Genomic DNA, 288,358 nt, shown 5'->3' with positions numbered 1-288,358 from the left:
ACCATTTTGTCGATTTATCTTTTCAATCAACCCCAACTGAGAGCACTTGGCTTTCCCATTTCCTCTCAACGCAACCGTTGGAACTTAGTTTTCATAAATGATTCAATATTTTTCCACAAAACTCTCCGAAAAACTCGGTCACCTTGGGCGGCGAAAATTTCGGTTTTCATCAATCTTCAAAGATTTCCGATGACTTCATAACCTCGCTAATTAGCCCACTGATTTCACATGTCAAAATTGTACGTACCAGTTGACGTATGTACTGTTTCGTGCCGAGATCAGAAAGATGATTATCGCGGAGAGTGTAGGAGTGGTGTCCCGCAGCTGCGAGTAAATTGTGTCGATAAATTTTCAGTATGTTATCCTCCCAAGCCATTCGTCTCCGCATTTCGCATTTTCCCACGTACGTTTTATTATGAAGCGACTATTATTCAGGAATAAAGAAAAAAAATTGATTCTTCTGTCGTAGATCACAGAAGAGAGAAAAAAAGGAGAGAGAGAGAGAGGAAAATTGAGTTGAGAAACCGTGTCAGTACCTTGAAGAAGTGCCAGTAGTCGTTCAAGTGTTTGGTAATATTGGAAGGTAACGGTCCGATTTTGCCGGTGAGGTCTTCCGAAAAACGTCCGTTCACGAGTGTGGCTGTCGACGTTAGAAAAACGATTGTGATTAAAACCGTTCCAGAATGCATTGTGAGCTTGTATCTCGCAAAGGAAGCAAACTTGGTTTTACGATCGAACTCGTGTTCGCATCGTCGCTGAAGAAATTTTAGCTTTGTGTGCGGGCGATTTGCAAAGTGTGCAACACACTTTGCAAACCGTCGCAATAGAATCGAAATGTACTTTCTCAGCATATTGCAAAATTTCTTAACGACGAGTGTTTCGGAGTGTTTGCACACACGTGAATAATCGCTGATACATTTGACATTTTTATATTCTTCGAGTATGTTAATTGTGACGCTTGCATTTCTCGCATCGCGGACATTTTCGTTCAGCATTGCCAGAGATATTTCTTCGAACGTCGAGCATCAATTATTGATGGTACGGGCCGGTGTTTACGCCATTTTCAAATAACAACAAATTTTTTCATCCGAATATAAAAAGTGCATCGATGCGCATTTAATGGGACTCGTTGAAAATTCGTTTCGGTCATATTAATCGACTAATTATTTCGAATGTAAGCCAGGCTCGTTTTGCATGCGTCCTCGGCTCTCGCTTGCTCGTCCTTCGTGCGGGACCGTGTCCCACTTTAATGCACCGTCGATGCATTTGTGACATTTTTCATTCCCAATTGCATTCACGTAATTTGTTTCACAGTGCCCCCCCCCCCCCCCCCCCATTCAATAGCGAAATCGGATGTCATTAATAGTGCAGATTATTCGTTTTTTTTAGAGATCATCGAACATCGAAAATTTCAAGAACGCATTTCATTCCAGCATCAAATTTTTCACAGCTGGATGCAGTATCAATTTCCAAATAGTTTACACTTGCTGAGGACTCTGATTTCGACGTTTCCTCACGCTCCCGAGTGACAAAAGATCCCAACGTCAGATGCTCCCTGATTTCCGAATGGATTTTCATAGCGAGAATGAGCGGATTCAAAAAACGAATGGAAATAAAAATGGAAACGAGCACAAAGCAAAAACTGTAGAAACAATCCGACGATTTAGTTGGACTGTACCGAAATCTTGGGAACAACTGACACAATTTTTCAAACCATGTGTCCGCATTTGTGAGATTTTATTATCTCGGCAACGATAAAAGTGCTCGGGGACGATAAACCATTGAAGAATTATTAGTATTTATTGGTAATCTCAGACATTTGGAGTGTTCAATGTGCCGAGAGATAATGATTGACATGCCAATAGAATCTAAAGAGTTCTGCGGCGAGGATGGCTTCGTTGTAAGATCGGTAGATGGCAGCGGTCGTGGACGTCGTTGGAAAATGTTTTCTTTACCGGCGTTGATTGAGGCGTCGATCACCGAGTGCGGCGGCACAGTGCCGCGCGTCTGCGCAGTCGGCTCATCGCGATAGATCTTTCGCGCTGGTCCACGCTGCGCAAACGATCGAGCTCGTGGAAGGAGAGTGGGGGGGGCTATCTTGTCCACTCTCGAGCAGCACCGAGAAACCTCTTTCTTTCTCTTTTCTCTTCTCTGGTTCCTTTTGGCTCTGTCGGTGTCGGTTATTCGTGTTGACGTTCGGGCTCCGGGTTTGCCGACGTATCAGGCAAAGCGTACTGGTGTGTTTGCGCGGGTAGGATCGAAACGGAGACACGCGGTGGTTGTAACTACGCGATCCGTCCCAGCTGCTAAGCGCACACGCGCGCGAGCGCCATGCCCTCGTCTCTGCGGCGTGATCGTTCCCTCGGGACTGGGAGTTAATTAAAACGCTGTCGTTTGACTTATTCTTCGTTCTGTCGTTGCCACTGGTGTTGCTGCTCCTCAGTTTATTCGTCATCTTTCTCTCGCTCCTCTCATTCTTTTGCTCCTTCTTCATTCTTCTCCAATTTACATCGAATCAGTGTATTCATGGCTCGGTCTCGTGATCCTCTTCTACTCAGTTGATAATTGGCACACACGGAGCTACGACGTTGTTGTTCTCAACATCATCTTACAGCTTGAAACAGACAGACACTCTTTCTCCCTGGCGATCTCTTCCTCTCGAGATCCCACCTACCGATCGCGCGCCAGTGTTACTTTTTTACTTTTTCTAATTCATCGTTCATCTTCCTTCCGGATTGTGACGAGCAGTGGATTCTCGGTGTTACGCAGTGTTTATCGGATAATAAATGTGCACTCTCCTCCAGTTTCACCACCGTCGATACCTTTGCCACTTCGTTTTGAATCCCGCCTACTCCGCTCTCCTCCTCCCCCTTAATTCGCTATTTATCGCGGGAGAGTGACGCCGCCTTTTTGGATTACGACATGGACGAATCCGGCATTGATATGGGCTTTGATCTCGCGGCTCTCACCCATGGCGATGATTTTGATCTCGAGTACAACAATGACTTTGATCAAGCACTCTCAATGCTATCGAGCTCTCAGGACTTTATGTATTACGAGCTCAAGAGCCGTGCACCGGACACTGGCAGGTGCGTTTTCCATCCTTCTTTTTGTTTTTTCACCTCGTTTTGCGTTATTATTGTCGAAGATATTATCGAGAAACATGGGTTTCGATCGGACTGTTTTTCGACGAGGGATCGACAAAAAATGTTCCGCGATGTTTTTCCACCGGAAAAACTCGCGAGCACCGAACGCGAGTCTCTTCGTAGCATCCTGGCGGATTTCATGCGAGAACAATGATGGTGCCAACTTTCCATGTGTACGAAGAAAACTTCGCTTCTGTCGCGCTCTTTCACGAACGTCGAGCGAATCGCATTCGAAAGCGAGATCGCGCGCGTACACATACTTTTAGTGAAAGGGACAAGAGCGCGCCGACCTCACCGAGAGGCGGCTTCTCGTATAAATATGTACTTTAAACACCCGCGTTATTACACGCAGCGAAACAGAGACGCGTATTTATTCTAACACGAATTTATTTTTTCTTTGTTACGAAAAATATAAAAAATCTTACGGAGGTTAATCACCATCGCGATTCCAGAATTCTCGCTCGACTCTGAAAGGTAGACAAAGTGAGTAATCCCGGCTTTCAACGCGACTCCGCAAATTACCGGGATCAGCGGAAAACCTACCTGAGAATCGTTAGCGCAGGAATATTATCATTTTTACAAATATTATTCCAATTGGCGGTTGTCCAGCATCGAATTTATTGGGCTCTCGATCATAACGAATTTCACCAAAAACATTTTCTCCGATTTATTTTCAACGCCTCCGATAAACTCGCTTCATTATCAGTTTTTGAGGCGCAATGCAGGCAATTGGTTGCACAACGACCGACGTGTATCTCTCCGACTGTGAACACGTGTTCCTCACGAGCCGAACCGTTAATTACTCCGAGAACATTAGGCAAATATCCAGCGCGCGCAAGGTACGTGTGTCGCGCTAATATTCGTCCGCGAATGTTTTTTTCTCTTTCCGTTTTTAACAAAACGACGAGAGCCGTGGTAAGGACGAATTATCATGTTCGACTCTACACAGACTCACAAATTCATCGAAACGTGGAAAATTCTTCGTGTGCTTAAGAAAATGATGTTTTCTGCTCGCTCGGAGGATCATTAACGTTTGTTCTCGAACAGGTGTTAGGTTCGTTAAGTTACGAGAAATTCGGAGAATATTTATGAAATCGTGATCACACACGCCATGGAATTATTTCACCTTCGTTGACACCGACCGTTTGACATTTTACATTTTCGTGTTTTTCCACGCCAAGCGCAAACGAAGCTTCGATCGAGCCTCCACGCGTCGTCGATTATTCAATCATTCGCGAGAGCTTAAGAAGGGTGGCTACGTTCGTCAAATTGATAAGAAATTGATGAAATTTGGCGATAATGTTCTTCAACATCAAGTGCGAAGACGCAATTTTTTTCAAAATTTTCTTCTGCTTAGTTATCGAGTAATTACGCATTAAAGCAGATTTCTTATGCCCGGAATGTATACCTATATATATGGAAACGCTATGCTTATACACGTGAACTTTAGTGATCAATTACTCGATAACTGTACAGAAGAAAAATCTTAAAAAATTTGTATTGTCAAATTTAACTCTAAAGAATATGTTCACCAAATTTTATTAAATTCTTATCATTTTGAAATTTTGAATGTATTTTACATGGTTTAGCATGGCAACATTGTATCGTCCCTAGCCACCCTCCTTAAAAAACGAAATTTGTGGCGGAAATAATTCTCTCTCGCAACGGTCAAACTCTTGTTTTTACTCCAGCAACCACATGGATCTTTAACTCCGCGACAACAAACAAGATTTATCTTGTTCCTTTAACTTACACGCTATCCGAGCGATATCGCAGACAAAATAATGGTGTTATCAGGTCGCGATATCGCCTCAAGAGCACATTCTCGGAGGAGGAATGATCGTTCCCTCGAATAAAATGCACATTTAAGTAACAGAGGATGAGCCCTGATTCATTCCTCGAGACGCATTCGAACGAGAACGAAAGATTTTTGGGGGTTCATCAGCTCCTCGGTCGTCGAGAAACTCTAATTGTTTTCTGTAAAATCACTTTTCGTAGCGCAAAAGCATGCATCTTTGAATGAAACGTTGATGCTGCTTGTAAAAGTGGCCTCGTCGTGGAAGAAATATTGAAAAAATAGCGAATTTTTTGAGTCTATGATGAGGAAGTAAAATAAGCGAAAAATGGATGAAATTGTGATAAAAAGTAGATTCGCAGAGCGTCGATAATGCGAGCGGGGAGTAATAAAAGCGTGTACTATTTTCCATTGGCGAAGCGAAGAGCTTGTTACGGCGAATCAATTGTGTTTAGATTGGGGTAACCGTCTCGGTGATTCTTTCTGGAGTAGACTCGGTGAAGAACTCGGAAGGTTGTTCTCGTTCGGTGGCTGGAAGGAGGACAAAAGTTATGCAGTAAAGGGTTATTGTCGTGGCGGAAGAGCTTGAAAGACTCGCTCAGCTAGTGGCTTCGTTCTCTCGCTCGCTCTCTTCCGTGCGGGCTTCGAATACGAGGTAGCAAACCAACCGCGCAACCCTTAACTTTCCTTTGCCGTGAAAATAAAAGGAGAGGGAGAGAGCGAGGGAGCCCGACAGAGGAAAGATGAAGAGATCATTTCGGATGCTCTCGGAGCAGCCCGAGCGGAGCTTTCAGGGCAAATAATAGCCACCGGAAATGTTTCCTTCCTCGCATTATCGTTACAGTTATGTTTCGCCCCGAGACACATTTCGTGGCGAACGTAAACACCGAAAAAAAACGAGGAAAAAACAGCACCAACACGTACTTAGAAGTATTCTTGCAGACGTTTATTCGGCCCACAAAAGGCTCGTGTCATAATTTAAAAAATACTCTCGGTGAGCCCATAAACCGGAAGTACCTCTCTCCTCTCTTCATCCCCCATTCTCCTCCAGATGTATTTCACTTAGCCATGAATTATTTTTTCTCCCCTCGTACCAACGAGTACGAACAAATACTCGAGCTTTCCACTCGTCTTGTGTGTTCGACTCCGTTGCACAACGGAGACCAACTTTTCAGCCACTTTTCCAACCACTTTTTCGTCCCCTCAATCCTCCAAGAAACACTCGCTTCTACAGTGATATTTCATTACGTGGAATTTAAATGTCTCAATTAAAAATTATCTGACACGAAACTCATGGTCGTTCGGTGCTCTCGATCGATAAAATTATTCGTTTCGGAACACTTTTGCTTCCTCATATTTTAAAGCGAATGTAAAAAACTGCGCGAATTCACAGAGCCTCGGAACGGTCCTTTTTCCGGGGAATTTCTAGCGCCGGAAACTGCTGCCAGTCCTCGAGATAAAGAGATTCGCATTAAAAATCCACGTATAGAATTTACGGTTGGTGATTCACTCGCATTGTGACCTTTGACCCATTTGTTCAAGGCTTCTTATCTGACAAGTGCCTCTCGTTTCGTTGTTCTCCGTTACAAGATAATGAAACGCATCATCACTCGCTCAGTCGTTCACTCCCACAGGCACGCAGATCGAAACATGCACTTGCACCCTCGCACAAACTTCGTAAGCATCAAAACTTTTTCCCCTAATTACCGAAAAACGATCTTCCGAAGCTTGCAGAAAAACAGGAAAAATAAGTGTCCTCATGAATTCAGTAAATCGACTTGAAAAAACTGGAACAAAAATCACCAAAATCCAATGACTTTCAGTCAGTGACTCTCGTCGCACTCAGCGAATACCCGGGCTGTATATTCCGAGACGAAAATTTCAATGGTTCTCGGGAATGAGAGAAAGAAAAAAATGGCTGAAGTGAAAATTACTAGCTGGAGGTCAACGAGGAAAAAAATGAACAGAAAGCCTAACACTTGTGAGCGGACACTCGAAATGTTTTTCCGTGTGTGTGTGTGCGTGTATGCGAGCACTCCTGAGAAACTTGAGCACGCTTTCAGCATCCACTGTGTATTGTACCATTGCTCTTCTTTGTTGAACAAAAGGCCCCAGATTTATCGTCTGCTTGCTCCCTCAACTACGTGTATATACGACGTATGTGGAAAGCGCGAAACGTCTCATAACCCACGTGTCCTATAGCTATATACAATTTATGCAATATTATTACGTATACAGATATACTTAGTGATGCAGAGATCGTAAATTAACTACGCCAGCTCTTCCGTGTATTCTCAGCCCTGAAATAAAGCTTCCTCGCGATCCTCCGCTCTTCGTTGCTGCTCCATTTTCCTCGGCGGCGGCCTGTGCTGGGAATAAGGAATTTGATGATCTCAATTATCGAGTTTGATGCTTTTACGTAAGAAAAGCCTTTGATCCTCTCGTGGGCGTGGATTCTCTTACTCCGTGAGCGGAGGTCAGTCTTTAAGGGGGGAAGAAAGGAAAAAAGAACTTCCGAATCAGTGACTCCTGGCCCTGTTACTCTGCAAACGCCTCCATCGATTTTCACTGCTGGGCGTACCTTTCCGATTGAGAATGCATACTTGAACCTCCCTTGGGCGCCAAGTTCGAAAGAACCAATGCAAATTCGTGGACCAAAGAGCACGAAGCGCAGTCGTTTCGCTCCTCACAAACGCGAAAAGGAATTTCTTCTTTGGAATGACCATTTTTTATTGAGTTGGGATCAATATTTGTGGCTGGTACTCTTTGACCCGGTGAACGTGGTCAGATTGCAGGACAACGTTCGCAAAATGTGTTGAAATTGATCAAATTTGGTTAACCCATCGACACCACACTGGTGCGAATCCGCACTCACGAAAATATTTTAAAAAAGCACCTTTTCAAAATTCCTTTCACCAATTTGCCCATTTTTCTACGATAAAACTTGATTTTTCAATTTTTTAAATCATTCTCGTCGATTACTAAGGAATTGTTACCCCTGAAAAGTCCCGTTGTAGAATAATTCCATACATTCATGGATGAAATAAAAAAGTTTGGAAAAGTCCAAGTGCAAATTTGCACCAGTCCGGTGAGTGTGTGACCTCAAAGGGAGTGTTTACGCGGTTAAACTTCAAAACGTTACAGTTGATCTAATAAAACCGATTTGGTTAATGTAACTGCATAGTTCTATCAATGAATTGGATTGAAATTTTTTATTGAAAAATCGAGTCAGTCGATTTTTTTGGATCATCGCATTGAAGGTTTTTTGAAAATATTTGTTTTCCCTTTATCGGCCTCTCGTTGGAAGGCCTCTCGTATTTGACCTGTTACGAAACGCTGTACGGCGAGATAGACGTAAAAAGCGTTTTGCTTTGTGCGTCCTTGGGAGCTCCAAATATACCGGAGAGTCGACGGACTCTTTGAAATGATCGGGCTGACGTGGGTGTGCCACGTACGCACGGAGCTCGGAGCTTGATTCTCCCGAAGCATAAACACACGCTGGGCTCGTTTATATCTGTTTTTATTATTATTATGAATGTGTGTTTCGCACGTGCGCTGAAAATTCTGAAAACTCTTGAGAGTGACGTGGGATACCTTTGAAGAAAAACTCTGCGCAGTTTTAAAAGAATTTTCCGTTGCACCGAGAGGTACTTTGTGCCACAACTTTTCCTACAGCAACTCGTCGCGCGGAGAAGCGATTCGTTGAGTCTATTTTAAAGTGCTGACTTCCCTCATTGCAACGAGGAGACAACTAATTTTCTGGATCAATTGTTCCTCGCAGTGTTACCTCAGCAAATAACGTCGCGGTGAATTGCACGTTTTTGGTTACGATTTCCGGGAAACTGCCTCGCTCGATTTCGTATTTACCTAATGTGCTTTCGACGTATAAATCCGAAGGTATGTGCTCGGAAGATGCTTCGAAATCCGGTGGTATAACCGCTGCACACAAGCTCACAGGTGCACGAACGTCGAGATGGATATTTGGGATTCTTCGTCTCTCTCTTTTTCTCTTCCCCTCGTCCCTTCTTTCGCGTCCGATTTTTCTTTTGGCTTAGACGTCTCTCGCTCCCGAGTTTGGGTTAGGTCGGAGCGGAGCTTAACTCGAAAGCTCATCGCGCCGTGCGTGTATTTCGTCAACGAAATGATTGCTATAGCGTGCGATAGTATATGCTCATCGCGCCAACTCTTTCGGGCAATGGTCCATCCGTTTTAGTACGATCGCGTCGCCCCGAGACGTTCGATCTTGGTCGCTCGTTATCATCGCGTTTGGGAGACCGATCGGGGTGCGCACGCGCGCGTGTTTTTAATCGGTGGGAAAACGCGGTGTGATGGTGGGTTGGAAAAATAGTTGGAACTCGGAGAATTGAAGGTAGAAAATAAGGGAAGCCCTGCAGCGGGCTGTGGACATGCGCGCCGTCTCGAAGGCAACTCGCCAAATCGTCGAATTCGAGGAGCTCGTATCGCGTCTTGATCGTATAAACGATCATCGGAATACGACTGGTGGAAGCGCGTCCACGTCGTCGTCGCTGTCGTCCGCATTGCCTCAGCTCCCCTCGTCCTCCTTGGCCAAGCCGAGCTTTCATCAGCAATCTGCACCGACGGACTCTCTCGAGCTTCCTCCCGTCGAGGCTCGTTCATGTTACGAGACGGATTCAAAAACTAGAAACATTGACCCGTCGAGCACGAGGTTGACCGCGACGGCGACGAGAACGGCTGCGACGAACTACCCCGCGGACGCGCCCTCTTCCAACCCTCAAGATCCGCGCCGCTCGCGACAAAATCATCGTCGACGATCAGTCACCAATTCGAAGCCTCTCAACAGCGCATCCTTCAATCAGGATTTATTCCTCTATACTCCCGGTGAAAATTACGAGCCCAGCAGGTCCCACCCGAACTCACAAGTTTCTTCGATCCCCACCAACTCCTCGGGCTCTTCCTCCCTCTCTTCCTATTATCCGACTTCATTGGCTCACAACAACGAACGTTCCTCGAGCTTTCCTACCGACGGTACAAACTACTCGGGCTCTTACTACGACCTCAAGACTCACCGATCCCTCCAACAGCACCAGGAACATCCGCTGCCCCTCGACAATCCCCGGGAAAAACGCGTCCGCGTTAACATCGGCATCGACGAGGACTTACGAATGATTCTTGAGATGGACCCGTCGATCGTCGATCGGCAACCACCGAGCCCACCCCCCGTTCCACCCCGACGACCGCCCCCGCCCCCACCGCCCCTCCCGACTCGATCTTCCCTCGCGAGCTCCTCACCCAACTCTTCCAAAAGTTCCCTTCTCAATTCCAATCTCACTTCGTCCCCCAATCAAAATCTCGATACCCGCATTCAGCCTGATGGAAATGCCGGATTAATCGCTTCTACCGCACCGACAACCCCGACAACCTCCACCACTAACGCGACCCTCGCTGTCGTTGGACGTCCACCGCGTGCTACTCGACCTCAAGGCTGGTACTGGACATCTCGAGAACTAATCACTACAATATAGAGCTTCGCTTTAATGTTCGTTCTAAACACGCGTCTATAGGCATTCTCGCATTGACATTCACCTACGCCCCCCACCTGCCTTCGAGCACTCTCGTCACAGTTTTTCACCACGTCTTCGCTTTCTATTTTGGGGGATTGACGAGAAACTACGTTTCTTATTGAGAGCTTTGCCAGTGTTGGGCGAAGTGCTTTCGAAATATTGGATTTTTTCAATGCTCGCGAGAGATGAGAAAAATTGAGGCAAATATTTTGGATAGCTGATAGCGCAGCTTTTCAAATGATTATATTGGGAATCGGTTTTTTGTTCAATATTAGCGCAAACAAACTTTTCTCAGTGGTTGTTCCATTATTTGAAAAACGTGTAATGAAGTTCTGGCGGCGATCGTGATATAGTAATCACCGCCTTTGAAATAATCAATGGACTTGCTTCGCAGCGAGATTTCACGGTATTCGATTAATTTAAATTGAACTTTGAATTTTATTTTTATTTATTTATTATTTAATTTAATTAAAATGAATTCGATCAAATGAAGTGATTCTATTGCTCGTTTTAATTTACAAGATGTTTTTCGATGAACGTTATTATTTGATTGAGGCATTTGAAAAATTCTTAAATTTAGTAGTGATACTAAAAAGAAATGCCGCAATGTGTGGCACAATATTAGCGACGCATTATTGTTTCGATCGTAAAAATAAATGTTTCTCAAACTTTGAGGCTGCATAACGATCTTGTTTTCGGAGATGATTGTCGAGATGAAATTAGCTTGAAACTGTTTGAGTTTCATTACTGAAAGTGTGTACACACATTTGTCGATTCTACGAAACATGCTTTTACAGTTGGCGACTATGATTTTTTGATAATCTTTCGGCTGATCGAGTCTTGACTCGGTGCACTGTTTTTCACTAACAATAGTCCGGTGAAAAGCGAATGAAATTTAGATTATTTTTGTCGAAGGAGCGAAAAAAACGTAAGAAAATTTGATAATCGAAATCGAGCTTTTCTCGTTCTGTAGAAATGACATTTTCTGCTTGCTTACAGTATCGTTGCTCAAAATACTTTTGCGAATAAATCGCATTGATATTTCCGGTGGATGCGGAACGTCCAACTTTTTGGTGATGAATTTACAGCGTTCTCCGCGTTACGGAATGTCGTGAATTCGTGAGATAATTTTATTGACACTTTCCCGGCGATAATGTTGAAGTCTGATACATCAATAAAACTGTACAAAACCAACAATCAAAAGGCTCGAATAGTTTCTGATTTATTCCGTCCTGAAAATCACCTCCGAGAACAGCATCCCCGGCGCTCATGTTGTCAGAGAAATTACGTTTTTCCAGAGTCACCTTCCACTTCTCCAACCGCTCTTGGTTAATCGAAAAATAAAAGTTATTCAAATGACAACGTGCATTAATATCGCGGTAATGATCTCAGAATCGAAAGTCAGTTGGGTCAATGAAAGCGCGTTCGCTTAACCGCTTCAACAAATGCAATAAAATTTACGAAGTGGCATGTCGTCCGGAGTCTCAATAGAGGACAATTCATTTCTTTTTTCTACCAATATAATTGATGTCCGAGTCGATTTTATTGGCGGGATAAGCTCCATGAGAATTAAGTAGGCGGGCAAGTGTGCGCGGGCGCGTGTTCGTCTGCGCTTCAACGGGCTGCTTATGTCGCGCAGTTTTTATTCTTTTTTTATGAATTACGTCAACGAGCCTCTTCTTCCAATCGAGACACGAATCACTGGCGAATTCTTTCGCGTCGCAAACCGTTCTAGTTTTCTTTTCATCTTCTCATTCGATTCTCTAAAGACAGCACGTGTGAGCACGTACACACGAAACGGAGGCGTTTCTTTCAATGAGAAACCCTGAACATTGTCGAAGCGTTTGTCGCAAGAGATCTACAATTCTATGAGCCTTTAGACTGGAAAACTGACGACGCAGCTCAAATCACTGCGCGATTCTTGGCTCGAGGTAAACTCGAGGTGGATTCTCCTGCAACTTTGAAAGCTGCGCTTCCTCATTTGAAAAAAAAATTCATTTTTTGAATTTCATTCTTTTCGAGGAAGCATTTTTGCCCCGGAATCTCATACTCTCGTCAATCGTTTCCTGAAAAACTGTGCTACGAATCATCAGCCCCTACGCTTGTTCATACACCGAGAAAACAAGGCCGAAAATTCTAGAGGAAAGTTCTAGGAATATGGTATTTCGGGGACGTACCGAATTGCAGGATTAATTCAAAGAGCAGTAATAAGAATTGTTCTATCCACCATAGTAAAAAGACCAATACCTTTTATTCAACAGACTTGGGAGTCTTTTTCTCTATAAGCATAGTCAAAAATCATTTCAGTCACTTCAAATGTTTATATTGTTAAGGAGGGTGGATCATTAAAAGCAGCACCTTAAATATTGATTCTACGAAAAAAGTCGTGACGACCAAATTTCTTGGGAATTTAATTCTCTGCAACTTTGTTGTAGGACATTTATGCCCAAAAGTTAATATTAAACGAGATAATTCGATAATAATACTTTTTCGCTATTTTGCCGCTTAACTTAAAAAATATCGATTATACAAAAAAAATTGCAACAAATAAATTTTAGAGAATTCAATTTACAACAACTTCACCATTTAGACTTTTCTTGAAAAATTGAAAATGGCAAAGTTATTAAGCAAAAACCGTTTTGGCTTAAGTTCAAAATGGCGGCTGACGCACCGTTGGAATTTAGACTTTCACTGGCCCCCCAAAGATTCTAACAATGAAATTGAGCACGGGAATTTTTGCAGGGTTCAGCCTTTTTTTGCTAACCCGAGTAGGCCAATAGTGAAAATTTGTGATTTACAGTACATTTCTACTTATGAATAAGTGCTAGTCTGACATGATGAACAACACTCGAAAACAAAACGAAATATAATTCTCACGTGCGTCACTTTTTGCTGTTCACATGAAACTCTTGAGAATTGAAGGGACGAAAAATAGGAAAATTTAAAAAATGTTATGCTGTTTGTAATCGGAGCCTGAATACTTTGAAAATTATTGAAAAATAATATATCCTCAACAGACAAAACAAATTCGTTTTCTCTGTGGATATGTTTGTCGCATTGGCACCACGCTCCCAATGAGACGGTAACGAACAAAGCGACAAACGTCGATGGGGAACGCGCGCATTGCGGTAGACGCGCGAGCAGGATGACTGAAAACGAGCTTCGGAGATAGCGGCAGCCCGCGGCGAGAGCAAGGATTACCCGAGCGTGCTAAACTCGTATTTTTCAAAGTCAATACCTGAGAATCTATTCGACTCGCTCCCAAATGGAGGGACGTTGAGTTATTCGAGATTCGTTCCAACGGAACGTTTCGAAACTGCGTCTGTTGGTTAGAATTTTCGAAACTTTTGATAATTCGTGAGCGATCGTGGGAACGAAAATCGTGATCTTTGTGACGCATCCGAGAACCTTTTGCTCCGAAAATCAAACTTTGCTTTCGAAAATCGAACGAAGGCGTAGTTTGGTGCAAAATTGCAATCTTCATTGCTCATTTTTTGCGGCCGTCAATTTTAAGGGACGTTTGGGGCAGTTTTTCTCAATTCGTCAAAATCATTTCCATCTATCGGACTCGAGATTTTCGTTTTCTCTGTCCTCTCTCTCTCTCTCTTTAAATAATTCCCCTTTTGAGCCAACGGAATTTTTTTTGGGAATTTTCTCACAATTTTCCCCTAGAAACTAGAGCGATGTGGTATAAAAAAATATTTTGTAATCGAACGATAACGCGAGGACTCGACGAATGACGCGGTCCTGATAGCTCCGATTACGACCGGTATTTTTCCTAGAGTTTTAATGTTTTTGGACGATAAAAAATGGTGGTCGAAAGTCGGTAGGAAAGTCATGCAGCTTGACAGGTGCCTTTTGAATACTGCTGGGAAGCATTCGGAGATGATGCAACCCAATTGGCTTTTTATCTAAATTGTAATAAATTTGCCCGTAGGTGTTGAGTTTTGAGGAGTCCTCAAGGTTCGGCACTTATCCGGGCGTCTGCTGCCTTCATTCGTTAACTTTCATTCCATTCCGTGTCCGCAGGGTTTGCCAGCAGCACGAAGTTGCCCGCGAGAGCATTAGTTTTTTCCTCTGATTCACTGACGCACTCGTACACTCGCGAACACGTTGAAAGCGTATTTCCATTCCACAGAAATGTTTAGTATAATGACGTCGCGATGAATAAATCGCAACATTTTTCGTCCAGTAATTAAAACGGAGACGGTTGAATTAATACCCGGGGAAATGAGAGGCGGATATTTTACCGGGTTTTCCCGTCGCGCTAAATACTTCTTCTCCTCGTAGCCCGCGTCGTCTGAGTTTCTTCAACGCGATTCCGCGCCCGTTCTCTTTTCCGCGAAAGTCTGAAATTAATGTCGAAAATGCTCTTTACGCACGAGTTGCCGGAGCTCGAGTCAGCACCTGACCCCCATTTTCTTTTGCTCCTCACACACGCATTCACATTTCGCTCGGAAACGTTTCATTTTTTAATTCTTAGGAAAAAAAACGTAATTTCTTCCGTGACGCGGGAATCGTTTCACGCTGACCTTTGGCCCTTAATCGCATTCGCACATGCAGCACCGTGTCAAAGCTATGCGGGGATTTGAAACTTTATTTTTCGCATGTATGTAATTGAGCCAACGAGCCTCTTGTCCATGAATTCATCGTTGTTTTCGTCGAATTTGACTTTTCAAGCAATTTTCACACCTCCCTATTCGTTAACGCGTTCCCGCTAGTCGCGAATACTTTTTTTCCTGTTCCACTCTCTCCTTCGTTTTCAAAGAGTTATTATGTCACTAATTGCGGAATGTGTTTTCGTTCGGGTCGAGAGTTCGTCTTATATCTACGAGGAAATTGGAACGCGTTCTTTCTCCACCGAACCGTTATTCTCCAATGACGTATCGGCGTTTTTTCCAATATTTTCATCGACTTTTTGCTCCGATTTACAATTATGTAATCATGAGCTAAAAGGGATCGAAGGAAATTCTGAAGGAGCGCGTCTTTTGGTTCGCTGGCTTTTCTCTACCTCAGCATCCCAAAGTACCCTCTCGAGTGCGCCACTAAAAAGAGAGTATAAGAGAGTACCAGCGGAAAAGAGACTCGAAGGCTGCAGGTTACTTTGCCAAATGAATAATTCTCGAGTGTTTTCCGTGAAAAAGTGATATGCCCCGCGTCTCAGACTTCTTCCGTGAGTTTCAGCGTCCTCATTGTCCGCTGAAAACTCGCACAAACCGTTTCAAGAATAAACCATTTACAGAGAGCCTCGTGTTTTATCTCAAAATTGATTTTCGCACGTTTGAAAAGCTCTTCGAGCAAAGTGCACCTCGTATGCAGTAGCCCGGACAAGTTGCAAGATTAAAGGCCCATCGGACGTGATGGTTTCAATGAAGCAGGGAAACCCATTTGAGAGCATTTTCATTCGTGTCTTTCAATCTCAATAAACCAACATATCGCTCAACTGTGCAATTGCAAAATGAATTAACACAAAATTTCATTTCAGTTTATATACTGCAGAGATTTAAGGAAGTTCATCTGGTACTGAGTTAGTCAAAAGAAAAATTATTCCGACCAGCGCTGTCGGCCCAGTGGCAACGCCGCGACTTCGTAACCTGTACTGTCAATACAGCTCTGTTATTGACAGAACTTTTCACGCGCGTTCACGCCATAATCAGTGTTCAAACGCTTGGCATAATTACAGGATGGCAGAAATGGCGAAAAAAAAATAAATTTTTATTAATTACATCAATATTTTCCCACCCTTCCTTCATATTTTATTGCAAGTCTTTAGTGCGAGTTGCGTCGATCGGAAGACGGTAGTTTCCGGTTTCAAAAGCGCGCGCTTCCAGCGTTGCAATCGTGAAAGTAAGACGTGGGTCGACCTCCCAACAATCACCATTTTTCGTGAGAAAAATCATCAATTGCGAACGAGTATTGAATAGATTTTACGAAGCTGTAAACATATTCTTCAGATATTTTTCTACCACTTATGAAAGTTTCTGCAACAACTGTTCGCCAATGCCTGCGAATTTCATAAAGATGGGAAAACCACTGAAGTGCGTGAGAGACCGTTTCAATTTGGAGAATCCGCTTGAATTTTTTTCTCACGAGCAAAGTATCCTCGGGCCTGAAGATTTGAAACGCCATTTTTTAATTATTCGTTACTCTATTCAAATTTTAAAATCGAAATCTCTTTGTTAATTCGATTACCAGATATGAACTCTTCCTCCATAACTCGACCATGAGAATTCTACCTTCTGCACAAGTTCAGTGTCATCTGGACAAGATTTAGTAAAGTTTGATTACAAGAATGGAAAAATTGCGTGAACTTTCCGTAACTTCGTGGCTACAAATAAGCGAGCATTGAACAAGAGGCCAGGGGGAGAAAAAGGCGAGAGAAACGTATGATTTTGCATGCTGAAACGAGAGTAAAGGTTTACCGCGTTGAACTTTAGCGAGGATCGATCGGCGTCGACTAATGTGGTCCATTCTCCATTTTCCGTTGGGAATACGAGCTGACTCGTAACATAAGTTCTCTGCTATTGTGGCTATTAAAGTGTATGTGATGTATCAGCAAAAAGGGAGATACGTGAGCGAGAGAGGGGAGAGCGCAGGAAGAGAACCGGATGAAAGAGAGGGGGAGGCAGTGCGAGAGAAATACGAAGCAATTATGTTGTCTCTCTCCCTCGGTGTGTATACGTCCACGTAAAACCACGTACGAAATCCGTATACACACAGAGATAAACGCGGGTATAGTTTAATCAATAGTGAGAGTGAACTACGAACGCGCGATGGGAAGAGAAACGAGCACGAACGCCATACGGCGATACAACTATGAAAACGCTCGGTTCTCTCCTGCTCAGCGTGATGGGATAAAAGCACTTGACCGACAACCGCTAGTTTGTCCGAGCAGCCTCCTCTCTGTAAGATCTCATCTCGCCAAATGGAAAATTGGTTTGTCGTTCGCCGACACTCTTGCGGGCTGCGCTGTGTCGGACAATTCACGATTGGAAATTTAGAACAAGCCCCCTTCGGACTCGCGTGTTTCGGCTGTTTTTTTAAGGGGGTACGAAGAAAAAAATTTGTCTTGTTGAAAGCTTCGAAAACCTATGAAACTTCGACGAACATTGTTTCCATTTTTGTTCTGTTCCGCGTAGCGAAGATTTTGGTTAATTTTCTCGGAAATTCATTTTTTGGTATGAAAATATAAAGTCGAGGTTTCGAGCCTCGTTATGCGGGTCCGAAACTTTTCAGTCTCGATCGTCAACGCGTGTTTTTTATCGTTCGAATTTCGAGGCTGCTCGCTGCGGAATCCGGAGTTGGTGAACCTCGGGAAATCGCGAGCCTGCCGATTCGTTCGGTTGGACAGCGATTCGTAAATTTAATGACACAAGTCAAATAAAATCACGACGCGTTTGAGAGGCCTGAACGAGAAGTCGCTTCCCGACGGTGCCGGAGCGCTTTATCACTTAATTAACGTGCTCGCCGTTTGTGTTTTCATTTATTTTATCTTTACGGCTGTAACGACAGACGATAAGGCAAACACGATAACGATTTATGGAAACATAACTGACGAGGGAATCAGCATTTCGTTCGATCAATCATTCGGCTTATATTGTAAAACCGTCGTCTTCGAGGAGCGATTGGATTGATATAAATTGGTTTTTGTCTTCGCGAAGAATTTCGAGACGCACGGGGCGGCTGAGCATAAACGGGAAGTTCATGCCGTTAACAAAGCTTCGAACAAGTCAGCGGGTCGAAAACGCTCGTGTTTTTCGGCGATGACTCTGCAAATTTCGCAGAAACGTCTCCCTCACCTCAGAGACGATTTCAAACGTTTCTGACCTTCCGTTTTTATAACCGTCCCACTAAAATGGTCAAAGTCCTCGTTTCCAGGTCACGTACCGCTCAGGTATGGGTAGGTCAGGTCGCGCGTCGAATCCAAGGTCGTATTTGAGGTCGTTTCAGTGACTGCTTTCACGAAGCGGTTTCCGGGCGCGTTGTGACGGTTCACTAAAGCTTTAACTGCTCCACCAAATCGGTCGCATTTCCAAGTGAATTTTCGCATCCATAAAGCTGCGGATGGAAGCTTTCGAGATCCGCTTCGATTTAGGGATAATCGCGTTAAAAGATGGAAAATTGGGGCTTTCTTCCGGCAGCAAATCTGAATAACCTGTTGCCCCAAAATACGTATTCGCGAAAAAGCTCTATTTGCGGATCTCTGCAGCCTCGCGCGTTCAACAGCCAGCACACACTTTACGCGACCTTATCCAACGCGTTCGCCTCGAAAGTCAAGCGTCCCAAGCCGTCTCGCGACCAGATTCATCACTATTTATAACCCCTCGCTGTCTCTTTTTCTCTATCTTCCTCCCTTTCCTAGTTTCTCGCTTTCTCGTGTCTTCTCTTCTCCGTTACGGAGTCTAAATGGTGGTTGCGGGCATATTCCATGGCGTGGAACATCGAAACAGTCACGGGCGTTTGTTCGCCGATTAAGCGCTTGCGGAGCTTTTGACGTCATCTTGGAAACGGACCGTGCCGGATATTACATCGAGGCCGACGAGCCCGTTACGCCGTTTGCTTTATTACGAAAGTCCAAGTGGTCCCATATTATCGAATTTAAAACCTCCGACGATTCATTTATTCCGAATTTCAATAACTTTGCACTTCGACGATTCGCGCAGTTATTGCATAGATTTCTCGCACCAGGAAAGGATCAGCCGCGCGTTGCCGTTGAATCGTAAAGATTTCACATTGAAATTTCGACTCCATTTTCAGTGGACGATTAACAAATTGGAATGGTTTTTTTTAATTATTGCTAAAAATGGTGGATCAAGCACGCAGAATTGGGCCCTTAAGGGAGATCCTACTTTAAAGAGTCAAAAAATCGATTGTTTTCGGGAATTTTTTTAGGATGGATGGAAATAACTCAGCGACCTTTTTCGTTATAGTTTCGAGAATATTTCAAGAGTACAAAAACATTGTTTTAATGTGAGAAATACTAATTCGTACATGGTTTGTGCTCAAAATCTGTTTGTCGAAGTTTCTCAGTTGTGTATATTAATGTGGAGATCGTAATTATTGTTTGAAACGAAAATTACAATTTTTTTTCCATTTTCATAGATTTTTCTCCCATATGAATCTATAAAAACCCGAAAAAATAGCGAAATTCTATATTTTTAGCGAGTTTAAAAAAAAAACGTTTCTAAAGAAGAAGAATATCGCTTCAACGTACTGTAAATATAAAATTTCGCAATTTTTTCGTGTTTTTATAGGTTCATATGGAAGCAAAATATATGAAAATGAAAAAAAATTTGGAATTTATGTTGCAGACAATAATTACGATCTCCGCATTGTACGCAGCTGAGAAACTTTGACAATGAGACTTCGCACACAAACCATGTACAAATCAGTATTTTTCACATTAAAAAAATGTTTTTCTACTTTTTAAATATCCTTAAAACTATACCCAAAAGTTCGCTATGCCGAGTTATTTTCGTCTATCCTAAAAAAATACCCGAAAACAATCGATGTTTTTGACTTTTTAAAGCAGAATCCCCCTTAGCCAGAGGAAAAAACTGAGCTACAAGCCGCACGAAGTCTCTGGTTTTTGGCGACATCCGTCGCAGCTTTTTCTCTGCATACCGTCCACTTACTAGTGCCCGCATCGAGATATATAGGACTGAAAAATCATTTCGTCGAGAGCAATCTCGGTGTACAAGTCGTCGTCGTTGCCCGGTGACTTCGATCTCACAATCGGGCCAGGATTGGCTCTCCCGAGTTTTTTTCAGCCCCCCAGTAACGTTCGCAAGGAAAGAATAAAATTGTGTGAGGCTGTGTGTGTGTGTGTGTTTGAGTGTGTGTGTGACAGAGACGGAGAGATCGGCTGGCTGCACGGCTCTGTCCAAATCTCCGGCGTCTCTTCGCATGAGGTTAGGCAAAAAAATGAACGACTCGCTGCACGGAGAAAGAACTTTTGCTCCCGTTTTCCTTTTTCTTCCGGGTATATAACGGCGGGTCTCTCGAACCCTCGCGGTGATCTTCGCGCAGAGGACACACTTGCTCTTCCACCGGAATTCGCGCTCTTCTCGAAGCCCCTTTCGTTCTTATTTCTCTTTTGCTGGTACGTCCAAAGTACGGATGGCTAAAACTTTCCCAAACTTTTCTTCACCTCCCTCGGCCTTTCTCGCCTTTCAGTTTTCCTTCTTTCTCCCCGGAGTTTCCCCCGTTTGGACCCATTCCGCACAACTCTTTCCTCGTTCGACGTCTCTCGCCTGCCCTCACCCCTCGCTAAAGAAAATCGCCAAGGAAAGGTTCCACCATTCCCCGGAGCTTATCACGATTATTATCATTACCATCGTTATTATCATTATTATTACCGGCATGGACATAATCATTGTTATATTACGGCGAGCCCGATCCCGGCGATATGCCTCCGAACGCTGGATCAACTTTCAAAGATGTTTTCAACGCAGTCGGACTCTCTGATACTTTTCCCCATCGTTCAAAATAACCATTTGCCCACTCCCCCGGCTTGCTCGCTTCACGCTCTGTTATGTTAGCCATTCGGACAACTCAGTTCGATCTTACCGCGCGCACGAGGAAAAACTACATGTTTTTTCCAAAACCAATTGCCCTTCGGTTTCATGCGGCACGAGGTCAAGAACGTTATTACTCCCGATGCTCGTGACCATTTGTGAGATGAGTGGCGGGTCGTTGGAGAAGCTGATTATATTTTCCTAGTCCGAGCACCGTCAGAGTTCGTCATTATTATGAAAATTGACGTGAATATTAAGGAGTTTCGGTACAGAAGTATAAATATTAAGAAATTGATCAGATTTGGTGATAATGTTCTTCAACATCAAGTGCGAAAACACAATTTTTTTCAAAATTTTCTTCTACCTGGTTATCGAGTAATTACGCATTAAAACAGATTTCTTATGCCGGGAATGTATACCTATATATATATGGAAAAACGCTATGCTTAAACACGTGAACTTTAGTGATCAATTACTCGATAACTGTGTAGAAGAAAAATCTTTAAAAATTTGTATTTTGTCAAATTTGGCACTAAAGAATATATATGTTCACCAAATGTTATAGAATTCAGAAATTTTTGAAATTTTTTATGTTTTTAGCGTGGTTTAGCATGGCAATATTGTACCGCCTGTACCGAAACTCCTTAAGGGAAACCCAACAGTCGGTAGGGTGGCTCGATGAATTGGTGGCGGTGAAATTTTTTCTGGGGCTCGGTTCTGAAGTCAGAACTTGACGAGGAATATCGCGACAGGATTTTGTCGCGATGATCAAGGGACCGTTGCTTAACATTATTTGGCTCCGTTAAATTTGCTCGTCGTTGGTTCGTTTCGATGCGAAATTGAACCTTGAAGGGACTTTGCAGTGGGATTTCACGTTGGTTTTTATTTCGATCGGAGCAGGCGACTTGAATGAAAAATCATGTTGAAAAGGCGCGCGCGATTCCGTAAAAATAACATTGGCGTTATTGCACTTGTCGTTTGCAGGTAAGCTTTTCTCGCGAAGCCTCGAAAATAGTATCCGTCAATAATCCGTTGGAAACGCGGAGAACATTAGATCGGGTAGTTTATCGAGGTAAGGAAAATGTCGCTTGGAAAACCTCGTGGAGGTGAAGGTGAAGGAAGAAAAGGGGAAAAAAAGGATTGTACGATGAGAGGAAATTGAGTGCCAACACGTGAACTTCCGGTACGACAACGAGAGAATCCGAGATGTGTTTCCTCCCGCACAAACTCGGCTCTATAAACGGGGGAAAGTTTAGTCGTAAAGATCCCGGCTCTTCGTTTTCTCCTCCTCGGCCTCCCCCAGCAGCCCAATTCACATAGTTTTTCTGCTTTCTCCGTCTCATTCCTTTCCCCATTTCACCGCATTCTCAGTGCGCCGCGATCTTTCTTTTTCGTTCGAGGAAATATCTCTCGTCTCGTCCGTTATCTCGTGACAAAGACTCGAATGGAGATTTTCGGCGCGGGCGGGTCACGCATCTTCTTCTCTCCCTAGAAACCACCAGGGCTAGTAGCCAGCGGCTCTGGTTTAACTTCCAGTCCCATCGGACCGAAAACCATAGTCGGGAACTAAACTGAGGATAGTACCGATGTGCGGTTTCCTTGTTCGGCCTCTCGGTTCACTTATCGTTTGGAGCCTCTCCCTCTATCACTCTCTTTACCTCTTTGCCTGGAGGCCACAATTCCACCGAGAGCAGAGAGCCTGCCACGAGCAAGCAACCTCGGACCTTTGTGTAAGCATTAAATTCGGTATTGCGGAAAACTCGATAGACCGCATCACTTTACCGTCATCAACGGTAAACTTGGCAGCCATATTGTGCACGGACAGTCATCCTTCCATTTATTTCTTCCGGTGGCATGTTTATACGTTTATTTCGACCATTAAAACAGCCATCGATGTTTGCACAAAGCGGATTCGGAGGCTGGATTAAATCAATAACACGACCACGAACTGTTCAAGAATTTTTCCAGTTTTCAATGCCCTTTTCACTTAGGAACCATATTTTGTTGATTTAAATGAATTTCGTTTCTAATGTAATATCACGTGCTTCGTAAATGTTGAAACGAATCGATCTTCCGGAGCTTGGCTGGAGACGCACCGAAATGCCATTGGAATGGACTCATTCATTTAACATCCAGACAAATATTTGTTGAAGCACGTGGGCAACGTTCGGTTCAATTTAAAGAAATTTTTTTATTTTCTATTTTTTAATATTGATTCATTAAAAATCTAATTTGAAGATGAAATTATTGAAACTTTCGAATGATTAATATATAATTAAATTATAAAAATATATAAAAATAAGATTAGCAGTAAAAAAATGTTCATGATTTAGTCGCGAATGAACGAATTTATTTGGTATTCAACAGAAGAATTGTAGAATCTGTCAAATTTTCATCTCAGTGTTTCATGATATTTTGACATATTTCAAACAACGGCGAATCGAAGGATTTTTTCCCCTTCGTATCGTTGGAATGAAAAAATCAGTTTTCCTTTTTTTCCCACTTAACATTTGATTTCTCGGTTGTTTAAGTTGAACTCGCAGGTGAAGCTCGTAGGTATAATCCGGCCGTAAATTGTGATCAGAGGTCCCGAGAGCAAAATGCATATACGACAGGAGCAATATACTTGAGGGGGCTGGTGTTATATTTTGTAAAGTTGTAAAACTATAATTAGGGCGAGCAGAGCGAGTGTAAGAGAGGGTCAAAGATATTCGTAAAAGTGTGTATATACTAGTTTGGGAGTAGGTTTAGCCAGAAAGATTCGTAGGGTCAAGAAAAGCGTAAAAGGATACAGAGAGAGAAGAAGAGAAAGTGAGAGAACGGAGGCGAGATTCTTGGTACTCGCGAGAAGCCCCTGGAGAGGAGGACGTTAGTTTTTTTTTCTTTAAAGTTTAACACTTTTATTATGTCGAGTTTGTCTCTCCCCTGCGTTCACCCTCGTCTCTCGTATTCCTTTTAGTTTTTTTCTCCTTTATAGGGGACTTTCCAACTTGTCCAGTCTCGGACGTCGTACCTTCCCGACGTCGGAAGCTGTGGCGGGAGGAATTTTTAATTTCTAACGACGTTTAATTGCACAGAAGCTTCTTGGTGAAGATTCTCCGCTGACAGAAAAGGGGCAGGGGGAGGGATGAGTCGAATAAAATAAGGCAGAAAGAAATGAGAGCGTAATGAGTGCGAGAGAAGAGGAGAGTCTGAAAAGGACTTGGCGGAATTCGAGGGTGGTGGCGAGTCCGAGAGGGTGCGAGGATGCGCGTCGAGGGCTTGGGAATAGCTGCTGAGGGGATGAAAATGAGGCTCGCAGAGGGAGTGAGACCGAGAGGGCCGCAGCATCCTTCCTCCCCCGACCTGCTGAGACCTCGTTATGAAAATATTCTATTGACTTTCCGCACGAACGGAAACATCCCTGGAGTATTAAAACTTCTGTCGTCTGGTTATACTCTCGAAACTTGAGATTTTTCTCTCTTTTCCTCCAGCCCCACCGAGTCAGTGTCTTCATCCCTTCACAAGAAATCCCGATCCTCTTTGTTTCCGTTTTAACCCAGATCTTTCTCTTCTCGTTCCCCGCCACGTTGGATCATCCGGACTGTGGCTTTGACAAGGCTACTTTCCTCCATCCTCGATCACCCCTGTCATTGAACAATCACCAAAGAGACTCTCCGAGATTCGATTAATTCGGATTATTCTTTTTTCCCTCCTTCCTCGACGAACCCCCCCGACCAAAGCGTTATCCCTCCTCCTCCTCCTTTGCATCTCTCGCTCTTATTAATTATCTCTTGATCCTCATCATATCTGAACCAACTGGCTCGAACCGGACCACAAATTTGCCAAAGAATCAGCTTCTATTCTTCTCTCTCTCTCTCTCTCTCTCTCTCTCTCTGTTCCCTCTTTCTTTTTCTCTCGACTATGACATTGGATTCTTTAATTAGAAATGCTTTACAAGACATCCCTGCGCTCTTAGACGGCTGTCATTCTGCCTTTGGCTATTCGATAGCTTCCGCCGCGACCTTCAGCATATTTCGTACAACTATATCTGGCGAGTCGAATGAAATAGTTTATCATTCGTTCTCACACTGTTAAAAAAATTTTTTTCAAACAAGTAACTTTTTTTTAATGCAAATAAATGAATTACTTGTATATTATCTAGTAATTCATTATTGTTTCCATGTAAATATGTTTTTGACATAAATTTAATATTTTTATGAAAACAAATATAAATTTCTTAAAAATAATGGACCGTTAATAGACGAGATTGCACGTTCACTACAAACAATGCGTCAATTTAATTCGGCTGACTAAATAAAAATTTCGACAGAGCTTTCGAATTTTTGCAGCCAAAGTATGTTTTGTTCGAAATGAAAAAAATGTACAATCTTAATTTAGAAAGTAATTTCTTTCTTCTTCCTGGAATACAAATTTTTTCGATTAAAGTTTTTTATTTTTATACCGAAGAGTAATGCGATTGCTGGAATAAAAGTCAATTACTTGTTTCAAGTACGTTGCGTGTTTCCAATGAAAAATATTGCATATTTTTCATGAGTAATTTCCATGTATGTCATCAAAATAAAATATTGTCACCAAAAATATTATTTATTTACCACGAAAATATATTATTTGCTATTGGCAGCAATTCTGTATTTAATTTAAATAACGGTATTTAGTTTCAAGAACCTTTATTATAACGACTAATCAATAACTGCCAAAAAAATGATTTATTGGACGTAAAATATTTTTTTATCCAACCCAAATGAAAATATTTTAGTAGCCAATGAATTTCCCTCAAATAATTTGAATTACTTGGAAAAAGAATTTTTTTTTAACAGTGCATTGGAGTTTGACCAACGAAAACTAACGAAAATGACAGTTTGAGAAAGCAGCAAAGATTTCGGAGCTTTTTCTCTTCTGCTGTGTCAAAGGTCGTTTATAAATGGACTTTCTTCGTCGCATTGCGAATCTTTCCTGCTCGTTCTCCAGGCTCGATTGCTTAACGACGAAGGGCTTTCTGTATTATTCACTACGCGAGTCCGTGATCGTTGTGACGATTAACGAACGCGCTACGTGCTGCGTCCGCGAAGAGAAGTCAAGCTCAAGGTAGCCTGGCGAAAAGCTCCCCATTCTATTAATGTCCGAACCGTCTAAACTCGTCACTCGTGTTTGTACGCGAGAGAGCGCGAAAGCGAACGATCATGGCTCGTTTCGCGTCGTGAAAGCTCCCTTAAAACCGTGAAACTGAGTCGCACGGCGAAGGAAATATACGACGCGACGAAGCTGCTCGAAATAATTCATTTTTGAGATCTGCCATTCACTGGCCGATCAACAAATCATTTTCTCATTAAATTCCTCAGCGCAATTCTTTTATAAATTGAACAATTGGCAGTCATCTCGGAGAGCGGAGTTGAACAAGAGTTCGAAGCACACGCTGCTATCTTGCGGTCGTTCCTCGTATCGTGCTCCGCACTCCAATGACAATAATGTTCGCTGTTTTACCGATTATGGTGCTCGGATTCGTAATTAATTAGATCATTCATCAAAACGTTGTCAAGGTCCTCGAGATTCTGAAAAACAAAAATCATTATTTCGAGGGGGAATGATTGAACGAATAGGCAGGCTGGATAATCGCTTCGTAATTTGAAGGACCGAGCAACGCTCCCAGCAAAAATCATTTGGCACCGGTTGGTCATTCGCTATTATAAACGCATATTTGGAGAAATGTGGCCCAAGATTTATCGAACCGTCAAATAATCGCGATGATAATTTTCTTCTGAACAAGAGTTGACAGGAACATTTTAAAAATGTTGGAAACCTTATTTTTAGCCCACCGACGTTCAAAACGGCGACGCCAACGTCGCGGACACAACTCAAGCTACAATTGATGCGCGAACAATTGCAAGAGCAAGAGAGAAGGGAAGCTGAATTTAGGCAAAGTTTACAACAACACAGACCAGCGGCTGCACCACCGAGGCCCGTACCACCCGCACCACTGCCCACGATCGGAGTCGACGTACCACCGCAAGTCTTGCAAGTACGTCAAACTCATTTCACCCTTCAAATGCTATTCGAATCTTTACCAGTTGCCTATTTTTCATTTTTCTCGTTTTAGCTCGTTCAGTTTTTTTTTTATTCATCATCCTCTTTGATTGAAGCCTCTGAATATGAAACCGTTACCGAAATTTCCTTAAGGGGGATTCCGCTTTGGAAAGTAAAAAAAAAAAAACGATGGTTTTCGGGAATTTTTTTAGGATAGACGCAAATAACTCAGTATAGCGAACTTTTTGGCATAGTTTCAAGGATGCTTGAAAAATACAAAAACTTTTTTATAATGTTAAAAATGTTAATTTGTACATGGTTTGTGTGCAAAGTCTCATTATCGAAGTTTCTCAGCTGCGTATACAATGCGGAGATCGTAATTATTGTCTGCAGCATAAATTCCAAATTTTTTTCCATTTTCATATATTTTGCTTCCATATGAAAATCTATAAAAACTCGTAAAAATTATGAAATTTTATATTTACAGTACGTTGGAGCGATATTCTTCTTCTTTAGAAACATTTTTTTTTTAAACTCGCTAAAATTATAGAATTTCGCAATTTTTTCGGGTTTTCATAGGTTCATAAGGGAAAAAAATATATGAAAATGGAAAAAAATTTGGAATTTTCGTTTCAGACAATAATTACGATATCCACATTGTACACAGCTGAGGAACTTCGACAATCAGACTTTTCGCATAAACCATGAAAAAATTAGTAATTCTCAAATTAAAAAAATGTTTTTGTATACTTTTGAAATATCTTTGAAACTATACCGAAAAGTTCGCTATAATGTTGAGTTATTTCCGTCTATTCTAAGAACATTCTCGAAAAAAATCGATTTTTTTTATTTTCTAAAGCAGGGCCCTCCTTAATTGAAAAAGAAAATGAACAAAGTTTAAACAAATAAATGAATAAATTCGTCAACACGGAAAATATAAAGCTACGTGACATTCCAATGGATTTCGAAATTTGAAGTTAACTTGAAATGATTTATCGCCTAATATTTACTGCGCGTCGAAAAGCACTCAAGAAGGAAAGTAAAAAAAATTGTAAACGTCGAAGATTCGAGGACATTGATGAATTTAGTATTTTTCCTTCATTTTTTTCGTTCGCGTCTTATATTTTTTTAATTACCACGTCACGTCGTGGCCATCAAACGGATGAAATCGTAAAAAAAAGGTAAAAATGGCTTTCTCAAGGTATAAAACCAACCAAAGTCTCGTTTTATCGCTAATAGTTCCGCGCGTTTAACTGTGTTTACTATTTTTCTATTACACATATATACATGCACACACTTTATAAACGACTAGGATTGTGATAAGAAGCTTTTTATATAGTTTGCTTCGGATTACTTGTGTTGCGCTCAGCGAACATTTCATCCGGGATTACGGTAACGAGAAAACGCGTAAAAGCGCGTTAAGGAGGCAGTTAGAGCTTTTTTTTGCACACGTGCACGTTGCCCTGTGTGAGTGCTTCACTTGCGCAGGGAACGGAGAAGCGTAAATGCGTGTAATAGCTCCCTCCGGATAATCGAGCTTTAGTATGCTCTTAGGAAAAAAGGCGTGCACAATCGACGCTGAACAATCGCGATCGAATTATGCACCTTGAATCACTCGCACGAACGCAAGCTCCATTTTAATACCGAATTCCATTCATTTTCAATCGCAGATGCAATCATTTAGGGCTGAGTATTAATTATTGGGGCTGAAAAACAAACGTCAAATACGAGCTTGAGAAGATAATCGTAAAACAATTGCAAATTAATTGTAAGAGCTCTTCCAACCCTGGAATATTCGTTTTACTCTAAAATAATACGTAGAAAAATGATTTTTGCGAAGTTAACAAAAGTTGAACGTAAAAGTGTAGAAATAAACGATTGTGGCTGCCAACAGATTTAAGGTAGATCATCCCCGAAGATGCGTATTTTATGGGTGTATAAATTGGATAGATTTTTACTCCCTAATTAAAGATATAATCACTTTAAATTAATGTTAGATTTATCAATTCGAAATTGTAAATAAATTTGTTGAATTTATCTTATGCGAATGAAATGACAAGCCCTTAATTAATCGGGGATCCATCGCTGATCAAACCCAAAATTTCATTCGTCCCTCGGGAAAATACTATAGTTTTTTTTCGTAAAAAATCGCGTTAGAGAGCGCAAAGAGTATGAACACAATGGGAAATGCATCAAGAAAAAAGTATATTAACCCGGTTGACTGGTGAGCTTTTTTCCAGTTTTTGGGCCAAAACTGGTACGAGCCAATATGTTACCGAAAATCACGATATTTTATTTCCGAGGGTTTTCGAGGTTGCTGATTCCATTTTCACGTGATAAAGCATGAAATTTTCGCAGTGAAAAATTAACAAATTTCACCCTGAACCCTTATTTTTCACATTTTTGGGGGTATAGCGAATTTTGTTTGATTTCGATGAAAGAGTTCAGTGCGATGAAAAACTAAAAATTTTCATGTCATATAGCATGAAAATCCATTGAAAAAACGAAAAATTTCACCCTCAACCTTCGATTTTCCCCATTTTCAAGGGTAGTGAGGTGAAAATTAAGTTCAAAAATCGACTCAGCGACCCAAAAAACCATTTTATACCAATTTTTGTCCAAATCGGTTGAAAATTGAAAAAGTTATTTCAATATGTACACATATGATACAAAACCAGAATTTTTTGCCCGACTTTTTTTGTACATATATGATCCAATACCATGCAGTCAACCGGTTAATAAAAAGACAAAAGTCTATGACAGGAATGGCCCAAGTCAAGAAGAAACAAAATGCCGAATAAGCAAATGTGAGGTTGTGCTCGTTACCAATTTCGTTCAATCTTTAACGTAATACATCTTTATTATTATAGTAAGACAATCGTCTCGAATTTTTTCCCAAACCTCCATTATATACTTCATTGTTATTGTGTACTTTTCATTAATTTCGTAAGAAGCGTTCATTAGTTATGTGGAAAGATAAACGATCTTTTACGCATAGTCCTTAAAACCCTGTGTATTTTTCTTCATATTTAAAAACGTAAATAAAATCGATTCGTGCGCACGAACCACCTTAAAAGCCACCTCAAAATTTTTCATTCTTGGTCGATTTGACACTCGCTCGTTTAATGAACCACCCTTTTCATAGAGTACAAGCAATTTCAATACTCCCTTTAGCCATTATGAAACGACAAGAGGGCGAGATGCAGCGAAAAAAATTTTCTCCAATGTCCAGCCAGTTTAATTGTCTCAGCGTGTACCAAAGCAGCTGTTATTACTCCTTCATCTCGTAAAAAAAGTCAAGAGAGCACAAGAATAAGGAAAGAAGGAGCAGAGACAGGGGGGAGGGGAGAGATTGCTCGATGACATATCTCGTGAAGACATCGGGTGGCAAACGCTCACTCGGTTTATTGAGGATGAGAATATACGAGATAGAATGGGGGAAAAAGGGTCTTTCCTCGTACACCCGCCACGACTCGTAAAGAGATAAGGAGAGGAGGTACGTCGAAATGCTCTCATTTTTTCCTCCTTCTTTCCTCGCCCCCCCCCCCCCCCCTCACCGGTTTCGCCTTTTCCTCTTTTTTTTTCTTTTATAGCAGTAAACGTGGAATTCGTCCAATTCCGTTCCATCTGGCACGTGTCACATATCTTCAACCGTGAATATCACTGTACATACACACAAATAGGTTTACGGTCCAGCGTCATATCTCGAGAGAAATCATGACTCGTATTTTCATCCAGATCTGTTTTATTTATTTGTTTCATTTCACATCTGCTTTTTGGCCGAAAGTTTGAGTAATTGTTATATTGGAATCGATGTTTTTGTTAGGTGAACTTTTGTTTTTGGAGGAGAATCCGAAAATATGAGTTCTCGGTTGTAAAACGTGAGGGGCGCTTGACAAATTACGTGCGGGGAAGTAGTTTTCTGTATTTTTAGGAAAAGAGCGGAAAAACGCTCATGAAATTCATACATTTTTTATGCTACCTTTGAATAATTAAATGACTTGAGCGATTTGAATATTTCTGGGGTAAAATGCGGTCGTCAAATTTCTTCATTCGTCACAGTGTCTTTTTGAATGATCGAACGAGTCGATGAATTTTGAATAATATATCAAGCTTTGGGGCTGATCGGAATGCGATTTTTTTGTCGAATCAGGTGCGAACTCTTCTGGAGAATCCGACGCGGTATCACGTCGTGCAAAAACAGAAGAACCAAGTCAGGCAATATTTGCACGAATCTTTTCGTGGCGCGGAAAACGATGAGACGAACGGCCTGCTCCCCGAGGGGAGCATTGCAAGCGGAATCAGTGGTAATACGAGCCTCGATACAGGACCAACGTCGCAGGTGCAGCCGATGCTTGTGCAGAGTGCACCACCGGGGCCGGTGGTTCATCAACCAAAACCGCAGCATCCTCATCTCGAATCTTACCCTCGCGTCCCCGCGCTGCTTGGACGCGTCACCGGCGTCGCTTCGGCCAGCCCCGATCCCATCAGTGGCGCCATGTCACCCGGACTTTCAAGCGTCGCTACCAGCAACTCTGAGGTAAGTTACTCGTTATTATTTATGACGGTGGTGCGGAGCGTCAGCCGATATTTTAGACCACGATCAAAGCGACGAATATTTCACTAATTACATGCAGCCTTTCTCAATAGTATTTTTCGTCCTTCGGCTGCGATCGAGACGCACAAAAAATCGAATTCGATTTAAAAATTCCATTATTTTGGTCATAAAAGAACGTAATCAAATTCAGCAAGGAAGATTTCAAAGTTGATGAATCGAGGATTCATTCTGAACTGGGAATTTGTCGATCCAAGATTATTGATGGATCAACAACATTTTTTTTACCGAGCCATGCTCCTTTGAGCCAGCAGATCGAATAATCGAAACAGGCAAATTTTGGTAAATATTTACAATACCCACTTTTGCTAAAAATGGCCCTAAATTTTTTTTCACCATTATTATCAATGAAAAATGTAATGGGGCTTCATTTTAGCGAGGGGAAATGTACAAATAACTAAAAAACACAATTTTGAAAAAATCTGAATGAAATTTCGGTTTTTTCGCTGTTTTCAGCAATGATAAATGGTCTCAAAATTTTTGGCAACTTGTAATATTGATAAAATTCATATTACGATGAATTTTAAGAATGGGGAAGATAAAAAAAAAACAAAATTTTGTATTTACAAGGGAAATTTCAATTTCTTAGCTACTGTAATCATTCATTCTTTAAGTATTCATTGTTCCAAACTCGTGCAACCCTTTTCCTGCCTCCCCGTTTGTGATTTTTTTCAAAAAGAAACTTTTTCATCAAATTTTTACCTTCCCCCTCCCCAAAATTAATCGCTGTATAATTTTTCGTCGATGATAACGTTAAAAAAAAAAATTTGGCATGCTTTTTAGCAAAAGTGAGTATTGTAAATATTCACCCAAATTTTTCTTGACTTCATAAATTTCGATGGTTTGAACGATTCGTTGAACAGCAATTCCAATCGATGACGAGTCCCTTTTCTCTATTCAATTGCTTCGATGAACGTCATCTGACAGATTTTTTCCGATGATCTTCCAAAGACGAAATGGTGACGTTCGGAGGGAAGAGAATTTCCCAAAATTTTGGCAACTGGAGAAAGAAACTTTCTTTCCTGGAATGTTTAATGCAAATTGAAAAAAAAAAAAAAACAATGGACTCAGGACTTTCAGAAAATGTTATCCGGGGGCGAGCGAATTATCGGTTCGCGTCAAAACGTACGCTTAGTTACTTCGTCTTTCGACGTTTTTAAACACATTTTTTTTCTTCATTTGTGCCCATTCGAAATGCAAACCGATGTTAATCAACAGTGTCGACAAAACAATTTCGTACGAGCAATTTCCTGCTAGGTGTATAATGGAAAAAGGGTCCACCAAAATGGGATATTGTTAACGTTTCGAATTTACATGCTCCGAAGCGACGGCCACGATAACTCGGTTCGTGTTTCAGAGGCGATAATCGCCCGCTCATTTGACGTTCGTGTTAATCCCTGCGCTGCGAGCATCCACTTCAGCTAAACACGAACGTCATCGCTAGTTTGACATCAACACTCGAACCTTTTCGACTCTTTAACTCGATCGTTTATTTCCCATTCTCTTCTCGATTTCAATCTTTCTTCTTTGATCGATTTAACGGGGGACAATGAATTAAAAACTTTTTAAAAACAATTTTTAAAACAGGGGCGGACCGAATTTCCTTTCGATTCGCTTTTCGAGTCCTCTGCAGGTTTGTACGTGAATTTTTTTGCCCTAAATTATCGAAATCTGGCCTCTGAGCTCTCTGGCATATTTTCGGTTTTCTCATCGGACACATTCATCCCGAAAATTTTGATTCACGTCGCATCCGTTTCCAGCATTTTGGTAACGCTCTTTTTTTATGGTTTTTACGAGTTCTGAGAATTCGAATTCCCATCGAAGTCTATCTCGCTTCGACTTTGATTTTGTTTTACAAATAATATCATTCGCGGAATTATAATTAGGGAAGAAATGAGCGGTTTGTATTCGAGTCCAATCCCTAAATGAATGCTTTACAAATTTCCATCATTTTGAAGGCTTCATAGCTTCAAATGAAAACTTATTATTCATTTTCAACATTAAACGTTTTTGACGAAGCTCTCGCGACTGTTTTTCGCTTCAGGAAACTGAACTTTTATATCATCTCTTTGAACTTTCGATAAATTGGCCAAAAATTTGGACAGCCGAATCGAACAATGCGCCCCATTTTTGCGAAATTATCAAGCCTGCATTTCATCGAACCTTTTCGAAAATGAGATTCGTTTTTGAAAATTTGATGAACGAGAGAACGGCAATGGAAACTTTCCAAATAAACAAAATCCCCAATTCCCCGAAGCTCTTCATCAACGCCATTTTTTTCGTATCCCGTATTGTTATTTGTGTGCGTCTGTGTGTGTGTGTGTTTTTTTTGACGTTACCAGATGTTGCATCGTTTCTAACGAGTTCTCATGATTCAATGTGTATAACTTGGCGACAAAGGGGCGTTTGGACTCGCGGAAACGCGCTTTTCGCGTGTGTTTGGTGGTGCGGGTGGGTTGGAACTCTCGGGCCGCGATTTCCTGTTCGTAAAATCCAACGGTCCGTATGCCGCATCCGTCGCCCCCGCGTGCTGCGCCGTACGGCTACTCATAAATCTCGTCTCTTTATTCTTTCTTTATTCCTCTTTTTGTTTCCCCCTTTTTTTTTTATATAAATGCGCCATGATTTTTTTCGTTTGTTGTCGGACGAACGCGGACGGCCGGTGACGGATTTTCATGCGACTCTTTTCTCTCCTGCCAACGAGCCTGGGCGCGATTCTTTTTGGAGCGTTCATTTTGCTTGTTTGTTACGGCTCTCACGTGTTTCATATCGCAATCCGTACACCGAGGGCTCCGAATACTGTCGGCCCTTTTGTCTCACCGGACACGCGCTCCTCGCCCTTTTTCTCCTTTTTTCCCTCTCGCCTCACGTTTTTCTGTTCCATCGATCCGACAGAGTTAATTATTACACTTTATTATCGCGTTCGTGGCTCAGCGCGTTATTTATAATGGAACGATAAAAATTGCACTCCCTTTAGGGACGAAAAGAAAATAACGGAGAAATGTGACGAGTGGAATTTTCGCTCGATGTCGCAGTTGAGGCTGCTTCGAGGACGTTTGAAATTCGAAATCGATTCACTGCAATGTTTTCATTCAGCTCAGCGTTCGATCGATGAAACTTTCGTGCTAATCCGCCTCAACTCGACGAAAATGCCAGACTCCCTCATCGCCCTCGCCAGGGATGAATTTCGTGAATAAACCCTCGCAAAGCCGCGAGGAATTGACCCGAATTCTTATCCTTCCAGACGAAAACACAAATCGATGAGAAAATCGTTTGGTAACTCAACGCGAATATGAGGAAACGCGAGAAAAGAGCAGAAAGCGCCAAAGTTCTTAGGAATTTTCTGCGGTCCCGTTCCGCCTGACTGAACGTGACTTCTTTTATCATGTTTCGCATACCCTCGAGGAATGTCCAACAATTCTCGTACAGTTTTTCAATTAAGAAGATCCCGAGGACTTTTCCTCCCTCTTTTTTATCTCCTTGCTCAATATTTCGTGCGTATGTGTACGAAGAATGTGTGTTGTTCGAACGGGTTGATCGCTGCTCGTGGCAACTTCGAACTTGGAACGTTTTTTTCGCCGCGATCGACAATATTTTTATCGCTTCACCCTTTTCTCGTTTATGTCCGCCAAGCCTCGCAGCTCGTCTGAGTTTTATTACTTTTCTTTTCGTCCCGATTGTTCTGTCAATCGCCGAATCTCGAGCAGCTCTTCGCGCCGGATTAGGTGGGAAATCGAACTTTGACGCGTACGTCATTTCGGATCGGGATGATTCACTTTTCCTCGAGTTGGACTCGGACTTTCATTCAATTTTGTCAGGTTCATTCCGCTTGTTAAAACTGACTTTTCGTGCTTGATCGATTTCCGGTTTAAAATCTTGGATTCTTACCATCTTTTGCTTCATCGCCTGCACCGTGAAAAACGAAATTTGGACTCGTTTTTTAAAATAACAAAAATGAAAAATGTTCTCGGAAATATTCTGATGGCCGGTGCAGAGCTGGGGGCGACTCCGCGATGCTTTGGTCCATTAACGCGGCGGTTCGAGTGGAAAAAGAAATGAAACAAAAATCGAAGTGGCTGCGAGAACGAGGGAAAGAATTGCGATTCGTTACGAGATTGATAAGTTTCTATAAAAATCAAGAAATCTCCGTTTATTATGCTTATGCCGGAGGTATTTTGCCATTAAATTCCAATAACGCCGAGGGCAGAGCTGGAACAAAAGTATAAATGTATTGAGAGATAAAATTTAGTCTCTTCGAGTCGTTGAAGTATTGAGACGAGTCCGAGTTAACGAAGCTTCGTTAAAAAGTCGTTTTTCGGAAGTGACGAGTGGATTTGCCGCGCGACCCGCCGCCGCATCAACGTTTTTAAGCTCCTCGCGCACGCGAATAAATCAAATCTGTGAAACAAATTCTCGAGTGTGTCTCCCCGCTCTTCGGAATCACACTTTTCGTCCTCCAAATAAGAGAGAATGAGAAACTCATAAAAATCTTGCTAACGATATTCGTCACTCTCGTAAATGCGATGCACATAAATGTCACGATCCCTCTCCAGCGGGACAATCGCCGAGAAAAACCAGCCGGAATGATCCCTTGGGATGAGCAGCATCGAAATATTCGAATTTTCCTGTAAAAAAGTGGATAAAAAATATTCGAAGACGAACGATCCCGTGTGCAGTGTTACGAAAAATTCTGTTTCTCATTTTCACGTTTTCGTAAAAGTAACGATCAATATTCCAATTGACACCTCGCTCCGAGCCAAGAAAGCAGCAGCAGAAGATCTCAACGCGGTTTACTCGAAACACTCTAGCTAATGAACCGATAATTTTTTTACTCCAACATTCGACAGGATTTTCGGATCCCGACGACTGCTTTTTCATCGAGATCATTCAAACGAAATGAGCATAAAAAATACGAAAAATCGTGAAAAAAACGACCTCGAGAACTTTGTAAATTTGAAGAAATTCTTGAAAACATTTCTCAATTACAATCTTCCTGCCAGGCACAGTGGCGTTTTCCAACAATTCATCGGCTAACGAACGAAAGAAACAAAAACTCCTCGATTCGAGAACGAAAAACAAGGCAATTTTGAAAATCATCGACTTCCCATTTCCCGTGCCAAGAATTCGAAAAATTTTCAAAAACCGTCAAATTCAAACGAACCAAGTGACAGCTCCGACCCTGAAAAAGGTTTCGCTCAAGCCTAATTTTACATTTTTCCACTATTTCGCAGTGATGTGAGACAGTAAAGCTGCAAACTTATACCTCTAGTTCGATTTATTAGCCGCGTAGAAGATTCGAGGTTTTGGAAAGGGCTGATGTTCGCGTGGTCCGCAATTTCCGTGGTTTCGGTTGAGTCCCCTACACGTTCGTGGCTATCGGCGAAGCCTCTCGCTCTCCGAGTGCTCACAATTCTCCGCTTCTCCAGCACGAGCCCGTATTTCACTACGAAAATGCTCTTGTGCCCTCTCCCCCATTCACGTATACAGACGTATAGAAACATAAAAGCCGGCGTATGTAGGGCGCCAATTCTTGAGCCGGAGAGGGAGCAGAGAGCAGAGCGCTTATATGCCAAAAGCTTTCGCATGCAAGTCGAATAAAGAGGCGGCCAGCAGAGAATTTGAGCACACTTGGAAATTCATCCCCCGGAGGCTCTCGCCTCGTTCTATTTATGTTTTTATAACGCTTATTTCGACACTGATAGGGCCCTCGAAATTGGCGTGTGCTAATCGGGCGTTTCCGAGTGGAGCTTGAATTATCGAATTCTCGATAAATTTCTTTTTACATGCAGTTAAATTTTCAACGCAGTTTTTTAGTCAGCCAGTTTAGTGCGCTTCGTTCTGATTCCGTTCAGGCTCTCCGAGGCGAAAAAATCACGCGTTTTATCCGTGAAACAAACGCAATAGCGATAGCCTATCTGGCACGCGTGTTGCGTTCTTTTATCGCGTAACATCAATTAATCGCTTTTTTTACCGATAAGCACGAGGTTCGATGGGGAAAGAGTTTTGTGAAGTACGCAGTCTCGAAGTCGAGTGCTGAAGGCGGACAAATTTTTCAAGAATCATGAGAAAAAAGCGTTCTCGGCACCGTCGCAATGTTTTTTCGATCGAAATAATGTGATTGAGAATTCGACGCGGAAAATCAGAGTTCGAGGAAGCAGCGGCGACTTCTTTCAGGTGGAATTCCGCGCAGGGGTTTGTAGCGATCGAACGAAACGACAAATTGGGGAACGATTAATGAAAATCCTTCACTCACTTTTTCGTCAAGGCACGCGTTTTTCCCCCTTGATTACACTCGCGTTATAAAACACGGTCTACTTTCTCCGCGAGCGAATTGCGACGAGAACGAGGCGGCGGCGCAGCATCCATTTTCGTGGGAACGCGCACGCACACACGTCCATAAAGTAGAGAGAAAAGCGCATTCAAATGAGCATCCAAATCCCCTCGACTATTCCACATTTTTGCCCAACTCACTTTTCCCACTACCCCCATTTTTTACGCCTCTTTTTATCGCTCCATTTTTGTTTTCAAACTTTCGACGAACAGAGTGTTCTGCGCAGAGAATGGAGGAAAGTTTGTTTTTCACTGGTGCTGCTGGTCGAATTAATCCAGATAACCGGGCGTAACGATGATCAATTGTGATTATATGTCGTGACTCGTACTTGTCGCGGAGCGTGGGAAATCCGGGCCTTTCAATTCAATTATAAACGTTCCCCCTCCAGCCCCATTCCCCGGCTCTTGCCCTCCGACTATTTCCACGTCTTCGTTCGTGCTCTTCGTGTGTGGTTCCAGCGTCTCGTTTTCCATCCCTGCTTTCCCGAGTGACAAATTCAATCGCGTCTCTGCGCATCTCTTCAATGAGGATACGTTTTTATTAATGTGGGATTTAAATGTTACGAGATCGTGAGTCCAAGTTACGAGGGATTGGGAGCAGCAGCACCAGCAGCAGCAGCAGCAGCAGCAATGTGCGAGTGGACCGAGAATCCCAATGCATTGTTTCAACCATGCGGCCAATTTATCGTGCTCCAATTTTTTCCTTTTAACCTCTCGTCCCGAGGGAGGGTGTCCGAGCCGAAAAAACGAATGATCGGCACACGTGTCAATGAACGTCGACGAGTTTTTCACCGCTGGAAAAACTCTCGCTCGAGCACTCTTTTTTCGCTTGAATTAGAATAAACATGCGCAAAAAACTCGCCGATTTTTACACCGACTTTTATTATAGACGAGTCTCCCTCGTCATTCGCCCATTATTTACCTTACTTCAGCGTTGCTCCAATTTTTATTGCTTCGTTGTCTCTCTCACTCCTTCGGGCGTGTACTCCGACGAGTTAATATTTGAGACCACTTCCGAACCACACCAATCTTCGGAGCCAGCTGGCCTCTTTTTGACCCCGAGGCCTAGCTTTTTTTAACTGCATGGACATTTATGGGGCAAACAACTTATTTCATATTCTGGTAACAAAAAAAACTGAACGTTTTGAATAATGAGTAGATCGAGAAACCGGAAAGATCGTGTCGCTCTCGTGGCGACGAAAAATTCGTTTTTTACTCTATCTAAACTCGCTTTAGACTAGAAATTCACCTTTTTTGTCTCCCGATTATTTTTAATGGTGATGAACGATTTTCAAGGATATATTCGTAACATTCCGAAGCTACGAATATGTTAGAAAAACATGGAAAAATTAAGGAACTTTTGGAATAAAATTGAAGCCCATTTTTGTAGGCATTTCAACTTTTATTTCTTCATTTTTATATCCTCTTCTCAGTCCTATTTTGCACTTTTTTTCGCAAGTCATGCCCCAGTAGAGGGTTTAATCGAACGAGATATGAAAACGAAGAAAATGTTGATAACCAACGGGAGAGGCTCGGCACAAAGAAGCGTACGAGGAATGAGAAAATGGATTGAATAGCAATTAATTTTGTTGAGAGAAAAGAGTCCGCTTTTTGTAGACCGTAATCGTTCTCACCACACAACCGCGGCGAGTTGTTACAGCATGCTTAAAAAATTATCGGACCTTAGACCCTGGTCGAGCACATTTGTGGCTGAGTCACCGCTGCGCTTTCTTCACTCTCGACATTCCACTTAGGAAAGTATCGATAACTGCTCGAGGAAAAAAAATGGTTCGAATAACGATTCGATTTTGCTCAACAATTCTGACAATTCTGTGAAGCTTCCCGAACAAATTAAGTCGCTTTTTCAGCCTTACGTTTCCTCAAATTCCCCAGTTATTTTTCTCCCAGAAACGGCCATTCATAGCTGTAAAAAAACCTCGGAAATATGTTGCATCAACACCGCTCAATAATGCCCAATAAAAACTACAAGCAAAAAATAACGAGCATCGAGATAATAAAGAAATGGCCGCGGCTCTAAATAATTACTAATTGTTCGCACATTGAAATCGAGTCCCATCTCCGTTCAAAAGTATTACATAATATTTGGAATTTCGATCTGAAGCGTAATAAAGGAGAAACAGAGTGAGGCTCGCAATGAATTCGCACCAGTTTGCGCGAGCGAATATATTTCTCCGAAACTCCGGTTGATTGTGCGGTGAGGATCAAAACGATATCTTTATTTCGTAGAATCAAGTTTCTATCTCTCCATGTCCGTCTTTTTCTCTCTTTCTCCTTCACCATCATCTTCCATCATTACAGACTCGAATTGTTCTCGCTAACAACTATGACGAGACACAATAAAGTCTCGGAGTGGCGAGAAAGAGAGAGAGCCCAGTTTTGAGTGATGCACGCGTCTATATATTATAACAAAATACACACAGACAGCGGCTGTCGAAGGTTTTCCTTCAAATTGACTCGTCCCCCGAGTGTACACATAAGCGCTCGCAAGCACGTCATATATTAATCTTAAAATATCTTTCCTCGGTGTGTGTTTCTCGGCTTCGGGAGCGCGCGCGCGCGCGTGCACGTAATACAATTTCGTATCGTCTAATGTGTAATATCCATATGAAAGACGAAGTCTCTCGTTGACAAGGACTCGTTAATCCTTTCCCAAACAGTTGGCGCTCTCCTCTCGTTCTCCGTTCGTCTGGAGCATGACCCAAATATGCGCTTCATTTCAGTCATGCGCGATCGTTTTTTCGCTTTTTTTTTTAATCGAAGCTACTTTTCGTGTTATCTTCGTTAATTTCTTGTGCAATGGGATTTGACTTCCTTTCATTTTGAGGTGCACGAAATGATTTTCTTAAGAAAGCCTTGACATTTATATACAGAGTTTAAACGGATAGTCGACTGGCACGCGTATCAAATTTTGAAGGGCTCGTCTTATTCGTTATTTAGATAAATTATATAATAAATTATATAATAAATAAATAAAAAAAATAATAAATATATAAAAATAAAAATAAAATATATAATAAATTATATAATAAAATAAATAAATAAATAAAAAATAAAAATATATAAAAAAATGAAAGATAAAAAAAAGAAAAAGTGCACAATAACAATAAAGTACATAATAAATGTCTGGGAAAAAATTGAAGGCGATTGTCTTACTAGTAATAAAAATATATTGCGATAAAGATTGAACGAAATTGGTAAAATGAGCATTCGTGTATAGCTCACATTTTTGCTTATTTCGGTATTTTGTTTCTTCTTCCTTTGGACCATTCCTGTCATAGAGCTTTCTGTCTTTTAATCAATACTTTTTTCTTGATCCCTTGTGTTTGCTCTTTGCACTCTCTGAAGCGATTTTTTACATAAAAAACTATAGATTTTAGGCAGTGATGGATCTCCGTTTAATCAATGGCTTGTGATTTCATTCACCAAAAAATAAGTTGGCGAAAGTGAATTTACAATTTTGAATCAATAACTCTTGACATTAATTTAGAGTGATTTGGCAAGTAAAAATCGACCCAATTTATTCGCCCATAAAATACGATCCTGCGGGCATGATCTACCTTAATGGTCGTCGATTCGTTTTTTCCCCAGCAAAGAGAATTGGAGATCAAAACAGTCCCCTCGATTCTCATTATTCACGATTTATTCCTATGATCAAAGCGATGTTTTTTGCTTGTCAATCTTCTCCAAGTGAATACCAACTGCGATTCATTTTCCCTTGAAATCGGTGCTGAACGTACTATTTTTCGAGTCTATTAGTATTTCCTTGTGCGTCCGACACAAAATCGGTGGCGTTGCGGCGTCTCGTTTTTCCCCCTCGTCAAACTGCACCGGGCATTCGTCGAACCTCAATCGTCAGGCTTCGTATCGTCATTCCACTCTTTCGTAACGTTTTCACCTCCCAAAATCAGCTTGAATCGACGAGAAAATGGCTCGAAATGAAGTCCCGAAGTTTTCAGGGCTTTTCATCTTTTTCCGCGGACTTCGGAAAGGAAAAAATGGAGAAATTCGTCGTCCAAAACAGCAGATCGCTCTGCATCCAACCGCGAACGTTTCGTACAGGCGGCTCTCAATCTCGTAACAACTCGTCGTTCAACACTAAGCGAAATCATAAACGCGAAAGCTTGCCTCTCGACTGATGATAATACGAGAGCGTACAAGAGTCAGTTAAACGCCAGTGAATATAAAATAACATAAAAAGAAAAGGAGTAAAAACGAAAAAAAATAAAAAAAATAATAAAACAGATAAGATACCACGACGAGGCCGTCCCTCCGGGCACACGTCCTGTGTCAGACGCGAGCTCTTCTCGTCTTCCCTTACGACTTTAAGTCCCGCCGTGTCTACACTTCGTGCTGGATCGAATAAAAAAATCAACTGGGAAAAAAATTCTCGGTCGTTTATCGTCGCAGTCGCGTAAGCCAGTGTGTATAATAGACACGAGCAATGTACGAGCATAGCAGAGCAAAGATTCAGCTCGTCAGACGAAATGTGCGTCATTCGATAACCGCTCGATTATCGCTCCAAGTAGCACAAATGCCTTTTGGACAAAAAATTCGGATTGTGACTGATTTTTCGTTCCTCTTGGTCTTTCGCAATTCTGCCACGCTCCGCCGGACTCAAACTGAGGTTCGCTTCGGGCTGAAATCGTTGCCGAAATGGCCAGATCGGTGGAACCGAGTTTCCACGAATGTCGGGATTTTTGAAATGATGATTTTTCTCGAAAATTAGGACAAAAAATGTTACACACAGTTTCTGGCAAACGGTGAATTTGTCAGGGGTTTTGATCGGGCATGAAAGTTGTTACAAATCTTTGTACGTTACTGACAACTGGATTTTTCGGTTCTCTACCGACGATGGTCGACTCTTTTCGGCAGCGCGGATGCAGCTCGAGCTTCCGCGCCGAAATGATCGTTCCTCGAGCGAGCTGCGGAGACGATTAATCGAGGATCGCGCGCTCGTCCAACCCTCCCCAGGCCCCACACGCTCGGTCTCACTTCGACTTCGTTCTTCACGATGTTACATAACACGAGGACGAATATTACGTGGATAAAGAGGCTCTCGCACGCTGAGAGAGAAGAGAGACGCTACTTGCGGTGCAGAGTGCATGAATCGCTTGATGAACGCTCGCGAGTCTGAGCGACGTCTACGGCGACGGAGAGAAGCTCTCGGCGTCGCTTCTGCCGCGGGTAATATTGCCTCTCTCGCTTTCAGACCGACCTCCATACGAAACTCTTCCTCTGACATGAGCGTCAGCTCCATTTTCCCTTTCATTGCCTCTCTGCTGTTTCTCGTCGTGTTTGGTTTGACGGAGAGAGCTCTTTTCTGCCTCCCAAATACGCAACCGTTAAAGCTTCACGAGTTTTTCAAGCTACCGGGTGTCCCGAGGAGGCGATGATTCCCGATAAAAACCCGAGTTGCGGTCGGAGTCGAGTTTAGCATTAAATTGTGTGCGATTTCCGCGGCGTCTGAAGCTGTCCCTTTTTCAAGGAGCCCTCAAGACCAAATGCCTCAAGATACAGCAATATGGCTGAGGACTTTTTTCTAGGAAATTTCATGCCCTACAAGATTGGTCCCATGCATTTTTGCTCTAGCTCCGACCGTTTGGAGTGTGGACCCCGCGCGGAGTGAAGGAATGCACAAAACTCGAGTACGAAAAGCTCTTGGAATCGCGTGTCGAAGCGACATCGAAGTTTCCGGTCGTAATTCCACCGAGCGAACTCGGGCCCGCGCTGCAGCCCACCGGACCCAGGACACCCCGTATGTGCGTAGCGCACAGACATACAGACTTTTATATTCTAATTGTGCTCGGGGCGTTGATGCCGGAGTGAAGTTTGTTTCGCCGAAAGATCAACATTGCAAACGAAATTAAACGAAATTCTACCAGTCTATTGACATTATGGGAAGAAAAAACATTGAATGATTTACCATTGAACTGCACGAAGGAAAAATAAAGCGACGAATAAAAACGCGATCGACATCGGTTCGGATATACTCGTGTTATGAGCACCCACCATGTGGACTTTTCGTTTGGCAATATACGCGAAGAAGAAAATACACACGCGCGTTTATAGTCTCCCGGGTTCGTATGCGTGAGCGTACGAACACAGAGGAAGAGATACGAGGACGGAGGAGCGTGCACACAATGGAGTAAAACGTAGAGAAACGTACGAGCGCGCACTTTGGCAACCCGCTTAAGCCAGATAGTCAACGACTGGTGCTCGATCCAATTGCGCGAGTGCCCGCAACGTTTCCTCGTAGCGCGACGCACACGCGCCTCACTTGTGCCTATTTTTTGTTTATTTCCCATTTCTTTTTTTCTCCCCTTTTTCCACCTCGTTCAATTCTTCCTTCTCCTTTTGTCACCTTTTTTACTCGTTTCGGCTGACTGCGATGCTCTCTTTTTTTATCCCGATACGCTCCGGCAAATGTTGCACATTTCACAGCTTTTTCCTAGTTTTCTCCCGCCCCCTCACTCCCTCGCCGCGGCAGCCCCCGTCTCTCCTGCCCCAGTGACGATACGATGAGCCTCGCACCAATCCGATTATTCGATGCACGATAAGGAAATGCGGACGATAAGCGCCTCCTCGCTCTTCTGATTATCGACTGTCAATTGTGTTGTTCGTGGCTGATTGAAAAGTGTGGGCGCGATAATGCTTCGTGTATCACGATTAAAAAAAAAAAAAAAAAGAAAAAAAAAGAAAACAACAAAAATCCTCTCGCTCCGAGAACTCCGATAAATTCATATACACCGGCCTGTGCGAATACACGCACACATTTTTCACTATTTGTTTATTTATTTTATATGTCTGTATCGTGTCTGCGGGGATGGAAGGTTAGGAAGGGTGTGAAAACTCGACTGGAAACTGGAATAACGCTTGATACACGACTTCGAAGCTATCAACCAACAGTTATCAGGGCCACGTGGACTCTGTATGTTTGTATGGTGCTTATATACGAGCAGGGCGTACGGGACGTTCTGCGTTAAGGAGGGTGGATCGCGACGATGGAATGTTGCCATGCTAAACCATGTTAAATAGATGAAAAATTTCAAAATGATAAGAATTTCATAAAATTTGGTTAAAGTATTCTTTAAAAGGATATAAAAAAATGTTAATTTTTTCAGATTTTTCTACCACATAGCTAATCGAGTAATTGAACACTAAAGTTCACGTGTATAAGGGTAGAGTTAGCGTATATACAGTTATAGATTTCGTGCATAAGAACTTGTATTTAACGCTCAATTATTCGATAACCGTGTGGTAAAAAAATTTGAAAAAAATTGTATTTGTATACTTGATGCCAAAGAATGTTATGACCAAATTTGATCGGATGCTGATTATTTTGACTTCGTCCTCGTTAATCGACTCACTGCTACTTGCAATCGTGTTCGAAGGCTTCTGGGAGTGAGCCTCGACTGTGAATTTCTCACTGAATCTTGGTCGTTCGAGTGTGTTTCCCTGAATTTCTCGATGTCTCCATCGATTTTTCACGTTTCTTCGGAGACTCGATGCAATTCTCAAAAATCATGATCGATTCCAAAAGGACTGTCTCCGCCTGAAACGCTCCGTGCTTAGAGCGCTCGGGAACACCAGTCGGCAGAGATTTGTAGGGGCGTAGCCGTCCTTAAAAACTTGAAACTCTTTGGGATCCGCCTGTTTTGCACTCTGCCATCGAGTAATCGGTGTCGATACACACGAGGAATTGTCGTTCTTCAGTTTTGGTCTCGGGGCACTTGTGCTGCTTCGATCTTCCTCGACTTTGCCACTCATTTCGGCAGCGCAGGCGATTTTTCAAGGACGCAATGCAACGGGCCTCCCTCCCTGGATTTTCTGCGCTCCCTGCGAGCCGGAAATCGCAACATTTTTCCTCGAAAGCCCCGTACATTTAATATAGCAAAGTATATAACTCGCGCGCTGTACCAGGCCACGAGTGACAAACTGCTCGCACACTGAGCTTCTATCGCGTATATACGCACACCCTGTGTACGCATGTAGAGAAACGAATGCGAATATTCATTGTTGAACAGTGCGAAAATGACCGAAATCCTCGTGCAAGCTGTCGACGCGATCATCCAGTCCGTATATACCCTCACCGTAAATAGAGTTACAGCGGCGTGTAAAATAACTAACGAGGGAGATAAAATGCGATTATTCGTAAGGTTCAACAGGGGACGCATGGTGCGGCGTAACGACAGAAAAAAGAAAGTCTATACGAACTCGAGCAATTTTCTGATAAATTGTTTACGAGAGCCATCACTCCCTGGTGACGATCAACTACACTAAATTGTAGTCGCTCTCTCTGTCTGTTCGTCTTATTCTTCCAGCTCCTGCCTCGCTCTCTCTCCTGCTTCCACGTGAGGTTGTCTCAGCTTCGAGCCTCTGTGTGATTCAGTCTATGCTGTGTGAGCATTTATCAGAGTCGGAGAGCTGAAGTGATCATGAGATCTAGCTCGGGTATTCGCATTTGTATTTGGCGGCCGGCACCTGGTTTCTTTGATAACGTTGAACCGGCCGATTTTGTGACATCGCGGTTTTATAATTTTACAATTTTACAAATGCATAACTCACGGAGTCACTTTATTACTCAACTTTATTACGGGTGCAGGCTACAAGGTTTAAAATCACTAGTTTAGTAAAGTTTAGTTTGGCTCATGACATATTTATTTCGCGTTCTGGAGGCATTCAGCAAGGCATATTTTGTTTGCCATTCGAGCCACTCGATGGATCTTTCATTTTATTTGGTCGGAAAATCTGTTACTATTTGTACAATTTTGGTAAGCGACAAGGAACACCCGTCACGCATGATTATTCCGTATATACTGTTCAAATTGAAATCGTTGACATTCATACTTTGTGGCCAGACACGTGAACATTATGCCTTTGTTTGCATTTTTTCATTCCATTGAATGATACTACGTAAACTTTACTATCGTTCATATTATTCTATTGTATTTGTAACAACAAACAATTGTTGTTGGGTGACTCCGGAACGCATCTTTGAATATAGCGAAGAAACTGAAGTTTCTTTCGGAATTTTTCAAAATATTTTTTTTTTTTTGGTTTTTGTACCTTCCCCCTCCCTAAAATTGATCGCGATATTATTTTTTATTGTCAATAATGCTCGAAAAATAATTTTCCATGCTTTTTAGGAAAAGTGAATAAAGTAAATATTTACGACAATTTTTATCTTTATTTTGTTATTCGGCTGTGCTGAACTCTGACATTTATATTTAGTTTTATTTTCTCTTTTTATTATATTCTTCTTTCATTTTATTTTTCCTACGATTTCGTTCAATTATTGTTATGATTTGTGTGCCCCTCTGTGGCAACCTTTGCCTAAAAGTTCCAAGGCCATAAACTAATGCCGAATAAAAAAAATCTCTCTCTCTCTCTCTTTCTCTCTCTTTGCTCCGTCTATCGAAGGCTTGGCCACCCACAACAAGATACAACTGACTCGAACTATGTCCTCAAGACGTTCAAACACTTCTGGCAGCCAGCAGTTATCACTAGTTGGTAAACTTGCCGCTCTCTCTCTGCCGCTCGTTCTCCCTTAGCGACGCTTGCTGGAGCGATAAACTATTCCGTTCTCGCTGCAATTGAGTTGTACACTAAAAACTACGCGTCTGGAAAAATGGCGGAAAATCGTAAGAATTACGATAGAGAATCGGAGCCTTCGAACTTCGAACGCGCTCATTTGACTGAACCTCCGTTTTTTATCTAACGCAAAGTTTTTCGTTACTAATGAGCAATGTTATCTAATTTGCACGTTCACACTCGAAAATTCTACAGTAAATTACAAAATTCGAACAAATAACTTTCATTTTGCTCCTTTTCTTGTGCCCCTCACACCAAGGAAACTGACTGCAAGTGTTTATCAATTTCCCTGCAAATTGTGAACTATACGGGCTCCCGTTCCAACGGGTCGTCGAAAAGAATGTTTTTTATGATGAAAATAATGTTTTTTTGCTTCTCGACGTGACGGTGCCTCAAGATACTTTTTCGGCAACAACTTTTATACCCAATGGAAATCGGAAGTACCTTTTTTTATTTTCGTACAACTGACCTTCGTTTTGTACAGTTTTTTGTCGACAAGAATCGTGTTTTCTGGCGGTAAGTGAGGGCAATGAAGTGCTCGAAGGGAATTAATTGCGTGTTCGAATCGCCGAGATCATGCGAGTGATGTTTGTTGAATGAAAATGAAGAGAAAGATGGAAGAGTGAGAGTGCTGGAAACGAATGCAGATCGAGGGAGAGAGCGCGAGACAGCGAGGATCTCACGGGAAATATCAAACTCGTCGCGGAGCTTCTCCTACTCTCGTCTCGCGGTCCGCGTGTTCGTTCCCCGCGGGCCGCGTGTGCGGCAACCACTTCGTCAGTTTTGATTCGAACGCGCGCGCTGCGCGTTATCGTTTTCTCTCTCTTACGCTACGCGGACGCGTTTAGACTGCATCGATCGATTCGCCACCGCGATCGAGTTTAACGAAGGAGTACGCCGGCGACGAGGAACAAGTGCCTTGTACGAAACTAATTAGCGTCGATTATTTGCCCTCGTTATTAACATTGCGAGCGAGAATTATAAAGAAAAACAATTTCTGTCAGGCCAATTATCCCCGGGGAAGCTTTCGTCATCGAACGCGATCGAGACCAGCACTACTTATTCAGTCGCTCCGCTTTCCCTTCATTTTCACATCGTCACTTTTTCCTTCGACTATAATACAATTTCGTAAATTATTTAACCGTTATTTCATGCTCGCGTTCAGTGTCTCGTCCCACGAAAGTAGCACCAAGCGCTCTTTCTCAGCCCTGAGCAATCTCCCTTCCAATATTCCATAAAAAAAAAAAACAATCAAACTACACGGAGAAAACGAGGCCGAAAATTCTAGAGGAAAGTACTAAGAATATAGTATCTCGGGGACAGTATATAATTGAATTGCAGCATTAATTCGAAGAGCAGTAATAAGAATTGTTCTATCCACCATAGTAAAGCGACCAACGCTCATACACTTTATTCAAAAGACTCGAGAGTCTTTTTCTCTAGAGGCAGAGTAAAAAATCTTCTCAGTCACTTCAAATGTTTATATCGTAAAGTATGCTTGAGCAACCCTGAAAAAAAACGATATGCGTGGTAAAACGTCACACGTATTCGGCGTATATTCGTATATTTATCATAGAATTTACTATGCTGAGAGTGAAAATTTGTGATTTACAATACATTTCCACTTATCAGTAAGTGCTAGTCTGACACGATGAATAACACTCAAAAATAAAACGAAATATAGTTCTCGCGCGTGCATAACTTTTTGCTATCCACATAAAACTGTTTAGAATTGAAGGGATGGGAAATTGGAAAATTCAAAGAATACTATGCTCTTTGTAATCGGTGGGTAAATACTTTGAAAATTCTTGAAAAATCATATATTCCTCACTATACGAAACGAATCCGTTTTCTCCGTGTACCATCGACGAGTATCCTACGATAGAACCGGTAAAACACTCCCGGTTTTTCCGTCGACAACGTTCGACAATATTTCCCTCGAAAAGCAAATCGATCGTCACTTTTCCGAGGAATTGTTATCCTCTCCGCAGTTTCCAAGTTCAAAAAAAAGGCCGAGATTCAAAGCGACTACGTAGAGTACGTAAACCGTATATGTTTTATAACATGTACGAAGTTTGACGAAAGAGTGTGTTTGTACAATTTGCACTGCTCCGTGGCCTGGTTAAGAGGCTCTCTCGACGTTTCTACGCCGCCCTATTATCAATCTCGGTGGCTTTTACGGGTACATATGTACACACGGCCGTGTAAATACGTATATTTATGTATACACGTGCGCATATACGTTATGTATACGCGGACGAGTTATTGACACTAGTAGATCGAGAGTGATAAGGAAAGGAGGAATCGTTACACCGCGCGGGTGGGCGGCCGCGCGGGCGCAAAATCTCTCCGGGCTTCTCTCCGCTGGAACGTCTATACGCTCGATCTGATTCCTCGTTGCCTCTCATCTCGAATTCCCGTCACGGAGAGCCTCGAGAAGGACGGGGGAAACACGCGTTAATCAGCGTGTCGAATCTCCTTCTGTGCGAGACAACGAGATCGCGAGCGAGAGGCAACGCGGAGAGTGAGGGAGATGCGGGGAGGGCCAGTGAATTTGTCTCGCAATGAAATTGTGTTCGGCTCCTCTCTCAGAGAGACTAATAACTTGATAAATAGACGAATGTTTCGGTAAAAACGAACTCGGAATCCTCGACTGACGATCAACATGCAAATCGAAGAATACTTGCAAGTGTGTACGCACACGCGGAGCGAAGCAGGATTGTAAGACAGTTCAATTCCACTGTACAGAGTTTGACAGAGTCTCGTCGCATTGGCTGACCACGATTGAACCTTGAACGAGCATACTCGACTGCTAATACACATTGCTCTTCGCGCGCGTGTGTACGAGAGTTTTACTCCGGCACATGAGATCGCGCCGGGGAGTTTAGCTCTCGAGAATCCTCGAGGCTATCGTGGAATCGCTGAAATTCAATCGATTATTTTTCAACGATAAAACAGCGTTCCGTTACATTCACTCGCACTGATGACGGAGCAATATTTTGTTCTCTTATTTTCATACTCCGATCGAGCGTCGCGGAGCCTCGAGTCATTGGCAAGATTTCATTTAACGAATCGCGGAAGCCAAAGTTCTCATGCAATTACTTTTCTTCTGGTATAAAACGACGAATTCATTTCGCCCAACTCCTTAATATGTGAGCCCTGGTTTTTCGAGGCGGACCAATCCCCCGCCGTTTTGTAACGAAACAACCGTTTCGTCGGTTCGACGTAATACGAGCGGGAAGCGGCCAACAATTTAATTCCCATTTCCATCAGTTTTTTGCCTCTTATTGTGAACTCTGTCATAACTGATGGTACCGCGAGACCGTTTCCTCGAACCCTCGCTGATACTACTTGTAACTCCGGCGCTGCTCATTTAGAGGAACCTTGAGAAGCATTTATGACTATTTTTCTCTTTCTCTGCTCGTGTGCACACGTTTATGTGTGTTTCGATGCAAGCTCGTATGCGTGTGACTCTCGTCGATAGCCGTGTCTCGAAAGATTCTTAAGAAAAAGAGCCTGCAGGGCTGCTTTGGCATGAATCCGTTTCCTCGGCGAAGGGGCCTCTCGCAGCCGTTGCTTCTCTCGTAAATTCAAAGATTGACGCTCCGAGCTCGGTGTGTTAAATAAGAGAAAGGAGATCAAAAAAACTTGACGAAACGAAGTTAATAGCTCGGTGTGTGTAACGAAGTGACGAATCGAGGAAAAAAGAGAGCGAGATCGAAGCCTGGTGCGATTGTTCGACCTGGATTCGTGCCACGAGGCTCCCGACTTCTAGTGGCACCTTGCAGATTGACGTGACAGTTATCGCTCCGAAATCCATACGCACTGCGACACTGAAAAAATACTGAAAATAAATACTTACACATTTATATAAGGGATTACGTCGAGCTCGAGACTTCGGGGAGGTGCGCGATCGGGATCGAGGCAGGTAGAAATATTTGCGGGTACGAATTTACAGAGCGGAAGTTTCCAGTCGAAAGGGCTATTCGAAATGCGCTGGTTAAATAAGTGCCGAGTGCTTGAATCGCCGCAAACGAAAGAAAAAAAATGATAACGAAAAAAAATACTGAGAGAAAAAGCTACGAACGGGAAAAGAGTGAAAAGTGGGCGTGGATAAAAAAGGGTGCAAACACACGGATGCAACTTGAGCAAAAAATATGTAGTCTGGAGAGGGTAAAGAGGAGAGAGCGTCGGAGAGAGGGAACTAGAAGAGAGAAAGAGAGAAAGAAATAACGGCGTGGAGCGGTCACAGGCATGAAACCCAACTTCGATCCACTAAAGCAAAACGTGCGACGAATTCGAAGCTGCCTACTGTCTGAGACGACGGACGATTTGACGTGCAGTTACGCCGTGCGCGCTTCGCTCCGATATTTTCTACAGTCTGACGATTCCACAGGCATATGCGAGTTACGAATAAAGTTTTGGTTTGCTCATAAATACTGAACTCACGTGGGGAAAGCTTTCGGAAAATCCTTAATTGGAAAATTTACGTTTCCCAGTGCTATTCGTCGAGTCGTAGAGTTCGGTTAACCCTCAAAATTCTAATTTGTCAATGCGAAAACAAGTTCTTGCGGATGGAACGTCCGGGCGTTTCGTTATCAACAAAAAACGACTCGAGTAGGATCGATCAATTTTGTCTTCTTTTCTTGTCCCCCCCCCCCTCCTTTCGCTGGTCCTCCTCAACGTTGCTAGAGCAGAAACTCAAATGCAAGCAGGTCAGGATAAAACCTCGGGAAGTATTTGAAAAAAAACGTTTCTTTTGTCATTGAATTATAGGAAAGGAAAGAGAACGCAAAGGACGATAAAAGTGAGGAAAAAAGTGTGATTTTATATAAACGAGGGAGATTACGATCGACAAGTGACAAAGTGACCGAAGATTGTTCATCGTTTGAGATGCAACGCGGTGAACATTATTGAAATCGAGAAGATTGATGAGCCATTGATAATTGGCTGAAATTTGATTCAACCCGGTTAATTGGAATGTCTGTGTACGTGTGTAAGAAGCAGGGCAAAGCGTAATGAAACGAAACTATATGAAGCGTGGAAACTTGCGGTGGCTGGCGGAAAATTAAACGGCTGAGGGAATACGCGACCGCGAGAGAGAGAGAGAGAGAGCTGCGCAGCCTCCCTTCCGCCTCCGCCGCTCACCGTGGCTCCTTCCACATCGCACATACAAACTTCGTCTCCATATAAACAAAATAGACTTTTGTATGTATATATACGAGGAGAAGAGCGTGTTCGCACGTTTCCTGCCTGTTCGTGCATTCGGCTTACCGGTTAGTGCCAATGTGGGTGTTTTTGTGCATGTGCGCGCTCGCGAAGGATAACCGCACGACGATCTTCTCGGCGCTTTTGAGCTCGCTATAATTCGCCAAGTTTTGTCAAGTCGTCGAGTCGACGATTGTGCAATCGAGAAACTAACTCTCTTGTTCGCGCACGTGGATAATATTCGCCTCTGAAATATCAAGAAACAGAGAAAGAGAGAGAGAGAGAGCCAGCCTCGGAGAGGGAAAGAGCGAGAGGCCAATCTCGGGGTGGGAGAGGGATAGACTGAGTCGAAAAAGGAGACAATCACTGCGATCCGCGAAGATGCCCGTATTCAACATAATTGCAAGACGATGCAAGGTGAGTCGCCGCTTCCGCGAATAACGGCATACTTTACCCGCGGGACATTTTTACAAACACTTTTTTCAATCCGTCGACGATTATGCTTAAGAAATTGACCCCGATTCCGACGAACTGGGGTTCCTCGATCGGGTGAATTTTCACGTTCGAAAAATCGTTCTTCCTCGATTTATGGAATTCGAACATCTCCTCCTCAAGCTATACTGAGAATAAAAAACGTCATTGGAGCAATGAAATAGGGCATTACGGGGTGCCAATCAAATTTGTCATCGTCACAAGGTTGAGGAAGTTGAGTAGAAAGAAAACGATGCAATCGCTTTGCATCTTATAAAGTGAAGTGCAAAAAAAATCAGCTACATTTTCAGACCGTTTAGGAGTGTCGTTGCTGAGAAAAATCAATAACAATTTGTAACATGTAATCTTATGGAAGTCAAGGCACATATTCAGTGGTATTTCCGTAAAAAATGATGCTAAAAATATGAATTTTTTTTCTCAACATGAGCAAGGCTTGCTGAATAATGTCAATTTTTTTCAGATTTATTAGGAGATTTCCTGAGATTATATTAATAATAATCTGTTTCCCGTGCAGTTTTTTTATAGGAACGTCACCGTCCGTGTTTTCGACTGAGCTTTCACCAGTTTTTCGTCTTTTTCTCCCAACTTTTCTTTAAAGTGTATATGCAACATTGCCAAACTGTAAACTGCGGCCTAACTTTTGAAAGGTGCAGGTCATAACTTTTGGGTGAAAATGAATAAAAAACAAGAAAAGTCGTAAAACATTGCAGTTAAATGAAGAAAGCTCTTCGAATAACATAAATTGCTATTGAATCAACAATTTTTTTCTCGGTGTAATATTTCGTTTCTATATTTGGAATCGCCATACCTAAATCACCGAAGATTTATTCCTTGTATAATGGTATGACGGAGAAAAAGAAACGAGTTAAAAAAACATGAAGAGATCCTTCCATAAGCCGTAACTCTCGAGAGCGATGCGCGAGCCCTTTTGTTTGCCACGGGACGATGTATATACGACTGCACGATTGCGATGACGCGAGCGGTGAAACCGAGACTTGACGAGGTGTTAAAATCTAGAGATATGGAATGCACGTTGCTGATAAACGACACGCTCCCTTATCACGACGATTCTGGTAGTCTGCTCCGATCCCTCGTCTTCAGTATATATTTCTTATTTCTTTTTTTTTTCGTTATTCTTCATAAGGCTCTATCATTGTCTTATCGCAGACGGTACATAAGTGGTGCCTTTATACTTTTCCTTTTGATATGTAACAGGCGGACGATTTCTGTCGAGAGATTGCTCGGTTTTTTCCTCCCGCGGGCTTCGATTGATCTCGAAAATTGCGCGGGCTCGTGGCTTACGCAATGCCGGAAAAAACAATGAGTCAACGATTAATGGAACGTTGAAAACGCCACCGCGCGATCCGATTTTCTCAAGAGCCGGGCGAGTCCTTAAAAACACGAAATTCAATCGAGTCACGCCGACTTTGGCCCGTTGAGGTTATACACGATCGAGTAATCCTTCTCGCTCCGCTAAATCGTAACGATTTTTTGCTTCTTCACGAAAACCTCAAAGTTGCTCAAATTCGGACTCGCTCTCGATCGACCGGTGCCCCGTACCTGGACACATCGACGGGCCAGAGATTAACCCAACGAGCCTCTCCGACCTTCGCCTCTCGCACTCATCAATGAAACTCATTTTAATTCGTTTTTAAGTGCTCCTTAATCGTCCCCTCGTCACTTATCTCAAACTCTTCCGCGGAAGAAGGATCCCGCGATCTCCGAAAAGATAGCATTGTTTCGGGCCCCTCCGCAAAGGCGCATATAAGAAAATCGTTAAAACAGTGACGAAAGAGCTCGAAGCGTAATGCTCGAAGAACGCTGGCTTCCGCAACGCTGCACATCAAACTGACGCACGCTTTGATCCAGGGTTAACGTAAATTTGTGACATCCAACTCGTCCTCTCGTTAGCTAACTTCCTGATGTAACACAGATCATAAAAAAACGGCCAGAAGGAAGTTGGAACAGTCTGTGCACATGGTATTATGCAGTCGTGTTTACAACCATTTTACCTTCGTGGCTCGCTCGTCGTGAAAAACACGATCCTCGGGCTCGAGAAAAATGTTGATGAAACTTCGAACCCAATTTGCGAGGACATTTTGTACATTATCATTCATTTTTTAGTACGAATCTTACCGAATTTTCTTGTCTTCGTAACTCCTTAAAAGAAAAGAAAACAAAAAAAATACGTCAACTTACGGTATTCTCTGAAATACTACTGTAATTAATGTATTATTAATGAAACAAATTTTGAAATTTTTCGAAAACAATTGGAAACGCTATTGCTCCGGTAAAGACTCACTGGCAGCAACTTGAGTTCAAAAGTTACGACGTTTTTCGAACTTTTCGTGAGCAGAATTCTCCGTGGATTTTGCCATTGCGTAAAGGCAAGAGGAAATTTGTACCGAAAGAACTTTGACAGGAAAAAATTGAATGGTACTTAGGAGGGGAAATGGTGATTGGAAAAAAAGCTGAAAGAATAGCACACAGGAGAGTTGTGATTTCTTATCGATCAAAAGTAACGTTAATCATACGTTCGTACGGCGAACTAATTGAAGAAGATTTCCGTGGCTTAATTGCGTGTCAAAACGCACGATTTAACACAGTCCACCAGGTAGGCATGATGAAAAATAATGTTGCACAGGAACTGAGAAAAACCGTGTAGAAGTAATTAAAACAATTGGATAATTCTAACCTCGCTGATAACGCGATGACATTTTCTCACACCCACTTTGTTGTTGGTCCCACTACCGGCGACGGTGGTCTCGAATATGCATTTTTTTATGCGATTCTTTTTTAACGTCGTATTCTGCACGGTATGCATAAATGGAGGTGGAATCGTCGAGTAAACGTGTGCGATCTTACGCTCAATAACGAAGCGACCAGGTTCGTTACGTAAAGATACGTGTGCTGAGATAAAACGTTGATTTACTGTGCATCGCGGCCTGTGCTTCTAGCGGTTGTATCTCTCTCGTATACGTGTTTTTAGTTTCCACCGTTTTGTCGTTTTTCTTCTTCTACTTTTTTTAAAATTTTTTTATTGCCTCTTCCTCTTGTGTTCTCTTCATTGAGTTTTTTTTCTTTATTAGAATTATCCACCTGTCACGAAATAAGAATTTTATTAAGGTAGATTATGCCCGAAGGATCGTATTTTATGGGTGTCTAAATTGGGTCGATTCTTACTTCCTAATTAAGGAGGGTGGATCACGAAATAAAAATAATCAAAATTTGATCAAATTTCGTGATAACGTTCTTTCGCGTCAAGTAGACAAATACAATTTTTTTCAAATTTTTTCACCACATGGTTATCGCATAATTAAGCGTTAAATCGAAGTTCTTATGCACGGGATGTATAACTGTATATATGTAAACTCTATGCTTATACACGTGGACTTTAGTGTTCAATTACTCGAGAGCTGTGTGGTAGAAAAATCTTTAAAAAATGATATTGTCTTATGTATTTTTAAAGAATACATTTAACAAATTTTATGAAATTCTTATCATTTTGAAATTCGAAATATGGTTTAGCATGGCAACATTGAATCGTCGCGATCCACCCTCCTTAAAGATATTATCACTCTAAATGAATGACCGAGTTACTCATTCGAAATTGTAGGTACATTCCTTCAACTGATCTTTTGGCGAACGAAATGACGAGCCATTACATCGTTGCGTTCCTGAACTACCTTAAATTTTCGGGGGAATAAACTGACCATAAATAATTTCAGTTTTCACGAGAGTTTCGTTCGTCGGTACTCCATCACTCGGATCGTTTGTTCGAGACACTTTCTTCACTGCTGCCTCATTTCGATGAAAACATTAAAAGGCACAAAGGACCATTAAAGCCAATCCCTAGCTTCGACATATTTTGATGAGACTAAATGGAAATTTAATGAAATTTCAGTTACAATTAGGGAACAATTTCCTTTTGTTTCGTGGGTTTTCATTCCTCTTCCTTTCCACGCAGGTAGTGCGCAGTAATGACGTTTTAAAAATAGATTATGCTCGAAGTGACGCACGTCGAAAGAGGGTCGATCCTATTAATGAGTCCAGCTGTTTGTGCCGAAGATTGCATGCCTTTTTTTCACTCGTTATGCCCAAGTTTTCAGTCTTCTTTTTACTCGCGTTTGATCTATAAATAAAGTGAGTAATTGAAAATAGTATCCGAAGCTCATGAACGAGCGATTATTCAAGGCGATTTTTGTCAAAACGTTTTATTCCTGGAGGAAAATAAACGAGGAAATAAAGAAAAAGAACAGACACGACGAAACGCGCGCGGCTACACATTTTCTCATTGACGGACCCCGTTCGAACAGCTGGAAAACACTCAATGGTGCAAATTCATTTTAATTCGTTCATTCCAATTTGCGAGAGGACATTAACGAGACGAACCAATAATGGCGAAACGAGGCGGTGACAGAAAAATATCGAACTTCGACCTTCACGTATTCAGCTTACACGGCCACTCGCGCGTTTTACCTACTCCATATAAATATTTTTTTTCTCACTGACATCACTGAGCAATTTACCTTCTGGCCGTACATTCTCACACAAAATTTTATCCCCCCCGGTTCTACCGTCTTTATGGACACTGTCGTCAGCAAGTTTTTCGAACATCGTTAGCAGCTCGTTCATTCAACTCTGGAACTCGTCTAACGTATCAACAGAATCGTTTTCATGCTGATTTTCGTATTAATCATTTCATCTTTTACTGCATAAAATCTAGAGACACGGCGGAGTTTTCAAGTCCTTGAAAATCAGGTTTTTCAAATATATAGCAGCGTTGAGTATTTGTACTCGAAATCGAGTAATTTCCCTTCATTTTTGTACTTTATTATGATTCACAATGAATTCGATATTAAATGAAAAATGTGATAGCGAAAAGGGCATTGAAGAGAAACTCGAGAATTTGGTAAAACGTCGAGAAATCTCATTTCGACTTTCATCCGAAATTGAGTCCACTTCCGAGTTTAATTCAACTTAATCTGTTTGCTGTTCAAAAATGTTAATTCTTCATAACTAATCATGAAAAGCTTAAAAAAATTTTTAACGGATAATCAAAAATATTGATTTCTCATAATTAAGGGGGATCGGCTATCACGCACAGATAAAGGTACGGACTTGAAATTTTTATGAGTTATAAACAAAGACTATACGCAGCTATTTCCGAAATTTGAGCAATATTGACCGTTTCGTTCGTTCGTAATAAATTCTTGAAGTTGCGCATTTTACTGTATGAAACACGTCCCCTTATGGAGGCAATCGAAGGAAGTTCAGAAATCACAATTTTGATACTCTCACAGTAAAGTTAGGTAATCCAAAAATCGGATTTCGGTAGATGAGATATAACAGATGTAAAAAATCGAGAGATACCGATTGACCGTCTCAATTAAGGAGGGTGGCTAGGGACGATACAATGTTGCCATGCTAAACCACGTGAAATACATTAAAAATTTCAAAATGATAAGAATTTAATAAAATTTGGTGAACATATTCTTTAGAGTTAAATTTGACAATACAAATTTTTTAAGATTTTTCTTCTGTACAGTTATCGAGTAATTGATCACTAAAGTTCACGTGTATAAGCATAGCGTTTCCATATATATAGGTATACATTCCGGGCATAAGAAATCTGCTTTAATGCGTAATTACTCGATAACTAAGCAGAAGAAAATTTTGAAAAAAATTGTGTCTTCGCACTTGATGTTGAAGAACATTATCACCAAATTTGATCAATTTCTTATCAATTTGACGAACGTAGCCACCCTCCTTAATTACAACATAACAACAAAGTTTCACTTCGCTCAATTATTTTCGGAGAGAGAAATAGTGGGGATTCAGTAAGGCGCGCGGGTTATGAGCTAGACAAGGACAGCCTTATGCGCACGCGCAGGCCCGCGTGGCTCACGGAAACCAGCCTAACAGCTGATGCGACTCCCAAGTCGTTGAGAATTTAACTATTCTTTATCTCGACTAAATTAATTATTTATCAAGAATGTGGGACATTATAAGCAATCGTAATTAATAATATGAATATTCAACATAAATCAGGATAACCGTGAATGACTTTAATTTAAGCTCTTTTTTGACTTCAGAGAAATAGCCGATCCCCCTTAAGAATTTGAAAAAAAAAATTTAACCGAACGTTCAAGAATATTAATTCTTCTCATCTAAACATCGAAAGCTTAAAGTAGTTCGGCCGTTCTATGACTAGTCGAGTTAGCAACTAATTTATATTGATTAAATTCAAGTCTAAATTATTAATATAATTAACAAACACTTACATTGAAAATATTTCTATCACGTGAATGTAATAAAATGCTTTAAAAATACCGTAAAAGATAAAATTTATACTTTAACTTGACTAGTTAAGTGATTGACTCCGAATGTTCGGATAAAGTCGGGTCGCTGCTCCTCTCACCCCCCGCAATGCCGGTAGTGGTGCACATAACCTAGCAGCTACAATTTGTGTTGTGCGAAAGAAAATTTATCGTATAATGGGACCGAGAAACAAAAATGGTCAATTCATTCGAAAAAGCGAATTTATTCGACGAATGAAAGCAAGCTTGTCAATCTTAAAAATGAAATTTAAAAAAGAAGACAAACTCGATCACAAAGTGAAAACAAACGTAAACAACGCTGACCGAAGACATGAATATTTTTTATAATTAAAAAATTAATATTTCAAAATATTATGCATTACAATTTATTTGTAAAACTTAATTTATTCATGAAACAAAAGAAAAAATACAAATAAATTTTTATCACTTTTAAAGATTCTAGAGAAGAATTTGAAATTCCCGCGATTACCGACTTTGTCCGAAGCTTCAATCAGCTGTTACCAGCATTGCAACGTAATGTCTGCCATCCGCTTCCGTCACGTCAAAAACGATAGTTTTTTTATGTTTTCTTCTTTAAAAGCGCCGTAAGGTAATGTTTTTTTTTTTTTTTAACAGAATCTGTGATAAATTTTCTATACGATGAAACCTTTTCAGAAGCTCTATCCCCGATAAGATATTTTACCTTTAACATTATTATAAGTTATAAGTGTTAAAAGCTCAAAATTGTAAATGAAATAATTCAAAAATTTTGCCCCGCAAGAGGCCCCGAAAATAGGCTCATTGTGATCAGAAGACCTTGAACTATCATTTACCGCAAAAAAAAGTGGACATTCACCGTACTTGGTCGAACGGCCGAACTACTTTAAAAAGTTGCTGAATAAATTTCGATTTTTTCAGTTTGAATTCGTTTCAGTTTTAAACCGATTCAAACTGTATTTATTTAAACTGACAAACATCAAAATGGAATTTCTAGGTTCGAAGGAGATGAAAATTTGGATAAAATTCCCTCAGATTGAGTCACCAGTTTCTATTTCTTTCTCTCCATTTCTATGGTTCACTTGCTCGACAAAAGCTTTCAGAATTCTGTCTATTAAGATGGTTTTTTAGTGCTATCTACCTGGAAGCAGACAGTGTTTTTGATAAATAACAAAAATAATCGTAATATTTTCAATCGTTATGACGATAGTGTTTAATGACTGTTGATAAGACTGATAAGATCACAGATTATGTCATCCGAGGGGCTTGAACGTTGGGATTACGACATTTACAATAAATAATAAATGCGTCTCGTAGAGAAGGAATAAGAAAAACAGTTGAATCGTTAAATCGATTGTAATACACGCGTATTTTTCTGGCCGCGGTTGCACACTCGACACAGAAATTCCCCACATCCTCGACCTAAATTCCCCATCGTGAAGATAATCACTTGCTCTAAAAATTGTTTCTTATCCGAAGTAATCGATCGTTCTCTTAGAATGACCATTCCGCGGAAAGGAACATTGGCATCGTATACGGAGATAAGCATATTTTTCTATTTATCTCGCAATCGCGTTCGATGAATCGGGGATTTTTGTTAATCGCTAATTCTCGAACGGTATGAGAGGGACTTGGAAGCCTGGAAAAGTATTTCGATCGATTGAAATTCAAAAACCAATAGGAGGAAAAGGAACGAATGGTGGATGCGAGAAGTCGATAAAAACGGAACTTTCAAACTCGCGTTTTCAGTAATGCTCAACTCGTTTTGAGCACAGACTGCTCCGATAAATGACGCGCGGCAGCAACACCGTTTTTTTCCCTCATTCCGTGTCTCATTGCTCACGTTTTTATGCTGACTTGTAAGCGGTAATAGAATCACAAAAAAAGGGTAACGTTACACGGCGGAGGGGAAAAAGTGAATGGATTGCAAGTTTAAAGCGAATGCGATCGTCGCACGAGTCCGGCTCATTAATGAGGCGTGGATTTTCTACACACCTCATTGTACAACATCGCGTTGTAATGTACTCACCACCAACGGCTTAATGTCAGGTACACGCGATTATCATCCTACCCAACAGAGCACGAAGTTCCGCGAGACAAATATATTTAAAAAAATCGCTTTTGATGCTCGCGCCTCCGTTTGTGTAAACAAAGTTACGATGCGAATCGATTCACGAAGCTCTTTTGAGAAATTCATTCAGTATTTCGTCGACTTTTTCCAAACGATTACGAATTAGTTCTCATATATCATTCGTACTAATTTATACCGCTCATCAAATGATTCACACTTTCATCGCAATTGGCGCACAAAAATAAACGTCAGTCGCATATGAAAAATGAGATCTAAACTTCCCAGAACTTGTATCCGATTACCGTTTGCGTTGCTCTACGTCAACGAGAAAGTGAAGGGCTCTGAGAAATTGAAATTTGATTTTTTGCTACACAATATCGAGATCCCCATCAAAATACACGTCTTTGCAACTCCTCACTTTTCTACGGCAGAATAAGAACCGTCCTCTTTACGGCTCCACTGAAAAACAGCGCTCCTCCAAACAGCCCTGTTCTCAAATTTGCAAAATCGATGCAATCTCCTCTCTTGTCATTAAGGAGGTTGAAGCGTATCTTATGTTAAAACTATTTTCCAACTTTGCACATAAAAATTTTTTAAACAGAAAGCTTAATACAGTATTAAACTTCCGGCGAGATATGCCGATGGTTCACCGTCGTGAAATTGAGATATTTATTGTTGAAGTTTGCAATTTTTTGAAAGCTTCCATAAGAGCCCGTGTTTAACCTTGTCATTTTCGACAATGAATATCTCGATTACCAGGCGGTGAAACCTCTTCAAATTTTTCACACATAATTAAGCGCTATTCAAGAAGATTCACGTAAATTTTCAATTCATCATTTTGGAATAATAAAATCTAATGTATTTTTTCGTATGATTTCCTTAATCACCTGCGTTATCCGCCTAGACACGTTAAAGAGTACAGACGTTATTTATGCATAAAATAAAAATCTTTAGACTGGAAATATTATCAAGTAGATTCACAAGAATCGAGTTATGTTTCAGCAAGTCAAACATTCTACTCTCAGTAAATGTATTAAACAACAATTCTTCTCTAAATACATGCTTAAAGAGCGGAGTTGTTATCGAGTAGAGCTGCGATGAGTATATAGTTATAAATAGCTGCTAGTTAACAACTCTATCGTTAGCCATTCTCGACAACAACTCTCCTCCTTAATAACTGCGGATCTACGTAGAGAACGTTTACCCTCCTTAACATATCTACTCCGCGGTGAGACATTGAAGTTCATGGATTATAGGGTAGTATGGGGCAAAATGGACACTTAAGGATTTAAGCAAGTTTCATTGATGAGCACATGGTCTTTCAACTATTTTTGAGTTCCAAAATTGATGCCCAGTCCTCGTTTCCCGAATTTGGTAAAAAAAAAAAATTTTGCGGAAAAACGGACACAGCCCCTCAGAGGCATAAAAATCGAAAAACCGACATTTCTCGAAATACAGCCGTTCCAAGCGACTATTTCCGAATAGAATGTCAACTCAGCGTCCTCAGCGATATAACGAAAGGAACGGGACCACTTGGACCCCCATACCTTGGCATGTAAGAAAGATACACGGAGTGAAAAAAATAGTAAGAGAATTACTATGCTGCCATGGTATTGGGGTTCTATATCGCACATTTTGAAGGTTTTTATCAAAAATATTGTAATTTCCAAGTCAATTCTGAATGAAAATTTTTAAATTGCGTATTTTGCTGTGACAAACGTTTAAACTGTGCTATTTTTTCCTAACATAGTTCACCGAGGAAACGTTGTAAAATTTATGTTTACTCGATGATGAACTGTCAAGTAGATTATTATGCCGTTTTGCTAATACATGTGTACCGATTTATTTATTTTGACATCACTCATCAATTTTCATCGGGTTGGTTCACAAAAAATTACTATGTATGTTCGTAAGAATTAATAAATATTACCGATATAGAACTTTACTTCTATGGCACCATAGTAGTTTTTAGTGAATTTTTCTCTCCGTGTAAATGAGCCAAATCTTGAAATCGTATTTGGTTAATGTTTTTGGGCCATGCAAAAAATCAACTCTGGGTCCATCGTGCTGGGGTATATTTGGTGTTCGCACTATATTGGAGCTAGTTCCACAATCGATTTGCAGTCCTAGTTTCGGGAATTTCAACAAAAAAATTTTTCGGGGCAAAATGGACACAGCCTCTAAGAGGCCTAAAAATCGAAATATCGACATTTTTCGAAATGTTGCAGTTTAGCAGACGGAAAAAAGGTCACCAAGACAGCCCAATCCTCGTCTTCTGAAGACGTTTGTTGTCCTCTGAAGATTGGATTTGCTGTGTGACATGCAAAAAATGGGCACACACCTTGTGTACAGGTGTTGAAGACGAAGAGGTCAGCTATGAGTGCGATTTTTCTAACAAATGAATAAAAAACCTTTTTTCCTTATTCGTGCTTTGATTACTATTGCGGTTTTTAAAAATAAGTCAAAAAAGCGAGTGGATAGTGAGAAACTAGTTTGGGATCTATTTTGCTCTGAAGCTTCAATTCTTTTGGAATGCCACCGTGGAATTCAACACTGTGTCCGTTTTGCCCCATAAAATTGAATTCCGGGGCAAAACGGACTTTTTCCCGAAACTGAAATTTCATAAAATGCATAAAATATTTATTTCTGTTCCAAATCATCTCCTGACCATAAATCATGGTAAATTGTTGAATTCCACGGTGACATCTCCAAAAAATTCAAGTGTCCGTTTTGCCCCATATTATTACCCTGCATGAGCAGACGTAGAGTTTGTTATGAATTTCCGAGTAAAGATTTTAAAAGCAGGGTTCTATTCGAGTAGAGGCGTCAAGAGCAGGATGCTTGTTATCCTGCTCTTATCTCCAGATAAGAAACCTGATGAATTGAAATCGTCTGCGTTCCCTCCGGTGTTATTTTTCGTGTGGAATTTTGTTCATTTCGTAATCGAGAAAAATATCAATCGAAGCGATATTTGGACGCTATCGAAGAGGGGAGAGTCCGAGTTGAGTGAAGATGTCTCTGAACTTGACTCGCGAGCTTCGATGGAAACGGGTCACGATTCCCCCCCATAACTTTCGTTGACGAAACTTTCATACAAGATTCTCTGGTATCATGGCCCGGGTTTTCTCGCAAACATTTCCATTGCTTACGTATTCGGATCGCGAAGCAGTGGGACGCACTTCGTCAAGCTTATTTAATAGTTTGTGAACGCTGGCACATCAATTTAATAGCATTCGCATGTTAAAACAGAATTCACGTGTATTGAGTCGTAGAATGAGCCGTAAGGATCTCATGGGCCTTGAGTTACACGGCCTCTTTGACATGAGGGACGTGACGAGGGGTAAAGAGAGAAGGAAGAAAGGGTCTGCTGCGGGGGCGGACTCGGATCGATTTTTAATAAGCCGCGCGCGGTGCAAGCAGGGCGTAGCCCACTTTACGTTTCAAATTACATCAATTCCCCGCTCTGTTTTCTTTCCTCGCGCGATAATTATAGCGCTTACGCACACACGTTTAAGGAGGCGTGTACATGCATTCGATCGTGCTCGTCGTCGGCACATAACTCGATGTCGTCGCCGCGACGATGACGATGCAATATGGGGTTATGCATTTATGACACCTGTTAATAATCGTCGCGCCCGCGATCTCTGACGTTGACCGTGCGCGAGCGAGGGAAGAGTTTTTAAATGAAAAAATTCGTACGTACATGTGTACACCGGACTCGGAAAGGATAGTGACGCATATTAGCATAATATCATTCGACGCGACAGACATTCAATTTAGTCAGATGAGTGCGAGCCCCACATATCGTTCGAGTCAGCACCAAATGTTCAAAAGCGATTCTCTCTCTCTCTTGTTCGCATTGTTTCGTCTTTGCACGATCAAACGTACACGCATCGGCGAGCGAGCGGGCGGGCGCACACATTTCGAAATAATTTTCTACCTTCGCATCCTCGTTGTCGTCATTGTCAACGCCAGAAGCTAAAGCAGCATTAGTTCGACAAAAACAAATGTGTCTCTCATCCGGGGCGGGAGGGGCGTAGAGGCATTTCGCGAAAACACCTCACGCCAAAATAATATTACGTGTCGTTGTACCATTCCCGTCTCAAATAACTCGTAAATTAAAGCCATTGGAAAAAAACTCCAAATGCACAAGCGTTATCTTATCTCCCCTCTTCCTGTTTCTCTCCTTAGATTATGTGAGCTTACACACGCATTCACGTATACGAGACTGCATGTACACACGCTTAACATGCGCCCCAGATATTAGAATCCCCGAGACACATTAATCTTTGCTTCAATTCAACACTTTAGCGGATGCTCGTCTGGTTATTGAGGATTTTCGAGTCCTCACAGATTCGTGGAGCGCCAGCGGGCTCGAACGCGATTGTACAGTCAGCGCGCCGCTAGGTGGCTTCGCGTCGCGCGGCTCGCGCGAGCGAATCGTCGCGTCCCGGACTATTAAGACACACGTTTCAACTTACCAAGGAATACAACGGAATTCGAATGTTTTTTCTTTCTGGAAAACAAGCTAACGATTAACGATCGTTTTATCTCGCGTTTTCTTCTTCGCGCGCAGATATGTTTTCTTAGATTCTTATTACATCTCTAGCTGAGAGTGTAGGTGTACGGAGTATCGGAGATAAAACGGCCACGAAACGCCGGATGTCTCGTAACTGGTGTAATTAATTAAAGTCTCGTCCATGTTCTTCTCGCATTATTTTCTGCGCTTGCGGTACTTGATTGTATGCAATTAGATGGACCATTCGTATCGTGCAATTACAAATGCAATTGCTTCCTGTTCATCCGGTGTAAGACCAGGACAAACGAGTTACATATTCATACGCTCGCCATTGTTTCTCCTGAAAATTTTCAATAGAATTCATTTTTTTAAGTAGTTCGGCCGTTCTATGACTAGTCAAGTTTGCAGCTACTTTATGTTGGCTCATTTTAAGTCTAAATTATTTATAAAATTAACGAACACTTACATTGAGAATATTTTTATCACAAGAATGTAATAAAATGCTTTAAAAGTATCATAAAAGATAAAATTTATACTTCAACTTGACTGGTTAATGATTGAGTCGATACCGGTGAGGCTTGAAATACACGTAACCTGCTAGGGAACATTTTTATTGTACGAAAGAAAGTTTATATCGTTGTAATGACACCAAGAAAAAGGGACGGTCATTTCATTTAAAAAATACGAAGCTAATAGACGAATAAAAGCACGTGAATCAGTCTAAAAAATAAATTTGACGAATTCCCGCGATTCCCGAATTTGTCCGAAGTTCAATTAGCTGTCACCAGCAGTCCCACGTAATGACTGACATCCGCTTTCGACACGTCAAAAACTAAAGTTTTTTCATATTTTCTTTCTCAAAAGCCCCGTGAGGTAATGTTTTTTTTTTTAAGGAGTTTCGGTACAAAAGTCTAAATATTAAGAAATTGATCAAACTTGGTGATAATGTTGTTCAACATCAAGTGCAAAAACACAATTTTTTTCAAAATTTTCTTCTACTTAGTTATCGAGTAATTACGCATTAAAGCAGATTTCTTATGCCTGGAATGTATACCTATATATATGAAAACGCTATGCTTATACACGTGAACTTTAGTGATCAATTACTCGATAACTGTGTAGAAGAAAAATCTTAAAAAATTTGTATTGCCAAATTTGGCACTAAAGAATATGTTCACCAAATTTTATAAAATTCTAAACTTTTTGAAATTTTTTATGTTTTTAGCATGGTTTAGCATGGCAACATTGTATTGCCTGTACCGAAACTCCTTAAGGAGCGGAAGTGATAAATTTTTCCGAAGCTCGAACACCGTATAATTTTTTCACGATTCATATTATTGTGAGTTCTCCCACGTAGTACCGTGTTAAAAGCTCAAAATCGTTAATGAAATAATTTCAACTGTGTTTATCGTTATCAGGGGACCATAAACTATTATACATTAACCGTAGTAAAAGTGGACCTTCACCGTGCTTTATTGAACGGTCGAACTCCTTTTTGAGTTGAAACGGAAATACCGAGAGATGAAAACATTCCATTAACCGAAGATTTTGTCGAGTGTGACGTCAGCCCTGATATAACAATGTTCCAAAGCGTTATGACGGCCTCACACATCTTCGTAGCAGCATTGCACGAGTTGAACGTTCTTTCTTGCTCATGGCGCAGCAAATCTCATCACTTATCTCGAAACTTATGACGGCGTGGGCTTAACAAATCTTGACGAATGCAAATATGGACGGCGTAATTGCGTAATTCGAAGAAAAAGGGCGATAATAAAGGAACGAAGTTCTAATTTTGTGCTTAATTTAACGAGTACGAGTATCCAATCGTAATTTCCTTGCTCTTCGATCAGAAATGCAGTCACTTCGGAGTTTCTTGGTTATTCTTCAAAAATTCGTCTTCCGAGTACGAATTTGAGTTTGAAAAAACATGAATTATATCCTCGACTTAGCTGGCCGGTATTCGTTGAAAATTTTCTCAATTTCATGTTTGTGTTCGGTGCTCCGTGTAGCCTGGTTACTCGAGGGTTTATTTCCGAGTCAAACTTAGCCGGTCACGAAGAATGCAAATTCGTGTTTGTGTTCGTCGACCCGACCAAGTTCGAGGGGCAAGAAAGGGGAGAAGAAAAATCTCACGGAAGAGTTAACTTTGGAAGAAACTCACCGAAAAAAAAGAAGAAAAGAGAAGAGGAAGGAAAAAAGAAACAAACAAACGCTAAGAAAATTCGAGGTTTGTCTTTTTTCTTTGCTCAAGTTTCGTATTCGCGGCTGCAGCTGGTGGGTTTCGTTGCGGAGAAACTGCTCTCGCCAACGTGTCGCGGATTAGTTACTTCCCTCTTCTTTTTCTCTTTCTCTCCCTCCCGCCCTGCATCAATCATGCGATTAAAAGCGCGTGCGGAAATAGAAAAAAGAAAAGGCACGAAGGCGGACGATCGATCAGGTTAATCGGGAACGTTAATTCGACTGATTATTTGTCATCGTTAACGCTTCAGTGTTTTCTCTAACACAAAATACTTTCCATTTATTTTCGATTGTTTTTCAAGCGACGAAGCGATCCTGAAAAATAAATTTGTACGGCGATCACTAGATTTGCCAACTTGACCGACTCGCGCGTTTCTCTTCGTTCGTCATTCCGTATCGCGTTTACAGTAAAACAGAATAAATTCAACTCGAAGGAAGAGCGAGAAGGATGGATCAAGGGACGAAACTAGTGACTGAGACGGATAAGATCCGGCGCCGAAGGACGAGGGCGTATTTTACGTAATCCCGATGTTCTGATGAAAACTAAGTTGTTCGAGAGGAAAAGAGAGATCGGGCACAGTTGGTACGACCTCGGTCTCGTAATTCTTCGAGTTCTGCTCGCGCGGGCTTTTATTTCCTCAGCTCTTTGCCCCCGGAGTGGAGACAGCGGAATAACCGAGACAGAGAAGAGCAGGATGGAGGAACGAAAAATAGGTAGAGAAGAAGGCGACCGAGAAATAAATCGCATCTCCTCGCGGTATGCAGATTTCGCTTAGTCACGATAGTTGTAAGCTCATAAGAGCTTTCCTCTCGATCCGCGGCAAGGACTCCTCTTGACATTCGTCTTACGAGACTAAGCTCAAAGGCTTCGCGATCTTTGTGGGAGCAGGCCCTTCATTGGCATGGAAATTCGTGGCATTTCTGCATTATGCTAACCTAAACGAATTCAATTTTCCTTAATTAATGTATTTATTCCTGTAATGAGATCTCGATTACTAGAAATAATGAAAAAAAAAGAAAAAAATCCCATTCTTCGGATTCCCTCAGCAACTGCGACGTGCAATCAATAACGTTGTTTATCGATCCGTTAAGGTGGAGCGGTACCATATCTCAAAAAAGAGGGATTTTAACGGGTTCGACCAAAATTGAATTACGTTTGTACATTCGATCTTATGGAAAAGCGCAACAAAAACGCAAAAAAACATTGAAAAAGTAATGTAAACAAGCCACTTTTTGATGAAACGAACACAAATACATGAACCAACTGTCGAGATAACTCTCGCGAAATTTTCAGTGATTTCACCGTACCGTTTATCTGCAGTGTGTAAAAGAAAATGAATAAACGAAGTTTGTCTCTCTCTCTCTCTCTCTCTCTTGGCAGACACAGTTTCAAACGCGGCAACGTCGCATCGATCAACGCAATTTCGTATAGCTATATATAGCCCCGCATTGCTGCTGTCAAAGCAAATGTTTGATGTTTTGAAATATAATACAAGAAGCCTTTTTTCGCCAAAATTAGGAACATTATGGTTGAAGTAGTGATTTTTTCATCTACAAATACACAATTATCATTTTTTCATGTGAATTGAAAACCAGAAACTAAATTCACGGGAATTCAGCAGGACGAGAGAAGAGAGGTACCGTTCTACCTTAAAAAGCCCTCAAATCGATTGTTTCGAATTTAATTTTCAATAATTCGATAATCCCCCATTAATGAATTGTGCCACGGCCCAATCGTTAGCGGAATTCCATCGAAACGTTTATAAAATGGTTAAAGTCTATGAAAAATTTGAATGGTAGAAGACTGGCGCAAGGTGCTTCGTAGCTTATTATTGTTTATGTAATGTTTACGTAACGCCCACGCGTACCAGCGCGCGAGTAGCGACGCGGTTACGGTTGCGCGAATCCACAGTCATCGTTTCACCGACTGCAACATACCGCGTTTCACCGTGTATTAAACCTCGCGACATTTTCGTTCGCGATAATACGTGAACGAGGACATCGCGCGCGGTGTCATAGACTCTCAATGACACACCGCGCCGCTATCTCCGGAATCTTTTTCCTCCGTTTATAAATGTACGTTTGGAATGACAATTTTTGTATTTACGAGAACTCAGGTGGCCGCACGAATTTTCAATGAGGAAATCACTGACGCAACATCGACAATCGATTCGGCGCGCCCTCGAGCCGATAACGCGCTTACTTTATTCCCGCTTAATTACCAAAATGATTTAATTGAAGATCATGAACTAGAAATCCATGAAGTGAAAACGCATCGACGGCTGATTTAATGATTGGTAAACTCGTTGAAACGCTATGAGTCATTATTACGATCGCGTATTCATGTCGCGGAATATTTCGAATGGATTCATATCCTCGTTAATCTCGGTTCTCGGTCTCTCTCTCTCTCTCTCGCCCTCTTTCATTGAAGTCGTCGATAACTAACGTAGCGGCAAACGCCGCGGGTCATTGAGACGCTTTATCTCGGAAATTCCCTGTGCACGTGGAATTCCACGCCACTCGAGCAGGAATTCCATTATCTGCTTAAGAGCCTCCGGGCATATGATTTTTCAATAATCATTGACTTTCGTTGATCGCATGACGATCCTTGGATTTTCAAGTGAAATCCTCATCCGTATTGGTATAAAAACAAATTGACTGAATTGCTTGAGAACAATACGCAGTCGGCGTTTGCATCTCTGGCGAACTAGCATTCCGCAAGAACCAGCAAGCCTCGCTATTTCTCGGAACAACTTTTAATCTGATTGATCGAGCTTGTCATTTTTTCAATAAGGTTTTTTAAGCAGACACTAAAAAAATGTTACCTTCAGCCAGAGTATTACGACACGCGGTCGAAGCGCGACGTTTGCTGATTTTACGATGACTGGGCTCCATTTTTCTCGACGTCTCTCGCATTCGGGCACGCAACATCTTTATTTAGCTCAAGAGCATTTTTATCGGTCTTGCTCTGCTGTTACTCCTAACATCGTGGCTTCCTTTTGCATGTTAACTCCCTCGCGTGGGATCCCACAATTTCAATCAGCGTCCTTTCAAACGAATAACGCAAGTTCTATCGTTTCGTCAGAGCGCGATTGCTATTTTAATGTGAAAGAGTTTGCTGTAAGCCCACTCGCGGTGGGGGACTCGAAAAATTCTCAAAATGGTTGTTCCAAGGGTTGCGGGAAGCCTGGGAGAAGCGAAGCGAGCCTGCTCGGAGCCCGGGTCGTCTATGATCCGGAAGTAATGACTCGGCGGCTGTTCTTCTTAGCGCGCTTCTCGTTTTGCTCTTTCCGCACGGTGCGAGTGAAAATCTCGGATTCACCGGAGGCGAGGGGCAAGGCGAGGGAGCCAGGAAGAGGAAGGCGAAACGTCGGGAAGCTCCGCTCCCCCCTCGAGCAGCGTTGGCGCAGCTTCTCTGCTCCTGATGGCGGCGCAACGCTTCCCGGAGATTCTCCTGATCATCCGCGAACTGCACGAAGCGGAAGGATCCGAAGGAACGCACCGAGAGGGAAAGAGAGCGAGGGAGAGAGAAATATCTCTCCAGTAGAGTTTCCGTGAATAATCGGCCAGCAGCCGTCCCGAAGGCATTGTGCAAGCTCCCTCTTCCCGTTATACTCTCGCAAGCTCCCTTAACGCTCTTGCACTAACCGCCTCTGGAAACGGGGCTGTGTGCGCCTTCTATCCACTACCAGCGCGCTCTTCTCCGCAGTCAAAATCTTCTATAGCTATCATTTATGTGAGTATATACGTGTATAGATAAGTTCCTCATGCTCGTCGAGATCGCAGAGTGGCTCAAGGCGAACCGTGATTTAACGTCGGCGTCGCCCTCGTTCAGGGAATTATTAACGACGCCGTGTTCCTTCTCGACAAGACGCTTGTTCGAGACACTCGTCGTTCAAGGGTTCGAGAACGGAGAAGAGAGAAAATATTGAGCGAGATGGTAAATGCGGGAGGAGAGGGTGCTCGTAAGATTCTTGATAAATCGATGTTAAGTCGCATCAACTCAATGGCGTCAAAATACTCTTAATATTGTCGTTGAATGACGCGAGAACGTGCCAAGGGTGACAGTGCTTTCGGCAAAAATGTTACGTCGCGACGCGGAGGACTCGCAGCGCTCCTAATTTTCGGAGGTTCGTCCTTTTGAGCGACTGCGAAAGCGCATAATTTTTTAAATTCAATTGGCGTATTATTTTTATGCGAATACTTTGAGGAATCTTGGATCTCTGATACGAAAAGTTTGGGAAAAATGGCCTGAAAATCTTCAAGGCAGCCCGCATTAGGTGACTTTTTTTATCAGTGTTTGAAGATTGTTTGAATCCCACTGGTCGCGGTGCCAGTAAATATGTGCGAATCTAGGGAAAGATCGTTTGAAAATTTCGGGTTAAAATCGTATTTTTTGAGCCAATAGCTCATTCTTTATCGCCGCAATTTTTAATAACTTTTTCATCTTTTTATTATCTTCCGCAGGCGGAAGATCTGCTTGACGATATCCTGTCGTTCGAAGCTGGCTCGCTCGGGGACGGCCTCAAGGAAGGCCACTCCGGCAGTCTCAGCAGCCTTCCAGATCTGCAGATCAAACCAGAACCTCTTCTTCTTACCGATGCTGAAATTCACGCCCTCGCCAAGGACAGACAAAAAAAGGACAACCACAATATGAGTGAGTATGAAAAATCTTCACCGAATCACAGTGTTTTTTGTAACTTCACGATTCATATTTTTTCCATAAGAAAACACTTTAAATTTGCTAGAAATAAATTTAAGGACTTAAAGACTAAAACTAAAGCGAATGGCAGGCTGATTTGATGTTATAGCTCTGTCAAAACGCGGTTCTCAAATTTTTGCGTTTTTTTTCATACCTGCTTCTCATTTTCAAGTTGCTCAACGTCGCGCGAACCGGTGTTTCGTTGGCAACGTACCGTTATACTATCCAAACGTTAAAACTTGCGGAAATTTTTTGGATCATTGTTTTATCAGGAAACCGAGTCGAAACTTTAGTTTCAGGCAAACTCCGTCGGTTGCATACAAACTTTCAAACTTCAAGCTTGCGAACATTTTTGAATTTCTACGCAACTATAGAAAAAACGGTGTGAAAGAAGAAATTTCAAGATTTCGATTTATTAAATTTTTCAATATTTCCGCTCGCGATAAACATTTCGAGATTGACAAAAACAGTTTAAGAATAATTTTTCAATCAAGCTATATACACTGTTCAGATAGCAAATCGAGGAAGGTAATGACAGTGCTAAATAGTAAAAAAAAAAAACGAAAAAAAAAAAAATGAAATCGAGCCGGTAAGATTGGCAGCTCAATGGGAGAGCGAAAGCGAGGATGTGAAAGGGTCGAGGAGAGCCGGTTTAGAATGAAATAGGGGATGGACGCCAGGAGCGACAAAATAAAATTGTAATTTCGCCGAAGCATCTGGTCGGTTTTTTCGTTGCACACGCTCGACCCGAGCTCAATTCTGGGCATCGTTTCTTACAGTAGAGCAAACACCATACATTGGCAAAACGAGGTGAGCTTTTTTACGCGAAGCAATCTTCCCTCCGTGGAAACCTGGCACGCCCGATGTTTATTGGTGCGGTTGGGTATTGGGATTCTTCAAAACCTCGGGACACAGTCCTGCCAATGGTATTGCCGTGGTCAGGTCCCGCTACGACGAGAGAGATCACTTTCGGCGTATACAGAATGGACGGAGAAAGAAGTGAAAAAAAAAGGAACTAAAAAAAGGAATATCGAGAACGATTCCAGCTCACGTCTTTTACACGTGACCCACCATCGTACGTGATGTGTTTTTTTCCTTTTTGCATTTTTTTACCACCAGTTTCCACTGCTCCCACGTATATACATATATGTATCGAGAAATTATATACAGAAATGGCTGACTATGGCACGATACACTTTCTTTACTGTCACTCAATCCTTCGCCAAAGATTTCTCCTTGACCGTTCCTTCTTCTTTTCAATATTTTCTCTCACTCCTTCAAAGTTTGTCGTCACAAATTTCGAGATCAAATACTTCGCCTGTCTTACCGAAGTTTGTCGTCACAAATCTCAAGTCCAGATACTTTGCCAGTCTCACGTTTGAGGCTCGATTGAAAATCATTTTCGCGGAAGCCTCGCATTCTAACCGCCACGCTGCACAACTTTATTTACTGCCCATTGAACCGTGACGCTTGTTTCTCCGGTCCAAACGTCCGATTGCAGTCGATCGTCGATGATTTTGAGCACTCAAATTTTTGAAATTCATTGTTCCTTGTCGAAGGACGCGTTACCGTCTGGGATAAACGACAACGAAATTAGGAGAGAAATTGTGCTCTTGTGGGCTGAAAGTAAACAGTGATTGAGAAGCTCGCGTCGTTGGGGCGTGACGAAATATTTGGTTTCTCGCCGAGGTCAGGGACGAATGTCGAGGACTCGGGAGCTTCGTCACGCCGATGATTTTCGTGGCCTCCCTCGTGCAATCATCACTCTGAGACTGAGCATCCTTCGCAAGGTTCTGCGACGAATGTAGGTTGTGAAATTCGGTGATAATCGATAAGTAAAATGGAGCATTGAATGAACAGAGTGGACGATAATCGCTGCGAGAAAAGTGGGAAAGTGAAGCAGAATCCATTAGCAGTTGAGTCAGTGATCAAAGCCTGTGATTTGGTCGCTTCCCCAGTCTCGGTTTTGTTCAACAATAATGGAAGAAAAAACGCGAAACAATGGGAAAAAAGTGAGAAGAAAGGAGTAGTCGGAGGGATAAACATTCTTTTGGTAATGGTAGAAGATCGAAAGCGCTCGCGCGTCTTTCGAATTAACCGTCGCAATCTAATCAGCTGGATCGGAACAAGTTTTCCCTTTTCTTCTCGCTATACTCGATTCGCGAGAGAAAGAGAGGGATGAGTTTTCCCGTTGTAAGAGAGAAACTTGGATTCCGTGAGGAGTTTCACAGGAGGAACTTTTCCTCGGGCGCGCCCGGCGTGCTCGAGCCTTCCCTTTCGAGATTCTCCCAGACTTTACCAGTACATTTACTCTGGCGAGTCCTATAACGATAGACATTGTAGCATCGAAAGAAAAAGGGAGAGGAGCCGGAGGGAGGATCGGAAGCTCGGGGATCCGGACCGTTCCCAAATCGTTCCGAGTCCCAATTGCCCTCCTCTTTTGCTCTCTTCGCTCCAAATTTCATTTTACGTTACTTTAATCAAAGTTATCGAGAAAAAGTCGAAGTCTGAGTTTTGACTCGTTCCCTCTTTCTCTTTCTTTCTCTTCCTGCCTCTCTTGACAAAATAAACCGAGTAGAAAGCAGTCTCGGAAGGTGCACTTAAACTTCCTTTTCTTACTGCCCCCTCCACCGAAATCCCAAGGCAGCCGAACCAGGGGACACAAAATTCAAGGGAAAAAATAGAAAAAACTCGATGCTTAAGGATATCGGTGAGCTCTCGTTGCCTTGACATCGATCCTTGACTTTTTTCCACCACTTTTGTACAAACTTTCATAATTTTCGGTATCCCCAAAATCTAATATCTGTGTCTTATTCGCTCTCTGAAAATAGGCCATTACACCTTTTCTTGAAAACTGTTTTTAAATAATCCTGAGATCGTAATAAACCAGTAGAATTTTTATTTCAATTTTATAAGACCGAAAACTGCGTCTTGAAAACTATTTTTTATTTATGATTTTCAATTTTCGCGCGGAAACGCTAGCCGCCGTGTTGTTTCGGTTTGTGACGTCACTCCGTTAGTAAATAATACGATTGTGAGAGGCCAAGTAACAAGATTTGTGAAAATAATGAGTTATAATAACTTGTAAAATTTCAAAATAACACACAGCGCACGATAAGAATCTAGATTGTTTACTATCGGAGTGACGTCACGTTGGAATCCAACATGGCGGATGGCGTTTTAGACATTTGAAAAACAGATGAAAAAAGACGATTTTTAAAATTGAATTATAAACATTTACATTGCATTTTTATGAATAAATATTTACGTTTTTCGTTTACTTTTTACGAAATCTCTATCATAATCATGCATTTTTATGTATTTTTTTACATGGCGTAAAATACCCTATTCCGCCACCAAAAGAGCTGAGCCATCGGTCTACTCCTCTGTGCGCTTCCCACACACGTTCGTCGCTACTGCAATCATCTCATAATGTTCTCTCCCCCCCCCCCCCTCCCCCCCACCCCCCGCATAATTTCTGTTTCTCTTCGTGCACGATTTGTCCGATGTTGAATATTATTGGAACCCGTTAATATCGTCGTTAATCAAGTCTGGAGAACGCTAATCCATCGACGCGAGCTCCGTAATCGAGAAACGTTCGCAATATCCTCGTCTCTCCAGTCCACTTGATTTCAGCACACGCCCGCGAGCTTCCCAATTCTCGTTTTCATACGTTCCCGCGTCTCTTTCTCACTTGTATCATGTTCCATTCGAAATGCGTGTGTTCATTAATACCGATCCCTCGTCAACATATTCGAAGCGATTTGTGAACGCGATTTCATCTGAAATCAAGCCAGCCGCACATCCCGATCAATTTCGCTTCATTATTTTCTAAATTTGGCGTATGATCGACCAAGCTAATTTTCTCATCGCCTCGATTCCTAATTCCAAAACCGGAATATCGATTTTATCGAAATTTTAATCAAGTTTTCTCGACTCTTTGCAAGTGACGAACGTTGTTACACGTCTTTAGCTCGAACTCCCCCGAATAATGCCAGCGACCATCGAAAAAATTTCGATAATTGAAAGCGAAACGAGATGGAATAATTGAATTTTCATTTCCCACTATTTCAGTCCGGACGAATCATTATCAATGCAGCGCTCAATGAAATAAGTATAAAAAAACTCTTTTTATAACTGTACGACGGTTTTTATGTAGCCTCCGAAAGATATTTGCCGAGATATCGAAGATCGATCGGACAACAATAAATATTAATACTTGAATGCCGATAAATAAGCGAGTCCTTGGCAAGCCTGAAGGCGTTCGCCACTTTATTTATACGCTTGTTCGTACCAGCTTCATTGAACGTGTACGCATGACGGATAACAATTTTTACTGAGAAATATTTTTCGACCCGAAATTCCGGGGCGAATTAATAACTCGAGATGTGCGAAGTTATTTATCAGCGACTTTAGCATCGTTCACCGCATCGGGGGATTACCGTGAGAGCGCACAATTCTTGCGCACTGTTCCCTTGTGGAAAATACGTTGGGCGAGCCTCTCGTTTTATTTCTTAATTCATTTTCACCGAAATGTTTAATGAAGCAGCATTGAACTGTATCGAAGTAAAATTATCGCGGTTTCGAAAACGGCCTCTGGAACACAGCCGTTTTCTATAAAAATCATTAAAACTGAGATTCTTTGATCTGACAATGTGAAAATGTGTTGTTCGCTTAAGTTAACTCGATGTTGAGAACAGAGTCATTCAGCCGTACGATTCCGAACGCCTTTTATGTTAAAACGCAGTCGTGATTCCAGCCGGAACAACGCTGTCGCCGTTACCAATATCGATATTCCTTATTCCTTATTACTGTAAATATGACAGTCATTATGATACAAATGTGTAATCCATTAACATCCGTATTTGTGCTTCGATGGAGAATACATTGTATAAGTGGTCGAGCGATTTCTCGGACGTCCTTACGCCGGTTTCTCGGCAACGACGAGCGAGTCCTCGCACACGTTTGCCTCGCGTGTTTGCCACTGATAACGAGAGGAAACAGCAAACTGACAAATGGGCCTCAGTTCTACAGCCTCGGCCTTTTGTCTCTCTCTCTATCTCTTGTGTTCGTTCGCTCTCTCGCTCTTTCTCGTTTTGAAATAATAATTATTACAGTGACGAGAAAAATGCGACTTTTTTCGCTCACTAAATAATTGTCTTCCTCACTTCCTCGAAGTAATAAATTAATACGTTCGACTGCGTACCAAAGGCTGCCTCTGCGATAAGATTTAGTGAAGATAAAATGAGATAAGAAAAAGGAAAAAGAAGAAAAAAGAAGTATCGTAATTCACACCCAACTTTTTTATTGTCGCACGACAATTAATGAAGAGGGAAATAAAAATTAATAGGATTTTAATGACTGCTAGTTTCGTAGAAATAATTTAGACTTGTGTGTGTGTGTGTGTGGAGTTTTTCTTTCGAGATTCAATGGTCTTGAAAAGCCTTCGAGTTTACTTTTGTATTGTGTGCTTCGAGGCGAGGGAGCAACGGCGAAATCGAACGCGAAAAATTTCTAATTATTATTTTTTCATTGATTTTTTCACAGTCGAGAGAAGAAGGAGATTCAACATTAACGACAGAATCAAAGAGCTCGGGACACTGCTACCGAAAACCAATGACCCGTGAGTATTCATACTTTTGTTCTTTTGTTATTAAGCAAAGTCGTCCTTGAAGCGGTTTGAATTTGTTTTCGTATCGGAATTAAAAATCAAATGGAGCTGTATTTTGATCCTTTTGAAACTCACTTTTTAAGGAACACTCCAAAAGCTTGAGTTTACCGAAAAAAACGGTGACTCGGGGTCGAAAAAGAGGTTTAAATGCCCTTCGCCAATTTCCCCTCGTTCTTGAAGAGAAATAAGAGTGGTGAAAATTTTAAATATGTAAAGAATCGATTTTTTTCGGAAAATTGCTTTTCTCGTTTTACGTAATTTTTGGAGTTTTTTTCCCAGTGATATTTCGTTATTTCTCGATTTTCGTGATGCATTTTTTGAAAAAAAAAAATCAACTAAAAGGCTGTTAGAGGCAGACAAATAGTACAGCTACTCCACAATTTTCGAGGAAGGGTTAATAAAAAAATACATTTTTTTTTGTATTCTCGATTTTGCATAGTTGATTGATTTTAGTTGATTTTTCTATCATAGCAGTTGGGATGTTTTTATAGCTGAATTTCGAGAAGCTTTTATCGATTGTTTTGCGTGACTCACCAGGATGAAGCACAGGCCATTAGTTGAGTCTGTCAAGAGATTATTTAGCGAACGAGTGTCGATGATCTGATGCTTGGAAAAATGGGAAAAGCTTGAGTGGTCATGAGAGTTTCTTTTGTATTGGCTGTAAGAAGATGTTCGATGATTAAAAATTTCTTCGGCGAAGTGAACGACACGCAGCAAATGTTTTTTTTTTTTTTTTTCTTCAAAAACTGAGAAAAACTACGGAAATATTAAAAATTCAAAAAACCCAATTTTTTTTTCGCCCTCATTGAAAGGCTTCTCTATTGAGCTGGATTCGAAAAACTACACGAATCTTTTTAATGAAAAATGATAAACAGAGCAATGAAGAAAAAAAGAATGAAAAAAATGTGTGGAAAGTGTCGATTTTTCACGCGGATGGTCGATATTTCGTAGCAGGGAACTGGAAGCTCTCGATCTCTGGAGTTTTACTAACGAGCTCGGACAGACAGATGCGGGATCGGTTCTCGTCACGGGAAGGAAAGACGTCGACGTCGTCGTCGTCGTTGGCCACCGGCGTGTGGCCTGGTACCCTCGTTGATCGACCATTTATCAATCTGCGTAGCAATCCATTAGTCAGTGTCTCTCACTGGAGGCTTAAAAACCGCTTCGTGGCGAACGTCCCATACTCTGTCCTTCTAATACATAGAGCTTTCGACCTCTGCCTCTTCTCTTCCGATGTGTACCGAGGCTCCCAAAAGTCCTGTTCAACATTCCCCACGCGTTCGGTCTCAGATTCTGAAAAAACCTGTACATTTTGTTGATCGGGCTGTCAACGAATGTGCTCACTCTCGACGAAAGTTTATTCAGACGTTTCTTCATTCGAACATTATGAAAAAAAGACGGAAAGGCGAAGTCAGAGTCCTTGGAAAGTTTCGATCCGGATTCTTGCGATTTGATCATTACTTTTGGCCAATTCTGGCAATGAATGTCAAAAAATTACTATCGAATGTTGATTTTCACAAAGTGGATTACAAAAATAAAGCGAAAACAAAAAAAATAAGTTCTCGGAGAACATATTTGTCTCAATGGATTAAGAACCGAGTCCTGTTGGTTTTATGAAATGGAAATTTTTATTCCGATAGCTTTAGGCATCAATTATCTTTTCATCGATTTTCTTTTCTATCGAATGTTCATGTTTTTTCACGTTCACTAAGAAAAGTCGTCAGGTCAGCATTCGTAATCCCTCTTTTCTGCTTCTCGTGCTTCTATCCTCGTTACATTGGTTCTGAAGTTGGCGAGGATAATGAAAAAATAAAATATTTCCGACCTCTCACCCCAGTTCATTAAAACAAAAACTTTTATTTCCATTTTCGAGAAGCTTTGTGAACTTCCTGGTTGGAAAAGAACTCACTCTGCATATGTTAAAAAACTTTTGTCGAGAAATATAAAGCTTCAAAAATATAAAATAAATGAAAGTAGAAATTTATGGTGTTTGAGATTTTTGTAGAGTTTTTGTCAAGTACCAATCTCGTTTCAGCATCAAAAACAAGGAAAAATATTTCCATGTATTCTTCGCGTTTAAAGAATTTTCTTTTTATTCCATCCTGACGTAAACAAATCTCAGAAATTTCTACCAATTTTTTATTACCACAGCTCTCGAACAGTATGAAATTCGAGAAAAGACAAATAAAAGAGAATTCAAAGGCGCAGGTTTCCCGAGAATTTTTTCGTCGAAGGTTCAACTGCGATAGGGATTGGCGATAGCTTTTCACCGATGAGAATATTCACGGAAAGAATCTCTCGTGATCCTCGAGGGCTTGAGATGACGAATGCTCCTCGTAATAGGCTTTACACTCGTCACCTCTATCGCGAGAGCGTCAGGGCTCTCGTGGATCTCGAACGTGTAAAAAGCGACGAGGAATCTTCTCGGGGAATCTGATCATACGTTGAAGAGGGTCGAGTCACATAAAAACCAAGAGAATCGAACTGCGACGCAACTTCTCCTATGACATTTGCAAATCTTGTTCAAAGAACCGCTCAAATTATATTTGCTCGACCTTTTCTTAGCATACCAAAGTTCCAACGGCACAAGCTTCTCCGATTCCCTGCCATGCCAGAAGCCTTGAAACTAAAGGCAGGACAAACAACATTTCACGAGTTTCTCACAAAATTAAACTCCGTTAACTCAGTCCTTGAAATTCTACCGATTATAATCGATGCGAAACGAAAAAAAAAAAATAGATAACCAAACAAAAAAAAAACATTCGCGAGTACCCTGAATTTTATCTTTTCCTAACTTTTACATACTTTTCCATAACTCTTGATACGAATGAAAAAACAATCATAAATTCGAGTCTGCTCGAACGTAAACAGAGCATAAAGTCACATAAAGAGCACGTGTTCCATTCCACCGAAGTTTTATATTTGATTCTGCAAAGATATTCCAAGATTGTCAATGCAAAAGTTAGTTTTTAAAAATCAACTTGAGGCCGTAACGTTTGTTTCGTCATGTAGTAACTTTAGGATGTTTTTCTCGTCACAGATATTACGAGATCGTGAGGGACGTCAGACCGAACAAAGGTACGATATTAAAGTCCTCAGTGGAATACATAAAGTTACTGAAGAATGAGATAACGAGGATGAAGCAGAGCGAATCAAGGAACAAACATCTCGAGCACCAGAACCGTAGACTGTTGCTGCGCGTCCAGGAACTCGAGCTGCAAGCCAAAAATCATGGTCTTCCAATAACGGATTTCAACTGGGCCTCAACGTCTGTCGGTGTCGTTAATTCTTTTCCCAGAAGTAAACACGATCGACGGAAAATCAACGTGAGTTATGAATTATAATGAAAACGTTTGGTATTAATTATCGATCGAATCGAAATGAGCAAAAGTACAGAAGCTTGCAACCACGATCCTCCAGAGTTTCCCTTACCGATGGTACAGTTCCAGCTGGGCAACAACGAAGAACCAATAAAACTTACAATTGTGGAAAAAAAGCTGGTGATGGTCGCGTAAACAGGGAAGCTTTTCCAAGCCCCTTTCAGACTCCTACTTGAAGTTGTTCAGCGGTTGTAAACTTCTCTGTTTTCTGTCAACCACGAAGTCGAGATCGTAACGTTGAAAATAATCGTTGGAGATAAAAGTCTCTTTGGGCTTCGCCCTCTTTCAGCCTCAGTGTCCTCGGGGTTTTGTTTGCACTTCCTGTAACACGACTGGGCTCTTTCCTCGCGGTGATTACAATAAATTTGTGCAAAGATATAAGGACTCTCTTGTTTCGAGGATTCACTGGCTAATGAAAAATATATTTATACCGAAAGATATATCTCGTGTGTAGGAAAAACAATGAAGAGCGAAGAGGAAACCAGTCGAGAGAGACTTGGAAGGCGCACGGAGAACGAATACACTCGCGACGACACTTTTTTCATTATTCTACCCCGTAATCTCTTTCTCAAGCTTGTAGCACATTATTTCAAGACCGCAGATAAACCGTTTGCTCGAAAGAATCAAAAAAACGAACTGAAAATATCTCGAATGGAATAAAAAAGTGTATCCTCGACGAAATATCAAGTGGAATCAGTCCGAGCACTTTTCTTTACTCTTTATCTCCCCCGTTGATTGCTCCGATTCTTTTAGCCCGTTTCTCTCTTCCTCTCAGAGTAACGCGGTACGCCAGTTTCCGGTCTTTTGGAAAAGTACACCACGCGTGATAACTTACCGAGTTTCTCCAAACTTAAATTCTATTTGAGCGGAGACGGGAAGACGAGTCGAGATTGGCCCTCACTGTCGGAGGAAAAGTCATAAAGCTTCGTAGCCCGGATAGGATTTTCTCCAATTTATTCCCGCTGAAATTTGACTCCTTTAACTATGCTTTCCCAAAGCAATCTGTGGTACATGTGTGTTGGGTCATTACTGTGCCATCGCGTTCAACCTTCCCTGACACGGATCGAGCAAACGACTCGTTCGATCCGCTCCCTCCGTTCGTCATTCCTTTAATTTCCTCCCTGCATTCCTGCTCCTTCGAATCCCACGTTGAACAGACCTTTTGACTGAACTAGTGGCTGTTTCAGCAGATGCCGGATGTGGTAACCGAGGAAGCACTGAGCATGGCCCAGTTCGAGGATCTGATGGAGGACGACGCTGGTGGTCCGGTACATGGCGGTGATCCGATGCTGTCGTCTCCACACCTACCGCCGTTGAGCCCACCGGCTCCGGCTTGTCATCATCCCTTGCCTGACGAGGATACCCTCGGTAGTTTAGCCCTCACCACGTCCAATTCTTCCACCTCTGACATGGACATAGTCGCGTAGCCACGAGCGTTCCCTCCTTTCTGCGAACCGCGAGGAGGAACATTTCACGCGTCCTTTGTGTTCCCCCGCTCCTGAACCGTCCCTTTCCCTGGATCCATTGATAAATCGTCACGACCAAGCGGTACTTTAAACTCGAGTTGTTAAATGAGGACCGGCGACCGATGAAGATGTGGGCCAAGATGGACGCGCGTCGGAGAAGCGACCTGAAAAGGAAAAGGGTCGCGAGGGTGATTGGTGGACGGTGGAGGGCCGGGGCTGGATGCTCACGACGAGAGAAGAGGGAGGAAGCTGTCGATGTCGCAGTGGCAATTTTCCGGTAAATCAACTTGCCATTATACGAGGTTCGATTCCGCCGGACACACCTGATAGCCAGAATACTCGAGCTTGCAAAATTCAATCCTAATTATACCAAATAGTTAAGTACACAAAGTTGGAGAGTCAAGAAGTTCGAAGCGAAGCATTTCGTCGCTCGTGATTATACGGAGGATCGTTATCCCTGACGGATTTAAGTGATTGTCGATATATGATTATAATTTAATCGGAACGACGTCGAGATTCTACTCCTGCACGACTTATTGGGGGAGAGCTTCCAATCGCGTGCTCATACCCGTTCCGTAGGCGTTGTCATACCACGACGGAGAACGAGTTAGGCTTCCCTGGGAATACTTGCGCGCCCCGTCGATGGAGAAGCGTCTGACGGAGAATTGGATCGGGGATATATGCTCCCGAAGATATCGGACGTCAAGAGGCACTCGTGAACGAACTCTACAGAATCGAGTGTTCACTACGCTCGCAGATGACCGAGTACCTTCAAGGGTACACGTGGGTGGTAAGGGAGTGGTCTGACCGTACATTCTCGGTGATTGGACTTCTCCCATCGAGAGATACTCTTCAACGCCCTTCTCATGCGAAAAAAACAACTTCTGATCTCTTTCCTTCGACGATATTTTCCATTGAGTACGAGCCACTCGTCGGGGCGTCCCCGCCGCTCATGTCCGGTACACACCGGCGGAAATTTCCTCGTGCCCCTTTCTCCCTTCGCCCTCTCCCGGGATTCGTCCAGACGTCGGATCGACCTCTCGAAGTGAGCAGGAAAAACAACCGGACAAACACGAACACTCGGACTCTTCAAGAGACTCGTGGGCTCGATCATCTCGTCTGAGGAGAATCACTACATGTTTTCTTCTCTTTTACTTTTCTTTCAACCACAAGTTTCGTCGATCCCTCCCGGCCCTGCTCCAGGCACATTCCGGACCATCTTCCTCGCAGCTCTTTGCGCGCTGGTCGCGCTAACAACACTCGAATCAGACCCGAGCCAATTGGACCCAAAATTGGATGGCATGAAAAAACATCTCGTGGAAAATTGGTCAACTCTCTTCGAAGCCCTGCACCCCTGCTATCGTCGGGCTGATCGTACTCTTTATTGCCTCCCGAGGAAAACCATCTGGTACGCGTCATGTAAATATTAACTAGAACACTCGTACCGCTAACTATGATTCTTCCTCGAGCCCCAAGCCTCCCGACGATTTATGACAATATTTATACACGCCTACGGTACCTGCATGTCTCCGGATCATAACGCCGGCAATTCAACCGAATGTGAACATTTTCTCTTCGACAATAAAACCAGAAAGCTAATGTATCGCGAGTTTAATGCCTCTTTGTTATCGTCACTCCGGTCTAAACAAAATATGTGCCATTTCGCTTCAACTCAAACATCCTCTGGCCAGAGCTACTTCGATTCTTCTCATTCTTTTGCTATTTTTTCTTACTCCCGTTGCACTATTCGCTGTACTTTCGAGGGTAACTTTACATCGAGATTCCGAGGCAATACTTTGCAGTATTTTGCTACGGATATTACCAAATTTTCAAAAGTTTCAACGTACTCGAAAGTGCGATTTGCCTTTTGCTCTAAGCTGCAGGACAAAAGTGTCCAAATTTTGTCTCACTTCATTATTCCAATGCTTTCCTCCAGCATGAATTCTTTTTCCGATCATCATTTTCGTGAGACTCCAAAAAAAAAATATACGAATGGAGCTTTCCACGAATGAAAATGCAGTAAAAAAATTGGATTGATCGAAGTTGCTCGAACTCTGAGTTCTTTGGACTTATAATGCCTGATATGTAACTGCTCCAAATCCTCCGCAAATACTGTCACGTTGCAGAACACAGACGTATTCTGATCTCTAAAACACGGATATCACGTACAATTTAATACGACACAGCTAGCAATAAATTCAGCGAGTTTCGAAAGTACTAAATGTTATCACAGTGCCTGGATTTGTCCCGAGCAGAGAAAATTTTCCAGCACAAGAGGACAGTAAAAAAGAGAAGATTTGTATTTGTAGCAATTGGTGGAGTCAGAAGTTCTGCTCATTGAAATTCGGCCTTGAAGAAATGGCAGGTTCATCGGAACAATCAATAGCAAAAGTGTAATTCGTTGTAGATTTTCATGATCGAATTTGCCTCATAAAAATCTATTCTCTGGACTAAAATGAAAGTAAAACTGGATAAGAGAAGAAAAAGTAATTCGTAGAAAAAGCCGAATGATTCAGAGCGAAAATGACCCCATCCGGGTACGAATATGTGGCAAGTTTGGTCGAGAATGTTCATCGAGATGAGAATCCTCATCGGGATGACCTCGAGTCTTAATAACAATGTTAGAAAATCATTTTCACAGACATTCGAGAGAGAGAGAGAGAGAGAGAGAGAGAGAGAGACAGAGAGAGAGAGAGAAAGATGCTCACTCGTTTCAAGTGTACGTGTGTGAGTAAATGCGTTTGCTTCGATGAGCGACAAACGTTACGATTAATACGACTCGTTTGAGGAACGACGAGTGCAATGAGCGAAGAACGTTTATTTTTCTCTCTCTCTCTCTCTCTCGCTCTCCCTCGTCGATGGAATACTTATTTGTCGTCCAATGCAATGGAGTGAAGCATGAGGAGAGAAAACAAAGAGAAGGCGGCTGAGAGAGAGAGAGAGAAAAGGGGACTCTACGAGTGTAATTTAAATTAATAATTTACACGCGTGCCTTCGATGCGTACGCGTCGGTTAGTGACTCGTGGAACGAGGCCGATTACGCGTTTCCATGCTAACCTCGTCGGCAGTTGTTTTATTTTATTTTAATTTTTTTCTTTTCTTATTTCGTTTTGTTTTTTCCAGTCTCTCTTGCACCAACTCTCGTGCATTCTTTCTCTTTCTCTCGGCTGTTATTTCTCTTTTTTTTTCTCCCCGAGTTGAGCTCCTACTTGGCCCAAGTGCATGAGCTATATATTTAAAAAAACGTTTACGGCCGTGGAAGCCAAACGACGTCATACATTAACTCGCACGATAATCCAATTCCGCGAGCATCTCTCGTATTTGCCACACTCCCACACAGTGGAGCCACACACACACACACACGCACACGAACAAACGAATACCGAACACTGTGGAAATCCAGTGAATGCAAACAGTCGATTTGACGTGAATTATTCGCAATTTGGAGAGACTAGAAAAATAAACAAACGAAGCAACGCAAAGTCAATAATTCCAGGATCCTACACGGAAATTCTACGAAAGGAATGCGATTCTTTTTTATAAATGTTTTTCCTCGCGCTCCTGGAATCTGAGCGCGAAATATTTTTCAATCGCACACCCCTTTTTATAGAGCAAAATCGAAACGATGCTCAAAACCGTTTATTTCTTTTCTTCTTTTCGAATTTACTCTTTCCGTAGTGAAATACGAATTTTGATGTTCAGAATATTAAGTTTTGATACTCGAATGAAAATTCGCGGCGCAACCAGCTTGACGAGAACAAATGGCACGCGCACTAAAACGAAACCCGCGAGGGATTGTAAAAAATTTATACATACGACGCTTAGTGTAGGGGAAAAAACATATTTTTTAAGTATTTTACACTCAGGTAGCTCAACCGAGTGAACGTCGACGAAAATTCAATCACGATTTGTGCCTATTTTTATTTAGTTTTATTTTTCGATTAGAACAACTACCCGGGGGATCGCGTCAACGAAAAATCGTCATGAATAAACGAGATTTATTTTTTGATAAATTATCGTGCAATTTTACCAATCGAATGTTCGTCTGTTTTCAGACATTTATATATTTTGAGGATGAAGCTATATTTCAATTCGCTCTCCGATCTCGCGCGAATAATTAACGGATTCAATATTGGAGCGTCGCATATTTGATGGAAATAAATGATTCGTTAAATTGAAATCCTCCATCGAGATGAAACGATACAAAGGACGATGAATTTTCTCATATTTCATCATGATTTTTCGTCGATGCGATATATGAAAACCAGTTTGGAGGAATTGTTAGTTGAAATAATATTGCGAATAATTGTTTTATTCGTACGGTGCTGATTCGCCTCGAGAGTTTCTCACGAATAAATACTACGTGCGAACGAGATAAAATGTGGAGTTGCAGAGAATTGAATGGGATCGAAGGCGAGCCCCGGAAATAGCAGGAAAAAGGTGGAGCAATGTCGGCTCGCGATTAGCCAAGGAGACGTTAAAGTTTGTATAGTTTATATATGAACGGGAGAAAATATTCTGTATTACGAAATAAAATGCGAAGAAGAGAGCAAGGAATACGATAGTTTTTAAGGCGTTACAATAATTTGTTGATCGTGCGTTATTCGTTGTGTAATTGTATCGATTTTCAATAATGCAAAGATTTATTTCATTAAGTATAGACAAATACAAATACATAGTTTATATATTTTACGACTAAAATTGTTACCACAAAGTTGATTTATTTTTCAAGTTTGGAGATTGTACAGATAATGACTAAGCAAAACGTGCCTTACGATGCAAGAATGCGAGAGCAACCGAGAGCTTCAGCGCACTGTTCTCGAGGGCGGTAAATGGCTCAAACGATGATGCGTATTTCCAGGCGAAATTTCGCCACTTGCGTTATGGTATCGTTTACTGCTATTGCGATAGTAAAAGAATAGTTAAGGAGTCTTTGAAAGAAAATATTGATTTCATGCGCAGCGCAACAAAACGTTGGAGAGGAGGAAAAGAGAAGAAAGGAAAAGAGAAACAAGAAATATCGTTACCGAAACAAGATACATTGAGAGTCTGTTCATTTTTCTCACCAGCCCATTTCCCCTTCCTTTCTTATAGCTTATACTTAATGCATACAATTCGCTTTCGTGGCGCTTGGGAATCTGAAGAAATCAATGGAGATAACTTTTGTTGTGAATCGCTATTCATTGAAATTTGAACTTGTAAATTTTGAAATGTTTATTTAGAGTTATTCAGAATTTAGGATTTTTGAGAGGATTTTTTTCAAAAAATTTCCACTTTCAGAAAAAGTACATCAAAGGTACACAATTTTTGATATTTTTTGTACATTAATCGCAGAAACATTGAACGAATTTGATATTTTTCAATCTTTTTTAAAAATTCTCTTCCAGAATGTGCGAGCAATTCTACAAAATCGACATTTTTATTTTTCATTCAATCTTCCGTAAACGTTAAAATGAAAATCTAAAGAGTTTAGTCCCGATATTCAATTTCATGGGTATGCTAATTTGCAATAAATTTTAAGCGTATTAAGGAGGTCTGGGCCGACTCTAAGTGGAATGATATGGAACATAATTTCTTTTCGAGGAGCACGTGCATCATGACCTCTTTTTCAGTGCGAGGAGCGTTCCGTTGTGCTCGAGCTTCCAGCCTACACATAACGCAGTCGCTCTACTTTTCCATTCCCACGAACCTTCCCCGCCTCCCCTTTCTTTTTCGCCGGGTCTTTCTCTCTCCCTCTCGAAAATTCTCCTTTTTCGCTTTTCCCTCGGAGTATGCGCCTGCTTTTTACCATAATCCCTTCTTTCAACGGTAACGAGCGATCACGAGGGAAGGAAATGCAATTTGCCGTATCGTCGGACCGAAATGGCTTTCCCGGGCGAGTTCGGCCCGTCGCGAGCCTCCGTCCATGGTTTTGGCTTTGGTCATGGCTAACCACGGTCACGTTCGACTATATGGCCGCACACTTTCCATTTACCCTGCATCACCAATCCGTTGTATAGCTATGTAACAAGTTTCGACCAAAAAATGCTTGTTGTTATACTTTTTCTTTACTGCGAGAGAACATGAAAACCAAATATTTAGCTTGTGATTAATAAATTTTAATAACCAACGATTCGAGTCGAGAAGGTTCCAATTTTAATCCACTTTTTCGTTATTTCTATTTAAAGTAGCATAAAAAGTTTCAGGATAAATAATCACTGAAAATTAAAATAATTAAGGTGGATCATGCCTGTAGGATCTTATTTTATGGGTGTCGAAATTGGGTCGATTTTTAAATTAATGTCAGAGTTATCAATTCAAAATTGTAAATAAATTTTTCCAACTTATTTTTTGGTCAATGAAATTAAAAGCCATTAACCCTCTCAGACCGAGACCTATTTCGCGTTGACGGAAAATGATTCCCTTCATAATTTTATCTCAAAATACTTTCTAGTTTCCAAATCCATTGTGACATTTCGGTTTTTTTGTTGGGAAATATGAATTTTTGAATGTTCCCTGCGCGCAGCACCAGGTCCTTGGGGAGCAAAATCAGGAACATTTACGAATGAATCTAGCACCGAATACCTTAAATACATCATATTAGCTTCCCTTTGAAAGGAAATAACGTTTGGAGTACGAAAAAAAAATGTATACCCACTTTTCTTTTGCGATAACTAAAGCACCTTTTCACACAACGCCAACTCAACATGAAACGCCGACTTCATATTGATATTTCGATGAGTTAAAGCAGTTTATCTCTTGGTTTAGGAGTATCTAAGGTGTAATCTAACCTTACTTGATGGAAATAGGCAGTTAGAATCCCGACCTTACTGACCGATGCAGTTTTATTGGGCCTGGAAGCGCGTGTTGCGGAGAAGCAACATACGGTCCGAGAGGGTTAATTAAACGGGGATCCATCACTGGCTAAAATACACCGTAGTTTTTTATGTAAAAAATCGCTTTAGAGAGCGCAAAGGGGAAACACGAAGGGAAATGGATCAAGAAAAAAGTGTCAATAAAAAGACAGAAGGCTATGACAGGAATGGCCAAGCCAAGAAGAAACAAAATGCCGAAATAAGCAAATGTGAGGTTATGCGAGTGCTCGTTACCAATTTCGTTCAACCATTAAAACGCAACAATATATCTGCATTACTAGTAGGACAATCGTCTCGAATTTTTTTCCAGACCTTCATTACATACTTCACTGTTATTGTGAACGTTTTTCATAAACTTCGTAAGAAGCGTTCATTCCTTATATGGAAAGGCAAACGATTTTTTACGCATAGTCCTTAAAACCCTGTGTATTTGTCTTCATATTTAAACACACGTTTATCTCAATAACCGATACGGCGAACTCTTTAAAATTTGATACGCGTGTCAGTCGTCTATCCATTTAAACTCTGTGTAAATTTCAGACTTTCTTAAGAAAATCGTTTCGTACACGAACTGCCTTAATTTGACGAATTCTATTAATAACTTCGAAATCTTGTAACGGTGTGATTTTGAATATTAATATTATGACGGATTCTCAGTCAGTACGATATGGAGGGAGAAACATGAAACGGGAAGGAGAAATGATCTCCGAAAATTTAGAGACAGTCGTTGATAACCTCTCACCGAAAGAACGTATACTCATCGTCAATAAACGTAATCTCAGGTACGAAAAATCGCCTCGTCGTCGATTTTCCGAACTCCCAATTATTCAATAAGGCGATTTCTCATTCTACCTTCTATTCCATCATCGAATACACACAAAAAGATGAGTATCCGTTTTATTACATTATATCAATTGTAAAAAAAAAAAAAAAAAAATCTGAAAACGAAATATACTTTTTCTCCTATTGTAATTGAAACATTGATTATTATTTATAAATTAACACAAATATAAATCAACGACAGAATAAAAAAAAAAGGTCTTACAATCTTAACAAATTTTCATCCCCAGAGAAAACGTTGAAAAAAGTAACAGTCTTCGTGGAAAGCTTCCGTTTTTTTACTCTCTCTCTCTCTCTCTCTCTCAGCCCCTCCGCCCTCCGCCTCCATCTTTTATTTGTCTATTGTATCTTATCGCTCATCGAAAGTGGCGAGAGTTCACCTGGTAATAGTATCGTTCGTTGTATTATCATCGAAAGACGTTTCCCGTGATTATCCGAAGCCGAGATTGCGTCGGGTTCATAAGCGATTCTCCGGCGTCCTTGGCTCTCGCTTCTGGGTCAGAAATTGATGTGTATAGCACGAGTTTAACATTGAGTACACAGTTTCCTCAAGCTTCTCTATTAATACGTGCACCACTCCGGCTCGGGTTGCAACGAGCTCCTGTGGCTATTAACCGCTTGAAACCCTCGGGGATTTTCGGGGATGTCGAAGAGAGACCATTTTATCCGAGCGAGTGACTCTCGAATTATTTCGGAGCAGTCGCTGACCCATACACGAACAATATATGAAGAAATACGGTCAATTACACACCCACTTGACGGGAATAATTACAGGCTAATTCGTCAATCGACGAATACATTAATACAGAAAATGTATATTTTCAATCATTTCGAATAATGGCACTAAGTCGTTGGAATTGAAATTTTGTTATGATGATGAGCAATTAACGAGTCACGACTTTCAGTATGTCGTGCAGCATAATTTTCGTCCCGAAATAATTAAAGCGGTGCAAATATTTTATAAGTTCATGACGAATAACACATTTACCTACGTACGTGTGCTCGTTTTTATTTGCTTTCTTTCTCCTTTCCCTCTTACTTTATTGTGACTTCGAAAAGCTAAGAGTTGGTGAGAAAGTGCAGAGCTCAACGTGCGACGGAAAACCAGAAGCTTTTTTTTCGCTTGCTAGCTCCAGGAGTCCTTTTGAGGCTCGTTAAAATAACGTAAACGAGTGGAAATTTTTTTCACCGCCGTCATATACGTATACGAGTCTTAATAATTATGCATTTGTTTCGTTTTTACTTCGCGGCGATAAACACCGAAATGCATTTCAACGAAGTACACGCGAGGTCGCACAGCGATAATTAAAATTCGTAAACTAACTGCTAGTATTTTAGAATTTTGTTTCGATATTTTACTTTTTACAGTCATACTTGTATGAACGCGTGTTTTTCGTTGCGGGCTATATAATGAAGCACGGAAGCGAGGCAGTTCCGCGTGGCAAAGTTTTATTACGGAAACAAAGGAGAATAACGTCAAGGCATTTAATGATCATTTCGCTAATAGGACCAAGTAATTAAAAAAACGTACTTTTCGTCCACTGAAAGGAAAACATGGATAAAATACGCTGATTATATTGCTCGAGTAATATTCCCATTTTCTCATCAGTTTAAACTCCGTTTTCCTCGATTTTCCGCTACAACAGTTCGCTTTTTTCTCACATTTGACCTTTTTTCATGACAAAGTTACTTTGGCAGTTTGTCACGAGTATTGAGTGATACGCGAATCGCTACGTTCGTACGCTTTATATTGCTGGTTCTATTTACTCCGTGAATATGATCCCGATTTTCATTTTATTCCACTCCCTCGTATCTGTTTTTTTTTTTCCATCAGCCTTGCAGGTCCGCATTTTTTGAATTTGATAGCAATTGCTCATTTGGTTCGAACAAATATGAGATGTTACGACGATCGATTTCCGTCCGTCGTTTTATCACTCTGGCTCACTCACCGGATTCGCTTTTTCATGGTACGAGTTTTAATATTTTTTTTTTGTGTGAACGTTGAAAACACAGAGAGTCGGGGCATTGGCACGTTCGTTTGAGTTATTGGGAGAATTTCGGTTCCGCATTTTATACTATTTTATTATTTCATGTGTGCTGCGCTCCCCCCAGTCGTGTGCCATGTGTCCACATTGGCTTGAAAATACTGCTTTGTAGATTTTTAATTTGTTGTGCGGAGCAACCGTTTCAAGTTTTTACTGGAAAGCCGTTGAATTTCGTTCATTCCGCGCTCCTTTATCGTTATTTTGGTTTCGAGTCTTGTTTTCAAGATCGCAATTCGTATTTCAATATGTTCTTAGCCCGAGGCATCTTTCAAAAATAAATGAAGTACTTCAGTCAAAAATCTTTACGATAGAGCTTCGTCCAATGCGGGTTCTGAACATCAAGTTATCGCAGTTTCGAGCCGAATTTCCCGAAGAAATGTCCCACGATTTCGCTCGAAGTACCCTTTTCCTTCGATCATCAAAAGTTTAATAAAAATTCTACTCAAGCTTGTAAAATCGATTATTAATTGGAGAAAATTCTTTCAATTTCTGCTCGCATCGGTCCCATCGAATAATTCAAGTAAAATAAGTCATTAAACGTTCCCATCCGTTCAAATAAAAAGTTCAAAGAAATACTCAAGTTTTATATATATAAAAAGAAGGATCTCTTGATAATAAAATCTACTTCCACATTTTTCTCTCACGGACCTTCACTATTTTTTTTTCTCCAGCCTGTACTTATTCCACTCCCATGCTTTACTGGTTTCTGTACACCTAGGAACATCGCTTTTCCTCTCTTTGTCTCTCTTCGTTTCCCACGCGATTTCGTCCATTTCTCTCGATCCCGCAGCCCATTCGGTCGTCGCACTTTTCCTCGAGCGATGCCCCATCCTCCGACAATCCGACACCTAACCCCGGGCGTATAATGGATCGCTTCAATTTACTCGTGAACCCCGTGGGCTCTCACACACGTTTTGCTCCAACGACACCCTCCCTCGGCGAGAACCTCCCGCGCACAGTACGTGCACCAGTTTCTGCTCCGCCGATTTTCCGCCACTCTTCCATCAGCTCTACAAAGAATAAAAAAAAAACGTATAAAAAAAAAAAAAAAACGATAAAAATAATAAAATATTACAGCGGAGCATCGTCTTACAAAAGATGAACGAAATTACAGAATAACCTTTCGCTGAAATGTTGGCCGGAAATTAAAAACATTCGTAATGGTAAAAGATTCTCAAGCTGCCCGAAAAAGTGTTAAGAATGAAAAATATATTGGAGCTTCCTTCTCTGTATCGAGAAATACTGGAATCAGAGATCAAAACGGAGCTGCGCGGTTGCATGAAAACGCAGCGCCAGAATTTCCATGCAGTACGATCAAAGTTTCGTCAAGTTTAATAAATATTTAAACATCAATGATATTTCTCGCTAAACACACCATTTTTAGGACGCGTTGGATGTTTTTTTTTCTTTTTTTTTCATACCAATTGCTACATTGAATTTTGTTTGAAACTTTTGATGAGATGTCAACGGTGTACAGTTTGACTCTCTTTGTTCTTTTTTCTTCTTTTCAATACTTTTGCGTAGACTTTTTCACGAACCTCATGGTTAATACAAACTTTTCATGCTTGTTAGATATCACCATCGGAGACTCAGAGAAAATAACTTTCAATCATCGTTCGTCGTGTGAAGCGATCCATTGCTCGGTGGTCATCCACCAAGTATTGCGTCAACTCGTCTGGAATGTACCAAGAGCATCGTAATTAGATCCTCGATATTAGATTTTTCTCTTTATTATATTTTATGAAATCTCAACGAGGAAAAAATCTCGTCCATAAAAAACGAGGAATGAGGAAAAAAGTCCGGCTACGCGGTGGAGGAAATTTGTGATTGAAACAAGATTTCGTGAATTTCAAATTGCCTCGAAACAATTTTTTTAACCCCCACACTTTATTTGGTTCCAACGAGGCCAACAATTTCTGAAAAATCCATCGATCACGAAATTGCCAATGTGCGAAAATCTTTTGGCTACATTTTTAAAAACGTGTGCAATGAATCCGGCGCTGAAATCGCGATCTCTAAAATTATATCGTCCGAAAATATGATAATTTTCAACCCACCCTGGGCGAGAGAATTCGCGGTAGCACGCGATCGTTGCCATGTTCATAAGAAGTTGTTTCAACAAGGGGGAAAACAATCGAGAAAAAATTCCGCAAGACGAAGAAGAAGAAGAGGGAGGAGAGAGAAGAAGGAAGATGGAGAGTGGAATGTGGGATCGTAATGGGGTGCACAAGCTTTACTCTGCCAAAGGAGGATCCCTTCACTGTTTCCCACGAGCCATAAGAACCCTCCTCAGCGTTACATATATCTCGTCCTACATCCTGTATATGTAGTATTTATATAAAAAGTCACTATTATTGTATATAACATCTGAGCTTCTGGTACACGGGATATAATATAGGGTAGGGAAATGGGATACGAGAGGCAAAGGATTGGCAGTCGGGGCATATCCGCCCTCAGTTGCCAGGAAAGTACGAAGAGCGGGCAAATAGACGTGGCTCGTTGAAGCGGCCTGTTTTGCCAGGACGCGAGTGCCATCCTCGCGAGTTCATTGCCACCTCTCGTTTTTTATTCTCTCTCTCTCTCTCTCTCTCGTGTCTTTCTTCCGGTGACACAAGAGCTCGCTGGGCTCACTCATGGGTACTTTCGCAATGGCACATTTACACCAAGCTTTTACGTCCCTTACACGCCCGAGGGATGAACATAAAAATAGGAGAAAAAAGACTTTGAGAAGAAGAAACAAGACTGTAAAAAAAGAATCGACGCGAGGGGGGGAGGGAGCGAGAAGAAGAAGGGGGAGGAGAAAGAAAAGAAGACTATAGCGCGACAATGAAGAAGCGAGGAAATCCTATATGGATGAGAGAAGAGAAGACGGAAAGTTAAAAGTGTGGAGGGTCCTTGGGTACTCTCCTTTACACGCTCGCACCTCTTCTTCCTTATCTTCTTCTCTTCACCCGCGGAGAGTGTCAATATAGCCGGATATTGAGGGCAGGCGACAACAGCACGTGCTTTCCACTTCTCTTCATTCTCCCAGCCTGGTTTCTTTTTTTTTTTTTGATTTTTTTTTCTAGGGGTTTTTTGTTCCTTTTCCTCGTGTCGTCGTTCGATATCAACGTGTCGAAGTCCTCACGCCCCGGCGACGTGGGTCAAGGTATACACTCGAAGTTATTCTTTTGAGTTACAGCACTCCGAAGAATTCTTCCTTCGCGTCTTCGACTTCGGTTTTTCGCTGTTTCGAGAGATGCTTGCGCCTGCTTCACCGGCGAATTTTGACACACAAATAGCAAAAGGAAGATCCATTTTGCAGGAGGCGAAGAACACGGAGCACGAAGAGAACCCCTTAAAAGGTTGGACCTCCATTCCCCGTGAACCGGAAACGGAAAAGGAGGAAAAACATCGCGGAGGATGAAGCACACAGGAACAGGACAAAAATGGTCGTACCAGGCGAGACGGAAAGATCACTCGCCGCGTCCCTTTCCCTCGCCTTCTTTTTCCTTCGTATCTCTTCTCATCCTTGATGGTTTCTCGTTCGAAGTACGCTCGGTTATCGTGCCGGCGACGCTCGCGGGAGCGAGGAAACAAAAGACGTGACTCCATTCCACAACGTACACGTCTTTCTCGGCCTCATCGACGACGTCGTCGCGCACGACGTCGAACAGGGAACGTCAAAATCGAGGCATATAGAACGTGCTAGCCATTAAGGTCTGGAGCCTTCGCGAACGATGCAAAATGCCCTGAAGCACCAGCTATCCATTTTCCACGTGGCTTCATGAAATTTTACCAAACGGTAAAGTACAAATAGATATACACGCGTGCAACTCGACTCTTGAGATATTGCAAGTCTACTGTGTAATATATAATTCGGCTTACAGCGAACTTGCTATTTGTGCATTCTTATGCAGTCTGCACCCTCGACATCACGTATGCTCGATCGTTAACACGTGCAGTTTAATTCTTACTCGAGAGGCATTTTCATGGGAAATATTAAGGTGATGCTCTCAGTGAATTATTCCATGATCAACATTTTTTCTTTATTTTATTTTTTTTTTTAATCTACGTTTAAGGAGGGGACCTGCTTTAAAAAGTCAAAAAATCGACTGTTTTCGGGAACGTTTTTAGGATGGACGGAAATAACTCAACATTATAGCGAACTTTTCGGTACAGTTTCAAAGATATTTAAAAAATACAAAAACATTTTTTTAATGCGAGAATTACTAATTTGTACATGGTTTATCCGGAAAGTCTGATTGTCGAAGTTTCTCAGCTGCGTAGAATGTGGAGATCGTAATTATTGGGTGCGGCGAAAAGTCCGAATTTTTTTTTCCATTGTCATATATTTTCTGACCATACGAACCTATAAAGACCCGAAAAAATTGCGAATTATATATTTACGGCACGTTGAAGCGATGGTCTGCTTCTTCTTCAGAAGCGTTTTTTTAAAACTCGCTAAAAATAGTGAATTTCGCAATTTTTTCGAGTTTTTATAGATTCATATGGAAGGAAAATATATGAAAATTGAAAAATAATTTAGAAGCTTCGTTGCAGACTGTTTAAAATAGTTATGTGCTAAAAATACATATGAACATTTTTCACAATAAAATAATCCTATATTCGCTGTTGTTAATACTACGATGAATTTTTCTTATGTGGTTTCCAAGGAAACTAAGAAACAAACACTTTTCTCCTGTTTTCCTTTCAATGTTTTGTGTTTCTAAAACCAGTGTACAAAATAACATTGAATCGAACTTTTCTCTATTCTGTTTTATATTTTCCAATTCATCATTGCACTTGAAATGAAATCATCTCAATTAATTGTGTAGTTTGATTGCTCGATTTGAGGTTTGGTTTGTATGGTCCTTAGCAGTGATAGTTTTAATTTGAGCTTATCAAAGAATTCAAAAGTCTCAAGACACAAAGTTCACTCGCTGATTAACCGGAACCAGAAGCCACCGCAATCCGGTTAATCCGTGCCTTCAGGTTCCTCTCCTCAATCTTTTTTCTGAACATGAGTGTGGCACGCTTGTACGATTACTCAAACAGAATTATACCGCTTTACAATCGAAGTTATACCGCTGTATGTTCTAACCTCTTTTGAAAAACGCGAAAAAGGTAACGTTTATCTTTAGGATTATTCTGTATTTTAACAAATGTACGATTTTACATTAAATTTAACCAACTCTCAGAATATTTGATTTTCGATCTGAATAAACTAAAAGTATTTTCCGGAAGCAGGTATTATTTATTGAAAGACAGACAATAATTACGATCTCCACGTAGTACGCAGCTGAGAAACTTCGATAATTAGACTTGCGCATAAACCGTATACAAATTACTATTTCTCCCATTGAAACAATGTTTTTGTACTCTTGAAATATCCTTGAAACTACACCACATCGATACCCATCCAAAAACCATTCGGCCCGAAAACAATCGATTTTTGGACTTTCTAAAGCAGAACCCCCCCCCCTTAATATCCAGACGTTAATGACCGGAGGATTGCATTATCATAATTGCCAGTGGTCTGTAGAGAACTTTAAAGGATTTATCGCGAGATCGAAAGGATTCTGGGGGCGAGGGAGAGTAGCAGGGAAGGAATAGAAGGACACTGAGGAGGAAAAGGGGTGGGTTCGTATATAGAGATATAACCTGGGAGCAAGGGGGTAGTATAATAAATGAAAGGATTTATACGAACGATTTGTCTCGTGGAATAGCTTCGTACACTACTCGTAGAGCCACGTGTATAAATATACCTCACCGTGGCAGCCCCCCACACTCCCTTTTCTCCTCACTAACGGCGACACTTATTTTATCCATAGACGCCGAGGGTGTAGTACACACTGGAATCTCTCTGCTTCAGCACTCGTCGTTCTTTTTCCTGATGTAGCTCGTTCGATCGCTGGAGCACGGTGAATAGTTAAAGATACCAAGTTCAAAAATGAATTAACGAAGCGACTAATTGGCTCTGTGCTGGGGACTCGTTCGCCTCGGTATCGACACAAATCTCCAATTGAATTTCATACCGATTCCACCCTAATTTGCATAATCTTCTTATCATTTTTTTTCATAAATGAATTTGTCAGTGAAATAATTGATAATATCACGAATGATGGGAAAATGATACAATTATCAGAGTTTTCGTGCTGGTCTCGATGATACTTGAGGTTAACACGAGAGTTCTGAAAAACAGAGATCGAAATGATAGAATGAACATTTCGGTAACTCGAAAATCGTGACTTTTATGCGGAATCGAGTAAAATTTGTAACGCTGCATTAAATAATTTCGTAGCGGACACAGCAGAGAATTTGGTAATTAATCACATATTTAGAATGATCTTCCCAATTCGATAAACAATTGTTATTGTAATTGTGTGATTGTACGAAAATGTAAATGCGGTGTAGGTGAATATTGAATAAAATAATTAGGAAGATTTGATTAATGAAATTGAATCCGTGGTGATTACGTTGGGAAAATGAATCTCTGCGTGTATCAAGGGAGTTTCGTGCACAGAATGGTTGGCGGATTGACATAAAACGCGGTGGAGTGAAGATATCGATTCGACAGGGATATTTATCGTTGCGAGGAGGGAGATACGTCTCTGCATTACGAGGATGGCGCACGCTGGGAGCGGAAGCTTGTACCCGTTACTGGGGAATATCTGCCGAAATTTACCGAGCGTACGTAATAAATAAATGTTGATCGCGCCTTGCTTCCCCCGCAATTGCTTTCTTTTTTCTCTCTTTTTTTTTGGCAATTTCCCTTTTTGGCGTTCCTCGTTGCTTGTATCATTCGACTCGCTCTTTTTACCCGTTGCTCGTCCTATATTTTCTTCTCTTTCCATTCAATTGCAATTTCTTCGGTTTGGGACTCTCCGGCCCCCCGCTCCTTCGCCGTGCCTTCGCGTCTCATATCCCTCTCCCGGATTTATACGTTCGTTCCCAGCTCCTGGCGATGCCCACATATCGCTGGATTCTCTGCATTCTCTTTCTACCTTTTTCTTCCTCCTCCCCCTCGCCCTCTCTGACTCTCGTAACCGATATCTAGTCGTAGACACGTTCGAAAAGCGAGAGAGAGAGAGAGAGAGAGAAGACCTCTTGACTAGGTAGATATCGATTTTCTTCGAGCTCTCCTCACATCCTAGCGAGCACCACGGCGTGATTCGTCGGACGGATCGTTTCCGCCCTATTAACCGCAGCGCCAACGTCTTCCGGGCCCCGCGTTTCTCGTTTGACTTCCGGTTCCAATCACCGAGGGAACCTCCATTCCGCTCTTCTTCTTCTTCTTCTTCTTCCTTCTCAAGACCTCTCCCCTCCACGACGTTTCTCCCGCTTGCCTTGTTTATTTTTTCTTTTATCTTTTTCTTCCTTTTTTTTCATCGCGTCTTCGCTCTCGAATCGTAATGGATCTCTCTGATTCTGTTTCTTCGCACACTCTTATCACTTATCGTTATCATCGTTCGCAAGGTAAAAAAGCGTAATGAAAAATAGACGTTCGGAAAGATGAAGAGTTCTCGAGCATTTCGCCGAGTGTTTCTTCACCCTCGTTCCAGTGCTTTTTTTCGCATCATACTGTGGTCAAATGCAATCTTGTGGAAAAAGTGATATTTATATCTTCGAGCATTATAATCGCTGAGTAAATCACGAAAATTCCCCTTTTGCGTCATGATTCGGCGCGGAGAATAGCGCGTGAAAGGTTTTTTACGTACAAACATTTTCGCGCTTTCTTTCTTCCTTTCCGGCCTTGTATAGTACGATTATACGAACCGCCCTCTCTCTTCTTTCTCCCTTTTTTTGTTCTCAAACGAAAACTGCTCTCGCATTCGTCTCTCGTAAAAGCACCAGCCAGAAAGCTGTTTTTATTATGATTAACGAGAGAGAGAGAGAGAGAGAGAGAGAGAGAGAGAGAGAGAGCGCGCAAGAGAAAAAGCGGAGCTTACTTTTTCTTCGTGCGCGGTGGTAACTGCGCGTTCCCTATATAATATTGCATACTCGTGGTTCAACTTTCCTGAAAATTTCACGTCTTTCTGTAAATCAGACAAACGTATGTGCGTTTTGGGATTAGATAAAGTAAACTCTTTTAATTCTCGTTTATGATATCGAGACTTGAGGCGCTGCGCCGAGACTTTTCGTATTTATATTTCTGGGGCAAGTTTCTCGAGATCAGCCATCAAAATCTCCCTTTCACGAAGCGGGGCATACCCCTTTGAATAATTTCTTACTTTATTTGTTTTAGCTTCACAGATATGTTCTCCCGACGATCTGTGCTGCCTGCATACCGACGAAAAAAATACAATGAATATTACAAAACACGAATCGCTTAACCGATAGACACGAGAGAGAATGATATGGGAATGGTATTCGTAGGAGGGAGAAATATATTCGAGGATTGTGGTTGACAAGCTGAGCTGGTGGAAAGGACGAGAGTCAGCCGGCTTTTCTCCTTCGTGGAGGTACCAGTACGTAAAGTACATAGCAAGGAAATGCGGACGAGTCTTTCCTACGAGAAGGAACGAAGAGGAGGAAGAAGGCAAGACTCATGGTTGGCTCGCCGGCTCGAGGGAGAGAGACCCGCACTTTTCGCCGAGGCTTAAGAGCAAGGAAACATCAGGCGAAGAGGAAAGCAGGCCAGAGGAGAGAGAGAGAGAGAGAGAAAGAGTGGCATGGGTGGTACTCTCTGGCTTGTGAAGTTAGTGCTGACATTAAAACCACGGAATGGACTTAACGACTCGTGGCGTGTCGGTGGCTGCGGCTGCCTAACCAACCCAACCCTCCCAAGAGACGAAACCCTTCCCGTACTTCCGTCTCATTCGCTTTTCTTATTTTCTTTCTCTCTCTCTGTCTCTTACTCTTTTGCTACGAATAGGAAGAAAAAAGAGAGTAGCGTTAAGCAGCCAAGATAGTGGAGTCGACCTGGTCCTTCTCTTCTTCTATCCACCTCATCTCAGCCACTTCTTGCCCCTTTTTTTCTCCTCGAATCTTTACAGCAACGTTTCCATTCACCCGGACGCGGAACCTCGTTTGCCCTGCCTCTCCTCTCTGTCAACCTTCCCTGTCCCCGATCACTTTTCATACGTGGCGCGTATGTATTCGAAAGAAAGCTCATCCGAGCGGGTCGAGAGACAAAATTCACAAACGGTCTAACGGAATTATCATTCGGAGCGGAAATGTGTCATCGTTTGGGATAAAAAGTAGGAAAAATTACTCGGTTTGTCGAAAAATGTTCTTTCTACGCTCTGCGAAAACGAGAGCGCGGTGATCGCAAGATAAGGTCCGGAATGCTCGTCCTTTTGAAATCCAGAAGGAAGCTCCGGTTTCTTTGTTCTTCAAAGGACGCGGTAGAACTCGGATTTTCTCAGAAGAATAGATTGCTCTCGGTCACCCTCGCAGTCTCCTTTTGGAACATCGCGCACAAAAACGTGGAGACTGATCGAATATCTGGCGCGACTTTACCACCGAATTGCGGCATTTCTTAGTTTCGATTGGCCACGTAGTTCATTTTCAATTTGAGCAACGCGAATATGAAATCCTTCGCATTTGCATGCATCGCATCCCTCAGGATTTTCAGTCCAAGTTCAAACTCAGTAATTTTTCATACACCCGGGCTCTAATGTATAAGGAAAAAAATGGTATGAAAAGTTGGCCGGGTAAAGTTTGGAAACCACTTAATTTCAGTAGTTTAGAAGTTCTTACAGACTCGAGGAAATTTCGTTGAGTAAATAGTTGCAAGACGATATAGGACGCGTTTATCGAGTCTAATATAACGTCGTCTACGGCGATAAATCTCGGGAGTTTCCATAAATATCACAGCGAGTCTAACGGATATTGGATACTCGATATTATATAATATGCTTGACGTAATGTATACGCGCCAACGTACATGACGTACACACACACACACATAAACAAATCGATCCATGGACGTACAAATCCTCAGGGACGATGGAAGAACTGTTGGAGGTCATAGACCTCTCGGAGCAGCCCGCTCGCTGGCAAGATTCAAAGCGACGTTCCTCGCTGGTCCATTGTTAGGGAAATACAATAAAGCTATGACAGCTCGATCGCGAGAGTACGTCGCATAAACAAGAGAGAGCCGAGGGCTCTGTGAGACGCGCGATATTCATCAAAATGCTGATGTCAGAAGTCCGATCGTCTGATGGTGGTGCGCGTTGAGGCGATGGAAATTAAGGAAAAAAAGCTCGAATGAGTAGTTCGACCTTAAAGGTCTGTGCGGGGAGTCAGTGCAGGGACTCACCATAATAAGGGACATTCTACGCCGAATCGGCCACTTTTTGACTCGAGCCTCTTCGATTTTAGTACATTTTTTCTTCTATTTTTACATTAGGTGAAAAACTATCAAATTATTTTGCTCGCGTCCGTGTTTTTTATTTTTTATTTTTTTTTTTTTAATTTTAATTTTGATTACCTATTTTCGCGGCATGTATCGTATTATATTTTTTGGCATTTTCAATTTTTTTCTCTTCAACTTTTACTCGAAACGGTATTCACTATTGAATTTCACGATTATTCAAACTTTCCGGTTCGTTTTTTTCGTAATTTATTCACTCGTTCATGACAAAATGTTATTAACCCTACACTTCATGTGCCTTTTTTCATACCCCCAACCTCATAACCGGGGTTTGAACGCACCCCACTCTTTTTCTGCTTATAAATCCGGTCCTACGATGCTAAACTGACTTTATCCTACACCATTTTCTTCGTTTTTTTATAACGAAAAGAATGATGTACGATAAAACTAATTTCAATTGAATTTATATATAAAAAAATCCGTCGATAATCATTCGATAATGTCGCTTGTTAGGACGGGAGCGTAGTTTGAAGTTCGCGTGGGGTGTGCTCACACCCCAGTCATGCGTTCTAGGGTTAATAAACGATTGATTATATAAAATCGCGCACAACATCATGTTTTTGGATATCTTTGTCAGATCGTACTTTAACAATTTTTCCAATGTTTGCTCTATTTTTCAGATATTCGAAAGTCTGTTCTTAGCCATCGCCTGCTCTCGACTATGCCCCATAAATATATTTCCTTATTATCATATACACAGATATATATTTATTCATAAGAAAATAAGATGAAGAAAAAGGTATAAAGGCAGGTAAGAGGGGGAGCAGGTTGTATCTGCTGTGCTACCTCGGGGATACAATGGCGACGATATTAATATTGGAAGAGTTGATACATGGAGCCTGCTGCTGCCGCGGTGGAATAGAAGATAAGTGAGAGACTGCGAGCGAGAGAAAGCGAGAAATATGTGGAGGCAGGATCCTCGCCGTGAAAGAACAATTGGGGACGAGAGCTGTAGAGGGCGGTGTTTTCTTGCATGCAGGCAGTGTGAGGGTGGTATTGGGCCCGTTAGATATACTCGAGCCCTCTTAATATTCCATCGGCATTCGACGGATTGTGGTCGTAGTAAAAAGGGAGGAAGACTCGTGTTCGCGGAAGAATACGTGCTCCGGGAAGAGCCGTTCTAGCGAGGAAATCTGTCACTCGAGCTGACCATTGGAATATTTCATCGCTGACAAGCGCGGCGCGTAACGATTAAAAATCCACGAACTCCGGGGCTGCGTGTGCGTTATAAAGATGGAAATGAAAAAATGGGGAAAGGAGAGAGAAAGAGAGAGAGAGAGAGAATGATGCCAGGCGCGGAATCAGGTTATCGAACGAAGAGGAGAGAAGAGTAATGGCCGATAAAAAAACACATTGAAATCTCAAAGGCGAACCGTTTTTCTTTTGCATCTTCGATCGTTCAATGCTTCCTTCCGCGCTGCACAAATGTACATTTATACAAACGTACATACATAAATAATATGCCAGTACTACGTTACATGAAATATAATGAGGCGACGCGGATCATACCCCGTTAACGTGCATGAACGATGCTAATGTTGCATTTGCAATTCATGATGCTAGACATTCTAACGAGTGTGTCAGAGAAACGAGAATGCTGCACTACGAACTAGCGAAGCAACTCCAAGGGCTTTGTACGATCATCCAATCTTTCCTACGGAACAAAGCCCCACAATTTTCACTGTGCACTTCTCACAGTCGGTGGATCGCACCGAGTCGAAGCTTCGTCTACTGTATTCGCTCGACTAATTACTCGACATTTATTACCCCCTGCATTCAAGATTTCAAGACCTTTCTCATCCCCCTACCTGCCCCGTAAAAGTCTCACTTTTTTGGAGCTTTTCTCACTGACGAAAAGAATCGTAGGAAGCGTTACTCAGATGTCATCTGAAAGGGTGCCCGAGTCCAATGGCTCACTGAAAATTTAATAACGCCACGATGTGCTCGCGAGCTCGAGGGTGCTCGAGAGTGATGATTCATACATATTTTATGATAGTAAAAGCGCACAATCTTTATGTATATTTATACCTACACATGTGTGCTTTATTACAGGTGGGAGGAGAAGGACGTCAAGTATAAATCAGGATGTTGTCACGTCTCGAAGAAACTCGAAAGGATGAGGATGCTCGCTCTGGAAATATAGAAATGTTCTCGTTGATCAAAGGACTTGTACTCGAGTCCTCATATATTTTTCATACTCGCTCAGCTTCCATATATCAGGACTTTGCCTCGCCGCATTCGGGGCACTCGACGTTATTCTCGAGTCTGTGTCGGCTCTCCTTACCGCCATATTGGCCAAAGACATTTGACTGTATCGGAGAATAATTTTTGCTTAAAATTCTATAAAGATCGGTGGTGAGGCGAGAGCCTGGAGCAGGTGGTGGTTATCTGCAGGAGAAATGCGACGATAAAGTTGCGAGATTATCGTGCAATAATTGCGTTCGGGCATAGAATACAAAACGAGCTGGATCGAGCGGAAGATTAAGAAAGGGAGAGAAAATTCGAGGAAAGTTGATCGCACCTCGATTCGACGGAGACGTGAGTTACGGCAGATTGGAAAAAACGAAAGAAAGAGAGAAAAAAAATTAATGAAAAAACGGAGGAAAGTACAAGTGTAGAAAGGTAGAGTGAAACTTTTCGTTTTGAAATTCACTGCGGAGTTGGTAACGAGTTAATCGAATATTCGGGATAGCGTCACGCCTAGTCGCTACTTTTGCCCTCGCTCCCCCATTTCTTTCCCCCCCGAGTCTTCGCGTCGCGTGTTCGTAGGTGAAACTTTGAATGGATCAACCACCAGGCCGATCCCGAGCTCAAAACTCAAACAAGCAGGAACGCTCGCGAAACTTTCCTCAAGCTTTTTCGCATCGAGTCGTAGATTTGTGGCGATCAACGAATCGTGACAGTAAATTCACCATGTCACACGCGTCCAAGTATGATTTCGCACTTATGGAGAGATTGAATAGCGCTTTTGCCCAAAATTCCTCTATGAGACATTTTTTTGAGCTATTTTTTCGTCATCTATTTTAGCCTGAGGCAGAAGTAAAAAATAAAAAATAAAAAAAATCAAAAGTTTCCAACGCACAGCTTTGGCACGTGGAAATATTTTCAATCCCCATACTATTATGACTATCCTTATTCTATATTTCTTGTTGCTTTCATCCAAGCACGGAACGAGTCAATGAGGGTCGGGAAAAACATCAACGAACACAAAAAGTCTTCACGAAACGTGTAATAACGGGATTGAAATATTTTTTTTCATTACATCGCGAACGAGATCTCGTCTTTTCATGCTCGTTCATGGTGAAGCACTTTGCCTGAGCTTGGTTCATTGCTTCTGAAGCCAGAGGTCGCGGTACACAACACTCTGACGTATATATTAAATACGCTCGTAATAATTCCACGCATTTTCTCGTACTTTCGTCGTACGAGAGGAGCGAGCCACTTTCAACCTCATATATTGTGTATAGAGATAGATGAATTTTCCACCACCGCTTTATGCCCGCATTTCATTCTTCCGGCTCTCTGGTTGTGTTTGAAATGATGCAGGGATATATGCAAAGACGATGCGAGAATAACATGGATGAAAAAGAGACCGTTTTGTATTACCATATTCAAACTTTCTTTACAAATTGATTGAGTGACGAAGCAGTTTCCGAATGCAATCGTTTATCGCCGTCTCCACTATCTGAATCACTTTGAAATAATCATTTTTTATTTTCGTATTTATAAATATATTAATCTCAATATATTTAATAAAATTCATTCAAACTAGATTCATTCTAAATGAAAAATCACTGCAAAATGAAATTTTTTTACGTCCCTTGAGAAATAAAAATCAAAATAATTTCTCCGTGACCCCAAACATCTGCGCGGCGTCCTCGCAAAAAGTGTTTTCATCCCATAAAGGCATTCGAAAATTCATCGAGTCTGAAAACTTGCTTAATTATTCTCGATTAAAAAACCACAAAACCGCAGAAGCTCCAACGTTTCAGTAATTTGCTGTGGTCTCTCGTACGCCATACGTCCTATCCCCAGTTACGTGCATGTTTCCCAGGAAACACGTAGAGGGATAAACACCATGAAAAAAGTGTAAAAGATGCATTTGATAAAGCCAATGTACTTGTTATGCGGAAACGTTTCCTCATAATTTCGAGGGCGAAAGTCTCGTGCACGCTCTTCCCTTTTCATCATAGTTGGTCTCACACGTAACCTTTGCTCCTGCTCGGAGCACTGGTACGTAAACTGTAATAACATCATTGAATGTTTCCCGAATGTTTCGTTCGATTCTGGATGCTTAACCCTCTCGGAGCGTATGTTGCTTTATAACGATTATTCTATTTTATTCTTCATACAATGAAATGAAACCATAAGAAAAACATTGGTTTGTTACAAATATTATAAATTTATCAATGCTAGTCACAAAGTATCGATCTTCTCCTTGTTCTTAAATTTTTTACAATCGTCGTTTCGGAAATATTACGATGTGATTCGACTTCGAAAGAGAGAGAGATAAACGGTTGTGTAAGAAAAATTCTTTCGACCTGCTGTTTCTCGATTGATCGGTGCTGTAGTCGTCGTTTCCACCAATTCCTGTGATTATATATTGTGGGGAGGCTGGATACATCCAGATGATCTCCCTTTTTAGGCGACTGCTCCTTGACGGATCTTCGTCGTCAGGTCGATCCTCGGAGAGGTGCCTCGATGTAGATTCTTTCGGGTGTGTACAACGACTTCGATTCCAGATCTTCAAAATAAGAGATCGAACCAGAGCTCTGGTCTTCCCGATGGTCTAACGAATTGTGTCTTGTCTCCAATTTCGGGTTTCCCTTTCTCTCTCTTTCTCTCCCTCTCTTTTCTTTCTCTCCCTCTCTTTCCTTTCTACGGACTGATACGCTTAATCGTTACAGCTTCTACGCAACACGCGCTTCCAGGCCCAATGAAACTGCATCGGTCATTAAGGTCGGGGTTCTAACTGCCTATTTCAATCACGCAAGGTTAGATTGCACCTTAGATACTCCTAAACCAAGAGATAAACTGCTTTAACTCATCGAAATATCAATATGAAGTCGGCGTTTCATGTTGAGTTGGCGTTGTGTGAAAAGGTGCTTTAGTTATCGCAAAAGAAAAGAGGGTATACATTTTTTTTTCGTACTCCAAACGTTATTTCCTTTCAAAGGGAAGCTAATATGATGTATTTAAGGTATTCGGTGCTAGATTCATTCGTAAATTTTCCTGATTTTGCTCCCTAATTCATATTTCCCAACAAAAAAACCGAAATGTCACAATGGATTCGGAAACTAGAAAGTATTTTGAGATAAAATTATGAAAGGAATCATTTCCCGTCAACGCGAAATAGGTCTCGGTCTGAGAGGGTTAAAAGAGAAAAAAAAAACAATGAACGTAAGGAACTAAAAGTGGCGGAGAATATTACTGCGCGATGCCCTTTTTGAATAGAAGTTTCGAAAGCATCGACTGCCCTCGTCTTCTTCACCTTGTCAAAAGGTAATCACAGAAATTTGGTGGCACTTCATTTCGCACATAATGTACTTATGCACACGTGGGTCTTGTTCCCATGCTCGAGCTACTTTCAACGTTTGCAACTGCTGCCGAGAGTGTAATGTCGCATATATAGGCAGGGTCTCAGAGGAGTCTCTAGATCACCATAAATCTCGTGATCGCTCTGAGCCAGACTCGTTAACCACGAGACTCGCTGCCGGGAACCTTTTACGAGAGTAAGTTACGAGGAAAGTTCGTTTAACGATTGCACCTACCATTGGCCTTCTCGCTGCGCGGGGATGTGACCAGGGACGCTTCATTTCACGCGGTTAATAGAACTTCTATCTTGTAATTGTACACACGAGTGAGCGAGTGCTCTGTTTTCCTGGGGAGATGCGTGACGATGACACGAGTCTGGAACGAGTTCGATTTAACGAAATCGCCGAGCCCTTCGAGTCAGAAATGCTCGGCTTTTAGCGCTCGTCTTCCTTCGTGATCGAATTACGATTGTAATTAGTCTCCAGGAGGAACTTTGACCTGGAGACTTCTCCAGTGCCACGGTTACAGGCACTGAGACGATTTTTCAACCCTGCAACTATACAAGTACGAAGATCCGTCACTGCGCAGTTCACAACAATGACTCGAAAGTAAAAAGGATAATTAATACATTCTGACAAGAAGCTATTCACCAGGGAAGAGCTGTTTCGATGCCAAAGATCTCGAAGCGAGTATGAGCGACCCTCGAAATTCAAATTTCGCAGAAAATAGCGAAGTCTTATGAGTCTTGCAGGACCTAGATGTGGATACGCTGTCATGAGTTACCACAGCATTCCGACTTTAGGACCCGAAGGGGTAATGTTAAGATCGCCGTGCTTATTTCAAACATAGCTGACCTGTTTGTTGGGCCAAGGTTGCCTTGATTAACCTTTCAAGGACGGGGATTTTTGCGTTGAAATCGACTTTTTTTTACACAAAATTTGTGCATAATATCGATGAGTTTTTCAAGTGGAGTGCCCGACCAAACTAGCGGTCGATATTTCGACCAGACCCGTACTTTATAAGTAACTAAATTCTTATTGATGTTGAAAACAATAAATTTGCATTAACGTTTGTATAAAAATGGCATAAACGTTAGAAACGGTGCGTTTTTTTTCATTCCGATATCTCCGAATTTTAAATTATTCAAATCTTGACATGGCTCCACCAGGAAAAAAGTGAAAAAGTGTGCCATCCCTTCCGGGGGCCCGATCGGGGTCCAGATTAGGGCCTTGAATGTGTTAGGGAAAACTAGTCAGGGCCCGATCGCAGCCTGAGTAAAATTTCCACACGGAATATTGTTCGATTCGTTCGTGAAGCGAGAGGTGAGCGAGTCAGAGAAACGAGAGAAACGAGAGGAGGTAAAAGTTTTATATTGACAATGGAGAATCGACGAATTTGGCAAAACTTTTACCCGATTGGGTTTATAGGCGAGGCTGTGCGCGCGGACATCGAAATATATTGGGTGGCCGCGGTATGGGGGAGCAGAGGACACGCGTGAGTGCATAGAGCAAAATGAGGAACGAAACAAAAAGCTCTTCTGTGCGGCCAGCAGACCGGTGTCCCGGCGATTCAGGCCGAATGGGAGACACTAACGAGTGGACGATGTTTCTCCCTCGCACACGCTATACAATACACACAAATATAGCCACCCATGTACGTGACGTTAGGCCAGAAATAGGTGAATCCGAGTTTACTGTTGAGTGCTGTGGGAGAAAAAGGTACGAGATACCAGAAATCCCGAGGCATTCGAAATTAAAAAACATAAAGAGTGTGAAAAAGCTTCATTGCGATATAGAGGCAACATTCTGTCTCTACCAGCTGCGCTTCTCTATTTTCTATACACATCGCTCTCGTATACCCAATATTCAGATCCTTTAAATACAGTCGCACGAACTTTATAAAACGCTCTATATGAAAAGCAGAATTCAAATTCGCCGGGATGTCTCAATATATACTTTTTATTTGCGAGTCCATGACACGTGTGTCGACAAAGGTTCGTGGTTGTATTGCCAGGGAAAGGCCAAGTGTTATAATTTTCATTGTTTCTTCAAATTTCACTGACGAAATAATTTCTTTATAACGTATCGGTTTATCGATTTCCTCCTGAGGATAATACAGAGATTCGATTGTTATTCTGGCACTTTTCGTAGCTTCAGTATCTATAGAAAAGCGTCTATTAGTAAGCGATCCGGAGGCCGAGAAAAAGAGGATATGAAGTGGCTGAGTAGGCGATAAAAGATGAAACGATAGAGTAAACTAAAGGAGAGTGGGAATCCATGTCTATCGATATAAAGAGTGGGATCTTGTTCGGATCGGATGCGGGGGCTCGATAGGGGAAGGCTTTTTCGAAGCTGGTAGGTGGAAAGCTTCTACGAATGTATTACGTTACATCTTATCCTCTCACTCGCCTTTGGAATTGTCGAGGTCTCGTAGAATATAGCGAGAGCAGCAGTCGAAGGTAATCGATTTCAACCACAGCAGCTGCCAGAAAGGTCTGTCTCTCGCAATCTTATATACAGTCTTTGGCGGTGGGGTGAGTATAATACACTTCTTTCGATGGAGGTTGTTGGCCACTCGAAGAAGTCTCCTTGGCGGCAAGAGCAAACGAAAAAATGATGGTTTCGCCTCGCCGCGTGTTGAAAGAGACCAAAAATGAAAAGTGCTTAAATTTCTCATTTCAGAAACAACGACACTGACGCGAGGCTTGTAGAGATGGAGGGCGATTAATGGGAATTTTTTTGTCATTGGAAAATCTTTCTTTCAGTATCTTGACCGGTCACTGCTGTCTTATTCAAATTGCCAACTTGCATTTTGCTCATATTGGTTTCTAAGATCGAAGCTTCCTTCGAATATTCTTTGCATCGTTGACTGCCATGAGGATTTTATAATTTTGCACTCGCTTCGGCCGAGCCAGGAAGGTTGACTCCGCATGAAGCTCAGCAGGCTTTCCAGGCGAAGCTCTCGTTTAAATCTTTAATTGGAATTCGTTACAGTGAATCCCGTGGTACGTTTGAGAAACGAGACGGATTTTTTGTCCCTTTTCACTGATCGAGAATCGCATGGTGTTTGTTAGAGTATTCAGAGAAGCGAGAACAGAGAAGCCCTCCGAGCTCTCCCGTTGATGGGCACAACGAACTATAAGTACGAATCGTATTCTCCTATATTTAAGTTGAATGGTGTTTCGGAGCGAAGCACCCCGCACAGTGCTCATGTATTTATACGCCGAGTAAGTAAAAGGCAATTTTACCGGTTTCATACAACGCGACTAGTGCGCGGAGTTACGAATCCATAGATCTTTTCCTATGCTGGCAAAGGGAGAATCGCAGTGGTTGTTGAATAATTCCACAATTAGAGCGGAATTACGATCGAGTTTAGTGCCCCGGCCCGGCGTCGGAGGAGAGGCCGCCGCCGCGCAAGGCGGAGGAAAACCATTGAGGAATCAAGCCGAGGAACGAATCTCTCTCGCGGTTGGTCCAAGATTACCCAGCATCCTCTACAATATGGTAGTAGTTACGTGCCAGATGATCCCGAAGAATCTTCTTCCGACTTCCGCGAACCCAGGCAAGTTCTCTTCATTCATCCGCGCGCAGCCAATTTCATTACTCGTTTGGGAAAGGAAAACGAGCATGTATCTAACAGCCTATATAACTATAGCCAGCGAAGACTAATACAGCTGCTCTAGTGAATAGGAGTTGAACTTGGTGGAGCGTAGGCTACACTTTCGAAGAGTACTACCGAGACTGAAATCTCTGTCGAAATTCTTCGGCTAAAATGTGATGCATCGTGGCTGCGTGAAGAACTTTGAGGAATCTCATTCATGGAATACGAACGACTTAACGGTTGCAGAAAACAACTAATCGGAGGAGCGGATAAGAACGATATTCGTGTGAACAATGAAACTTTTCTCTGCAATTGATTAACGACGGTTTTCTCTAACCGAGCCTTTGGAACGACAATCCAAACAGTTATCAAGAAATTTCCACTATTTGGCACATTTTTAATTTGGGAGGACTTCTCGGACCCCGGAGATGTAACGGTGTGCGTCAGGAGCTCGTTTCACCAAGTTTCGGAGGTTGAACGCAATCACGAGATGGTAGTGCGAGAACACACGTAGCAATTTTTCTCGCGAGCCAGTATACAGGCGAACGTGAAGCAGCTCGTAGAAGACTGTAAGTGCAGGCTCCACTGCAATTTGTTTTCTCCCTTTTTCTCTCATTTTGTACACGTTTCCTTGAGCACCAGCCCCAGCCTTATACCCCCTGGGCGACACGTTATCGCTCCAATCCTCCTGGCTGAGAACGTTTTTCTACCGAGGTCCGCACGGGCGCGTTTACCTGTACGTGAAACTAGGAGTCACCTGCTTTATCCAAACTGAAAGGAATATTTTATGTGGGAAAATTGACGGGAATACACGAGAGGCAAACTCGCAGTGGGGGCATAAAAGAAATTTAGTAAACAGTCATGCTCGTCCGAGAGCTTAGTACGCTCTGCTTGAAAATCCATGAATGTTAACGAACCTCTGAAATAAGAGAATAGTTTTCTTGCTTTTTCCTCTCCTCGCCAGCAGGAATATGAGAACGGTTTCAAGGGGAGGCCTCAGTTTATTTTTCTATTCGAATTCGAGGGAAATCCGGGCTCGGAGTATAATGAGACGAAGAGGAAACGAGGTGGGAGATAAAATGAGAGAGAGAAGAAGCGGAAGACAGGGCGGAAGATTGGTACGAGGAGCTGCGCACCTTAACAGCCCAGCTTGCTGGTGCAAGAGTCTGATAGCTTCAGCCAGTTCACTTCAATAAATTAATCCCACGTGATTAATACGGGTTGGGCGCGAGGCAGGGGCGAGGGTAGCGTCGAGGCTCGCAAAATAATGGGGCGTGGGTCATTGTGGCTGAGGGAAAACGACAGGTTTTGTCGAAGATCGGAAGCGCTCGGAGGATACGAAAACGAGAGTAAAAGAAAAAGGAGTTCGCAACTATATAGAAGTCCAATTAAAAGTTGTCGCGGCCCGTGTCGGAGACGAGTCTGGCGCCGCGCGAGAGTCTTCCTACTCACGCGAGCAGACCGTGATATTGAGAATACGCCAGAGAGTGTAAGGAGCCTTTGGAAAGGTGGCTTCGGAGCATCGATTCCTTCGCAATATTCTGTAAACTTTCCAGATGCTCCAGGCTGTGGTGATACTTCACAGAATATAGATCGACACATGTTAAAACAGTAGCCGCGTGCTCACCGAACAATATAAAGCTCTAACGGACCACGAGCCATCCCGGCAGAGCACAATAGCTGCGAGATATTTATCACGAGGATCGATCTACGTGCTGAACAACATGGCCGCGGATTAAGGTAAAACATCGAAGTTGACCATCGCAGATTGACACATTGAGAAAACAGAAGCTTTCGGAATCTCGTGTTCGAGCGAGACGTTCGTGACAGAAAACGATTAGGCGCGAGGAGTCAAGAGCGGAGTCTCGATGAGGGAGCGTAGGCCAAAGCGACGTTAGAGATTTCCGAAAGCTTTTGAAAGAATTTTCATGAACCAGTGGCCGAAAGTATCTTGTTAAAGAAGTGTGAAAGCCTCCGGTAGTGCGAGAACATTATTACTGAATTTTTCCTCGTTTAAATACTCCGTCGACTCGTTTAGAGGCTCGATCGGAAGGGCGTATCACGAGATACGTGCAGTTGGATTCTCGCAACGCTCGCTCGTGGTCCAGAAAATATATACGGACAGTTGAACCGTCGTTGAACGTGCGTTTGCCCAATTATTCCTAGATTAATAGGAGGCCGATGAAAAGGAGGGGCGGGGGGCTGGTTGAGGAAGTAACGCCAGCGTACACACCGGCAGGGGGTGCATGTGAAGCGTGGTGGGACAGCAGGATAAAGAGAAAGGGGCGCGAACTCGATGAGGGCTACTGCCACGGGATTGCGATTGACCATAAATGCCGACTATTCGCCAGCGCCCCATTAATCCCTCTGGCATTATTACGCACGATTGAAACGCGCTACCGGAGCACGGTTCGCTTCGGTTACCGAGTACGGGGGGGACTCTCGTTGCCCAATACAACCGAGCATCCGATATGCACATGTACGACGACCAGTTGCAACGATACGCCGCTCATCACGCCACCGAGTAACGAGAGGAAGGGACAGAGCAGTTGTGTACGTACGGAGGAATGTACTGGCAAGAGATGGCCGGCTTTCTGGATCGAGGTAAAGAGGACCCGAGTCCGAAATACAGCGTATGTAAATAGCTCCGTTAGCTCGGAGGTAGGTACGTCAGCGGTGAAAGCTATGCTCGAACGAGCCAACTACGAGAATTGCGACGATGAGGTGTTCGATGTGCTGCGCGCACAGGACGTATATGGACACCCAACCCCAACCGTCAAACTCTCCCTCTCGCTCCTTCCGTCTGTTTCTCTCTTTCTTGTTGTCCTGCCTCCACAACTCGCATCACTCTTCTCTCTCAACCTCCTTCAAAATGTACGAGCGAACGAGCCCCTGCATGAGCTTTGTTCAATTGATCATTGACCGATTCCTATACCTAAACGCGGAGATAGACGCCCAGCTCATAAAGCAGTTTCGGTGCATTAAAGCCTCTGTCGAATCCAAAACAAAATCCATCGATGTACTTACAAGATCGTATATCCGTTTGATATCTTGACGTTGACGTTTACTAGGATTTCACTCATTTATGCCTTGGTCGAGCAGCGAATCCTTGTTCGTATATCCAATTGGCAAGATTATTTTCCACCTCGTGCTTTAATGATTTAGTATCATTGTACTAGCATCGATATTTCATGAATGATTTTTTGTTTACTTTGATGACATCGCTCTGGGGTATCGGACCACCGGAGGCCGGATTGTTTTAATTAAAAGTGTGCATCCCCGTTCACGCACGCGTAGAACCACGCGCGCGTACACAAGCATCGTTTTTCAGTGGATCTAGGCCACGAGAATTGAATAAATCGATTACTGTGAGTTCGGCTTACCGCGATGGCTTGTTGACGAAGTTGTGGTATCCACTGTGTTACAGAGTCAGCATGTTACATCCTACCTCTACCATATACGATATTTACTGTAATTAACAATTTATGAAAGACTGCTCTTCCCATCGAGAGAGATCCACAAATTTACACGAATTTTCATGCAGCCGTAAATCACGCTGAAGATCAACTCAGGTTATGGATCGATAGAAACTTACAGAAAATTCTTTTACGGTGGCGTAGAAGAAAGTGAAAATGAAGAATAACTTTCAGGGAAGTTAACGCGAATCTAATGGAAATGGAAAATTCCAACTTTGAGAGTTAAAATTACAACAAGTTGAGATGGCGAGATGCGCAAGACGGGACTCACACGGTGAGATAGAGTTTCGACATCGCGAGATGAATACAACCGTGTGAGCTGAAAGTTCACACGGTCTTGCACATTACATTCTATAGTTGAGTTAAATTGATAATTCAGAAACTCACTTTGATTATAAGAATCACGAACTAAATAACTGAACCAATTTGAATATAACGGAATTGTGCTTTCCTTATTTTTTCTCAATCAATATCGTTACTTCTCTATCGATGATCTTCTCTCTACTACTGTTTTTTTTTCCCCGAGACGAGACGAAAAAAATTGTGTTGTCCTCGTTGCCTTGGAAACTAAAAAATCATCTAGGCCTCCTCTCAGGCTTGTTTTTTTCTGTGTCGATGTTCAGGTTGTGTGTGCGTTTGGTAAATATATTTAGCATCAGTAGGCAATGAACATTTCTATTTTTTTTTCTTCAATCTTATTTAATAACTATTTTAAACATACATCATGCATTTATTCCCGGAATTATTAGAGGATCTACCGTTTAGTTATCGAGAAATCAATGAACAAAAATCACATTTTTTTAAGGGTTATACATATGCTATTATGACAGGTACACTCTCTGTGTGATGATTTGAATTTAATGTAATTGGATCCTCCCAACTTTGAGGAGCTAAAAACGAGAATAAGAAAGTAGAATGTTTTTAGAGACCAATGATGTCTCAAAAAACCTTTGTTACCGTTGAAAATAACTTGGGAATGAAAAAAAAAGACTTTTTGAGGTTAACGAGTAATAACGGCATAAACAACGGAAGTTTCGACAACCCCGTGAACCAGTTGGTTTAAAATATAGATATGCATACGCATATCAACAGAAGATGGCTCTTGTCACATTTTGCTTGACGATTTTACTACGAAAGTATATTTTATAAGCGCTATCATAATATTCAAAATTTATCAATCTTAACGAATAAGTTACACATAATTTTAATAATTGCGAGGATAAATTTTAATCGTTTCTTTGATCATGAAAAGAGCAAAGCAGTTCAGTTGCTTTTTTGAATCAAAAGTAACGGATCAGAAAAACGTCGAAAAAACTCGAATAGAACAAATGATTTTCGTCACTGTAGAAGGTTCATTCTACAAAGTACATTTCGAAGCAATCGATTCGACAGGTTCAAAGTTTTTGAGAGCTCACGAACGATTCCTGGTTTCTCTCATTTGAATGAGGGCAACTATGAGTTTTCAATAATTTGGAATAAATTTTCGACCTAACTCTGCGCAAATGTGTGACGGATTTCTGATATATTTGCAATCTTCAAGCCCTTTGCCAAGCTGCATGATAATTCACATATATTGACTTATGAGATGTGATTGCACCACGTGATTCGGCATATTGATCCGAATGGTGTAGGAGTTGGTCTGTAATTGAAGATGTTTGAATAGCACGGAGGTACGGTAAGTTGCACATGTTCGAGAAACCCTAAATGCTAATAGCAAAAAGCTACAAGGTCTTACGCTCGTTGTACGGGGAAGCGTGCTGGGTAGGTAATGAAACAGATTAATCAAGCAGTCGAATGGAGGTGGCGAACGTGAGAAACACCGAAGGAGAGAGACCGAGAAGCCTGGGAAGGCACTCGGATGGAGGAAGCTCGTGGCAGAGCAAGAGCGGATCCAAACACGATGGAAAAGCAATGAGAAAGAGAAAGGAAGATACGGCGAGAGAAGAAATCGAGTTGGAAAATTAGAAGCAGAGGGAGGATCGAACAGAGCTGCCAAATGAGAGAACTAACGTCCGCGAGCTAAATTGCAATGGCAAATACATCAGGTGCGTGGCTCGAGTAACTTGTGCGACAGAAAAAACATAGCCGAAGAGAGGGGATGGAAAACCCAAGAACTTCGGCTGTTGCTGTATGACTGAACGGTTGTGGAAAGCGAAAATAGCCGACCTCGTTCAACCCGCTTAAAACGGAACTATAAATAGGATACGCGAGTCTACGGAGATAGGCAACCTGGCATACTCAACCCTCAACCCATGTTCCTCGTCTCCTGGTAAATCGTCCAAAGTCCTTTCAACGATCGAAACTCTCTTCGTGATATCAGACTTGGTTGCATCTATGAATGCCTCTACCCAAGGACAATGTGTGCCTGTACCTGCTTCTGTCATTCAAAACCTAGTGCATGCATGCGAAACAACGAGAGGAAGGTCTTATCGCGGATGCACTGAGAATCCCGGTGGCCGAGACAAAAGAACGAGAATGAATGACAGTAGGAGACACAAAAATCATGGTATCAGTTTTAATAACAATATTAACTTCTGTTTAAATTAGGGTACCTTCATATTTCATTTTTGGTATTCATCGTTACCAAAGAACGAGAAATGGTTGTTGTGCTTCGGGATTAGACAAAAAATATGAATCGTCAAAAAAGTCTTTGAGTCTAATAGGAAGTTCAAAGATTTTAAAATTTTTCTTCGCTGTCGTGAGGTTTAGACGATAAAATAGGAAGCACGAATTGTACAAAATTATTCGGAATGAGCGAAACGAAGCTGGATTTCTCGTCTTCGAATAGCCCTTCGCGGAACTCGAATATCTTATTTTCAAAGAACTTTTAGTGGGTCCGAAATTACGACGGTCCATCATAGTACTTTCGGTGCGAATCGACACTGAAAGAATTTAACTTGAGCAAGATGAAACAGAATCACGCCATTGTGGAAAGGGTTTTCAATACAATGTGAAAATAAACAAGGAGAAAACGAGCACAATGAAGGAGGCATAACCATTCACCATTTCCGATCTGAAAGGGACAGAAAAACCAGCAGTGGGAGAAGGAGAGAGAGTAGAAACGATTGGAACCGCAGCAGTCTCCAATTACAGGCGCAAGGTATTCGAGGCGCATCGTTATATTCGAATTATTATGCTCCTGATCAGGAAAAACTGGCATTTAGCTTGGGGAAATTTGCCTCACATTCTCTCTGCTGCCTCAATTTATAATCAGAATAATGATTAGTTTGCTGCGTCCCTTGGCATGCTGGGAAGGAGCCACCGCGCAGTCGAAACAGAAATCATTTGTTCCTTGTGAATCGCACCACAGCAATCCTCGGAGAATTTTTCTCTCGTAAGAGCTCGTAATCAAACACAAAGTGTATTCCCTCTTGAAGACTCTTTCCAGACCCTCTTCAAGATCACTATTACGGATACTTAAAACCCACGCAAGCCCAATCAAGATCGTTGCTTGAAATTTTCCTCCATTATTTCCATATTTCACTCAACACCGAACGAGAGATATTCGGACGTGAACGAAATATTCAAGCGCCCTAACAAGTTTATGAAATTCGTGAACCATCGTTACTTGGCCAATTTTTAAAATATATTGGAAAAAAATGAAGTAGAATTCTTGCTGAATTTCAAAACACGCGCAATAAATAGAAGACTTTATTTTCGTCAAACTTCTATTGTCACTTCAATGATAACCTCGAGAACTAAGTGTTCGTAAGCGTTGAGGGGAAATAACTGACTGAAAAATAAGGTATTTTTTGGAATTTTTTTTTTTTAACGGCTGTATCGAATTGTTTGAAATTTTGTGTAGTAATTATTGAAGTAATGAAGTATACAAGGAAATTTTTATTTTTTATTTTTAGTGCATTTTATTAAGCAGAGGAGCCGTAGCAAAATGGCGTCTCAAAAAAAGACTCCCCGATGGTTGACAGTATAAGTGCCACAGCAAACATTGGAAATAAAAAATTGGAAAAGACTATTGAATCACAATAGTATAGCTATCGCAGCAACGAAGACAATTTGAAAATTTTAATTAGAAAAAAATGGTGGCCATGAAAAAAATCGAATTTTACACAAAAATTTTGCAGTAAATTGTTAATAAAAAAATTAAACAATAAAAAAAAACGTTTCTACGAAGCGACGATCGCGATAAGTTTTCCGAAGAGAATCCTTTTTGAATGAAGCCGATTGGACAACATTTGACAGAGTTATGCTGTCAACCAGGTCAAAAAACATGGTTTCGAGAAAAACGCGTTCCAAGATTTGAGAGAATAATATTGAATGATGTAACTTAAATATTAATATGAAACGAGTTATTTCCAATTAGTCCGCTATCCCTGGATCATACAGAAGCTCTTTCGCGCCACGGGCTCTTTTTTTCACCCTAATATTCCCCCTGAAGTTTACAATTGAAATGCTTGCAGCGTACATCAATAGCTTTTATTTCAACTCGATGTTTATCATAACCCCAAAATGAATTAGCGTTTCTGAATTGGATCTTTATCGTTGAATTATCCTGAGCGATATTTACCAAGTTATTTATTACCCATCACTGATCATAGTAACTCTGAGAAATTGGATCATCACGTGACGGAGGGATCGAGGGTGTACGTAGCGAGGTATTTTTGTGTAATAATAAGGGTAGACGCTGTCCTTCGTGATCCAGGAAAGCTGTGATGGACCGGTTCACACAGGAGGCTCCGTGCGCACGGTACGTACATCCATAAACGTGGCAAGTATGCTTATATCGTTAGGTTTTACCCGGCTCGCGATAACGTAGGGCGGAGCCCATTCCAAAACACACCAGCGCCCGGAGACTCGCGAGGGAAACACCCGTCGGTTATATCCCCCGTTCGCGTCAGGTTATTCCACCTACGATAGTGGTTATATACCGTATGAAGTACGGCACAAGCGTGAGATGAATATTTAAGGATGAAAAAAACGAAAAATATACCTCGTGATACCTCCTCGTCTTCGGGCCATTTTCAGCTACGATGCTGGACGAGAAAGGAGAGTAGATTTTTCCCCGATATCTTCAACCCAACCAACACAACAAAGAGCGCAGAGTATAGTAGATCGTCGAAATTTCAGCCCGTCGGCTGCCTTACGTGCTGGATGATTCGTGGCTCGTGATCCTGAATCTTGTTGTAGTTAAATCGAGAGCTCTCGAAAGTGCTCCACTTCTTCCGGTTGCCCTCGCTAATCACTTTTTAATTGGTTTTTTACAGACCGATCACCAGCCAGCTCCGTTATTTGTGTTGAGCACGAAAGATATTGATTGATTTTCATGAAATATTTCTTCACAAATTCCCGGAAAGTATGCTCTGCGAAACAAGAGTTTGATAGCTGCGACAGCAGGGCAGAAAATGACGTTCGTATTTCGCAATTTTTATCAAATAATGCGCCCAGACACACTCCAGTTACAAAGAGCTATAGTAATAGAAGCTCCTAAGTGAATATCCACGCACTTTTGTAACTCGATACGAGGGTGTTGGATTCGCGAGGACAGCGTAGAAAAATAGATAAAGCGAGAAAGCCAAAGCTGAGTGGAGAGAGGGAGACTCCGAGGAAGCTTACATAGTGGCGAATTGCAGCGTTAAAAGGAACAAACGTATATGTTCACGAGCCTTGTGTATATATAATATATGTACCCAACGCAAATACATGACCTGCGTGAACTCACTTAAAGAGAATTCCTATGTATGGACACTCGTATACAGGCGGGTACATATACACAACGAAAGGAGTACATTATACGAAACAAGTTGACGTAGCGTCGCTGCAGTAAAGTGCGGGAGTGAGAAGGGATAGCTGCGGAGATCCTGTGTCAAGCGAGTAACAAAAACACCCTTTCGTAAGAGTGAGCGAGGAGTGGCTACGCGATCTTTCCCGTTGTACTCTTTCCCTGCATTTCTCTATTTAGAAATTTACTGCTGCCACGTATGGTAATGGGAATTCGAATAATAATTGTCGTTTATTTATATTGGAATACGAGCAAAAATAATCCATGAGCATAGTAATAAAACTGGATATTAAAGAATACACGTGAAAGCGTCCTCGCAGTCCTTTAAATTTGTTTATAAAACGAATGTGCAGATCAAGAAAGAGGTCAACGGATGAGGCCCTTTGTCATTGGAGTTAGAGTTACTTTTTCGACCAGCACTCCAACGCTTTCGATAGATTTCTTAGAGTAATGTTCGTTGAATCAAATAAATAATTGCTCTGCTTAAACTAGTTTATAAAGGTTAAATTTCTACACTTTCTCGTTTAATGGATTCGTAAGTCTTTCTCGTAACTAAAATCACACATTAGTCCAAGTTTTTTCGTCATTTCATGAGAGTCCCCTTGCACAGACGTGTAACTATGAATGTAATTAATGAATATTTATGTTTTGTAACAATAATAAAAACAATGACGCTCATTAAGAAGCCATGCGGAGGAAAAGTGGCGAGAGATCAACGTCGAAGCTCGCCTCTCTAATGGACGGCAAACAGGAGGCTGCGCTACCAGTAATGGCTTTTGGGACGAAGCGAAAAGAAAATTGGTCTGTGAAAAGTAATCCTCGGGGGGGAAAAAGAAGCAAGCAGTTTATGCAAATTGGACGAAACTTTTCTTTGCGCCAAAATGACGAGAGGAATTGCTCTAAAATGTTATTGGAATCTCGTTATTTGTGATTTGAAGGATAAAAGCCGATTCTTTACATCTCGATCGGGAATGACGATTCTTTCTTTTACGAGGACGAATATTATCGTATGAAGTATATAGTTGCACCAATAGAAACTTACTAAAATAAAGTTTGACTTTCATTCGAAGTGATTCTTGAACGCTATATTTACGTGCGCCCACCCTCAGCTCAAGCCCAACCAACTTTCATCCCTCCCTCTTTCACTAAACCCTTCCATACTACTTGCCAACAGTTCCCAAACAAGTTTACCCAAAGATTCGTACGGAAGACCTCCGGGCTGCAAAGTACCCTCCTTTGCTATGCTCCGTGACCGTGTAGCCGCTGTGAATATAATTATTTATTAATAAGATCGCTGGGAGGAGAGTAAAGAAGAGAGGGAGCGAGAGAGAAAGAGAAATAAAGGAGACGAATGTATAGCTTGATCGGAGAGCCTCGAAGTTGTGAGCCCACGACATGTTCTCTTGCTACTCTCTCATATTTGTCAGTGTTTCTTCATTAAGAATTTCAAAAGTAGGTATTATCACGAAGTTTCGTTGAATCGGCTTTAGTTTTGAAGACTTATGAGCTCACTAAATCGTCGAGTCTCATTTTCATTCGTTCGAAATACCGTTTTGCGCTAGCCAACGAATAAATGAGAAAATCGTAATGGATTCGGTGAGAGGCTGAATCAGAACAGCAAATTTCTTCCACGATTCCCAAAGACTTTGACTTTTCACGATATTTTCGTCCGCGTCTGCGGCAGTCGAAAAAACTTTTCAGAGGAAATGAAAAAATGAACAGAATACTCTCGATGCTCCAGAGTCGTTGACATTCAATAGCAGAAAAGTGGGTCTCGGCTCCACGTGCTGAGGAAATTGATTGAATGAGGCTCCTCGAGAATGACGCGGAGGGAGAATTCTGAGGCGAGTTGACGAGTAAATTTGGAAGCCCATTTAGCGAGCCTTCGAAGAAAGTTCAAATCGTCCGAAATCGACGTGATGGAAGTAACGTGTTTTTTCTTACGCGATTGAAAAGATCGGAGGCATCAGTTTCGATTCATGCTTGATTTTCGCCGGGGCGATAAGAATATTCCTGCTCGCTTACTTATGCATGGCCGACTATTCGTGTATATACGTGGGAACGTATATAGTGAGAGGGTGGCCAAAACATAGCCGGTCTTCACCGAGAGTACATTTGGTCTTTCCTCGAGCTGGCGCAGTAAAAAATCGAATTACCGTTGAGCGAGCTCCATCATGTCCCTTTTTCTCTCGATCCCATTTTATTCTTACTCGAAGATCTTATTCCTTCACAGGGTAGCACTTAATTTTTTCTCCCTTACAAGCCGAGCGCCCCTGGCTGTGTTTTTCGTCGGTCTTCACCAGCCCTGCATGGATGTACCGTCGAGACGAGCTTAAAAGTTGAGAGACACGGTAAGAATCTCGATAATGTGTTGGAATATCTCTCACTATATTTTCGGGTTCATCCCTCTCGGGATACTCCACGGCGCACCCTCCGCCCTGGAAAAAGCGTACTGTGACTCCCATCTCAGTGGGGAATTAAAAAGCATCGTTTATGACGAGGGATCAATGCGGAGGCGATGAGCGAAGGGTCGAAAGTTCAGACGGATCAATCGGCTTTCATCAAATCAAATTTGCTCTTGAATTTTTCACGTTAATCTACTTTATACGATGGCCAGATCGACGGCGCACAATCGCGAATGACGAAACTAGATCAGTTTTTATGAACATTATCATTTACCGAACCCTGACCTTTTCACGGCACCGGAAATGAGTGACCGTGAACCCTCGCCGGCTCCAAGGAAAGTCGACGACCGAGCAGGGGAAAAAAGACCCTCGACAATGAAGTGACTGTGAAATGGATAAAATACGAGACGGATGAACAGTTCCGAAATCCAAATTTCCGAGCAAATGACCCTCCAAAATGTCCAAAAATCACGACATTGGCATGAATTTCGTGAAAACTGTTACTCTCCCGTCTAAGTGACAAATATAATGCTGGATTTAAGGGTAAATCTAGTTTACTTTTCTCCTTGAGAGTTGCGTCGAGGCGACAGTACTTTTTTAATTATTAATCAACGCGCGAAGGTGAAGCTAATGGCTTTTCAGGCTTAAAACTTGTCGAGTTTAAAAGAAGGGACAAAAATGTCTTTGGCGCTTCTCTTTTCTATACAAGGTGCTCGAAAGGCTGCTTTTCGTGTCCGCGTCGTGGAAAATTTATTACAATAATTACGTAATCGTAAAGCTCGCTCTGTCGAATCTTTTACTCTTGCTGATTCTCGTCGATATAGAGCGACGAAGCAGTTGAAACGAAATCGTAGCACGTCGTTACTGTTTTTCTTTCCAAATCACCAATCAATTAAATTCTTATCGAGTTCTCGACTCGTCATATTAAAATCTGATTTTCCCTTCGACGCAGAGATCGCTGCTTTCATTTTTAAATAAAAAACGAATTTCAGGACACCCTTTATTCGCGTCGATTCACGAGTGTAGAAAATTCTCGAGACATTCCGCATTTACCCGATAAAATGAGTCTGCCGTCAATCTAGGCCCCTCGTTATGTTTTCTCGGTCCTTAACCTTATAGCTCCTGTTTCCAATTAACCGAGCTCCTTCTTTCTTCCACTTTTCGTGCCATTTCCGAGGCATTTTTCCCATGCAATCTCCAATGCCCACGTGCTTACGGTTACAGAGCTTATTTTTCCTTCAACATCTTTGTGTCTGGAGCTTAAAAACTAAAATCTTGTCGAGACGGAAAAACTCGATTTGCTTTTTTCTGACTCGAACTTTTTTCCCTTGTAAAATGGTTCGTTCGGACCCGCCATTGAAATCGTGGCGCGGAATCAATGTCCCTACTCCAAATCTCTCTTTACTAATTATTAATCGTTCAAATTGGCAAGTCACATTTTCAGCGATGGCTTTTTGTCACGCATGAATAAGTTACGTTCGCTGAGTTTGATCCTCGTTAAAATGTATAAGCAGCCGGAGATTTGCCTCGACTGTGTTGAACCATAATGAACTAATAATCACGCGATACGTAAAAATTCCCTCTGCCTTCTCGTGAAATACGCCTCGAGTGTGCGACTTTCTCTCGTGCATGACACGCGCGACGTCGCCTTTCTGCTCGTTCTCGAAGTACGATATGCCACTACGTTTTATGCTAATTCGATGCGAAGAGTTGAAAAAACGAAACAAAATGAAATATTCGTTACGGAAGAACGCACGACCTTTTGACGCTGCCGAGTACACCGTCGTTAGAAAGTTTGAAAAAACCTATTCAGAGACCTTTATTCGGATCAATCAGTCCGAATCATTGTTGTTTACAACGGTCTGAGAAACGTACACGATCGAATTGGAGTGAAAGCGAAAGAGAATTTGACGCAGCTTCGTTTCCATTTTTTCGGTTAATCGAAGTGTCCAAGTTTTGTTTTTTACTCGAGAGAACAATTTCAGAACGTCCTTGGAAACTTTGAACCCCCACATGCAGTCCTCGTAAATGAGCTTTTCTAGGACAAACAAATATTTTCATCAGGAAAAAAGTGCTTCCAAACTTTCTGAGGGTATTGTATGCGTGTGTATGAGTGATGAGAAGCGAAAAAGAAAGGGGGAAAAAATCGCCTATCGTATTACATGTTGTAGTACGAGCACTCTCTTTTATGATGTCGCATATGTCAAGGATCACGACACCGGGTGAAGAGAAAAAAAGAGAAATGGCTGGGAGCAATATATTCGAAAAAGTTAATTGACTAATCTTCAAATAACACAATCCATTTAGTCTTTTTTCACCGAAATTATGTGGACTCGGTGACGTCATGTCTGGTCTCAGGATTTTCGAGTATCGAATGTTTATTCGAACCAAAATAACCACGAGCCATTATTTCGTGAACTTTTTCGGGCGTTTTTTATGTTTATAAAAAGTAACGCCATCGAAAGCTCTCTTTCAACGTTTTGTTTCGTTCAGCGACTTTTGTAGGTGTGCTATCGCGAGTTTCTTTTACCTTGAAAATCAGTGAGGAGCTAGCAAAATCACTGCGGATGATCGATCACGAAAAATTACGTGGTATTTTATGAAACATCAACTTCTCGTGTTTCAATGAATTTCGGGAACTCAGAAAAATTTTCAAGAAAGGCTTGTAGGAGTCGTTTTATAACTACAATAAAAGTAGACTCACTGAAAAAAATGAGGGCCAACACTTTTCAACGTTTCAGCAGCGGAATCTAGTCCTCATTATTTTTGAAGGTAAAAAATTTGCTTGCGCGGGAGCGGGGAAAGCAAAGGACAACATTTTCGGGAGGTAGTATTTCTACGTCGTTATCTGACAGTGTAAAGTTTCGGATAAACCGATAGTACACTGTGTGCTAGAAGATCCTCGCATGACCCAGAATCCACTTGAGAGACCTCGCCGCCGTAGTCGACGTTCCGGCACTTTTCTTTCTACCTCGAAACCCTGTAACACACCACTCTCAGGGACCTCTCTCGTGGCCGATAAACCGTTCAAACGCTTTCCGGACTGCTGAAAGCCTCTTCTGATACTCTTGGGATCCTGTAAAAATAATTGAATGAAAGGGGAAGTAAAGTAAGCGATACAATTGTTGGCCCTGTGAGTAGACGAGACGACACAGTCTTTGGCATGTTACTTTTGGTTTTATGATTCGAAGGAACCGCACCGGCAGGTGGGATAAAAGTCAAAATTTCCCTGCGATCTTGAGGGGACTACCCTAATTAGAGGGGAGAAAAAAAACTATTTTCACGAATTTTTTTGACCCGTATTAATTATAAATGTGAATATAAAAAGTGTTGGGCCTAAAATATACGCTATTAAAATACACAACATTTTTTTTATATTCATTTTACTCAGTTTTCGTACAGAAAAATGGGGGAGAAGACGGATCCAAAAAAAATGAATGTTCGCTCTTGATAAAATCTCTGGAATTGATGATCGGAGAAAAAAAATAAAAATGGTTTTAGATTCGATAGGTAAATAATGGCTATAACGCATATCATACGATTTTTAATTTTTTTAAAAATTACAAAATGGCGGCCATTTTTCCGAAGACTACGAAAAAGCACGTTTTTTTCATCGTTTTTTCCAAAAAACAAAATAGTTTCGCACCAAATTTCAAAATTCGGTTGTATAGTTTCATAAAAACGCGTTTAAACAGCTTTCGACTTTTGAAAATTCTAATTGGAGTAGACCCCTTAAAAAACGTTTCATGTCCATTTGAAAGAATTCTTCGAGTTCGCACATTTTGTGTAACATCAGAAAAAATCGCTTCCATAAATGAGCCTCGAAAGTGTCGCACTTGCTAAGATTTTAAACACAATCCGGTCCGTTACTGCGTCAGTCGATCCAACTCCGTGCGAAACCAATTTTATTTGTGTAATTTGGGTTATCCGAGGCCGGAAAAAATGTATTTTTTTTCTACCGTTATACTGCGGCACGCCCTCTCTTCGTTTTTTTTCGCTCTCAGCGCTGTTATTGTGACAATAAATCACCGGAAGGAGACATTTTCTTCTCCATCATATAAGAAAAAAGTATGCCTACCCCGTGCTCGAGTGTGTCTTTCGAACTGAAAAAAAAACTCTCTCTTTCTCTGGCAATGTCGTGCTTGCGATTTCCATCACAATTTTAGCACCCCTTCGAAGTAATGTTCGAACTCACGCTCGCACCGCGAAAGACTGACGAAAAAACAGAGCCCTCGTAAATTTATAAAGCTCAGAGTGTAAGAAAGTCGCGAGCACGCACTTATCCTGTGCTTTCGGAGCTGTACGAATGTAATTTCCATAAGCGATATTGTGTTTCGCATGGCTCGGAGGAATATCGCGAAAAAAATATCTGTCCAACGTGCCCACGAGTATGTAGTGGGTGTGCGTGAACGTGTGCGTGTGAGAGCATCCAGTGGGTGTTTTGATTACGAGTATTTTCGAATGCATATTAATGGAACGTCCCCAATAATTAAAAGTATGCATATGCATTCTTGTATTTCATTCGAATAATGCAAAGTGTGATTTCGTGGTACATTCTCCGATGATATCGTCCCGGATATATTTTCCCATTGGAATGTAAATCTCGGCTAATAATTACATTTGAAAAAAATAAATAAATACGTGCATAATAAATACGAGGACTTGGCAACGCGAAATAATGAAAACAGTTGACCGAAGCTTTCGGGGTAATAAACAGGAGTCTTTCAATGCGTAAAACCAATGCGAATGGCCCAATTTGAATTGGAATAGGAAGTAAAACAGGCGTTATGCCACAATTTATTATAAATTCAAATAAAGTACAATCCGTTATAAATACAAGTGTAAAAAACCAGCTCGAAAGTGAGTAAAAAGATGAGACTTCCCTGCCGTTCCTTTTTTTTCTCGCCCTACAAGCCCCGAAGGAGCGTTGCTTTCTCCAACCCGCCGGCTTTCAACTCCCCCGCCCACAATTCCTGGGCTGGTTCTTCGCCCCCAAGAGACGGTAAAGTTGCACGAGCATGAGACACACGGCCGTAGGAAAGTCCGGAGACTCGGAGACCATTGGGAAAGTGGAGTTTGGTCTCCCTCTCAGGTGTCCCGGGCCATCATCCCCGTTAAATTCCACAGACCAGCAGCCATGCATCCTCGTTTCTCCGCTTCTCCTTCACCCTCTCGCGCACTTTCTTCGTAGACGTCTCTTGTTCCGCCGTTATCCTCTTCGCGTGCACACATGTGGACGCGCACACACTCGCACAAAAGGCCATCAGCGCACGGTCTGTTTGGGCTTCCGGAAGTACTCTTAGCTCCAACGGCTACAGTAGCCATCTATCTGTTGGAATAAGAGCTCGAAAGCATGAGAGAAACTTGCGCGCGCGCGCGCGCGCCAGTGAGATCGTGAAAGGGGACCGAGGTACTGAATTTCCACCTTTTTTCCTCTCGTCCCACCGCCAAACCCCGAATATACAAATACACCGAGCTACCATTTATCCTGGCGCACCGAAAACACATACGTAATAACGCATCGTTTCCGCATGCATATGTGTACCGCGGCGTGTGTGTTTTTCTTCAATTCGAGAGTGTACTGTGCCCAGCAGATCCATTTATGTCCGAGGGGGATGAAATTTCATCGCGATAAATCTTCGCAGGCTCTATTTCATGGTACGGCATGTAGAAGCGACCGAAAAATCCACCTTCGCTTGTTTGTATTCACCTCCGAGGGGCGCCCGACGCCCTGAAGCATGCTGCACTTCGAATCTCTCATTCCTGTGCTCACATCTTCTTCGCCTGTTTTTATTTCTTTACTTTTACTCCGAGATATTCATCCCCAACACAGGTGCTGCTGGTCTGTCTGTCCTCGCTCTTTCCCACAAGCCAGCCGACACTAGCAACAATAAATTTACCTTCGCGCCCACTTCTCCAGATTCTTTCCTCAGCTTCCCTGCGGCGATGAAGACGTCAGAGTTTTTTTTTCGACAGGCTTACCTTATTCCGCTTTAAAAACCAGTCTTTTTGCCTGATCCGTCAGCTTCCAAGTCACCTCATCAACTTCTACTCTTTAAGCAGCCTCCCCTTCAACTTTCTACCAAGTTTCAGTTTTTAGCCCCTTGTCTCGCAGCCTCTCACTCTGTAGTGACGTTCCTGTCCATGTTTTATCTATTTCACCGTCTCCGGTCTCCTTTAGCTTCAATATTACATCTTCTGCTCTCCTTCTTCCACGTTCTCCAACACCTCAACGTAATCTTCGGATCAGACGTCTAGAAACAGAGAAAGAGAGCGAGGGCGGGGGTAGACGAAGATGGTGAAGGTTCTTGAGAGTCCTATCATCGCCAGTATCCGCCGGAAATAAATCGCCGGAAACGAATGGCTTTGAGCCGTAGCAAACCGGCTGTAAAGTATGAAACCCTCACTCCCTCTTGCCGCCCCCCGGATTCCAGCGTGCGCTATATAACAGCCCATATAGCAGGGCCATTCGGCGTGAGGTTTGATAGCGTACAATCGACCATTGCCGAGGTGTGTCTCTACCGGTTCTCGACACGTGGCGTTGTACCTTTCTATCCTGCTGCTTGCACAGTGTGTCTATAGCGCAATAACGTTTGTTCTTCGTCCTTTACTACCCTCATAAATAACCCAAACCCTCTGTATACGAGGTATAATAAATTTATACGTCGATCGCGGTGGTGATTCTTAAACGTTTATTATTCTCTTCCTTTATTTATTTTATGAGTTATATTAAGGTTTTGTAGAGACTATTGTCTGAGGACAATTAAGTTGACAATGTCCATGAAGATATCGAAATTCTAGATTCACTCTATTGCAACCTGAACACCCACCCCTTGGGACCTAAAACTGAGATCCTTCAAACGATCGGATTCAAAGTAAATGTTTGTGTATTTTTCTGTCTTTTTAAGACGGAAAGTAGGTGAACGAATAGATAAATCCAGCTATGAATATGTGAAAACGCCCTGAATGGCTCGATAAGGCGTTACTATTCTTCAGTTTCCTCTCTCCAAATCCGCCTCCAAGATCTCTTGTCTCCAGTTTTGCTTCTTCGGTATCTCAAAGTTTCTCTTCCTACGCGATCGGAAGTGATGATCGTAACGTTTGATCGTCCCGCAATCCCCTCCCTCCTTTACCTTCGACAACGTTACCTCTCGACACTCAAACTTCGACACCCTGACCTTACCCCGTTCTCTTCCCCCTTCCACTCCACAGCGTTCCAAAAACTTTTCTTCCGCTGAAACTACTCACGAAAAAAAAGCATCGTGCTCGCCCGTGTGCGTACAGCAGCGCGATGAACTCTAAAACTTTTATGCGACAGCTGGGACCGTCGAGAATGTGACGAAGGTTATAGGAATACCGGCTGCCTTACTGCATCTGTACCATCCAACGGAAAATTGCTTTTTTCGATTTTCTCAATGTTCGAAATTTTTTCTACAAATTGCTACATCCGAATGAATGAGCAGCGCTATTCTCGTTCTGATATTGATTTTCTCAACGAGTTATCGGTTTTCGAAAGCTGACTATAATGAGGTTGAAGGAAGGGCTTGATAGAAAAATTTAAAGGTTCCAATAAATTCATTGTTTGTACATTTTCCACCGTTTTTCCTTAACACGAACTTTTGCATTCTTCCCCATAACACTTAAAATTAGCGCCATTTGTTAATACCACAAAATTCGTGCCCGTTTCAACGTTTTCAGCTTCTTTGATTTAATTTTCTTCAGAACCGAGTGAAAATTCATCTCTTTATTCTCTCATCTTCAATACTTAACCGGTCAGTTTCTGACTAAAAACGACGATATCAACCAATTCGAGTAAAAGGAAAGCATAGTGGATATAAAAGTATACTATATAAACTTGCCCTAAAACAGCAAACTAACCCCTTAAAAACTTTCTACGATTTCAAGAGTTTTATAAATCAGCTTCCATCTCTGGACCCAGCGGATTTAACGATTGACAAGATGTCAAACCACGCCTAGAGCAAAGGGATACAGAGCGAGCGGTCTGAAGCTCCTTGCTCATACAAAGTTACCGTGTATCCTGGCTACATTTGATCAACACAGCAGCATATAGAGCATACTATTCATCATACTATAATGCACAGCCCTACTGTTCGACCTGAGCTGAAGCCTGCCTATAGTCAGAGGGAAATGTAGTTGAGCAAGGGGCAGAAGCCGAAGCATGTTGACTTTTCTTCAAATGCTGTAGCCTGAGGTGCTGTTTGGTACAATAACTTGACCAGCGATCGCAGGTGGGTTAGTAGTAAAAGTACTGAGTTTCCATCCCTCCATGAATATTTCCCTTTCGGGTAGTAACTCGGTCAAGCTTCTTAGGAAACTGGTACGTTGTTGGAAACTTTCTCATTATACCTAAACTGAAGTGACAGAACAATGATGTCAATCATAAAAGGAACAGCAGAGAGCAGAGCTTTGGAAGCGATACTTTGGCGATAAAAAGCTTTAGTGCGGTGAGTGCGAGAGGGTGCTGGTCGACTGGCAGAACAGTTAGCGAAACGGTGCGAGAGGTTGGAATCAGAACAAATGGTACTGGCTCCTCGATGCGGTATCTCACCTACTGGGCGACCTTTGCCGATTGTAAAACAAGCGCATTGTGGAGAGATAGCATTCAGATCGTAGCAATGTCTGGCCCCAAGAGCATGATAATTGTTGCCCCAGTCTCCCCTTGGCGTTGTTCCCCGTTATCACCAAACAATGCCGATTGTTGCCTGTATACACACATACGCACAACGCATACTGTGTACATTATCGCTTGGAATACAATTCGTTGTGTGGCACAACAAACGGTGTAGATGGCACAGCCAGCAATGGGGGCACTATGTTAATCGGGTGTTAGATTTCGATCGATTCCGTGTCCAACCGAGCGGGAGAGCCACCTCTTCCATCGACTGGAAACGGAATTGTTCGCGCGGACAATCCAGGCATGAACACTTCGACTCCGTCAACGGTAAATTATACCGTGGACCTTTCGTCCGTGACGTTCTTAGCTCTCTTCCATCAGAATTTCTTGGAAAAACTGTTCTCGCAGATTTCCACGTTGATGATTTCGGTTGCGCAAAGTATGAAATTCATCCGAAAACCTGGCCTTTTCTCCCAGCATTCTGATCATCTTTTTCGACCCTCTTCACGCTCCTACCTTAAACGACATTTTCGCCCCGCGGTATGGCACCACTCATTCAACATTTTTTCAACCTTCTGTCCTCCTCCGTAACTTCCACTCATCCGTATCATAATCCCTCGACTCCCCGCAGACATAAACCCTTAATTATGAGAAAACCCTACCGGTCATCGTCCTCCGCAATTTTCGCATAATACTTGTTCTCCGCAGCGCCTTTCCTTTCGCTGACAGTAGAATTGTGGATCCGAGGAGGCTGCTGACGACGGTAGCAGTACCCCGTGATCGTGTGTTTCCTACGCCGACTCCGGGAGACTCGCAGACGGGATCCGCCCACACCGGAGCGCTAGCCGCGCGAACCCACTACAACTACTAACCCCTGCGCGCCACCGGCATTCTGTAGCCGGATTTTACGGTACTCGTATCGCGCGCGTGCCACACGCCTCAGGACTACGAACCCTTCGAAGTATCGTGGCTAGGATGTAACTGGTGAAACGCTCCTTAAAACGATGTCGATCTTTCACCAATTTTCCACTATTTTTTTTCCGTTGTACCTGTTGGTTGAAATCGACCTATCGGTTTCATCGGTCTTTTGAAATCACGCGTCGATCCGCGAACAAGTGCCAAAGTTTCGAAAGCAAGTGGACGGCGCTTGAGAATTTGTGAGTCTTTCGATAGCTCGGCTGGCTTCGGAGCAAACTGCTTTTTAATTAATGTGAGAAAACTGGGATGATTTGAAACTTCGGCCTCGTTGGTCCGCCTCCTGTAACGATCGATTGTAATAATTAATAATAAAACTGCTTTCGTTCGTGGCTTACGGATCGGTGGCTACGAGTAGTTTTGTAAAATTTTCGAAAGTCATCGAAAGGCTAATCATCGAGGAAACGGATTTGGGAACAGAAGCACGATGGTGACCGGAGTTCCGTTGTGGCTGCGTACGATTTTTCGGATTCGTGAAAGTGAGAAGGAAATTAAGAGTGACGTTTGTGCTGAAACCAGTGGCTCGAGAGTTGATCGTTTATTTGATCTTGGGGATCCTCGTGATTGCAGTGATATGAAAAATCCAATTTCATCGATGGGGAATATAACAGTGATGCTCGAACGTTTGTTGATGTTTGTGAAATACTTTGTGTGTTTATCTCTCATCACCTGCGCCGGATTTCCGGTTTACGCCGCGACAAATCCAAAAGGTGAGTGCTTCAGCGGTGTTTCGTACGTCGATGAGCAGAAAGCTTATTAACTGTGAACAACATTTCGTGCGTTGAAGCACTGCCCGAAAGCCTTCACACTTTTTCAATCCTTATCGTCACACCCACTTTTTTCTACCTTCCAGTTCCGTCCCATCCACGAGCATCGCAAGCTCTACAATCTTCTATAAAGTGTTTATGCTTATTCGAAAGAGCAGGGAAAACAAGTTGTTGAGTTATTCAAATGTACTGAAAGTTCCATTCTAAATGTTGCCAAGCATAAGGGCCTGGAACTTTCCAGGCATGAATATACTTCAGCACTAAGGAAAGAAAGTCATTGGAACAACGAAATGTGGTATTACGGGGTGCCAATGAAATCTATGATCATCGCAAGGTTGAATACGATTAAACGAACAAAAGAGTTTCAGATCAAACTGTAGATTCGTTCTCTCCGAAAGCATCGCAGCTGAACGAAGAAAATTCTTCCAATAACATCAATTGTTATTGAACGAAGAATTTTTTTTGTTAAATGAATTGATACAGAAAACTGTTATTGCGCCGTTGTCTCTATTTAAATATTTAATACTTGGCGTCGAGCCGCTACCGCGTCTCTTGATAGTCTCGATGAAAAACCATTCCGGAAAGAAAGCTGCCAAGAAGTACCATTTGAAAAAATGATACCAAACTTATCACTCTGTAATTCATAAAATTGAAACGATTCACGCTGCACCATTGAATACGAACCTATCAAACAACGCCATCAATGATAACGTTGAAAATTGGCTATTAGACACTCTCATTGCCGATTTTCTCGGGCACCCGAAGGTCCCAACACTCTTAATCCGGATCTCCGGAGTAGCATACTGTTTCCTCTTATTTTCGTATCTTATTTATTCAACGAGCGGACTGAATGAGCGCAACCACGAAAGCTACTTTAACGGTATCAACCTCTCTTATACTCCTTGATGCATTTCTTGTATATACTCACATATTTATATGTGTTGTGTGCTGTATAAGAGAGAGAGAGAGAGAGAGAGAGAGAGAGCTACAAGAGTCGCACCTCTTGAGGCGTCGTTTCGGTGCATGATGGTTTTATTCTTGAACGACTTCGAGGGGGGGTAGGTATACATAGAAACGAGTTTTTCCTACGTATATAAAGTCAGGGAAGAGGATTCTCACGGAAGGACTTACGGCGCGTTTCTATGCCATAGCGGAGGAGGCTTTAAGGATTATCCTCGCGAATTTCGGTGCATCTCTTCGCTCGTCGGTTTTCCCCCTTTCCTTTTCTCCCTCTTTTCTCTCTCTCGCTCGCTTCCTCTTGACTCTTGCTGTGGGTTATGCTCTTTCTCGTCGTTCCCGGTCGAGGTTCGAGCTGTACAATGCTTTCGTACACATTTACACACACACACACACATACATACACCGTTCTCAACATCCTGAACCTTTATAGCAGGGAACGTCGCCGCGGAGTCACGGGATTACGTGACTCCGTCGGGAATCCCCGACACACCGAGCGCGCAACCCCCATCGCATCGAGACTTCAACCCCTAAATGTATTCGTGTACGCGTTCATATACACAGCTCCGAGTATGTGCGTGCAGCAAGTCGCGCGATCGCGACTTCACTACTCTTGGGACATTGGGAATCGACGCCACCAACCATCCACGAACGATTGGTATTCATCGGACAACTGCATCCCCCATCGGGAGAGAGGTTTACCCCTATTTCTAACACCACCTCGGAACGGTTTAACCGACTTCGCTTTCTCTCCTTTTCTTCTTATACACGCGTCCGCACGCTCACGCACGTGCGCACTCATCAGTGTATTTTCATTGTGCGGACGCGTACACTGACAGGAGCTTTGCTACCGGTGACCGGATTCTTGACAGCGCAGGGAAAACTCAATGAGAGATTGAAAGCACCTGCGCGCCTATGCTTTTACACGGGGACCAAAGAATGTGGCGAAGAAAACTGGCTGCTGTGGAGTCGCACATTTTCCCGTAATTTTTTCCGTAATTTTGGCTATTTGTTTGTATTTTTTTTACCTTTGATATTTATTTGAGAGAAATGAATTATTTTAATGGTTCATTTAAAATTTGTTTAAAATTCAGCCGCTTATTTGTGAGAAACCAATAATGTTGGTTATTATTTTGATTTTTTTTTTTAACTTTTGATATTTATTTGAGAAAAATGGATTATTTTAATCGCTCATTTAAACATTTTTTAAAATTCAGTCGCTTATTTGTGAGAAACCAATAATTTTGGTTATTCGTTTTTATTTTTTTTTAACTGTTGATATTTATTTGAGAAAAATTGACCTCGATGGTGCAAATCATTGAAAAACTGGTGACGTTATTTTCTCGAATCTTTGCCCTCGCTCCCCACTTAAAACTCCACTTACTGCATTTATTTTTTACTTATTTCCTCGTTTTTCGTTTCATTTTTTTCTCAGTCGTTTAGTAAAACTCGAGTGGTTCATCAATCGATGCGAAAGTACAGATATTCCCTAGCCTGCCAATAGCTCCCTCCAAACCGTCCTATGAATCAAAATGAACGATGATTTCTGATGGGACAAATCACCTCTTTCTCCCCTGCTACATACCGGTAAATGGTCGTTTCAGCAGCCACAGATTTCCCGCGAATACGACGACAATTATAATCACGAGCGTTTGACGAGCGATTGTAAGCTTCGTTTCGAGTGCGCTCTCGCGCCAGCTCCACACGTATATGGGACTTGGAATTTTCTATGGCGTTCCGAGTCCTCGACGAGACGCTATTTCCAAACGTATTTCCTTTACCGAACGCATTCAATAAGAAACGGACGTATTGGAATTCATCTTTTTCCTTCATCTCAGTTGCCACGTACGTGGGGGAGAGAAAATCGAATCTCAGTGAAACATGGTGGAATTGAACAAAACATGTGCGTGCATCTAGGTTGAAGTTTTTATGAAAATTCTTGCGGAAATATTTACTCATAATCTGCTTCGGCATGAGCAGCTTGTACGTGCAGCGGACAGATTATATTTTTCGAAAAACCCGATGAATGTGCAAACAATGCGTACGTGAGAATTGTGATTGTTTTAAAAGTCTGAAAGCGGGCTTTGAAATAATGAATTTTATTTTTCCATCTCTTCTAATTGGCTAACTTTCAATTTTTACGCTTTTCACATATTCGGCTTTTTCTCAACTCTATTCGGCGAATAACGACTCCCAAAGAGATGAAAAAGCATAATATGAAGATAAAAAACGAGGAAATGAAAAATTTGATATTCTGTCGATATTCAACGTATCTCTCTGGTTGATAGCTTGACTCTGTAACCAGTAACGACGCTCTTGTTTCCCCAGTTCGGACGCTTGTTCTCATTCCTCGTTCTTTTTTTTCAAAAAAACGACTTTTTGTTCAGTTTTGTGTTTTTTCCTCGCGTGCATTTATCGAGAAGGGGATAGTTATAGAGCGTGGGGACAGGCGCGATCAGACAGCCGTTGTGGGCAAGTGTCTTCGTGTATCACCCGCAACCATATACAACCACCATCATCCACGTTGAACTCCGATACAAAAAAGTCTTCGTTTCGTGTTTTTTTTCAACGATCGTCAACTCACGAACCTGTCGACGGGTATCCTCATTACCGATTTCGCGTCGATGAACGTTGTAAAACCGTGGACACGTGAAATCTGCACGAGGGACCACCGTATGCACAGTCACACACAAAAAAAAAAAAGAAAAAAGTTCTTATCCCCAGCAACTGTGTCTGTGGAATTATTCGATATTTTCTTCACTTTTTTTTTTTATTTTATATTCTGCGATATCGATGAAATGAATTCGTGCGAATCGAAAATTTTCGAGAGAAAAGTGCTCGATTTATTCGAGTCTCGATGCCTGCTCAAGGGCACGCCAATTCGTTGTGACGAATCCAGTACAACGCAAGACTTTGCAATTTTGGCTTCCATCAAATGAGCGAATAAGTCTCGTTAACGGCACTTGACAGAAACGAATCGATGAAAATCTTTTTGAACTTTATCGAGTTAAATTTTTTCGCCCTCAAACGCGTGGTGGCTCGTCATTCGGAAGAGTCTTTAACTATCGGAGACAGTACCGGGATTTTCATGATTCCCTCCTATCACCAAAGTCTCACGCTCGCACCGGGATAAAATTGGGTACGAGCTGTGCAAAGCCAGTTCGAGCGTTGACGTTGAATTAATTGAAAGTCGAGCAGCAGAGCACGTCAAGTCCATCTCGAGAGGGCAGCACTCTCTGACAAGTGGCAGTACCCACTTCGCACCAACTCACGGGATATTATATTGAATTCGCAGAACATCTGCACCGCGCGCGCTCGAATATCTATCGTTTTTCATCAACTACCGTCACGAGTCGATTTTACAGAAATTTTAATGCCTTTAATCAATTCCCCTGTTGATTTCCATTGATCCATTCGCCGCAAGAACCACCTGGCTAAAACGGCTCCAGTGTCGAACACGAAATTACTAGAAAAGGAGATTAACCATGCTCGATAAACTTCGATCGAACATTTCATCGGAGTAGCTCGGAGGGGCGATTAATGAGCCGTTTTCCAACGAACGAACGCACGTTTTCACGAAGCTTAACAGTTCGACGGAACACAATATCATAAATATAAATGATTTGTGATTCATTCGCGAATTTCATCTGCTTCCAAGATGAAGAAAAAATGAGAAAATGAAAAAAAAAAACCACATTCCATCCAACTTTGACTCTAATCAACCTTCGAATCTGAACTTTGGGTACAGAAAAATCCTTATCGGAGGAATGTTTCGAAGTTGTGTATTATCTTTCAGTGGCTGCGACACGTACAAACTACGCGAACAAAGTACCTATCATCTTCGGCTAGGGAATTGCGTGAAGCATTACCCAAGAGCCGCAGATTCGGATACAAAGATAGAGAGGATGAAGGAGAAGCTCAGAGTTTACGGGATGCTGGCTTTTTCTCCTCGTATCTTAGCTCCGATTCCCTCGTTTATCCAAGAAAATTCCTCGGGACTGGAAAACTGTGATTTTTTATTCATGCGGCAGTTTGAATGTAAATGGCCTTAAAAGTATGAGGCTCGGGTCCAGTTTGGAGCACACAGTGGGGGAGATCCTTCCAGAACGTTATCAGACTACTTAATTAGTGGCCCAAAGCGCTTATGAGACGATTGGAAGGTCTCCGGAATGAAAATTCAACGACTCTCATTGTTTTTTGGTGTGATCAAACTGTCTGATTGCGTCATGATTGTCCAGGCCGATCAGGTCTCCGCTGAACTGCTAATCTCGATTGGGTTGGCTAGCGAGGTAATCGAAATAATATTTTTTCGTTATTTGAAGTTTTCCATTAATTCGCTGTCATCGCTGTGAATTCCCGACAATCGTTTAATCGGGTATCGACAATAATTCGTAGATTCGTCATTACTCGATACGCGTGAATGATTGAGAACGGCCTGATTGCGATCCGATTGGGTGTGATGAGATTGCCCGTGACTGAACCAGCCGACGGCCTGATTGCGATCGGATAAACCGAAGCGAATTCGCAGCCAGGATAATCTCATACGGGAAGGCAAGAAAGAACGAATTAGTCACAGAGCGTGAGGGAAAAAAGTCAGACGAGGGAAGCTATTCTGTCACTTATTCTCTCCGGTTCCCCCGAGCGCCACCGTATCGAATGGAAGACCACTTCCCCGTCATATCGTAAGATCCGAGATAAAGAGAATAACGAACTTTGCAAAGTGCACATTCTCTCCTATCTTTGTGTGCTTATTCCCTCAAGCTCGTGCTATCGGACAAACCAGAATTCAACAATTCAGCTAATTTCTAGATCGAACTCGTTTCCACTGGAAGTAGGGGAGGATCAACTCATTAATGTTAAGTTTCCGATTCCTCAATTTCAAATTTTCATATATTTTCATCGACGAGAACGCGCAGCAGTTTGAAAAATCTCTCCGTCACAGTCTCTGAGAAAGTATTGAAATTGCCATTTTTTTCCTTGGATTCGTGGATGTTCGTATGTTTTTAACAAAATTCATGCGGCTCCACTCTTATGTAATTCCACATGCATAGAGGCTCATTTTGTGGCGTTTGTTTTTCCTGATCACAGGCCCACAGTAAAACGAGTTGAAATAGTAGAGGCTGAGACAATTGTTCGAGGGTAAATAGATTATCTCGTAGTGTTTGCACTAATGCAATATACATTTCTATATGGATGCGTATTTGTGTATGTGTGTGTGTGCGTGTGCATAGATTCACGTAAACGCACAAAGAGAGAGGGAGAGAGAGAGAGAGAAGATTGGAACGCGATCGTAGTGTGTTCCATACCTTCATTCGCGCCACCCCTTGAACATTCCTCAAAGCGGTGAACATAACACCCCAACTCCTACCACCTTGGTATCCCCTTTGGCGCTTCAATATTGAATAACATAGCTGATTAAGTGCTAATACGTGCAGATACTAAATGAAACGTGTATACGCCTATTCCTGCTCGCTCGTGTGCGCGGGAGTGCAACGTGAAATGTCATATACGTGCCAACAATAATGAAAAAGTATTTGAAAAATTCAAACGGCCACTGTGAACGCACGTGTGGGCAGGACGAATTTATTCATTTAGTGGAACACTCGCCGGGGTGAAGAGCGCTCCCGGGTCGTCGGCTCTTCGATCGGGATTGTCGAAGCGTCGTAGTTTTTTATTGCGAGCTTTTTTACTGCTCTGACATTCGTTGATGGTATTCAACAAATTAGTAAAAGATTCGTTCTCGTAGATGAGGGAATAGGCCAGAAAATGGATAAACAAATATTTTTTTATGTTTTATCCATTGTTTTATTGTAAAAAATATTAAAAAAAAACATTTGCGTGCGAAAGCTTTGGAATTATTGTTTAAATAGAACGTTTAAATTTGTTAGTAAGTATAAACTGTGATAATATACTGAATCATGAATTTTTCATCGACCCAGAACGGGTTACACTTCGGTCGAAGGACTTTCTTTAAGCATTCAAACATATCTATTGGCCATGCATTATTACACAGGCACTTAGTTTTGTGGTCTTTCGCTGATGTCGTTGGCCAAAACGAGAGACTCACGTGTATGCAAATTGCGTCAAAATGCAGCGCAACGGGGACGCGAAAATTGTAATGGAAGATGCGAAACTACGGGGGGCATCCAGCCAGCTAGTTTCATGTGTACGTAGCTCCGCACGATTCGCGTGGTCAAATTCGACGAATGATGAAGCAACTCTGACGAGAGAGAGTCTGCGTTTATCCTCAACATACTCGCCTCGTTCAAACCTTCATCCCCGTTCTTCCTTCGGGCCCATGTCCATAAACCATATCTCTTGCATACGTTAGCAGAACTAGCCAATCATCTAAAATTCGCCATTCCAATCACTCTCACGTTCCCATCAAAATCATGCTTCGACCTCCGTCGCATCCGATTCTACGATGTTGCAAATTCCTCGCATAATCTTCTTAGCCTGAATTCATCGTTGCCATACGAATTCACCGATAGGATAACAAAACAAAAATAATCCAAATCCGAGCTACGCATTCGATATCGAGGCTCGTGATGTTTGGTATCGGGAACCGTTTTTTATTGAGGATTATTTCCGGGTCAAGTAAGGTCAAGCGGAAAGGCGAGAGCAGCACTTGGGTTCATGATTCGTTGGTATACTGGCTAGGAAATTACTTTTTTTATTAACCTTAATTTCAGTCAGTATTATGGTTTCCTGTGCTCAATTGTAGTTTTACTTTTTATCAATGCCAAGCTCTACGTACTTTCGGTGGCGGAATTTCTTTTTCACGTGCCACACTCTTTCAGGGATATCGTGGATTGTTTCCACACACTTTTCTACCCGAGCGTGACCGAGGCTCATTATTTCCTCGACGTAAACACGTTCGCCATCGTTACCGGAAACATCTTGAACTTTTACCAATGAAACAACACGGGTCGCCTCCAGCCACGAGTTTCCTTTACTATGAGGGATCACGAAATTCGTAGAAAAAGTTTTAATTTTTGACCCGCCTCCAATAATCGGTTTATTAGGAAAAGCACAGCTCAACAAGTTCTCAGAATAAAGCCTCAAATGTACAAAAAAGTGTCGAAACTCTATCGAGTTTGTTCTTTACGAACAAATTCTGCAAGTCTTGAATAAAAAGATTCAAAAAATTCTGTCACCTCCCCATTGAGATCGAAGCGAAATTAGACTCAGAAAATCGTTTTGGATGACGTTGTGAAAAAATCGATGAATTTGACATTTGATAACTTTAAAATACTATTTTTAATACTTGGCATCGAGACGCTGTCGCGTTTGTAAATCGTTCAGCTTTATTTACAAAATTCATAATCGATTACGTTAATATTTTTATTTCCCTTTGTGATGAACGATGTTAGGATATTTTTTTTTCTTTACTCCTTTGTCTTTATGCAGTGATATTCATATATTTTCGTTTTGGATTAGCTATTTCGCAGGACATTTGGTAGTCGTAATTTATCGGAGTTAATGGCTTACTGCAGAGAATCGTATGAGGTCATGGGACCAGAATGGTCATTCTCATTCTTATACGGCTTTTATGCGCTCGACGATCGCAGTGGGCAGTCCATATAGCCCGATATAGAGAGCGAGATCCACGTCCCGTGAGGCTAGTTGGTCCACGTTGTGGATGATTCACCGCCTCGTAAACTTCTCACTCGTGATTGGAGCCAGGAATAACAGAGATTTGGCTGGGCAGTTTTGCTGGCGCATCGAAAACACTGGAAAGCATAAATATGTGTATATCGATATAAATGAGAGATTCCACCGAGATTTTCATTGCAAAACTCCGAGCGATCTCGGCTCGTACAAATATCCTGTGCTTTCGTATGCATCGAGTCAGCAGACCTGAATTTTCGGAGTTTTATCGTTGCCGGTTCTTCGGTTATTGTGGATGTTCGAATTTTTGAGTATTTATGCTCCTCCTCCTCGTTGGAGTTTGATCCCGCGCTGTAATAATTTGGCAATTGTGGGTGTTGCAACGAATTCGATCTCACAAATATTTACAAACTTTTCAATGTACTATTAGGTGGAAAAATTGCAGTGCAAAACCTGAATATTTATTCAGTTTCGTTGATAAAGAAAAACTGCATCCTGCTTAGAATAAAAAATCATTTGAAATCAGCCTCGAAATATTGATTTTCAAAGTTTCCTTTCTTCTGGTCATTTTCGACCAAAAAAAAGGTTAACCCAAGGCAGGCATCTAAACAGATATAAATTGACTATAATTTTTCGAAGAAATCGCGTTCTCTATCAAGATGACCCACGATCAGAACTGCGATTCAGCTCTCCCTGGGAAATGGGAGCTCGCGCAGACCGACATTCTCTCCATGATTTATTTTCGTAAGGATAAAAAGTATTGCTTGTAGACTATCGTGCATATGTGCTTACAAGTTGCACTTCTGGAGCGTGTAAATTTCATAGGAATCACCAAAAAGGTATGAAAATTAAAATCCTATCGAATGTAAGCGAAGCTTTTTGAGGAGCTTTCTGTTCTGACGACTTTTATACGAATATTTCGGATGAATTTGCTAGAAAAATTTGCTATGTTTTATAGCAGCGCTGTTCTAGATCGCCATTCTATTACATTTTACCAAAGTGCATAGTAATTTTTATGGAGAAACCAGTTCTCTCAAATTTTACTATGTACGACAGGCAAAATTTAGGTCTGCGACATTCTTACATCGAACGATGTATCGATATCCGAATGTCACTCGTGTCTTTGGTGAAATGTTAAAAATTGGTGAATTGGATTGGACAAATTGCTGGAAATTTTACCATATGCCACTGGTTAATTTTCATGTTTATATTCGCAACACCTCGTATAATTGGTGGGCGCATGAATTTTGCTACGTTATCGAGCAAAATTCAGTGCTGTAAAAGGGAAAATACGAAACTATGCAATTTTTCGTATTGCGATCTGACAAAATTCGTGAGACATCTGGTGTTGAATTTTCCAACTATAACCGAGGTGCATTGTTCATTGATACATATCAATTAACATTAGTGTTTTTGAGCAAAATTAAACAAAAATGGGAGTAGGTGTGTTTACATTTCGCGAATAATCCAGAAAAAAAAAATAAAATAAAATAGAAAAAGATAAAAAGAAAAAAGAAGTTTTAATGACTAGGAATTGAACCGGACGAACAAATATCACCTTTTTGTTAAAACTACCATTATTTATCTTAAATATCTATAACTAATGCTATATATTTACACGGTGAGCCTATACCATACACGGGCTTAACCTATGCGATTGCACCCTCATCTGCGCCATTTTAATTTTAGGCCACGCCTCCTTGTCAGATCCCAATAGAACAAAGAAACAACTGCTATGTCATCTCTTAAATTTTCATCAAATCATTTCATCATTTACTATGTTTTTGATAAAAATTCGCTCGGTGTTCATTCGCGATATCGTACAGTGCGTTATTTACTATGAACTGTGGTAATGGTTCCCCAAACTTTTGCATTATTTGACAGACTCTGTAGCAATTATTATTATAATATCGATGTAGTCCGACGTTACTATAAAAACATGGTAATTTTTGCTATAAAAGTCTCTCCATGTGAAAAAGGATATCAAGAAATTGTGGAATGGATGCGATTACATGAACCAATGATCCGTGGATGAAACTTGCCTGACATTTTATTCACGAGATTTTAGTCGTGTGGTGGACTTTGATCCGCGGATGGTGCGAGAACCAAGTCCAATTTAACGTGACCGAATTGCGTTATTTATTTTTCGGATATGACGAAAGCACGTTTTGTTAAATCTCATCATATATCTGGCAACCAGACGAATATACTTCGTTGAACCTTTTATCGTTCCCTTCTGGCATTCAGGCTGGATCATCCTTTATTTACTTGGGAACGACGCCTGTATGTGTACACGTCAGATGGACAAAATACACAGAGCGTCCCAGAAATTTTGACCGAAAGTCGCTGATTTGGTGGATAGCTTCGTTCCTGAGGGGGAGACCAGCAAGCCATTGTGGCCTCGAGGAGTCTCGACTCAGTTCCAAATATTTTGACAACTAGTCTTTTAACGACCTGTGGCATCGATCAGTTTCGTCGTTCACTGTATTAAGGAACAAATTCTTTTGAGCGAAGTCGCGGCGAGGAATCTCTCTGGGAAATCGCTTTTGTACCTTAATACGCTCGCATGAATGTGTCGAGAAATCGCTCTCCGTGAAAAACGGTAGAATGGATACGTCAATATGGGAGTATGCTGAATCGAAAGACGCCCGAAACTCTCACACTCCTCGCAAAAGCACGTACTCATAAATATTTTGTTTATTCAGTCATAAGGAGATACAGCCTTGGCCAAAAGTCTCAGGGACCCCGCATGAATTTTCTTGGTAGATGAAAAATCGAATAGTTCAACGATGCACAGTCGCAGGTCGACTTCACAAACACGTCTCTAAAGGGGCGATTCCAGTTTTATTTCACTTTCTCGTTTCTGTTTCTGCGATTTTTCTTGTATTCGATAAAACTTTTTTCAAATGTGGGTCATTCGTGATATTCTTGCATCACAAAACGCACTGTGATCGCACAATTTACTGATGAAATATCGAAAAAGAACACTGAAACTTGTGATTTCGTTTTTCAAAAATGTTTATCCGATTTTTTCTTCGCAGAAACAATAATTTTCTAAGTCGGGCGACTCTTTTTTCATACATTTTTAACCAGCGGTTTTTTGAAGCGATAAAATAAATCATGAAATGACTAGAACACAATTGACAAATAAGAACTGAAAACGAAGCTGGAATTTTCCACTTGAAAGCGGCCCATCCGTTAAATTGACTCCCGATTGTTTCTCGTCGAGATTTTCGATTTACCGTCTACCAAGAAAGCTCACGGGTTGTATAAAACTTTTGTCGAATGTTGTATATGCGAGAGTCAGACAAAAGCGGCATGGATACAAAGTTGTATCTCGTGTCTCGATGAATTTCGTTCAAAGTACAGAGACGTGTTTCTCGGATGAACGAGAAGATTCACTGAGGGAGAAGAGTTGAATCTCTCGTAATAGAAACACGTTCGACAGACCTCGAAGTATGTTGAAACGCGTTAGAGTACCGCGAGCTAGAAGGCTAACGTAAGTGAAGTCAGTGAAGTGTATCGAGAGGACTGTGTCCACAGGTCAGACAACGTATCCAAGGAATCGCCGTGGGGATGACTCGCAAGGGAATATTCCAAGAGGAGAGACGTTAGAGGAGCTTCGAGAAGTGAATAGAAAGCGTATATATTTCCGAGGAGGAAGATTCGTGCTCTTCTTTTGCCGGAAAAACGAGCAAAAGTTTTTCTAGGATTCTTCATCAATTCGTAGCTGTTTTTCCGAGCTCGTTTTGGCTCTGGCCCGGTTAGAACTTTTCCCACGGCTATTTCCATGTCCCGATTTTTCATTGATTCATTATCTCTGTCTCAAGGAAAAAGGTCCCACGAATTTGAGTGGAAGAGCGTCTCAAGTCGATGAAAAATATTGCAGACTCTGTGCAGGAGGGATTTGTCACTGGCTCAGACATTTGGAATTCGTTGAACAAATTCGATTATCATTGAGGGGACTTTCGAGCGCACATTGTTGGAGGAAATGCCAGGTTTTCGACTCGCATCGAGTTTTTTCTCGACCACACGTAACACCAGTGATTATTTGCAAGTGGTAACAGGCAGTTTTGGTCAGCCGCCCCGGTGCAAAGTACAATGAAAAGGTCGCGAGGTGCGATTCGAATTCGCAATCAAGCGTAGAGAACGAGGGGCGGTTCTGGCGTAGCATTCATAGCGTGAATTCAGAAGTGAAAAGGAGAGAAAGAGAGAGAGAGAGAAAAAAGGTGGAATTAGAGGGTCCTAGCGGAGGGTGGGTGAAGGGTGATTAAATGTAACAATCGACGCGCTTATACCGCTGTATTTCGTCGCTCGGTCTGAGAGAGTAACAAATAGAAAGAAGGTGAAATGCTTGGGGCTCGTGTGGCGTGAACGCAGTGTTGAATCGACGGATTCGGGGAAGTGAACAAAAGAAATAGGCGTTGAGAGTGTTTCCCCCCGAGACTCGTGAAATTGCACGTTGCTCGGGTCTGTCAGTCACTGAGTATTTTCGACCTCGGTTACGCCCAAGCTTTAACGAAATCATCAGCATGTTTTGCCCGTTCTTAACCGACGATTGCACGCACGCGTTACCTTTTTTGTTTTCGTAAATACGAACGTGTGTCGAAAACTTTGGTAACGAAAGGCACGATCGTGGTCTGCTTCCCCACCGACTTTCGTTCACGAGAAACAGAGGAGAAATTCGGTTCTCCGAATGGCCGAAACGAGTTGCTGCCTATCCTCGTGGTGGTGACACGAGGATCGGGAGGAGCAGGGTGAGTCAGAGTGAAAACGGAAAGAGCAAAGACGAGGGAACGCTCCGGCCTGGGTACAGCAGCCAGGCGAACGGTACTTATTCTTTCTTACGCTCCGAGACACAACAATTTCTCTTCATTGTCCGCGAGGGCGACACACATTATTTTCCTGCACTTTATCACCATTTACAGCAATACTCGCCAGGGGCCTGTCTCGTGTGATGGCCGCTTATTTCGCCATATCTACAAGCGTCCGTGTGTGAGTCAGTGTTAGTTATTTCCTCACTCTCGTTTTCTTATGTCTTTATTCGCGTCTTCGTTCATGCGTCCCGAATGTAATCGTGCTCTCTTCATATCCGCTCTAGATCCCCAGCCCCGTCCTCAAATTCTCACTGTAGGCAGGCAACATCTCTTCGTGTCCCTCGCACACAGCCACGCCCAGCTCGTTCTCGGCAAATCCCAAATCTGGCATCCCTCGGCCTGCTCTGGCGCACTTCTTCGTTCCAGCCTGAAATGAGTTGTGACGCGTGTGCCAGAAATTCGTCCGAAAATATTATCGATAACGAGCACGACAAGAGTTGAATCGCAGACGGCGTAAGCAAATCCTCCGGGCATTGGCCATCGCGTGACAATCACACAGGCCCCTCGAGTCCGATACCTGACGGGGGCGTATTGATCCTGCAATGGCAACATTAATTATTGAATATTGTGCGCAGTCACGTATGCAATCAACCCCTTCGCTTCGTTACTTTTATTGCTCTTCAGCGCACACCGGCAAAAATACTCGTGAAAAGCTTCGATTCCACGAGCTTCAAACTCAATTGACGATTGGTTGAAGCTGTGCTAAAAGTTCGACGCGAAATATTTGAGAAGTTCGATGGAGTATCGAGTATCAAGATTCACCGCCATCGGACGCGTTTCCTCCCTCAAGCATCTGCAGGCAATCAACGGACACAGGAATTAAAGCTGTCGCTATCGTCCAGCTCGATATTCCAGTTAATGGGACCGAAAGCAACAATCCCGCACGAAGGACCACTCGGTCTACCAAAGCCAGTGTTCAAGGCCGTGGAAGCAATGTTGTTGAACCTCGAGGCTCCTTGTTTCCGGACAATTTGCCAGCGAGACCACTCTTCTCACCCCCCGCGTTAAGCACGGAGAGAGAGTGAGATAGTGTAAGCGCTGTCTACGCGTGTCGACGCTAATGGTCGAGGAGATAAGGGTTGACGCGACAGTTACCCGGTAATTGGGTTATGCGGTGTAATACTAAGAGCGATAATGATCATTCGGAGCTCATAAGGGGGACTCCGCGAGGATGGGACACATGACTACGTCAAAGGAAGCTAATGTACGAGGACGTGGCTCTCGGAGCTCGTGCAAAGACCTTGGAGCACTGTACCATCGTCTTCGGCCTTCCCTCCTCCGGGTTACGACCCTCTCCTCCATTTCTCTTACCAAGTAATTCCTCGGAAATTCAAGAGAGAAACATGGATGGATGGATACCGTATAGTACAGCGAGTAGAAAAAAGACGTACGCATTTTCCCTGTTGACCCTTCAACTCCACTGCGAAGGTGCTACGTCAAGAGCCCGACTGCATGCCTATCATTGCTCGTCTCCCTTTCTCACTCTCCTGGTTCCCTGTATCTCAGGCTCTTGCTTCGAAGCTCTCAACTTTAAGTATACCCTCGTCGCTTTGGAGCCAGATGAGAAAACAGAGAGGGGCGAGGCACAAAGGAACGAGGAAAACAATAGGACTCGAAGTAAATCTTCGTTTAGCTGCTCGGGAGCATGTAAGATTTCGTTCAGTTTGGACAATAAGAAATAGGAAAAAAGAAATGAAGAAACATCCATGTCAAAATAGTATAGATCTCTGACAATTCACCCTCTCGGACCGTATGTTGCTTCTACGCAACACGCGCTTCCAGGCCCAATGAAACTGCATCGGTCATTAAGGTCGGGGTTCTAACTGCCTATTTCAATCACGCAAGGTTAGATTGCACCTTAGATACTCCTAAACCAAGAGATAAACTGCTTTAACTCATCGAAATATCAATATGAAGTCGGCGTTTCATGTTGAGTTGGCGTTGTGTGAAAAGGTGCTTTAGTTATCGCAAAAGAAAAGTGGGTATACATTTTTTTTTCGTACTCCAAATGTTATTTCCTTTCAAAGGGAAGCTAATATGATGTATTTAAGGTATTCGGTGCTAGATTCATTCGTCAATTTTCCTGATTTTGCTCCCCAAGGACCTGGTGCTGCGCGCAGCGAACATTCAAAAATTCATATTTCCCAACAAAAAACCGAAATGTCACAATGGATTCGGTAACTAGAAAGTATTTTGAGATAAAATTATGAAAGGAATCATCAACGCGAAATAGGTCTCGGTCTGAGAGGGTTAACCTTATATTTGAGAAATTATCTTTTCTCGTTTCATACACGACACTCATTCGAATCTATCGCCGTCATCACACTCGCATTCGCTCTCATACATACACATTCGTTTTGTCGGCGGTAGACATATACAAGCAATGGTCGATTCCGTGATTTGATATAATTAAAAAGTTTCGAACAACTTATCTTGTCGAGAAGATGATCTTCGTTGGCTCTTGCCCGAGGACTAGGGGTTGAGATTTCGGTGTAACAGGGACGAATCACTTTCCAATATAACGCTGGCCAGCTTTGTACTTGTAATTGTTCGAATGGAGAATCAGTGTCCTCTTTATGATTCCACCTCGTTGACGTCCCCGAGCGAAGAGATTGATCTCAATCTTATGTCTCTGAGTGGGGATAGCCCCATCAGGGTTACCACTCGTACACAAAAGTAAATGAAAAGTTCAATCAGGGCGCGCAATTTCAATTTACGCGTTACAAGCAATAATCGTCGGGCACTGCAACGGAATCGGTGAATTATGTGATCGTGAAGGAATCCGGAGTTTAAATCGCAAGTTCTCAGGACATTGAATTTATTCTTAGTTTTGAGAATACAATGCAACCATGCTCGAAATCATCTCGTAGCGGACGACACGTTGCACGAGAAATTGACAATTTTTATTCACGTCCGGAACGAACCATCGACATGCGAGCCCGGGAATTTGCGTTTTATATCTGAGCAATCGTTCCAGCCTTTTTGATGTTGATTAGGAGAGACACGCCGTAATATTGGCTCGCTCGTATTTACACAGATACCGACGCGCGGCTCATCCACCATTTCCTCTCTTTGGTTGCTTCGGTAATTGGTTCGATGGCTGGTTAGCGAATAAACGCGAGTTTTCCAGCGCCATATGAAGAGCCGCGAACGCATCACGGGCTCTCTCACCGAGGCAGGCTGCTCCGGGGAAGGGGCAAGTGTGCAAGAGGAATAGAGACGAGAGGCGGAGGTGTGACGTGTGTGCCCAGAGCTGCGAGAGAGATTAACTCTTGTCCCGTGGCAAATGCAATACGGCCCTCGTTCGAACGATAATCCTGACGATTTAAACGCCCTCTTATTTCCTTGTCCCCTTGACAGAAGCTTGACTGACACAAATAAAATTAGCCGATCGCTTTTCGAGTGTTCTCATCGGAAGATCGATATACTCTCGGTGTGCATAGACCACCTGAAATAGATGGATATAGAAATCCGGAGCTATCCCGGAGCTTAATTTGTCGGATTCGGATACAATCATTTGCTACCAATGGAGTGACCGTCGATAAATATACATATACGTTTTCATATACAACCTGCATATGCGCAGTGGATAGAAATACATTGAGATTGTGGGGAGATGAATTGCGCGGTTATTCTGGATCGATGCGCCGGCCATTAACGCTCGCGCAGTCACCGTAATCTCGTTTAACTTCTATTTCTCGAAAGCTTCAAAACCGATGCTATTGAATTAGTTCGTAATCGCGTTAAATTTTGTTGAAAAATTCGTCGGAATCCTGGCAGAGTCCGTTTATTACTCACTTTCCGACTGCCAAAACTTCGCATCTCAAAGCAGTTTTAAAATTTGTTCTCTTCCTACTATATAGCGGAGGCACAGGACGGAATGGGGAAAAAACGCGGTGTCCTTCACTTTGTCCTTCGCTTCGCAGAGATTATCTTGGTCGGAGGACTTTTCTAACTTTGTAGAAAACAATCGAAACAACGACGAAACTATATGGAAGAGTATTCATCAGGATCACGTTATAAAATTGTGGTGTACGGAGCCTCACGTGCACACGTAAAAAGACACCGCTTCGGAAACGAATGTGTGCAAGGAAATGATGTTTCGCTTGCTCACACATCGCGCTCTTTGATCACTGGCACGTTTTTAATTACAGATCCGAGAGTTTTCCCGGTGGTCCGCATTACGGGCATGGACTTCTAACTAGAGATATACACTGCTATATAATATTCCAAAGCGTTCGTCGCAGTGTGCTCTTTATATATCGGCACAGCTTATTCCAGTCTCTCGGGATATGACACGTTTGCGAGCAAGAAACGTGCACGCATTCTACCGGCTTTATAAATCCAGCTCGTGTCAACTCGCCCCCCTTACTTTTCTTCTTTCCTCTCTCGCATTCGGTAGTTTCATCACGTCGAAGCTTTGCGAAGAGTATACGCTCCCTTTCCCCCGTTGCAATATACACTGTCTCTATATTGTTATAGATCCATTACACGAGAGACTTTTCTGATGACAATAAAAACTCACTGTCGTGGAAGCAGTGTAAGAATCGTTATTAAAAAAGAGAGATAAGCGTCATTGACAATCCCCAAAACAGTTTCGTAACTTATTGGTTGAGAAAAAGTGTCCTTTTTCTCCTTCTTTTCCCCATTCATTTTTACGACTATCTTTTTATGGGGCTGCTAGAGTTTTTATATGTAAATCGTGATAATTAGTCCAGGAGGTTTCACCAGCTCGTGAGGGATATGAAGTATCCTGCAGACAGTGCAGACTCACGAAGAGTTGTGCAGAACAATTCTATTTTAAGTGAATTCAAGACGATGATCACTGAGGAAATGAAGAAAAAACGTGGATCGAATGAAAGGAGTGCAGAGAAAAGGATGACTTTGATGAGATGGAATTTAGAGGAAAGAATTTCCAACAGATGCGCTACGATGAAAGTCCTGGCGAGCCATGAACAGTCGATAATGTATCGACGACCTGTTTTAGAAAACGTACGATGGGAAAAACTATAAAATAGAAAAGACAGAGAGGGAGAGAAAGAGAGAAGTGAGAAAGTATGTAAAAGTAGAAGGAAAATGGCTCCAGAGATGCGCTTCGTTCACGAGGGACGTTGAAGACTGTAGAACTCGAAAGAGGGTTCGTCGTTGTTGGTACAGTTGCAAGATGTTGGAAAGTGCAACAGAGCAAAAGGACTCGAATGAAGCGAACACACTGAGAAAAGCACGGAGATGCAGAGGAAGGAAGAAAGAAAAGGGGAGAAAAAGGATGAAAAATGGAGTGACAGTAGCCGAGTAGTCACAGCAGGGCGGGTGTCCTGGGACTGTGTAGGAGAACAGATAACGCTAAGTGCATTACGTTGCTGCGCTGGCTTTATGCTTGCACAATGACCAGGCTCGATGTTCCCTCTCTCGTGCTCTTTTTTGTTGCTCTACTCCCTTTCCCTCTCTCTTGCTCCTTTCTCTTCCACTTCTAGATTTACATGAACCCGAAGCCTTTTTTTAGACAATGTTTCGACGCGAAGTCGACATCATTGGTGTCCAACGAATTCTTTTCTCATTGTCAGTAAATTCCGGTTAAAAGGATTTGTGAACTTTTTATGGGTCATACGAAAATGTGATAACATAGTTTTACAAAATGGAGTTGGTCGATTCCGAAATTCCTGTTAATCATCACGGTTTTCCGTGCTATCTGAACGACGCAACCGAAAGTCCAATAACGTAGAGAGAGCGATGAATTTCGCTGGATATCGCGCTAGCGGGATTGCTGTTCGGTCTTTAACCCTTAGTGTGCGAGACATTTCGTGCACATGGGGTCACTTTGACCCCAGGTCATTTTTGACATCGAATATCTCGGTCACTATGCGCTTTTCGGAATAAAAGGTTTAGTCACTTTTTGCAGTTAATTGTTCCAACTTTGAGGCTGCAAAGTCGGATTTCCAAAAAAATCTTTCTTCATCGTTCAAAAACGTGCTTAAATTTGATAGTGCGCGTAAAAAGCACTTTTTCGGTTAAATCTCGTAAAAAATTATATTTTGAGTTTTGAAAAAAATCCTTACAGAGTTTTACAGACAAGGGTCCATATTTTAAGGGAAAAATGGTCCACTTTGCAACCCTTCCAAAAAGTGTATTTATTTTGGAGTATGAAGTGGCTGTGCTCCCTACTTTTAGAGAGGGGATAACGATTTCTTAATATTGGGAGTTTTACTCATGAGATGTTCATTCGTAAATGCTATTCATGTGAGAAAAAAAATTTGGGTCAACCTGACCCCAGACGCACACTAAGGGTTAATTGGAATATGTGCAATCATGAGTCGACAGCGTCGCTGATTCAGTCAGCAATGCGAAGCTGGACGTCGATGGTTGTCGATATTATCAAACAATCTAGACCCATTTTTAACTGATTCATTTTGACGTCCGGCAGGAGTGACCATCAACGGGGAAAGCATTTTTTTATAACGCAGCACTTCTCCTACAGTTTTCCTTAGTTAGATCTGTAATGGCATTTATTACGTCGCCTTTTGGAAAAGAACTTCCGATCTCATTACCATCACGTTCTCACATTCCACACCCATTCTGTCCCGAATTTCAGTCTCAAATCACGTTGACCTGGAAAGAGGAAAAAGGGTGAGGAGCACAGGGTGGCAACGGGAGAGAGAAACGCACGTTTCACAAGGCCCGCGGCTGGTACACGACGCCATGGGAGATAATGATGAGTGGCTGGGTGCGGGATGGATGTCACGTGTGGTGAACCAACGCGATCTCTGTTGCTAACGTGACGTACACCACAACAGGGGTCATGCATCGCACAATATCGCAATATCCATTTTTGGTCTCGATTTTATGCTTACTAAATTCGTGATATAATTCACGATTTCATTTTTTACGAATGATAAAAAGCCGACGCAGCTCTGCGTGCGGTCCCATTTTCAGGGATTCCCTTATATAGAATTATCGATTTTTATGCTTTTTCTAACTTTCATTCGTTCAATCACAATGGGACTGGAATTATTTTGGCTGACTTTTCTTTCGGATGGGAGATGTGACGAAAGAAAAATAGACTTTCTCAATTCGCGTTCGAAGACGGGCTGACGGGATACTTGACTGCTGATGCTTTAGCAACCTCTCGACGAAACGATGAATTTCGACGAAAATTCAGGCGAACGCGGAGCGATTTTTTCTCTCGGATAGTCATTCCCCTGCGGGCTAATTAGTTTCAGTTTTAACAGAATGTGATTTCCTATGAGTTGCAGCTCACACAGGGAGGTCGAAGCAAAGTAGAATTGAATTTGCACCAGGCTAATGAAAATGAGCAATGCGTCAAAAATAGTGATTAAATAAAAGTACGAAATTGTGTTCGGAGGTATATGGAATCCAAAGGTTTGCAGAAAGCGCGTCATGAAAAATCACTGTAATTTGCTCTCTCGCGCTGTTGATGCACGCTGCAAGGCAACGTCAGCCATTTTTCTTTCACGCCGGGATTCCCGTCGGTTGTCTTGCACAAAGTATATTAGAGGAAGTTTAGACGGAGGAAGAGGTTCACGAATAAAAATAGAAAGAGAGCGAACGGAACCTTCAACCTTTTCTTGGCACTTTGAGCAACGCCGTGCACTCTCTCTCTGATCTTAGCGGCGTATGAAAACCCATCAGCGCACCGGACGGGCCAATTTAAGTACAAAAGCCGTGTCCACGATGTAGTGCCGGCGTAGCAGCCTTTAGATAATCCAATGTACGAGGTCTCCGAACGTGAATTACGATGAATTCGCCAGTTTAGAGAGCACGAATCTTCGCTCTTTTTTCGACCGACGGTTCGGTATGACAAACTGGCAACTTTATAGGAACGAAAATTACTGAAATAGCAACTACAATCATATTTACTGTCATTTCTGTTCAGTGTGGAAAGTTTCTTTATATAGCTTTGTCGCTGAATTTTCTGACGACTCAAAATCCACAACATGACATCCAATGAAGGTTATTAGTAATAGAACGCTAATTAACGATGAATCAGCCGCACTTCAAACGCGCACTGAATCGAATTATTACCGCGTTAATACAACTCATCTCAAAATGCCACATGCATTAACCAGTCGATCGGTGGAACGTTCATCAGAGATTCTGTGACCGATCGATCGTCCATCTACGGATGACATGATTTGTGGATAAATTAAATGAAACACTTTATAAATACTTTGAACCCGTTGATTCAGAATCTTTTCTTTTTACTACCATTTTTTTAGGTATTTATAAAAGCTGTGTAAAAAAAAACGTGTCACGCATTAGGTAACTTCATTCGATTTATTTTTGCAAATGAAAATAATCACGTTCATTCGTGCACACTGAAGACACTTTGTTGAATAATTCAAGGGTTTTGTTGTACGTTTTCGACAAATTTTTTGTTCAGACTGCAAAATTTCGAATATTGCATCGAAACTTATTCATTTTTCAATGCTGCATTTTATTTACGAATTCCTTCCGGGTAAATTTTTTTTTCACGTTGTATTTCAGGCTTGTGTATTTTAAGAGTCTATTCTTTTGGTCTAACACTTTTCATGTCCATATTTATCATTTATACGGGTAAAAAGAATTCGTGAAAATAGTCTTTTTTGCCTGTCTAATTAGGGCCCCCAATGACATCCGTAATTTCGATAATAATCAATTATTTCACTTTCTGAATATCAACGATTTCCCATTGGAGTTTATTTAGCGTTGAAAGATCCACGATCACATTATCGCGAAGAATATCGTTGAGGGTTCGTACGTGCACGAAAGTCCGCGTGTTTTCATCGTGACAGAAGAAAAACGGGATATCTTTTCGACGTTACCTCCCCGCCAGAGTTCTCCTTCCCCTCTCATCCCCTTTTCAGCCCGTTAAATTGCAAAATATCCCACGGGAAATTCGGCTCGTATCGTGTCTGGTATGGTTGCCGGAAGCTTGAACGCTATTTTCAGAAACTCCGGATGCTCTTTGGTTAAGGTACCGGTGAGATGAGTCTTTCTCATTGTAAGCTGCTCGCACACCTATGTTTTTCCACAATCGAGACGCGCGAGAGCAACGAAGATCGATGACTCGGGATCAAGAAGAGACCGGAAAGAATTAATTGTCTTCCGTGTCCTTCCTCTTCGTTTTTTTAATTCTCGTTTCTGCTTTCAAATGTGTCACACCAACAGTTTATTTCCGTTGCAAAGCCAAGTAATCATTTTTTACGCGAATCAAATGAGAGTATCATAAATTGTTTATCCTGACAAAAACAATTTTTTTTTTTTTTTTTTTTTTCTATTGTAATGAATGTCGTTTACTCAATTTTGATTTCAATCATAATTAACCCTCTCGGACCGTATGTTGCTTCTACGCAACACGCGCTTCCAGGCCCAATAAAACTGCATCGGTCAGTAAGGTCGGGGTTCTAACTGCCTATTTCCATGAAGCAAGGTTAGATTGCACCTTAGATACTCCTAAACCAAGAGATAAACTGCTTTAACTCATCGAAATATCAATATGAAGTCGGCGTTTCATGTTGAGCTGGCGTTGTGTGAAAAGGTGCTTTAGTTATCGCAAAAGAAAAGTGGGTATACATTTTTTTTTCGTACTCCAAACGTTATTTCCTTTCAAAGGGAAGCTAATATGATGTATTTAAGGTATTCGGTGCTAGATTCATTCGTAAATTTTCCTGATTTTGCTCCCCAAGAACATGGTGCTGCGCGCAGCGAACATTCCAAAATTCATATTTCCCAACAAAAAAGCCGAAATGTCACAATGGATTCGGAAACTAGAAAGTATTTTGAGATAAAATTATGAAGGGAATCATTTTCCGTCAACGCGAAATAGGTCTCGGTCTGAGAGGGTTAAAGCGTGCACAAGATATCTCACATTTATTGAGTATTGCAAATATTCGGTAATTACAGAGAACGACTTATATTCAAGAATTATTTTTGTTTTGGCTAACTACAGAAATGTACGCGTAAACATATCGATTAACAAAATATTCCTCCTACACTCCCAATTTTATCTCCACCTCAACAGACATATATATATATATATATATACATCTATACAAATTTTAAAGATCCACATGAATTGCGACTTATCCGAACTCGATGATCGATGAGTGGGATGCCGCCACGATGATTTTATTTCTTCGAAACACTGAGAGCATTCAGTGCATCCCGGACTGCGATTGGAATTTCAGTCCCAACGATTCCGGCAAGTTCTCTCGTGCGTAGATTCGTCCAATTTTGGGCAACCTTCCTTCAAAAATCTCTTCCGAGATATGGACAGATGATTCGAAGCGATGTATTGATGTTCAATATCGGTATTCCCGATATAAAGTGACCGAAGAGCGTCTGACGGCCTCCGTGTGCCCCGAGACAACTCGACGTAGCAAATTTTTAAGTAAATTGCGATTGACACGGAGTAGGTTTAGCACTACTTTTCGGTTGATGCAGATAGATAGATGTAACGGTAATTTCAATCAATACAATATGACAATGTTATATGATTTTTAACGACGAACAAAAATAATCTTGTGATACGTGCAAACATTAAGTCTGATTGCTTGGTGATCAATTTTCTGACTAAATCTCGTAGCGTGAGAGACTCCCAAAATTCGAGCCTCTCAGCCAATATTTGTCGAGAGGGGATAGTCGACTACCTTTATGGAAAACATCGGTTTATATATAACATATTATTCCTTCGTGAATATATCTTACACCTTTTTGTTTGGGTTCGTTTGAGTTTGGGTTTGGAACATCCAGCAAGAAAAGTTCAGACACGTGAATAATTCAATGACATGATAAAATTTATAAAATTTCGTATTTAAACTAAGCAACGAATGTGTTCCGCTCTTCTAACGCGCTCGCGATTCAATTACGAGCATCGTAGCAGGGGCTTTTCAGGCTTCTCGCTCATTGCATGTTTCAAACTTACTGTAGCATTCACTCGACACTCTTCGCGGGGTGTATATACCTACACGGTGTGCACGTATATTTCTCTTTTTTGTGTTGTCTCTTATTCTCTCGCCTCTACTTATTTCGTAGCGTCGAGTCTCTTTCCAGCTCCATTGTTTCCACAATGAATTAAGTAACAAATAAAATATAAAACCATTCTCAGCACTCTCGGAGCATGCACTCAGGATAATGGACGAAAGCCAACCTAGTCTTTTATACGGGATGATTTACTTTTCGTGAAATGAAGCGTTAATTTGATATTTTACGATTAATTCAACTGCATTACAAATTGGCAAGTACGAAGAAGTTTGTTTCAAATCATTTGAAAAAATGTGCCTTGAGATATCACAGTTTTATGATTTCCGTAATGTTTCAAAGTTCAACAAAGATCTTTGACTGTTTTTCTTCTCGACTAAAAATCATCCATTCGATGCAGGCTGAATAACCCTATTTTAGTTTTCCAAGCCATTAAATAGCTGCTTGAACAAACCAATCATACGTTGAAACGATTATCCGCGAGTTTGTTTGACAAGGGCAGCGCTCGCTGGAGGCACACGAAGGATTTCACTGCGGATACAAATAAAGCGAGCAGGCAAATGAGACGTCCCTGGTTTTCATCTCTCCTGAGCACACCCTTGAACTCATTTGATGCTCCAAGCCGTTAAACATTTTGCTTTTACCAAAATACGGAAACACCGTGAATGCTTTCGCAACTTCAATCCAGAAGCTCAATCGGAAACTAAACTCGCGACTGAACTAATGGGCAAATACACGGCTTCGTGCAAGCATTCGTATAGAAACTTAAGGGGGGGGGGGGGGGAAGTGAAACGTGCGTTTCAAACATTGAAAAGGCGGTTGCTGATGGGTAATTAAGGCGAAAGAAGAAAACCAATTAATCTCGAATGGATTCGAGGCGATATTCTGGCGCAGGTCTCTCAAAAAGACTTATTTTCATCTACATTTTTTCTATAATTTCATCAAATTACTTAAAGAATAATAAAACCTTGAATAACGAGTTCAATAATCATTGTAGTTCGTTTCAGAGATAGTGCAATATTTTATGTACAAATAAACTTCACCGAAATCCTGGTTGACTTGCAAACACAAATTTCAATTCCGGTACTACGCTCGCATCCTTCCCCATTCAGATTTACCCGAAAATAAATTCACATCGGGTCTGCGTCCAGCACGGGGAATGTTATCGAAACATTGGCTTCAGAAAATAAACGCACGCAAGTTCGACGTTGGAGCTTCGAAATAATATTTCCCACAGTACAAATAGAAATACGGGACCAATATATGCCATTATTCTCTGTATAGATCGACGTTATATCTACGTTTTTATTTTCAGGCGTTTTTCCAACTTTCTTACTGCAGTAAAATCGCGTATACATGCGAGCATGGGTTTCGATATCCTCGATCGCAAAGCAGATTTTTCTTATCGATAAAAATAGGTGGAAAAGAGCATTTGATGCTATACGGTCCGAGGGAGGAATGAAGAGCAAATAAGAGGGAGCGAGAGAGAAAGCGAAAGGGCGATTGCCAAGCTTGCCAGAGTCGTAGTCTGCGCCGTGGTTCTCGTATGTTTTATTGAGGATCTTGGGGGATTCCTAAGCGCTCGAGATCCGAACCCAACCACACGCACGTGCACTGATATATGTAGCCAAGATCCTGAGAATGCTATTTCCATTGGAAACTGCACACAAACTATCGTACAGCGGAAAATACGATCACGATATCCTTGCGGGGAATTTCGCACGAAGGCCTTTCCACACGGCTCCTTCGTCTTTTTGTCTGTATACGTCTTGACACGTATGTCTGCGGATTCGCGAAATTGGCGAGGACGTGAGAACGTCAGCGTGAAAGTAAGACAACGTGAAAATAGATCGTTGCTATCAGTCAAAAGTTGCAGCCGCTGCGACAAACGCGTAGAAATTATTGCAAAGCATTTTGAAGTTCCAAGCAGTTGGCGTATGTGAATTACTACGATGAATTCGGTCAGAAATTGAAGCTTCGGTGGCGGTTCGAATGAAAAATACCGAAAGATGAGAGTCTTCAGAGGGGTACGGTTTCAACACGTCCGAATTGTAGAATTGTAAATTTAGATAATTTACAAAATAAGATATTTTGTAAATTTAAAAGTTGTAACGTGAGATTGGAGAAAAATAAGTTATTCGAAATTCTTATTTCCGATCGACTATTTAGCAGATTACGCGTTTTATCGAATGTTACTTCTTTGAATTCGTATTTACTCAAAAATATATATATTTCGATAGTTTTCATTTCGAATGCAATTTTAACGGACCATATACGAATATCAGAAGTTTATATTTTTGAATTCAAAATGGAGATCAGTTATTTTATTGACAGAGCAGATGTAGAGTAGCAAAGAATCGAAGGTGTATTTTTTGAGCCTATGAAACTTAGATATGCAGAATAATGATGGCTCGAGAAGGCGAAATTCAAACACGCGAGTGAAACGCGCGTTTTGAGCTCCACTGCATTTCGTCATTTTGGTTGTTCAACTTTCTAATTGTTCCCCATTTTGACCGTTCGACTTTTTGGTGTTTCAGTGTTTCAACCTAAGTTAAATTGAGTCTGTCGTTATTATATTTTTGAAGTTGTGAACATTCCCAGTATTGTTGATTGTCGTAATTTATGAATCGAAAGAGTAATAGTCGAATTTTCAGAAAAAAACATATTTTAGTCGTCTCGTTCTATGGACGAGGTAAACGTGCTTCGAATCTTGAAGTTTCTACTCTATTTATTTTCAACATTGAAAGCTCTAGTCGAATTGATCTGTCTCCACATTATCATCCGAGGTTGATAAACTCGAGATGATCAAACTGTTCATTTCCCATGTTTGATTTCAAGTTTTGAAACACTTTGTACGTTTACTTATGTGTGATTGTGCGAAGGAGAACGGGAAGGTGGTAAAAAAAATCTGAAGCACAGCTGCGTCTGAGCTCGTTCGCTCCAAAGATTTTTCTTCGTAGCTAGAAAAGGCGTCGACGCTCTCGTACAATTCTCGCGCGCATAAACCCGCCACGCGTCGTATCGAATAGCATGTCTTATGCGCGGTTCACCCCGGCATATACAGTGGTTTCTGGAACGACAATCGGATATGTGGAGGAACTGGCGAATGAGATAACGATATATGCTCACCCATCTCATCATGTTGCAAATACATATATTTTCTTTTACTAGCTTGTCTCCCCTTTTTCCTTCCTTTTCTCGTTCCATTTCTCCCTCTCCCGGAGTCATAAAAATGCTGCGACGATTGCCAAGAAATTCATTGCACAATTACAGAGCAATTGCAATATGCCTGAACGACAAGAGGAAATAATTTATCCAACATAAAATTTTCTCCAGTGTTTGTTCAACTCTGTATGTTTATTTCTCAGTTTTTAGACAATTGCTTTTTGTTTAAAGACGCAGAAATATTCTTAAAGTACGTTGAATTCGTTCCCTACCCACAGACAAGAGTGCAGCCCATTTTTTTCTCACTTCTCATCTCGTTTTTCATTTTCCTTCATCCAACAACTTTTTCCCGACACATAAGAAGAACGAGTCTTGAAAAGTTTGGCTGGCATCTCACGTTCGCTCGTCCTTTCTCAATAACACGAGTCATAAATCTCCTCCTCCTCCCCCCCCATAAAACTATATAATTTTAAGCTCAATCTTGCCATGATCCCTCGTATATTTCCTACAATTCTTCCTAGTTCCTTAAACAATGTTTTTATCCCAACAAAACATAGTTAACATCGAATAACTCGATCATTTTATCGTCGGCAATAACGAATCTCCCCGATGTAATTGACCGTTTCGTCACTTGGTCATTTTTTGATGCACCTTTATTTTTTAACTTCCCCATACGAATGGGAGCAATGTGCAAGCGAAGAAAATGCGAAAGGCTTTCACACCTTCCAGTCTTTTCATCCGCACACCACCTTCCTCTTCTCTCTCTTTAAACCACGAATCGAGGAAACGGTCAGTGTTCAATGGACGTTATAATCCCTCCATTGTGATCGACACAATGAGCCATTCAGGATCAGAGAGGGGACCTTCATTCTGCGTAAAGTATAGCTCCATAAACGGCTACAGAGCTCACTGGAGCTTTCCACTATATTTCCCTCTCACGCTCCTCTCTCGTAATTGATATCGTTGGGATATCGTAATGTACGAGCTATCATCGTATCCTATAATTCTTGCAGTTTCGCTTTATTTTTCACTTGGCCTCGCTTTTTTCAGTCAAAATATTTTCTGACCCGTTACTCTTATAATCTTGAATGAGGATCGAAACCTTCTCTGTGCTGCTGGACGCTCAGGAATCAAAGGGTTACCACCTAAATCCTGTCTCTACTGCTTGCTTGCTAAAACACTCTTTACCTACTTTAAAATGATGAAGAAAGAGAAAGAGAGTGGAAAAATGAAAAATCTTTAGCGTGCCCTCGCGCCATGAACAAGTTTTTATGACCTTCGAAGAAGTTTCCTGCTCGTAACGAGAAAAATCACGTCCCCAAGTTGCGATCAAACGTTCGCTGTTACGAAGCTTCAAATACATAAAATCTTGTCGAATTACTTCTACTCTCTGGAACAATGAAAAGCAATTATTTACTTTCGTTCTATAAAAATTCCGGCTGGGAAGCTCTCGTTGATAAAAAAATTGGCACTCAATATTTTATCATGTTTCATTTTCATTTTCATCACTTCAATTTTCATGACAGACCGATAATAATATCAGAAAAACAAACATGTTTTGCCAGTTTAGAGAATTTTGCAAAAGTCATTAGATTACATTTTTTCATCCCTATTTACCGACCTTTTGGGTCTGTGCAAAGTCGAAAGTATGGCAAAGAGAGAGAGTCGAGTAAAGTTGAAATTTAGCGAACATATTTATCATACCGTGAAGGCATGAGTCCACGCGCCCGTCAAGGTGACATAATTCACGATTTTTGTTTCTCGCAGCCCCGTGGCTCCGAGATAAAAGGGCTGGTTTTCGGTGCCGCTGTAGCGAGAGCAAGGAGCAAAAAAAAATCCAAAGTTCGCGGGAAAAAAGACGTAAAAGAGGGAAGACAAAACCCTCGGAAAGTTTTTGAGCGTTTGTGGAGCTGAAAGAGAGGTCGGCCTCGTACAAGGGCTTGAGGCGGAAAAAAAAGGATTGATGTAGCCAGCGTAGTAGACCAGGCAACGATCCTGCCCGTTGAATTTTTTATCTGTCCACCAAGAGAGTTGTAATTATACGTCTTATTCTGGGACACTGACCAGCTTCTGTGAAAAAAGTGTCCGGTTCGATGTGCCATGGTTTTTGGCTTTAAACGAAAAAATTCGTTCCAATTAAATTCACACCATCTTCAACGTGCGTGATAGCTCCAAGAAAAATTGTGTCCTGAAACAAAAAACAGCTTCAAATAATCAGGGTATTCGAATCGGGTACGAGGAGAAAAATGATTGAAAACGTAAAAATGAAAAAAAAAAAAAAAAAATCAGTAAGACACGAATTTGAAGAAATTTTTATCCAAAGAAGATTGGCAAAAAGGAGGCTCCAGCTGATAAGGGATTTCCCATGTAAAGTGTGCACCAAGAGAGTTGTAATTATACGACTTATTCTGGGACACTGACCAGCTTCTGTGAAAAAAGTGTCCGGTTCGATGTGCCATGGTTTTTGGCTTTAAACGAAAAAATTCGTTCCAATTAAATTCACACCATCTTCAACGTGCGTGATGGCTCCAAGAAAAATTATGTCCTGAAACAAAAAACAGCTACAAATAATCAGGGTATTCGAATCGGGTACGAGGAGAAAAATGATTGAAAACGTAAAAATGAAAAAAAAAAAAAATCAGTAAGACACGAATTTGAAGAAATTTTTATCCAAAGAAGATTGGCAAAAAGGAGGCTCCAGCTGATAAGGGATTTCCCATGTAAAGTGTGCACCGCGGTGTGGGTACAAGAGAGACTTTGGGCTATGCCTAGAAAAAGAAAGAAAAAAAGGTGCAGCGAGAAGAGAGAGGAAACGAGAATAAAGGGCAACGCGTCGGAGGCTCGCTCTTCCACGTCCACCGGCTAATGGCAATGGATAGTGAGAAAAAAATTTCATTACGAAGTGGTTTTAGCCTCGCTTGTTCTCGTCGGGTTACCTCGCAATGCACGTACACCAGACTCTCATTTCCATGTTACGTAGTCCGGAACTCTGGGAGAGGAGAGGAACTGAGTGACATTAACATGGACCGCAGAGAAGGAGAGGCGCGCCAGAAGAGGAAGAGGACGAGAGGGAAAAAAGCGTAGAAAACATTTGGACTCGACTTTTTGGCAAAAAATCGATTCACGTCTGTCGATTCGAGCTACGGACAAGTTCCATTCCGATGGGTAAAACGTGATAGGCCTAACTTCGCTGATTGAAAGTGAAAAAAAATATTCAATCGAGCTCGCGAAACGAAGCACGCGCAGTGTTTCTGCAGTCAAATTAACGAATAAAATGGTTACGAAATAACGAACTTTGTTATTACGTTGAAGGTGGATTTTCATGCAGGTTGCAAATTGAAAAATCATCTCTGAAAAAATGGGATAAAAAAGAGTGAAGAGGAGCGTGAATCAGGTTTGTTTCGTCATTTGTTCTCGCACTCGTTCCTTTCGGGCCTTTTCTCTCGGCGCCTTTGGCTACAGACTAACTTTTCATGTCGACACAGCGAGTCGTTACAAAATAGCGCGTCGAGGACGCGGTTGCTCGTACGCAATGTTTGTAAACCATTAGTTCGAGTATAACTGAGCAGCGAAGGGGTTGTTCGTAGGAGCAGATGAGAATGCTCATTCTCGAGAGTTCCGGGGCTCCTCTCATATCTCGCATCCCTCGGTTCAACCCTCGGCTCGAAAATGCACGCACTGGGGTTTGAGTCTCGCCACGAGGGTTCGTTCTGACACGGTGAAATTCTTTCTCACTCGAAGAGAGTTTTACAACGACGATTTGCCTGCGTTGTGCCGCCGGCTCTCTCGAATATGTGCTCGTGAAAAAACTCTTAGTTTTCCATTGTATCCGAAGTTTCTCGTTAATCTCCGACTCGAAAAAATCGTCCGGGGCCTTTCAGTCTGGCTAAACGTCTGGTTCGAGTGTCTGAAGTGACGCCCTTCGTTATTCCCGGTCCGTTCGGTATCAATTAGCTCGAAGCGTTTTTTTTTTAATATCTTCATGAATATTCCCTTGCTTTATGGAATAAAAGAATGCTCGTTGTGAGAGCAGAAGTTCGTAAGCCCTCGAAAGAAAAAACTCGACGGTCTCGGTTGGCTCTGGCGCGTCCAACTTCTCGCACTGTTTCTCGTCATTCGTAATTTATTAAATAGTCCAGTGTACACGTACTTTCATTATTATAAATGAGATCAAATGCTCTGACCGGACGAACAAAGCAGGAAATAAGAAAAAATGAAATAAAGAAAAAACGACACAGCGAGAGATTGAAAGTCTCGTCTCCTGCTTGATAATTTCTTGGCCCAAGGTACCTTCAAATTGTCCTCTCTTCTCGTGCCTCGAGAGATGACGCATGACAAGGATAATAGATGCCCTTAGGGTTTCCACCGTACATGCGAATAGAGAATGTACGAAGAAGTAAACTTCTTACCCTGCACAAAGTTTCTGCCTCGCTTTTTCCTTCTCCCTTTTATCATCCCGTTCGTCATCCTTCTCCAGTCTTTCCCTTTTTATTGCCACTCTTCGTCTTCATCCCTCAGGCTTGACAACGTGCCAGGCCTGAGATAAAATTTCACACGACTTACATATATGTCGAGATACACACTGCTTCGCAGTTTGCCTCAGAGGAGAGCCAAACTTCGCACGCTTTTCTGAACTCTCATAATATCTTCTGTACGTAATTCCTGTTTCCACTACGTGTGCGCCCCCATGAACCCTTGCTCGCCTATCTCCGGAGTACACCTCTGACGCAATCTTGTCATAATATCGAGTTCACTACCCCTAAATTGGATGCCACAAAAAAAGGTGGTGCGCGCGACCACTTTCGTGTGAGAGTCGAAAAATCTAGAGCTTGAAAGCTCGAATGGCACGTTGAATGGCCCTGGAGGAGTGATGGAGGAAAGAATGTTGCTCGCAGGTACATGGAAATTAACTGGAGATATTTAACTGGCCAATTCCGTATGCGGTGGGTCATATTTTTACGCGAATTTTGGAAAAACCCGTGTCAACTTTTCGGGCACGAGAAATTTTCGGCTGAGAGCTTCTGCGCTTTACGTTCCAATTTGCAGATTCAAATCGTATTCGTCACGCGGAGTTTATGAAAAAAAATATAATTGGCTTGCGAGAAGACTTGAGTAACGCGCGTTATTTTTTCTAGGACGACATCCGCAGCGGCGTTATATCCTTATCATTTTTCGTTTCTCACACTCCACAGCCCATTTTTCCATATGATAAAATTACCCGAGGGAACGAAAGCGTTAATATTCACGGAATACGACTGTGTAATTAATTAAAAGTCCGGTATTATCAAGCGGGAGGTATAAAACGTTCTCGAGGAGAATGCGAGCCATAGAAATAAGAGAAAGAGCCGGAGAATATGCTTATAAAAAGAGATGGAAAAATCAGCGTGTAAACGAATGGAAAAAACTGGAGCTCCGGCTTGGCAGGATTGAAAACAGATGAGGAAGATAAACTCGCGCAACGCCACGAAGAATTTCTCTCTCACCCTCGCCTTCCGTATTGGCACAATTAACGGGCAAGTTGTTTCGAGCTTAATTGGATGTTTTGCGTCGCGTTCAAGTTCTCCACTCTTACGTTTAACCCGTTCCTTCCCCGAGCCAGCTCTGCCCCTCCGGAGAGTACGATCAAGAGAGCGCATGAATAAAAATGTGAGAGCCTTTCACTGAACACTCGCAATGAATACATTTCGAACTTTGTTCTGCAATAAACAAATAATACGTGTGTCAGAACACGGTATATTTTTTTGTAAGGGCGCCTTATTCTCCTTCTTTCCCCGCGGGGCTCCTCGCCCTCTTGGCCCCGCCGCTTGCTTCTCTCATTCAAGCTGAGCACCCCACACACATCCAATGTTACTATGCGCACGTACTTCAACCTCAGCCTACTCCAGTGTGTTTTCTCAACGATAATTATGTTCCCGAAGACAAAACCCAAGCGTTATAACTCCGAAACCGTGTCCCCCCTCTCTGTGTGTACATTGTGTTTGAGGAAATATTATTGCGACGGTTGCTCCACACCGATGAATGAAAGAGAAATAATATTGTCGCGAAAGAATACCAACCTGGTCGAAAACGAGAGGAAACGAGAATCTTCGAAGCGCCGGATTTCTCGACCCCCCTTCATATGCGTCGCGTATAACGAGGTCGATTATAACGAATTATTTCGCAGGAATTTCATATCGTCGGGCGAATTGATAACTCGTATGTTTATCACGAATTCGAAGTAAGGAAATTGACGATTTTATCTTCGCAGGAATCTCAGACTCGGTAGAGGCTCCGGACATTTGCCATTATTCAGGAAAACTCCAAAAAATATTCCTAAGAGAATCAGGAATTGTATTCACTCCGAAAAATTCGGTCGCGTGGTGAGCTTGAAAAACTAGTTCGAATCGTGACACGAAGCAGATTCGAAGTCGTGAATGAAGTCGATCGAAAAGCAATTTTTTAGTACGTCGAAATCCAATATTGGGAGTGTTTTGGGCGAGTAAAAATTCTTTGATAGTTGGAGATAAGCGCTGCAGTTTGGATTTCTCAATATGGAAGATATTATTCGAAATAACGATTTGCAGTTCTAAAATTATGGTTTGCATGAAGCTTTGCTGTTATGTAGATTCGTGGTAACTGTCACGCCTCTTGTTCAAACAGAAGCGTTCTTATCTTGATTCTCTGCCACGAATTGTAATTTTCGGAGCATAAAAGGAGGCACGAGTTCCCTTAGTTGGACGATGGAGCAGTAGAAACGTCGAGTAACCGGTCAGACGGTACAGCTTTTTTCTGAAACATTAGTTTTTATTGGTTTTCGCAACTTTTCCAATACTTCGGAGGCCTTGATTGTCGGTGGCTTTTGCCACGAGCTGAACACATTCGATGAAAAATTTAATCACCCGTAGCGAAAGGGAATAACTTGGAGCATAAGAATTTTCTGGTGTTTTCTTACGAGTTGGCTGGTTTTTGTACGTGATTCGCGTTCCTTGTCGGAGGAAAGCCGGGGGTGAATAAAGACGAGGCACCGGAAACGTGGATTGGAAATCATCACATGGCTCGAGGCCGGAAAAACGCCAGAGTCGAAAGGGTTAGATCGGAGAATCTCCGTCTCCCTGAGTGCAGAAAAGCCGATATGAAACCTGGAAAATCTTACGCGTTGGAGCGAATAAGCTTCCCGTACTTATACACATTCACGCCTTTGTGTGTACATTGATATGTGTGTGAAGCTCAGAACGAGAGAGATGCGGGCAGAGAGTCATGGAAAAGCGAAACTTGCTTATAAATTTATTTATTTGTTAAATCTTGCACGAGTGTGTGCGAAGAGAATTCGTGACAGCTCCAGCTAGAGTTTGGAGAGTAAAAAATTAGACGATAAATACTGAAAATCAGAGTTTTTAGGTCAATTCAAACACACACACACACATGCGCACACTGGGATGATAAAATATTTCCACCCGGATTCAGCGTATTTACGAGTGGAGCAATCTCGTTTCTCGTCGTTTGAAATTCATGCTAGGCTTACTCTGATTAGGCTTGTGAATACACGGCTAGTTGCCCGATTGTGAAAAAGGAACTTTGTTTTTTTTTCCTACGTAATTTAGTGCATCCTTTCGCTGGACAAATAGCGCACAAAGAGCAGCGATTGTAAATTTTGCGCTCCCTCAGCGGCGTGTAAAATCCGAGTAAAAAGGAAGAACTGCAAATTCTATGGAGGAATATATGCGTTAGAAAAAGTAGACGCAATTACATTCTCGCTTGGACGAAAAATCTACTCGCAGGTGCAGACCGGAAATACGCTCTGCTCCTGGAGAGGTCAAACTTCTTCCCCCAAGCACACTTACATCTCACTACGGGTCACTACACACATTCGTATGGATCGTATAACTATAGGTATTTGAACTTTTGTGCCCACTCGAGTACTCGGCCGAAGAACGGAAGGAAAGTAGAAAGGAAAATGTTAGCAGAAGGTATATGATGAAGCGAAGTAAAAGAGAAGCGGATATAGACGAAGGGAGAGCTTCGAAAAGTTTCGAAATATCGAAAGATCCGGCGGGAACAGAAGAGAGCCTCCCTCCGCCGATGAAGAGAAAGCCAGTTCATTGTTGACTCTCCTGATTTTTCTTTTATTAACATGTTGTTCTTTCTCCTTCTTCGTTCGAACTTTTCCCCTATTTTTACTTCTCCTTCCGGTCTCTCTCTCTTTCTCTCTCTCTCTCTCTCATTGCATTATGGTTACCTGCCTCCCTTTGCGTGTCATTTCTGTTGGGATATTTCAGCTTAGTTTGCAAGCCATTTCATTTTGCGTTCCTCCTTGCGTTTTATTTTATTTTATTTTTATTTTCATTCCGCTGTCTAATTGTATGGTTTTTACCATTATTGTACTACAATTATTTCTGCTACTCTCCCCATTGTTTGTATTCTGTGATTCGATCTCTGAACTGAGGTGTCATAATTTTTCTGTGTATGTGCAAAACCCAGGTTATTAAACTGCGCTTATTATGATTTTTATTTCTAATTAAGTTGTATTATTTTAAGTTTAGTGAGTATATATTTGTATGAACTTGCGTCATCAATTCACCATCTCGATTTTCATATTGTCCTCTTTATTTACTTGAACTTGTTCTTTATATTATTCTGTGTAACATGCTTATAGCTGCCTAAAAGTTGACACTAAAGTAAAAATATGCTAAATCAAATCTCAAAAAAAATCTCTCTCTCTCTCTCTCTTTTTTATACTTTCTATTGTATCATTTTCTAAGCGTTATTATTTCCTCAGTATGATTTACCTAGGCTTGCTCTCCTTTTGCTATGTTTAGCCGCGAGCGTTATGATTTACTTATTATTTTCATCTTTTCCTTTTTATTTTATTGTATCATTTCAATGAGTTATTATTTCCTCAGTACCATTGTTATTTTATGGTTAATTTTCACTTTATCTTTACTCACTTGTTATGTTATAATTATTTTTTGTTTTTTGTTATTTATATTGTTATTTTATTTTGTTATGTTGTACTTGCTCCATGGGTTTTCCAGGACATAAATAAAGATAAATCTATCAATCAATCTCTCAATTGTAAGAAACCGCAAATTTATCACTATTCAATTTGAATTCCTTCCCCAAATTCGCTCCCGATTCGTTTTTGTTAGAGCTCATTTTGAAGTTTAACAGAGGACACATATTATTCTCGCTAATAGGATCGAAAGGGGATGCGTTTTTACGCGTTTTATTCGACGTTCGTAATTACAAGAGTTTGTCCCGCACAGCGAGCTGAACTCGCTTGTAACTATACGCGTTCCATAATTAACGTTGCCTCGGTTTATCTCGAAAAATGTAGCACTAACTTTTCACGAGATAGAAAGGCGTTCGTGCGCGCGTGGCCTCTTTTCCTGCAGATCAAAGTTCCTCGATATAGAAGTTAAGCTACGCCCAACTTTACTCTTTGATACTCACTATAATTAAGAGTAGGGCTTTCCACTTCCTTGTTTTTGTTTCTCTCGTTTTTTTTCGAATTTTTCAGCAACGCAGATTAAAGATCGTAGTGCATCAAACTCGATGGAGCCGGAACATAAAATTCCTGCGATAGAGCAATCCGGAAATTAATTTTATTAACGGAATTCACTGCATAAATGTTTATACTTGAAATGTATTTAATCTTTTTCATTTTATTTACAATCGTATGTTTTCTGCCTCGTTATTTCAACGACTCGAAAACAGCAGCGCTCCAAAGATTCCAGATAGCTAACCATTGAATTAGCTTTTTCACAAAAAACGTCACTGAATAAACAATTTTTTTGCTCGGCCATGAATAATAAACTCTCGCAATTGTGGGGTTGATAACTTTGCATATTTCGAGGGTCCAGAGCATTGAATTTGTTGTACGTTAATTGTAGTGTTTTCTCATTCCATGAGATAACTGCGCCATATGGAATAATATCTTTGATAGAAATATCCTGGGAAAAATTTGATTGAAGTTGACATACGATTATAACCAACGGATTCATAAATTAGGGATGAAAATTGCGTATTTGCACGACGATAAACAAAGGGAAACGTGAAAGATATAATTAACATTAATTCACGGAGAAAGAATGATCGGGGAAATCGTTCGTTACCCAGCACGAAACTCCTGGCCATGTGAAACTTTTTTCCATTTTCCTCGATGTCGAACTTTTTCGTACACTCAGTGAGATTAAATCCTGGAGGAAATTGATAGTAGAGTACAACGCTACATCTGTAATTTATGTTGAGAATCGTTCTGCAGCATTTTTTACTTTATATCTACGAGATCATTGTATATAATATGCAGTCGAAATGTAAGTAATGGAATGACCATTATTCATGCGAACTCGAAAGCGAACGATGAGTACTCGCTATCTTTGGAGTCAATTCGACTGCGCCTTTGTCGTGAGCTATTTTTTTCAGGTCACTTTATCGATACTCTATTCTTTTAGGCAAAACGCGACTAAAATGCTGTTTCAGGAAACAAACTAGACTCAAATTTCAACATCGATGCAGAGAAAACTTTCTTTCTTATTCTCTTAAGGAGTTTCGGTACAGGCGATACAATGTTGCTATGCTAATCCATGCTAAAAAAATTAAAAAATTCAAAAAGTTCAGAATTTTATAAAATTTGGTGAACATATTCTTTAGTGCCAAATTTGACGACACAAATTTTTTAAGATTTTTCTTCTACACAGTTATCGAGTAATTGATCACTAAAGTTTACGTGTATAAGCATAGCGTTTCCATATATATAGGTATACATTCCGGGCATGAGAAATCTGCTTTAATGCGTAATTACTCGATAACTAAGTAGAAGAAAATTTTGAAAAAATTTGTGTTTTCGCACTTGATGTTGAAGAACATTATCACCAATTATCCAAATTTCATCAATTTCTTAATATTTTGACTTCTGTACTGAAACTCCTTAATTATGCACGAAACGATTTTCTTAAGAAAATCTTGAAATTTACATAGATTTTCTATGGTTGTTGAGATAAACGTGCTTAAATATGAAGAAAAATACACAGAGTTATAGGAACTGTGCGTAAAAAATCGTTTACCTTCCCATGTAACGATTGAACGCTCTCTGAAGTTTATGAAAAAGTACACACTAACAATGAAGCATATAATGAAAAAATTAATTTTCAACGTGAATATTTATTATTTAATTAAATTTAAAATCGAATTTGATGTATTTTCATTTTATAACAATTTGAAATTTTGTTTTATTTCATTTGTTTTTATTTTCTTCAAATCTTTTGATTCAAACTGAAATGTTGTGATGGGTGAGCAGGATTCTGTTATAATCGCACGCGTAGAGCGAAACTACAAAGAAAAACACAATTATGAATTTTCTTATCAAATAATCGGGAAGGACGAGCTCAAAATGATTGTAGTTTTTTTCGAATGTGACAAAGTCGTGCGTCATGACGATTCAAAGTAAATATTTATTACGTAATTTTTTATTTTCTTACGTAATTTTTCCTTTTCGTGTTTGTATTCGTCCAGCGAAGAAAGATTCGCTTTCGTTATATTTTTTCGTGTTTACGTTTTTTTCACGAGCCAGCCATCTAAATTCGTCAGATTCACTTTTCAGCACAAGCAACCATGCCAATTCTCGGATGGCTGTGGTCTTTAATCCGGAAGCCCGTCGACTAAATCCGCGTGTTGAGCTTCCAAAGAGAAAATGGGATGGTGGAAAAGCATAGAGTACGAGGAGATCTCACATGGCTACACAAACAAAGCGCGTGGAGGCTTCTCATTATATGTATATGTCCAGACAGAGGGACTCTAAATTTAGGTGCAATCTGCGGAAAAGATAAAAGCTTGACGCGTCGTTCGTTTGTGAAAGCGACCTCACCGCAATTTCAGATAGGGCGAGAGAGCGGGAAATATATAAAAAGGAAGGGCGAGAGAGAAAGGTCGGATATTTTAAAGGTGTGCTGAATTATCGGACACGAGAATCCGCTATTAGCGGACTGACCAAAATTGCGTTCTTGTAAAATCGATTAAAAGTCTCTCATTTTTTTAAAAACGAATTATTTTACAATGTACGCTTTTACGGGGTATTTTAAATCAGACCTTTCACATTTCCAGTTGGCTCTGAGCTGGACTCTGGTTCAACAAAATAGAATCAAACGTGAAGCGGCGATAAAGCTTATTTGCGATGAAAAACTTTTCATTAATTCCGTCGGTACGAGTACTGATTAATCGTAACTTTGATAATTCCAGTTTTTTTCATGTTTGTATTTCATGGCATGAATGATAAAATGTCGATTAACGAGGTTCCAACGGATTTTACGTGTGTTGATAAACGAATGAAAAAGGAAGGTGAATGAGTTTGCGCAGCGTTGGAAAAAGTGGAGTGGCAACGCGGCGATTATTCCACCCTTTTTTTCTCAAATCCCATATGCACATGTCCGATCGAAAGAGATTCCGGTGGTAATCGAATCCAGTGGAACATTTTCGGACACTGCAATGCCGATCGGCACAGAGCTCTTCTCTCCTGCAATGGAGTGTGGACGGGTGCAGAGAATGACGGGAAAACGAACTTCAACGGTCTGTCAAATATTCGGAGCTTTTATCCCTTTTAGCTAGTCATTTTTACATCTTTCCGAAAAGGCACAATATCCTCGGCTATGTTCCCGAAGTGAATTATAATTACGAGATCGTTAGAGAATTAAAGAATTAAAATTTTAACATTAACATTAACATAAAGAATTAAAAAATTGTAACATTTTTTCAAAATGTTACAATTTTTCGATCCGGTATCGAGCTAACTGTAATGAGAATTGTACTACGAAAAAACATTTGAACAACCCGACCCGTGGGATCGTATTTTATGGGTGTGTAAACTGGGTCGATTTTTACTTCCTAATTGAAGATATTATCACTCTAAATTAATGTCAGAGAAAAAAAAAAAAAAAAAAAAAATTCTCAAGACAAAACCAGTTGCCCGTCAATGGACGACCAACAGTGCCCCCAATAAAACACCGCAAAACTATTCATTGTTATTCGCAATAACAGATTATAGTTATAAATAAAGAGAAAAAAAAAAAAGAGTTATTCATTTGAAATTGTAAATAAATTTTCTCAACTTATTTTTCGGCGAATGAAATTACAAGCCATTAATTAATCGGGGATCAATCACTGACCGAACTCGAAATTTTATTCATCCCTAACTAAAATACTATAGCTATTTATGTAAAAAATTGCTTTAGAGAGCGCAAAGAGAAAACACAAAGGGAAATGGATCAAGAAAAAAGTGTCAATGAAAAGACACAAGACTATGACAGGAATGGGCCAAGCCAAGGAGGAACAAAATGCCGAGATAAGCAAATGCAACATTATACGAGTGCTCATTACCAATTTCGTTCAATCATTAACGTAATATATCTAGAGTCGCGGCAGCGACTCAGAGACAAATACATTTATATTATTCCATTAACGCCGAGGTGATCAGAATTTTTACTAACTTTTCAACGTGTTATTATGTTATTATGTTACCGGACCAAAAAAATAATGCAATACCTCTATTCCTACGCGGAATTCGATGCTTTTTCAGAATCTGAGCTCAAAATTTCGATTAGACACCGAGAAAAAAAAATATGGCCGATTTAAACGTGAAAAACGTGAAAATTTTCGAAAAAAATTTTTTTTCACAATGATACCGCAAAGCTATCAACTTTTTACAATGATCAGAGGTGATCATGGCACTCGAACATTAAGAGGAATTTTTTTCAGAAAAATTCATCGACGCGTTTTTTCAAAATGGCGGCGAGAATCAAAAATTTTTATAAAAATCTTATGACGAGTTGCTGTCAGAGACTCTTTACCGGAGCGATAGCGTTTCCAATTGTTTTCTTTATTACTAGTAAGACAATCGTCCCGGATTTTTTTCCAAACCTTCATTATATACTTCATTGTTATTGTGTACTTTTTGATAAACTTCTTAAGAAGCGTTCATTCGTCACATGGAAAGGTAGACGATTTTCAACGCTCAGTCCCTATAACCCTGTGTATTTTTTTTCATCTTTAAACACGTTTATTTAAATAACCAATAAGATGAACCCTTTAAAATTTGATATGCGTCTCAGCCGACTACCCATTAAAGCTCTGTCTAAATTTCAAGTTTTTTTTAAGAAAATCGTTTCGTGCATGAACTACCTTAAAAAAGAATATAAAATGGCATTAAATCTCATAAATATATTTGACCGAAGGGAGATATCCGTTTGGACAGTTTCGGCGTCAGCATGTCACGCGCTCGTTCTTTATCTCATCTGAGAGGTTATAACGAGGAGGATGTTTTCCCAAACGTAAAATCATCATGGTGACGAAGAGGACTAAATGAGAGAGGCGAAGAAAAAAGGTATGAAAGGGCACACGATATGGTGCGGGCAACGAAGATAGGCAAAAGCCAAGTGCAATGAGAAAGAAAAAAAAGAGCCAAGATGAGCGGACAAACTCTGGGTAATCTCTTGGTCTGGCTCATCCCCTTCTTTCTCACGCTCTTGACTAATCTCATCCCCGATGACTGGCCCTTCTGCAACGTAGCTTGTGCAATGACCGTGGAAAGATTCCACTTGGATTTCAGATTTCAGACTTTCTATCCAGCCCTCCGCTCGCATTCCCTCCTTCTCTTCGTTCTCTCTACAGCTTTTTTCTTTCTTCCAAAGCCGAAAATAATTGTGGTCGTGCACGAGACGCAAGAAACGTGACTCGCGTATTCGCCGAGAAGTTTCACCAGAGGCTACGCCATTTCATTTATACATATATATATAAATAGATACAGACACACCCACACATCCGAGGGAATAATGACGACGGTGGAGAACGACGAAAGTCCTGGTTGCCTTCCTTCCCCTGAAGCCGCGAGTCACACACTCTTATCCGCTTTAACACTGCTTTCGTATTTCTTTCGGGTTGTCAGCCTTCTGCTCCTGACGCCGTACGATGCTTCTGCTGAGAGTTGTTGTCGCTCCAGGTGTGACGAAAGAAAGACCTTAAAAGAACGAGAAAGAAAAAGCTGGAGAATAAGAAACGAAAAAGATGGAACAAATAAAAAGTGAAGGAAGTGTAAAAAGAGTAACATAAAGGTTGCGAGCGTTAGCTAGCAATGAGCTTTTCTTTTGTCAGTAGCTGAACTGTCGCATATTTTCCATTTTCTCGCTCTCTCTCTCTCTCTTTCTTTCTCTCTCTTCCTCTTGTCTCCTCCTTTCCCACCCTTCCTCATTCTTCATTCGACTCTCTCATTTCTTTTCATCTCTCGCCATAATGAGCGATCCACCAACTGATCCCATTCAGGATTTAAAGATGTGGGAAAGTGGAGGTTGATTTTTGACATTTATATCCATAAATAATAGTCGGTCCATTGTTCCTCCGACTCAAACGAGAGCTCGGAGGTCATTTCAACCGAGTCGTTTGCACAAACGTCTTTTAGAATAAATTTTACTCTCGCTTATTGTGGGAGAAACAGTGAGAAGAAAAAACTCTTGCCTCTGAACCACGATTCCTATAAGGAGAAGCATTTTTTCGCAGGTTTTTGTGGTCGCTCGTGTCTTTCGGGACAAATGAAAGGGAGTGTCCGAAAGAGTGAAAAAAGTGGAGGTAAAACTTGGAAAAGAAGGAAGTTACTAAATTTTATACTGCTACAAAAAGCAGGATGTAAAATCATCGATAAATTATTCGTGACAACTTGGTAAGAATGTGAAAAGTTCAAGCTACTGAGAATATTTTGCTTTCGTAAGGGTTTTCCCGACGTAACGTTCCGGCATAAAGTATACACCCGTCCCAATCTCTTCGGCGAACTTATCGTTTGTTTTCAGGTCATTTAACGATCATCCGTTACAGGGGCAGATGTATCGAGCTTCTATAAATTCTTGGTTCTAGTTTTATTAGAAAAATAGGGTGGTAAAAGCTTGGAATAGATTTGGCCAAGAGGTTTTTTTCTCCGTTCGGTATGTCGATAGACAATAACGCTGCGATATTTCAACGCTAAATAACTTGCCTTATCGATAACATTCGCTCGAGTGACCTCAGGAGCCTTATAACCACGCCCAAGCTGTGAGCGTAAGAATAATTTTGTGGCTTTTGAAAATGGTGAGCATAACTTTGTCTCTATCTTTTCGGTTCGAGCTACGAAACAATTTGAGGTTGCACGTGTGTGCTCGATAAGTATAAACCGTTAAGGTTTTTATACTACTTATTTCCTGCTCTCGTTCATTCTCTCTCTCTTCCCTCGTTTCTCTCTTTTTCTTCAACGCCCAGTCTCTTATTTTCAAAGATCTTGAAAAACGTGAAAATCGTTTATTCAAATGGGCACATTGAGCTCGAATAAAAAGGAATAGAAACTCGACGATTACGAGATCGATTTTTCCTTAGCGTTCGCCAGAGTCGACCGGTAAAGATTTTCCGTCGTTGCGCCGAGGCCCCTTCTTGCGGCTCGTAGCCGTTTTTTCGTCGTCGTATTAAACGATCATCCTTTGCCTTTAGAGCCCTGCTCTTTTTAATAGCACGGAGCAAACGAGTCGTGTGGAAAAGAAACGAGGAAAAAAAACTGCTGCTTGTGGCTCGGTCGTTTCCCTCCATCCTAACGTCTCTCTCTCTCTTTCTCTTTCTCCTTCGCTTTCAGCTCTTTTGCTTCTGCTGTTGATGACATCGTGCTTGGATTATACGCACCGTGATATTTCTTCTCGAATTACCACGATCCACCTGGGGTAGCATTAGACAAGCGAACGAGATAAACAGAAAAGGCGACCTTCTCGAGAAGAGGAGCCACCCCTGTGGGGGAGGTTCAACATCTTCGCCTTCTCTCTCTCCCTCTTTCTTTCTTTCTTCCAGTCTTTACCCTCTTTAGCCTCTCAAACGAGATTGGAGTTTATTAAGGCGTAGATGTGCCTTTTCTCCTGAAAATGACTAAAATTCATTCCCTTATACGCATGAAGCGAATGTTCATTAACGCTAACCGTACACTAGCAACAAAAAGTTCAAAATTCTCCTCTTTTCTCTCGCACTTTCAGACTTTTCACGTGTTTTCGCGATCCAATGTTTCTATGTTTTTTTACCATTGGAACTGGAAGTATTCGTTTTTTGGATGGTATTAAAAATTCGGAAAAAATTCATCTCGCCATTTCGGACCTTCCACATTTTTTCGTTTACTAAAATATTTTTGCATTCCAGCTATCACAGTTGAATGCATTCGTTTATTCAAATGAAAAAAAATCAAACCACCGTCTGATTTTCCCAAAGTCAATGTTGTTCCTTTTTATTATTGAAATTTTTGTTTTTCATTCTCAACTGAAAGGATTTTCAAAACTATTCAAAAAAGCAAAACAATAAATATTAATACCATCAAATTTTGTCTAATATGCTCAATTTGATAAACATAAAATATCATTGCAATGCAAAATCAGTAAACGCTTCGGTAATTGAGTCACATTTCCAGGAGTGTCTTTCAGAAACGCAGATTATATTCAAAAATGTTATTCCTTCGTAGAGAATTGTGAGACGCATTCCGTTTATTATACATTGTTTTTCCAACAGCGTCGAGAAATAACAATTCTAAGTAAGTATCTTTGAAAGTGAACAAGTCTAGGAAATCCATAATTCATAGAGCAGCGGTGTCGTTGGGAATAGAAAGGCGCTGAGGTTTGGTGGGATTGAGGCTGCAATAGGAGAGAAAACAAGGAAAAAACGGATAAGACGAGAGTGGGTGACAAAAGAGCAGCGTAGAAGAACAGCAATCGAAAGGAATGGGAGAAAATCAGAAAACGAAATGGAAAAAGGGCGAGAAATTGATGCTACAGAAGTCTTTTTCATTGTCGAACGAGATCAGTGACAGAAGTTTTTCTAGAGGTAGAAAAACCAGTCTCGAGAGTGGGGGGGTGAGTGGAACGACACGAGAAGGAGAAGCTTTGAGAGGGCGAGCACTCTTTTATGTAGGTCAGTGCCCGGACTCCTTCGCGTCTTTATTGCTTTAAATGGTCTCTGATTTTCGCCGCGAGGGTGTAGCGAGGACATTCTACCCTCGTATACAACTGTAAAGACGAAAAGAAATAGAAAAAGGTCTCTCGCCGAGCGGTCGGTGGTGGTGAGGTTTTTTGCATAATCCAAGAGGACGTTATACCCAAGGGATATCATACGACGTAACGCTCGTGTCGGGAGATGAAGCCTTCAAGAAATCACTATTTGCCGCCCCAGGTTCCCTTTGCGCCCCTGGTCCCTGCTTGCCGCGAGCCTGATTGAAGTTTTGAATCGTTCGCCGCTTATTTTTCTTCTCTGCCTCGAAAATGAGAGCGTTGTTTTTTCATATATCCGCAGATGTGGACCGGATTTTCGACGATGAGTACGCGCTCTTTTTCTTCCGGCTCTCAAAACCTTCTCATCCAGACCTTTACACTTTTTTTCCTACAACGCTTTTTATTCACAAAATGTTTTTTCGTCTCGCGGATTCCCCGGGATTTTATCGTTATCGCACACCAGCGTTCGAGCAGAGGAAACATTCTTTTTTCCTTCTTTAATGGGGACGAGCAAGATTGGATAGGGAAATCCGCTCTCTCTCTCTCTCTCTCTCCTGTCAGACACGTTACTCACCCACGTATCAAGACAAATTTGACGTTTTTCAGCAGCTAGTGTCGGAAAATAATAGCGAGCAGACTTTTGTCGAAGGTAAAAAAGGTCTTTTCAGTCATTTTTCATGCTCCGAAACCTCGTGCTTAAATTGACAAGAATGTTGACCGAATACAGGGGTAAAAATCGTCGCCAAAGTTCACTGCCTCGTTCGCGTCTCGCCTCGGTCATGTTACAGACTCGTTAATCATAGCTGCCGCTCTTGCACCTTCGTATTTAATGCATACGTATACTTCATGAGTTTTTCATATTCGAGATTATGGCAAAAAAAAAATAGCAGGCATTATCGTTTCCGATATAAATCATCGAGGCTCGTTAATCGACATTGACTCGAGTCCGGCGATTCTCGTACTGTCGCGGTGTATACGAATAACAATAACAATAATAATGACCGATATAAATATACGGGAAGCGCCCGAAGGAAGAAATAATAATGAAGAAAACGAGAGACGAAATGAGCACCAGACTTTTACCAGGGAGGATATAAACGTGAGATAAATCCCGAGAAATTGGAAGTGGTCCAGCATAATTGAAGTGCCAGTTGTGGGGGCGAGAAAGAGCGAGAAAGAGGCAGAAAGAAATAAACGGGAAATCACAGATTGGCTAGGAGAGCAAAGTGTCGAAACCCAATTAGAAAATGGCTATCGAATCGAACGAAAGGGTTGAAAGAATCGAGCAAAAGGGAAGATATAATCGAAGAAAGAGGAAGTTTTATCCCATATTCATACCTACACACTCACAAACTTATGCTCGAGTAAAGGAGAATTTTCGCTCCGTAGAACCTTCCCGGAATGTTATACCGATGGGAGAATAAACGAAAAGTGTTAATGGCCAGCACACGGCCGAGGGCACGATTAGCAATTAGCGGTGAAATAATCCCCGGCTCACACTCCCCACGAGATATATGCGACCTGCTCGTTTTCATAAAACCTTTGTAAATGCTCTTTTCACATAAAAGCCCTCGTGAAACAATTTACGTAAATGTATTACCGACGAGAACAGATAAAAATATATGATATTATACTGTGATAATAACTTTTGAATCATTAATTAGCGATGATGAAAACTGGTGAAAATCATTCCTCTGACAATTCTCGATATTACAAATGCTTTGAAATTGAATCCTCCTCGTCCTTTGAAACGACTTTTTCCTTTTTCTATCGATGAATTCATTATCACTCAAAAGGATTTGTTCCGTAGGAAGCGTGTATTACTTTTCGACCGTAGCCTGCGTGTTTGGGTCAGCAATTTGCTGCCGATTTTTTTCCAAAAAGTAGGTTATAAAACAAAACGATACCTCAAATTTGAAGTCCATTCATGAAGTTTTAACGGGTGAAGAATTTTTTGAAATTCTTAAAAAGTCATTTTTTCAGCCATTTCTATGATTTTTTTTTGCGAACTCTATGAGATTCAAAGATTCGTATGAAGTGGCATTTTTCTTCTTGAACCTTCTACTTTTGAGAAAAAAATAGTTTTTCGCTACAAACGAAAATCCGGTTGAATCAGCGCCCTTTTGTTAAATAAATATTTTTACGAAATTTCTCGCATTTTTTAAACGCCACCGTAGCGATAATTTTTCACGTAGACGGCTTTAATACAGCTCTAATTTTTCATCTAGGTATATTCTATGGCTGCAGACACGAATATTTATACATTACCACGTTCCTTTTAATAGACAGCCTCTCAAAGCTACTTGAATACTGAAAAATCGCTGTTTTCAAACAGCTGAGAATTTTTTCTATTTTAATGGAATGGCTTGAAATTTTCAGGGAATGTACTACCTCACACTAAACCAAAACAATACTGAAAATTTTCAGTGAGCTGTCAATTTTTGAAATGTTTCAGCTTCTCATATTTTTTTTCACGTCTATGACTTTATCAATGCCTCTTTTAATTGCACGTAATGAATTTACTCGAATTTTGTATCAAGTTGAAACAAAAACATTAAACAACGTAGGGTCTGTGCAATCACACGCCATGAAAGCGAATACTTGTATGCATTTTGCAGAAACGCGACAAATTATTTCCGCCGATGAATTAAGGATGTTGAGTCACGAAACGCAAAAGATGATAAAATTTTCACGACAATAAAGAAGCTCGTTATTGAACCATTAACGTTAGCAAATTATATGTAGTCTTGAGGAAAGTGATCGAACTTTACGACAATTTTTTTTTACCTCTAAATTATTTAATATTTAGAATATACTGAAAGCAGCGAAAATTGAACGAAGTTTATGGATTAATATTTTTTCAATTTTATTTAAACATGGTTCTTGACAAAGTGTTAATTTTTTAGTAACGAGCTTTCGTATTGTTGTGAAATTTTTACACGACTTCTTCAATACTTCATACAAAAGCATAACACATCTGCAGAATTTTATCACATTTTGATAGACTCTTCAATTAATTTACAAATTTTAACTTTATGAAACAAACAAGATTTTTTAAAAGTTTACCATTCATCCGGTTTCGTGGGCCTACTTCAGGTTGCTTGACAAGTCGAGCCAATGAATCTTTTATTTACGATAACGACACGCTGAATTTTATTTTCCTGGCCCAATTCAGAAGTAACTTGACGAAAATTTTTGAGGAATTTTCATTTTTATCAAAGTTTTTCAACGTTTCTATCACAGAATCCCTTTTTCTTCAGCGCCCCTCGGCTCGCAGCAATTCTCCAATTTTCTTTCGCTCTTGGCTGCGTCATAAACATACCCGAACTCGTACTTCGCAGTGTTTCTCCTCTCGCTTTCTTTCTCCCTCGGCTGCTCGATGTGCCAGTACGATGTTTGCGTAACTCTTGGCGGTCGAGCGAGAAGTGGCGTGTACACGAGGAACGGCGGAAGGTAGAAAAAGGGGGTTTGGAAAGTGTTGGGGGGGGGGGGGGGGTGCGAGGGCATAAAGTACGTTTCATTGTAGTCCCGAAGAGACACACCGGTTCAAGGCTACAATTTAGAAGGGCTTTTGCGCGCGGCCGCGATCCACGTCGGAGGAAGGTAGGAGAGCAAGTGCGAAACTCGAATAACGAGATAACGGGGGAGTTGTGGATCGTGCATGGGGCACGAGATCGTCCTACTCTCCCTGCGCCAAAAGACTCCTCTATTTCGCTCTTTTTCTCTATCTGGCTGGAGAGAAATACTGGTGAAAAATGGAAAAGAGAGTTGAGCAGAAAAACGAAAACAACGGGACGCCGAAAAAAAAAACGGGCTCCGAGTCGCCCTCCATTTTTTCTCATGCTTTAACCTCAAGATTATCTGAATTCTTTTAGTAGCGTTGTTGACCCGGGTACAACGAGCGAGACCTTTGACACAGATTAAATAGAGCACTTATGAATACATAATGAACAAAATAAAACAACAACGACGAAAGACAGTAAAAGACGAAATGAGCAAATGAATAACAAAAATATAGCCTGAGATAAACAAAAGCGTAATTAACCAAATGAAATAATCAAAAGCACTTCGTGAAATTCGAAAGCTTTTATTCTACCGGATCTACTCAGCTTACGGGAGCATAACACAATATTCGGTCAAGCCCCTGCAGGGACATATCTCATACAACGTTCTCATAAAGTTGGACAAGATGGTAAATAGTTGCAGACAGAGTATTCTAGTACACACTGAATATTTGTTATAGCGAGAGTTTCTCTGGCAGTCACTTCGTGGTTAGCCGACCATTATAATCGTATATCTGTGTACAACCGGAAGTTATGTAAAACGACTATATTCATTGGAATTGCAATCTATATACGTTTATATTCGCAGCAAGCTTTTGGCCCACGAATATACGTTAGCTCGATGGAAAATGGTGTTACGGCTACGAGATCGGAGTGTTCGGAGTGACCAAAGCGAGTCCTTATATTCCCTGGGGATAGGATCGCAGCGCGCGTTTATAGAAGAAGAGAGAAAGAAAAGTGAGGGATGGTAATATTAGTTACGTTATCAGCATCTGTATACGAGTTAGTGACCGAGGCAGGGGGTGCAAGTTCGCGAACAGTATATCTGTCGCAAGTGTGTCACGTGATAAAGGGTTCTCCTGGTGCGCGTCCACTGCCGTTTCCACTGATGTTCTATGAGGTTTTCATGCTCGGTGTTGCGTCCTTCCCCCTGGCCGAGCCACGACCCTCGCCCCCTTTCCGGCTACCTCGGAGCAGCTCCGGCTAATTTATGGCCCAGTGGCAAAATATTGTTCGCAGTGTAGAGATTAGTACAGCGAGCGGTGGATGCAGCGTCCTTTCTGTGACGTCGTCATCCGTGCAGCCACACACACACACGCACACACGTTTATACTTTGGCTAACCCCTAACGAGCAGAAGCTTCCTGGGTCCAACTTCCCACACACACCAACAGACGCAAACTCCGAATGGACAGAGCCACAAACGCTTGTGTTATTTTTCAACAAGTTTGACCACTCCCCTCGCATCCCCTGCGCCCTCGTACTTGAACGAAGATGGAACGCGATCGGACCAGAGGGATGACCGAAAGTGATCATCTCTCCGTCAAAGGAACAAATCGTGACGGGAGGAGAGAGAGAGAGTCGAGGAATGTCAAAAAACTAAATTGAACCCCGCCGGATGAGGGAGGAACTTAACCCTATGACTGATGAGGAGACCCTCAAAGGGAATCGAGATACGGAATAATTGAGTCAACACTGCAGGACCGAGTATCGTCGCGCTCGTATTTATCCGATGGATCATCATTTACTCATCTCTCCAATCCCTTCCCTTATCACTCGGATCTCGCTTTTCTCAATCAGCTATTTTTTCCTCCCCCATCTCTACCGGAACCGTGTGCCTCATCCCTTTATACTTCTCTCGTGCACTCCTATCACTCGTTATTTATCGAGCGATAATGTCTGTGCACCTTTACACAAATACTGGGTAGAGACAGAGACGTACAAATGGCTGGGTCCAGGAGAGATAGAGCAGGGATTTCGTATCGAGTCTCGAAATTCGAAACACACACACACACCCCTCTCTCGGAGGCACCATAATAATGATACCGCTTCGAAGTATCTCTCGTTTTATTAGCCCCTCTGCGGTTGAAAAGTTCCCCTGGATATCGTAGCTCGGATTACACGTGATATAACTTCCCTCGTTCTCCATAAACAAAATTCACCTTTGGCCAAAATGCAACAAAAACACAGAGCCTCCATCACACTTCGTGTGCTCACCAACGTTTCAATTCCATTTATTTGTTTAATTGATTTATTCGGACAATCAGTTTGACGTTATTGCGCACATATTGTATCTCGTGGAGAGAAATTTAAATAAATCGGAAAACCAGTTAATTAACACTGCAAAAATCCTTCAGGACCATTCGATATTGCGTGAATAATGAAAGAGCTCCGTTCAATCAATTTGCTTATTTGACTCCAATGTTCTATTAACTTCTAACAAAATTTGAACGCGTTTTATCATCTCCGGTCTAAAAAAAATCGGCGTAACATTGTTTTTCGGTGAACGCAACGACGAAAGTTGAAAATCCGAAAAGAACCGGGGATGCTTCGTGACTGTGTTATGAATTAAACCCGCAGATGTGCATGTTAAAAGCACAGAGGCCAAGGAGACATGCTTTATTAAAGCAACGCATTATTTTGCTGTTGCCCTCCGGAGACGCACATATAATGCACGCGCGTATTTCACCAACGAAACTCGACAACCAGGTCAGCAGCAACAGCAACATCGCCGCTGCGGTGTGCACTAGTGGCTGCACCAGTGGAGAAACTCTTGAGGCCCCAGCGAGCAGTGCGAGAAAGGGAATGTTCGTGTGGAGAGTTGTTGCGTAAATATAACGCGTTATAAACGGTACACGCCGGGAAACAGTGGTGTGAATCCTATACATATTCGTTTAGCTAATGGAAAACAAGAGCAGGCTGAATTTTGTCGGAGCAGCTTTGCCATGTTTGCGAGAGTCTGTCTCTTGTCGAGAAAAAAATACCTTTGGAGCTACGACGGCGAGACCCTCTTTTATCACTATTTTCTCTCCGGAGCACTGTGCATGTGTGCAGTGTGACGAACGCGCGATGCGTACGCATTGCGAAAATATATAGAAATAATCGTACACGACTTCAGGGGCATTTCAATCATCATTTCAGTCACATTGTTATATGAGATACGTGAGAGGCCTTGCAAGCAGGGACGTCGAGGTTTCTCTGATGGCAGCCTAAAACAATCTTCTTCCTACTTCGCAGCTCCCAGCAAGTATGTTATAATCTGAAGAACACAGGGAATTTAGTTTCCCCTGCTAATGCGTCGTAATTGATTACGATGATTGGAAATATACATCGGGGGACGTTATAACATTTTTTTTCTGACAAAAGTCACTTATGGACGTGTTTAGTGCTGAGGGCAACGTCCCTCGAGGATTTAGTCCATTAGAGCATCACCAACGTATTTCCTATTGAGAACCCTCTCAGCTCGACTCTATAACACCACTCACGTTAACTCGAGTGGCCAACTGCTGCCCTCTTATTCGTCTTTTCCCTCATTTTCACGTCTCCTTCTCTCTCTCTCTCTCTCTCTCTCTCTCTCTCTCTCTCTCTCTCCTCTTTCTTCCTCTTTCGATCTCTTCTCTCTTCGTGATTGAGCTCCCTTTTTTCGGACACTTGGATAAAGTTATTCCGCGACGTGACACATCCGATCCAATGGACTAGATGTCTTTCTGGGCTTCACCGAATCATTCATTCGGCATTTGTTCTTATTAACGTTGCTACGTTTTATTTTCATTCGCGAAGGAATGACAAATTGTTTAGTGAAATGTGCAAAAACAATCTGCCCACTTGTGTGTAATGTTGACAGTGAATTTGTGTATAAAATCAGAATAAATATCTTTTAATCGCAAAATCATGCTGAGAATGCTTGAGGTGACAAAACTCTCTAGGCAGTACTGTTGGAGACGTAACACGATACTCTGCAGAAACTCATTCGCTGTTCTTGGCTATGGTTTCTCATATTTTTTCCCTATCATGATCATCCTATTATGTCATCGTAGCAATCAATAGTGGGGGAGGAAATTTTTAATTGACTGAAAATATAGTAAAAATCATTTGTAACTAAGGTCGCGGTCTTTTAATGCTTGTCGCTCTCTTTTACTTTTTTTTTAAATGTTTTTACAGTGATAAATATATACACTACCAGAGAAAAGTTTGTGGATAAAAGTCCGAAAAAGTTCCCACGTTCTTTTATGTTCTACTGGGCCGCTGGTTTAGAACTCGGATGCAACAAGACCCATTTTGAAGGGAAGACATTCGGCTTTACTTTGGATTATTCGAAAAGTCACTGCAACCTTTTTGCGGTTACTACGTACTTTTGAAAAACGTTGATTTTTTTCATTCGTTTGATTCCCGTTTCAATTGGACCAGTATTTTCAGATTACATTTTTTTCCCTCAATTCCGCGAGCGAATACTCAAAGGTAGAAGCCTCAGCTTCAATTTTGTTTTTGGAAACATTTTTGCTTCGCTTAGGGGCTATGCACAGTGAAAACATTAAAATTTTTGGTGTTTTTTGTTTATTTTATAAATAAAAATTGGTTGGATGGATTTACATGCAACCTTGTTCACATCTTTTACACACTCAGAAGTACTGGAAAAATTTTTTTCATGGTATTTTTCTTTAAAATGGTGTATTAAAAATGGCAAATTCAAATGATGATGACGTTCAAAAATGGAACATCTGAGGGTAAAGAACCAAAAAGATTCGTTTAAAATATATGTTATTAGCTATCGCAAGACGTAAGGGACTTTCGAAATATTGTTTAGAAAAAAAATTGCCACCGTTTCAAGAAAAAAATGATAATTTTTGTGGATTTCTCAATATTTAGTACATTACGATACGTGTGACTTAAGGAGGTTGAAGCGTATCTTATGTTAAAACTATTTTCCAACTTTGCACATTAAAATTTTTTAAACAAAAAGCTTAAGACAGTATTAAACTTCTGGCGGGATATGCCGATGGTTCACCGTCGTGAAATTGAGATATTTATTGTTGAAGTTTGCAATTTTTTGAAAGCTTCCATACGAGCCCATGTTTAACCTTGTCATTTTCGACAATGAATATCTCGATTACTAGGCGGTGAAACCTCTTCAAATTTTTCACACATAATTAAGCGCTATTCAAGAAGATTCACGTAAATTTTCAATTCAATATTTTGGAATAATAAAATCTAATGTATTTTTCGTATGATGTCCTATATATATCGCTTCAACTTCCTTAAGCTGCCTATTATTGCACGGCGTGAAGTTAGCGCCCGAGCGTATAGCGAGGTTGCTAAACGCCGTGCTATAATAGAGCAGCTTAAGGAAGTTGAAGCGATATATATAAAATGCGGGTTTAGGTCATGCGGTGCTATAAATGTCTTTTACCAGACAGGCGCATGTTCTGCCTACTCACAACGACTTACACCGGTGTGACTCCAAGAAAACACGGTAATAACTCGAAATGTTCCGAGATAATAGATTTTCTTTCTTTAAGTCATCATATCTCGGGTTCGAGTAAACCGATTTACTTGCAACAAAGACCAGTTAAAAGAGAAATATCGAGAAAAAATCGTCACCAAATTAGCGATTCTTAACTGCAATGATTTGTCCGTGAGAGCAATTTGAAAAATGCTACGACGTCATGAATCGACATATTCGCGTAAATAAGAGTGCGGCAGGGCTCGCGCTCGTTTTTCTTTTGTTTTTTTTTTCTTTTTTAATACTTGGCGCCGAGCCACTACTGCGTCTCTTGATTATTACTTTTCCACGCATTCAATGATCGATAAATTTATAAAAGATTCCTCAGTTCATGTTGAGCAAATTGATCCATCGGCGATTTGATAATTGGTGAAGATCGAGATAGTCAAATGGTGAATGTCGAAGCAGTCGAATTCACCATTTGACTAATCGGTCGGACCGGGACGTCAGTGGAACTCTAACATTCACCATAGCTTGTGAGTATTTAACACATCGATGTGACTCAAAATCCTCAGCCAGTGCTCTCGGAAATCTTTCCTCATACCATGTGTTTTTCAGGTGGAATAATGAACTTGATGACTGTACTCAATCAACCAGGGGGTACCGTTGTAATATATGCGATACGTCGGAAACTCTTGGTTCTTCAACCAGCTTCGTTAATATACTCCTTTATTCTTAAGTGCAAACGTGAACGTGTAACATTTAATGGACGACGATTGTGCAATTTTTACAGCTTGGTGTTTTACAAAAATGACAATATTCACAATCTGGAAACGCCCAAGCTTCTTGACGACAACTATCAAAATTATAATGTTGAGCATCCAAGAAAAGTACTATGTGTATTATGCGGTTATATTAAATGTTTTTCCTTACTTCAGTCTTCAATAGAGAGACGGACAATTGGCCTGACATCAAACATTGGAGAATGTAGAAATGAAGATTTTCGCGCTTCGGATTACATTGACTTCGGAGCATTTTAGCTCCTACCTCGTCGGTAGTCGACGCAAAACTGAACGTTCGTCGGGAAGTTTCGAGTGTTCCTCTTTTACCAGGAATACTTCTCCTTTCATAATCAATAACAATTAACAGCAGAAGGTAAAATTCCCATAGAATTTTCTACCTTTTCCAACAATTTACCGCTTGAGACAAGGGCTCTATGGTAATTAACGACGTGTGGGGTGCATACGCCAGATATGCAATTTTCTGTGTATGCCGTTACTGGAAAAGTACAACAGTACTTGAAGCAGTAGAAAACATCGTGGCAAAGTATGAAAGGGATAATACGACTTATCGGTACGTTCCATAAGTATAATTGAATAATAACCTTCGTTATCAGAAATTTATGAACAAGGGGATAGGAGTGGGGTGAAGAATGGTGCTACCATCGGAGAGTTGATCAGTAGTTGAAGGGACATCGACATGTCGAGTAAAGTAAGTCTCGAAGGAACAATTCGATTCACGAAGTCGACTGTTTTTCTCGCCTGCACTTGGCCACCATCAAGAAACGCAACAAAACGCGAATTCATCAAGACGGATTTCATCCTTTGTATCTCCATAATACATATGTCGTGTCTTTTTATATTACTGATAAACTCAATCGCCACATACGTCACGGATCCAGTCATTCTGACTGAAATAATTTCTATCTGTTCGGTTTGTGTAGTTTATATTTGGAAAGCTATTATTTTGCGATTGCATCGAAAACAGTTTCAGGTATGACATGAGCTAATACTAATCGAACGACCTGTGTGACGATCGTTTAAATCTTTTTGTAATGTGAATGTTTTTTTTTTCATGCAAGATTTTGATTGAAGATATGGAGGAATTTTCAAGAAGTTGTTGCAAAGAAGAAAGACACATTATCCAGGGCTACATCGATAATTGTTGGATCTTTCACTTGATAATATCGTGTTTAAATTACTATGCAGCAATTGCACTAATTGCTAGTGTATTCGTTAATTCTGAACAAAAAATGATAATCACAGTGGTTTATCCCTTTTTCACTGAATCCGGTATACCTTACTACTTCGTTTTACTTCATCAATCAATCTTTCTGTTACAAATTTCCGCGACTTGTACAGTCGATTGTCAAGTAGCGATGATTTTATGGTTCGCTGGAGCCAGGCTCGAAATACTTGCTGAAGAAATCAAATGCTTTTCCAACCTTTCGGAAATTTTATTATTCATCAAAAAACATAACCAGCTTCTATCGTATGCCAATACTGTCGCTAGAATAATGCCCTACGTTACATTCGTTACCACAGGAACGTGTGGGGTTGCAGCGATCGGGGTTTCCATGCAGATTGTTGCTGTAAATACAAACATTTGAGATTTCACTAACACTTCAAATTTATCCAAGTGCGTTAAAAAAACCAATGAATATTGACAATATCATAGGACCCATCCTTGTCGGTCATAATGCAATATGGACCAGGCGTCCTTGTTGTTCTGTTAAATCTAATGATCTCTATTTGGCCAGCAGAAAATATGATGAGAGTGGTAAGTACAAAGTTACAATAATACTTTTTCTCGCTATGAACACCGAATTGTAATTGAATTGAATTTTCATTGGTTCGATTCTTCTACTGACTTGACTATGTTGGATACAGTGTGATCTAGTAGGAAGAGCGGCTTATAACGTACCATGGCCTGATATGTCACCAAAAATGATGAAAATCGTTGTCATGATTCTGCAGAGATCACAACACCCGGTTCAAGTCTCATTCGGTGGTTTTCTCCCCCCTTTATCATTTCGCTTTTATTCATCGGTACGAAAAAATGTTATCCCATTGTTATAATATTCACTCAGTAGAAATGAAATTCACCGTGGTTTTATTTCTTTTTCGTCAAGTTTCTCGCAACTATATTTTCGTACTTCACTACTCTTCGGCTCGCCATGTCTGTCGGAATAGAATCATCGCATTGAATCCATCGATAAGAAAGTACATTTTTCCAGACCGACGGACCGACCCAATGATTCAACAATTGTAGTATTGTATTATTTTTTTCATATTTTGAAAAGTTACCCGGAGAAAACGGATTCGTTTTGTGTATTGAGAAATATATTAGTCCTCAAAAATGTTCTAAGTATTTAGGCACCGATTACAAACAGCAAGCATTTTTTCGAACTTTGCACTTTTTCGACACTTGAATTGTAAACAGCGTTATGTGAAGAACAAAAAGTGATGCACGTGAAAACTACATTTCATTTTGTTTTCGAGTGTTATTCATCATATCAGACTAGAACTTAGTGATGGACGGAAATGTATAGTAAATCACAAATTTTAATTGTCAGCATAGTAGGGTAATATGGAGCAAAACGGACACTGTCCCATAAAGTTGAATTTCCGAGCAAAACGGACTTTCCCGTAACTGAAATTTCATAAAATGCATTCATTTTTTTTCGGTTCCAAATCATGTCCTGACCATAAATCATGGTAAATTGTTGAATTCCACGGTGATATCCCCAAAAAATTCAAATTTCAGAGCAAAATAGATCCCAAACTACTTTCTCACTATCTATTCGCTTTTTGACTTATTTTTAAAAACCACAATAGTAATCAAAGTACGAATAAGGAAAAAAGATTTTTCATTCATTTCTTACAAAAATCGCACTCATAGCTGACATCTTCGTCTTCAACATCTGTACACAAGGTGTGTGCCCATTTTTTGCATGTCACACAGCAAATCCAATCTTCGGATAACGACGAATATAACCCTTCGCAAAAAATGCAAGGAACATCTTCAGAAGACGAGGATTTGGCTGTCTTGGTGACCTATTTTTCTGTCTGCTAAACTGCTACATTTTGAAAAATATCGATATTTCGATCTGTATGCCTCTTAGAGGCGGAAATTTTTTTTTAAGAAATTCTGGAAACTAGTACCATGAATCAATGGTGGAACTCCGATATAGTGCGAACACAAAATATAAACCAGCGGTTCCGTAATGTTTGCTCCTCGGACAAAATATCCGCGACAAAAGAACCGCGACAAAATAACCGCAGACAAAATAACCGTAGCTAAAATAACCGCGGATAAAATAACCTTAGATAAAATATCCGCTACATTCCATTCGATGTGTGTGCGGGATCGTTGGGTGGATGCAGAGCACTTTCGATGTGTTTGCAGAATCGTTGGGTGAGGGCTCTATACTACTCTGTTTCAATGAAATTTTTTTTTTATTTTGATATTGATGTTGTTATAGCTATGTAAATACGCTGTGTGTTTGAGAAGGTAGGTTAGAATAGTAGGGATAATCCCTTCAATCTGTGATACTTCTAATAGATTTTCTGTAGTTTCTCATTACTGTCAAGTTGTCTCATTTCCTATCGTTCTACCGAAGTATTGCCTGTGAAATTATTCAGTTCTGAAGTTTTCGAAATGCCTCTGAAATTTATTTATTCTCAAAAAAACAATAAGTTACTCGTACACGAGGGCTTTCTTTATTATAAAAAAAATGAAAACGTGAGCAATATTTCTTGGTTAACCGATTTTTACAACGTATCAGAAAACCCCCCAATGACTTCTCGATACTCCTTGATCATCGAATACTTTTTTACAGCGAACATCAAACAGGACAAATCGAAGGAAACGTTATGAGCAACAAGTGAAACCTTCTTCTCGTGCAATTTGAGATATTTGGAGAATGCTATTAACGCGTCATGTTGTTCGATCGAATCCACTCGTTTCTCATGCAGGAATAATTCGCCGCCGAAATTTTCAAACCCTGTGTCTATCGATACTTTGCGTGGGGTTCACGTACACATTAAATGTTTAACTCTTACTCCAACTTTTTCTTCGTAGCGTTTGTACGCTCCTTCAGAGGTAGGAGGAGTCTTTCTGGGTATATTCAAACAGGGCGATATTTTATCCAACGCCGTGTATCCCGTCCCGGAGTTATAGCACCTACAATTTGAGGTTAGAATGTCACAATTGATGTGTAGTGTATGCTCAACAAAATTGTTACCTGTTACTACGAAAACAAAAAATAATTTGAATTATATGTAAAAAAATAATATAAAAATGTACTTACCAAGTACAAATCTTGTACTTATATCACGGTAATAATGATTTTTCGAATTATGTGTTTTACCCGAATGGACGGTAGTGATTTCCGAACAACCTTTGCATTTTGCAGTCCATATGCAGTGAAACCCCATGGTTTTCTTTTGAATAATGCTGCTCAATGGAAGGACGGATTCGCATTTACGGCATTTCATCGTTTTCTCGATTTCTCTCGGGTCAATTAGACGTAATCCTTCCAGGACGCATGGATCGCTCATTTCTTGTTTCTTTTGAGATTGAGCTTTTCTCATCTCAATGAATTTTAGTTGCTTCTTAACCATTTTTTTCCGTCTCAGCTTCCCTTTGTACCGCACTAAATTTTCCATGTTCACGTTCGACATTTTCCGCACTGTTTATTTTATCAAAGACAGACTCGATTGAACGAAGAAATGGATGCGCACAGTTTTGCGCATTCTTCGAACAGCTGACGCACCGCGGTGTTGTCGCGATCTACCGTTTGTCCAAATACGATAGTGTGCGCCTATCTGTTGTAACAAGATTTTCCCGGAGAGGTACGATCAAGTCCCTTCTCGGCTCACTCTCCTTCCCGTATGACTCTCCGGCTGCGAGAATGAACTGGGCGCCAGGTACAAAGTACCGTCAAATTAATCGACTTTATTTTCGTCGATTCTCGCGATAGTAACGCAACGCAAAACTAGGGCTTAGAGTACACGAGGGGAACGAATGACCGAGGACGGTCCGACTACTCAACTCATCTGAGATACTAAAAGGTAGAGGGGGGATCCTTGAGGAAAAGTAGCAATTCACAACGCAAAGCAAATAATAGACGCAGACAGAAGATTCGGAAAAGATTAACAATTTATTCACAAGTTCGTCAAATAAACAAAAGTACAGGAAAAGATGAATAATCGCGAGAAGGGATTCTATATAAAATAAGAATGGGAAAGGAAATTCAGTTTACGGCTCGCTAGAATGGCATGGCCAATACGTATCGGACGACAACGCGGTTCCCGTGCGCGGCTTACTCGAATTCATCAGGTAATTCAGGTAATAGGTAATCGCATTGCAATTTCGCGGGTGTCGTAGGTAATCGACGACGGGTCCGTTACGTTTTGGCGCCACCGTTTTGGCGCGACCGTTTTGGCGCGGCCGTTTTGGCGCGAGCCGTTTGGGCGCTGGAACGTTTGGGCGCGAGGACGTTTTGACGCCGCCGTTTGGGTTTGGGTTGACGTCCTCGCGCCAAAACGCCCCCGCGCCAAAACGGCCGCGCCAAAACGGTCGCGCCAAAACGGCGGCGCTAAAACGTCCTGCTTCCAATCGACGACCGATGCTCTGGTATTGTAGGTAAAAGATACTCAGCAATCTGGCGAGCAGATGCCTTAGGTAACGGGTAAAAGGTAACCAACGCCAGAACAAACGGTGTCTTAGGTAAATTCAGGTAAAAAATAATTGACACCAGGTAATTCCCTACATGAGTTCTCGATCGCAAGAAAACTGAAAGATACGCGACGAAAGGTAATCGAAGGGGTAATAGTGAAGCGAATTTCGGCTAAGCGCGAGGTAACACCGCAATTCCCGAACGATCAGTACAGGTAATACAAAGGCGGCGATATTGAAAATTAAGATAGTAAAGAAATTAACATCGAGATAATATTCACAACCAGGTACCGAAAGAATATGCCATACTATAATTCGCAAAAGGCAACAGGAGATAATATAATCATCACGCAATAGAGAAAAAGAAATAAATAAGAACGCAAAAGGAGTGGCTGAAAAATACGCAATACAAAAGACAAAATAAATCGCCGTATAGACGACGCGCGACACTAAGTGCGAGAGAGATGAAGCGAAAACATCGCGCGAACAACCATGCTCGCTAGAGCCTCAGCGCGTGCAGGGAGAAAGAGAAATGTCGCTGCGTGGAATATTCCAGCGCGTACTACACAACATTCGGCATTACACAACTCAAACTTAATTAATTAATGCGCAATAAAATTACGTCAAATAAACCAATAAGAAATGGACTCAAATTAATATTGAATGGACTAATGGAGTTGAGCCACAAAACTACAAGAGAATGGAGACCCGGGAAGTATCGGCCGCAATCTCGCTCGATACTTCTCCAAATATCTCCCGAAACGCCAAATAAAACACAAATAAACCGGAACTGAATTTCGAAATTCTACAAAAGGCTCAACTACAATAGTCATTCATGGCTTACCGAGGAATTAACTCGTCACACGCCGCAAAGAAAAAGGACCTCGATGTTCGGGAGGTGTTCAAGACTCGCCAGTGAGGTGATCGGAAAAAGACTGATAGTGCGTACGAGCGGTCCTCCAGATTCGGCGTTCTCCCCACCACTAGGCCCATGCACAACAGGGCTCACGCGCTAGGCGCGAACTAGAGTACGGACTCTTTGCTCGCGCTTTCGTGGGAAGCTCAAAACAATGGAACCTGTACGGAGGGTAATTCCCGTTACGCTTCTTTACATAATATCGCAATAATTACCCTTCTGCTGCTCTTACCTCCCTCGCTCACTCGAAACACACCTCTCGACAAGATGACCGCGGATCCGGGTGTCTCTCCTCTTGGGGATCCGGCGGGCAGCTCTGAAAGGCCGAGGGGAGGCCTCCCTCACGACTCCGGATATCGCGGTGGGCCCACAACGATAAGCCACCAGGCAAGAGCAGCACCTCGCCTCCAGAAAACTCCCCCAGACCCCGCCTGACGAGGCGCCGGTTCACACGGACTGTGACACCCGAATTCACGGATTGTGGGCGGTGCAACTCTGGGTTGCTACGGCGGGAAAGACACGGGCGGCATTCAATAAATGGCCTATGCCAGCGTGCTCGTTCAACCGCCCGCAGGTCGAGAATGTTCTTCGGTACTCGAAGACGGCGTGAGAGGAATGATTCTCGCGAGCGAGATCGGCTCGAACAGCAGGAAAGCAACGCCAAATTAATAATGGTTGCCGAGCCAAACGTGGTGACGGTATCACCAAATCTCTCAAAAACAAACAAAATAGTCAAAAGGGAACTTCATCAAAACTCAAAATTAGACAATCAAAAATTCTCCCTCCTCGTTGTACACGCAGGTAAAAGGTTGTTAGACTTAGTAACTTGTCGCTCGAAAGGTACTATACGCGATTCTTAAAATAAATCTTATAATTACGCGACGATGAGTCTCGTTTCGACCAACACCCGACGAGTCGAACGGCGTCAAAATGGGCCGTAAACCCGGTCCACTGGTCGACACGATTCGTACGAGTGGCGGGGCAAAAATGTCACGTCACACTGTATTATACATTTCATTGTGTGGTCTGCCTGTACGCGTCCAAAAGTTTGCGCGTTTTCTACAATTTAATTAAAACGACTAATACTATTTTTAATAAGCAATCTATTACTTTAAAATATCCCTGCAGGAGTATATATGTATAAATATATGCCATCATACATCATACAATTATAACAACTCATTTTTCCCGATTAAAAATATAAGAAACTGGACTAACTTTTGCTTATTCCAGAACCTGGGTACTACCTTAATGCACAGTCTCTATAATCCTGTGTATTTTTCTCCATATTGAAACACGTTTATCTCAATAACCAATAAGGTGAATCCTTCAAAATTCGATATGCGTGTCAGTCTTCTACCCATTTAAACTCTATGTAAATTTCAAGACTTTCTTAATAATATTGTTTCGTGCATGAACTATCTTAAGCGCTTATTCTCGTTCCGTTATTCCTCAGTACAAACAATAACATTTCATTAACTTCGACGAAAAACAACCATGTGAAATGGTTTTCTGAAGTTGGTAACGAGAAAAATTCCAATTTACACAACCATAGAAATACCTCCATTATGGAATCTCCAGCAGACGTTTAAAGTGGGCGATATAGATCGTGGCTGTATGCAAGATGGGGATTGTCCCAACAAACTCAAACAAACGAGGCGTTTTGTGGTGGGGAAGAAAAAGGATGAGGTTGAAGGAGAAGATCGCGTGGAATTCGCGGAGGACCGAGAGGATTGTCCGGGGGACGAGTAGCGGTCGTTTGACCATTGCTATCCAGGGTGTTGGTATTGACCGCGATATACAATGCGAGTGGAGGGATGCATATGCGCACATACACAAATATATCGGTGCAGGTACATGCCCCAAAAGCAGATATGGGGTGTGAGTAAGAACGCAGAGATGAGAGGTGGATGGTTTCGGTCTGTGGGAGATAACGCGAGTCGGTCCAATGCTATAAAGGGACGGGGAGGTGGGATGTGATGGCAGTATGCCGACGATACCCTGGAGAATTCTCTCCACAAGCGTGCCAATAGCTCGCATCCCAGAGATAGTACAACGACCGAGAGAGCGATCCTGGCTATGCGTGGCAATCCTGGTGTTTCCAATTCTCTCTTTCTCTCTCTCTCTCTCTCTCTCCTCCTCTACGTCGGTCTCTCTCTCTTGGCCCATGTCCGGACGCGGATGGTTGCACTTATGGGTTCACGAATATTCCAGGTGGACATTCATAGTTTGTAGAGCGTATTTAATAACTATCGAGTACGTAATAACTTAGGATGTTAGATGTGTCCAAAATACTGAGAGCGAGAGGCTCGTTGACTGAGGATATGGAATCATTATGATGCGGAATGTACTGAAGAATTTTTCTTAACGATCAAATCTTTTTTCCACGATCTACGTGGAAGTTAAGGTTGACCGATCGTAGCAGCTAGTGAAGAGATGCAGTATTATTTTGAAAACTTTAAATTAGCTATAGATGATGGATTTATATATTATTTTATTAGTATTACGAACGTTCATGATTTTTCAAGTGTGTGTCGTGATGATTTATGGAACCTAATTTATTATAAAGTTTTTTAACGTCATTCTGATTTGACTTACATCGTCCAATCATCCATATTCTTAATGTATATGGCAACGCTGTCTCGTCTGCCTACTATTTAACATCGCTTTGTGTGAGGAGGTTATGTTTGACCATGGGTCGACACAATGTTCGGCTTGTGAAACATTTTCAGAAAACCAGCAACATTTTCTTCAAACAAATTAATTTTTCTAATATGCTGTTTCTTGGATAAGAACCCTCAATTCCATTATTCAATGAAAACAGTTTGATAGTTCACATATTCGAATCCGTTCCGTGTTATTCCAGATTATGCAGCGTTGTCATGCTACGCAGTCAAAGCGGTAGTGGCAGAAGACGACGACACACCACGTAGCTGCTCGACTAAATCGAGGATTTTTGTTTTAATTGTTTGGCAAACCTCTTTTTTCAAAAATCATCTTCATCATTTTTTTAATATTTGAGAATTTTTATTAAAAGCATATCTAATCGGGAAAATTATTTAATCTCAAAAGACTCAAACATTTGTTGGAGCGCATTCTTCATAAGCTGTGTGTTAAGTTTCTAAATTTTATCGATAATTTATTGTTATAACTAGTCGCGATGATGCGCCTAAAAATGTTGCAAGTGTTTTCCTGTGCACTTGATCTACCAAATAAAAAAATATCATGTTTCTATACAACAATGGTGCTGCGTGAAACAATCCGTTTCACGCAGCATCACACTGGTCCTCACTGATCATTTGTATCTTGACGGTACACTTGTTGTCAGGAGGAAAACATTGAGGGTTTGCTACGAGAAACTCACACCTTAATCGTCCTTGGAAACTTAAACAAGATTGAGGACACCCTGTTTACATTTATCCATATCTGGGCTCATATACGTGTGTACTATAAGTGGAAGCTGCGTGGTCAACGAAGCACAGGCCATATCCTCTGTGTTTCCGATGCCACAGAACGCTCCAACGCTCTTTATACACATTGCTCTGCTTCGCACTCGATCGCATTTTACTTTCTTCGTGAACTTGCTATCGGTGCTCATTCCCATAGAGGTGTTTGTTTATCGCAAACAGCCATCTCGATGGGCTAACGATTACGTGGGAGATAATCGATCGATGGAGGACTAATGATCTGAGGAATGCGGATGTTTGACAATGTTTAATTGGAGGGAGCGAGATGCAAATGGAGCCCAGTGGGAAAAAGGAGTTGAAATTTTTCGCCGTCTCTCGTTGAAAAGATCTCCCGGATCATATCCTCTGAGTTCAAAGCTTGTTTCGCAAGGACGAGCGTTCTTTACGAAGTTTTCGTGCGGATATACAGCGCGCTTGATAGCGATCGAAAACGAAGTCTGATAGGACGAAGGAGCAAGAGAAATGCTTCCCAGGAAGTGCAGACGGGAAATAGAAGAAGAAAGAAGCAAGGGAGAGAGACAGAGACAGAGAGAATGAAAAGGAAAAGGAGATTCGCAGGGTTTTACAGTATCGAAGTAACAGTATTGCGTGCGCCTGTGTAAGCCATTCACAAGAATGGATGTAGCCGTGTATCCGTTGGAAAATGTTCGTGAAGCAGACTCGACGGATCGTAGAAAACGTAACAAAAAGATGGGAACAGAGAGAGGATTCGGAATTTACGAGGATAGCTCAATAAGATCTCTCGCGAGGATGCTTCTTTATTGGCCCTGCAACCACCATCTTCCCTCACGATATTTCCAGCTCTATGTGTATCTTCTCAATATCCCACTGATATTACATCTATAGCCAAATATATGAATGCACAGATCCAAAGATAGATACAAAGATCCGATATGCGTCTTTTGTGTTTCAATAAATCAGGAAATTGCAAAAAGAAGCTCTCGTTTCACCCGGACAAATTTTATGCACAAAATCACAACATAAATGTTTATAACTATAGAACAAACCTATTTCGTAAAATTGACTTATTTTTAGCCAATTGGTGAACTTTTGATTTTGATGAATTCCCTCTGAATTTTGACGATTCATTAAAAAGTTCAATTTCCTGCTGACGAAGCTTCGATTCTGGCCCTTGGGGGATTCGCGCGGCTACAATGAATTGCATGCCCCGATCCACACCAAGAGACGTAGAACAAACATAGATACGTGGATAATAATAACTGTAAGAATATAATACAAGCGTATACATGCCCAAGCTATTGCTTCCACAGCATAACCACGAAGTACAGTATTAAAGTTCCCTTAACTGTACATAAACGTAGATTTGCATGTGTGCACGTAAACATAACTAATATATAACGCGTTCATAAATATTCTCGGATATAAATACAGGCAACGCGAGAGAGCACAGCTACAACCATGAGATAACCACAAAGCAAAGCATTGAATTTTCTTCCCGTACACCGGGTGTTCCCGAGTCTCTAGTTTTGAATCCACACGATAGAAAGTTTGAAAAAAATGGAAAAAGATGAAACAAAGAAAGATACAGCCTAAGGGTCTTTTGATATGAATCAACTCGGTGATTCCACGACCCAATATGCTGACCAGTCCTCAGCCAAGGGCAAATCATCGAATGATCTTGGACCTAATTCTTCACGATTTATCTACAGAGTGAATTCCTCATGCGATTTCTGTGGATACCCTGTATGTGGATGCACTTGGACATGAGGTATGTATTTCGAGCTTCGGAGGTATAAGACACACAGGAACGTAAATCACTGGTGTCTAATTTCCCAAGGATAACGTACGCCGGTGTTGCTTCTGGTCGATGTATATACATACGTGATATGTAATATAATATATAATGCTCTGGGGCAATGTGGAAGAGAGTACGCTACACGGATAGAAGCGAGCGTACACTGAATCTTCCTCTTGAACATCTCTCGGTGTGTTACTATCGTGCGGTTATGGTCACGCACAGGAGGAACCGGAGGGTGTCGTAGTAGATTAAAGTGTTCCAAGGTTGAAGTGCAAGCCATGTGTAAGGGAGGATAAACCAGAGACTGCTGGGATACCATAACCCATGCACCAATGGAATTCCTTGGGGATTGGACCCATTCGCGTATGTGATTTCAGAGGTTGGAGGTTACGCTCGCCCGGAGGGTAGAGCCATCCGGAGACAAGCTTGGTATGTAGTACGAGAGAGGAACCTAGTTAGCAAAGGCTTCTCATCCTTCTCTCTGCCCTGCAAATGGAGTCAGAGTCGGAGTGAAAGTGAGTGAAATCGCCTAAATAAACTCTGCACACAGGCTGCCACGCCCTTAACCAATCGTTATGACTGCGCATCTTGCCTTTTGGACAGATTAATAGGGTCCTTTGATCAAATATTCTAATCACCACCTGCAGATATTGGCTTTGAGTACTTCCATGAAGTTCTTCTAATACGAAAACCCCTTTCTGGGATTTTCTTTAATAATTTAACGTAGCAAAGACTCGCTCCGCGTTCCAAGGGTTTCCAGGGGTTTCGCAGAAACTTAATTCTCCCTGTTTCTGTTTTATATTTTGCCCTGTGTAGTCCCTACTGTGACCCAGATCTGTGAACCTCTAACCGTTTTCATCGTAGACCTTGTCAATTTCTTGGACTACATAGAAGCTTACTATTAACTCATCAATATCGTAGCCAACAAAGATTTTCATAAAGCTTGAACTTCGCACTATTTTTTGATGATTCAGAAGTACCCACATGTCCTTGTAAATTTCATGTTAAAATAGTAGTAATCGTTGGAACACTTCAGCCCTTTCTGTGCTCACTGGAAGTGGATAATTTTATTAGATTGACCCTCTTTGAAAACATCTGTCAAAAGAATGAAGTTGATCTTTTGATAAAAGTGCACCAAGCAACGTGCCAGCTTGCTCCCTGCCTTCACAAACGTAAAATGTCAACGAGGACAAACGAATAAAATATGTGACTCGCATACGGAGCCGAGTGGAAGACGCATCATCGCAGCTCAACGAAACGTAACGAGGTTTTCATGAACGACGTCAAATAATATCCTTATGCACACATCACAACGAACAAAAAAAGAAAAAGTGCTTGTGAATGAAGAAGCGTTGGAACTCTCTTCCCTCGATCATTGGAACCACACGCCTTTTCTCGCCTTGTACAACTCGCCCCTTTCCTATATCCACCATCCGCAACCCCCAGAGAGGAAGAAAGAATTTGAATTTCATTCTCTACTCAAACAGGCTCGCATCCTAGCTGCACTCTCTATCTGCTTACATAACGGGAGAAATCGCGTATGTAGAGGAATGGCAATTGTAATGAAAATTCCATTGGACTCGTTCTTCATGTTCCCATCGTGGCATATGTCCAATCAATTAAAACTGCTCGTCATCCAAGTTTACATTAATCTCAAACGATTATCCCCTTCATGTTTTTTTCCTGTAACAGAGCATTTCTGAAGGACAAATCCGAAATCCTCTTTCTTCGATTTTCACCGATTAATTAACTTTTTTCGAAAACAAGGAAATTTTCGTTCCGAAGATCAAACTTCGAGAAAGACACAATCTCATCGACACTCTCATCCAAAAACTTCATTAGAATTGTTCTTAATCCTAGGAAACAAGGACGTGAAAATACGAAGCTAGGAGTCGAAGGTTCTACTGGTTTAGAGCCACCTTGTACGAGTTCAATCCTCAAGCGAGAAGGTTGAGAAGGGGTTGCTGGTTCAGGGTGCAAAAACTTTTATGATACATCGTAGGCTGCGCGGTAATTAAAACTGGCGCTCGAACGTGAGCTGAGTAACAGATGATGATAGCGATAATAACAATCACGTGAGAGGGCGATAGAGGGAAGGGGAGAAAGAGTGAGGCGGGCGAGAAATCTCCCGGGTAGACAGACGCGCGTGCCAAAGCGATAATGAAGATAAGGGATGCTTTCATGCGTGCCCTTATTGTACTCATTTCTCTTCGTACATTTATATTATTCATATACATACAACTTTTCATATTTATTCATCTGCATATGACAAGTTTTGCAACAAATTACTTTTTGTTCGAGCAATCAATTCTGATTCAGCGTATAAAGCAGACTGAGGTCGAACGAATGGTCTTGTAGAAAACCAAGGCGGTTGAAGTCATTCGAAGGTTTCGAATCGAGACGAAATATCCGTTAGAAATTTTGTGATTGACTATTTTAAGGGTTCGGGATTGACCCGAACAATTTACTGCGTATATACTGCCTATTCGAGTAGCGAATGAATATTGAACAGTGAATACGTTTCATCAAAATCGAAGTATTCAAAGTTTGCATAACGTGTTTCATTAGGATTTGAGTACCTAATCAATTTTTTTTTTCGTTTACATTCAAGTTTTTATCGGAAAATCAATTCGATATTTATGGTTTTTGATAAAATGTGGATGGAAATATATAGAGTATCAAAAACAAACGAGATTATAAGCTTGGAAATATTACGGTCGTATTTTTAGTGCGTCGACGTCGTGTACCCGATATTGAATATTTGTTGGATAGACGATATTAATTCAGGGCCCTGTATTGGATCTAGTATACTAAATTTGTGGTCGAGCTAAACAACAGGAGACCCGGGGAATATTCGCAGGGGCATGCAAATAGGGTGCAATAACGATGTAGATGTATAGTGGACTGAGCTAATATCGTATAGCGCATTGCTGTAATATCGATACAAGAAGAATCGTTGACAAAGATCGAAGATCCTGGAATGCTTACGGCTCGATCTCATAAGAAATGTGCAGGTAAATTGAAACTCGCTTATGCGAAAATTGCATCTCGTGGATTTTTATATTTTTACTCTCAAATAATCCAAAGAGAGGATTCCATCGGAACTTTTTAGTAAAAAAATACGAAAGCTTGAAGACCGAAAAATTGTTAGCTCTTCAAACGATCGATTTGTTCAAATTTTTCCTCACAAATATTTCATTTGGAATTGAGACAATTTCGTTTGGAAGGAAATTTTTATTCATCGGTAAGATTTCAATTGATCCCTGATTCCATAAACTTCGTAATCCGTCGTTAAAATTAGTTCCGAGCATTTATCAATGCGCATGAATACGGTTGATACGATCTCGAAAATAACGAGCCCTAACTCGATGATTAATGCTTTTTATTCTCCACAGATTTGTGTCTTTTTAGTGAGAGTCTATTCATGAGGTGGCTAAAGTAGAGAAGAAAATATTCGCCCAGACGAGAGTCCCTTCCCTCTTCAGCTGCGCTCCCACATCACCTTCCATTCACCTACTTATCCGTACGGCAAAACTTGCTCCTCTTTCACCCCTTTTGCTTGGGCACACCCCCGAAGAAATGATTACCAGAGAGGGAGCGCTGCGAGGGGAGATAGCTCATTATATACCGTTGCAAGTAAACCACCCGCGTGCATATATAACTATTTTAGGAAGTTCAAATATTAGCTCAAAACTCAACGGGGGTGTGCATGAAAACTTGGTGTTCCTCCGGACCAATATGACTTTCTTTCCCTCTTTCTCTCTCTCTCTCTCTCTCTCTCTCACTTTAGACTAAAAGATCGTCCATAAAGACGATGGGTGGTAAAGTAATACGCAAACTCATGAAAGTACGAGGCGAAGACCGCTTATGGGACTCGGGGGTTGTGCGGGTCACCCCTATAATATTTTACTTTGGTGAAAAAGTTGACTAGAATTTCTGAACTCGCCGAGAGCTTCGACGGGCGGAAGCGAGTCGAATTTCTCCACGATAAAATTTCTATTTTTCATTCGGATCTAATAAAAAATCTTAAAGTACAGTATAATTATGTAAATATTCACTTTTTACGCATGATTAAACGGAAGCCCTGAAACTTTTGACTTCTTATACGTATAAGAAATTCAGTAAGAAAAGCAGCGTGAATTTTCCAATTGATGTTACTCTCGTCAGAATTCACTCGGGGGCGGAGATATTTTCGGTCTCTTTTCAAACACGCGTTGAGCTTCACCGTCAGGAAATTCCGTCTATCCACGGCAGTTGAATCCCATCCAACAGTGAAAAGACGCGTGTACGTTGTCAACTTTTCGCCAGTTTGACGAAATTTCTCCCGAGACTCCCACACCCCTATTTTATCTCATCGCGCGCGAACCTCGCGAGATTTTCTTGATTTCCCGATACGGTTTACTCCGTATACATATATATACACCGAGTGTATAACCAGCACGCGAAAAAGTTCGGGAACTTACTCTTGCTCACTTTGCCACCATCAATATAGGTATGTACAAGCCCACAGACACACATACCCATACATTTATTTGGAGTTTTGCATTGCGAAGAGAGAATTCAGGCTGTTTTCAAAGCGTGAAAAAGTCCTTCGAAAGTATGCATCCACAGTGCATTCCAACCAGAATTTTTTCTCCCTCAATACCGAGAAAATATTCCCACTACGTTTTTGACACGAACCAACGAAAAAACTTGTCTGCCTTTGCGTTTGTAGAGTTACGAGGATAAAAAAGTCGACTCAAAATCCGAAATTTAATCGAAAGGCGTAGAGAACACGAATTTACATTCGATCGGTAAATTTTATCGTTCCTGCGGAAAATTTGTTCAGGACCCCTCATCACTGAGAGTAATGCGTCTCTTCCTAGACGCATCTCCTTATACGATAAACCGTTGGCCGTCTCTCCCATCCATTAGAAAAGCGTCAAAAGGGGAGTGCATCAAATTATTCGCACTCGTATGTAACCCTCGATGGATTCGAACGATTCGATTTTATTCACAAAGTTCATCATCTAACTTTCACGGTCATTTCACAGAATTGAAACTCTGCGAATACTCCCACGTATCATCAAATCAACATCAATGAAAGGACGGTGAAAAAAATCGCAGACTTTTTAAAATCTATCAGTCAAAAACTGTTTTTTAAGGAAGATCATGCATTACTTGAGATTCAAAAAAGCAAGTTAACTTTTTTGCTCTTTTCATGATCAGTGAAACGGTTAAAATTTATTCTCCCAATTATTAAAATTATGTGTAACTTATTTTTTGAGATTGATCAATTTTCAATATAATGGTAGCGGTTAAAATACTTTCGTAGTAAAGTCGTCAAGCAAAATGTGACAACTCCCATTTTTTATTTATATGCGTATGCATATATATATTTTAAACCTGCTGGCTCATAGTGTTGTCAAACCTTCCACCGTTTGTGTTATAACTCGTTAACCTCAAATAAGTGTTTTTCTTTTTCCATTCCCAAGTCATTCTCACCGGTAACAAAACTTTCTCAAGGCATCATTGATAACTAAAAACATTCTATTTATTTATTCTCGTTTTTGACTGTTTAAAATTGGGGAATCCTATTTCATTAAATCCAAATGTTCGCATAGGAAGTGAGCCTGCCATAAGAACCTTTCAAAAAATGTGATTTTCATTAATTGTTTTCTCGACAACTAGACGGTGGATTCTATAATAATTCTGGCAATAGATGCACAGTGTATATTTCTATCATATTTCCAAATTTCAACTCTTAAAGTATGAATTTCCGATTTCCATTAGATTCGCGTGATCCTCCTTAAAAAAACTGAAAACTTCAGAACAGTTGAAACCAAGCTTCAAACATTCCACAGCAGTGAGTGAATTGAGAGGGAGTAGTATATCGGAGACGCAAAATTGTCAAGACGGATAACAGATTTGTATAGAGAAAGCTTGTGGTGTAGGAAAGCAAAGGTTTTCAGTGATAGAAACAATCTCATTAATTATCGTGAAGTCGGATAGAGATTAACATGCGCCAATGCGCTAAGAGATGGTAAATTCCGCGTTAAATGTTCGTCTATACATAGCAAAGTACATATAATGCACGGATATATACATAGACATATGACATTTGGAGTACAGATGAGCGCAGGTAGAGTGTAAGTTCAGGTAGTGGGAGATGTGAGAGAAATATGGGGGAAGGAGAGGAGAAAGAGAGACAGAGAGGAAGAGCCCATAACAACGACGATACGAACGACGTCGAAAATTCTCATTCCGAGCTGGAGGCTGTACCCGCTCGTCGTCTATATTACATCTCTCGCTCGAATTCTCTCACGTGCATCGCGTATCGTACAAAGAAAAGGGGAAGAGAAAGAGGGAGAGAGAGAAGAGAGAACGTTGCAAGACCTAGCGTACGCGCGCGTACAGAAGCCATTGTCCTGACCTTATTAACGGCCATTCCCTAAACTAATTAACGTCGAGGTAGTAGTAACGGGGCTGCGTCAGCTCCGCTCGGTTAAGCTCTGAAATATATGTCTATATACAACATGTACGAAAACGTAGCTTTTACTATCTAGCTCTTTGGGCTTTCACGAGCAAACCCCTATTTCTTCGCTCCCCCTCCATTTCGGCATCCATTGTCTTTGTACACGAATGGAGAGGAGAGAGAAGGGGGCGGGGGGTGGGGGGGAAGAGATGAGTAAATTTCTCACGCGATCTTTCCCTTAGCGTCATCATCTGTACGCGATGCGAAACACACACACACACACATATATGCGGTGAACCAAAACCTGAAATTGAATACTATTATCAGTCTTCGCACGAATGCAGGCTCAGTTGAGAACACTACTGCAGTAGTGGTAACCACGCTCTCTCGCATTGGAGCACAAATGTAACGAGAGTACACCGGCTTCACCGAAACCGAAGCTCTTTAGCAGCTGCTCGTCGCATACGACTCGCTTCTCTCGTCATGAGTTTCGGCAGCATATGGGACAACTGAGAGATCATATCACAGGAATCCTCGTAATTAGCATACGTCGCTCTTAATGACGAGATTACTAAAATCACTGAAATTATGCTATTGTTTCATTAAACACGTTTGCTACACACTTTTGGTGCGTTCACGCACAGCATATAAGATGTGATCTCTGAATCCACGTGAAGTAAGTCAGCTCACACATGAAACGATTTTCCTAAGAAAGTCTTGAAATTTACACAGAGTTTCAATGGGTAGTCGAATGACACGCATATCTAATTTGAAGAGTTCGCTTTATTGATTATTGAGATAAACGTTTTTGAATATGAAAAAAAATATACACAGGGTTAAAGGGACTATGCGTAAAACATCGTTTATCTTTTCATATAACGAATGAAGGCTTCTGACAAAGTTTATGAAAAACGTACACAATAACAATGAAGTATGTAATGAAAGTTTGGGAAAGAATACGAGACGATTGTCTTATTAGTAATAAAGATATATTATTTTAAAGATTGTAGGAAATTGGTAATGAACACTCGTATAACCTCACACTTACTTATTTCGGCATTTTGTTCCTGCTTGACTTGGACTGTTGCTGTCATAGACTTCTGTCTCATTATTAATATTTTTTTCTCGATCAATTTCCCTTTGTGTTTACCCTTAGCGCTTTCTAATTAAATCTTTTACATAAAAAACTATAGTAGTTTTGTCATGGCCCGATTAATTAATGGCTTGTAAATTTCATTCACAAAAAGATAAGTTGAAAAACATTAATTGACATTAACTGACATTAATTTAAAGTGATTATATCTTTAATTAGAAAGTAAAAATCGATCCAATTTAGATACCCATAAAATACGATTCTTCGGGCATAATCTAACTTAAGTGACTCGAATTTTCTACCGACTGATTCCTGCCTGAGAACAATCCGCCTGCTTAAAAACTCCTCTATTTTAATAGAGGCAACCCCACATTATAATTGATCTAACATCTCGAAAGTTCATTTTTCGAAGAATCAAGTGAATTGATTCACGTTCTATGACACTCCTCAAATTTGATAGATTCAAAATCAAGTTATGCATGGGGGTTAACGCTACAAAACCGGCGAATCGAACGTCTCTGCACACGAAAATGTTCAACGAGCGTTCCAACAGAATTGTACCTCTTCACACGCAGCTCCCAAGAACTGGGACAAAGGAAAATACGAATTTATTATGCCGACTGAATAGAAAGTTTCAGCAAATTCAAGTGTGCCGATAGGACCAGGAAGCCAGCAACAATGAAGAGAAGACGTAGCCAACAGAATCTGGGATTAACTACGTCGAAGGTACGGACAGACTTCGTGAACGCGCGTACTTCTCGAGCCCTTCTATACACTTATATACTCGCTCTATTCGTCGTCGTCGTCGTCGTCGTCTCTCTCTCTCTCTCTCTCTCCCCCCCCCCTCCCTTCCTATTTCTCTCTTCATCTCACCCTGTGAAGATTGTACAGATAGATTAGCATTGCAGCGTATAGATGTTGAGGGTAAGTCGCTCGTGTTTACCAAACTGTACGAGAATACATGAGAACTTGTATATATACTCGGTATAGGGGAAGCTCTGTTTGTCTTGCAGCAGACGTTACACCCAACAGAAGTGAATACTTTGTTACATATACATGGATTAATGTAGACGTATGTATAGTAACAAAGCGAGGGAGCGGGAGGGAGGAAGAAAAGGGAGGAGGGGGGGGGGGAGGGGTGAATGAATGCTGGTATGTGTTAATTTCCTCCACAGGATTCCCTCGTCATTGGCAACTCGTCTCAAACCAACGTCAATTCTCGTCAGACTCCTGGTTCTCTGGCTATATGCATCAGCCAGTGACAGTGAGTTTCCAATCTCCCCAAATGAGGTTCTTATCAGTCAGCAATTCGTCGGGATTAATTATTTGACAAAGAAATCGTTTCTTGTTTTGTGAATGAATGAAAGGCATTATATAAGCAGCAAAATCGATCGATCGACTCACTGTCATTTAATAAATTCATCCAAAGCGAGAAATGACTAAATCCAAGACGATGTCGTGGGGAAGTATCGCATGGAAATTTTACCATCGCAGACATTTTCCTCGTCCTAAAGCCACTAATAAAAAAGACTCTGGAGCACAGAGCTTTAAAATATTCATACATACATGGATACCGCTTTTCAAATGGGCTACAGAGTGGTGGATGAAAACCCCATAACAGTGGAAAGGAATATTATAACACGCTATGCGTACGCGGAAAATATTTGTATGGGGGAAAACGCACGGACGGAGAGAAGTAAAATGTTTTTTTCCCGTAACGGGACACTGAAATTTTCTCCCATACCGTGGTATGTTTACTCGCAAATACAACTGTATATATTTTGTAATAATATTCGTATATATACAAGGATCTTTGTAAGCGTATATACATATATGAATAATCATACAAGCGAGGGATGCTTTTCTGTCGCGATTTTCAGTAGGTCGCTGTTGGCGACGTCGACAAAGTTACCGAGACGTTGTTCGCCACTCCCGTAACGTCTCTTCGCTCTTTTCCCTTTTCTCTCTCTCTCTCTCTCTCTCTCTCTCTCTCTCGGCCCCGAGAACAGACGAGAATTATTCTTCGCGTGGAATGACACTGTTTCATGGGGATGTAAACCCGCGCGACGTTTCTCTGCCTTCGTCGAAATAAATGGTACTTCCGCCTTGAGCCCATTTGTTCTCCAACGAGGAAACCCCTGAGGTAGAGAATCGTACACTATACACACACACACACACACACACACACACACACACACATACGCTATATGTATAGAAAGATAGTTAGAAAACAGAATAAACGCGGGATCGTCGGCGCTAGAAAAAGTTCGGAGGTATTTTCCTCCAGGCGATAACATTGTGAAAATAAAAAAAAAACAAACAAACTTCATATTTCTAAGTTTCTTTTCTTTCGGGTGATCATTCGTGATCACGCACGGAGAGAATTAAACGGTAATATTCAGGGTGAAATTCACTGTTAAATTTGCCGTGATATATTTGACTGCAGGGACAAGTTAACGAAAAGTATTCATTCCTGTAAGACACTGTAAAGTTTCAAAGATTTTGCAAAATTTTCAGTTTTATAACAGTAAATATTGCAGATGGGACGTCAAAATTTATTAAACACTCCGGGAAAAGTTCCTACGCTACTTGGAACAATAAATATTATTTAATTTACAGAAAAATTCAACTTTTATCGCATAATAATATCATGAATTGCAGCTCGTCACTGCACTATCGTTACTCACGGCAATTTTTCAAATTTAATCATCTCCGATGTCCGTGCGGCGATGCAATTAGTATTGGAATCAACCGAAATCGACGTTATTTTATGTAAGAATAATCAATCTTGATAACAACGAGTTACCAAGGCGACCAAGGCCGGTTTATTGGAGAAACTCTGAAAAATTCTCTCTGGAAATAAAACGATGAAATTTATTATTAATTATGTAACCGGAGAGCTTACAACTCGCAATTTCGAGCTACTCCAACCCTAATCTCTCTTCTTCGATAAGGATTTCGTTCATCCCCGTTAATAGGATTGAAACATCGGATCGATCGCAGCTCATCTTCGGAATTTAGTGTCCAGGATTTTATCGTTTTTATGAAACATAAACGATAACATGGTCTTAGCACATGGTTCATTGAGTGCGATGGTGTCTGATTAAGATTTTTATAAAATTCTAAAGAAAACGATGATCGAACAGTATCCAGACAGTGTATAGAAATTTTCGTGCTAATCAAGCCAGTATCACATGGAAGTGCAACAAAATAGTGAAAAGAGCTTCGAGCGTAAACCCTCAAAATTTTTCATGAACGATTCGAAAAGCCTTGATTCAATACAAACGATTAATCGCTTCACGATTTAGGTATGTCCACGCGATGCTGGAGTTTCTCACCTCCGAAAATTGGGTGTTGATGCAAATAGGTTACAATGTCAACAAACGAGCTGGGGGAATAGAAACTCCAAAGCGGTGGAGGGAGCCAGTCCGGGAGAAGCGGAATAAAAAAGGAAAAAACCACTTGAGAGAAAATAAAGGGCAAGCCGGGACCATCGAAATGCGAAGGTTTTTTTCTCATGTTTGTATATACACGAGCCGATATCACACCGTTTGACCTGCGGAGCAAAACTACCACCACATATCGCTCCAACGAGGTTTCCTCCGCGTATATGTGTATATGAATGTATATATTCATGGTGAAACGGTACCGGCGACGCGAACGATGCCCCAGCTGAGTTTTACGATCGCGCACAGGCGGGCGGAGCAATCGGGTCCGAGAAATCGAATCGGTGTGTGCCATTCGATATTTTCCACTTGGATCAATTTCGATCTGAGAGCCGCGGGAAACGTTATGTCGTGAGGAAACCGCGCGATTACTAAATACATATGGATATTCAAACCCGCCGTATTTCGAGGCAGGAAAATTCACATATTTTTGCTGCTCGCATCTGCGTCTCATTCGGCTCGTAATACATGGATTCCGTATTTTCTTTTTTCCATCGGAAACTCCGGTTTCATACTCTGCATCGATCAAAAGACATTTTTTCACGAGAACCGTGCAAAGTTTCATCAGAATTTAAACACCGAAATACTCTTTTATCAAACCGTATTTAATGTTCAGTCGCGAAAATGGTGTTCGATATGGAATATGAAGAGACAAAAAGTGTTATATGAAAATACATAAAAATGTGAAAACAATGGGAAGGAACGGGCGAGCGGCGTCGGATGTGAAACGTTTCGATACAGAGCTTTGAAATTACGTATTAATTGCGCATGTGAAATTTACTCGTACAACCCTCGATCACGAGGTAAAACGTGCAGCCTCCAGCCGGCGAATCCTACGCTTTCTCGTAGCCCGCTAGCCCACTCGAAATACACGACACTCCGGTAAAGTCCGATGGATTATAACTGGCCGACAATAAATTATATGAGTTATACCCGAGGAGAGTACCGAAGACGGAGGGGACCGGGACGCAACTACAATTCGGACGTGTTTTCAACGAGCGAAAATGTCGCGTTCTCGCTCCAGGCTATCGTTCGACTCTAATAAATATCCACGTGGATCGTTCTATGTATATACCTTCATATTTATGTCGCGTATACATGTACACGTAAACGAGCATGTACGTACCTACAAGTTGTAGCATAACCCAGTATTAACGTTGTACTGCGTTAACGTAGCCTCACATAATTCAATTTCGCACTGTGGCTGCCCTCATCCCTTTACCTTTCAACCGTTCCTCCCCGGACCCCCTTCATCCCGTATCCTTTCCCATTCTACACGCCGCATCATCGAACATTTATTTTGCATTAATCTCATCAAATGAAAAATATAATAATATTCAAGTGACATCTTGAAACATTTATTTCAAGTTTTTTTACGAGCTTTCCCTATGGGAAGGTCTTTGAAGACAGATCAACAGAGAACTGCTGGGTTCGAGGGGGAACAAAAATCATAATTTCTCACGTATTTGATCAGCTGTTCAACGGATTGAGTTATCACTCACCTGCTCACGTCAGCTCGTTTCACCGGGTACATTTTTTTCTTCATTCCAACGAAATTGACAGAATAACTGCCATCCTTTTTATGCCTCTACTCGAAAAGAACTCTGCTTCTAAAATCTTTACTCCGAAATTCATAATAACTCTACGTCTACTCATGTATAATTCATGATCTTCAATATCTCTACTCACGATGAAATATGTTCCGAAATCATCAGAAGTAGAGATATTGGGGATTAAATATCACACCGAAGATGCTCACCACGTAGATCCGCAGTTATTATTAAGGAGCGGAGTTGTTATCGAGAATGGCTACCGATAGAGTTGTTAATTAGCAGCTATGTTTAATTATACACGCAGAGACTTTTATAGCGAAAATTACTGTTTTTATAGTAACGTCGAACCATATCGATATTATAAAAGTAATCGCTACAGAGTGTGCCAAATAATGCAAAAGATTGGGGAACCATTACCACAGTCCATAGTAAATAACGCGCTGTACGATATCGAAAATGAACACCGAGCAAATTTTGATCAAAAACATAGTAAATAATGAAATGATTTGATGAAAATTTAGGAGATAACGTAGCAATCGTTTCTCTGTGCGATACGAAAAATTGCATAGTTTCGTATTTTCCTTTTTACCGCACTCAATTTTGCTCAATAACATAGCAAAATTCATGCGCCCACCACGAGGCGTCGCGAGTATAAACATGAAAATTAACTAGTGGCACATAGTAAAATTTCAAGCAATCGCTTCGTTCACAAGCGGACTTTGTCAAGTAAATTATTGTCGAAAAGAAAATTTACTTCCTTTCGAACGGTGCGACTCAACAATACAAACATTTTCGACATTTCACCAATTTGTCCAGTCCAACTTATCAATTTTTAACATTTCACGAAAGACACGAGTGACTTTCAAATATCGATACATCGTTCGATGTAAGATTGTCGCAGACCTAAATTTTGCCTGCCGTACATAGTAAAATTTGAGACACCTGCTTTCGGCATCAAAATTACTATGCACTTTGGTGAAATGTAATAGAATGGCGGTATAGAACAGCACTGCTACAACATAGCAAATTTTTCTATGTATTCATCCGAAATATTCGTATAAAAGTCTCTCCGTGTACTCGTCACAGCTCTACTCCATAACAACTCCGCTCTTTAAACATTTATTTAGAAGAGAACTGTTGTTGAATACATTTACTGAGAGTAGAATTATTGTTGACTCGCTGCAACATAACTTGACTCTTACAAATCTACTCGATAACACTTCTACTTTAAAGATTTTAATTTTATGCATGAATAACGTCTCTACTCTTTAACATTTCTAGGCGAATAATTTAATGATTAAACGAACTTACCTAAGTGAAGTTCTATCATAATTGTATGTAGCGCCTCTTCCGAAAGATCAACTGTAGTACCCCCATCTCCACGAAGGTGTCACCACAAATTTTCAAAGCCATCTGAGACTTTTTCACTACGATAGTGGTATCTACACTAGCTCGTCATTTCATGTATTAAAAGCGTTGCCGTAAATCTCTGGGCATATATCCATTGTTAACAATTGATATGGGTTTTCCTGAATATATAAAGGGTGGGACTGATCTTTCGGAAGAGGCGCTACATACAATTATGATAGAACTTCACTTAGGTAAGTTCGTTTAATCATTAAATTGTATTTCGCGCCTCTTCCTCAAGATCAACTGTAGATGTTCAAAGTCATTTACGGCAACATATATTTATTTATTTATTTATTTATTTTTTTTTTTTTCACCAAACAACACATATACGAAACAATATTTGTAACTATTGCAATATAGCTCGGGCAAATGCCTCCTTATCATGAACTATTGGTAAGTTATAAAAACGAGCAAAAGTTTGTGAGTTGCTGGACCATCCTGCCGTTGCTCTAATACTGTCAATACTGACATCCTTAATTTTAGCGGTTGACGTTGACGCATGTCGAGTACTGTGAGCTGAAAAAATCTGAGTATTAAGGCCGCTCTTAGCCAACATATTCTTTGTCCATCGACATAATGTTTGAGAAGAAACAGTCTTATGAGGCTTCTTAAAAGCAATAAATAATGACTCTGTTGATCCACGTAAATTTCTTGTTCTTAACAAATAGGAGTCTAATGTAGCTGCCGCACAGATTGTCCTGTCCTCGTCAAAAAAAGGCAGAACTAGTAGAGGTTGTTTTCTGTTGGCTGCGGAAGTTTTGATTTTATCTGGAATCTTTATTTGCACAGACGATCCGTGTCTTTCGATATTTTGTATTTTAATTAAAGAGAAAGTTTGCATTCGATGTCCGGTTACCAGCGAAAGTAAAGTAACCAATTTTAATGAGAGCATCTCGAGAGACATCTCCTCGTTTGAATCAAGAGTACGTATGTAATCTAAGACAATTTTTGGGTCCCATGTCTGCTCATATTTTGGTTTTGATGGACGTAATTCAGACACACCTTTAAATAATCGCCGTATTCTAAAATCCTGGCCTATTTCAGGACCCATTATTAAAGCTATTGCCGATCGTAGGCAGTTCAGAGAGCCTCGTGAAGCTCCGGTGTTATACTCATTAGTAAGTAATATCATCACATTCTCGATGGAAATTTGGAAAGGGCTGATTTCTCTTCCAATGCAAAAATCCCACAATTTCTTCAATGAACTGTTGTATTGCTTGAGTGATGAATCTCGAAGCGAAGCGATCATTATCTCTATTGACTCTTCTGGAATACCTTTCAGCTCGAATGCTCTCCTGACAAAAGTCCGACAACCAGGGTATTCTTTTTCCATAGAGGATGTGGATCTCTATTCGAAGAAGATAATAAATTTATATTAGGCTTCAGATAAATCGGCTCTGCAACAAGAAGAGCGCGGAATAATGGGTACCACGGTTGCGCGGGCCAGTCCGGAACTACCAAAATACCCCGCGACCTTTCATCCCTTATTTTCCGCAATACTCGCAAAATGACCACGAAAGGTGGAAAAGCGTAAAAATAGAAACTCTTCCAGGACACTGTAAAGGCATCAACTGCTATGCTGTTTGGATCAGGAAGCCACGAGATATATTTCTCACATTTAGCATTTACACGAGTGGCAAATAAATCGACATCAGGTTTTCCAAAAGATCGAACTATTTTATCAAACGCTGTTTGTGATAATTCATATTCCGTCTCTGGTTCCAACCTACGCGATTCAAAATCAGCCTCGAAATTGTCTTTAGAGCTGATAAACGACGCGACAATCCAAATTCCTCGTTCTTCACACCAATCCCAAATTTGTCTGGCTAAACAACTCAAGCGTACGAGTCGAACTCCCCCCATCCTATTTATGTACGATACGGCCGTGGTATTATCTAACCGTAGTAAAATATCACAGTTTCTCAAATCTTTTGCGAAACATTTTAGACCAAAAAAAGCAGTAGTTAGTTCCAGTATATTTATGTGGTCCTTTCGTTCTTCTGCATCCCAAAAACCATGTGCTTTTTCCTGTCCACAGGTGACTCCCCATCCTGATAACGAAGCGTCTGTGAAAATCTCCCGACAAAATTCAAGAGGTCTTGTACAATTGTTCGCATGAAGAATTACATTCTTCCACCACTCGAAATCAGTACACAAATCCTTTCCTAGTGTCATGAGGCTGTCGTAAGATCCATTACTCGCTTTTAGAGCCAAATACCGAACTCTCTCGAAAACTTTTGAATGTCCTAAACCATATCTCACTGCCGGACAACACGACCCAATTATCCCTACAAACTTCGCAAATTCACGAATCTTGCATACTTCCATCGCCTGGAATTTTTCAGCTTCCTTCCTTACTCGATGTCTTTTTTCTTGTGTAAGTTCAATAGTCATTTTTCCAGAATCAAAATAAAATCCAAGAAATTTGCACCTTTTGGACGGTATCAATTGACATTTCTTTTCATTAATAACGAAGCCTAGTTTCTCTAAAAGCGAGCGAGTGACTCGAATATTTTCTTCACATTCATCATAAGAACTTCCGAAAAGTAACAGATCGTCAAGATATATTACTGATGTAAACCCTTGACGTCTCAAATTTGCCATTACTGGTTTTAAAATCTTTGTAAACGTATATGGAGCCGAAGCGAGACCAAATGGTAAACATGTGAATTCGAACAAACGTTTGTCATGTCGGAATCTCAGAAATTTTCGATTTGATTCTGCTATTGAAATTACATAGTACGCGTCCTTCAAATCCACTGTTGCCATGAAGCAGTTTTCGGTCATCAGACTTATAACAGCCTTACGATCCTCGAGCTTAAAATGTTCTGTACGAACAAACTCGTTCAACCCTTTGAGGTTAAGAATAAAACGATTAGAGCCATCTGATTTTGGAACCAAAAAGACGCGTGATATAAATTGTCCTTTACAATCCTCGCATGATCTTATAGCACCCTTTTCCAAAAGTTCTGCAATGAGTTTTGAAATGTCCAAATGTTCCTTTGAACTCAGAACATTCTCAATCGGTGGACTCACCTGATTAGGAAAAGACTCAAATGGTATTTTATAACCTCGTATCCACGACAAAATATATCGATCGGAAGTTATCTCCTTCCACTTTGAAACGAAAAAACGGAGTCTGCCAGGAATAATACTTACAGACTCTAGTATCGTTTCTGACGATGATGGTCGTATCTGTGACTGGTTTTCCAGTTGTTTTCGTATCTCTGAATGCCTCATCGATTGGTTAGAGCATGTTGAGTCCTCGTACTCTGCAGTTTTTTCCCGCCCGGTGCTGACGAGGCCTGTCGTTGATTTCCTTGTGATCGACGAGGCGGGAATCTTGAGTTTTTTGAATTGTTACCGTTTTGAGGTTTCAACGTTGCCTTAAAATCTCTCTTGCAATTTTCCAACGTCTTTGCAGCCTTCAATCTTTCTTCCAACTGTTTTCCGAAGAGCAATTCGTCAGGAGTCGACCCGCTTAACACTTCCTTGAAAGGTGCACTCAAATTAGCCAATATTAAACTTTTTCTGATATTCGATTCGTCATGTTGTAAGTCTGAGAGAAGTCTTCCAATATCGCTGAGTTGTTCAAAAATATCCAGGTTGTCAGGATCATTGCGCCGTTCCAATATATTAGAAAAAATTTTTCCAACCGCCGCTAAACAAGCTGCGATCTTTGATTGTTTAGCTTCTATACGTTCATCTCTCTTAATTATCATTTCTTGCAGAGACGCTCGAACCTCCGGATTCATCTTCGGAGGATCAATGATGCAGCAGTTCTTTGGCGGTGGGTATTTTTTAATCAGAGCTACTCTGTCCTCTGATGGCATGCCACTCTTCAAAATCTCTTCCCAACGAATGCCCAAATCATTTGGGATAGCAGCAGCCAAAACTCGGTCCTCGAGGAAACGTTTCCCCATTACCTCGAGGATCTTTGGATCCAAAACAACGTCGCCTGAATCGATTCGAGTTTCCGGGACTTGAAGAGGAACAGAGTGATCATCATCTATCGCCATGTCTTTCGCACCGTGCGTAGCTGGCGTCTCATTTCGCTGTTCTGTCCCGTTCGCAGCATTCTCGTCTGTCTGTGTATCTCCGACTATATTCCGCTCTCGGTCATGTACAAGATCTTTCTCTACATCAGACTCATCATTGCTGAACGATTGTCTCGACGTCTGACTCTGACGGCCCTCATAGCTACGACGAGAGTCCGAAGAGTCACGAGAATGTCTCGAACTGTGTTGACGCCCTGATAAAGAAAAAATAACCAACCTTGTCGTCATCATTTTTATATTTATTTATGTCACTGGGTTAGAGCCCATTGACATGTGAATTTCCGAAAGCCTGCCCATGTACTCGATAAGGTTAGAGCCTTTCCAGAGTGATGTAAGGGCATATTTCCCTTTTAGACCTGAGTATAACTCTTCCGTAAAGGTTAGAGCCTTTACGGATGGTCATTGTTATTGCCATGGAGACGATCTCTCGGTCCGAGTTATAACTCTCGTGAATAGGTTAGAGCCTAAACACGCGACCATTTCCAAGTCTTTTCTTAACAATATTCTCTTCTGGCTCTAGACAAGAAATTCATTAAATTTCAATCGAGACTTACTGCGCCTCCTCTTTTCTTTCTTCTTTTCTTTACGCCAAATTAATTCTTCCAATCTCTTGATCCGTTTGTCTAAATCATTCTCCTTGTCTTCGCTGTCCGTAGAAACAGTTCTTCCACGTTTTCTACTCATCTTAACTTAATATTTTGAATTAATATTCGTATAACCCAATGAGAAAAAAAAAATACGTGTGGTTTCACCCGCACAAAGATAAAGAATGAAATGACGAGCTAGTGTAGATACCACTATCGTAGTGAAAAAGTCTCAGATGGCTTTGAAAATTTGTGGTGACACCTTCGTGGAGATGGGGGTACTACAGTTGATCTTGAGGAAGAGGCGCGAAATACAATACAGATTCAGGAGACATGTTGCATTTTATTGATTCTAGAAATTTGAGAGTAGGGCTGTTTGGAGCAGCGGTGTTTTTGAGTAGAGCCACAAAGAGGACGGTTGTTATTCTGCCACGAAATTGATCATTTCGAAGGGTTGTCCCGAGCAGCGAATTCGAAAGGAAATTTTCCCGCGAATTTCCTGAAAAACATTCGGTTCATCGGTCCTAATTCCGAGATTGAAGGAGAGGAAAATTGTAAACAACGAGAATAAATTAATGTCCTCGGAAATAAATTTCATCCGAGCAATAGTCGATTAAAACGATGGTTATAGGAAACCGTTTCATTATGAATGCTTACACATTTTATCAGAACGTAATTTTCGATTCCGTAAGTTGTTCGTGCACCACTTTGGCAAGCTCATTCAAACTCAACTTACACTTTACTGCTAAACTGTAATTATATATACGTATATAGGAAGATCGTTGCTCTGTTATATACACGACTGTTTCAAGTTTCTCATTAAGCGAGATAGAAGCTTGGGACGGTAGATGAAAAGAAGGGGAAGAGGCTCTTGTCACGGATCGGTGAATCTGCCGCGGAGAATTCTGATTAAGGAAAGTTTTGTAGCGTGAATGATACGAACGGTATACACTATATTACGTAGTTGGGCCACGTGTAGTCGAGCGTAATATTATATTGTTACTGTGTGAGTTGAAGCCTCGGACTTGGAACGATAGAGAGAGAGGGAGACTAAGGGAGAGAAATGAGGAGAGCAGATATGTTTCTCGTTCTATTAGCAGTACTGGTCAGCCTTTGGAAGTTTCCACTGTCCCTCACACGAAACATAATACTACGTCCCCTCGTATTGCAGAATTGTAATTATGGAAGGAACTCCGCGACGATTTTTCTCCTCTACAAATGTTTTTTTCGCTTCCCGCCACTCAACAAATTAACAGAGAGCGACATTGTTACGAATTTCTCAACCCCGAAATGAACTCGGTCCGCTTGAATTAATTTTGTAATTACTGAGACCAACCTAACAGTTTATTTCGTAATGAAAACGAAAAGAGAAACGCACACGTCTCGTCGAAGTTTATGATATTCTTTGGAATTATTCGAAAGCTGCCAATTGAAATGCGAAAGGTTCGGAAGGAGCTTTCGTTGAATTTTGCTCGATCGATATACTTTTAAATCCAATCGTAATAAGAAATCAAATTGACAAAAATGAAAGATTTGTGTGCTTGGACTTTTTGAGATTTTTCATGGGATTTTCATGTTGTACAAACGAAGGTTTTTATTTAATGGTTTTGGGTGACCTGTGAATGTTCACAAAAGCGAAATGGAACGTAACGGAATGAGATTCTTCTACTGGAGAAGTAGAGCTTATTTTCTCGTCGCACCACAAACGCCTGCGGGATGTGTACTTTGGTTTGAGTGCAGTTTTTTGGAGAGATTCATCCCGAGACACAGAAGTTTTCGAGACAGTAAAGACGCAAACAGCAGGACTCGTATTTGTGGGGATTGAAGTAGGAAACAAATTCAGATTGAAGTAAACTACGTAAGTACGAAGGTTAAAACGTGCTCCAGACAATTTTCAAATCCCTTTGAGAAACGGGGATTTCCAGCTGGAGATAGAACATCGGAAACCCGTTTTTCGTTTTCCTTTTACGAAATTTAGTGATCGCAGATTCTTTTTCGTGTCACGTTATATACGAGATGCTCGATATATTCACCGAATTACGATACAAGAAGGCAGATAAAATAGAGAATAAAAATAGAAATTGGTCCTTGAGGATTTCATCTCTGGACGAAAACGAGATATTTTCAATTTATCGCAAAGCCAGCCTCGTACGAGGACGATATGTAGTCTCCTTCTTTTTCTCCACTTTCCAGATTTATTTTTCAAACGTCTTTGACTCTCGAGTAAAACTAAAGGCTGTGACGTGGTAAGAGCCAGGGAAACTCGAGTCCGTAAGATCGTATGAAGCTTCTACTGACACAAGCCGGATTTTCGTCAGACAGTTGAAACACCCCATCGTACCAGTCAGCCTGGAAAGAGAAGAAGAAAATAAATGGAGAAATAGGCGAAGGATCTTTGTCACGGAATGTTTAAGCATTTGGAAAATTCTTGAAAAATCGAATACTGAAAATCCCGAGGTAAACTGCCTTGAAAGCGAAGAAACCTACGAACGAATGAAATTTTTCTCAAAAACTTTGAATAATTACTGCGTTTCAGTACGTGTTTAAAATAGTTAATAATAAAGATTAAACGAAAAATAGAAATTTTCATTGCCTACTGATGCTAAATATATTTAACAAACGCACGCATACAACTTGAACATCGACACATAAAAACAAGCCTGAGAGGAGGCCGAGATGATTTGCTAGTTTCCAAGAAAACGAGTACGACACAATTTTTTGTCTTGTCTTGAAAAAAAAAGCGTAGTGGAGAAAAGATCATCGATAGAGAAGTAACGATATTGATTGGAGAAAAAAAAATAAGGAAAGCACAATTCCGTTATATTAAAATTGGTTCAGTTATCTATCTCTTGATCCTTATAATCAAGGTGAGTTTATGAATGATCAATTTGACTTAATTTTTAGAATGTAATGTGCAAAACATTGATGACTCTCAGCTCACACGGTTGTCTCAATCTCGATGTCGAAACTCTATCTCACCGTGTGAGTCTTGTCTTGCACATCTCGCCATCTCAACTTGTTGTAATTCTCTCTCAATCTCAAAATGAATATGAATGTTTATCATCAAATTTACTCTCCTTTTCTCATTATTTTATCACATAAAATCATGCTTCATCATTCAAATCGGTATCAATTAATAATATAATTTTTTTCAGGAATTACCAAGTGCAATATTATAAATTATAAACATATATTGTATAGTACGAATAGTTTTTTTTACTAAGCTTTTTTAGCAGAGTCATAATTCCAAAGATTATTTAAAAATAATGAGAATTTATCCTCGAACGGTGTAAAGAAATTTAGAGTCAAAGTACCGCCAGTTATTACGACCTTAAGGAGGCATCGAAGGATCTGATCGAATTATTTTCGTTATTAATTATCCTCATAATGTTATAATTAATTATAAAATTATACGAAAATTTCATGAAAGTGAAAATAAGAACGAAAAAAGCGCGAAAATAACGTCAAAGTATTTCTCGTTAACTAATATTTGATTTTCCATTCAATTTCCAGGTGACATAAGAGTGGATGTGAAAGTGCCAAAAGAATTGGAGCTCGGTGGTTCCGGAAATTTAACGTGCGAATGGCGTCTTATGGGAGGAAAAAACCTCTACTCGGTAAAGTGGTACAAGGACGATCACGAATTCTTCCGTTACGTACCAACGAATCCGGAGAGGATACAGACATTCAAACAGCAAGGAGTTCAGCTCGACGTAAGTTCCGACCACGTATATACTTTTGCGTTTCAACCCATTCATTTATTCAGCGTCTTTCTCGTGTTGGGTACTTTACCTGGGAAGACATTAGCATATTAATCCAATCAAGGAACTTTGTTCCCTCTTCGCCTACCTCTCGTTTCAACACTTTATTTCCTTCCTTCTGCATAATCATTAAAGTATACCAAATCAAGAATTATTGCTGCTGAACGAAGATACCTTAATTTACGTGAAATTGGTCAATTAAACGATCGCGGGATCACCATTTTCCTCTCTTCATTCTCGTTTCACAGTGTATAGTAACGAGAGAGAGAAGGAGAAGAATATTTCGAAGTGAAGGGAATATGGTGAATAGTTCCAACGAAAAGTCCTCGTGGGATGGGACAAATGACGAGAAATTAGTGGTAAAAGAAGGAATGAAAAACACAAAGAGAGATAAATGTATGAAATAAAAAAGGGAAGTGGCGAGGAACGAGAGGTAAAAAAGTTCGATCGTGGCAAACTATTATTCCGCTGTTTCCCATTTTATCGGGTTATCGTCGGTCTCGTGGCTGCTCATACGTACACGAGTTTTACCAGATCCATAACTTTTTCTCCGTCTTCCATCACCGCGTCCTCGATGCTCTCTCCGTCACAAATTTTCAGTCTTTTCTTTCTCTTTTACCTCACCGTAGATTTCAACGCTCGTTTGGGCGAACGAAAGCGAAAAACATCGAGAAAAAAAAATTCTTTTCAAAAGCTCACGAATCTACGAAAATACTTTTCTTTGCTCACCAAGTAGAAAATGCCATCGTTCTACAATGAATACATGGCTAACGTAAATGTACAGGGTTTCCGCAGGGGCTCGGAATAAAACGAAATAGAAAAGGAGCGAGGGGCAGGACGACAGGTGACAAGAAAGACGTCCCGACTTATTTCCAGTTACGATATTCTTTTGAACGAACTTTCCCTTACTCTTCCCCTCCTTATTCTAAACGCGAAAATACTTTCTTTCTCCAACGTTCGATGCAATAGGGATGCCGATAAACGTGCAGACAAATTTTCTTCGAAATCTGTCCACATGCTGTGTTTCACTGACGTATGAAAATTAAGGTAGTTTATACACGGAACAATTTTCTTAAAGTAGTTCGGCCGTTCTATGACTAGTCAAGTTTGCAACCACTTCATGCTGATTAATTTTAAGTCTAAATTATTAATCAAATTAATAAATACTTACACTGAGAATATTTTCATCATAAAAATGTAATAAAATGCTTTAAAAATATCATAAAAGATAAAATTTGTACTCCAACTTGACTAGTTAGTGATCGAGTCGATACCGGTGATACTTGAAATACACATAACTTAGAGAACATTTTTACTGTGCGAAAAAAAGTTTATATCGGTGTTACGGCACCGAGAAAAAGGAATGGTCAATTAATGAAAAAAAAGCGAAGCTGCTGGACGAATAAAAGCACGTGAGTCAGTCTCAAAAATAAATTTGATGAAATTCCTGCGATTCCCGAATTTGCTCGAAGTTTAATCAGCTGTTACCAGCAGTCCAACGTAATGACTGGCATCCGGTTCCGACACGTCAAAAACTCAAGTTTTTTCATGTTTTCTTCCTTAAAAGCCCCGTAAGGTAATGTTTTTTTTTAAAGAAATGGAATCCGTGATAAATTTTCTTCACGATAGAAACTTTTCCGAAGCTCGGACACCGTACAATTTTTTCACAATTAATGAGATCATGGCCACTATTTAAAAATCTGCAGAAAAATCTGATTTTTTTACACAGCATAGAAAAATGTTCGAAAATGACGGTAGAAAAAATTGAGGGGAGGTTACCGAACATTTAAGCAAGAAAATAAGTATTGAAAATTGGACATCGTAATGGCAGTAAATGGATCGTGATTTTTCAATCAAATTTAAGGGATCGTAAATGCTGGAAAAAAAAAAATTAAATCATATACGTATTCGTTGAACATTTATCTTGTTAATGGCGTTATAAAAATATCAGGTCACCGAAACTTTAAGAATGAAATCATAAATTAACTACGATTATCGCTCACGATGAGTCGTTGAATACTAGGTTCGGTACGACATCGGCAACACCGCTCTATCAGCTGTTTATATATATGTATATCGACGTATATCGTGTTTAGTTGTGACGTGCTTACGTTAGTGTATCGGTACTGTACAGACGTGTATACTTTCTCGGTATAATTAATAGAGAAATGTTTTTTGTTCATATTTATACAAATATTGTGATAACAAAAATATTTGTAATCACAAATAATGACGTAACCTCAAATTCAAATAAATTGTTGGTTATGTGTATCAAGTCATATGTGAGTGCGACAAGCCATCAGTTTACCGTTGGCAAGATAGATATATCTCTCCACCAACAACAAAGTTGCCAAATCAAAAAGTTAACTAGTCAAATTTTTACTAATAATGATATTTTTTTTATATAATTGATAATTACAACGGACTAATTGATTAGTTATGTTAATTTTTAAATCTATAAATTTTGAGAGAATATAATAGCACCAATCCCTTATCATGACAAAAAATTCAGTCGTTCAACGCTCGTGTGGTGGGCATGATCTCATTAATATTATTGTCAGTTCTCCCATAGGGTAGCATGTTAAAAATTCCAAATTATAAATGAAATAATTCAAAATTTTTCCCCATAAGAGGTCCCGGAATTGTGCTCATCGTTATCAGGAGACCTTAAACTATCGTTTACCGCAAAAAAAAATAGACCTTCACCGTACTTTATCAAACGGCCGAACTACTTTAATAAAGACTTGAATTTTACACACAGTTTAAAAGGTTAGTCGACTGACACGCATATCAAATTCTAAAGACTTCGTCTTATTTCCATATAAGGAATGAACGCTTCTTACAAATTTTATGAAAAAGTACACAATTATAATGAAGTATATAATGAAGATCTGGGAAAAGGTTGAACGAAATTGGTAATGAGCACTCGTATAATGTTGCATTTGCTTATTTCGGCATTTTGTTCCTCCTTTATTTGGCCCATTCCTGTCATAGCCTTCTGTCTTTTAATTAATACTTTTTTCTTGATCCATTTCCCGTTGTGTTTGCCCTTTGCGCTCTCTACAGTGATTTTTTACATAGAAAACTGCAGTATTTTCGCCAGGGACGAATAAAATTTTGGGTTCAGTCACTCATGGATTAATTCTCGTGAATTCATTTGCCAGAAAATAAGTTGGGAAAATATATTTACAATTTCTAATTGATAACTCTCACATTAATTTCGAGTGATTGTATCCTTAATTGGAAAGTAAAGTTCGACCGAATTTAGACACCCATAAAATATGATTCTTCAGGCATCATCTACCTTAATTATTTTTCCGAACAGCAGTCCGTCGTTGAATTACGAATTAGAGTTGAAACAATGACGCGGTAATCTTTTGTAGGGAAAAAACTCCTGCAGCTGCGAACAATTCGATCTGTCCGAAGGCGAAAAAAATGGTGGCCTCAATGAATTTTCATTTTGCTCTCAAATTGCCGACAACAAACGTATTCGAATGAAAATATAGCAGAGGCAAGGTGGAGAGGGAAGTTACGTACCACAAGGGCACATAAAAACAACCCTTTAACCTCAAGCCTTCGGTGCAATGTTTCTCGCTCGTTCGTTCGACCGAACTGAATAGGATTTTGGGGCGAGAGGCGTTTTTTTCCAGTGGTGCGAAACGGCGGGGCTGAAAAGACTCGCCGCACCCTTTGGCTGCCAAAACGATTTCAATCCCCGGAATTCGCCAAAGTGCTTGAGTGTGTGTGCCGCATCGAAGGAGTTCTTGAAGAAGAAAACTCACGTACATCGCGAGGGATCCGAGAAGAGTGTACAATTCGAAAGAAAAGTCGAGACAGGAGAGGAGCAAAGAACAGTGCGTGTACGAGAGCTTCCGGCTTCATAAAACGTTTATATTCTCTCTCTGGTAACATACAGATTATTTACTTTATCTTTCATCCAAACGGAATGTCTTCTATTCGAGAAGTAAAGCTCCTTCCTTAAAGCGCAAACAACCTTAGAAAAATAAAGATGCCTCGTGATAAACTGACGGAGTTAGGTGGACAAACACACACACACACACACACACACACACACACACACACACACACACACACAGAGGGAATAATATTCGATTTTTTAAAAGTGAATAAACTTCGTCAATTTGAAAAGCTCAAGAAAAGCTTGTAGAAAAAATGGTGTGGACGTGCTGCTGTCCTTGTTGGATAGTAGATGTAATAATTTTCATTTTTCCACATAAAAACCAACGTACCAATCACAAAGCAATTGTTCATTATTCACAAACATTATTAGGGTGTAGAAAGTCAAGAAAGGCAAGCATTTCTTGCAATGACACACGAGGATGCACGCTCAGCATTCCTTCTTGAAAGACTACCAACAGTAATTCTTCTTCTTCTTCTTCTTCTTTCGTTGTGCAACCTCCGGCAACGTGAAAAGGGTATTGCACAAAGTGGCCGAAAGCAAGAAGCATAACCCGCCACCGTCCTCCTCGGCCCCATGGCAATCCTCTCTTCCTCTTATTACTCCTGTACCATTCGCTGCAAGCTAGAACTGTGTAAAAGGTTCTTCCTTCGTCGTTGTATTCTCAGAGGTTCTCTTTCGTGTTCGTTCTCGTACACACGAAATCCGAAGCAATCAATCTTCCGCAACTACTTTTGCAATGGTGTGCTGCTACTCTCACCAGGTTGCCATCATCCTTTTCTTTACTTCTCCAAGCTCGTCTCAACCTCGGAACAGTTTGGCTTAACCTCGAACTTCTTTTTTTTTTCTATTTTTTTAAACTCCTTTCTCTCTTTCACCATCCATGAAATTCTCCCATTTTCTTTTGTCCCGAAATTATCCGCTGCTGCAACATCTTTGCGAGTGTCCACTTATTTTTCCCTCTTCTAAGCCACTTTTGAACTGCTCATTCCACTAAAAACCTGGTCCAATACTTTTGATAGCATCACGACAACATTCGTAGCCAGAGCTATTCCCGGCGTTAAAACAGAGAATTTCAGTTTGAAATTCATTTGGAAGAACTTTCTCTGACGAGGAGCCATTTTGAAACTGCGACGATTATCCGCGCGATTGGAGGCTCTTCACGAATATTCCACTAGACTCGCCTCCATGCCCGAGGATTTTTAAAACGTTGATGATCTCGCAAGGATAATGAAAATATGTAAAATCATAAAAAAAAATTTAAAAATAAGAATTTTCGAGGGCGTAAAAATCGAGCTCTTGTTATCTCACCCTTGTATGCGCACTCAACAAATTGATCGACCCTCGAGATACCCTTCTCTCGAACCGGAAGGTAAAACTTCCCCTAAAGCGGAAACTTATAATCGTGGATAGTTAAATTTTGAGATCATTCTTATCCCCGGAGATAAGGGATTTTCAAAAGGCTTGAAGAGCGAAGTTGATGTTTATTCTCAGATCAAAAGCTACTCTCCTTAAAGCAGAATGAACCTTTGATAAAATCCTGGTAATTCATTCCGTTACTTAAGCTCGATGGTTTTCTTGGCAATTGTATGAACGAGATACTTTTTGAGGACGATCGCATCGTTATTATTATAGCCACGGACAAATCGTTGGCATCTAACACTGTCAATATTAGCTCCACTATTTTGGGAAACGTTTCCCATGAATATTGTCACAGACTCGCATTGTTTAGTGGTTTCGTTCCCATTCTAAAATAAACCACCGAAAAGTTATCCGATTTTAGGTGAACCTGAACACCCGTGCACGCGTTTGTCGTTATTTTTTTATCTCATGGATACGACCAATGTGGAGAAAATCAAAGGACACCCCCGGATCGTTGAAGATACAAAAGAGTCCTTTGTGCTTTATGGGATTTATTGTACTGTGATTAATTTTCTTACTCGGCCTTCGTTTTCTCGTGAACGCAGTTGTGTTCCTATATAAATATTGTCATTATCACTACAGAGATACTTATCATTGTTATCGCTTCTACAATATCGATTCACAGCAGCTATCTCTGAACTTCCGTTTTCGTCGATGTAGCAAGGAAACTTCTCAGCAGGTTTCCGTTTCCAGTATTCTTTTCTAACGCACTTGAAAATAACTTTCCCGAATCAACAGTCATGGATGAGAGGAGCAAAGAAAAATGGTGTTGAACTTTCTTGTGTTCGATTTCTGCTTATCTTTAAGGTGTAACGGTACCATATACCAAAATAGAGAGAGTTTCATGCAAATTGGTAGATACGTTCGAAAGTATGTAAACCGAACGTAAACATGATCAGCTTACGCCTCTCTGCCTCTAAGAAGTGAAATTTATCGTAAATCGTTCGGTTTCAATTCTCTAAAGAGACATATCTCGGGAATGGCTGAATGGATTTACTTCCAACAAAGACCAATGGAAAGGGAAAAATCGAAAAAGAATTCTCACCAATTTTCAGATTTTTTAATAATATGGTTTGTCCGCAAGCGCCGTTTGAAAACTCTGTGACGTCATAAATCGGCATATTCGCGTATATAAGAGTGCGGCAGAGCTCTTTTTCTTTACGCGCTGCTGTTTTTCCTTTTGATACTTGGCGTCGAGCCGCTACCGCGTCTCTTGATTTGCTCGCAAAATTTTAACGGGTCCGACCATACCGTTTCTGAGAAAATTGAATTACTTCTTTACATTGGATTTTATAGAAAATCGTAAAAAACGCTAAAAAACATTGAAAAAATACTGTTAAAAAAGCCATTTTTCGATGAAACGAACACCAGTATATGAACCAACTGTCAAAATAACTCTCACGAAATTTCAAGTGTTTTCACCTTACCGTTTATGCGCAATGTGCAAAAGAAAATTAATGAACGAAGTTTGTCTCTCTCTTCTGGTGGACACAGCCTCAAACCCGGCAACGTCGCATCGACCAACGCACTCTCGTACAGCTCTATATAAACAGTGCGACTTACAGCTTGCCCTCGAGCTTGAGCAGAGCAGCCAACAGTCAAAAACTGAAATCATAACTCTGCGGTCAAAGCAAATGCTTGATATTTTGAAATATAAAACAAGAAAGTACATAGTTATCATTTTGTCTTGTAAACTGAAAACCAGAAACTAAATTCACGTTCAGTTGGTAGATTTCCAGTTAAGATGATGGATCAGTCGGTAATCACAACCGTGAGTGCGAGAGAGATAGCTGCAAATTTTGAAAAGGAAATTTTTCCACATCGTTCGTCTGATCGAAAAAATAAAAATGTCATCGGATTTTTGCGATCGTGCTGCGTACGATGACATTTTTATTATTTTAATCGGACGAACGATGTCAAAGAGTTTCGATTTCAAAAATTCGAAGTGTGATTACCGACTGATCCATCATCTTAAGGGCTAGGAGTACCCCTCTCACCGCCTGCCCCGCAAAAGAGATACCATTCCACCTTAAATTTCTTTCAAATTGCAATGAAATTTGAGTTTGAGATATACAAAGATACATGAAAACTGCTATGGCTTCGAAACCGACCATCGAGTGTCGTCAAGTGCTTGAGATTCCTGAACCCTCAGGAATCTACCGGCGGCGAAACACCCTCGGGACTGTCTCCACTGTCCTCGTTATATTTTCTCTCGTTTTTTTTCCTCGTAAGCGCCCTTCCTCACTCATCGTTCCATCGTCTCGATCAGCTTCTCTTCCAGCCTCTTTTCGATGTCGTTTTCTAATTGTTCTTCCTCACAGTTGACACAACGTCGGCTGAGAGCACGGGGAGCGTCTGGAAGACAAGCGAAACTTTTTGGCGAGAAACTCCCGCGCTGACACTCCCCAAGCTCTCGCCCTGAAAGGGCGAGCCTTTCATTCTCCACCCCTCGCTCCCACTACGCTCGGCTTTTCCGCGTCCTTTTCTTTCCTCCCACGCCTCCAATTCTTCTTTTGCAAACGCGCTGATGACCTCTTCCCCCACTAACCCCCTGGGAAGAGGGTCATCACTTCGGTCTCCTTGTTTCGTGTTTCTTCAAAGTCTACAGTACGCTTTGCCGTAACTCTATCTCTTTCTCTCCTTTTGTGTATACTTTGACGAGAGTTTGTGAATCGTGGATATCGCCACAGCGTCGTTCTCTCCTCCCCAAGTTTAAGGTCTACCAAGAGGATCTTCTGCGTTGCAGCTTGTCGGAAACTTGGATTCGTTTCCACAGGATCTTATTCCAACTTTGTCTCTCAACAGTCCATTCTCCGTTACTTCCATCGTGTCTTTTATCTGTCCCTATAAACGTGCGAGTGTGTGTGTGTGTGTGGAAGAATGTGCTGTTGGATTCGTCCAATAGGACGAATGGACCTCAAGGGTATATCGCTTCTCTGACAGTCCTGCGGAGTTCAATACTGCATAGAAGTCGCAGTAAAGCTTCCAGACATTTACTTTAGACGTTTGCTGAGAGCTTGATCGATTCCCGCTCTTGTGCGAGGAATACTTCAAATATCGATGCCCCCCCATTGAATATAAACGCGAAGTAATACATCGAGAAATACGTGGAAGTGCTTATTCTAATTATCTAATTAGGGATTCAATGGATTATTTGTCGATGTTCACATGCCTCGATGGGTTCAAAATGCAGTGGCTTTTAATTCGTTTGTTAAAAGCAGTGTGCATGCTCATGGCAGAATATAAAAATCACAAAATCGAAAGTGAATATATTCGAGCAGCGTTGAAAGTTTTATTTCTATTTCTACGAAGCTTTCATGAGAAAAAATCCTTGTCGTCTTGATCATATTTTCAAGCAGATCGGATTTCATCGATTTTCATCAAAAGTGCTTAAATTTTGGATGTCACGTGTTCCTGATGTAGAAAAAAGCGATAAAAATTAATAAATTCCTTGCACACCTCCGAGTGACAAAAAACACATTTTTAGTGGGAAATTCAGAACGCAGAATCGAGGCTCATGGTACATTGCGCATTGGGCACTGTTAAGAACAACTCGGACGTTTAAACGAGAACGAGAATTGAGGGGAACGTGAAATATATAAGCGGAGTAAGTGCGCCAGGAAGGAACCGAATTAAAGGAAGTTGGTAACGAATACGACAAAAGTAGGAATTGTACAGGCATTTAAACCAGTTAAGCAACGGAGCGTGTGGTGGTATCTCATAGAGGATGGAAAATGTGCATCGTGAAAAGCAGCGACATCTCGAATTTTCACTTAACCAGCAGCAGCACGCGATTCACCGTTCTCTTTTAGTTGTACTTAGCGCAGAGCTCGAAATTTTCATGCACACGCGTTGTTATACAGCCGGAAAATTTTGTTGAGCGTAACTGGCGTCACGATAAAAAGAATGGAATCGTAGCTTTGTACTTGAGCAACCACGAACAGCTTCGAGAGCCATTTTCTCCGGAATAAAAAAATCCTACTTTAAACACATGCGCGTATATGGACCAAGTGATTCAACGGATATGCACACACATATATATAAGGAAATTTTACATGGGGAGTCGTTTTTAGTCGAGAAAAATGCTCCGCTGAACATCGTTCGAATAAAAAAAAATTCATCCAACCGTCGAGAGATTTTTCTTTCTCTTTCTCTCTCGAATAATCTTTTTATCATATGCATGAAGAAGACCGAAATTAAATCCATGCTCTGATTACTTTTTTTCTTTCTCTCCCTCCTCATGCGATCTTCCCCTCGTTTGTTAAGTTTTAAGAGCATATATTGTTAGAAAATATCATCCAAAAGACGCGATGTTTGTCAGCGTGTAGATATTTCTGGGGAACCCTCTGAGGCTGCGCGCTCTCTTCTTATCACGATGGTTAATATTACTTCGAGTTACATACCTCCTCCGGGGAATTCGCGTGCTGACATTGCTGGCCTGCGGTCCGAGAGGATAATATAAGAAAAAAGCTCGAAGAAGGAAAAAAAATTACGAGCCATGGGGGACGAAAGTGTATTGGGGATGCAACGGAAGATCCTGGCGTTCGTCTTACAATATCCGGCGTTATATTATACCCTCAAGCGTCCGGGTACATTCTCCAGTTTGTTCCCTCGAGAACTTAACTTCAGTCGGTATAATAAACTGAAACGGACATTTGGACAAAAGTAATTTTCATAATCGAGATGGAATAACGATTCCATGGGATAAGTCACTCCCCAATTTCTCTTTGTTTTTTTTTCTCTTGATCGAGATGTGGAAGCATGAATTCATTTGCCCTTAATTTAGTCTCGATTCGAATGAATAAAGAGCAGTACAACGAAGATTTCCGTATCCTTCAAAAACACTCGAAAGTCATGAATATAGAACGCTCATTTTTTGCGTCGAGAATACTTCGAAAAAAGCAGCATTAACGTAAACAATGAAAATTAGGATCCAGCGAGATTGCCGCCCACATCACGGGATTAAAAAACACAACGCGCTCTTTCGAATTCCCCATGAACGTACGGGCAAGTAAAACTTGTTTCTATTTCATAGCCCTTAGAGAAGACTTACCAGTTTGGTAGTGCACCAAAGTGGCAAAAAAAATCAATTGAGCGGCAAACCAACGATAGGAAGGAGGAAGAGACCGAGAGAAAGAGACGGAGCAAGAGAGCGGAGCGAGAGGAAGAAAGGGAGAGGTCAAGTAATTTTCCTCGGGGTAATAAACTAAAAGCGTCCTCCATCCAAACTGAGTCTCCTCTTTCCACCTGGCTCCCTTCTGAGCCATCTTATGTACCAAAGTCTCTCTCTCTCCCTCTCTCATCCTCAATCCCTTTACTCTCCAGACGGCCACTCAAGGAACGAGATTACTTTTCCCATCACTGGCAAACTGCAAAAAAAGAAAAAAAATAGGAAAAATATAATAAAAAGGGAAAATAAGAGTAAACCGAGGGGGAGGGAGAGTAAAGAGACGCAACGAGCGTGCTCGGTTCATGCACAGAGGTTGCAGCTCTTGGTTTCTGCATTCTGACTTGGAATAATTCGAAAGTCTTTGGGATACTCAAGAAACGAGAGGAGCTTCGAGAGGAACAGTGAGGTTATAAATAGAAAGAGAGGAGTAAAGAAGCAGATACAGGATGGCATCGCTGGATGAAAAGTTTCAGTACGAGTATCCGTTAGACTTGGCTTTGGCCTCCAGTCGAAATTGCCTCGAATCACTCTCAGCATTACATATCCATATATATATATATATAAGTATACTAAATATATACATCAATAGCAACCGAATGTTCCAAATCTTACTTTTGCCTCTCGCTGCACTGGTGGTCTAAGAGTAAGCAATCTCATGTATACAGCAAGCTTGCTTTAAATCTTGCCAACGTATGATACTTTAGCTCCGATTTATCTCAATTTCACCGCTTCAATATTCCTCGTTTCTCTTTCTCACTATCCTTTCTTTCTACCGTTTTTCAATGGAACAGATAAGCATTTTTTTATCAGCATCAATTGCATTATCATCGCGAATGATATCGACGAAACTGCATTCCCGTATTACATTTTTATTCTTTTATTCCTCCTCGCTAGCTCCTTGTTTCATAATCAACAACCTTCGAGATATTCCTTTCGCATTACCGTATTTTTTGGTGGCGCGGATTGGGACACTCGAAATTTGGACTGATTCTGGTTCTGCCATTTTCCAACTTAAACCCATTATTTTTATCGACGCTACGGATCCCTTACATTTTTTTCTATCTATGAGACAGTTTGTATCAGAAATTTAGAATTATCAAGTATATGAATTATTGAATAGAAATGTGGTGATGATGGAATCTCCATAAGCTATAAATTTTACGATTTTTTTAAGTTTTAATTATTCATTAAATATTCGATAACCTGACCTGAAATTTAGCCAATCTATTAGCAAGCTCTTTTACTTTACTGTAATTTAAATTCAGTTATTTGTAGAATATTCGGGTTCGTGAAAGGAATACCTTAAATATTGTAGTATATTGAGCTATTAATATCGATTTCGTTCTTATTTGATAAAATCAGGAATATTTTAGTGGAAAAAAAAGGATACCTTTGGATCCCTCATAGTGGCTTCCAGAGATCAGCAAAAAAATTTGATTAGGAAAGTCGATCATTTTTGTACTGCTGAATCCTTCGCAATGTTCCATTATGATAGCCTCAAAAGGAGCAAATTTTGGGAGCTAAATTCCTGTGAATAGAAAAAATTGTTGAAAGTAGATCGATAATCATTTTCAAATACATCGCTGCGATCTGAAATGACAAGAAGTCACGATTACCATGTGCATCTAAAATGTTTATATTGAAGATGGTTTTTCCATCGATTATTCTGTTGAGTTACATTTTCATTTCATCCTGAGATATTCGTGCAGCGTGAGTGCAGTGCACAGGAGGCAAAATAGATGAAGGGAAAAGGAAAAAGGAAATGCGCAAATTCCATACGTGTTTACGACAAACAGCTCGAAGGCGGAAAAAAATTCGATATAGAGATTGAAAGAAACCAAGCACACATACGACCAGTATTTTAAGGAGTTCCTCTCAGAGCTATATTTATATTCGCAGTAGCACCAATGTATATAGATTTTTAGCCGATCAGATGCGGAAATGAAAAATATCGTGTGAAACGTGTATTTTTATTTTTTTTTTATTTTCTATACATCTGGTTCAAAGTAGCGAATTTAAAAAGCTATTTCCATCAGACAAAGTCGTGCTCGACCGCGCATAGGCCGGAGAGAAGGGATTTTATTTCATTTTGTTTTATTTTTACTCGCGGTGACGAAAAATTTATTTATCCATAGTTACGTCCGTTTCGATTAGCAGTGAAATGGCAGCCAGCATCTTTCTCAACCTGCAATTGCGTTTTACATCTCTGTCATTCTGTTGTGCTTTTTGCTCCAATGCTCGTGCGCATTGTTGGTTCAATCAAAAAATCGCAATATCGTAGCACGTAGGAAATCCACTTGGGATTTGTTTGCACGCTTGTTCGAATAACATGAAGCGAATGGAAAATTGTGCGATCGTATTTGTTCAATTAGTCTTTCATTCTGAAAAAACTCTGATTTACTATCACTCGGATTATTAACGCTGAAGTTCGTTGGAAATTTTTTCCCTGGCTCACCTGTTCAAACAGTTGCTCAACTGAATGATCCATTGAGCCTCAACAAAAATGAAGTAATGAAAACGAATAGCGTGTACGAAACTCTTTTGACGCGTGAAAAAATCGACGAGTTCGGTAATGTTGAGAAAAAAATCATTCGAATCGAATGAAAATAAACAAATCTCATAACTAACCACTAAACTTGGTCCAAGGTATTTGACTTGATCCACAGATTTCTAGAATACCTTTAATCGATCCGTTTCCCATTGTCCCGACCAAAGAATGAAAGGAAGAGAAATTACCATTGGCGAAAGCCAACAAAATCTCAATTATAATAGCATCCAATTTATCTTCCATTATACCATGAGACTCGAGAACAATGGCAAACGACGAAAATTAAAAACGATAATTTTTATTAAACCAAAGGACGAGTCGGAGTTGCTCGGTCGCGATGGCAAGAGGGAAAGGAAATGATAAAAAAAATACAATTGGCTCGGTTGGAGGCGGAAGAGCTCGGTGAAATGTACATTCCTCATAGTCACTCTCGAAAATCTACTATCTCAAAGCATATATACGTTGATCGCTATATACGAAATAATACGAATCTAGTTATGAATTATATTCAGGGTGACAGATAAACCGCAAAACTGTCTCCTTCCTGAAATCCCACTTTTTTACGAGATAGAACTATAACAATACTTTTGCCAAATGTTCTTTCCTTCCCTGTATAAAATATATATATATATATATATAAATAGTTAATACTCTACACGCCTGCCAACGTAATATCCCCGACGACGTCCTATCTTGACCGTAACCGGTAAAAATATTACGAACCTCATCAGTCACGGGGGCTTTAAAAAGAGGAAGAGTCCAGAGGGGCGGTGGGGGGGGGGGTGAGTAGTAGGGCATCGGGAAGTCTCTAGGATATGTTGCAAGAACTGGCTGGCGAGAGGCAAGTGGAAAAAGTAACGCCAAGCGTAGAATAGTCTGCGAAACGAGATGAAAAGGAGGGAGAGCGAGTACCGGAGGTCGAAGCTTTGAGGGAGCGGCAAGTTCATGGAATGTGGGAAAAGTGGAGGCGGGGGAGTTGTAAGAAAGTGAGGGCGCAAAAGAATGAGAGGGAGTATATGAACTGCACTCGATCATCCACGTGTATATCCACCCTCTTGGCGTTTCTTCGCATTCAACTTTCATAGACTCGTTCCTCGCCCTCTCTGGACTTTCTCTCTCTCTCTCTCTCTCTCTCTCTCTCTCTCTCTCTCTCTCTCTCTCTCTCTCCGCGTTCCCGGACCGACGAGTGGAAAGAGTTTTACAATTTTTGACAACGAATATACCAGCGAGTTAAACTCGAGTGAAAAAATGAGAGGGTGCGCAGTCTGACTTTATCTCCCTTGGCACAGAGAGGAGTTCGATTTGATGATGGATCAAGAGGGATGACGAGTGAGGTTAGAGCGCGATATACACCTCGGTAAAATGGCCGTCTTACTCTTCAGCGAAGACTTCGTTTTTGAGTGCTCAAATTGCTGGAACACTTGACCCAAAGGTTTTCCTTTCCAATCGCGAAGGCTACGTACACACACGAGTGAAGTCTCTCGCTGCAGGAAGCAATGTCCTGATCAACAGCCCCGAGCAATCTAGCGGCAAATCTCACAAGTCCAACTTCAATTGCGCACAAGAGTTAATATCTCACAGTTAGTCGGTGTGGGCCGGGGAGTGTGTTAAATACGAGTATACACTCGATAGCTCGACTACGTATCTTGTTGTAAGTAGGGCGAAGGGACAGGAACAAGCAGAGCTTCGCAAACCATGGAGGGACATCTTGAACGTCGAGGGGAAGCCCCGGGGGGCAAAGAGGCCCGATTAATTGGCTTGGTCAGTGGACAATCCGGTGTGCGCTCCTTCGATTCTCATCCTCCAACTAGTTAAACCAGTGTGCCATTCGGAATCGCTACTCTTTGGCCCCCGCGTCGGCACAGGCTATCGCGCCCACCTACGGACACACTGACATTTAAGTACGCGTGTGGCGCGTCGTTATATAGCAGTAAATTCCTAACTAAGCTATAGAGCGCACGAGCATTCGCTAATTGGAGAGGAGACGACGCGAGTAACCGTTCCTCCTGGTGGACCAGCAGCACCAGCAATGACTCTCGGGTTAACCATCGCGTGGATAGAATAGTCTAACGTAGACGCAGTGGGTTAACGTGGTCCAGCAATCCAGCCTGAGCTCTCGTGAATTATCGATAAGCCCTCAAGTGTCCAAACATTCCAGAAGCCCGAGAATCGATCTACACACGCATGTCTCCACTCCCGACTCTCGATGTCACGTGCATCATGCACAAAGATGGATGCTCCCCGATCTCGCACATACACGGACACGCGGCACACGCACATCCGGGGATAAACTTCTCTCCGGAGTAATATGCCACGAACCGACATGTTCGCCTCCAGTCAAGAAGTTTAACATTATATTTGAGACGAGCTCCTCGTTCGACTTGGTAACATCCGAGAATCTTCCACGTCGAGCGACGCCAACGCGGAGCCGGATAACGACGATGAAGATTGAGAAGTTATGTTCCAGGCATTTTCAGCCGGTTGAGGGGTAGAAATTTCATTGACGATCCTACGAATCCGTAAATTGATGGCGAAATCTCTTCGTCTCTTCACAACCGCGGGCTTATAAGACGTGCATATATGTATGTGTGAATATATTCATTGAAATATTATTCCCTTTACAGAAAGTTTACTATCATTTATCTAAATCTGCTGTACGGATGCTCGCACTTGGCAGCATAACGCTGATGGAGATAAATAAAGTGAGATTCCTCGCGGTACGCTGTAACGCTATATTTCCCGACTCTGTAAAGCCTCTAACCAGGTTCTCCATGGCAGTACATAAAGTGCATATTCTAATATGCATTATCGCAGCTCCTGGGGTACGCTTCGATAGATTTATCTCCATTAATGCACAAGCTGGACTTGATTGCTCTGCATGAACCCATTAGCATGGGCAGAAGTGAATTTTGCATAGAAAAATAAAATTTACTTTCCATGGGAGAAGAATGATGAGAATGCGATCTCGCTGGACGTGAGAACGAAAGCAGGGGATTCTAGGGTAGGAAAAAACATTCATTTGGTTTAACAAGTTTGAGCTAAATTCACCATCTTTTTGTGGGAAATGCTGGAATTTAATTTTCAAAATTGCCCGAAGCGATATGAAAATCGAAAGTATACCGATTGCGAGCTCGAACTTCGTTTTTTCTTTCTTTCTGTCTTGTGTTTCATCGACAAGCCCCGAGAATAATCGGGAAGGAGCGCACTTCGTGTTGAAAGTACGTGCTCCACTCGCGCATCCGATAAAATCTCTTTTTACTCGTAATTCGAGTCACGGAGAAAGGCAGGTATCTTTCGAAAGAACCACGAGATAAGGATGCCGCAGGATCTTATCCCTCTCCGCTCTCTCTCTCTCTCTGCCTCATTCTCACAGTCTGTAAAGTCCAGTCGGAAAAAACACGATGCTCTCGTAAACGAAGGAAGCCAGGTTAGAAGAAATGAGACGCCTCGAAACGAGACAAACCACGTTAAGGAGCTCGCGACACGTTTCCAGTGCTCGCGAAACGCTCCTGCTTGGAATAAAACAGGGCTTGAAATTTTCACGAAGAACGTTTGCTCGAGCTTCTCCTCCGTTGCTCTGAAACTGCCTGAAACGGAAAAGCAAGAGCCGTTGAAATTGTAAAGGAAACTCATTAATCGCCGAGCGCATTTGAATTTTTGTACAAACTCCAAAGTGAGAAAAATTTCATCGTATCATCACCAAAATCGAAATACAGTCCGTTGGGGCAAGATAATATTTTCGTCATAATTGGGACCTTGTCTAAATGAAGAATTCTTTTCACGCAATCAATCAAACCTCCCAATGCCCGTATGCGCTTCCAGAAGCAGGTAATTCATTCATCTGCCCGGAGCAAATTGAAATATAAAAGAAAAATTGAATAAGATTTATCAGCGAATCGTAGTAAAGTCTCCACGTTAATATATTCGTTGTATATTTGAATTTTAGTTTTTTCCATTCGTATACGTTTTTCCTCCAGCTCATATAGCTCCGAGCGATCTATATCCCCCTTTCACACGATTATATATAGACTGGCTTTTCTCACAACGGGTAAAGGAAAATCCTATTGTATATCCCTCCACGTCTATTAAGCAAGGATTACCTTAGTAGTCTCGACTCTCGCGAACCCTCTGATACGTGGCGGTGGATGGATCAGGAAGCTCACCCTCGGCCCCCCTATATACGTATATACATCCGCTAGTTGTACGAACATACAGAAAGCCAGGATGCCAAACTTGTGCACTCTGTGGAGGAATTACGTTGATCCACTCTCGTCTTTCCACCGGCTCGATGCGCTATACGTATACACTGCGAATTTGGGGACACCCCATAAATATATACACCGCGTACATACACCAATTCATAGCTATATAGAAATGAAATTGGATTGCGCGGGAAAAACGCGCGTATATGTACGAGGAAAAAAGTGACACAATCCCATTCGAACGGTCGTAAAATTGTATGATATACATGGGCTTATTGCACCATAGCTTCGGATCTCAAACGCTTTTTCATGCGAAAGAGCATTTCGATTTAGTTGCCAAACTCTGTGAAACGCAAAAAATTTCACCGAGCTAACTGACACGATGTATGGAGAAAGCCGGATTTTTTGTATTCGCATCCGACGCTGATTTCGCGTCGATTTTTTATTCAGCTTTGATTGTACTGCAACGAGGAAAAGTTCGTTTTAATGAGAAGCAGGAGCAAGCGACGCGCTGGCGTTTTTTTATAGGAGGCACATTGTTCGGTGCTTGTTTCATTATATCGTGATAACCTCGGAACTCACTCGACCTTTTTATTCCAACAGAAAGGAAGGTCGAAATGTTTGTAACCGTTTTACCGGGGAATCGGAGATTTTTCGGATAATTGTTCGAAAAATTTGTACTATTCGTACAAAAAATGGAATGTCGCACTTCGTCTTTCCGGTATTTGAATTGGGGATAAAACGCCAGGATTCTCAATGCCGGAAGCAAGTGCTTCCTCCTTCTTCGGTCTCTCGCTCGATTTATCTGAAATTTCGGGAGTCCTGGAGATTGAAAACTCAGAGAATGAACACCAAAGCTTGGGCTTTTCTTCTTTTTCCTCGATTTATTTTCTTCACTTCGAACTAAACGGAACATTAAATAAGGAGAAAAAAATAGGAGCGAATGAAAATACACCTGAGACGTCCTTGAAGTCCTTGCACTTTTTTAAGGGCTTTTTAAAACATTCGGATGATAAGCGAGGTTGGAGCTGAAAAATGACATCGGAGCTTTTTCGGGAGGCCATCCATCGCCCCGAGTGACAGCGACACTCGCTCGCTCTCAATTGCTTAAAAAAATATTTATCTCGCATACGACGATCCCACTGGATATTTTTTTTCACCTGTTATTCTCTATCTCAACAGAAAAAAGCGATCAGCGAGAAGTCCATACGGCTTGCTGGTCTCACTCTGAACAGCACGGGCCAATATAAATGCGAGGTTTCTACGGAGGGCCCTTCGTTTGCGACCGAATACAAAACTGGAAATCTCACTGTTATCGGTAAGTAAAAATCTCGCTATGTTGGCAAATATTTATCCAGATTTTAGAGCAGATTTCATCTTGGAAATATCGTATTTGCATTGAATAAAAAACAGCGAGGTAAATGGCATCGTTCGCAGGAGCCTCTGTTTGCCAATGCTCATGAAGATTTCCGATCGTTATGAAAGGGTTTTTTTAATATTTTCATGCAAACAACCGTACGATAATATTGACGATACGCAGAAAAATAGATTCAAAACATCCTTTCAACGAATTTTCTCATTCCTTTACTCTTCACTCCTTAAATTACATGTTTCGATTTTTATTTAAAATTTTTAACTGCGCCTACAGTCTACAGTTGAGTGCAGAAAATATTGCCATGATATCGAAAAAAGTTTTATTCCACTTTCGTTATAATCAATTTAAATCGACCATAAACTTCGAAACTCTCTTACCACGCTACGAGCGAACAATTTTGATGGAAGGTAATTAGCAAAGATAATTATTCCAGGATAAAATTTGCGCTTGCGAATCGCTTCATTAAAACACGCATCGATTGCACAGATACACACACATAAGCTTGCTTCCGCAATATCAATTTAATGACACGTCATTTATGAGCGTTACAATTCCCAATACACTTTGTACGATATCACAATCAATAGTTTGCAACTATACAAGTAAAACGCACACTTGACTGACTCCCGCGGAAATATCACGTTCGCTGGTAGCTCTATGGAAATTCAATCGAGCGTGATGAGCTCCGAAGAATATCCCCTTGAGACTCCTCTCTGTTGCGGCGATATTAGGAAGAGGGTGAAACAACTAACTCTGGCCCAAGGTCGAAGTTAAACCTTTGCCCACTTATTCATCGTTGTGGCACGAATTTACTTGCTGCTGTACTTGTGTAGGTTCAAAATCTCGAGATTCCACTAAAAGTGAATGTTTAAGGTAGTTTATGCACGAAACGATTTTCCTAAGAAAGTCTTGAAATTTACACAGAGTTTCAATAAGTCAACTGATACGCATATCAAATTTTAAACGGTTCGTCTTATTGGTTATTGAAATAAACGTTTTTAAATATGAAGGAAATGGTGGAAATTGAAATTTCCAAATTGTTTCCTCAAGATGGTCAAGATGCACGGTGCTCAAGATGCACGATGCTCAAAGCTTTGTCTATGAGGTGCTATATTTTTCATTTTGACTTCCTCGTAAAGGAAGCTTTAAGCATTGTTCTAAAAGCTTGAGAAAGCAATTTGTTAGTTAAAATTTTTTTTTAATTAAATTTTAACTTATTTATCGACTTTTAACTTTTCCAAAAATTATAAAATTTAAACCGCTCGACCGATATTTCCCAAATTCAATACCAACCTTTCTATTATGATAATATATTTATAAAAAAAAAATTGGCAATCAATCTTAAAATTTCTGAGAGTTAGAGCGTCGACACCCTTTTTTTTTAAATTTTAAAACGTCATAGGATTCGTATTTTTTTCAAATTCTGACAAAATTATCAGAGAATGAAGAGCTTATGCAGATTAACATCTATGCAAAACGGTAGCTCTGTATTTCAAATCGTTTTCGATTTAAAAGAGTTTGAATTGTGCGGTGCCATAACATACACACACACACATCCGGACATTTTTTCTAGATATGATTTTTTGATGTTTTGGAACATTTTGAGCACATTGACATTGAAAACTGGAAACAAAAAATTTTTATCGTCACATAGCTTCCTTTATGAGGTAGCCAAAAATGGACAGAGCTTTAGGGACTATGCGTAAAAATACTTTTTTCTTGATCCATTTCTCTTCGTGTTTACCCTTTGCGCTCTCTAAAGCGAATTTTCACATAAAAAAACTATAGTACTTTAGCCAGGAACGAATGAAATTTGGAGTTCAGTCAGTGATTGATCCCCGTTCAATTATTGGCTTTTAATTTCATTCGCCAAAAAATAAGTTGCAAAAATGTATTTACAATTTCGAATTAATAACTTTGAAATTAATTTAAAGTATAATGATATCTTTTATTAGGAAGTAAAAATCGACCCAACTTAGAAATCCATAAAACACGATCCTACAGGCATGATCTACTTCAACTTTCATGAGTGAATCGATAGAAATATTTTGATAAAAAGTCCACGTCAAAGATTCTCTAATCAGTCGTAGTTCGTAGATATTCATTTTTCCATAGCGTTGAATCCTCTGACAATTTGAATAATATTTTTATCTCGTGATACAGCACGAGCTCATATTGCTACTGGAATATTTTTCACTTTTTCCCTCGCTTGAAATGCACCTCATGATTTATCATGCGAATATTTAATTTAGTACAAAAGACAAAAATAGCAAAGGTCGTTTTTTCGTAGTCTATCTTCGCCGAGATTTGTTGGCCGAAAGTTTTTATTCATCGTCGTTCATATATCTGCCGCTTCGTAATGTAATGGAAAAAAAAAATAAAAAATAAAAAAATGTATCCCCGGCTAAAAGCGTAGCTGGCGCTATCCATGGGTACAAAAAACCCGCGTGATAAATAGGAAATGGAAATGTTGAAAGAATCACATGCTCTTCTCCATCATCGCATTTGTCAAGTGTCTCGTTTCCGAATTCTGGCTACCTCCGAACGGTAATCTTATTAATTTATTCGTCTGCCTTCGTTCATTGTTTTTTTAATATCGTATGACCTGAATCATCGTCCCACTCAAACTAAGTACATTGTTCTGAATATCCAATTACAACAGTAACGATTAAATCGAACAATAATTTGTTCATTTCTTGTTATTATTGATCTCGAAAGCATTGATTATCGATTCGATTTTACTGAATATCGATCATTGCCAAAAAACGACACGTTTTCGTCGATCACCGCACCAACATTTGTCATTCGACATCGGGAGACGGAGGCTTCGAGGTTTTTGTCAAGCATTCCCAAAGTGAGAGCCAAGCTGCATATGAATATTTCTGCAGTCCTTCGTCGCTGTATGGTTTTCTGTTTCTATTCGTTTTCCCTATCTCGACTTTACATTCTCTTGGATTATGCATGAATCCCGAGAGCTTCGCCAACGGAAATGGAGGAAGAGAAAGAGAGCGATGGAAAAACTAGGAATGGCTCATTGCTCGATGCATGACAAGCGAGACTTTAATGAGAGGGAGCGTTTTGAAAAAGCAGCCCCTCGTGAAAAGATACTTCGAATTTCGACTTTCGTATCAGGAAATCCGTGAGCTAAGAAAATGGATAATTGCGAGGGAACCTTAAAGAAATCTCGAGCGGAAAGTAAAACGCCAGTTTTCTACTTTCCATTGTGACAAAATTAAACGCGATTATCTCAGAATCATCTTTTTTGAAAAATACCTTTGCGGTGGACACGATTACTAAAAAAACTATTAATCCAATCCATACCGAATTTGAACCACTTGCTTAATTATAAGAATAGCTAGGGCCTGGACGAAGGATTTCGTATTTCGTTGGAAAAGAAAAATTTTAACAAAAAAACCGAAAATTTAGCACCTCGAAGAATGAATTTTTTGATAGGCTTCGTCCAGGCTGGAGAAATCCAGTAATACAGCTGGGGTTGCGTCGTTTTGAGAAATTTTTTGATGAAAAAAATTGTATGAGTACATGAAAATATGCACTAACAAATGTCGTTTACAGTTTTTCAATAAACATTTATTTTCTTGTCGAAAAAAAATCAAGAAAATCACATTTTTTCGCCCGCTACAAGTGAATGTAAGGCCTTGATGTTCGGAAACATTTCCGGACGATATTGACTCTCATATTTTCAATTATATTCGCGAATTAATATACACATTTATGTGGAAACAAAAACTTTGAGAGACCGTAGAAGGTTTGACGTATTCGCGTCACCAAATTGAAATGCCAGCAGTGATGCTACGCCCTGCCTCAATCATCCGTCTGTGCCCCGAACAACGGGGAATTGACATTAATTAGTGGAACGTTCGTTGGTATTATAGTTCAACGTAGCATATATACGAGGACACAGAAATATAGATATACATATTTGTATAAATGTGAAAGCAGATTGAAATGCAAAAGGGCACCGTACACGCGACCTTACGTAGAGGGATTGTTCCCCCCAGCGCCGTTCTACTCGTAAGCGCGTGGAACGACACAGAAACAGAGAGGAAAATCGAGGAATCGTATTGGACGAATACAGAATCGTGAATCGAATCACAGATTTCTCGACTCTGGTCGACGGAATCAGGAATTTACATCAGAGCCACAAACCCGGCTAGCTGAGCCAAAGCCTCGCAAAATCCAGCGCGCGGTCATACTTGTCTCGCTCTCTCTCGCTTCTCCATTGTTGTGAATCTCCAATGAAATTCCTGACGCGTGATCTCCGTAAACTCTCGGCTATTATTCCAGCAGCCCCTTCTATTTCCTCCAACAATTTTTCCCATACAAACCGATAATATTGCAGGGGGAGGGTTGTGTTCGCACTTAGGTCGATTCGACACTTAACCACGGAGATAAATCTTCACAAAATTTACGCGTTTGGAAAAGAGTGAGTATATGAAAAACACGAGGATTTCGGAGTTACTAAGCTTTTGGAAATCTGTGAAAACACTCGATCGACGAATTGTACAGCATCCTTTCAACAACGTAGCCGTTTTCGTTGATGGACACGAAGAAAATGATTCAGCAGAAAATAAAATAGGGAGAGACCGAAACAGAAAAATAGCGGAAGCCTGTGGGAGGATGGAATGATATTTATCGAGTTGTTGTTATGAAGAGAACTGAGGGAAAACTGTCGCGATTGAAAGTTTGTGCAAATGGAAGCATTATGAAGCAAACGAGGGTGCCTCGCTCTAAAATGATAGAGAAGCGAGTATAGAAACTGCGTGGCGATTACACAGTCGTGGCCATCCGCAGGTTTGGTCGAGGGGGCCAGTATAACGTTTATACAAATTGATGATTCGCTTTGGTTGTTCAATTCAGCGAGAGACATGCGAGAAGGCTCCTCTACTAATGCTCACATTGTACATAATACGAGTGCGCGCGCGTTCTGGTCGAAGGTACGCGCGCGTGAATAATAACGACATCGGGACTAACATTGCTAAATCCCCGAGCAAATTATCCAAGCATAACGCTCGTGGCCATACCGCGTTCTCGTAACATTTACCGAGATTGATCATTTGTGGTCACACAACGCTATAGTGATGCGCACGTATCATCCTCCGAAACCGAATCATATTCACATATAAACTCGCCTATCTCGTGCCCACTATAATCGAGATGGAAATGGTTCGATTATTTTATAACCTATGAAACGACAACATCGATACGTCCCAATGAATAATACTTCGCTCAACTCCGATCACTCGCATCATTTCTGTTGCAAACATTCATTAGAGCTTGTTCTCATTCATTCGAAAAATCAATTGTCCATGCAAAACCTCGAGTCGCTGTGGCGGATCGAAAAAAAATAATCATTTTTTCCTTGAGACATGAAATTATGATTTTTCGTAAAGATCGAACTTTCGTTAAATTCCATTCAGTTGGACGAAAATTCATTCAATTGCTTATTTTCAAAATTTCTAAATATGCGGTTTATTCGACTCGTAAATTAGGGGAACAACTCTCCCCTTTATGTCGGTATTTCGAAATTACTCGATGCCTTAAATGTCCATTCGAAGAGATCAAGATTCTGGGACAACTTTTGATGCTTGATCAAAATAATTGGCAATGAAATTGAGCATTACGATTATTACATGTGACTTGACAATCATAAGCACAATTGTCCTGACACGGGGATATTTCAGGATAGAAATGTTCCGGAATAGAATTGTCTCGACTCATATCTACGAATAGAGTTTTACAAGAATAGGGATTCCTGAGATAAGGCACATTCGGGTCCAGCCGTAGCGATGTTTTAATACAAGGATATTCGTGAATAGAAAGTTACTCACAAATGCAGTTCAATTAGGCACAAAGTTATTCTAAATAAAGATAAAAGGTATTGAATCGTCCTTTTGCCTTTAGTTCGATAATCTGGAAGATAAAAATGGAACTTTCAAATCGATCGATCAAGCTAAGTTCAAGAAACCGTGCTTCGTGCCTGTTTTTTTTTTTTTTTTTTTTTTTTTTTTCAAGATATGAGTCAAGATAATCGTGCTTCAAGTTCAACGGATGTTGCGACTGGGAAAACGGTGCTCGCTATCAGGAGCTCGAACAAAAATTTCTCAATTTTTAAAGTGCATTTTCAACTGTAATTGGAATTTTCTCTTGAGCTCTTTCGTACCTGGCCAACTGATGGTTTACCTTGAAGAAGTTCGCGAGATCAAAGAGTCAAAGTGAACGATGAAAAAAAGAGAATTGTTAAAATAATTGAGTTTCCTAAGTGGAAATTTATATTTTGAGAAACGTTTGCAGTTTTTTTCGTTCAAATACAGTTTTTTCTGTCAACGCAAAAGCGGAATCCACTTAACAGCATTTCACGATAAATCGATGTTGCGCCGCGCTTTAATAGGGTGAAATACTGCTGCATGGATATTATGAAAATATGCATACTTGAAATAACCTTCGACTGCAGGCTGTTCCGTAATTAAACACTTCAGCGCCTCTTGGACCAATATCATCAGCAATTATCGTGATTACGTTTGAGATCAATCGGGAAATAACCAGCATACGGGAAACATTTCAGTTTTATTACTTGCGTTAACTCCCAACAAATCCATTCGCAATTCGAATAACGAAGTTGTTCACAAGTCGGTTGAATGAGTTGTCGCGATCCTTCGTTCATTATTCCATGATTGCAGCGTGTTCCCGTTTCTTTTTAAAATCACCGCGTTGAGCTTTTTACACGAGCACACCGCTAATTTCCTGTTCGATAAACTCGGACAACAGTTGTGTGCGAGTCATACATGTCCGGAAATTCAATTCTCGTTTGCTATTTTTCAATGCTATTCAATTAGCAAACGATACACGAAGAAGTGAGAGGAAGAAAGAATGATCGTTCGATCGGTGGAATTATTTCAGTAAATTGTTGTGCAGGTTTATTAAAGGTTTATGGATTTTCATAGAATCAGTGCTTTGGCAAGTGAGTTTTAACGATGTGACTACCGACCCGAGCCTGCCTCGTATGAAAAATCCTTGACATCCCATCGCGTATTATGAATAAGCTCTTTAAACGAAATTGAGCAATTTATAATTTCCACGAATCATCGAAGCGTTATTACAAATTGGACAAAACGATAAAATTACAAAAATACTGATGATTGAATATCAATTATGATTGAGAACGATTTATCCAATTTACTTCACTTTAAAGTCAATTTGAATTCTGATTATTCGATGCTTCCAATCCTCCATTTTTCTACTACTTTGATTTTATTCTCTGAAATTGTCATCTCCATGGTAACTAAATATTCGACCATGTTTAGGATTATTTTTCTTCTTTCTCAATTATATATTTATCATCTTGAGAATTATTTAATCCAAACAATTTTAATGGGCACGATTACTCCAGGGCTGTTTTCTAGGAACATAATTACAGTCCAGCACAGTACGAGATTGGAATAATCCGGTTTCGAGAATGAAGCTGCGGATAAGTTGTGGAATTTGTGTACGCAAAAGTGAGAAAATATATAATGAGCAGACCCCGAAGTACACAGTGGGAGGAAACTGTTTGCGAAACTCCTCGCTTTCTAAGATTTTCCCTCGTTGTTCGGAGCTCCGGAAAACACAGGTGGCTCACAAGATGGTGCCATCTTCATCTCGGGCGACCTCGTCGCAATGAATTCTATGCACACTTGTTAATATTATTACGTAATGTGTAGAAAGAACATAACAAGGAGAAGATTTTCCAAGGAAAATAAAGTTGATATGAAACGTCTCACGAGAAATGTTACGAGAAAGTGATAAAATTAAATGAATTTTATGAATTTTAAGGAAGATCATGCGTTACGTGTGATTCAAAAAGCAACTAAACTTTTCTGCTCTTTTCATGATCAAAGAAACGATTAAAATTTATTCTCGCAATTATTAAAATTGTGTAACTTATTTGTTGAGAGTGACCAATTGTTAATATAATGACAGCGGTTAAAATAATTTCGTAGTAAAATCAAGCAAAATGTGACATTCGATGTTCCATTTTTCTTCGATATTTTTTTAAGTCGTTAAATCACTCGGAAATGAATGAAGTTTCGTTTGGATTCTATTACCTTCTGTCGTTCAACGAACTGGAGAGTTCTTAACAAACCACTAAGTTTCCAGGAAGAGAGCTAGCGTAAAAGTAAAAATCACAAATCGCCAACTGGACGAGAGTTTTCTGAGGATTTGTCAGTTGAATCTGAAGAGAAGCTTTTCCTGGATGTAATCGTTGAGACAAGCATATTACTTGAATTCTCTCGTCTCTTTCTTACAAGGACAGATATAAAAAAGTCGAGCTGACCACGTCAGCGGATTCGGGTCAAAATAAACGAGCAAGAGAATTGCGATGTGCGGTCTCTCGTCGTTTTGCTCAACGCTCGCCCTTTCAAATGGTATATTTCTGTGAAGCATTTCAAGTGGAATTTTTATTCCAAAATTCTTCTCACTTGCCTCCTCTCAGTAATTTTCTTTCCAAAATTCCCGCTACACGAGACAATATTTATGTGTACATTTTGCTACTTTTCAAATTAAACGAAGAATTTTCAATTTTTCAATTCTCTCCCAACATTTTTATTAATTCGCAGTATGCAAAACAACTCGGAATCCATTCGATCGTTCCGTTTTTTACTGTCATAGGAATGGGAATTTCTTTCCTAAGCAACTTTTTAGTTTCGTTAAAAAATCCGAAAAACCTTAAAACTTCGGAGACCAAATTTTAATTTCACCGAATAAAATGATTTTGTTGTCAAATAAATCATCGATGGCTGTAAAAAAAATTAACTCCAAGCTAGAATATCTTAAAAATCAAAAGTCTGAATTCATGATACGAAAGTTGTACAATTTTTCCGAATAATTCCATGAATATGAGAATTTATTGAAGTTTTATTTGCCCCAATAACGGAAGGGACAAAAAATGAGTTGGTGCCGTTTTCCCAATCTGTGTCCCGCCTCCGAATGAACAAAGCGATGCAGGGAGAGTACAAAAAGTCCGAATGGCTAGTAGAGATCGAAGAAATAGCCAGATAAGCGAGTGGCTGTGGAGGGGTTCGCTTCATCGTTGCATGGAACAATATGATAAAAAAAATTCTTGAGAATCAATAGGGGTCAGCTTCTTGGGAAGTGTATTCCACAGGAAATGCCTCGTACGAATGTATGTGTACGTGCGAATGCTTTACTCCAAAAGTGAGGCATCCATGCACCGAGGATCTTGCGGACTGCTGGCTCCGGAGTTTCTGCACTGTCTGAAAATCAAGCGCACACAGAGATTCGAGGAAAGGAAGTGTACAGATGAGGAGAGCATCGTGTCTGCGTGTGTTCGAGTTACTTGAGTATTTGTGAGAATCTGTAAGTCAAAAGGAAGTGTATCAGAGAATCAATATCTATAGTAATCTGGGCAAAGTTGGAAAAGGACGAAGGATAGTCGAAGTGATCGATTTAGTAGGTGACTTCTATGTACTCTTCTCGGGTATGCTTGGAGAGGAAAAGAGAAGATCGAACGTCTGGTGAGATCCTGTAGAAGAGTTAGTGGGTGCTGGACAAAAGACTGAAAAAGATGGAGTCGGAGTAGAAGAAACGGAGAGAAAGAGAGAGAGAGAGAGAGAAAGTGGATATTTTGCAGTCACACTTTCTAGAGGAAGGTTATCAGGTGCAGGCTGGTTTTACAGGCGATGAAGGATTCGTAAATTTCTGGTGGATATTTTCGGAGATTCAGGAGTTCTGAAGGAAAAGAGTCAACGAAGAAGGCGAGCAGGGCAAACAAACGAAATAGGAAAATAAAGCAGGCTTGGGTTGAGAAAGCGGGAAGAGGATTTAGAAAGTGTGGTGAAATATATATAGAAAGAGAAAATTCGTACAGAGGAGAGGCAAGGAAAAGCATTGAGAGAGGAACATCGAGAAGAAATGCTAGAAGGAAGAGAGCTGATGCAGTAAGTGGTTGAAAGCTGCGGGAAAAGGAAATAAGGAATAGAAGAAGAGGAATCCGATAGCCGCGGCTAGCTTTTGGACCATTTTCTATAGGCTCAAGCACACGACCGCACTGTATTATGTCTATATGTATATTTCTCTGTGTGCATGTGTGTGTGTGAGAGAGAGAATGGTCCTTGGCAAGGCTCCAGCGCCGGTCAATCGCCAGTAGATAACCTCAACCACGATAGGATTCGTCCCCGTATTCCTACGAGTGAAAAGCTAACTCTTTGGTACGGCCGCTCACGAAGTCCCTGACTCTCTTGCTCTCTCTCTCTTGCAATAGTCGAATGGAAAGGCGATGAGTAAAAAAACGTATTACAAGGGAAGAATTCTTTGATAACGGGTAGAGAGAAAAGATGGAAAAGCGTATGGAAGTGGCTCACTGAGGTTGATCGTTCTCCACAGGAAATTCAATTCTATCAATTCCTTCCCCCTCTTCCGCTCCTCTATCCGCAATAACAATTTTATTTCTTCAATTTACTCAGGCAAACATGTTTGTTTGCTCGAGTATTTGAAGTTTATGTGTCGTTTAAATAAACCAGAAAAATTTCTCATATACAGGATCGATGCGTTTGAAAGAGGAAACGTTGAAGATCGACGTGATTTTTTTTTCATTCAGAGTCAGGTGGGAATAAAATGTTAGAATTTCTAAAATTTCAAATAGCTCAAGTCTCGAGTTTATAAAGTTCGAATGATAATATGGAGAGAGGTCAATTCGACTGGAGCTGTAAATGGCGATAAATAAAGTAGACACTTCAAGGTTCGAAGCACGTTTACATCGAAAATGGAATGCAAAAATCGCCCACAGAACGACGACTAAAATATCGTTTTTCCGAAAATTCGACTATCGCTCTTTCGATTCATAAATTATTACAATCAGCGATACTGTGAAAATTCACAATTTTGAAAATATAATAACGAAAGACCAAATATTACTGAGGTGTTGAAATAATGAAAGAGCAAAAAGTCGAACGGTCAAAATGGCGAAACGTTAGAAAATCGAGCGATCAAAATAAAGAAATACAGCGGAGCTCAAAATACACGCGTCACACTCACTCACTTGCTCAGACCGGTAATCTCTAATTTAAAACATCGCCATTTTGACTTTCGCCTTTACGAGCCATCGCTATTCTGCATATCCAAGTTTTATAGTCTCGATAAATTTGATTTTTTGTCATTCTATATTCTGATCTATCTAAAAAAAACAACTACTCACTATTTTGAATTTGAAAATATGAACTTTTGACATTCGTATGGTCTGTTAAAATTGTACTCGAAATGAAAACTATCGAAATATATATTTTCGATTTAAAGAAGGAATATTCGATTAAACACGTAATCTGTTAAATAATCGATGGTAAATAAGAATTTCGAATTACTTAAGATTTTCCTACAATCTGATATTACAACTTTTAAAATTTCGGAATATCGACCGTTCAATTTGGTTATTTGACATATTGAAACCTACCCATTCAAAACGTATCTTAGTTGCACGGTATTTTATACTAAATTTGCATACTTCCTAACTCCTTTATATTTCCTGTCGTACATATTCACAATGCAAAGATTACTCGCACTTAATATTTCTCAAGAAGAGAAACAGGTCAGGATCGTATATATATTTGTGTCGCAAAGCGAAGGAGCCGAAAAGACATAATCAAGAGGAAGATAAGATCGCAGCTTTTCAGTATTAATTGCTTTCCTCAGATTCTCCCTCGCGTCTTTGTTTCTTTGTTTCCCTGCGCGTGACTCGATAGTAGCTATTTCGTTATATCACTGGACCGAACTGATATGATATTCGTTTTTGAATTATGACTGACAGTACTCGAGACATAAATTTGCACTCGGAGAACGAAATCGCGTCTCTTTTCGTTCGCCATTGCCAGGAAAGGCAGAGCATGGCGAATCATGCAGAGTCAAATTGTCTACGCTAGTTGCTCGAGTCATTCGTGCTCGTCCGGACGAATAATTACTTATCAACTGGCTAGCATGTCACAGAGAAAAAAACGCTCGGGGGGCGATCGCAGTCTGTTACAATCCTTCATGCGAAAATTCCTTCGTCTTCTTTTCGACGATTCTTTCTCTCTTCGTCCCACCACGGGAAGCTCGCCGAAAAAGCACGTAAATAACGCCACCGAGTCGAGACATGATTTCTCTCAATGTCTCGTCTCGATCCTCTCAGACAATGAAGAGACGAATCTCAACGGAGGACACTAAGCTGTATTATTGTGTCTCTTCATTGGACAGGTATTTATTTTAGCCAGGCAACCGCGAGAGCTCCCGTTTCAAATAACTAAGCCGATTTTACGAAGTTTTGTCACTTAATAAAGTAAAATGAAAAATGTGGCTCTGTATAATCAACTGTAAAATTTGTTAGATTCAAAAAAAATGAATAAAAAACAATACAAAAATTAAGATATTCGAGAATTAATTAATCGAAAAGACATTCACGAAATGATTGCTCTACAGAATTTTTGAAATTTATTTATTTGTTAAACAAGCGCAAACGTTAAGGCAGTTGAGGCTGTACAGTCATTTTTTTACCCAAAAGTCATGACCTGTACCTTTCAAAAGTTAGGCCAGTTTACAGTTTGACAATGTTGCATACACTTTAAAGAAGAGTTGGGGAAAAGAAGACGAAAAACTGGTGAAAGCTCAGTCGAAAACACGGACGGTGACGATCCTAGCCTCAAAAAACTGCACGGGAAACAGATTATTATTAATATAATCTCAGCAAATCTCCTAATAAATCTGAAAAAAATTGACATTATTCAACAAGCCTTGCTCGTGTTGCCCAAAAAATTTCATATTTTTAGCATCATTTTTAACAGAGATATCACCGAATGTGTCTTGACTTCCATAAGGTTACATGTTATTTGGCCCAAATTGTTATTGATTTTTCTCAGCAACGACGCTCCTAAACTGTCTGAAAATTTAACTGATTTTTTTTTTACACTTCACTTTATAAGATGCAATCGGTTTAAAAGCGATGACATCATTTTCATTCTAATGCCTCAACTTCCTTAATTTGGAGATTTCGACATCGATGACTTTCGACGCTTCAGTCGATCAATATGATTTTTTTTGTTATATTACAAATCCATTCGTCGTGTTTGTACTCGTTCTCCAATACGAGACAAATGAACTATTTTTATATGTTCGCTAACATAATCAACAAATAAATTTGGTGTTTGCCATTCTGACAAAGAGACAACGTTAATTAGCATTCGCTTTTAATACGTTTGTGAATTATTAACAGTAATAAAAGCTCGTGTCAATACGAAAATAGGAATTGGAGCGAGGATAAGATATTTTAGTGGCCGGAAATGCGTGAACGTTCGTTACTGTCGAAAACAGTTTCTCCCCTCGATACATGAATCGTGAGGATGCATTCGAATGGAGAGTTGACTGGGATTTCCTCGCTCGAGGGATATTCGTAGATTAGTATTTATCCGGAAATGAAATGAGCGAACAAACTCAAATGTATTTTTGATTGAGAGAAATGATTTAACGTCGATGGCATAATCGCGCGTATATGTGACGATTTTTTCGTATTGCCAATTCAATAAATCGCAATAAATTAGTTTGAAAGAATGCTTTGGTACTCGGAGGTTCTTTGATCCTCGGAATTTCCCGTTGAAAATATACTTTAACAGTTTTTAATATACTCAAAAATATGAGTACAAGTTTCAACGATCAGATATTCATCTCCCCTTTATGGTGGCCCATAAAAATGATCGTCGAAGTTGGGGTTCGGTAAGATATTATGCGAGCTTTAAAACAGGCGGTGGGAAATCGATTGGAAGAAAGAGAGTAAAAAATAATTGACGCAAAGGTGGAGAACGAGAGAGAGAGAGAGAGAGAGAGAGAGAGAGTGCCGCGCGCTCTGTTGAAGGGGAAAACGATAAAAATGTCAGAAATCGAAAGAGAATCGAATTTTTGGTGAGTTAGTAGAAGTACGGGGATGGAGGCAGGCCGAATAAAGGAGGAAGCTTTGAATAACGAGAATGAAAATGCAGAGGGAAGCATAAAACGGGAGAAGCGACGAGAGAAAGAGTGCAGGGGGAGGGGAGGAGGAGGAGGAGGAGGGCAAAAATAAGTGAGGAAGTCGAAGGGGATAATAGCCGAGGGAGCAGGCGGAAAGGATTCCCTCGCTCGCAGAGCATCCAGCAGGGAGACCGTCGGAAGATCAAGGAAGAGAGAAAGCGAGTGGATAAATTTGTGCGAGGATACGGAAAAGAGGATTGAGGTGGTGGGGTGGTACAAGCGGAAATTTCCGGTGCAGCAGAAGTGGCTACGGAGAGTTTTTGGTGTATTAAGTTGCAAGGATCGCCCCGTTTCGCCGGACCTGAAGGAGGGAGCGCACGTAAAAAGTATGAGAAATCCGGTGGCGGAAAGGGAGAAAGAAAATCAGGGGGGAGAAGGTAGTCTGCCTAATAATCCGGTTGGTTGCCATATGCCACGTGTAATGTCGCGATTTCTATGATAACGCCGAGCTACCCGTTCTGTATAGAACTTCGGACACAATCCCCTGCGTTTTTGCCTCCTCTCGCAGGCGTTCTTCCTCATGAAATCCTTTTCGTCTGCCAGAAAACCAACTCACCCTCGTCCAACCTACATGCATATTTTTCTCGTACTCATCCGCAGCACACCAAATTCCGTTTCAACTACGTTCACGTGTACCCGAACACGGATACAAAAGCGGATTATTCCTTCGTGAAAAATAGACCGAGAAAGACTTATCTTCGGGGGCTGCTATAACATTCCATATCCCAGTCCCGCCGGTGAGATTATACAAAAAATATACATTTTAACATTTTAATTCTATCGTCGGATCACCAATTTTTCCACGATAATCCATCCCTGACCTACTGCCACAGCAGTATGAACATTGTTATCACGACCGTTAAATCTGCTGCATCTGAATGATGTACAGTCGCATATAATAAAGATAAATTACGTCATGGCCGCCGGATATGATGCAACGTTTCCGAATGAGAATGCAAAACTTCATCTCTTTCCACTCCGATTTTACCGAGCACACTTTTGTTTATTATACAGAAAGTATTTTCATAATAACTACGATAAATACGCGCTTTCCTGGGTGCTGAAACTTTTTTCAACTGTATTAAACGCACGGTTAATCCGACCCGAAATTCTAAACTGACGAGAACTGTGAGAGCATCCTCTCTTGAAGCAGCTATGGCGAGTGAACGAATTAGCCTGACCGATACAGCGCGCACGAGGCCTTAACTCAATTTCTAAACCCGATGAGAATCCCACGAATTTCGATGGCTGCCCGATGATTGACCACGAAAGGGAGCCCCTCAAACAATGATAGAGGACTCCAAAACGATTGGCCAAACTTGCCGAGGATTTCAAACATAGAGATCTGCTCCATGGTGCTTGCATCGATCCACATATTTTCTTATTTATTGTCACAATCTATCAATAAATTAGATTTATGAGATCGATTGGAAAAAATATGTATACAGAGCGCAGTCACGGAGCAATTTCTTCTCGATAACTTCGCGCGTTTCTCCCATGCATCATCTGATAACTCTACAAACATAGAGCGACATTCGTACTCGAGGATCGAGTACTCACGTTCCAAGTGGCTTGTTCTCCGTTCTTCGTGTTTCTAGCTTCTTGACTGGTGGCTCCCTGGCGAACGGAGAATTGAACGGAGCCTCGTTTCTCGTCCCTCATAGTCGTAGCCAGCCTCGATAAAAAGATTAACGCGGTGATTAATGTTTCGGCCTGTTCTCTCACTCCCCTCCTTCCATTGGCAACGTCGTCCTACTGCAATAGAGAGGAGGAGACCGCTCGCTAGATTCAGGCTCGCGCATTTGTCTTGCAAATTTCCGCAACGTTAAAGTATTTCCATTTTCCAGGGGTGAAAAAAGCTCGGAGAGAAAAAGAGGCAGGGGAGGGCACAGCTCGCGGTAAACTAAGAATATATGAACTTGCCACGAAAGGACCAAAGGCCAGGCAGCTAAGAATGTGGAGTGCGAGACTCCTCGCGAGGATGGAAGAGCCAAAGAGAGAGAAAATGGAAAAGCGCGAGGGTTAGGAAAAGCTGCAACGAGATAGGAGAGAAAGATGAGGGATGAATATACGAGTGCTCGAGCGAGCGGGAGAAAATACACGTACTTTCGAGTATCATAAATATTCATGATCCTATAAATATTCATGCGCGACGCTCAAAGAGAATGGTGTAAAGAAGGAAAAACTGAGAGAAACGACGTCAGATTTCTTCCGGCAAAGTAACCCGTTTCCATTTCGCGAAAGGAGCGGGCGCGAGGGAGAAAGAGGCCGTGCGCAAAGAGGCTTTCTCGCGTGTCGTCATGATGCTGGAATACGCGCGGTGGTCTTGCTTCTTTCCTCGATTCGCTCGCCCCTGCTGCATGCCCCGATGGAAAAAACTTGCCGGTTACTTCCGCTTTCTCCAGGGAGTCCTCCGCGTCCTTAGGCTTTTTTATCTTCTCACGTGGATAAAAAGCAAAGAGGAACTCACCGGATGATGGAGTATCGTTGTCGGCGGGATATGCGCGCGAGGCGGTTCGTGAACCAGACATCGCGGATTGGTCCTTCCGCGCTGTGGCCGCACCGAGTGTACAGTGCACGGTTTTAAAACGTTCATGCCACGGGATATTGAGGAGGAAATTACAGAAAAATCAAGGCGAAAAGAAACGTCAGTGATAATGGAAACGGGGAAAGCGACTCAACGCTCTGCTAAATCGAACCCTGGCCAAGTACATTTTTGAAAAGTCCCACAACACTCGCACCAACGTAACAGCGTTTCTAATTGCCGTAAATTCATGGCAAAGATTAATAAATGCTTTGTCGTCTCAGGATTACTTATTCAGAAACATTCGCAATCAGCTCAACAAGTGAGGCCAACTCTGAGCCTCACTTGGCCGATGCGTTGAGCCGATTGTGAATGTTTTCTACACGGAGAAAACGGATCCGTTTTGTATAGTGAGGAATATATTATTTTTCAAGAATTTTCAAAGTACTTGGGTACCGATTACAAACAGCATAGTATTTTTGGAATTTTGCTATTTTTCCTCCTTTGGATTCTAAACAGCTTTATGTGGATAGCAAAAAGTGATGCACGTGGGAACTATATTTCGTTTTATTTTAATTTATCGTGTTAAACTAGCACTTACTGATAAGTAGAAATGTATTGTATATCACAAATTTTTACTGTCAGCATAGTAAATTCTATGATAAATACATGAATATTGATTCATCGATTGATTATCCATTTATGCCTTAGCGAGGCTTTGGGACACTATACAGAGTAAATATAACGAAAAAAACTTGGATTATAAGGAAGAAAAAGCACAAACAGCGAGTAGCTTGAAGTAACTTGGACTAAAAATAACTAGATAGAGAACGAGATAGATCGACAGGACACAATTAGATGAGAAGATAAATTAGGTTATGCGGCAAGAAAGAAATGGAAGGGCAAAAACTAGGAGAAGCTTAAGGAGGGTGGATAACAAAATCAAAATAATCAGAATTTGATAAAATTTGGTGATAACATTCTTTGGCATCAAGTATACAAATATATAATTTTTTTCAATTTTTTTTACCACATGGTTATCGAATAACTGAGCGTTAAATCGAAGTTCTTATCCACGAGATGTTAAGGAGGGTGGCTAGCGAGGATACAATGTTGCCATGCTAAACCATGTTAAATACATTAAAAATTTCAAAATGATGAGAATTTAATAAAATTTGGTGAACATATTCTTTAGTGCCAAACTTGACAATACAAATTTTTTAAGATTTTTCTTCTGTATAGTTATCGAGTAATTGATCACTAAAGTTCACGTATATAAGCATAGCGTTTCCATATAAATAGGTATACATTCCGGGCATAAGAAATCTGCTTTAATGCGTAATTACTCGATAACTAAGTAGAAGAAAATTTTGAAAAATATTGTGTCTTCGCACTTGATGTTGAAGAACATTATCACCGAATTTGATAAATTTCTTATCATTTTGACGAATGTAGCCACCCTCCTTAACTCTATGCTTAAACACGTGAACTTTAGTGTTCAATTACTCGAGAGCTATGTGGTAAAAAAATCTAAAAAAATTCATATTGTCTCACATATTTTTAAAGAATACATTTACCAAATTTTATTAAATTCTTATCATTTTGAAATTCTTAATATTTTCAACATGGTTTAGCATGGCAACATTGTTAAAATAAGCTAAGGCTAAACTGGTTACAAAACTAGAAAAATAACGAGTGAGTAAATCGCCAGGATAGAATTACTAGAGAGGAACGTCGTAGATATAAGAACAGGAGAAAGAATTTGAATATTTGAACGTAAGTTCAAATAAGCTGAAATATGTTGTGACACACACAAACCGAATAAACGAACAAAGAAAGCTGCGATCGAGTAAGACGTCAACTGATGAACATGATATCATTACAAGTTCAAGCAGATATTCAAGAGTTCAAGCAGAAAGTGTAGACGATGATGAAATGTCGAGAGGCAGCGAATGCCAAAAATACATGCCTGTAAGAGCAAAGGAGTAAACTACACCGAATACGTGTGACATTTTACCATACATATAGTTTTTTTTCAGAGTTTCCCCCGCATAATTGACAATATAAACATTTGAAGTGACTGAAAACATTTTTTACTATGATTATAGAGAAAAACACTCTTGAGTCTCAAAATAAAAGGTCTCATTGGTCTTTTAACTGTGGTGGATTAAACAATTTTTGCGAATTAATGCTACAATCCAGTACGCATATACTGTCCCCGAGCTACTATGTTTCTAGTACTTTCTTCTAGAATTTTCGGCCTGGTTTTCTCCGTGTAGGGTTTGAGTCAAAAAATTTGGGTCCTCGTTGTATTTCCGCTTGCTCATGAATTACCGAGAGCAGGCCGGATTTTCTGATTCAACTGGATAAGTGAATGAGCAGGTATCGAGGCAGTGCTGGGAGAAGGGTAGCAGTCTCAAATAAAATAGATGATGAGAGGCGCTCGAGGAAACATAGTCACCATCGAATATTAGCCGAAAAGGGAGAAGCGTGGGGGCTGAAGAGGGCGGAGAGATAATGCCCGTAGCTCTCTCGACGAGAACCCGCTTAAACGCACCCCGTAAATTTAACCTATGAAATCATTTCACCGACGTCGAATAAAAGGGGTTTGTATGTGTGGAAGGAGAGAGAAAACGATCGAAGGGAAAATAGGGTTGGGGTAAATATAGCGTCGCTGAACGTTTACGCAACGTGTTATCGACTCCTTTCGCTCTCTCGCTCTCTCTCCCTCCCTCTTTGTCTTTCTCTTCATATCTATTCGCTTTATTTCCTCTCCCGCGCTTTATAACACCCCGTAATATACCGTGGCCCGATCGAGGAAGAGGCGAGAGTGAAGAATACAGGAGCCCGCTATCCTGCCCTCGTGCTTATCGCTCTCATAATCCTCGTATGTTCTTTAAACACCCGAGAAAATTGTTCCATCACTTTTCGATATTAAAATCTCTCTGCACACTTCAATCATAAATACTCGCAGGCACGGGGGAAAAAAATCGTCTTGGCATCAGGATTTTAAAATTCTTCGCTTCAGGAAATCCAAGTTTGATGAGGAAGCAACAAACACCACGTGACTGACGTTGAATCATAATTCCTTCGTTATCTTTTTATGTATCCATTCCTTTGTCGCGTATGTGGCGAGCCCAGGTACATGAGATTAACTGAAACATCTGAGCTATCAATTTTTCAGGCTCCACTAAATCAAAAGTTTATCAGTTTATGACTTTATTCTCAGTAATTTCACATTTTTTGTGAATTTTAGTTATTTCTAGTCGAGTTCAGTCTGAAGCAATTTATCGATTTCACAATTATAAAAGTACCGCTCTCGCCGGATGAAAATCGCAGGATTTCTAGGGCGATCCCCGCTGATTAATTCCCTGCCAGCATCCCGTTGATCTTTAATCTCGTTACCGCTGACGAGATGCGTTCTGTCTCGGTCTCTATGACCGCGAAGCGATCGAAACTCTCGTCGCTCTTCTTTCCGCAAATATACGTACCGCGCGCCGCGGTCGGCGTACTATCCAATCGGCGTAATTTTCCGTTCGCTCGCCATTTCGAATCCACCGGAAAGAGTTCTGTAACGTAGTTATCCGTGGAAAGTGAAAATATTCAATCACATTGCTTTCCTACAACGGACGAAAGGGTTTCCTCCATTAGACAGTTTCCAATTTTATAAAAAAAAGCTACAAAAATTTCAATCAATTTGATGACCCGAAACCGATCATTTCAGCCCACTGACCATCTTGCCCCAAGACAAAATCACAACAAAAAACTGTTCCCAACTTTTTCAACCTTAAGGAGGGTGGATCACGACGATACAATGTTGCCATGCGAAGCCATGTTAAAAGTATTAAGAATTTCAAAATGATAAGAATTTAATAAAATTTGGTAAATGTATTCTTTAACAACATATAAGACAATATAATTTTTTTTAGATTTTTCTACCACATAGCTCTCGAGTAATTGAACATTAAAGTTCACGTGTATAAGCATAGAGTTTACATGTATACAGTTATACATCTCGTGCATAAGAACTTCGATTTAATGCTCAATTATTCGATAACCATGTGGTAAAAAAATTTGAAAAAAATTGTATTTGTATACTTGATGCTAAAGAATGTTATCACCAAATTTGATCAAATTCTGATTATTTTGATTTCGTGATCCACCCTCCTTAAGAGAAAATTGGCGTCATTCCGACCGTCTATAAGAGAAATTGATTAACGACCAACCACGTGTGTTGAAATTACAAAATAAATTTTCGATCTATTTTACTCCTCGATATCTTGTTTACAATTTCCGATGTAAATTTTAACAAATAGATGAAAAAATTGCTAGAGATTTAGCAAAAAACAACGCTCCATAAAATTCGGATTTACCCCAAACCTCCGGGATAATTACGAACAGCCTTTGGGCCGAATCTAGATTGCATTACGAATTGTTACACACATCGCAAACACATTTTTGACTCGTATTTTCACTTGTGCAACTTTGTGACTCCACGTTTCACACTCGATTCACATAATCCAGTCTTCGAATGGTGAATTTTCAAATTTATCAAAACTAAAATAACTTTCTTGTTTTCACATCGTTCGCTGCTGCATTAATACACTCAATATCATGCACGTTGGTGTTTACTTTCATGTGCGTATTTACGACTTTACTAAAATTTGAAAAGAATCAATAGATATGGGCTAAGAGCGGGACTCTCTCCCCTAAATCAGATTTTTTCTGAATGAGCTCGCAACACTAAATCCAACATGGAACCCCATAAATAGTGTTTACACGAAGCAAACAACTTCCAACGCACTCACGAGCTACAAAGTGCTGAAGAAAAAATGTTTATTTTCTAAAAAAATGTTCAATCAAACTAGCTTTAAAAAATACTCGCTCCCATAATAATTTTAAGTAGCGCCCTCCAGCTACTATCGTATGTTAACAATTCGCTCGATAGATTCGCCCGAACCGGAATAACGTCTGACTCTTCGAGAAAGTTGTTCATCGGTACCGCGAGGAATGCACAGTCCAATTAAGCACGTAGTTCATACAGACTATAATGAACATTAAGGGGTATTCGTGCTAAAGAGGAAAAGGAAGGGGAGGCTGGGGGTGGGGGGGTGGGGGGTCCAAATGGCGCGCAGTGGGCAAAATGCACGGATATTTAATTGAGAGTTCGTTGTTGGGGTGAATTAGCCACTCGGGGTGCGAGGAAATTCGGGCGGTAGGGGTTGAATCTAGAGGAATGAAGAGGCACCTGCGAAACGAGCATGCTGTGTATATACCGAGGCACTCGTAAAGGCTCTGCTCTTGCTTCTGTACCGAATATCTCTCGCATAATCCGACGTGCCAATTAAAGCAGTTAGTCACAACACGCGCTCCAACATAAACTTCACGTGCACGTACATAATAAATCGACATATTTATTCGCTAATGTATACGGAGGAGTGAGAGGGGCGATAAACAGAATGACCGATCAATCCGCGGACGAGTGTGACGCTCAGGCAGGCCGCGCGCACGCGGGGCGTTATGCTCGTAATCGAATAAAGCTCCGTTGACGAGAGCAAGCGAAAACTCAATTTCGCTTCTTTGCCTCTCATAAAGGAGGCTTTGTCAACGTGATCAAATGAGAGGAATAAAATCTCCACGCTCTAATGCTGCAGCCAAACAGTACCGAAACGTCGAAAAGCGTGGGACTAAAAAATCGACGGGTGGAAGAATGCTTTGCGAGGAAAAACGACTCCCGTTATTTTCCTCAAAAACAGTTTTTCTTCGGCGCGTAGATTTTTCCTCTCCATCGAACTGCACGCTGCTCCGAATACTCCACACAACGATATCCTCGCTCGTTTCGCCTCTCAGAAATCCTCACGAAATGTCTCCTGCCAAGGAAAACGACGCAATCATCTTTAGCCGATTATTTCATGAGCCGATGATGCCACAGACCTCAGCAAAGTGGCAGAGCAAAGGAGACACCTTGGGCTGAGAGAAAGAGAGAATGGAGCTGAAAAAATTTGACAGGAATCCGGGAGACCCTTAGCGCACAGACTCATTAAAAATTCACTTTTTCTTCCCTGTAAACCATGCACATACTTTCGTATTTATATATACATACATAAACGTACCTTATGTAACCTCTCACAAGAACTGGCTGACCTGCCTCGCTGCGAATTCTATACCCAAAAACTCACTATAAATGTATGTACGTGAGTGTGTGTGTGTGTGCGCGCGTCTGCCTCGTTTTCTTACTCGAAGCAAACAACATTTCTCCAACGCGATGAAATTACGTTTCAGCCCTTCCTGAGCGAGGTCCTGAAATTACGGGTCTTTCGTCTCACTACGCTGTCGGGGAAAACGTGACGGCAAACTGTAGCGCATGGCCCTCCGTCCCCAAAGCAAATCTCCACTGGACCATCAACGGTAAACCGGTGAGTGAAATATTAACAGTTTACGAAAGAATAAATAAAAATGCATGAAATAATGTAATCGGGAAAATTTATAATTAACAAGGTGAAGCTTCAACGCGATTGATCCACGCAGATTTTTCATCCTCGTTTACGCGTTCACAGTTTTAAGTACGTTGCTGAGAATGGAAATTCGATTTATCGAGTGCGGATTTGATGGAATCCCTTTGAAAATAATTTAACGGTAAAACGATAAACTTGATTCGAAATGAAAAATTCAGTGTTCCCCACTCTCAGTTTGTCGCCCATCGGACAACATGCTCCGAAATAATATCGCGTTGTTGCTCAAAACGTGGAATGAGAATAGAAAAAAAAATGATTCGCTTTATATTTACGCTCCGGAGCATACACAATGGAGAACTGTGGCGACCCTCTCGCGACACTCCAACGATGACAATCTCGTCCTGGACAAAATGGGAATGAGGTTGAGGGATTCGTTTCACACGTACTTCCATGCAGGGCGTTTCAAATTGAGCTCGACTCTCGGGTTTTGCGAAATGATCCTTCGAACGTCCGTTCGTTGCTCATTATACTCCGCTTCGATGCAACTTTTTTTCTCAATGCTTCACGAATTTTCAGCAGATCTTAAATGAAAACAAATTCTTGTGGTGACCACGATATGAAACTGATTTTTTTTCGTAACAATTCAATTTCTGTCACGTACCCAAATTTTATAAATAATTTTATAGACAAAGAAGAAGCAACTGTTGATCTACAATGGTCGCTCATCATCGTGGAAATTGAAAAATATTTTCATCTATTCTGGATAGTCCTGTAGGATAAATTCGACGAGAAATCTAGTCTGGGTGCCTGGAGAGATGAATTCGAACTGGAGCATTCGTTAAAAATCGCTTTTCCATTATTCTCTCCCTTGATGTCATCGCTCTCGGATCCACTCTTTCGCACCGGGAATATTCTCTCGTTTTAACGTATAAATCCTCGTATTCGCCTCTATGACTGAACAAATTCACGTTTCTTTGTAGATCTATGAATATACGATTTGATACATTTCGAAGCCCTCGGTAAAAATGAGAAAAAGTTGTCTTTCATACATACGCGAAAAATTCGCTGTACGCATGGATTATTATACATGGAGAGAGAGAGAGAGAGAGAGAGAGGTATAGAGAGGAAAAAATGTCTGCACTGCATGAATTATGAAAAACAAACCAAGTTTCGGGCCAAAGGGAAGCTGAAAAGAAAGCTTGACGAAGCTCCGAGAGTGCTTGACTTTGTCACGCTTTAGCCCTTCGTTCTTGCACAAAACTCTTCAATTTCAAGCGCATGTGCAGTACCGAAAAAAAACTTTGATCCAGTTCTTCCACCTCGACACCATATTTTTCTAGCGAGTCTTTACCCACTCTTCTTCACATGGCATACGTGTACGCATCAGACACTGATGCAAAAAGTTCTTTTTATCCGCTTTCACCAATGTTTCCTTTCGGTATTGATAAAACGGAAATTCTGTTGAAAAATGAGCTCGTTTTTCCGTTTTTAGAGGTGCCTCACTCGACTGTTGCATTTGTCTATACTTTTTTTATTTTTCTAACCGGGAGAATTGTCATCCAAACGACATTATTGGTGCTCGTATGTATGGTGAAGCCGAGAAGATTCAAATTTTCCTTCACCGAAGAAAAGAATTGGCGGACTCGACAAAAAAATGTGGTAAATCAAAAAATTGTGACGAATTTCGTGTCGTGCCAAAACGAGGATTTCGTTGAACGAGCAAAACTCTTTTCCCACCTTTTGATCACTTGTCGCTACTTAATACGAAAAATTCGTCGATCAATTCTCCAATCAATTCGATGACAAAAATATTATACACAAATTTTTAAACGTTGATTAGTATCAGTCGCACAATATCAAAATGTAAACGAAAACCAAAACAAGAAACAACAACCGAACTCATTACAGATGGGAATCGACGAACGCAAGAGCTATCGATTTCCATACTCTTTGAAGTGAAAAGTCCTCGTGAAATATAGAGGAATTCGGATCCATGCAGCTGAACGTGTGACGAAACGATGCACTGCCACTTCTCTGCGTTGTTGAGCTTTGATGAGCCACTGGAAAGCATCACTGCATCCATCGTTACAAGCAGGTTCAATGCGAAGGAGCTTTCAATTGCCAATTATTTCGAGTGTGCTGATTTTAACGTAATTTATGGTCGAGAGAAGGCTCGCTCGTTGATTCATTTTTTAGAATGTGAGTTCAACGAGGATATGAATAATGATCGTTCAGACATCGTCAAGTATGATTGACACTTCATTCGTTAGACGTTGACACGAATTTGAAAAATCTTTCGAGCGACTTCGTTAATGACCGACTCGATGGTCTCCTCGAATAATGAACGGATAGGAAAATTTGGGAGAAACAAGCAAAACATTCAATCAAATTTTGTTCAAAGGACAGATTTTTATCCATAAAATATATTTTGCCTGGAAAATGCAGTAACACAAGGCAGTTGAATCGCGTTGTAATTAATCCTTAAAATCAAACATCATTTATGGTTACAAACTGGATAATAAACTTAGAATTCGATCGGCTGGAGCTAAATGAGATTGAGCTTATACGGCTTAATGACTAATGGCTAATTAAAATTCAAATTATTCCTTCGCGTCAGGACATAATACTGGGATGTATCGTGTGACAACGATCTACAGGAGTGAGAGGACTTGATTGAGCAACTATCGCAGTAATCAAAGGCAAATTACGTTTCGTCCGGCCACTAGAGAGACGCTCGCACTGTCAGCACGAGACACATGAGCTCGGCTCTCCTCTCTTTGTTCGTAATCGATTTGGCATGTTGATTACCCGCTCGAATGCCGCCACGAACAAGATTCTCTGTATTATTATCGACGTATAGCAATTACCACGAGACCGGCGAATTGAAAATTTTGAAGTACTTCCCCAGATGTCGGTTTCATCGTCCAAAATCTAAAGAGAAAATGCAAATTATTTTCTTGAAGATGAAATCTCTATAAAACACTTACAACGAAATGAAGAGTTGCTTGTGACCTTTTCATTTGCCTGGTCGCTGGGGAAACACGATCCATTTTTTCTCAGACCGAAAGAAAATGTAAATTTTTTTAATCAAGTATAGAAATGAAATTTTCACTGGTTCGTAAATGCTCAGGAAACTGGACGAATGTTCGAGCGAAAATGGAATTTAACTTGAACAAAAGTGCTGCTGTCAGACGCCATTTCAGGAACTTCTCGTGAATGTGCTTTTTCCGAAGCAAAACATGCAGAAAATCGTTCGCTCGCTTTGCAAATGCTTTTCCCTAGACGCTCTGAGAGCGTGGAAAGAAATGAGCATTCAGGACAAGCAGAGAAGTTCAAAGATCAGGAATCGAGTGCAGCACACAACGAAGCTCCATCTCAAACACTCAAAGAAGTTTCGAGAACGTCGGATGTCGATGAACCCACTATCGGAGAACGACTCCGCGTAATGGGAATGAGTCACGAGCAAAAATATTGGTTAGATCACGAATTTAATGAAAAAAATACCGAAAGTGGTTTAACGATTGACGAAATGCTACTGCAAACCTGAGACAAGTATCCATTTTTTAATGACGATCCCGAAGGTTCAAGAGCCTGGATGAAGCTCAGCCAACCAAGTGCATCGACACTGATGAGATTTCGGTTCAATGATTCCACAAAAGTTGATGCAACTTTTCAGGTTTCAATTACTTTTCCATGAGCCTGGAACCGTGACATGAACTCGTGCATTTAAGACAGTCGATAGCTTCGAGTAGTGAGACCGTTTGTATTGTCAGCCAATCGAACGACCTTCGTGCGAGCTCAGAAGCGACTCATGCCTTTCTTCCACTCACGTTCAATATCTGTCAAGGTCTTTTCCATTGTCCTGGTTTCGATTGAGATTGCTGGAAAGAGAATGATTGAAAGAAGAAAAATCCCGTTTGAAATATTGTGTCTAAAGAAAAAAACTGTTTCTAGGAGCCAGTAATTCACGAAGTTTCTGTGACCCCTCCAAGTATCGAGGGTGCATGGTAAATTTGACGCCCACATTTCGTGAATCGGACCCTTTGCGTTCCACTCCTTTGCAGTCCGATCGAGTCTCAAGCTTTGACTTGACTTTTGATGAAGATATTTCTCAGTTGGAGGATCGAAGATCGAGCGAGTGGGAAATGCGGTTAAATGACGAGTGAAATCGGTAACGCCTAGTCTCGTGGAACTGACTGGAAAATAAATGAAGCGAAAGCTCGAACGCCGGATAAAAAAAACGATAGAAGAAAATTCTACTGGGTAAGGTGAAGTTAAAAAAACGCTTGCTTTGCACACCGCTCAGATCTGCAGCAAGGAAAAAATGCTCACAATTAAAAAGGGTATTTTGCCCACGCTCGATATTATAATATCCGATATCGTCACGAGCTTGGACGTGCAAAAAAAACGAAGCAGTGGTGACGAGGGCTGCTCGCTTGCTCAATTTGTCATCCTCATTCCCTTCTCTTTCGGTACGACAGTTCTTTTTCGGCACGGACTAAAAATCATTATCGATTTTTCCAAACTGTATGCGTTTCAGAAAAACGACATTTGTTATGAATCATCGTTGTTTTTTTTTTTTTTTATTTATTTTTTATTTTTTTATATTTACACCTTCTTTCGTATTATTTCGTTTTTTTCCTAAAATCATGCCGCACCAGTCCCAGCTTAACGCTGACTTCGAATTTGCAATCTAAGAAAAAAATAATTCCAAAATTCTCATCATTTCACATGATCGAAATCACTTTTTGGATCACAGGAGCGAAAACATTCATTTTGCGTCAGATAAATTCTCTTTGGTTATCATTTTTCGCATTTTCACCAATTACTTTTCACAAAAAAAAAGAGTTTCCCGGATACTGTTATCACCGAAAGCGGCCTCCTGCCGCAAAAAGCATGAAACAATGTCGCCTGAATGTGAACCGAAAAGTTTCATCCTTCAATTATTTTCCTGAAGCGGAAAATATTTAGGTAGACGTTTGAATGGTCCATTGGCTTTGTTCGAAACTTCAGTTAACGTTGCCAGTTACGTAGCTTTGAAATATTCCACAAGGGTCTTTAGGAATGCATAACATTCCGACGAACCAGTTGAAACAGGAGACTCCTCCATATTTATAGTTAAGGGCATGATCATCACAGAGACTATAGGCGATAACGAGGCTCCTTGCACTTTGCCAAAGGTAATACAGTGTAGAGAGATAATTCAAAAGCTCTTTGCATCCGCATTCAACAGCTGTCTCTTTCGAACGAAGCATTGAAACGTCCGAGAAATCTTACCTGTCCTTTAATGAACACGAGAGTGTCCTGAGGGTATTAAGCTCGCTCGTTAGTGAATCCCATCTTTATTGAGATCACTGTAACGCGATTATGGAATTGGACTGATGGGCACCTGTAAAGCCAAAAAGAGAAGCCAGTCATCAGAAAACAATGTCGAAAACCTCTTTTTCATGACTTTTGTCTTCAAGATGTGAGAAAGACGACTTTTCGGTCTTCCATTTTGTCTGGGACCTTGAAAGCTCACCCTATTACAAGTCTGGAAATGTCAGCATCTAATTGCGCCAAATACCACAACGCTATTAGTCCCCCATAAACAAATAATGAACTTTGAAGATGAATTAAGCAAGGATGCTGCCACACAAGTTACCCAAAGGAAGGAGCTTCGATGATACTTTTATTAAATTTTTTCAGTCGTCGTAGCAGTCACCGAATCCAGACAACACCAACCTTGTACAATATTGTTACATACGTAACAAGAATATGTGGGGAAAGCTGTGCTATGTAAATGGACCTTGCTCGTCAATTAACAAGTGTGTACGTAGTGAAATTAGTACAGGAATAAGCATTCCGGGAGGGCGAAACTGCTCTTTCGTAACTCAGTTGACGCTAGTTTCTATCCATGTATTTTGATAGTTCGAAGTAACCAGAGAGACGAAACCTGCAACGACAATCGGAAGACCTATGTGTGGATCCTCCGTGTGCGCCTGTATCGTCAAATACTAGTAACATCCTTCGAGCAAGGCAAATAATCAAACGAAGCACACAGCGACAAATTCAAACTGTGGTCATGCCGAATATATTTAGCGAGTAATTCGATTGTGGAACACGTCGCATCGACCAATTCTAAGCTTCCTTCCGTACGTAAATATTTGAGCTACCGTTGGCCGGATAAGAGAAAAGTTTATGTGCACTCGCACTCGATTCTTCGAACGATCTTTTCCTCTTGTTTGAAACTTCGGGATCAGGCAAAACGTCACGAATTACTTGCCGACTGGCTGCTTTGAATTCTTGCAAAGGAAAATTAGTGCAAAAGTTTGTAAGGAAAACGTTTCTACTCGTCCGATTTGTTTATCAACTTTTTCCTGCAGGCATTTCTCTCGCTGAATGCATATCGAGTACTCGAGACTCAATTTTGTATCTTTATTTTTATTTTTTTTCTTCTATTTGTCGATTGATTTCCATACATTTTGGAGTTTCTCTAATTTTTACACGAGCCTCGAATCAGGACTAAAAAATGACCGTCCTGAACGATCTTCGTGCTATTGTTGTCTACTCGCTCTCTAGAAAAGCCTCGCCCTTCGAGCACCGTGTCAGGATTAAGGGCATAAATATCCTATTTCCGTTTAACTCGTGACCAGGCGGTTCATATTCCCTCAATAACTTTCGTCCGTTCGACCACTAATCTTTTTACCCACAAAACAGTCGTATGTCTTTATTTTTTATGCCCTTCGATAAATATTTCTGATGGGAAAAAACCCTTCGAAGGTATATGGGATCGGGAGAAAATCCCTCTGGGGAGAAGCAGAGGAAAATAGTCTCGTCCCTTGCGCACACAACGATTCGGAATATCCGATCTGCGAGAAACTCCCACCATTTTCACATTGTCGTTTTTTGATTCTTTAAAAGTTTGAACGCATCCGTAAACGAAAATGTTGTCATATAAATCATTGTAATTAATATTCTCCGAGATAACTTCGCTCGATTATATTATTCAGCAAAAAAGTTATTACAAAAGATAAATTCATCAAAGACGACAGGCGTTTTGTTCTTGAAAATGAAAAGTGTCAGGGTATCGTGCTTAATTCATTCGCGCTCGAATGATTCGCTCTTGCACTTAATATTAACGATATGTCACAGCTTTGAGAGATTCTCGAGTGAATAAAATACGGTCTGCTTGCCGCAAGGCGGCTTTATAGAAGACCTGCAAACGTATCGCGTGGGTCGTTAAGCTTCACTTACGTGGTCCGTGACGATGATGAACGATCTAATGACCGGATATAAAACAGGATTCTCCCCTGGTATATTTTCTTATGAGGCGTGGGACAGATCCACTGGTTACTGGCAAAATATCCCAATGAGCAAGTTTATCCTCGGTTTATGAAGCTTTAAACCGGATGCGGTAGGTATACATGTATTCAGGGGTATTACCTACAATCTCTACAACCTTGGATTCCACGCTTTCCTCCTCAACAAGCGAGATTATGACTGTACAATGCTAGAAATTGCTACATTTACGGGACACAAAACGTTCCTCCTTTCCGTAGTGGTTTATTGGAAGAAAATTCTCGGTCAAACGTAAAGCTTTCAACGACGAGCGATACGATCATTTTACACGGTGGACAGTGGTGCTTAAGAGGATGGATCAGTTGGTATATCGCAACCGTGAGTGCGAGAGAGATAATTGCAAATTTCGAAATCGAAATTCTTTGACACAGTTTGACCGATTAAAAAAAGGCTCTGTCAGTTGATTTTTGCCATCGTTCTGCGTAGGCTGACAGAGCCTTTTTTTAATCGATCAAACTGTATCAAAGAATTTTGATTTCGAAAATAACAAGTGAGATTAGTTGACTGATCCATACTCTTAATTCCTTATGGGACACGCACCAATATTGTTTCATCGGTATAAGATTAGTGATTCGTCATTTTTCCGTTACTATTTCATTGGGACTGCTTTCTTCGTTTATTTTCTCTCTAGCTTCATATGAAAAATCACGAATCTCAAATCCGAAGGATTCCATCCTAACTTTGAGGCTTTTACGGCCGCTATTGTTGCTTACGTTTGAGGCGTCTAATTTTGTTAAGCTCGTTTTTTCTATAACAATTAGGTCTGACGAGAAAGTTAATTTGTAAGCTGTCAATCAATCGCGAATGACGATCAACGGAATTGTGCCCGTGGACGAGGATTGACGAGAAGCAACTGGGTGAATCGTAAAATGGAAAACGAATAAAACTTCGGAAGTGAGATTCAACCAGCTTTCAAAACGCATTTTTGTACACGTGTGAAGTAAAAACATATTTCAAGTAACAAAAGACGTTTTTAGCAGCGATATTATACGCCCGATCATAATAAAGTAATTAATTATCGAGTTCTCAATCCTCGAGAATGATTAATAAGCGAACGTTCCAACCTCGTGCCAATAATGAAAACGATAACATGAAAAAACGACTGAAATTGATCGGCGGACGGAATCCAATGACGCGGTGAAAAATTTTCATCTCTGAAACCTGTTGGATAATAAGTGGAGTCAAGAAAAACAGCGCGAATATGAGATAGAAGCTTAGACCGTCAGGGAGGGAGGAAAGTCTGACAGAGGGCATTAGCGATGAAATGTAGCGAGCAAGATTATGCACAACCCACAGAGTCCATAATTTTTCTTTTGCCACTTTTTTTCGTCATCGTCGGACGAACGAAGGTCGCAGAGAGCTAAGAACGTGGAATCTTGGATTGGGAGGTTTGGACAAAAGATCGGCAGTTCTGAAGCAGAGAATTCAGAGGATTAGATATGGAGTGCCAAATCATTTGTAATATAAACTCTGGCGGGCTGTGCGTGCATTTTTTTATAAAATAGAAACAAATTGGAAATTCGTTTATTCGATAAATAAAAATGGTTGAAGCTCGAACAAAAGCAGGAGCCTTCGAAAAAGAAAGAAAATGAAAAAGAAAAACAAGCACGTGATGAGAAACCACGAACTCTTAAATCAGAACGCGGCGTGGCGAGGACGAGGGTAAAATTAAATCTGCCACCATATACCTTGAACACATACGGGCATCCCAGCTATGCCAGACCCCATAGGGGTGGATGCACGATCGTTAGTTCTCGCGAGTGACTTTCCACCCTGCCCCCTCCGCCCCCTTGCTCGCCCACCTTTTCCCCTCTCGACTGTATTTGCTGCTCATTATATACATTTACGTATCTATGTAATTTCACAAATACATATTAACATATAAATGAATATGCAAATTTATGGGTTTTATGAAACTCACATTCTGAAGGTCGGTAAAGTTTTGAAGTAAACTTGTTTGTCGAATGCTAATATCATTATTACTTTTTTTCCTCCGTTGATGACGACTCGTCCGGAACTAAAACGGAGTATTAAGGAGCACGGAGTGCTTTCGAATGCAACTAATCGAACTCGAGAATTACCATTTTCGCTCCACCCTGAAACATCGTGAATGATACAATTGAAAAACCCCAGGAAAAATCGAAATTGGAATGGGGAAAGCGAAAAAATTGAAAATCTTATTTTTTGAGGTTTGGATCCTCGATCAGAACCTTTATGCTCGTTCGAAATTACTGTTTCATACCAAAATACCATTAAATCGGTTACGCTTTGCCGTTTGGGAACTCGAAATTTTGGAAAAAATTAAAAGTGCAGTCGATGATGTAGGTGAGTTTTTAAAGTCCTTAAAGAGCATAAAAATAGGTATCCAAAAGGGAGAAAAGTGCTGAAAAAATGGGAGTTTCCTAGTCGACATTGCGGTTCATTTACGATTGCATTACTCTTCATGTTCCGGAAGTTCGTTTATTCGTTGATTCGAATAGAATCGGGGTACGAATCCGTTCACGATTCGAATAAATCTGTGCAGCTCGGGCGATCGGGTAACAGTGACAAACTCGGTGTGATTAAAGAACACATTCCGTGTCGTTATAGATGGTGCTGAATCGTATATCATACTGGTCTCGAGGAGTGTTTGTGAAGAAAAGCCGGAACGGTCTTTTTCCCTTTTGCCTCTTTCTCTTCTTTCTCGATTTCGCACTTGCTCGTCTTCGCGAATCCCCGTCGAGAGAACAGTGAAAGAATAGTCCGAGAGTACGTGATGTGAAAACCGAAAAAGCGCGGACGGGGGGATGGAAAATAAAGGATCTGCTCGCAGTGTGTATAAGCATTTCTAGCAAGAGAATCTGGAAGCGCGAGACCATGAATTACACTTCCCCACTGCAAATGTCTCGAATTACGTCGGATGAGCCTTATTTATATATTTTTTTTCTCTTCTAACCCTCCCGAGGTATATTTTATAGAGAGGAAAAAAATGGATATACGGATAAATGAACCTTGAGGAAACAAAAGGTCTGGAAAGAGCGGCCCCTCACACCCAAAATCAATGAGACTTACGTCTTTTCTTTTTCGTGCGCCCTGCTCCGTGTGTACACATTTTTCACTATTTTCCTTCATCACGAGGGCACTTCCACTTTTATTAGTCTGAGTGAGAATTGTCGTTGCTCGCCTTGCTGACACATATCCGTGCCTCATTCGTCATCCGCGACCTTCCAACGTTCTCCCACTTTTTTCTGACTTTTCACTTACCTTAATGCTCGAAACATACTCGATACGACCACCAAATAAATCATTATTACTCAAACAATTATTAATGGAGCAACTGAATAGAAGAGTCATCGGATTCACCGGTTATTTGATTCCGGATGTTTTTTATTTCTTCATAAGCCTGAAAAACTCGGTTTCATTCTCCACCGACTGAGCTGCGAGCTCCTCCAGACGGAGCCAGTACTTGGATGGGCTACCGCATTAATCACCGAGCATAAAATAGTTCTCTGTTTCTAATGGTGCCGGGGGAGACTGGAGAAAAAGTCGCTCGTAAAGCCCCCGGAGATAAACGTGGGAACGTTAAAAATAAAAAAGTTTGTTGGATATCGAAGATTTTACGTTTTTTTTTTTAGACTATGAAATGTTGAGTTCACCATCGTTTGAATGTTTAACATATTGCAAAAGTCACTCTGCGAATTTTTGCACAGAGGAAAAAAAATCGTTGTACCAACTAAATGTCTTTAGTTGATATCTTTGATAAATAAGGAATAGTTCATTTATCCGAGTCACTAAATTTTTGTTTTTGTGAATTAAGGAGAATTGATCGCGACGATACAATGTTAAACCATGTTAAAAATATTAAGGATTTCAAAATGATAAGAATTGAATAAAATTTGATAAATGTATTTTTTAAAAATATATAAAATAATATACAATTTTTTAGATTTTTCTACCACATAACTCTCGAGTAATTGAACACTAAAGCTCACGTGTATACGCATATAGTTTACACATATACAGTTATACATCTCGTGCAAAAGAACTTTGATTTAACGCTCAATTATTCGATAACCATGTGGTAAAAAAAAATGAAAAAAATTATATTTGTATAATTAATGCCAAAGAATGTTATCACCAAATTCTATCAAATTCTGATTATTTTGATTTCGTGATCCACCCTCCTTAATTAGCTAAATGAGTGAAACCAAATCTGTTGTTCGAAGAACTCGAAACATTTGTTTATTTCTACTTCAATCACATACACTTTTATCATATATTCATTTGAATATGAAGTACTGAAGTATCTAAACAGTTTTGTTGAGAATGATAAATATTTTGTAAATCGAATCATACTGGTGAGTTCAATACAACCAAAAATTTGTTGAAACGTATTATTATATTAGCTAACACGATTTGTGGAAAATAACAAATAATTTGATGATCATAAATTGTCCATACAAATGTGTCTACCTCGAAAGAAAAGTTTAGTATATTTTATATCATTTTGTTAATTCAGCTGAAGGTTTTCATACAACACAATCTACGGAGATTCAATATACTGTAACTTCCATTTTTGTTTTATTAATTTTCAGAGAACGATCAGTTTCAAAGAATAAATCATACTATTTCATATGACCATTCATTTATTCCGCAAACAATCAAGAAAAAGAAAACAGAAGAAAATACAGATCAAGGTTGATAAATTCTTTCTCAGTGTCGGGTCAGCGATTTCTTAATGATTTAAATTTTCAGTTTCACACACACACACGCAGATTCTCACCCATTCACAATCATTCCCTTCAATTCAAGCGGCAACACATTACGATGTCGAGATAACTATATATATATTTTATAGATATACTCGATACAAACGTAGAGACAGCGGTGTCAATAAATTTTTTAGAGGGCGACCTTGCCTTTGGTGACATTTGTAAGTTTCATTCTTTTAGAAGACAATCGAAAGAGCAAGGTTTTACTCGTATCATTTTATTTCTCTTGGACACACATATTTTGTTTTAATATCTAATTACTGAGATCTTGTCTTGAAAATTCCGGTCCGATATTGACACGCAGCACTCACGCAATCACACATACATACACGCGCCGGCTCATCACACATACACATATAGACGAGAAGGAGATTTTTACATAAAAATCTAAATTCAATTGAGGAGTCGAAATCAATTTATACTTTCACACATACACATATAGACGAAAATGAGATTTTTACATAAAAATCTAAATTCAATTGAGAAGTCTAAATCAATTTATACTTTCACACATACATACACGCGCCGGCTCTCGCGCTCGTCAAGCCACGTCGTTTCTAATTTCGTTTTTTCTTTTATCTTTTATAAAATTGCTTGTTTTCGGGGGAACAATATTTCATGGTGGAAAAATAAAGGTCGACTTATCTCGCTACGGCGTGTATCCCTCGGTGGCTCTTGCCCTGAGACCGAGGTGGGCTTCGATGCTCGGGTGCAGATGTTGAAGTGAGTTGAAGAGAAGACTGGCCAGTCGATTATGCGATGTATTTTGTTCAACTCCCGAAATGTGTCCTGCCTCGTTGACGTCCCAGAGCGAAGAGGCCGAGAGCGTGAGATCACAGCTCGATGAGAGGGCGATTCCCTCTCCTCTACATTTAATAACTTCTCCCATTTGCAACACGGAGAGTTTAGATCTCCGACCGCGAAGATTCGAATCTCCATAACGCGGAGAGCTCACACATTCATATAAAATAATATTATAAATACGGAGGAAAATAAACTTATCTCGTCGGTGTAAATGGTACGAGTCATCCCACGGTGGCTCTTGCCCTGGGACTAGAGTGCAGGTTCGATGATGACAAGATTCAGCTCCTCTCGTTCTATACGTAGGTGGAGCGGCCGCTCGTGAAATATTCGATGTTCAGCAGAGGTGCTTTCAACCAGCCTCGTAGACGTCCCAGAGCGAAGAGACCGATTTTGTGTAGCAATAGGGCGAAATCACCCGTATTTCCCCACTCCGATATTCAACAAGGCAAATTTTGACAGAGCGCGCCATTGTCTGTCACCCGGGAATCTTAAACGTTCATATTGTCGTTTACAATACGATTATTTTCGTAGCAACAAAATATGACGTTAGAGTAACCCAAATATCGTCACATAACCCCCAATTTCGTTAATCCAAATCCCTATTTATTTGAATCATCATCTAAATATTTTGTCGCGCATATGGGACTAAATATTTCAGTTAAAACGAACATATTTCAAGTGTTTCAACCAAATTTTTTTTCTCAGCGTGTGTGTGTTTATTAAAATATGCGGTGTTGAGAAATCTGGGGAAATGTACACCGAACGATTTTAACGGCCGGAAGCAATTACTCGGAGGTAAAGAGAAAAAGGGGAGAAAGGGGAGAGAGAGATAGAAATAAGACGAGGGACCCCGGTGCTGTACTCGCAGGGAAAAGTCTTGGCCACGACATCGCAGGGGTGCGGTGACTCCGTGCCGTACCAGATTTATCAGGGTACGGCAAGAAAAAAGGAGCCGGAGGAGGTTGGGGGTGAGAAAAGGGTGTGTAGAGAAGCGCGGAGGAAAGAAAATTCGTCGTACGTCTCTCCTTTTCTCAGGGCGTCGCGTGCTACGCGACGTGTGGCTTCGTGCCAGGTCGGTGACCGTAATTTCGTCGTGCTTGCCCGTCTAAAGGAAAATGCACGCGCGAGAAATATTCCTTACGACAGTCCTTTCCGCAGCTCTCCTGCAGTCGCTGGCACACACCCTCTATTTTCCCCGCAATCTCGTGAACTTTGTACACTAACGCAACGCGCGCGAGCTTCTAAAGAAAGTTGCGAAAAAATGAAAATCCGAATAGACGATCTCGGTGAAAGCAAATGAGGCTAAACATAGAATTCCAAATCATTTTTAAGCTACTGTTTGAATAATTCATCAAAGTCCTGGGACAGTTGAACTTGTGAACATTTCATTTAATAAATAACATTCGTCGCAAATACCGTTTCGAGAATCCGACTCAAACATTGTGAAGATGCGATTTAATATAATCGAATAACCAGATTCATTCAGCACCAAATTATTTTTCCAACCCTATTTTTTCAACAGAGGGTTGGAGAGCCCATAAAAATGAAATGGAGAAAAAATGTGTGGGAGAGAAAATTTAAGGTAATTCATCCTCCAAACAATTTTCTTAAGAAAGTCTTGAAATTTACACAGAGTTTAAATGAGTAGTCGACTGACACGAAAATCAAATTTTTAAAGGGTTCGTCTTATTGCCTATTTGTATAAACGTGTTTAAATGCGAAGAAAAATACAAAGGGTTTTAAGGACTATGCGTAAAAAATCGTTTATCTTTCCATATAACGAACGAATGCTTTTCACGAAGTTTATGACAAAGTCCGCAATATCAATGAAGTATATAATGAAGGTCTGGGAAAAAATTCGAGACGATTGTCTTACCAGTAATAAAGATATGTTACGTTAAGGATTGAATGAAATTGGTAATGAGCAGTCGTAACCTATATAATATTTGCTTATTTCGGCATTTCGTTTCGTCTTGGCTTGGCCCATTCCTGTCATAGCCTTCTGTCTATTTATTCATACTTGTTCTTGTTCCATTTCCCTAAGCGCTCTCTAATGCGACTTTTTGCATAAAAACTAAGATATTTTTACCAGGGACGAATGAAATTTGGGGTTCAGTCAGTGATGAATCCCCGTTGAATGAATGGCTTGTAATTTCATTCGCCAAAAGATAAGTTGAAAAAATTTTAATTTAAAGTGATTATATCCTTGATTAGGGAGTAAAAATTGTTCCAGTTTAGACATCCATAAACTACGATCCTTCGGGCATGATCTACTTTTAAAAATAGTAGTTGAGGACTAATTCAAGGCGAAGATAAAAGTTAGTCTGATCGGTTAGAGGTCAAGAATCCGTCGTTTTGAATGGAATAATCGTGTGAGTGTTGGAGGATGATCGTAGAATACCGCCAGCGACCGAGAACGGCCAGGATTCGATTGTCCGGGTTTAACGATTTTTCGGATCCTCCAGGACACTCATCCCCATGAAAAAATTCTTTTTGTAATAAAATGACTCGAAATGAAATGTGATTTTACAGTTGCGAGTCATCGTGTCACTAAAGACTACTGTCATCGAGATCCAGATGGGTTCCTTCGAATAAATGGACTTATATTTTTTCAGGTGCCTGCAGAATACACGATCGTGCATCCGCCGTGGCAGCCGACATCGTCCCTGGGTACACCGAACAGTCTGGGCCTGCGGATGGACGCCGACCCGCGGCATTTCGAGGGTGGCGACGGCAGTGTCTCAATACGTTGCGTGTCTTACGTCGGCTCGAAACGTTCAGAAGTAGAAAAAACGGTGCACATGGCGCACGTCAACAATCAGAGGCTGAGCGCGGGAGACTTGCGCGGTAGTGGAACCTCCATAAAAACGGCAGCTCCTTCGAATCGGAATCTCCTCGCGATTGTCCTCGTGATCCTGAGCTTTGGAGTTTCCACGTGACTGCCAGTGGCATTCGCTTGAAACGAAAAATTAACGATAGTCGCATCAAGAAAATTAAATTTATCGAAAAAATCCCCGAAAGTGACGGCCCCGTTGATCGAGACATCAGATTCAGTCGCATCGAGTCTTCGTTACCCAGATGGACGTGGCCGAGTATAAAAATGCCAAAAAAGTCACCTCCATGCCGTGTCTCCGTACGTCAGTCTCTCGCTGCTCATGGCTTTCCGAACGTCCAACATTCCTCAGGGAGGCCTCGAGTCATTCAGGAAAAACCCACGGTCGTCGAACGAGCCGGACTTCATTCAGTAAAAATTAAAGCCATCCAAGGGAGCTCACGGTCGTTCGAAAAAACGACAGCCCAGCAGCATCTATTTTACGCACTCCCCGAACCCTTCACCGATTCAACAGCCAAAAATCTTCACGCCTCAGCGAATGCCACCGATAAGCAAAGGATCCCTCACCGAATCGAAAATTTTCAAAATAATTGCTCGATACGATCGCCTCGCTCGTGTACAGTGGCGAGACATTTCCCTTTCGAAATATCTACCGACATAAACTCAATGTCAATCGACCGAGAACGATAATCGCTTATTTTTCAGTGAACATTTGTTTTTTTGTTAATTAAGTTAATTGGAGGCTGCATTAAGGGGGCTGATAGCGAAAAATCTCATGGACGAAATCACGTCGCCGATAGCCGAAAGCAAAACAGACACTTGAATGCACGTAAAAAGGGTGGAGCGATCGAACGATTCGTAGTGACTCATTAGCCCAATAAAATTGGTCCGTCAATGCTTTCATCACGCGCCCATCGAACGCGATAAGTACGACTAATTAATGCCGAATTTCATTACTCGTTTCGATAATTCGAGGGATTAACGATCGGTAATACACGCATTAAATAAACGGCGGACTATCACTTTGAATGAATTAACCAACAGGAGATTTATCTCGCAAAATCAGATCCAGCGAAATCGTTATCAATGCCGAATTAGAACGTCAAACGAGCCGGAGCAATAATGCATTCCGGTATTGAGCCCTATCGCTGTTTTATTCCCCTCTCAATGAAGCACCTCTGCCAGCATTGTGCATCGAGAAACGTAAAAGCTACACTTTCACTAATCCACCTAAATTCAGTCCCCAGAAAATAGCATTTCGCCTCTTCCAGCGGGAGGGAGAGCGCGCGCGAGGAACATTCGTTCCGCGCCAGAGTCTCATCGCAGGAATACCAATTTTGCCATCCTCTATACTCGATTATGTTGCCGAATTACTCGATATTCCCGATTGTGGATTCGGCATAATTAACGACTTTCCGGTTAAGCGAAACGACTCATCAACCTTCCGCTCCTTCTCTCTTCGCGATCGACATTAACCGTTCCAATTGAAAGTACTGCAGCAGGCTCTGATTGCTCAAAACAGTAATCGAGCCGCGACGCAGTTCGGCCTGGAAAAATGCTCTGCAGTAACTGCAAAATGACGGGTTATGTTGGAAACTCTGCTTTAACACTTTTTTCCACGGTTCACTCAGGCATGGTTTTTTCTTTCCAAAAACTCTGGCACCTTGCCTGAGGCTTTCTCAGTCCACCTCAGTCGTGAGTTCTGTTTCCAATGTTTTTCTTAACCTCCAAATTTGAAATCGCTGCGACCGAAAAATCCATCAAACAATGCGGTTTTTCGCGAATCTTCGACGTGCCAATCGCCACACGAATTTATGGTTGCTCCTTAAAAACTTATATACAAACAAATAACGTATCTTTCGTTCGCTACGTGCTCGGTACAATTAGCGAACGAGAATATCCGAAATCTGCTCTTGTCCGTTCTGTCCTTTGGGCAACGCACGATCTCAACCCATTTCCGGACAACGTGCTCGACCGTATCGAGCCAACCCGGTAATTGGCAAATCCCTATAAGTTTTGGACGTGACGTACAATTCGCGTGCAATCTCCCCCCCACCTCCCTTTCTATTGGATCCCCGCACTTGATGAATTTCGATCCTCATCGCTTCACATTTGAAGATTGATTGGAAACACAGCCTCCAAAAATACACTGTATCCGGTTGAAACCGACGATAAATTACTGATTGACCGGACGATCGGATAAAATCGAATTCCCTGATCGAGAAAGGCTAACTAATCACGCAGTGAGGGAATTATTTTTCGAAGCATTGAGCTTGAAATCATTCGTCCGAATGAGCAACTACACTGTTATAGAGGCGAATGAAAATAAAAGAAAATAATCAAACTCGAGCGAAATTAGAGGGGATGGATTGCTGGAAAATATTCGATAAAGAGTTTCAGTTCAGGCCACCGATCCGAATTACTTCTCAAACGTAAAATCAATCCTACCAAAAATAGCGGCATCACCATCAATTTTAAGGTATTCCTATCGCATGATCGTATTTTTCGTGGCGCAAATTGTGGCACTCAAAATTTGACTGATTCCTAACCTAGAAGTTGCCGTTATGTAGGAAAAGCTTCTGCTTCTCCCGTTTTTCCAACTTCCATCGTTAATCCTATGGATTCCTTAAATTTTGTTCAATCTGTGAGATAGTTTGTATCAGGAATTTAGAAAACGTGAATTATTGAACAGAAATGTGGTGATGATGGAATCTCCATAAACTCCGGTCGAAATGTGACGGTTTTTCAAGTTTTCATTCTTTGTTTAATGTTCGTTAACCTGACCTGAAATTTCCTATTAGCATGCGCTTTAACTTTACTGCAATTTGAATTCAGTTATTTGTAGGAATATTCGTGAAAGGGTTCGGGTTTGTGAAAGGAATACTTTAACTAAAGATCCTTTAATTTTTATTCGCCATTCCACTAAAAATATCTTAATTTGTCAAGCCTTTCAAACCCAAATGAACTGAGAGACTCCCCAGCTCATTTCCCCGTTCGACGGAATCGCCCTGATTCCGTCTGAACCGTTCTACGAAGAGGGGTAAAAACGTATTTCGCGAGCCTCGAATCGACAATTTCAATATCGAGTGTTCTTTATTGTCGCCGGTGTATACCAATCGAATTTATCTAGTACAACGCATCTTTGTTATGAAACTTTCATAAGCTCAGTGGACGAAGCATTATCCGGCAAAATAATATGTTTGTCGTCGTGAGTTTCTATATACGTATATTCATGGAAAATGAATAACACACCGGTCTCCATTAATTTATCGATAAACCTCGCCTTTATGTGTTCGGTCTATGATTAAGCAGAGCTGGCATCGGAGAAGCCACAGGAGCAGCGCGGTGGTAAACTGTGGTCCGCATAGTTTCTATCCACGGATGAAAATAGAGGAGCGAGATAAAAAGAGAGAGAGAGAGAGAGAGAGGGCCACGGGCGATCAAATTTCGGGAACGGGACTGTAATAGCGTAATTGAAGCATTGGCCGTCCAAAGAGCGATGTACATACTATATAGGTCAATATACCAATACGTATACATATATAAATGAATACATAACGATAAAATTAAAGCAGCATGGATCTGACGAATCCCCGCGGCTGTTGATTCGGGAACGCGAGAAAGTATAGATAAACGAGGAACAGAGAAAGGGAGAAAGAGCGAGAGGGGGAGAGAGAAAAAATTAAATCACAAAAATCTATATATAGATAAATAATATATGCATATAAATATATAAATATGAATATAAATTTATGTATGAGGAAGAGATGATTTAGGGGAATGTGAAAATAATTGTAGAGGAGAGGATGAAAGTATGGATGTTGAGAATTGTGAATTACGATGATACGAGTGAATTTGAATATTAAGGACGAAAGATCATCTTCAACGGCCTTCTGTCTTTGCCACAATAAAGCGTGTTATTCTCTTCGTAAATCGTTTGAAATGTCGATGGAAAGATAAACTACTGATTATTCCGATGATTTTAATGCTCGATCGCTGTGTGACAAGCACACACTCATTCATTTTAGATACTTAAGGGACTTTCGCTGCGACTGGCCTCGCTGCACATATCACCCAGGTGGCGCTCTCACACCCACGTATATATGCCTATAAGCACACGCACGTTATTTCTGTGTATTTGATAAAATAGTTTTTAGGGATCGATAAGATTCGAGAATTGTTTGTTGGATTTCAGGTAGATTTTTTGTCACGTTTGGGTTTGTTGGGTTTACTTTTGCAAGCGAGAATACATGCGCATCGAGAAAGTGAGAAAATTTTTCTCTCGTACCGTTTGATCGCACGATTTACGTACATTTTTTCGCACGCTTCGATCACTGCTGGTTGCACGATGATAAACGATGAAAAACGCGATTTGCGACGGTCTGTGTGTGATAATTATGCGCAACAATATCGAAAAAGTATAAAAACTCCGAGGAGCGTACCAACGGATGGAAAAACGCGGTGTAATCCTGTGTACTCGTAGCTATAAATGCGCGAGAGTGTCAGTGACGAATGTCACGTGGGGGGAGTGACGTCGGAGGGGAAAAAACGTGAAAATAATCGCGAAGCTAAAATAGTTTTTATCTCAAATGAAATTAAACGATAAAATGTTCTTCGTGAGTATAAATAACGTTAAAATAATAACGCAGAAAGAGTCGGAGGTTTTTCTCATCCGGAATATATACTAACTCACCTTAAACAGTACGAATAACGATTATAGTTACGTGTTACTTATTTTAAACAAATGAATTATAACGGACTCGCAGATTAGCGAGAATATCCGCGAAAGTGAATTTAAAACGAGAACACCTAAATAATAAGTGACGAGAACTATTTTCACCAACATTTGTGGCTGGTTCAAATTCATACCGTTAAGCAAATAAATATACTTTTTTGTGTATTATATTATTAAAATGGGAAATCGTGTGATAAATTCATCGAGTTCTTACATAGGCGAGTGAGTGTGCAAGAGAGAATGAGAGAGAGAGAGAGAGAGAGAGAGAGAGAGAGAGAGAGAGAGAGAGAGAGATCAACACAATTCTAAATTCATTCAAAATATTTGAGCACGTTGTAAAAGTCTATTAAGTGGGATATTATATGAACATGTAATCAGTAAACGACGTATAAATACTGTCACAAAATAACTCGCATGCGAAAAGATACACCTCGAATAAAACGAGCGAAATACAGAGCAACAACTATGTGAGAGAAAACACACCACGTAAATGTACATAGAAATAAATCGAAAAATAATTATAAATATACATAAACGTGTCTGCGTTAATATTAAATCCACAAGTATACGCGCACGGAGATGACATGTACGCGTATGCCTGTGTATTTGTATCGCAATAATATCGACGAAGGAATTTTATGGTGCTTTGTGTTATCACACAAGGAGAATATTTCGTTCGACCCAAACTTCCGTTACGAAGCGATCCTTTATAGAAATTAAACGAAATGCGGTTGCTCGAATGAATTTTCTTTCCGTCGAACACGAATAATGTCCCGAAGCACACGTGTACAGCCTAAAATAAATCAAATAAACGAATAAACAAGATGATATGTCAAAATCCGTTGTTTTTTTCGACGAACTTTTTCATTCGGTAGCGAAGCAGAGCCAGGAGTATAATGACGGGACTTTATAAAAAAAATATTTTGTTTTTCCTAAATTTCATTTCATGATTTTCTGGTTAAGGTGGATGGATGACGGCTCCGTGATCTTTGCACCAACTATATTTATCGAAAAATTCAGAAGACGAAACTTGCTTTAAAATAATAATTTTATTATTTTAGAAATATAATCGATAGAGAACCGACATTTTTATACAATTTTATTATTAAAAAAAAACGTTTGGAGAATTCATTTTGACTAACGTGGTGCAATAGCTGCCACTGCTGTTGATGTCACGCTGTCAGTTTCGTTTACAAATTTTATATGTTACGAAGTGAGTTTACTGTTCAAAGTAGTATTGCAGTGGAGGAAAATGAAAAAATGAACGATAAAAAAGTTTAACGGGATGAAAATGGTCGTTTTGTAAAAACTGACAAAAAAAGACGTGGCGAAGCAAACGAACGACAAAATATGACGAAAAAGGTCGAGCTGACGTCATATGTGAGCATACATTGAATGCAGCGTTGCCAAACGTTACCAATCCATTTGTCGCGTAATCCGAATGATTTCTCATCAGATATTTTTTAATATTTCAGCCGATGTTCAACGGTAAGGTTCAAAAATGAATGTATTTCTTGAATATCTACGAAATCCAAGAATCGTTTTTTTTTGCGAAATCCTGGATAAAACTGATGAAAAAATTCAATAACTTCATGTGTATACGACTTTCATGTGCCGGATATTCAATAATTAATCTCATATTCATTTTTTACTATAAAAAATATCATCGCGTAATCTTGGATAGCAAATGTTCACCTTTCATATAAAGTTTGTTTTTGTGATAGTTATATCAATAATACTCATTTTCATGTTTTTATAAGAATTTGAATTCATTTTGATACATTCAAAAAAATACCCCGCGATAAAAGTG

The 288,358-nt window shown here is 41.0% G+C and overlaps 3 protein-coding genes across 8 annotated transcripts in view; 2 read left to right on the top strand and 1 right to left on the bottom strand.

The window, feature by feature from the left end:
* Nucleotides 1-10,084, bottom strand: part of CtsL4 (Cathepsin L4) — a 14,491-nt gene extending 4,407 nt beyond the window's left edge. The window contains exons 1-4 of one of the 4 annotated variants that reach the window (XM_043425810.1): nt 3,690-3,854; nt 3,572-3,613; nt 537-640; nt 248-424 (exon numbers count right to left, since the gene is read on the bottom strand). In XM_043425810.1, the coding sequence (XP_043281745.1) occupies nt 248-424; nt 537-640; nt 3,572-3,587 (297 nt within the window). In that variant the 5' untranslated portion in view covers nt 3,588-3,613; nt 3,690-3,854. Of the gene's footprint in view, nt 1-247; nt 425-536; nt 761-1,482; nt 1,676-3,571; nt 3,614-3,689; nt 3,855-9,989 lie in introns of those variants that run through there. The other 3 variants (XM_043425811.1, XM_043425812.1, XM_043425808.1) reach the window with 3 other exon arrangements.
* On the top strand, nt 2,215-88,685 carry Mitf (transcription factor Mitf). Of its 3 annotated transcripts, none has more exons than XM_043425807.1 (7): nt 2,215-3,089; nt 26,813-27,020; nt 31,179-31,565; nt 72,895-73,084; nt 78,677-78,752; nt 81,841-82,126; nt 83,371-88,685. In XM_043425807.1, exons 1-7 carry the CDS (start codon nt 2,923-2,925, stop codon nt 83,605-83,607), a joined length of 1,551 nt encoding a protein of 516 aa, XP_043281742.1. In that variant the 5' UTR covers nt 2,215-2,922; the 3' UTR covers nt 83,608-88,685. The 3 variants fall into 3 exon arrangements, with proteins under 3 accessions (XP_043281742.1, XP_043281740.1, XP_043281741.1); XM_043425805.1 differs by lacking the exon at nt 2,215-3,089 and adding an exon at nt 8,442-10,408 and having other exon boundaries at nt 83,368-88,685; XM_043425806.1 differs by lacking the exon at nt 2,215-3,089 and adding an exon at nt 8,447-10,408.
* A 45,352-nt stretch (nt 88,686-134,037) lies between these two features.
* Nucleotides 134,038-287,386, top strand: LOC122414718 (uncharacterized). Its single transcript, XM_043426267.1, has 5 exons — nt 134,038-134,818; nt 224,179-224,378; nt 242,870-243,005; nt 265,912-266,045; nt 281,596-287,386. The coding sequence occupies exons 1-5, from the start codon at nt 134,536-134,538 to the stop codon at nt 281,917-281,919; spliced, it is 1,077 nt and encodes a 358-aa protein (XP_043282202.1). The 5' UTR covers nt 134,038-134,535; the 3' UTR covers nt 281,920-287,386.
* Nucleotides 287,387-288,358: the final 972 nt, after the last annotated feature.

Source organism: Venturia canescens, chromosome 8, assembly GCF_019457755.1.
Source record: "Venturia canescens isolate UGA chromosome 8, ASM1945775v1, whole genome shotgun sequence".
Taxonomy (NCBI): domain Eukaryota; kingdom Metazoa; phylum Arthropoda; class Insecta; order Hymenoptera; family Ichneumonidae; genus Venturia; species Venturia canescens.
This window is presented reverse-complemented; position numbering and strand designations above follow the sequence as displayed.

What these genes read in the sequence shown, in the direction of transcription:
- Mitf (XM_043425805.1), top strand. Translation starts at nt 9,348, where the DNA reads ATGCGCGCCGTCTCGAAGGCAACTCGCCAAATCGTCGAATTCGAGGAG. An exon ending in TACCACCGCAAGTCTTGCAA is followed by an intron (nt 27,021 to 31,178) that starts GTACGTCAAACT and finishes TTGTCGAATCAG; the next exon opens with GTGCGAACTCTTCTGGAGAA. An exon ending in TCGCTACCAGCAACTCTGAG is followed by an intron (nt 31,566 to 72,894) that starts GTAAGTTACTCG and finishes TATCTTCCGCAG; the next exon opens with GCGGAAGATCTGCTTGACGA.
- LOC122414718 (XM_043426267.1), top strand. Translation starts at nt 134,536, where the DNA reads ATGGTGACCGGAGTTCCGTTGTGGCTGCGTACGATTTTTCGGATTCGT. An exon ending in TGGAAATCTCACTGTTATCG is followed by an intron (nt 243,006 to 265,911) that starts GTAAGTAAAAAT and finishes ATTACGTTTCAG; the next exon opens with CCCTTCCTGAGCGAGGTCCT. An exon ending in GGACCATCAACGGTAAACCG is followed by an intron (nt 266,046 to 281,595) that starts GTGAGTGAAATA and finishes ATATTTTTTCAG; the next exon opens with GTGCCTGCAGAATACACGAT.